This window comes from Rhamphochromis sp. 'chilingali' (assembly GCF_963969265.1).
Source record: "Rhamphochromis sp. 'chilingali' genome assembly, chromosome: 12".
Lineage (NCBI taxonomy): Eukaryota > Metazoa > Chordata > Actinopteri > Cichliformes > Cichlidae > Rhamphochromis > Rhamphochromis sp. 'chilingali'.
In genome coordinates this window covers 30,934,180-31,222,537 of record NC_137939.1, presented here as the reverse complement: position 1 = coordinate 31,222,537, position 288,358 = coordinate 30,934,180, and the positions used below count along the sequence as shown (strand labels likewise).

The 288,358-nt window shown below is 39.4% G+C and overlaps 12 protein-coding genes across 22 annotated transcripts; 5 read left to right on the top strand and 7 right to left on the bottom strand.

Annotated features, from left to right (window-relative positions):
• Positions 1-9,570: 9,570 nt before the first annotated feature.
• Positions 9,571-59,270, top strand: syt6a (synaptotagmin VIa). The gene is made up of 7 exons (XM_080899760.1): positions 9,571-9,724; positions 33,189-33,579; positions 35,974-36,532; positions 45,357-45,477; positions 46,411-46,582; positions 49,793-49,943; positions 52,719-59,270. The coding sequence occupies exons 2-7, from the start codon at positions 33,401-33,403 to the stop codon at positions 52,788-52,790; spliced, it is 1,254 nt and encodes a 417-aa protein (XP_080755886.1). The 5' UTR covers positions 9,571-9,724; positions 33,189-33,400; the 3' UTR covers positions 52,791-59,270.
• Positions 59,271-60,849: 1,579 nt separating this feature from the next.
• On the bottom strand, positions 60,850-79,069 carry olfml3a (olfactomedin-like 3a). Of its 2 annotated transcripts, XM_080899131.1 has the most exons (4): positions 78,957-79,069; positions 73,106-73,182; positions 65,389-65,701; positions 60,850-63,014 (listed from the first exon to the last, which is right to left on the bottom strand). In XM_080899131.1, exons 1-4 carry the CDS (start codon positions 78,964-78,966, stop codon positions 62,230-62,232), a joined length of 1,185 nt encoding a protein of 394 aa, XP_080755257.1. In that variant the 5' UTR covers positions 78,967-79,069; the 3' UTR covers positions 60,850-62,229. The 2 variants fall into 2 exon arrangements, with proteins under 2 accessions (XP_080755257.1, XP_080755256.1); XM_080899130.1 differs by lacking the exons at positions 73,106-73,182; positions 78,957-79,069 and adding an exon at positions 69,502-69,841.
• Positions 79,070-108,006: 28,937 nt separating this feature from the next.
• Positions 108,007-128,913, bottom strand: c1qtnf12 (C1q and TNF related 12). The gene is made up of 8 exons (XM_080898150.1): positions 127,851-128,913; positions 116,772-116,876; positions 116,532-116,643; positions 116,175-116,359; positions 114,059-114,167; positions 112,624-112,717; positions 110,553-110,631; positions 108,007-110,466 (listed from the first exon to the last, which is right to left on the bottom strand). The coding sequence occupies exons 1-8, from the start codon at positions 128,028-128,030 to the stop codon at positions 110,368-110,370; spliced, it is 963 nt and encodes a 320-aa protein (XP_080754276.1). The 5' UTR covers positions 128,031-128,913; the 3' UTR covers positions 108,007-110,367.
• A 2,205-nt stretch (positions 128,914-131,118) lies between these two features.
• sdf4 (stromal cell derived factor 4) lies at positions 131,119-143,252 on the top strand. Of its 3 annotated transcripts, none has more exons than XM_080898639.1 (7): positions 131,119-131,317; positions 133,220-133,561; positions 136,127-136,263; positions 136,348-136,461; positions 136,558-136,716; positions 140,089-140,264; positions 141,908-143,252. In XM_080898639.1, the coding sequence occupies exons 2-7, from the start codon at positions 133,251-133,253 to the stop codon at positions 142,082-142,084; spliced, it is 1,074 nt and encodes a 357-aa protein (XP_080754765.1). In that variant the 5' UTR covers positions 131,119-131,317; positions 133,220-133,250; the 3' UTR covers positions 142,085-143,252. The 3 variants fall into 3 exon arrangements, with proteins under 3 accessions (XP_080754765.1, XP_080754764.1, XP_080754763.1); XM_080898638.1 differs by having other exon boundaries at positions 131,119-131,361; positions 133,243-133,561; XM_080898637.1 differs by having other exon boundaries at positions 131,120-131,361.
• A 1,299-nt stretch (positions 143,253-144,551) lies between these two features.
• Positions 144,552-155,129, bottom strand: hipk1a (homeodomain interacting protein kinase 1a). 2 transcript variants are annotated; one of them, XM_080899731.1, is made up of 16 exons: positions 154,780-155,129; positions 152,905-153,641; positions 151,710-152,083; positions 151,501-151,624; positions 151,227-151,346; positions 151,059-151,145; positions 149,945-150,126; positions 149,685-149,835; positions 149,120-149,324; positions 148,905-149,023; positions 147,494-147,645; positions 147,240-147,392; positions 146,978-147,145; positions 146,663-146,856; positions 146,259-146,389; positions 144,552-146,144 (listed from the first exon to the last, which is right to left on the bottom strand). In XM_080899731.1, exons 2-16 carry the CDS (start codon positions 153,637-153,639, stop codon positions 145,722-145,724), a joined length of 3,318 nt encoding a protein of 1,105 aa, XP_080755857.1. In that variant the 5' UTR covers positions 153,640-153,641; positions 154,780-155,129; the 3' UTR covers positions 144,552-145,721. The 2 variants fall into 2 exon arrangements, with proteins under 2 accessions (XP_080755857.1, XP_080755858.1); XM_080899732.1 differs by having other exon boundaries at positions 147,494-147,642.
• Positions 155,130-157,169: 2,040 nt separating this feature from the next.
• Positions 157,170-226,836, bottom strand: LOC308406734 (arf-GAP with coiled-coil, ANK repeat and PH domain-containing protein 3-like). Of its 5 annotated transcripts, none has more exons than XM_080897926.1 (25): positions 226,651-226,836; positions 199,874-199,931; positions 193,326-193,445; positions 192,595-192,648; positions 181,002-181,060; positions 180,564-180,747; positions 179,445-179,489; positions 179,260-179,355; positions 178,907-178,981; positions 176,250-176,261; positions 171,864-171,976; positions 170,545-170,596; positions 170,148-170,248; positions 169,338-169,449; positions 168,764-168,972; positions 167,560-167,629; positions 165,715-165,809; positions 165,403-165,620; positions 165,216-165,305; positions 164,951-165,052; positions 164,646-164,872; positions 164,420-164,529; positions 163,843-163,953; positions 163,599-163,753; positions 157,170-158,017 (listed from the first exon to the last, which is right to left on the bottom strand). In XM_080897926.1, exons 1-24 carry the CDS (start codon positions 226,695-226,697, stop codon positions 163,606-163,608), a joined length of 2,508 nt encoding a protein of 835 aa, XP_080754052.1. In that variant the 5' UTR covers positions 226,698-226,836; the 3' UTR covers positions 157,170-158,017; positions 163,599-163,605. The 5 variants fall into 5 exon arrangements, with proteins under 5 accessions (XP_080754052.1, XP_080754049.1, XP_080754051.1 ...); XM_080897923.1 differs by having other exon boundaries at positions 157,173-158,017; positions 163,692-163,753; positions 165,216-165,302; XM_080897925.1 differs by having other exon boundaries at positions 157,173-158,017; positions 163,692-163,753; positions 164,951-165,043; positions 165,216-165,302.
• A 15,362-nt stretch (positions 226,837-242,198) lies between these two features.
• On the bottom strand, positions 242,199-249,547 carry LOC308406893 (PHD and RING finger domain-containing protein 1-like). Of its 2 annotated transcripts, XM_080898185.1 has the most exons (7): positions 249,022-249,547; positions 248,491-248,574; positions 248,282-248,415; positions 248,063-248,154; positions 246,518-246,717; positions 243,224-243,314; positions 242,199-243,123 (listed from the first exon to the last, which is right to left on the bottom strand). In XM_080898185.1, the coding sequence occupies exons 1-7, from the start codon at positions 249,187-249,189 to the stop codon at positions 243,080-243,082; spliced, it is 813 nt and encodes a 270-aa protein (XP_080754311.1). In that variant the 5' UTR covers positions 249,190-249,547; the 3' UTR covers positions 242,199-243,079. The 2 variants fall into 2 exon arrangements, with proteins under 2 accessions (XP_080754311.1, XP_080754312.1); XM_080898186.1 differs by lacking the exons at positions 242,199-243,123; positions 243,224-243,314 and adding an exon at positions 243,345-243,729.
• A 2,979-nt stretch (positions 249,548-252,526) lies between these two features.
• LOC308407489 (lysophosphatidic acid receptor 6) lies at positions 252,527-253,495 on the top strand (the record flags this gene model as incomplete). The annotated part of the gene is made up of 1 exon (XM_080899139.1): positions 252,527-253,495. The coding sequence occupies one exon, from the start codon at positions 252,527-252,529 to the stop codon at positions 253,493-253,495; it is 969 nt and encodes a 322-aa protein (XP_080755265.1).
• A 106-nt stretch (positions 253,496-253,601) lies between these two features.
• ints11 (integrator complex subunit 11) lies at positions 253,602-270,547 on the bottom strand. Its single transcript, XM_080898177.1, has 17 exons — positions 270,328-270,547; positions 269,986-270,083; positions 268,578-268,651; positions 268,253-268,481; positions 268,040-268,138; positions 267,924-267,958; positions 265,442-265,580; positions 265,269-265,333; positions 264,671-264,860; positions 264,499-264,582; positions 264,322-264,411; positions 261,645-261,807; positions 261,449-261,559; positions 259,636-259,697; positions 259,207-259,349; positions 258,937-259,066; positions 253,602-253,907 (listed from the first exon to the last, which is right to left on the bottom strand). The coding sequence occupies exons 1-17, from the start codon at positions 270,353-270,355 to the stop codon at positions 253,842-253,844; spliced, it is 1,806 nt and encodes a 601-aa protein (XP_080754303.1). The 5' UTR covers positions 270,356-270,547; the 3' UTR covers positions 253,602-253,841.
• A 780-nt stretch (positions 270,548-271,327) lies between these two features.
• cptp (ceramide-1-phosphate transfer protein) lies at positions 271,328-276,078 on the top strand. Of its 2 annotated transcripts, XM_080898662.1 has the most exons (3): positions 271,328-271,414; positions 271,553-271,682; positions 273,224-276,078. In XM_080898662.1, the coding sequence occupies exons 2-3, from the start codon at positions 271,558-271,560 to the stop codon at positions 273,744-273,746; spliced, it is 648 nt and encodes a 215-aa protein (XP_080754788.1). In that variant the 5' UTR covers positions 271,328-271,414; positions 271,553-271,557; the 3' UTR covers positions 273,747-276,078. The 2 variants fall into 2 exon arrangements, with proteins under 2 accessions (XP_080754788.1, XP_080754787.1); XM_080898661.1 differs by having other exon boundaries at positions 271,329-271,682.
• A 749-nt stretch (positions 276,079-276,827) lies between these two features.
• ubxn10 (UBX domain protein 10) lies at positions 276,828-278,124 on the top strand. Its single transcript, XM_080899576.1, has one exon. It carries the CDS (start codon positions 277,048-277,050, stop codon positions 277,693-277,695), a length of 648 nt encoding a protein of 215 aa, XP_080755702.1. The 5' UTR covers positions 276,828-277,047; the 3' UTR covers positions 277,696-278,124.
• A 444-nt stretch (positions 278,125-278,568) lies between these two features.
• ddx19a (DEAD-box helicase 19a) lies at positions 278,569-288,050 on the bottom strand. The gene is made up of 11 exons (XM_080899623.1): positions 287,830-288,050; positions 287,624-287,687; positions 287,331-287,517; positions 287,153-287,245; positions 284,372-284,474; positions 284,146-284,260; positions 283,875-284,052; positions 281,770-282,007; positions 280,732-280,894; positions 279,421-279,612; positions 278,569-279,332 (listed from the first exon to the last, which is right to left on the bottom strand). The coding sequence occupies exons 1-11, from the start codon at positions 287,884-287,886 to the stop codon at positions 279,271-279,273; spliced, it is 1,452 nt and encodes a 483-aa protein (XP_080755749.1). The 5' UTR covers positions 287,887-288,050; the 3' UTR covers positions 278,569-279,270.
• Positions 288,051-288,358: the final 308 nt, after the last annotated feature.

Below are 288,358 nucleotides of genomic sequence, written 5' to 3'. Positions count from 1 at the left end.
ACTTCAGAAACCGCTGATCTATTGTGATTTTCACACACAACGATCTATAACAGAGAATGGTCTGAAAAAGAGAAAATATTTGGTGAGCAACAGCTTTCTGAGTTAAAAGGCCTTGTTGATGCTCGAGATCATTGGAGAATATCTGATATATGAAGAAGAACATCACTGAATGAACCTTTAGCCAGATCAGGTAGAGCAACAGAAGACCACACCGGGTGCTACTCCTGTCAGCTATGAACAGGAAACTGATGCTACAATTCACACAGTATCACCAAATTTCGACACTAGAAGATTGGAAAACATTGCTTGGTCTGATGAGTCTTAATTCTTCTGCAGCACTGGATGGTAGGGTCAGATTTGGTGTAAACAACATGGAAGCATGCCTTATATCAATGGTCCAGGCTACTGTTGGTGATGTAATGGTGTGGGGAATCATTTCTTATATACTTTGGGTCTCTTAGCATCAACTGAGCATGATTTAAACACAGCAGTCTACCGCAGTGTTGTTGTTGACCATGCCCATCTCTGTGCACAATCTTCTGATGGCTGCTTCCAGCAAGATAACACACCATGTCACTCAGATGATCTCAAACTGGTTTCTTGACCATGATTACTGTACTCAAAATGCCTCAAAGGTCATGTGGGGGAACAGTAGATTCACATTATGGATGTGCAGCAACAAATCTCCAGCAACTATGTGATGCTATTAAATCCATATGGACCAAAATCAGAAATGTTTTCAGCACCTTGTTAAAACTATGCCATGGAGGCAGATCTGTTCTGAACAGTAGTTAATGCTAATTTACCAGTCTGAGAATTAAGGCTAGAATTTACATGTTAGAGTAGCTTAACCTCTTAAGCCCCAACGCCTAACCAATCTCCTGCCTTTTGGCCCTGTATCTGGGGGCATTGGGGCTTATAGATATGATATCCTAGGCTGTTAGGAAACTTCATCATTATTTCTGAAGCACTACAGTTTTTTTTTTTAAAGGAGTCGTATAAAAACAAACCAAAAAAAATTTACAAAATACATTTTCTGTTCATGTCACTTCTTGGATACGAGGGAATGAGGCACTCTTTGTGGTTACATGGTTTACTTTACTTTGCACTGCTGTGTAAATTTAGTGAGCATCAAAAGGTTGATGCTAAATAAGCATTTTCCAAAACAACTTCAGTAACTCAAAGACTCACAAATCATGGCAATAAATACTCTGACCACTTAAATCCAGGCACTGTATCACATCTTTGTGTTCTCTGGAAACTGATGTTTTCTACCTTGCAGCATATGTAAGAAATTACACTGAACATGCAGGACAGGGTTGAAGCGAGAGGGATTTAGGTTTGGATAAAAATACTGACCTGGAAAGAGCATCAAGAGAAATGCTAAGAACATCACCGTTTCCCCTGAGTAATGATCAAAGATGAGGTCAAGGAGCTGCGCTTTCAAAGTGGTGTCCTCATCTGTAATTAGAGCAAAGAAGCTTGTCGTAATCAAAGGTTCTGTTTTCCTTTTTTGGTCCCTTTGAGGCTGTTTAATAGTGATGGACTCATGTAAGCATAGGTCAAGAGAATTTTAACCAGCAAAGCTGCTGATTTCCCACACCGTGCCCACCTTTGACCAGAGCATCGGGGATTCTCTTTATCTTTAATCTGTTATCTTCTTGTAGCTAGCTTCAGGGAGTTGGTCGAAAATCCTTTACTTGAGGAAGAGTATCACTAAACGAACAAGGAAAAGTTCAGCAGTAAACCTCCCACTGTTAGGAATAAAAGACAATGAAACTCACTTCAAATTATCAATACGTTTGATGTCATTACAGATTTCTTGTTGGGGATTTTTTATTAGATACTAGAGTACCACCAAAGGGTCACAAGATATTTAACAAAGTGTGAGATGAGATATGACTTCATGTCAGTGTACTTCTTAAATATCAGTTTAAACTTTTGATATGTTTTCTATCTTCTATTGTGAATAAATTTTCACAGACTGGCCTTTGAGGTGTGGTCGATAAACACAACAAAGTAAAGCCAGTACCGGTACCAAACAAGCGAAGATTTTTTCATAACACGGGAAAAGACCCAGGGGAACCAAGTTAACGATAAATTTTTTTTAAAAAATAACAATAAAAGCCCTGAAAACCATAAATTTCACACCCGAGCCACAACTCTTGTGGCCCGGTACCAAACGACTGATGGACTGGCACAGGTCCGTGGCCCGGGGATTGGGGACCGCTGGTTTACAGGGCGGTGTATCCTGAGCTATGCAGCATTTCACTGTTTCGTTCCACAGGTATAAATCAGCCCTGAGTGCTTTCTTATCTGCATTAATACACTTATATTAGTCATCTGCACATGCTCAGATTACTTTTCCAGAGGGGATAGCTTCATCCTTCCACCCATCGCACACTAATTCCTGTTGTTCATGTTCTATTGTTCATTTTTAAAAGTGAACTGTAATTTCCAGATAGGTGTCTTTGTTCTCCTCCACACTTTCATAAGCATACTGTTCATATTCATTTCCCCAGGCCTGCTTATCACCTTGATGGCAAGGCTGACTTTTTCCAGCTATTTTTTGAAGCTTTTTTAATGTGTTGCCTCTCAGCTTCTTGTTACTTAACATTCTAGTCTCCCTTTTATATCACAAGTCTGTGAAATGGCACCGAAAATGATTTCTCGGTAAAACTAGCAGTCAGAATGACATCATATTTGTGTTCATCATGGTCATGCTTCTTTTACTTCTCTGACATCCCCTGTGGCCGACTTCAACATCATCATTATTATCAACTAAGAGGATAATTCATGTCCTGCAGCTCGCTCTTGTAATCAGTTATACGAAGAAGAGGAAAAGGAGAAGCACAACGAGTCCTCTTTTGCCTCTATTGGCTCACTGCACATGCTTTTTAAATCTCATAAAAATGGTTGCTGCATCAGTGCCTCAGCTGAATCAATGTGATGATAAGTCTCCAAGTGATATCTGTCAATGAGCGGCTGTAGCAGGAAGACACTGAGCTCTGTGATTTAGCCTATGAGGACTGAGGGCCTAAGATATGTGGGTTATTTCAGGGTCCGGCATTGTGTCATGACCCTCCTTACTCTGAGCCTTACTCTGGGGAATTGGGAACTCCTTCTCTCATCTCACGTCTGCCTCGCAGATTTTCTTGTGGTCTGCTGGGATCAACTCTGCAGTCCTGCGCTTTTATAAAAAGAAAGCTTGGAAGGATTGAAACTGACATTGCTCTGCCACCACCCCTCAGAGCCACCCAAAGCAGAAAATGAATGATTACAATGATGGGTGCTAAGATAAAATAGGGGCATTGTACCCCACCTAGACAAATGCCCTTGTTATGGCAACTCATTACAAGGGTGCAGAAGAGCCTCTGGCACGTGTTTGCATATTAACTCCACAGCACTTCAGATGTTTAGATTCTTATTCATCATGCAGTACCATCAGAAATAAATTCACTCTGCAGCAGCACCACAACCCCAAGGGAATTAGAATCCTTAATAAATTATTTATAATAATAATTATAATAATAATGAGTAAGACATTTTCTTTCTATAGCACTTTTCAAACCAGTAGATAATTCTTATAACAAATAAAAACAAGACATATACCGTGAAAAAACATTGAATAATGTGAAAGGTAAAAAAGAAATAAAAAACTAAAAACTAAAATCTATAGAGGAGGCACAAAACATACTATCAAAGCCTTTGTGTAAAGGGAGGTTTTGATAAGGAGCAGACACTGAGATTGCTATCATGTGTTGCTCTCCTGCAGGCTCTGACAGAAAATGTACAATTTCCTTTTGTAATGAGGTGGGCTGTTGGAACAGTAAGGGTGAAGAACTGCAATAAGTTCTGCAACATGCTCAGAATTCCTGCTAAGTATCTGTTTTTGGTCCCACCAAAATACTGATTTGAATTAGGGTAAATTTTGGGGGGAAGTGCAGGCTGCACTTAAAAACTTCTTAACCAGGCATAACTACATGCCAGGTTCAGAAGCTGCACTGCCTCCCAGGTAAACGTTTACTGGATTATATCTGCACTGCTCAGGTGTGCTCAGAAATAAAGTGCACAGCCAACAAAGATGCCACAGTGCCCTGTACTGCACCTGCAGATCACTGAAACACAGAAAGAAACCAGGCTGACAAAGATGTGACTTTCAGGTGGCGATTTCTCCTATAAGAGTCTATGAACTGTCGACCCTTTTTTTACATACCGTAGATGAACTGCAACCTTAATGCCATCTTGTTCAAAGACAAGGTTCTGTTAGCAAACATTTCCAGAAAGTAAATGCTCCCAACCACTCTGCAAAAACTTCACATCTGCAGGTTACAACAACAGTAACAGTAACTCAGGTGATTTCCCACAAAGACAATAACACATTAGAAGATAGCAATGTGGCAGACACCACAGGACATCTCAGGAGGTCCATTAGTTTGAACTGTTCTGGCAGCAAAGAGATGTCTACTTAATCCTGGTCTTAGTGTTGTGACTGCAAATTACCTGAGACTGGGTCAGTGAACGTCAGTGTTTGCTCTTAGGCCTACACTGAGTATAGTATGGTAGAGTAAAGAATTTAAATTGGATAAGTAAGAGTTTTGAAAATTAGACCTCTTTTCTCAGTGTCAGTCTTGTCAGTGATTTCCTTTCCTAGCTAAGAATCAAGGTAAATCATTTTCTTACTTTTCAGATGGTCCAAAATGTTACAGCTTACCTATTAACAGAGACATTTTATCCACACAGCCCTCAGTTTGTTTGTTTTTTAGATATGACTTTAACATTTTCGTCTTTGTTTTTAACCCATTATAAGGATTGGTTAATTCTCGGATCTTTTATCCTTGCACATTTTCATGGAATCAATGGGGTCCACAGGACAGATGCTCCTACATGTCCCAAAGTGATAATCAAATGTCATTTCAAAACTTCATTTTATTCTTTTCACATTTAAACAGTTTGAGCTTCATAATTTCTTGTTTTAATCAAAACTACCAGCTGAGTATGGTCTAGACTCCTGGTGGTAGTGTGTCCATCACGATGGAGTTTATATTTACTCCAAAAAAGTGACTTTGAGTCTTTGAATACAAGAATCAATCCTAGAACTGAAGTGCAGATATTTCAGTATTGATTCGCACACCACAGGTGTGTATTTGGTACCATTTAGAGACAAAGAACAAACAAACAAAAATCAATTAACTCTGCTTAAAGCCTGAGCTTTAATATTTGCCCTTTAATTATCACATTGTAATTAGGCAGATTAATGTGATTTGCAAGAATAGGTGGGTATTAACTGGACTTAACTACATTGGCATGTCAAAGTTATATTTGGCCTTTAATTACTGCATTCCCAGAAGCCCATAATCAGTAATTTTATAACCAGGACACGCATTCAAAATGTCTAATTTAATCAAAATTAGGCTGCTTATGTCTGAGATGTCATGCCCCACTTATAAAAATGTTAATTACATCACCCTCACTCTTCATGCATGCTCCCTTAGTGGGAGGTAAACCATGTTTGGGACACCATTTCTTTTCATCTGAGAGTCCCGGCTTATACATATTGTGCTCAGCCACACACTGCTATTTGTTTGGCTAGCACTCATCAGCAGTCTACCTTTAGCTGAGGCATCACTATCCCTCCGCTTACACCCATCAATGCTCCATCACGGATCTGTCCGGCCGTTGTCAGCTGATTGTCATGCTGTACACTTCTTGTAAGCCAATCTGTCATGCACTGTTAATGTTTGAAGGCCATTGTACCGAGTGCTGTTTGCATCAGCTACATCACAAGAAACTGAATGATGTGACTGAGGAGTACCAGACTATGGATACTTCGGTTTCTTTGATGCTACACACCCTTTTTGGTTTTATTGTTTGAACAAATTAAGTCAAAGTCGCAGTAATCTTCTTAGCAGGATATGGTGTGTTGTGATGAAATTTGTAATTGAATCAGATAGCTCTACCCTGTCAAAACTGTTTACTGAATCAATATTTACTAAAGTTGATCCTTAACAAAAGAGAGCAATTTTCTCTAACAACACCGATTCTACAGCAGGTGTATTAAAAATGTCTGTGTGTAGACAGAAAAATTTAACCCTCAACAAGTCCTCCAGAATAACATGATATAATATATAATAGACATTATCCATGAACATGGAGAGGAAACTGTCGTGAGATATTACGCCCTGAACTGCCCCTGTAACTGTTACAAATCAAATATATTCACTAGAGTGAGTTTATGGTTCAGGTTCCTAATGCTTGAATCGTGAAAAGAAAAATATTGATCTGAAATATGAATCAGTCTTTTACATTAAATGCAGAACATCTGTTGCATCCAAACTATGTGGTACAACCAGTCTGTGGTTTATTCTTGCGCGTGGAGTCATTGGTCCTTCAGCCAACCGTGGAGAAGAGCAAAGTTACAACATACAAAGAGTTGATGTGAGATTGTGTGTTAAAAACAATGAAAAGTGTCCACTGCAGTCACTGTCTGTCACGAGGTGGAAGTAATTTTTTACCCTCTGTCTTATCTGGTGCTTGTATTAGTGGATTTGATTGTTTTACATTTTGCATGTTTTTAATTGACCTTTTTTCTAGCATTCTTTTAATTTTGAAAGTAGTTGTTTAACTTTGTACCTATATCACCACAATTAACAAAATGAACCACACCAGGTCAGTACAGTACCACACAACAGGGCACAGCAATGAAATAGCATCAGAGCAATACAGCGGAGAATATAGTGGAGAAACTAACAGAACATGGACGGCAGTATGCCAGGAACGCTAGCTAGGGTTGGTTTTAGAGGTAGGAGGTAGACAGTCATTGAAAGCAGCCCAGGCTTTGTTGGAGCACTGATAGAAGCTGGGAAATGACTGGCAAGTTGAGTGCAATCCAGCCACGAGCAGAGTTTGGACCTTTGCTGGACCCTTGAGGTCGGTGTGCAAAGTGCAGGATGGGAGATAGGCAGGTGTAGAAGGAGGAACACAACGTGTCTCTGCGATTTTAATTGTGGACTTTTTAGCATTTGATGTTTTAGAGGCTGTGGTGGCAGTGACAGTGTACAAGATGTTTAGTTAAGTTCATAATAGACACTTGCAGCCTCCATTTTTTTGACTCCTTGGTTACCATCCACCTTTCGGCTGCTCTCCACCCAATTTCTCTCACATCTGTGGTTCTGTATTTTGATCTTTGTTTTTTTTGTTCGTGCTTCCTCCATCTCCCTGTTCCAGCCCACATTTCAACCAAGTAGCATATTACCTGCACACATTTGCACACACGTTTGGGACAGGAGCACGTTTGCGTACGTTGGAAACCTCCCTCTTTAGGCTCTGCATAGGAAATTACCCATGCCAACAGACACAACTATAGTACCATAAAACAAACATAATGTAGGAGCTTTGCCATTACATTCAAAGGTGTGGGGTTGTTAGTGGCTCAAATCAAATGCAAGAATTTCACCTAGAAGACTGGACTTCAATCCCCCTGGAGACAACCATTTTTAGATGTTTGCCAAGTACTTTCATCAACAGCTTGGTGAGGTTTAGGTGATTAATATTTACTTTGCTTGTCAGTTGTGGAACTTTTAGAGTCAGGGTCATGGTTACACCACTGTTACACTTTCTACGTTAGCATGCATGTGCCTGTTTAGAGCCAAGGCATGTCAGTTTTGTTATCTCTCTGCAGACACTACACTACACAGGTACTGACTACACAAACATCTTCCAAGCAGACTAGAAATAGTATAAGAACAACTATTTCCCTGAGGTGTCTGCAGCTGTCTGTGTGTTCATCAGCAAGGAAGTATAATCCCACCATAAGCCGCTTTCATGCATGAACTCTGGACAGTGTCAACAGAATCAAGTTGGGATATTGTCCACAGTTGCCCTTTCCCACGTGGCACATAACATCCACTGGCTTACTGTCAGTTCACCAGACAGTTACCTGCCCTATCCTCACATGGGCTCAGTCAGACACAGAAACTCTGTAATAGGGAGTTGGCAGAGTGTTTAATGTCCAATCCAACTGCATCTGACATTTGCGTTCTCACATGTATCCCGCTGGGTGACGCCTAGAAAAGTTCAGAGCTCCAGTGCACATGTGAAGATGGCTTTAGACTCTGAGAACAGCATGCCCGACTTTCTCCTTTGCTCATTAGAATCCTGGACATTAGAAGACTCTTAATTTAACAGGTCACCAGCTAGAGATAAGGTTTGGCTGTGCTTTAGCCACATGCTAAACAAGCACATCTTCAAATACAGGAACATGCTACGCTACTTTAAAAACTGAAGGCTCATATTTGTCTTTTGGCCTTAAAGTCTTTCTATTCTTCTCTTTTCCCTTTGGGTTTCATAAATAGGTGATCCTGAGGTTAACCCACCTCTGATTTAGTGGATATTATCAGGTTTAACTTAAATAGGACAGTCTGGACTAGTGAAACTGCTAATCTCCTTGGGTGCAATGTTTTAAAACTTTAAAGATTAAATATGAATCAAAGATAAGCCAACATATGGCACTACCATTCAGGAGTTTTAAAGCACTCTGCACGAGCAACTCTGAGTAATGCATTATGGATTAGCCGCTGTAACGCTTAGCAAAGAAACCCTTTCCCTTGATAGCGCTGTGCTGTTCATGCTATCAAGAACACATTATGTTGAATGCCTGGCAATTGCACCATCTCACACATGTGGGCAGTGCCTCAGTGCAATTAATTTCTATTTATTTTGTCAGTGTTGCGCAGCCACAAGGTGCTTCTGCAGTGGGAGCCTCTGGTGGTGGTATCGTCCCCCTGCAGACCACAGGCTTTCGAGGAACTAATGCTAATCTAGATAGAGGGAAGGGAAGACTGGGGGGGATGCATTTTCTCCCCCCCATCCCTCCACCTCCTCTTCTTTCCCTCTCTCTGTTGAAGATTGTACTGATTGTGCTGCAATATGTCGCATGACCATGGTCAGAGCTGCAGACTGGGGTGTAATTTCTCCAATGCTTATTAAATCAGTGGTGTATGCCTCTTGAAGCAGTGTATGGATGTACATGTGTTCATCACAGCAGTTTACCGCAGGATCTCTTGACACAGAACAAAGCGTGTTGCTCAAAAAAAAAATTAACTCCCTTTTGATCCTTCATGGCACATTTGCTTAATCTCATCCTATGAATGGGAATAAAACAACTCTCTGAATTTGAATTATCTGGTCATCTATTCAAAGAAAAGCTTTGATATTTATGAGGATCCCCTCATCAATATTCATGGCTCTAAACTTATGCGCGTGTACTTTTTTTGCTGCATTGCCTGTGTTTTTAGAGAGCGAATAATTGTTTCTTTACTATGTTTCTGGTTTGTTTCTCTCCTTCACTACATGTTTGTCTCAACAATGTTTTCCACTAGAGAAATTCAAGTGGCTTAAGGGTATTTTAGCATAACAGGATTGAAGTGAGAGGCTATTGAGCTTGTTTGACTGTTCGCTGGGCTGAGTGAAGGACCTGCCCCTAGACATTTGCACTACAGTATCCTGCTGACTTGCTTGCTTGCTCACACTGCCATAGAAACAGGGATCCTGAGTGCAGTGGAGGCTCATTCTGTTCAGGAGCAAGCAAGGGAGTGGATCGAAGGAGAGAGTGAGGGGCAGAAACAAAAAAGAGGCAAAAGAGAAAGAGAAAAGTGAGCGAGAGAGAAAGAGGGGGAGACAGTAAAGGATCAAGGAAAGGGAAAAGTGCGAGACACTGTCACTGGTGAGTACAAAGCTGTCACAGCAGATTGAATCAGAGATTCAAATCTGATGCTTTGAGCGCCTTTTTTTCCTTGTTTGGTTGTTTCTGACGAATGCTTGGATTCAGTGCCCGCTGAGGTGCTGTGAAACAGGTTGCAGCATGCCAGTTTGTGTGGGGATGCGAGAGTGTAGCGCTCGTAGTGCTTCGCACTCAGTTGCAGACGCAGATGCAGAGCAGCAGTGGCTTTTCATTTGTTAATCAGTCTTTAATACAGTTCTTCGCTAAACTGCACTGTATTTACTTTTGAATAATGCACGCTGATATGAAAGTACTTCTCTTTTGGCAGCCTTTCTAACTATATCATACTCTTCTCTATCATTTATGAAGCACCATGTTAATATTTGATTACAGTGGATGTCTGCAGCTGCACTTTCCGCCTCTATCTTACGCACCTCTGCCCATTATCTTGCTGGCTGAACCCGGGTGAAAATATGGTGATATTGATTTGTCCTTTCCATGGCTTTTATTAATAATTGAACAGCTGAACCGGTGCTTTGTGTTCACCTGTATAGTAGAGGTGAGGAGAGTTACTCAGCTGCATAGCGTAAAACATTAAGTTGGGTCACTGCTTTCTGTGCGTGTGAGTGCATGTCTTCTATTTGTGTCTCTGTCTGCTTCTGTGTTCACACGCTTATGTCACTTTTGTTCTCTCCTTCTCGCTCTTGCTGGGTTTGATCAACGTGCATCATGACACTTTGATGAAGCGCCAGAGCTGTGGGGCTAATAGAGGAGAGATACAGCAGGATAGCCTGTGCCTCATGTCAGCCTGAGTAGGAGGAAATTGTGTTATTCTGATCAGCGTCTGCCATGTTGTCACTTGGGATTTAAAGTACTTCATCTGTGATAAGCTTTCATTCCTGCCTTGACTTTATTAGAATGTGTGTAAGGAAATATCTGCTACAGAAATGTACAACTTGTTATTTTGGGCTGAGCCTTAATCCTCCTTATGTTTATCTCTGCGGTTGGCTTAGATCCCCTGCCTCCCTTCACCTGTTCCTCCAGTGCAGTTATATATTATTCCCTCCTTTCAGTGGCAGCAGCAGCTTTGGGAGGCTAAATCAAACAAATCCAGCCAGACTTATCAGTTTTCTGCTGGCTCGTGCCATGACTGGACCCCGGTGGCCTTCCTGGGAGGCTACGTATATGTGTGTGTTCATGGATGTGCAGATATACATGGTTACAAAGACTGTGTGCGCTCGGGCAGGCGGTCTGAGCAGTGGTGACATGATTGTGTGTGATGAGGATAGCCGCAGGGATCGTTTGCGTTTCTTTGTGAGCGGATTCAGGGATTCTGGCATTTTGTCTTCTTTCCTCCCTCCTGTGACATGTTTTATGACTATCTTGTTAAAATGTCACTCACCAAGGCTGGACTGTAAAATGTCCCTTTGCGGGAGCTTAGTGTGTGAACAATAGTGCAGGGCGGTGTGATAAACCCGCTAAAGCACACAGCTGGGAGTACACGCCTGCAGGATGGGTGAGATAATACTGAGCTCTCTGATGTCCCCCTCCAGGCACAATTTGTTTCAATACAATATAAAACTGGGCGGAATTTTGACAGCCATCCGGTGTGAATCAATACCCCTGCTGTCCATGAGAGGAAACAATATTCCTCTTGTAAACAAGAGGATACGCCATCTGAAAATGATTGTACTGGTTTAGCGGAAGCACAAGAAAGTAATGTTAAATAAACCACCCAGGAAAGAGAAGGAGAATGCAACGCTCATGAGGTGGCCTTATGTGGCACCTCTGAAATAAAAGCGTCTGTTTGGCAGGTAGAGATGGGTTCAGATCAACGAGGCCATGTGAGTGCATTATACAGCCAAAGAGTCTCTTACCAAATTTCTTACCTTACAACTTCTCTTATATGTCTTTTTGCCTCCCAGCTAAGAAGACCGACTGGAAATGTCAGACTGCCTCGGCTGAAATACTCACAATATACTTGCACCCATGAGAAACAGGGAAAAAAACAAAAAAAACCCAAATCCATCAAGGTTTTTTAGCCCCAGTCCCAACGTGAGACCCTATCTGTTTCTTTAACACAACAGTAATATCTTCTAAACCTTGATTTATAGCCCTCATTTAATCCCTATAGAACCTAAGCTGTACTGGGTGATGCTATTTTGGCATTGCATGTAATTTCTAGGAGTTTGAGCTAATAAATATACTTAACACTTGCAGGAATGGCATAATAGTTCAGAAATTATTGAAGTTAGAAAACACTGGCTCTTGTATTTACCATTGCGAAGAAGGAAGATACAATTGCAACCTTTTACATTTTGTTTAATGAAGAATTATCCCTGCGCTTGTCGATACAGGCTACTGCTTCACATGGCATGTTACTCCCAAACAGACCAATCACAGCTGTTGTGGTCTGTGTCAAGGTACCTTTCTGGGAAAGTGCCCTAAAACAAATCCAATTTAAATCGGATACTTTGGCACAAGCCACTTGATACATTTACCAAAGGTCTCGACTGAAAAATATTGAGTTTAAATGGAGAAAGCAACTCCTAAAATTGATGCAGTTTGCTTGAGAGAAGATGTACTGAGCTACTCAGTCAGTCAAGCCTAATTCATATTGAGATGCTTTAACTGGGAATAGCTGGAGGTTGTGTTTCTCTGATAGAAAGAGAGACTTAAAGTTTAATAAACGTCTGTGACATTAACACCCGTATTGTGTTCACACCCTGTCATTTTCACTCTTGTATACAACTATTTTGCTGCTGAGCACAGGTTTGAGACAAACCCCATCAGTGCTGTTAGTTTGTGTTGAACAGAACACACTAAAAATAGGAAAGCTCAGATATTTTCTTTTATTCTGACACAGTTCTTTCAAAGTAACTCCAGTGGGCTTGCTGTCTGCTATCAGCTCATTCTGTGACCCTTTTGATTTGGTGTAAATAAAGTTCAGTGCATCATGCATGCACAGCAACTAGCAAGTAAAATTAATTGAATCTGCACAGCCCCCCCGGTGAGGAGCAAACGCCATTTTCCCTGACAGGAAAAATAGGAAAAAGAGTTAATGAATGTTACGGAGCGGGGACTAATATGAGGTGACACCCCTTCAGCCTTTCGGCCCTGCAGAATCTCCCTTAGTTAAAGTATAAATGTATTAATTATCCTTTTAGCTGACCATTATTTTCTTGTTTAATTAAATTTCACTGACAATTTTGTGTAACCTTAACAGTAGATGATGTCTTCTTAAGGCCGAATTTACCAACTTTATGAATCACAACCTAAGCTCCTAACAAGAAAATGTGAAGACTGGAGAAAATAAATCGGATTTGTGCAACAAAGTTTTGTTTTCGCTCTTTTTAACCTTTCCCGTGATTCATCTCGTGAAGCATCATTTTTCTGTGTGCAATCCACAGGAGGGCTCTCGACACAAAAGCAGCAAAATCTCCCCAAGTGTAAAAGTATTCTCCAGTGAATAGTTTTATTATAAAAGTTGCCACAGAGTAACTGAAAGTTTAAACACTTAGTTTCTTCAGCTTGCTACAAAGAAGCTAAAAATAATAAATAATGAGGAGCTACTTTAAAACATTCTCAAACCTATTCCTCAACATATTATTGAGGAAATGTACCCATAATTACACTTTTTAGTGATCAAATAAATAGAAATATTAAGAGATTCAAGGCAGTCATGACTGGCAGTGAGTGTAACAGGTTTTATTTCATTAAGGCTCGGGCACTACCGAGTTCTTACTGGAACTCAGCTGTATCCCAAACCTTTGATCACAACCTGATATTGCTGCTGAATGCTGACCTCCTCCCCAAACACCACCAGCAAAGATAAGATCAAAACACCCCGAAGGCACTGTGTGGCTCTGTTTTTGTTCGGTGTAGAGAATATAAATTTAGATTTCTCCAAACAGTCAACCTAAAAAGTTGATATGTTTCTGCGTTGGAGGTTACATCTCAGAATGTTTTCCAGTACAGAAAAATTGACTAACGTTAAAAGTTGACTAACACTAACAAATTTAAACAGATATTAGTAATATCGTTGCATATGGTGCAAAAAGCTTCTGAACTGCATCTCCATTGCACAGTTAATAATCATTAATAAAGATCGGATTAATCAATGCACATTCAGAGAAGAAAAATGGTGTTAGCTGCTTTGCTGAGCAACAATAATGTTTCCTTATGATGAAACGTAGTCTACTCACCATTTTTCTTATTATCAGCTGAGATGTAATGCATCATGAGGCTAGTGGCTTCTGAGCAACTGGGTTCCAAATGTCAGGCCACGGTCGATTCAACAGCGTCAGAGTGATGGATGCATCATTTCCCCATGCTGACTTGTTGTTTGCTGCCATCATTTAGGACCCCAAGGCTAAGGTCAGGTCAACCTAAGGTCATGCCCACAAAAAAATGTGATGTGGCATTTTTTACCAAATGAAGGTTAAATGTGATTTAATGTATCCTTAATAAGTATGTGAGAAATTAATGTGTCCCTGCTGACACCTACTGGAGTTGAGCCACCACAGAGATGGTTCTAGATATTCTGGCAGGTGTTTTATACCTGGATGGATTTCTTTTTTTAAAGCATTAGCATCGCAGAGGTACGGTTGAGATCATAATGAAGGCCAAGAGAGAAATTGCACAGTAAGCACACACTAATGGGCATCATTGCTGGCATGATTCAATTACCAGTAGGTTTCTAGCTACACTTTGATTTTCATGCAAGATTAATTTAATGAGATACTGCAGACCGATCACAGAGCAAATTCAGTATAAATGCTCTGTTTCTCAGGCGTGGATTAAACCTTCTTTGAGACTAAAAACAATATCAAATGTCATTTATTTTATTTCATTTAGATTATGCTTAGGTTTTATCTATATTCAGGAAACCAGATGAAAGGGTCTACTTTAGGTGAACCACCGTGTACCAAAACTCCAGCTTCAATGTATCTTGGTATTGATTCTCCATCATTCGATCAAAAATGTCCCATGGGTATTCAATTAGGCTTCCATCTGATGACTGCAAAGATCAAAGCATATGATTTATATTACTTTCATGTTAAACCATCGCCCAGTATTGATTGGACCACTGTCATCCTGAAGGAGATCCCACTATTAGAACAGAAATGCTTTATCATAAGATGAAGGTGATCAGTCAGAATAAATCTGCATTGATTTGCAGTGACCCTTCGCTTTGAGAGAACAAGGCTACCCAAACCACGCTATGCATAAAGGTCACTGGATCCCATTAGAGTCCAGATTTTCCCTTTGAATCTAACAAAGTGATGCTATACAAATGGGTGATAACTTCTAATAATGATAGGTGGTTTCTGGCAACTTCTCCCTATTCTTAAGCAGGCTGAACAAACATATATCCAATTTAGGAAGCCACAGCGTCACTAATTTAGATATTACACTCATTTTTATTTTATTCTGTACAAAATATGTTATGCAGTGAGCTTTAGAAGTTTTGGAAGGTGGATTTTTCATACATTTGTGCAAAGCTGGGATGCCTGTTTCCTCCAGTTTCCTCTCCTGCAAACCAGTGACAGGCTTCATGTTAATGAACAGTGTCACTGGTATAGATCTTAACACTCTTGAAAGCCAATAAAATTATTTCCAAGTTGAATGAATTAAGCATCAACCAGCATTTGGTGCTCATCCCAAATCCACAGTGAAGTTTTAGCATGGTATTATATGCAAAGTGTAATCAAGAGACAGATTTTTACCAGGCAATGCAAATAAAGGTAAATATGCACCAACACGAGGTGAAATTATTTTAACTTTTGAGAAATAGTTGTTGATGCTGTCAAGGCTAGCGGGGCAAGCCATGTGCAATTTAGTAATGGACCCAAGATACAGGCACGGCTTGTGATGAGAATGAGTTTTATTGTGACAGTGACGGTGCAAACAGCAAAGGAGGTGGCAAGTGCAGAACCTAAGATTAACTAAACTGGAAAAAACGAACAAAAAGACCTGAAACAGAGACGCAGGGAGACTCTGGGAAACAACACAGGATAAGGCAAAGGAAATAACGCAGACGAACCAGGAACAAGCAGGAGAAAACACAGGGCTCATTTACACAAAAGGGCAATCGGAATAAGAAACAGGAGGGAGTCACAGCTGGGATTAATTGGACATAAAGAGACAAGGGGAAGCAAAACTAACCACACTAACATAGGACATGGCACTGTCAAAATAAAACAGGAAATGACATGAACACAGAGACACAATACTAACACAGCACAGCAGGAGCACAGAAACCAACCTCAGAACTGGAAAATCTTAATCAGAATTAAAGTGAAACCAAAGATAATAACAATGAAAACAAAACCACTGAGTCCACAGACTCAGGACTGTGACAGATGCTGTGTTATAAATGTCTGCTAGCTGAGATTCTCTCACAGAGTGTGGATTCTCTTCACACCACTGACAATTAAAACTCAAGGACGAGCTTATTGCTGCCATGCATGAGCATCAGAAGAATTTATTCCACTGTTAAAGAGAAACAGAACTAAAAAGGAACAAGTTTGGAGAACAGTATGCAAAAAAGCTAGGACTTTGGAAAATATTAATGTTAGCAGCTTAATTTTAAGGAGCACCGATACTTTGGAAGGAAACAGTCATCCCGTTGGCTGGTGTTCCAAAAACATTTTAGGTAGCTGCTAAAAGCTATGCAGCCAGGCGCTAAGTAGCTTTTAGCCATGGAAGCCCATTTCCGCCACTAAAAAAAGAAAAAAGTATCCATAACTCAAAATTTCAAGTTATCTTCTCAAAATTTTGACTTATCAACTTGGAATTTCGAGAAAAATAACTCGAAATTTCGAGTTAGCGCTGCCAATCAGTAAGCCCTACATGTATGATGTCATTTTCTTGTTACCTGGAAGGATATGGCACAGAAGAATGTGTACTCAAAACTGGATCGTGAGCTACCAATGCAACAATTTGGCACGCCAAATAGTAACGCCATGTGATTCAGCTAATAAAGCAAGGACTTCATCATTTGTGAAACCACTCAGCAATTTGTGCATTTCATGACTGGCTATAATACTGGTAGCTTAGCTGTAGCATTTTTAGCTGAGGGCTTCAGCTTCCGGGTAACAAGGAAATGATGTAATTCAAATAGATTACTGATTGCCAGCACTAACTCGAAATTTCGAGTTATGTTTCTTTTTTTTTTCAGCTTTACTGTTAGAAACAAAATGAATCAACAAATTGAATAAGCTAACCTCTTAGCGAAAACTATTCTGTAAAATTCCATCAGTTCTTTTATATTAAAATGTTGTACTGACAGCGCCATGACAACAAACAGCCCTTATTATTATATATTATTAATATTGTGTAGATGAGAGATTAATAATATCTCTTCTACACATATATTTCTTTACTCTGTCTTTTAAGCAAACACTATTAAAACATCCATTACACTCAGCCTCTGGTAAACAATCAGACATTTTAATAGGCTCTTAAGAATGTGCCAAAACATTAGCATTTCCATTATGTTTCTCCCACATATTTTCCCTAAGCCTAATCAGAGACATTAAGAAGCTGTAGAGTCTTCTCACAGCTTCACATCAGTCACACCCTCTCCTCACATGACAGGAATGCTCCAAGTCGCATTTATTCATCATGATTAACAATGTAATATTTCAGGGCAATGAAGCAGTTTGAGTGGAGCAAAAGCTTTCACTGTGAAATACCAAACACTTAGAACTTGTGCTTATAATGGATGTAACACATCAATTTAAAATCCCTGGTGGTGAAAATTATTGAAACTCAAAATGTTCTTAAGCCATTTTTACAGGGCCAGGATGCAAGCTGTTATTGCTATAACCCTGGAAATTTAAACTTCCATATTGTGGCACGCAGGAAGCATCAGCCAAATCAATAAAGTTCCTCCACCCTCGTAACATCATAAATTGCCACCTTTTATTTGATAGCATTGTGCAGTCCACCTGCCCCACTGGTGTCAGGATTTCTTGTATTTGTAAAGCTTCGAACTCCAGCTGCTTTATGACATTGCTTTCCTCCACATCTCATATAAAAGAAATCATATATGATTTCTTATATGTAGTTATAACTACATACTGGAAATAATATTTATAGCCCTCTGTTCGGTAAAAATTCATTAGCTGCGGAGTGACAGGACGATGGATCAGGCAGGTCGCACATGTATCACAGGTCAGGTGGCGTGTTTCTGACTGACAACAAGGGCAATGATGAGGTGACGCAGTTTGGGGTTCAGGACACCTAAATGACGGGGAACAAATCCCTGCATGTCACTATACTGAGAACAACCCAAAGGAAAGAATAATGTTGGGTTTATCCCCTGGAATTGCTTCAGCATTGGAACATTCGGAATGATTTATGTCCAGTGCCAATGCTCAATGTCAATATGGAAAATAATGTGCCCATGTAGCAACGGGGGGTTGTAATAAGGTCTCAAGAGCCTGATGCTAGCAGGTTTGTTTATATGAGCACATCATTTACATACTCACCTGTGGCTGGACATTTTCTGTTTCACAATAATAAAAAAAAGTTAATATCCTGAACAAAATGTCTTCAATCATTGTTGTCGAGCCATAATGGCTCATTAAATGTGTTTATAGCCACCATAGTGAGGGAGAGGAACTGGAGAGACCGTTTTAATCACTTTATTGAGAAATTACACTTAGTTTTACATTCACAAGGACCACAAACAGCTGGGCAACAGTTATTAGTAACATACCTCCTCACAAGTGGCATCTCACCCTATTATAGATATATATATGAAGAACCACTTTCGAGGTCTCCACTCCTGTTTCTGATAAATTTCAGAGCTATCACAGAAGACGATGCTAGCTAAGCTAGCTGCATGTTACCAGCTGTCCTTTGATCACCCCATTGCATGATTCAGTATTGTTACTATTTAGCCATTTAGTGGGTTGAAAGCATCCTTTATCAGATTAATTTTGATTGTTAATCTTGCAAAATAATCCCATTTAGATTCTTGAGACAGTTTTTTTTCCCTTTTAGGTGCTCTTTATATAAAAAAAAAATATATTGCTCTGTATACGTGTAGAAGACACTGTGTGGCTCTTTGGTCATGATAATTTGGTAACTAAATTAGCTTTTTTGTTTTTTGAAAAAAGATGGCATTAAGTTTCTTTATTAAAAATGATTTGATTAATATTTATTACTGTAAAAAACAAAACAAAATGGTATCTCTTACAGTGAACCTGTCAGCATCTGTCCACTCTCGGTTCAGTTTTTGCTCTCATACTGCAACTGATTATAACCAAGGAGATAACATCAGTGTTTCACGTGTGCCTGCTGGGTAGTTTTAACCATTAAAAATAGCAACAAATCGGAGACCAGACAAAAGCCAACAATGGGTTTCTCAGTATTTTTGGAAATGTGGTTCCTACAACTTTCAAAACAAGTAAAATTTTAAATGCATGATTTATTATTAGTAAAAGACGAATAGATAAATTAACTAATTAAGTTGAGCTTATTCAGTTAAGAAGACTTGGTTGCTGTTGTCCAAACACTGATGGGAGAAATACTGTATTCAGTTGCATTAAATATCTTCCTGGGTCTCTGTGTTTCTTTGCAGTTCTTATATTCACACCATCAAAATGAACTGAAGGGAAAAAAAAACACCCATCTCTCTCATAATATTATAATGTTAAATATCCATTCCAAAATAAGGCAAACTTTAAAAGAGACAATTGAATTTAATGAAGCAAATCAATGTTCATTTATGGTTTGCCTCTGGAAAGTCACAGTGTAGTCTGTGTTGATAAGCAATCAGTTCATTTGGCAGCGCACACCTTTCATCATTTTTCATCTACCAATTTGTATTTTCTATTTTTAATTCAATTTTGTTATTTTCTCTTAAATAGAAGAGAAGCAGGCCTGTGAAGCTCTGCTGTCTAGTTCAATATTTGCTCAGTGCAAATGGCCCCCCAAGAATAAAGGCAACCAGGCACACTGAAAGCCATGTGCCAAGAGATAGGGGATCCTGGTCAACAAGCAGGTTAATTGCATGATAGGACCAGATGTTAATACTGGACTGAACTCGACACAGACGGACTCATGGGAAGCTTCCCCTGTGGCTTCCGATTGGCTGCAGAAAACAGCAAATGATATTTGACCCTATGCAGTATGTGCACAGGCCAAAATATATTGAATTCTGTAATGAGAAATATTTTAAGTTTCCTGGGTAGATAACTTTTTTTTTTAACTGTTTGGAGGAAGTGAAGATGCGGAGGAGAGGGGAGACTTCACTTTGATTAACTTCACACTTGTGGAGGAGATAACAGCCTTCTGAGTGGCTCTCCTGGGCAGATTATTGAGTGTGAGTGCTGGCATATTGCATGAACCCTCTGAAGTCCATTAGCAAACTCAAGTCATTACAAACTGAGACAGTGGAAACTTAAGTCTAGAGAACTGACGTACAAAAACTGATTGATGCTGAAAGTTATGATGAAAAAAAATGTAACTGTTTAGACTAAAAAGTCTCAGAAAACAAGACTCCAGCTTTGTAATTCAAATTCAGAGGTAATCAGACAGGACTGCTGACACAGCTATAAACAAAATGGGAGCTTTCATGTTACTTCAGAGTTACAAATATTGATTTTAATATTTTATTTGGATTTTGGTGGATAGTTGGAGTTAGTATCGATAGTGCCACATGCCACTTTTTCCCTGAATTAAAGGAAGCTTGTTGGACTCGCCCACAGTAGGAGTTCTCTGTAGAAAGAGCAGGATTGAGGGTTGAAATGCAGAAAAAACTGGTTGGGCAGGACCTTTTCTTGGATCATTTATTACTGAATACAAACCCACCTTACATTCATTCATCTTGCAAGAAAGAGTGAATGTGAAGAGAAGACATGCAGACTAACTACAATAACCACTTGCAAGTTGCAAAAAGTCAACACTATCGTAAGAGCATCATCATTTCTCTGTGCTTTCAAAAATAAATCACAGTATAAATCAGTCTTATCACCTGATGAAGCTGTGATAAGAGTTCAATAAGTTTTAGGTACACATGGATTGGCTGAGTTTAGAGAAAGACAACCACATCACGAAATGACGCATGTAAAGCAGGACCGAAATGCAGGACACAAAGACAGACGATGTGAAACAAAAGCAAGATGCATAAAAAGTCTGTGAAGACTAAGTACAAAAGCTCAGAAAAAAGGTACCTAACACCACATGGGGATTCACAGAAGACATAAATAGACCAAGAATAAAGACTCGAAGTATAACTCATTAATCTTGCAGAAGTAAAGAGAGGATTATTTATACACAGAAGGTGATCAGAGAACAATCAACAGGTCATCAACACAGGTGAAGACAATCAGGACATTCAGGGGAAGACAGACAGGAAGCAAAACCAACACAGGACACAAAAGAAAACAAACCTTCAAAGTAAAACAGGAAATAACCAAAGGAGACTGAAACTGTCAGGGCTCTGTGTGCGGGCAGGCAGAGATGAGGATCCAAATGCAGGACTCGGAAAATGGAATGTTACTCAAAAAACCTCAGCTTTATTGCTGGCAGGAAAACAAACATGAAGTGAGGACGGAACACTGAGACCAAGAACACACAGGCATAATCTGATGGTACGACGCGACACTGAGCATGGGAAAACACAGGGCTTATATACACAGGGTAGTAACGGGGGAATCGGCAACAGGAGGGAGACACAGCTGGGAGAGATCAGGGCTAACGAGACAGGGGGAACAAAGCTGCACATACTAACATCAGACAGGAACAAGAACCTTCAAAGTAAAACAGGAAACAAAACACACTTTACTAAGACACAGACTAGACAGAGACAGACTTGACACTGACCAAAGGCTACTAAATGATAATCATAATCACAACAGTATCAGATCATAAATCATAATATAGAAAAACACCAAGATAACTGAAACACCAAGTACCAGAGAAACATAAAGGAAAATCCATGATGCAAAAGTACCAAAACATAATGAACTCAAAATACTGGGTCCAACGGACCCAGAACCGTGTCAGAAACAGAAGTGAATACTAACATTTACCAAGGAAGCACTCAAAGGAGACATTGTAAACATGGACACAAGAAGGCTCACACTAAACGGGAAGCTAGAAAAGGGAATACAGGAGAAAAAAGACAAACCGCATTGACAGGGGGAGGAACAGACAGGGAAACACTGCACTTTACTAACAGAAACCAAGAAACCAAAACTCGTAACTAGAATAACCATTAGGTAAAATAGGAAACAAACACTCAAAGATGTCACAAGAAATAAACCTTGCAGTGCACTAGATTAAAGAAATCAAAACAGGAACCCAGAAATTGAATAAAGACAGATATCAAAACTTCAGGCATGTGAAATGACAATAAAAAAGCCCAAAATGAAAAATATTTGCAATAAATTTAAAACCAAAAATTAAATAATCACTGCAGGTAGTACATCATAACCAAAAACTTTTCTAAAACCCTACATCATAACCTGAAATGCACCTCCCTAGAAATTTGTAGTCAGTGCAGCTGTGATTGGCCTGTTCAGCTTCGGCCTTCCCCTCTAAACATTTCTAGCCACTTCTTCTTCTGCAATCAGTAAGTATACATTAAACTTTACTGTCAGAAGTCTGCTTGACATCCTCTGTCCTGTACAGCGAAGCAAGTTTAATCAGAAATATTTTGGCAGACTAACTGTTGTGTGTCAGATATGGCACACTGGAGACATTACTCTTCAAACCTGACAAAGTGCTGTTTTTATTGGTCTTTCAAGGGGAATCAGTGTAGATGATTTTAATCAGCTTTTGTGCAGAGCCAGGACCTCTGCTCCCTCTTTATCAATCAGCTGGCCCTAACCTTATGGAGATGTCATACTGAACGTCAACACCAAGTGCAAAGTTAATTTAAATGGCACGGCCATGTCCTGAATGATTTCGTTAGTGTTACTTTGTGCAATTCTGAAGTTAAAACTCCCAGTGAGTGACAGGAGCACCAGTGAGAGAACTGCCACCTGCCACTGGAGTTGCAGAGATATGCAGAATGTGTCCTTCTCACAAGGTGACACATCATTAGCAGAGGCATTAGACACAGAGAGCAAACAGTAATAAAAATGCTGGGCAATGAATCCCATTCAGTAACTTTGTGTTTTGCACCTTTTTTCACTTTTTCAATCAACTTCTCATTTTGTACATCACAAAAGTACGGCATAGGTTTGAATAAAAAAATATGCTTACCCGGTGCATTTAAATGCCGGTCCTTTGCAAGAATCCTTGTGAGCTTGTGATGAATTGAAAATGATAGACTCATCTCACTATGGTCAAACAATAATGCCATGGTGCATATCTGCCAACAACTTTGACAAAAACTGTATTATTCGATACCCTGAGAATGAAAACAGGTTGAAACTGCACTGCTGCTTTAAGGGGTTAACTTAATTATGAGTAAATTATACATGGCTGGACAAAAACAACAGAAATCTGATTATTTTGTGCACTGTGAAACCAACACAAAATTCTACTTTGTTAATATAGAATTTAAAAAAGATTTTAAACCTTTATATCCTTTGGAGGTGTTTGGAAATTATACATGCATAAGCTGCGTCCTACTTAATCTTTAAATGATATGGATAACTACAGCGGAATATATTTGGCGTTTTGCATTCCAGAGGCAAAAATCTGTCCCAAAGCAGCCGAATCCTCGAGCTGTCTGTGTTTTCACAGTGACAGGTTCCTGGACACGACATCTCTGCGGCGTATTTTGACAAAACTCAGGCTGAAAAAACAAAAACCACCACCTGCTCCTACAGACAGCTCTAAAGTATTTGGACACATTTCTGGTTGACAGAATATCTTGGCCCCACAGGTTTCAAACTGTCAACCATACAGAGTGATTGAGCTGACTATTGGGGGCAAATGGTTTTAAGTGAATGTAGCAGAGACGCGGCATCGCCCCAAATCTTTTGTCAGCTCTGATGCTTCTGACATGTTACCCAATATTCACTATTTTTTTCTTTTTTCCCACTTAAAGCACCCGAGCTCACTTCAGGGAGGAAAGAAACTAAGTGTTGTGTCTATAAAAGGTTCTGTCCCCTTTTGTCTCACTGCCAACACAGCTGGGTGCTGTAATTGTACTGTTACCACTGTTGCTGTAAAAATATTCAATTCAAATTAAAGCAATGACTAATAGGGGTATTATATTTCATTGAGGCTGGTTTAGACATTTTTTTCCCTAAAGCATGAGCATCTTTTCCCACCTTAGCGTGAAAAGATGCTCACAGAAAATGTGAGGGTGTTATTTTTTTCCCACAGTCTCAGAGTCTGCTGGGGCCTAAACTCCTCTTCACATGTGGTGTCGGGGCTTTAGGATTTGGGGATCTGGAGGATTATGGGAGTTTCCGATTGCTCTGAAAACGACACCATGGGATACAGAAATCCAAAAATGGCTGAGGTACCCACATCAAGATTAGAGCGTATTATTTCACCCCTTAGGGAAAGCAGACAGGGAAGCTACTAGTGACAGCTTTGAAACAAGTGTGTTTGGGAAACATTTACAATTTAAGGGGATTGTACAATACAAAGCCTATTGGGGGCTAAAATCAGCTGTGCAAAGTCAGCTCACATTTCTAATTCCATGAAATGTCATTACCTGTTGTGTAATGTGTTCTTTCCCTGAACCAGTTTAATTTTTTCTGGAAGTTGGAACCATTAATAACAGATCTGCTTCACTGCTCTTTATGTTTGAGCTGAAACTAGTTTTAAAAGCTGCCGCAGGTTATTCAGTATTACTTGGAAAACGGTATCTCTGTACATTGTGGAAAGATGCAGAAACACATTAATTTGTCATGTCAGGTAAATACATGAAATCGCCAAAGACTGCTTTTTCTATCTTGTCATGAAGACAGAAGTTTTTCTGTTTTTCCCCCACAGAAATATCAGATGTCATAGCCTTGTGTGAAAGGCAGAAAAGATGAGTTATTTCAGTGTGTGGGGCACAGACAGCACCAGCACTCGCCACCATCCTCACAGACATCGCCCGAAATCTCGGGGGGTTTCTGTTTAAGAAGGCTTTTTTTTTTTTACCCCTGCTTATTCCTTTTCCTGTTTAAATTCCATATTTCAATCTGTGTTGTTAACATAGCCACAGGATTGCTGGGACGAGGGGGCACAATAAAGCAGTACTTTAAATTCTGCTGTCGACTCTACACCATATGTTGCCCAAATCGTTACAGAAATAAAAGCTGTAATAAAAGAAAAAGTCAATGCAAAGTAACATTTTAGAGGATTTTCAGTTTTCTTAGAAACATATCCAGAAGGAAGACATCACATCTGCTTCTGTCATATGGGGGAGAAAACAAGGACTTGAGTATGCAGAAGTAACATCGGGTGGGTGGTCCTAACTTCAGTCTACAGCTGTGGAGGGTAAATGCAATGTGTCTGCGTGCAGAAATAAATTCTCAAATTCAGGAAAATGTTAAAGTAAATATGAAAATACATAATACATCAACCGCTCCGCTTATTTTTACCAACCCTAACCTGTTATTTAGCTTTTTTTCTGCATCCCTGCATGTTTTATCTGCATGTTTATGCATAAATACATGTTACTGACCAGAGGGTTTAACCTATATATTCATATATGCCTGCATTCATGCATTAACTTATTTAAATTCCATCTATTTTTGTGCTACATACATCCATAATATAATGATTCATATAACTTAAACAACAGGTTAAATTTCCACTGTGACTGCAAAGAATGAGTCCACTTTATTGTGCAGGTCCCTCTTCTTATAAAACAGGCAGTTATTTATATTATTCATATAGTTCGCATATTGTTTTGTTCTATTGCATTCATATTTGAAAATCTAAGACATCACCATGCTACCTTTCACTCACCGCTTCTGTGCTTATCATCATCCACCAAATACCTTTTAATGTGTGAATTTACTTAGCAATAAAAGTGACTGGCTATACTAAATATGAAAGAACAAAAACCTTCTGTGCAGTCATTTAAATACTTAAAGCAATGTATTTTTTTATTAGCAGGATGTTTTAAGATCTGCCAGCATGTTCTCATCCCAGGGTGGAACATAACTTAAATTTGTCAGACCCACAAAATCACCATTAGAAGGATGGTGGGGTGAAGACAGAATGAGTTAAAGTAAATCAAGTAAATCTAAACCATAAAGTTTTTAGAGCCTAGAAAAGGTTTAGTTTAAAATAATACTTTCAGTTCACTGAGACTATTGTTGCAATCTTACTCGCTTAAAAATGACAGAGCCATCAGCCTCAGTAATCCCATAATCTGCATCAGGGCACAACGGCTGAAGCCCACCTTCAATATCAATGAGCTACAAGGGCAAGAGATTAATTGGTTCTTGCAAGCAAACACGGAGGATCCATACTTTCTCTAGTTATTGCGTAACTATGGAAACCAGGTCAGACCCTTAAGCACATTCGTCAAATAAAACAAAAAAACCCTTGGGCACCGTCACAAAATATCTGATGAAAGGAAGCTTGATTTGAACAAGAAACTAGGCCTGTACTGAAACGCACACAGTGGCAGCAGAGAGAGCGGCAACCTGTTGCATGCCTCAGCCCTCAATGTGCTTCAGCTTGTGGGAAAGGGTAAGCATGCCACAACGATTTGAAAGCGCTCGAGCTGCATTCACGCAAGGCCCATAGTTGAACATCCTATCTTCCATACTTCACTTCCCTGCCCTTTTCACCTGCCCTAAAGCCCAGCTTTGGAGTGAGACTGAGTCAGCCGCTGCAGTATTGATTGCGAAAAAGGCGTCTGCAGCATGAAAGGACCCCAAAAAGACCCCTTTGATTGGCTGCAGGATAGTGAGAGTCCACTCTTCTTTGGCGTGGGTGTGATCATTAATAGTGCGGTAAACCCTGAGGTCAGTTTAGTCTCACGGTGTCAGGCGAGGTTGTGTCCAGAGGGAGTAATATGTTCACGCAGCTCTGCTCCATTACCCATCTGTCTGGAGAGGAAGAACAATGGCTTTTCCATCACTCTCTATTCCTCAAGCAGTCATACCAGCTCTCTGTCTCTGTCTCACTATCACTGCTTCATTAGCTTTCTGCATTGAGTTTGTCACATCTTCTCAACACTGGCAGACAATAAAAGCACTCAGAAATTAGCAGCAAATTACTTTTGTCATTTCTATTTTTGTACCAGAGGCACAGGAAAAACTACCCTTCTCATTAACAGTGGTGTAAGATGGACGATTAAAGAAAAAAAAAATCTGTGTCTCTATTTCTTTTTATACCTTTACCCAGCATGGCGTCTGCCATAGAAAGTGCAAAAGTTCAAGAAGTGACAGTGGAGCTGTGATAGGAAGAAAAGATCACTGCACAAACATTTCCTCAATAAGCACTCTTGTCTGGATTTGTGTTTTGGCAGACTTTGTCAGGCAGAGCTTGAGTCCAGTTCAAAGTCTGCTCTCAGCCAAGTACAGGAAGTGTCAAGTGATTTTGAGCCAGGCTGAAATGTGTTATTATGTTCCTTCTTGAACTGCAAGCCATCAGCCCATCCTGAATCCACTGAGACTGCAAATGATCTGAAAACAGAAAACACCACGGCTGAAATTATGTGAGATACTGAGACTACAGGAATAAAAAGAGGGATCACATCCATTAAGGGTCAGAAAAGTTAATGTGTACAGCTTTGAGATTATTTTCTACTCAGAAATTAACTGTGAGGCAAAATGTGATGCAAAAGAGAGCATCTGTGTTTAGGACACTATCCCATTTCTACACTGAAAAAAAACCATGATTATTATCTGTTATTCAAATATTGGCTGTTTATGGCATTTGAATCATCACATGAGCCAAGGGGTGGAAAAACGGCCTTTGCTCATGTGAAACTTTGCCCTCGCCCATCATGAGACCTATTGAGGTCACCTGAGGCGAGGTGTGAGTGGGGTAGAAGCACGTGGGAAGGGATCTGTGGACTGCACCTCTGTTCAGTGATGGTCGTTCACAGTAAACACAAACGCAGTGGCCTCCTCTTCTCAGTTAAAAATGTGAACTTTGGCATCTTCTGACCCCAATAGGTGTTAAAAACCTGGCACTCTCCAAGTGTCTTCATTAACTCAAAGATGTCCAGTTGCCTTCTTTTTTCAAGATGCTAAGACTTTCTGACTCTTTTTTTGCAGTGATCAGCACATTAAGTATTTTTAAATATGTATCCACTTTTTTGTCATCTGTTGGCAGAGTATATACTTCTGCCTACTCCTTTTCTAACAAATGGGGGCTTCCATACAGCACCTGCATGTGGATCAATAGCTTCCTCTCGGGCCGTAGACAGAGAGTCAGAGTTGGCCATCACACATCCTCAGCCCTGAGTCTCAGCACTGGCTCACCCCAGGGCTGTGTGCTCAGTCCACTGCTCTACTCTCTCTACACACACGACTGCACTCCTCGCCACCACAGCAACATCTTTGTGAAATTTGCAGATGACACCACAGTGGTGGGGCTCATTTCCAAGGGAGACGAGTCTACGTACAGAGACGAGGTGGAGCAGCTGACGTCATGGTGTAAGGCCAATAACCTCCTCCTCAACACTTCAAAAACCAAAGAACTCATAATAGACTTCAGAAGGAAAAAGGCAGAGATCCAACCACTATTCATAAATGGGGACTGTGTAGAAAGGGTGGCAAGCTTCCGCTTCCTGGGAGTCAATATAGAGGAGAACCTTTCCTGGAGTGTGAACACCTCCGAGCTGCTGAAAAAGGCCCAACAGAGACTGTACTTCCTGAGAATTCTCAGGAGGAATAACATCACACAGAGACTGCTGGTGTCCTTCTACAGAGCCACCATTGAGAGTGTTCTAACTTACTGCATATGCATCTGGTACACTAGCTGCACAGGGGCTCAGAGGAAAGCACTCCAAGGGATCATTAACACCGCCCAAAAGATCACTGGCTGCCCTCTCCCCACACTGGAAGTTCTACACAACGCCCACTGTTTTAAAAAGGCCCAAAACATCATAAAAGACACCTCACATCCTGGCCACTCCCTGTTCGAACTGTTGCCCTCAGGCAGACGGTACAGGGCAATCAGAGCAAGGACTAATAGACTCAAACACAGCTGTTATCCAACTGCAATAACACATCTGAATACTACAAAAAAATGTCCATCACGCCACTCTTGTGTTAATCTATGCACGGTCTGAAGCATGTGTGTGGGAATGTATGTGAATGTTTTACTGTTATATCTTATTAGTATTTTAAGTATTCTATCTATTTTATTTATTGAATTTTATTGTTTTATTTATATTTTGATATTGCTAGGGATGATGCAATGATCGGGGACCATTCTTAATTTCGTTGTTCTCATGACAATGACAATAAAGTTTCTGATTCTGATTCTGAAATAATGGAATGATATTTTGTAATGATTGTGAAGGCACATGTTTGAAATAAAAAAAATGAAATAAACTTACTTCGTGAAGTGCTTTGTGCTGCACACTGTTTTTACCTCAGATACCTAACAAGCAAAAGATTTCTTAAATAAAAGGTGCGGATTTGTAGGACTCATATTAAGAAATTTTTAACTACCTGCTAAGACCTCCCGAGATGACCCTGCAAGCATAACATCCATCGTTATTCTAGTTAGGCCTATCTTTGCAAGTCATAAGCAATTTACAGCTGCCCTTGGTGGGAGAATAAAATTTTGCATGAGACTTTAAATATAAGTTATTTCTTACTGTTTGAGGATGAAGTTGAATCTACCTCTGTGAGCAGAATTAACAGAGCCAGCATGCGACCTTGGAAAACGTTAATAGATGCCGACTGGACAAACGTCTATCTTTTGCCAGTTCCTCAAAGAAGGGTTGTCTGTGTTTGTCTAAAGTGTGGTTGTTTGAAGTATCGTTTAGAGTTTTTCGTGTAGTTCTCTCTCCAGAGTTGAAAATGTGAACTTTAAAATACTTGAGTCTGAACTTTGTATTACAAAGAACTCATGTGTGCCTGCGTGTTTACACAAGTCACCTTGAGTAGTAGTTCACTGAAGAGGTTTTCAAACAGCGAGGCTCACTTTTAGATATTGTGTGTGCCTTACGGACCCCCTTATCAACACGGTCAGTACTTGGAGCTGCAGTATAAAAATACATACTCAAACCTAATATCAAATCAGAGCCTACAGGCATGATATACACTTATTTAAGCCTAATTCTAGTCAGGCCCTTACTCCCTCTCACTCCGTTAGTGTGTGGAGTCACACTTGAAGCTCATGAGGGGTCTCTTAAGTAAGGGGGTTGTAGAAATACAGCAGCAAGATTGGAGATGACCTTGTAATCAGCATACTAAGATCATGTCTACCACTTATTAGAAGATGTGCCTCGATTCAGTTTCATTTGGATGTTTTTATAATTTTCTTTAATTAGCCTATTTTTCTATATTCATATATTGGTATTTCTAGTCAATATTGGAATTTATTATCTAAAATATACAAAAATTGTGCATTTCTTTTTGTTTATTGCTGACATTCTTGAAATAGTCACATGCTTTACCTTCCCACAGTAGTTAGTAAGCTTAGACTCTGTGTTGGAGGGCTTCATAATCCACTTCCACTTTAGGCTATTTGGTCTGAAAAGCACTTAATGTGATGAATCCTTGATGCAAACATGTAAATGGAGTGAAAGTGTGTCGAGGGGACTGAACTGAATTTGGAGTTAGTGTGACTTTCCCTTCCAGAGGGCATTTTATATTTGTATTTCATCATAACTGAAAACCCTTAAACTTATCAAATATGACACAATATACACTTCTTGTAACCCTGAAACCTGACTCTAAGCCATGATGTTTTTATGCATTTTATTTAATGTCAGATAATTCGAATAAAACCTAATTGTTATCAGCTAATTCCCCATAGCTTTAATGTCAAATTACAAAAACTCAAACATGAATAAAGGTTTAAATATCAAGTAATATATTAAAACCAGGAAATCTTGACTTCCTATTTACATCCCCCAAAGCTCTAAAATTTAGTGCACGATTTTGCATTAAATGCAATAAATGGAGTGTCAAAATTCATCAATACTAACATGACTAAGACTCAGAACATCCCACAAACATGGAGGTGGCGCTGGGCACCAACTCAAATGTCAACCTGTGTTTGAAGATGTGTTGCTGCAGTGGAAAAGTTAAAAACAAACCAGAGTAAACATGTTCAAATGAAATTTCTTACCTGTCAAAATATTTTGCAGCGAAATATCGTCAGGACAGACATGCAGCAGCACATCTCACTGCACGGTGCAGGGTCAGCTTCAATTTGCCGTGACGGGGGATGAAGACTCGGCAAACGACTGTCCAGCTGAGATGAAGCTTTGTGGGGAGCTGTGTGAAATTTCAGATGACATAGAGAGGCCAGGGCTGTGGACAGCCAAGAAATCCTCTTCAGGCATAAATCCTCCAGACTTGAAATCCAGACCGCTGCTTGGCTAAGCTATAAATTCTTCTTAGTGGACTCTCCATTTAGTTTGAAATTTTAAACATCAAAGCTCTTAATTTGTGCAAAACGGGGGGTTGCAGATTCTAGGGATTTTTTTCCATAACACTTTGGACAAGTAAAAAATGAAACATGACGTAAAAAAACAGAAGCTATTTTCAAGTATTTTAATTCTTTGTAACTTTATACTTCTAATGTATTTTAGAGATAAATATTAAAGTTCCATGTTTCTTAAAACAATTGTAAACTTTAAAGCTTATTTAAAAGAAATCAAAGAGGTTTATGGAGTAAATGACCAGAGAAAAAAAATACTGATAATAACTGATAATAAATAAATAATACTTATATTTTTATACAAAACTAATAAGGATCAGCAGGTAAGGTGAGTGCATGCAGAAATTAAACCCACATAGGGGTGAACCATAAAATGTATATACTGTGTACATAAATACTGGACTGGCCTCGAAGTCTGAAAAGTGAAGATAATGTGTAAAGTGTCTTAAATCTGCATTCTTTCTCATGGCCAGCAGCTCAAGGCTCCAAAATGGGACTTCACAAACCAAAATGTGATGTCATTGTATAATGAAAACCAGAACTAAACAGCCAGATTTTAGAGAACCGCTTAAAGATACAAGAAGGTATTCAGTGGGAGTCAGCAGAGAGTTAAAAGGAAGGAGAACAGATAAGTGGGAAGACTAGAAACTGAAAGAGGTAAAGACAAGATTTTAAATACACAGGAGGAACTGATAAGGTAACAAGGAACCAGTAAAGGCAGGGCCAACCATCTCTAAGGAGGAAAAAGACAAGGACATGGAGTAAAAGCACCAGACAGAGATGCAGGGGAAATGATAAATGGACACAGACACAAAATTGTTTTTAAAAAATTCACTTAATCGTTTAAATAAACCTATAAGCTAAAATTATTCAAAACAGCATAAAAATACTGACTGCTGACTGCTATTAAATATAGCACATTAGCTGCCTGATTACTATTTGTATACTACATATGGTCTCTAAAATTAAAACCCTGAGTAAACAGAGCTTCAAACGCCTCAGGTTTCTTATAGAAAAGGCTGAGCTGGGTAAATATCAGATAGTAAACCGAGTGCGTATTGCCGCTGATTTCTGTGGTGTTATGTCGAGAGAAGAGGGGGGTTAGAGCATCCTCTGAGAGGCCATGAGATGCTCCATGGCACGAGTTAAATCTGAGCAATCACAGTGCATGGAAAAGAACACTCAGGCAAAGATTGGAGAATTGAAAGCAATCCCTGTCGAAGCACGTGGAAGACACTCCAAGCGTCATATAGTGAGATATAATTACTATAAGAAAGATGCCCCAAAGGGAAATTTGAGAGATGCAGCCTGTATGTTTCCTGTGTTTAGTAATTTTTTTCCCCCCTATGGTCCCTGTGAATCCTTGCAGAGTGCTCGTCAGCATTCCTGGTACATCTCCAGCTTTTTGTATGCTGCTTGTTCCCTGGAAAGCATTTTCATACCATAAAATAAATGAGTTTGACTGTGCCCGGCCGCTTTATCTGCTTCATGATGAGAATCCCAGTGGAAGGCTCCTGGCACCGTGGTCCTTTTCTCATGAGCCTTTTTACAAATGTAAACACTTTACATTGTTTGTTTTGGGTTTTTTTACTATCATCTGTCAGGCTATAATTACTTTTACCACTAGAATGAGTGTAATGTCATAGAAAATTATCCCCGTATGAGTTCACACTACACACATGCACACATTTAAATTCCGTTTACACTACCATGCTTCTCTTATCTGTTGACCCAAAGGAAGACAAATGGAGGTTACTTTAATATTTATGAATCTTGTAGTTTTTGCTTACTGTCCTTAGTCTTTCATTAAAACCAGATTTAGCACCAGGCCTTTTGAAAAATCATGTCCTAACCGACTCTTTCTGTTTCTCTGTGTCCTCTGTCCCCTCTCACCCTTGTGATCACCATCTGTTTATCCATATTGTATGATCCTCTGTTTCTGGCCCCCGTGGCTCATCACCAGACGCTACTTTTGGCCTCCTGCTCGGTGTGTTTGTGGTCTGTGGCCTGGCATTCCTGGGACTTCTTACATTTGTCTCCTGGAAGCTGTGCTGGGTACCTTGGCGGACTAAGGCCCCCTTTCTCAGTCCATCCCTCAGCCCGCCCCTTGGCCCACAGCACTGCCCGCTTCAGCCGCCACTCTTGTTACCCAGCCCCCAGCAGACGCCAGTCACCATGGCAACAGAGAAGGTGAAGGACCCCATGGGCTCGATTGGTTTCCTGGAGGCTGCGGTGAAGATAAGCCATACCTCTCCTGACATCCCCACTGATGTGCAACTCTCCATGAGGGAGCATTTCCTGCGCCGCACACAACGCATGCAAAGGCAAACAACTGAACCAGCTTCCTCCACTCGGTCAGTCACATACATGCATGTGCATGCAAATCTGATGACACATGAGACTGTCTCATGTGGTTATTTATAATATGTGTGCATATGTGGAGGATTATGTGTAAGCTGAATTCAAGACATGGTGTTATCTAACGTGGAATAAAGTGTGTAAACCAGGGGGAAGTCACTGCTACATATAAGGATTAACATTTTCTAAGTAATTTAATAAATTAGTAAATTATAAATAACATTGAAGAATACTAAACTCTGCCTCAGAGGCACCTCTCTCCAGCTTAAAATTACTGTCTATAAGACTTTCTTCAGAAGTATAAATATAACACAGTTTGAAGAGATTACTTGCAGCTTTACAAGCACAATTCCACGTTACCATTTAGTTAACATCAATGATTTATTATAGCTATTATGCATACTAATACATGGCCATGGTATAGTATTGTATGGCCTATTCATGCAAAAAGACAATTATTCACATTGAGAAAGGCTTTTTTTTTTTTTTTTTTTTTTTAAAGGGTCGTTTTACCTCGTTGCTAGGTGGTTGCTAGGCATGCATAATTTTGCTTTCGTGGATATGGATATAAATTAAATTTTATTGTCATGAAATTAAAGTTATAAGATGCTTTCATCGGATGTTATAGGTACATAAATGCTAAAACCAAGTAACTTTTGCCAGTTGATGGGAGATTACTAGGGAACGTACTGACATCAATATATCTGATGTAGATAAGAACCCTCGGGTTACTATAGGCAAAGTAGGTAAAACCCGGGATAAACTTTTCTCATCTTCTAGGTAAACAATTGAAACGATCACCAGTGACAACATAGGATACCAGTGATTGACATGTGGCCTGTTACTAAATACATTAGAGGGTTACCTAGGCAACTGAAACGAGCAGCTGTCAAACTGATGCTTGACAAGTGAATTTCTTCCAGTGTTCATGTAGCTTTCAGGTCAACTTAATGCCAACTCCTGATGGTTTAGGAGGGGTTGGCAGACAAAGAAACCAATAAAAAGACAGACAGGATAATTTTTAAAGGATAAGAATTTATGTTCACACCACTGGGGCTCACTGAGCTGTCACAGTACATTTAACTTTAACTTTTTACACTTCCTGTTCAAATTTTCCCATCAGGTGTCAGGGATAGGGATAGCTCCATACAACAGAAATACAGGCCTACTTACTGTAGAAATACAGGTCACATCCTTTTTTTTAAGGCAAGAATGAACTTTGATCGACTGCCACTATAGCAGAAGACATAACGTGATACATTTGGTTGTATTGTGCCAACACTAGTTTAGTTCAGAGTCAGATGCCGAACACTCATAGACATCACATTAAAAAGCACGGAGTCTTGTCATTTTTTAAACCTGCATGTTAGTCGGATAGTGTTCACTTTGAGTAGCTCAGAATCTGAAATAAATGCCGTGACACGGTGAGACTGTAACCTTTGAAATTAAGAAAACCAAGGAAATGTCAGAGAAACCATATTCACGTGAAAGACCTTTTCATATGTGCTTGTCCTAGAGAAGGCAAAATTTTAAACTAAAATATTTTTAGTATAAAATATTTTATATTTAATTAACCGTGCCACCGTGCTGCCCTAATATTAATAGGGCAGCACGGTGGCACGGTGGTTAGCACTGTTGCCGCACAGCAAGAAGGTCCTGAGTTCAATTCCACCATCAGGCCGGGGTCTTTCTGTGTGGAGTTTGCATGTTCTCCCCGTGTTTGCGTGGGTTCTCTCCGGGTACTCCGGCTTCCTCCCACGGTCCAAAGACATGCAGCTTGTGGGGATAGGTTAATTGGATAATCCAAATTGCCACTAGGTGTGAATGTGCGAGTGAATGTGAGTGTGAATGGTTGTCTGTCCCTATGTGTTAGCCCTGCGACAGACTGGCGACCTGTCCAGGGTGTACCCTGCCTCTCGCCCTATGACAGCTGGGATAGGCTCCCGCGACCCTGAAAAGGATAAGCGGAAGCGAATGGATGGATGAATGGATATTTAATATTCTAAACCTGATTTCATAGTTTTAATATCTAAACCTAACTAAACAAAAAAAAAGAGATAGTAATGTCAAAAACAAAAGTAATATCAAATTGTTAAAAAAGCAGTCCTGCAAATGACTAATTACTGTTATTTTTGTCTTCTGGTTGGAGGTGTTGTCACTTTACTATCTGCAGTCCCATCTTCCTTCAGTGTATTTTTGCAGGCTGCCATTTTTCATTACATTGTGAGATGTTAAACTGGTTATTTTTGTATTAACTTACAGGAAGACTTTCCTCACCAAATGTCAGTCTGTGACTAGTTGAAAATGAGAATATGTTATCATTTTACCACAGCTCAAACTACAGCTATTCCTTCCCACTTGTATTATTTTTCTCTTTTCTGTCCTTGTAGGCACAACTCATTCAAAAGACACCTGCCTAGGCAGATGCAGGTAGGCAGTCTAGACCTAGGAAATGACTACATGGTGGACAAGGATGAAAAGCCCACTAGCATCGGACGTATCCAGCCAGAGCTCTACCAACAGAAGGTCCCAGAATCAGAGGACTCATCCAACGACAGCAGCAAAAACTGTGGCAAGATTAACTTCTCCCTCAAGTATGACTATGAAAATGAGTCTCTCCTTGTCAACATCCTCAAGGCAGTAGACCTGCCAGCCAAGGACTTATGTGGCACATCTGACCCTTATGTGAAGGTCTACCTGCTGCCCGACCGCAAGAAGTTCCAGACTCGCGTCCACCGGAAGACACTCAACCCCACATTCAGTGAGAGCTTCCAGTTTCCTGTGCCTTATGATGAGCTGGCCGCTAGAAAGCTCCATATGAGTGTTTTTGACTTTGATCGATTTTCACGGCATGATATGATTGGTGAGGTGGTGATGGAAAACTTGTTTGAGACGTCAGACCTCTCCAGGGAGACAAACATATGGATGGACATCCAGTATGCCACCAGTGTAAGAATCTATTGACTTTTTAAACTTTTCTATTAGAGTCTAAGTCAAATGAGTAATAAGTAAATGAAAGTGATGTGATATTAAAGAGTCTGACAGAGAGATACACATCCTTTAGTTTATTTAAACATTCACTGCCCACTTCATTTGATAAACTTGCTCAGTTGCTTATCAATGCAAATATCTAATCAGTCAATAACAAGTCAGCAAATTAATACATTTATGAATACAGACAAAGGAAGATGACCAAGTTAAAAATGAGCATTAAAACTTGGAAGAAAGATGAGTTTTTAATGTGGTTGTTGGTGCCAGACAGGCTGACTGTTTCACAAAGAATTCAGGCAACTGGTGGTGCAGTGGTATGGGCAATATTTTGGGTTGCTTAGCACCAACTGAGGATTATTTAAATGCTACAGCCTACCTGAGTATCCATTTGGACATGGACATGAAAACCATGATGACAATGTAGGACATACAGGGAGTGCAGAGTTATTAGGCAAGTTGTATTTTTGAGGAATAATGTTATTATTGAACAACAACCATGTTCCCAATGAACCCAAAAAACTCATTAATATCAAAGCTGAATGTTTTTGGAAGTAGTTTTTAGTTTGTTTTTAGTTTTAGCTATTTTAGGGGGATATCTGTGTGTGCAGGTGACTATTACTGTGCATAATTATTAGGCAACTTAACAAAAAACAAATATATACCCATTTCAATTATTTATTTTTACCAGTGAAACCAATATAACATCTCCACATTCACAAATATACATTTCTGACATTCAAAAACAAAACAAAAACAAATCAGCGACCAATATAGCCACCTTTCTTTGCAAGGACACTCAAAAGCCTGCCATCCATGGATTCTGTCAGTGTTTTGATCTGTTCACCATCAACATTGCGTGCAGCAGCAACCACAGCCTCCCAGACACTGTTCAGAGAGGTGTACTGTTTTCCCTCCTTGTAAATCTCACATTTGATGATGGACCACAGGTTCTCAATGGGGTTCAGATCAGGTGAACAAGGTGGCCATGTCATTAGTTTTTCTTCTTTTATACCCTTTCTTGCCAGCCTCGCTGTGGAGTACTTGGACGCGTGTGATGGAGCATTGTCCTGCATGAAAATCATGTTTTTCTTGAAGGATGCAGACTTCTTCCTGTACCACTGCTTGAAGAAGGTGTCTTCCAGAAACTGGCAGTAGGACTGGGAGTTGAGCTTGACTCCATCCTCAACCCGAAAAGGCCCCACAAGCTCATCTTTGATGATACAGCCCAAACCAGTACTCCACCTCCACCTTGCTGGCGTCTGAGTCGGACTGGAGCTCTCTGCCCTTTACCAACCCAGCCACGGGCCCATCCATCTGGCCCATCAAGACTCACTCTCATTTCATCAGTCCATAAAACCTTAGAAAAACCAGTCTTGAGATATTTCTTGGCCCAGTCTTGACGTTTCAGCTTGTGTGTCTTGTTCAGTGGTGGTCGTCTTTCAGCCTTTCTTACCTTGGCCATGTCTCTGAGTATTGCACACCTTGTGCTTTTGGGCACTCCAGTGATGTTGCAGCTCTGAAATATGGCCAAACTGGTGGCAAGTGGCATCTTGGCAGCTGCACGCTTGACTTTTCTCAGTTCATGGGCAGTTATTTTGCGCCTTGGTTTTTCCACATGCTTCTTGCGACCCTGTTGACTATTTTGAATGAAACGCTTGTTGTTCAATGATCACGCTTCAGAAGCTTTGCAATTTTGAGACTGCTGCATCCCTCTGCAAGATATCTCACTATTTTTGACTTTTCTGAGCCTGTCAAGTCCTTCTTTTGACCCATTTTGCCAAAGGAAAGGACGTTGCCTAATAATTATGCACACCCGATATAGGGTGTTGATGTCATCAGACCACACCCCTTCTCATTACAGAGATGCACATCACCTAATATGCTTAATTGGTAGTTGGCTTTCAAGCCTATACAGCTTGGAGTAAGACAACATGCATGAAGAGGATGATGTGGACAAAATACTCATTTGCCTAATAATTCTGCACTCCCTGTAGTAAATGAGGGCACAGTCTATCTAGTGCAGGGGTGTCCAATTCCAGGCCTCAAGGGCCGGTGTCCTGCAGGTTTTAGATGTGTCCTTGATCCAACACAGATGATTTAAATGGCTAAATTTCCTCCTCAACATGTTTTGAAGTTCTCCAGAGGCCTGGTAATGAACTAATCATTTGATTCAGGTGTGTTGACCCAGGGTGACATCTAAAACCTGCAGGACACCGGCTCTAGAGACCTGGAGTTGGACACTCCTGATCTAGTGGATTCTTCTTAGTAATATTTACATATATATCTCCCTTAGTTCAAATTACTGGCACTGTGGCATTTATAAAGTAAAATATAATACAACTGTGACTAAATCAAATCTTTTTTTAATTTTAAATCTTCATCACAGTTCAATCAAGATGCAAATGTAAGATTGAAAAATGATAGAATTTAAAATGAAGCGCACTACCGGCTTCTGGATGCTCATATTTCACCTCAGTGCTCCATCAAAACAAACGATCTGATTTCCTTGAGAAGCTCTCTGTATTTATGGTCATGCTCCACCATCGCTGGCAAATATGGCTCAGAATGCTTAAAACCTCACTACATTTTAGGCTAATACATAAATTAGCAGCAAGAAATCATTATTCCCCAGCAGATCCTTGAGCTTCAAAGTGAAGAATAAAAATTTATGTAAAGCCATAAAAGAATATTTTTGACTCACTGCACACTCATGCAGGCATTTTTCTATTGACTTTGTTACTTGTTGACAACATCCAGGGGCCATTTTTAGGAACAAATTGTTTGTGTTAGGTGCCTCGGACCCTTCATCATTTTATCACCTCGTCTGAGCCCTCACATCTCTCATAAGCCCCACCCCCACTCTTGTTGGACTTCTTCAGGGGTTGTTCAGTAATCTCAACATTATTGCTTAGAGGGCAGAAAAGCAAGGAGCCTTCTCCTTGGCACACAAACTTTATTGAACCACCAAATGATTTTACGACAAAATCCCTTGCTCGTATTAAATTCCAGATTGGCAACATAAAGAAGGCACAGATGGTGCAAGGATTTAGTTAAAACAGAAAACAAATACAGTATGATGTAGTGTTCGATGTGAGACTGTGTACAACACTCTGCAGCTTAATGAGCGGAAAAGACAGCAGTATTGAGCAGAGTGAGGCACAGCAACAAAAAATAACCAGCAGCTCTTCTCTCTTCACAGATCAATGAGCGATAGTCATCAATAACATCAACCCACAAGCGTGACTTTTATAAAGAATCCAGAGGAGACCAGATACTTAGTCACTTCAGACTATTTCTCATGTGTGTTCAGTGTAGCTATTCTGGGAAGGTCTTTAAAGGGCTGATAAGTAGCATTATTTATTAGCTCTGACTGGGACTGAAAGCCAAATTCGTTGTAATAAAACATCGTTATGGTAGAATATGACAAGAAAGTTGTTTAAATTATTTAGCCTCAATTCAGTTTTATTTTTATATTACCACAACACTGTGCTTTATATAGCAAAGTAATGACTGTACAATATTACAAGAGGGACTCCATTGATCCGAGAATCCCCTGTGAGCTAGCAAATGGCAAAGGTAAGAAGGAAGTCCTCACTTTTAACAGGGAAAGCCCTGAAATAGGCTCAGAGAGAGGCAGCCACATGCCTCAACCCCTAAGAGCTGACCTTTTGGGGTTTGAGGCGAAAGAGAGAAAAGAGGAGAAATGAGAGAACAACAAGACAGCAAGTGAAAGCACAAGACTACACTCACTGGCAACTTAGGCATTTAGGCATGTAGACATATTGAAGTTCACCTGGTGGAACTTTAAATGAAACTTCAGAAGAAAAGAAAGATAATTTTATGGATTTGAATGTGGTGTGGTTGATTGCTGATCTACTGGGATTTTCCACACGGGGTCTACAGACAGTAGTTTGAGAAAGAGAAAATATCTATTGAGCAGCAGTTCTCTGATGCCAGAGGTCAGATGAGAATAGCTAGACTGTGTTGAGCTTATAGGAAGGCAAGACTAACTTAAATAACCACTTGTTAAAACCAAGGTAGGCTGAAGAACACACATCTATGCCATGGAGAATTAAGGCAGTTCTGAAGGCAAAAATCAGTGGGTCCAACTTGTAGTCCATTTTGTATTTCAGTAAAATATAGGGTCAGGTCCTGCTGTTCAGCAGAGCATCAAGAGTGATGATGCATAGTAATTATCGTCAAAGCTGCTTTTGCAGTGACCAGAATCAAGTCATTAGAGCCTCTTATTTTTTTGTTTGGGTTTCTGGCAAAGTGTGAATTACCAAAATTACAGAGGGGATTGCCTAACATATGAAATGAGAAAAGACTGCCATGTAACCCATTTATTTCAACAAAGTAACTGTATTCTAATTATCACCTATTTAAGGGGTAACTGTAACGGAATACAGTTTTTGCATTTTAAATACATAACACCGGGACATGTATTCGGTGTCAGACATGTTTGCATTGCTAAAAAAATTCATTTGGTTTAATCTAGAGGTGGAGCTGAAGGAGGCTGAGCATGATGAACATGGGCATGCACCCTGACTTGTGAATTCTTCAGACAATTCGCATTGCATTTTCCCAGTTTGTGGTTAATAGTTCTCACCGTGGTTTGCTGGTGTCCCACAGCCTTAGAAGTAGCCTTATAAGCCTTTCCTGACTGATAGATGTCAGATACTTTGTTTCTCTGCTGCTTCTTTGGATGATGTGTAGCTTTTTGAGATCTTTAAGACTACATCACTTTGTCAGACAGATTCTATTCAAGTCATTACTTGATTCAATAGATCTGCTAGCAATCAGGCTTGGGTGCAGCTAGTGAAACTCGACTTAGCTTTTTTTTTTATGTGGTTAATCACTAAAAACTGGATTTTCTATTTACTCGGGTTATCTTTGTCTAATATTAAAACATATTTGATAATCTGAAGCATTTAAGTGTCACAAATGTGCAAATAAATAAGAAAACACTCAATACCTTTTAACAGTTCTGTACCTAGAAGCTCAATCTGATATTTTTGTACCAGGGAGCTGGCGTGTTGAGTCTGACTGAAGTGGATATTTGGTTTCTGATATGCTCATCTGGGTGATCTATAAAAGTTGAGTTCTCCATTACACGTGTCAAAACAACTTTAACCGAGTGCTCTAGTTTAACATCTTATCATTTGCCAATTAGCACCAAGTCTCAGAGTGCAGTCTCATAGACCAAAGCACTGACCGAAAATGAAAAGTTCAGTAATCACCGGGATCATTCTAGGCCTTCAAATCAGTGGTGATTTCCCTTCTTTTCATCCGGCCATCATGAGGCTTTTCGCTTTGAGCAAAACATCTAAACAGTTTTTTGATTGATCGCATGAAAAAAACTTTAAGGCTATCCATCCAATTGTTCTTTAGAGAATTTAATGTGCACTAAAGAGACACTTGGACTTAAAGTGCCAAAACACGCCTGAGAAATTATTAATGCAGTGCAGATGTTACTGACTGGCACCAAAACAGCCTGCATTTCTACAAGAACAATCAAAGTGTCACTTTATGCTTTTACAACGTCTGACACTTCTGCTGTGCTCTCACATTATGGCTCAACCTTCACACCCTTCAAACAAAATCCCTCACATTGGCAGCGCAGAAAGCCAAATCTCAGCTGTATGTCTGAGGAGACGTTAAGACTGCAGCGCTCAGACAGACGTGTTGGGATTTGCCAATCAGTGCTGTTCTCACTGAGCTCATTCAGGGTGATTAGGGGTCTGTTTAACCTTAATACTCTTTTGGCTAATAACACATTGGACAGATAACAGGACACTCATTCTTCTTGAGACTATTAGCTCAGCAGGGACTCAACGCAGGACTGTCAGCTGTGCTTAGAAAGTTTTCGACTATGAGAGCTCTTATTGGTGCAAACCTGTTTTTAAGACTGATTCACACTTTGATTGCGTGTGTAATTGGGTTACATTTCATTGGAACCCTAATATGTGAATTGGATGTACTCTGTTTTAATTTATTGCCATTGGCAATGATCTGGAAACATCTAAATTCTGACAGCGGTGAAAGATTCAATTCTCTTTGGCAAAGTAAATACTCGTCTTCTGTTGCCGTTGATACCAGACAACAACAACTCTGATGATGGATGTCTATGGAGGGGAATGATGGTGATCAGGTCACAAATATGATCCAAAACGTAAACTATACATTCATTAAAAACATACAGATGCATGAGACGTTGCTACTTCCTACATCAGTGCAAGAGTAAGATCGTCTGTGGCTGCTCCTCCAAATATGGTCGCATGTGTCTGTAACTTCATTTAGCTGTTTATCTTGTTGTCACATTTTGGGACTCTTTGCAACATATTTAGCCTGTTACCACATGTATTAAATAGGTGGCTTCTAACAATACTTTTGTGATGGGGCGTGGTCTGAGGCGTGGCTGCGAGGGTGGCGGACACTCCTGGACGGCATCCGCAATCACGCCTCGCCGGCTTTAAAGTCTATATTGGGTCTTGAGTTTGTGTTGTTGTTCATGTGTGTGTTTGGTTGCGAGCTGAAAAGCTGCAGCCGTGTTTGTAACAGCAACCATAAATAAAAGAAGTATGCTGAAAAGCATGGAAACTTTGTCGGGTCTGTCGTGCCCAATCCTGGGTTTTGGCACCACTGTAATAAATCCACGACAGACCCGACCAAGTTTCTATGTCCAGGTGCGTCCGCCTCCCTTGCAGCCACGCTGCAGACCACGCCCCACCATAACTTTATTTAAAGATATAACACATTTTTGGGCCAGCTTGAAAGAAAGGCACATGCAAAATGTAAAAGTGAGATCAGAGGTCAAATGTGACCATACACCAGTATCTTTTTCTAAATAGGCAGTAACATTTTAAGCATTGTTTCAAAGATGAAGGAGATTTTTTTAGGAAATCGTATTTGACATTTAGGAAGAGGTCAAAGGTCCAAGGTAATGTTATATATCATCCTCTATGCCTATATGTCGTCAATACAAACAACGGCATATAGGCATATATGCCTATATGCCTATATATGCATATATAGGCATATATGCCTTAATTAAAGCATAATTATGCTTTAATTATAAATTATGCTTTATAATTAGCTGAAACTGATGAAATGTTGTGGTGCACTTAGAGAAGACTGACGAAGAGAACAAGAAAGGAGTTCAAACACAAGTCTTGATTTTAAATATTTCTTTTTGATATATTTAAGGTCCATTGAAGCAAACAAAAAAAAAACATTTGCAAAAAGTGCAAACATTTCAGTCTGTGTTGTGCTTTCCTCAGTGTAAAATGAGCCATGCACCATTAGTCACCCCATATGTGGCTCACTCTACGGGTGACATTGTTAATAACTTGGGCTTTGATTGGACACAGATGAATTCAACTACCAGCTGGTAAGGTCATACCAAACACATTAGAGTAATATAATTCTGAAACATTAGCACTTTCTGGTGCACATAATAAAACACTGGAAATGAGATCTACATGTACAGATAAACAGAAAGCGGGTCAAATCTAATCTGTTTAACTAATTTTATAGAAAAATGCACTTGACTCTCAAATTAATTTGTCTCCTTGTGAACCTGTGGCATTGTCTCAATGTTGGGTGGAGTCCCACTCTTTACTCCAAAAATAAAAGAGTCAAGAATCTCTTTGCACATGTCAGATAGAGTAAATATGTACTGGATTTTTCTATAATTGTACAGATGTAAACATTTCAAAATGATGAACGTCGTGCAAGTCGTGCAAAATACAGAAGACATGTTTTCTGCTTTCTGGGTTTTCATTCACTTAATAATTCACAACTGTTTTTCTCATAATCGTTTGCAAATGCAAAGTCAGAAACTGATCAAAGGCTTTTTGAAGTTCCACTAACATCTCCTTTAGAGATGTCTGGCATTAAACTTAATGCAGGGTGGACCCTTTTGGCCTTGAATAACTGCTTGAGTAGTGTAAAATGTATGCAGAGGAATATAGAACCATGGCAAGCGATTAAATATTGACACGGATTGCAATTAGACTTCAAGGTGGCTGTAGAGTCTAAGTAAGCTCTTTTATAATGTAACAATCAATTAAGAAATGTATAGTATTATGTATCTGTCTAGAAATTATTAGCTTCTTCCATCATGCAAATTAATCTTTAAGGTTCCTTGCTAGTGCTTACAGTTCCCTTTTGGGCAGTGCCGTCTTTGTTTCAAATCCAACTGCAGTTTCATATCCTCACATCTCTCTGCTACCTCAGTCTAACAAAGAAATCTCATCTTAAAGACAGAGGAACTCTAAAGAAAATGCAGGCAGCCCTCCAAACTGCAGTGTACTTTATGATAAAAGTATATGCTGCATTAAACCTGAAATGGATGGTGCAGAGATCCAAGAACAGGAGCACAATGCAGCTGCTTTTTGGTACCAATAAGGGGAAATATTGCATTATTTTGCATCAAATTGACTCTTTAATGCATCTTTGTGTGTAATCTGTGCTCTAAATAGATAGCTAGTCTCAGCTGTGAGACTAATCGGGGCATCAGATATCTTCAGAATCTTCAGAACAGATAACCCAGTAGTGCATTATGCAGTCCTAGCTTCACTCAGTCTAAGTGCTGTAGTGGTTACAAAGAGCCGACTTTAAACAAAATATAAGCATTGATCCCAGAAACAAACCTTCAGTAAGAGACAATACACTTATTGTACATCACTTCTCCCTGAATCGAAGCACCGGGCTGAATGTCAACGTGAAACTAAAAGAGATTCTTTTTTTTTCATCTGTGCTCGTGTTTGTTTTCCCGCAGGAAAGTGTCGACCTTGGAGAGATCATGTTTTCACTATGCTACCTGCCCACTGCAGGCAGACTCACACTTACTGTCATCAAGTGCAGGAACCTAAAGGCCATGGACATCACTGGATACTCAGGTGTGTTGTGTTGTGCCTGCACTTTCAGCTGCACTGACTCAAAATGAATGGTGCTCCTTTGAGAATCCAATTGTGAGCATGTCAAATTAAATAAACAAAGGAAAGCTCTCTCCCTAATGCTGCGTTCTGTTTATATCAGCAAATATTAATAAGCAGCACTTGCAATATTAAGACAATGTCAGCAAATAGTTTCAGGCGGTGTGTTTATTTTAATGTCCCGCTGTTCCACTTTTTCTATTAAACATTTTCCCTACGATACTGATACCACTTATGAAACGTGACATTTATTACACGTTAAATGCCAGGCTTTAGGTGTAATTCGGAGTGAAAGAGGTAATTTTATTCCAGTTTTAAATGACATTTAAATTTTTTTTATGTTATTCACAATTTTAATCCTTGGAGTTTTCGTGGATTTAGCTGACTGCCATTATCTCGATTTACTGAACCGTGCCTTTAAGTATATCGGGCTGTATGCTCTGGCTTTTTTAAGGTGGCTTACATCTGATTAGTGTAGTATAATAACTCATGCAAAGTGATTTATTACTAACAGATGAAAATTGAAATCAGCATTCAGGAGACTCTCTCAGTCATGCTTTTTAGCAGTTTTCTATGGCCTCTCCTTGTCTTTGGTTAGATAAGACATTCACTCATCTACGTTTATGCACATTACTGATTCCTGGTTCCCCCAGTGTTGCTTTCATGTTAACACTATTAACACTGTATTCATTGGACTTCTTTGAAGATGTTTTGGCAGTCAAAGTAACCACAGAAGCTTTGTTGTTTTTAAAATTTGCCAGAGGCTTTCGTGATAATTGCTGCTCTGGCTGCTCCTGAAAGAGACGTACAACTTGGAAGTTGTCCAAACGTAATGATATTCAACTATAAAGACACATTTTCTGCCCTTGTTTATCCTGTTTTCCTCTCACCTATCAGATCCCTACGTGAAAGTGTCCCTCATCTGTGATGGGAGACGTTTGAAAAAGAAGAAGACGAGCATTAAAAAGAACACCCTGAATCCCACCTACAACGAGGCCATCATCTTTGACATCCCACCGGACAGTATGGACCACGTCAGCCTGCACATCTCCGTCATGGACTATGATTTGTACGTATATACTTGAGTTGCTCATTCAGTAATAGTGAAAAAATGTTTCGGCTTTTTGTCTGATACATTTTTATCCATTTGCCTTTTCATTGAACATATGAAGCTCCCACAGCAGTCATGATCAGGCTGACCAGATACCAAGAAAACTAAATGTAAGGAAAACAGTGTTTGTGTGGGAGATGTTTGCAATGCTGGGAGGCAGTCTAAAATTTCTTGAAAATAAAAAAAATGAAATAAATGCACATGTAACCAGATTTCTATTTAACAAATAAAGGCCAAATAACTGATTTCACAAAGTAAATTTTCCAAGTCTCTTGCTAGGTAAATGCAAGAAGGATAAAGGGTATAAAGTCCTGTATTGTCTTTTATTTCAGTGTTATTTTAGCAGCTGTTCTGTCAGCTGGGTTTCAGTGGGGATGCATCCATAGATCGTCAAACCATATCCAACAATTTAAGTAATTTCTTAGCCGGTTGTGACACACATACACTGTGTCACTTCATGCCCTATTTTCACTTGTGTGAAATTTAATATACGTAATAAAAACCCTTTCCTGACTTCTTCACACGCACTCAGTAAAAGTAATACTTTAGAAAAGTTCACATCCTGCAGAGTATCTATTTGCTGGCGCATATAAACTACAGTTTATATGTTATTTAGTTTTGTTAAAAAAAAAAAAATACTAATTTATATATTACTTGTACACCTCAGAATTGGTTCAGTTTGCATATTTCTAGGCAGCCTCAGACCACAAAAGCACAACATTGTCATTAGTGCCACAACTGACTGAAGCGGACTAGTGATGGGATTTCCGGCTCTTTTTAGAGAACCGGCTCTTTCGGCTTGGCTCACTAAAAAGAGCCGGCTCTTTCAGCTCCGAACCGGCTCTTCAGGTTGTTTTGTTGCTTTAATTAATTTATTATTAACAATAATATAAAATTATACACAAAAGGAATTACTAATGTAATAAAAAAGTTGTTTTATTTATATATGTTTATATATACTTCTGAGTTTTTACGTACTTCTGAGTTTTTACGTGCTTTGGGGTTTGTACGTGTTTTGGAGTTTGTACGTCCTTTGTCTCTAGGGGCCACCGTAAATATACTTTTATTTATTCACTCCACATAAAATTTTTAAATAAATCATATAATACAAAAACTAACTATTCACAGTTCAACTTTTAACTATTTAAATTTTCAGCTTTTTCCTTTTAAATTTAAAGTTTAACAACACAAAACACTACAAACCACAACACAATTAAATATAAATTAAAACATGAAAACAAAAAGAACATGCACATTCTCTGTCATATGGACCTGCATGAATAAACTTTCGGAATCCTTTATCATCCGCAACTGAAAATAGTTGTGGATGATTACTATACCTTTCTAATGTGACGTTGATGTCCCTGGCTCTCTTTCTCTCTCTCTCCCTCGCGCTCTGTTCCTGTGCTACTGCGAGTGTAACTACTGCCCCTCCCCCCTCTTCCCAGCGCAAAGCACAAGGCTCGCGTGCGGAGTGAAGCGAAAAAAAGTGTGAGAGAGAGGGTGTGAGAAAGAAAAAAAAAACAACCCACAGCTCGCGATAAGGAGCCGGCTCGCCTCGTTCACTTCGGCTCTAAGAGCCATTTCGTTCACTAAAGCTGACTACAGTCATGGTTGATGCTGGCATACATGTCTGTGTCATATGTTGCTGTGTGACAGGCAGACTGTGGATCCAAATGCAGGAGGCAGATAACAAACCTTGACTCAAAAAACAGCTTTATTGCTGTAACTCGTGCAAAATACAAAATAAGAAAAATTTAGACTAGGCAGGAACCAAGAACATATGGAACTGGCATTATGGAAACAATACAGACCACACAGGGCACGTAACCTCAGGGAGAATGCGACAAGGAACGACGGGAGACTCAGACAACAAATACACACCAGGTAATGAGGGGAGAGGAAACAGGTGGGAGACACAGTGGGAACAAATCTGGGATAACGAGATAAGGCAAGTAGGACAAAATACAGAACAGGAGCAGGAAATAAATAATACAGAAACACAGGCACAAACCTACAGAAGACAGAAAGACAAACAAACACGGAGATGTGACTGACTGAGGAGACAAAACTAACTACAAAAACAGGTATGACTGACATAGTAATGTAGGTCTTTATGGATTCATAACACATCCAGACACCTCTTTTGCCAACATCATTCCCATAATGTCTGCTACTGAATATGCCTGACATGAGCTGGGTTAATGAGGTCATCCGAAGCTGCCACAACCAATGACCATTGCACAGCTGCAGGCTTCAATCATCTAGAAATGGAGAGCATTTCCTCACCAACAGATCTTAATACTCACATCTATGTACAGACAGGAGGAAGGAGGCCTCATATGAGATGTCTCCTATCTTCTTCTTTGTTCTGCTCTCCTTTTAAGAATCGCCACAGCAGACCATCTGTCTCCATCTCACCATATCACATGATCTTCTGTCACATGGACGTTCTGCATATCCTGCCTCACTACATTCATGAGTCTTCTGCCCGGCAGCTCCTCCTTCAACATCCTTTGTCCAGTATATCCACTATACAGGACAACTTTGCCCAGCCTCCAAATTAGTCTCTACCTGACGTGTTTCTCTTATAAACTGATTTATAATCCTACACCTACTGGTCCAGTAGAGCTGAAGATGCTTTTAGTGTTGTATACACGTTATAGTCCTGGTGTATAAAGTCTATTTAAAACACAAACTTTCTTTTTGACTGGAATAATCACATAATCATTTCATTTGAAGTAGGAGACATTTTTTATGGGGAAAACCCCCCAAATATATATATATGTATATAGATCATATTTTATCTTTCTTATTAGCAGAGCAGTACCAGGATTAGAGGTGCGACCCCAAGTGCTTTCTTTACAGTCTGCTATTATGCAAGGAGAAAATCCAGTGCTGTTAATAATCTCGGGGATTATGTGTTTCCTCCATTTACACTTCACATTGTTAGGAGAGCAGAGATCAGATCTGAAGCGAGTCAGTTCTTCTGCCACAGAGCGGATCAGCTGCAGATCCACCGCGTCAATCGGCGGGACAACCACACTCAGATTTGTGTCTCCTCTGATTACAAAATGGGCGTCTTACAGTTATAAACAATGTGATGTATGAGATGTCACCTCAAGTTAAATCAGACGTATTCATACCAGTATGCGTGTGTCCCTACAGGGTAGGTCATAATGAGATCATTGGTGTGATGAGGGTCGGATGCAGTGCTGAGGGACTTGGCAGGGACCACTGGAACGAAATGCTGGCCTATCCGCGGAAGCCCATTGCACACTGGCACCCCCTGCTGGAGCCCAAGAAATCTGAGAAGGAGGTAAGTTTGAGGATGGATTATTCTGTACGTGTTTATGATTTTGGATGAGGAATCAGGGTGCTTAGCTGGTAATTCTCAGCCTACTTAAGGAACATTGCTATAGGGAAGAGGATTCAAACTGTGAAGGGCTCTGAAGGAGAGACTTGAAGAAAGATGCTGCTTGAGGTTTGAGTCACAGGTCCACGGAGCGCTTTGCAAATTAACTTTAAAGTTAGTTGTTTGTCTAATTTGGCTCATTCATCAATACACTTTGGAGCAGCCACTGGAAAACTGCTTATTGAGGTAATTAAGTGTACTCTTTATGAGAATATTGATATCTCTAAAAACCAAAGCAAAATCCATAAACATCAAAAAACATGATTGTTGTAAAACCTGGACTTCCTGGACCTGGAACTCTTCTTGACCAATCGATTAGTGCAATGATAGCTGTCGGCACATGCATTAGCATCGCACAAACAACAAATAATAATAGATAAATTGGCTTAGCACAATCAGCAAGAAAGACGTTGACAAATAGAAGTTAAGAAGCGACTAAAAAGCAGCACAGTTTTACTTTTTATGTGTACCTTACAAGTAGGAAGTCAAAACTTAGAATTATGCTACATGTGTACCAAAGATTATAATGACATAGAAAATATTTGCTTGGTTTCTTTAAAATATTCTATATTATTGTTACTTTTTTAAAGTTTCCTGTTTTTTTCAAATGGGGCCTATTATCCTAAAACTGTAGCTCCATATTTTCATTCTCAGACTGAAAGTAATCCCTATGTTTCTTATACCGGACTTTGGTGAAGCCTGTCAGTTGTTCCACTGTCTCTAATGAGCTTCTCTTTAAGCCAAGCTTCTTCCGATTGGCTGATCCTCAATAATAGAATTTTGAAATTGTACTTGGGTTGGTCTCCTATGATCAAACTGGCTCACATTAGTACATTACAGAAATCCCTTCCTCCTGACATCATACGGAGCCAAGTGTAGAAAAAAATGAAACTGAGCTTTTAGAACAGCTTACTTACATAAAGGCTTTATTCAAAAGTTAACCTTTGCCTTTCCCCTTTGTATATACACTTACCAGCCACTTCATTGGGTACACCTGCTCAACAGCTCATTAGCACAAATACCTAATCGCTCAATCACATCAGAACAACTTATTTAGACATATAGACATGGTCAAGAGGACCTGCTGAAGCTAAAAGTGAGCATCAAAATGGGGATAAAGGGTGATTTAAGTGACATTGAAAATGGTATGATGGTGCCAGACTGGTTGGTCTGAGCATTTCACAAACTGCTGATCTACTGGCATTTTTCCCTCACAACCATCTGTAGAGTTTATAGAGAATGCTCAGAAAAAGAGAAAACATCCAGTGAGCGGTAATTCTCTGGGCAGAAATGCCTTGTTTATGCCAGAGGTCAGAGCTGCCTGGCCAAACTGCTTTAAGCTGAGAGGAAGGCAACAGTAACTCAAATAACATTTCTACTAAAGCTTTCCCACCAGGCTTGTGCTGGTTCTTAATCTAGAGCAAACTCTGTATTTCATCCACTCCTGGCAGCTAAGAATAGGAAAGTGAGGCTGCAGTTTATGCAGGCTCACCAAAATTGGATAAGAAAATTCGGGAAAATGTTGCTTGCTCTCATGAGTCTCGATTTCTGTTGCAAAATTCAGATGGTAGGATCAGAATTTGATGTAAACAGCAACCTGCATTGTATCAACAGTTCAGGCTACTGCTGGTGGTGTAATAGAGTGGGGAGATGTTCTTGGCACATTTTGGGGCTCCAAGTAACAGATTATATTTTTTTAAACCTGACAGCTAACTTAAGTATTGCTGCTGACCATGTCTATGCCCCTATGACCACAGTTTACCCATCTTCTGATGGTTACTTACGTAGGATAACGCACCATGCTTAAATCATCTCAATTTGGTTTCTTGAGCGTAATGATGAGTCAAATGGCCTCCACAGTCATGGGAGATTCCCATGAAGAATGTGACACCAACAAAGTGTATTAAGCAACTGTGTCGTGCTATCATTTTAACATGGATCAAAATCTCTGAAGGTTTCCATGACCTATTTGTAGGTGATGGAAGGCAAAAGGATATCCAACCCAGTACTAGAAAGGTGTACCTAATCAATTGGCTGATGAGAATATAAGAAAAAGAACCAAGGAAACACATACCACGTCCACTTTCAATGCAAATGCAGCTACAAAGCAATTATCAATCAGAATACACATGAAGCAAATTTAAAAACCATGGTAACTTTAGGAAGTAGTGAGAGCATTGCTGAACCCATGGCAACAAATTCAGTCTTTAATTCTGCATTATAGAAATTGCCGTTCCAAAACTTGATGGATATTTAAAGCAAATTTCATTATACACAAGCCAGCACTAAAGATAACAACTGTGGCTTTCTTTATTTCTATTATAATTGCAGCCAAATCATAAGGCTTTTTACAGCTAGATGTGACTCTATTACATTTTGCATCATTAAAGAAAGTTTTCTGGAAAATAGCTCCAAGAAAATGAAAATAAAAGAAAGTTCTGCGGAATAAGGTGTAGGTGATTAGGGAGCTTTCTTTGTTTTGAATTCAACATTTTAAGGCACAGAAGAAGAAACAATGATGAGATTTTGTATGTTTAGTGCTGAGGTTTCATGCTACTTTTTTGTCACTTACTGAATGTTCTGACACACTGATTTGACACCTTTGTTTGGCCGATATTGAAAGTGAGCAAAGCGACATATGTGCCATAAATCACTGCCTTGTGTCTGTGTGCCCTGTAGTGGAAGGCGAGGACAGCCAGCTTTGACAGCCAGGGCTCCTGCCCTTCACCCAGGCCCCCAGCCAGTCCCTGAGCAGAGCCACCTGTGACCCAGCAGCCCAGAAGGGGGTTTCCGTCCTCCTGCTAAACCACTTCCTGTCTGTCTGATTGAGGAGAAATACAACCCCAGCGTGTGTCCCTCTCCCACTTTCTCCCTCTGTTTCTCCCTTCCTCGAGTCTAGTCCCAGAGCACTCCCAAGAACTGATCTCGGACTACCGTCCATCAGTTAGTTGTGTAAAACCAACTCTGTTTTCGGGTAAAAATTTAGGGTCCTCAATTTCAAACGTGGGTGTTTTGATGGCCCGAAGTCATTTGGCGGACATGCAGTCTGCAGATACTGAGCCGTCTGAGCTGAGACGAGCTGATTCTGGTGTCCTCACAGGAGACTTTTTAAACACTGAAGATTCAACATTGCACTGCAGAGACGTTTGATGAAAAAAAAAGCTCAGTGGGATATCACTCCTTGAAAGCAGTGGAGGTTTCACAGAGGGAAGCTGAGGACATGGCCTCAGCAGAAAAGGAGAAGACCTTAAGAGATCTGAAGCTTTTTCAAAACTCTACAGCTGTATAAGAATAAATGATGCTGAGTGTAGCATTTTGGAAATATTAGATATAAAACCACTCCACCATTCGTTATTGTTTGTGATGCTCCAGCTGAGTTTGCTGTACTTCCAGTTTCATCACTAACAGAAGCAATTATCAGATCTCCATCTTACTGAAGAGAGGCTGAATCAGACTGAAACTAATATATTGTCAGCCTGACAAACTGCAGCTTTGGTGTGTTTTCAAAAGCAGACATTTCACATGACAAAGAAGAAAAGCTGCAAGATTATTGGGCTTCACAGCAGAGCAAATTGGCTGCATTGCAGATTTTTTTCGGGTCTTTGTCCATTTTCAGCGTAAGAGGTAGGAGGTTAAATTACCACACAAAGGCACAGCCAGATTTTAAAAGACAAAATATTATTTTGACACACAAACGTTTTCACAGAGGGAGCTGCAAAGGTTTCTGTAAACAGTGAAAATGCGAGCACACTTTACACACCCTTACCTCTTTCTCTGTTTGATGTTGCAATCTCACCCTCTTATCCAGGTGAAAACTCCCACCAACGCTCATGTTTTCTTTCAGAGAAAAACACCTTTCAGAAACACTTTTGTCACATATTGTGTTTTTTTATGTTATTTTTTTTCATCTGATTTTGGTGGATGTGTATAGCTTTATGTACAGGCATCTGCTGGTTACCATATGTATGTTTTATCTAAACAGAAAAAAACAGAAGAGAAATATAATGATAAGGCTAGATTTAAAAAATGACTTTAATTTATGTAGCCTTGTTGGTGGTAAGGATTTAAAATATTAAATGAAAAAAACAACTTTCTTGATGTTTATGCTGTCTAATTATACTGCTGGATTCACTTACAGGGATAAATTAGGCTGGATCTGTAATATGTGGCATTTGGAGGATATTTGATGTGAGAAAATGTTTGATCTGTATCAGTATTATTAATTTGATTGGTCCCTGGTAATTATTGGCTCTCTATACAGTAACTCAAGTTTTAGTTGGATAAAAGATGATGGATGCAGTCTGCGTATCTATGGAATATACACCTTTGATATGTTTGATACAACTGCCTTTTACTCCAGACATCATACCGAGTTACAGTTTTGAACGGATCGTTGCATTGCTTTATCGTACTGACTTTACAGACTAGCAGCTGCAATGCTGCACAAGTGACGATGATGCAATTTCAGTCAAGCTCCCTCATAACCCTTACATACAATGGATACTAAATTTGTGTAAGTTTAATTAAGCACTTACTTGAACAAGTTATGAACTCGGGTTTTTCTTTTATATCCAATTATGTTAAGCTCATAGACTGTATATAAAAGATGTCTGCAGCCAACGTGATATGACCCTTTGGTTAATAAAGTCCTGTTGTGAAGCTTTAAGCTGCCCATTTTTACCATTACCATGTTGGTGTTTTGGAGCCCTATGTGTTGAGAGAGGGATGGATGATGCTGAGAAACCGAGGAACACTCCACTCTCATAGGGACTCATCGGTAGTGTTGGGTGTACCATGTTCCAAAGTAACACATTATATAATATTATTATATATTAGTATAGCATTTTTCAATATCACAGTAATTTAACATATTCGTGTACTACATTCAGTACTTACATTACAGTTACAATTTTGTCATTACTTACATTCCAAAGCGTCACTTTTTCTTTAGAATTAAAAAAACAAAAACAAATCAAACATGGCCTTTTAAATGTATATTTACACAACAATCAGATGATTTGGAATGATGATCTCAGAATGGTCTACACCATTTAAGGAGTGGAACTTTGGATATTCCTTTTATTTTTATTGCACGAAAGAACAAGAGCGCAATGGCAAAGTGCAAACTACATCTACAATAGAAACAGCCACATTGTACTGCTCACACAGCATTGGCTCTTTGCAGGCATCTGCACAGATAGCATGCTAATGCAAAAGCTAGCAAAGAAAGCACATTGTAGGTTCTGTGTTTGTAGGTGACACTAAAAGGCAGATCTGATATGTTTGTCCTCAGTGAGACAGGGATTTGTGTCAGTTTGTGCATTATAGCTTTGGGTTTATATAGTTAGCTGATTATTAAAGGAAAACACAAAATTAATTTAGCAAGTGTAACCAGTTAATTTCCCGAATGAGTAATTATGTAATGTACTACATTACTTATGAGGAAAGTAATGAGAAATGTGTGATGTATTACTTTGGAGTAATGACCCAAATACTGCTCATCAATCATAGCCTAGGCCAACATAAAGCACATTCTACTTTATTGTTTTAAATGCTAGTGGCAAATTTGACAAGAGGTTTACTGAGACTCATTGAGCAGAAGGGTTTTTCTTCCTGTAGACTTGCAACCTGATGAGTCAGCCTCTACTATTTATTGGAAGAAAACTTGCTTAAGGCACTTTCCATATTGGCTTCACTTTTCAAACAAGGAGGCTATGTTCATCTTTTATTTACAGTCTATTGTTTAATCCCCCAAACGTTAACTGATTTCTGTGACTTTTTTAGTTTTCTCACAAGTACTTAAACAATGTCAGGAGACCAAATCAGGAAATTACCTAAGCTGTCCTTTCTCATATGGATCACACAATATGACATAATCTGAAGTTCTGTCACTCCCAGAAATGATACCTTTTGGTTTTAACAAAGACTAGACAGATCATGCAGGAGACATTACAACCATTCAGAAGCCGTGAAACTTCTGGACTGTTAGCTGCATCACTCCCAAATTAGCACAATCAATTATCATACAGACTTTGTACTGAGGAGCTGACAGGTTAAAGATCATCTAATGCAACAAATATTTGAGCTTTTACAGATTCTCCATCATATAATAGTTAGAAAAAGTCGGCACCCAGAACTTTCAGTGCATTTGTAAAAACACCTAAGATTAATAGTATGCTGCAGCAGGCAGGTTTTTATTTATTTATTTATGTATTTTTTATTCAGGGCAGATAGCAAAATGAAGCACAAATTGCAGTATCACATAAAATGAATACAAGCCATTTCATAGTTCCTAGCTGGTTGCCGGCATGGCCTTGACTGCTCTCTTATGATCAAGTTTGACACTTATTAAGATGAAAAGCAGTTTTTTAACTGAAAATATTTCGTCATGGACCTTTACGCCGAGGCCGCTGAGATTCCAAGGTCAAGGTCCCCGAAATTCAACTTTATACAAGATGTTTTGTACATGCACGTATGATATCAATTTGAAGCTCCTAGGTCATGTGATTCTTGAGTTATCGCATAAACACCCATATGGAAAAGATATATATAAATCTTATAAAGTTTGTATCTGTCTTGTGTGAAACTTGTATGTAAAGCATATAAGAGTGAAAACAGATATAAGATCCCTTGAAAAATTATATAATGAAACTTGTATGTTTTGGATACTTACGAAAACAATGTATGAAAGTAATGAGAAAGTGGCCACTTTCATGAGTAAATCATGTAAGCCTTATATGATTTACTCATGAAAGTGGCCACTTTCATGAGTAATCACATATAAGTTTTTACTATTTCTTTTCCATATGGGCAGACTTAGATGTCCACACCACCTGCCCACCAGGTGTGGTGACGACAAAACTCCATCAGCCTTTTACAGCAGAGAAGGATGGGTCGGGCGTGTCCTTCCTGGCCCACCATGTCCCAGAATTCATAGTGTGGCCCAGCCAATTCCAGTTTTCAACAATGGCGGTCGCTACTAAGTTTTAATATTACTCTTATTAATCTTTCTGGGTCACAAAATAAACTTTTAAGATATTTTCAGGCGAGAATGTGGGCGTGTAAACTCTGCTTGGTTTATCAAGATATCACACATCTGCAAAAGTGCGCCGACATTTTCGGAGGCGTCTGTTACCCACCAGCTCGATAGCTAGCTAGCTAGATAACAGCAAACTCCCTGCACATCATTTTCAAACCCCCCGCGGTCTTTCGCTACTCAGGTTAAACATTATATATGTGTCGCTTAGATAACTTTAAAATGTTATTGTTTGGCTTTTTTTACTGTTTTATTTGTTCGTGAGTAAATCAGTTTGGCTGAGATTAAAGTTATAGTTTTCACACAGCTGAATAAACGTCAAACGGAAAACTGATTAAACAGACGTGTGAATGATCGAGAATTTACGTCAGTGTCCTGTTATATTTTAGATAGAAAGGAGCAGATGGCCAAGTTTATTAAACTCCACCGAGACAGCTGGTGACGCAAAACTGAAGGCTGGACTGTTCAATTTCACAGCCGCTCACTTCCGGTCTACCCGGCCTAAGGAGGACCCGGTCCACGTAGACCGTCAGGAGGATGCAGCCTATGAATTTGGACCCCCCCACAATGTACTTTTTTTTTTTTAATAGGCCAATCTCTCCTTCAAGGTTACTTTGTGGTGAACCTCCCGACTGCTCTCATTGAGGATGTATTTTTAGTCTACCACTTGTGCATCTGCTTTTTAACGTGGACCTCAATCACACAGAAACTCCTTTATCATACTAACCTGACTTTCATGTTATTTTATCTCTGGTTATGAGCGCTAGCTATCCAGCAAAAAATCCAGTGAAAAATAGTCACCTATTTTACTGTTTTTTTCTGGCAACTATATTCTTATTTTTTATTACTACAAGTTACCCTTGTTAATAAAGATATTCTGTGGTTTTCTGCCTACCTGCTGCATGCTCATACACAACTCTTTGTAAACAAAACAAAATTTAACTAAAGCTATGCTAATATTGTATAATTAGGGATTTTTTGTTTTAGCTTTGTAACCAGAATAAACATTTATTTCATAATTTTCTGGAGTTAAAATCAGGACATTTAGCCCAGACATGATAATATGCAGAGTAAATGTTAAGCAGCGAGGCTGACAGACAACATTTAAAGATTATATTTGGTAGGGCTTGTACAGATAAAAAAATTTTCTGACATGAGGACCATTTATTAAATAGTAATTTTGTGTTATAACATCAGCCTACAGCAAATTTAATCTAATATTTAACAATGTTCTTGGCAATGGCACTCAACCGTCTAGACATCTCTGGCAAAGGAATACTTAAACTGCAGGCTGCTGTACAATGAACATGCTGTTTATCACAGAGTCTGTGAAAATGTCATTGAAAAGTTGGGTCCAGATATCAAGACATGAGCAGATGGATTCAGCAGACCGAGTAGGGCCTGTTTTAGTAATTTCCTTCATGGGAAGTTTACCCAGAGAGAGCAGTTTAATACTGCTGTATTTCCGTAAGAGGCTGGGATGACAAAGCGGGGGCAGCTGATGGGTGGACAGGTCAGTATCTATAGAGCAGTGGCATTTCTCTAATTGGCACTTGTTACCATGAGAGTGAGTCAGTGCATTATTGTTTGTGCTTGGTGTAATCCATCATAGCATCAACACCCCTTTCACAGATGTTTGAAATTTGCTCTCATCCACGCAGTTTTCAATGGTGAAATTCCTCTGTAGACTAACACCAATATTCATCGATTTCTAATATCTTATTTAAATGTAAAATCTGAAACATGTGTTGAAATATTATAATGTAATTTCTGTTCTTTTATAAAACGTACTTTATGATGGTCTAACAATGTGGTGTGTTTTCATAGTAGATAAAATCTGTTAAATCAATTGCCTCAGTTTATGGACTGTTTAAAGACCTTCCTTCTTTGCCTAATATTGTAATGTTTCTTGATATGATCTCATATCCCTTCCAACTGTTATGATAGCACTGAATTTCCAATTTTTTATCGGGCATTTTGTATATGTAATAATAGATATGTTTGAGAAAATGTTAGTTCAGACAAATGTCTATTATGGGTTCCTTTTAGAATTTAGATCATTATGGAGATTCAAACGCTGAGTGAACCATTGTGTAAAAAACTGAAATGGCATAGAGTATTTCCACCGCCTTCTTTGTGTCTTAACAAGTCTGAAAATCCACATCAGAAAATTGCTTGTTGTTTTTTTCTCCCATGGGGCGTGATGTGTTATCAGTTCTGTGACATGATTTTCTTTTCTTTGATTAAAAGACTTCTGCAAAATAGGCTCTGTGCTGAGAATTTTCTGGCAAACACACCATATAATGACAACACAGCCAGCGGCTTAACAAGCAGGACTGAGCACGGAGGAAATGGGATTCCGACTGAATCTAATGGTCGAATTAAATGAGGGGTGGACACACACACACAGCACACAGCAGTTAGGACTTGACAGGCTCTAATAAACTGAATGGCATTTTCATAGTTTTGTTTGTTTTGTGTCATTTTTTATTTAAGATACTAGCTAAGCTCTGTATATATTGTATTTCCTTTATGTGGATTTGGAAGACTTTTATCCATGTTGCATTGCAGGAATAATGAGCCTTCAGTTATTGATTCTACTGGATTCGTGTTCGTGAGAGTGTAAAAACTGAGTTATAAGGGGTCAATATGATCAGCTTTTCACCAAGTAGTGGGAAGGTGACCTCAAGAAAAGGCCTCCAATAATGCTCACTAGCATGTTTGGCTACTTCATTGATTTTTCTTTTGTTATAAAGGAAGTGTTCTGCTTATTAACACTCCACATTGCAACAGTTGAGCACGTATTATTCAAGAATCCACAATAGCATTTTTCTAAGAGCAGAAACAGAGCAGAGAAATAATAACCTCTTCACGCTACACTAACTGAATTTGTTATTGCGAGTTTGTTACGGGCCACTTCTTCAGATCACCCTCAGAGGTGTTCTCTAGCATTTTCGTGAGAACTGTTACTGATAGTTCTACTTAGCTGATGCCAGAAGTCTAAAAACATAAGCATATTAGTTTATCATTGTTACTTAAAGTGTGTTTCAGTAGTGGCTGCATGGTGCAGTGGTTTACACATTTACTTCAAAAGCAAAAGATCTTTGGTTTGATCCCAGGAGACCTTTGGGGAATGTGTCGTGTGTAATTTGACATCTGCCAAAACAAATAACCAGAATGACCTGCTTAAAAAATGGGACATACTAAAGGTAGCTTGATTTAAAACGCACTGATCTGGAGGACTGAAGATTCATGCATACATGTTGTTTCAGCACGTGACATCTGGGGTGCATCTTTGCTCACATGATCATCGTAGCAACAACTACCAAACACTCACAGCTCACCTAACTGAGCTTCCACTATCAGTTAACATGAGCAAACCCTTTTTGAGTAAAATAGGGTGATTGCAAGATGCAATAATCAACTTCCCCTTTATTGAGATGTTAAACTGTATAAGCAATTATCCCACTCTCTGGATAATTACATAATGGGTTTTGATTGGCTGCTGGCAGCACTGGGGCGTTTAAAGAAAAACGATGTTTGATTAGCTGGCGCTTGAATTCGTCTTAACTAAGCACATAAAATGGTTCAGTTCGACATCAGCATTAGATTGTATTTCTGAACATCAGACAGATTATAACACTACTGCCTGTCTTAAACTTTTTATTTCTATTTTGGGTGTAAGTCAAAATTACCACCAGATATTAATTCACATATTAGCTGCTTTCCAGCCACCAGCAAACATCACAAACAGAAGAATGGGCTACCTAAGAACTTCTAATTTTATTAAAAAACTGGTGACAGAAAGGCGCACAGACAACAAAAAAACAAATTTAAAAAATCCCTCAATGTTCTACTGTTTAATGCAAAATGACAAGATTAGAGTCTCACTGGTCTATTATTTTTTTATGTATGTTGACAGTCTCCTGCATCTTGCTGGACATCTTCATTTTTCTGGTGAGGACGAGTAATAAATTAATACAGTGATCATCATATTTACCACGAATTGGCAATGACCAGTGACAGAGGAATTTCTTTACAATCAAATAACAGTATTACCTCACTGCACATAAAACTATGTGTTAATGGCAAATTTGATTAAAATATTAAAATATAAAAATCAAAAGTAAAGCATTGAGCTCAGAAAAAAACAGGCATGCCAATAGAAGAATTTAAAGAAATCCAAGTTGAATTAAAAGTCTTCAGCACTGTATGACATCAATTGGGGATTAAATATATCGATGAAGATTAAGGTGTTTATTAGCAAAACAACTGATGAACTAGTTTCTCATTACCCTGACAAAGATTGTGAAGCCTGCGCTTGCTGAATCTGTATGTTTTATTAAACTGGAAATGGCAGCGGTAGATGATATTCTTCATGATATGAATCATCTCTGTGAAGCTGAGGCGGTTTTGGTATCTGACTGGGTGGGATGCCTCCTGGGCAACTCCTAAATAAGCTGTTCCAGGTATGAGCCCCCAGAATACACCCAGGACACACTGAAGGTATTACATGTCTCAGCTTAGATTTTATGCACACAGAAATATGATGAAAACTATTAAAAATGTCATTTGTGTGGATTCCTTAAAAATGTGTCAGCTTTGCCTGGTAGAGGTTACACTGGACCTCCTTTTATTTTGTTTTTGCAGAAGTTCACACAGTCATTTCCAACGCATCTCGAAGACAGTTAGAAATTCTAAGTTGTTGACTTGATAGTAAGACCAGACACCACACTTATAAGAGGAATAGGTTCTCTTGGTGGGGACAGAAGTTTTTGTTCCGTTTACTTCAAAGGTGCACTCTTTAATTGTTCAGATAACCTTCCTTTCAGTTAAAATGTGAAACCACAGCCAAAGGCCAGTAATTAGCATGTCATCTTATCATTTATTTTCTGTGAAAACATTCATATTTATTTAAAAACACACTTTAGAAATGAGACAAAAATCAAAATTTATGCAAATCTTAGCTTTCTAGTCAAAGTGTAAAAAGGCTATAATTTAAAAAGAACCCTTCTGAGAAGAAAGGGATGTTATGTGGTTTAACTATTGCAGAAACAAAGTATCACATGAATAGGGAAAAGGTGGATAGGTTATATAAATTCCCTGTTACTATTTTTTATATGTCTTTGAAAATATGACACCACTTCTCTGCTGTCAAGCCAGGAGTTTCCTCTTCATGGTCAGTCTATAAATAATTTGGTAGCCGTCATCCCAGCCGTAAAGCTGCTTCTCCTCAGGGTTGTATTTCAGACTAGCGTGGGCCCCGTACCTCCTGGGGAAGTAGATGAGTGGAGCCTCTTCACTGAGCACCATGTCGTTGACGTCAAAGACACACTGAACCCGCGAGCGACTGGCCAGACGGGTGTTGTAAACGACATAGACAGTCCCGCACACTACAAAAGCCGCCTCTGCATTTTCCCGCGGGCATCGAGTGTCCCAGATTTGCTCTATATCAAGAGTGGCAGCGTCCATCTTTGCAAGGCTGATGGTTGGTTCACTGTCACTGGGGGCATACAAGAGCCAGAGACCCCCATCATCTGCTGCAAGGTCTGCAACAGTCTCTGGATTGAGGTTGTACACAGTGGCACGGCCCTCCACAGGGAACATGGCAGTTTCTGTCACTGAGCCACTCAGAAGGTCATATTTAACCACCTGCATATCTGCTTCAGCCTCCTGCTTTATGTAATACAAATAGCCATTGTAAACAGCGCTACCAGGGCCGCTCCATTCAGAGGGAAGCCTGATGCTTCTGCTGCCTGTGACTCCCAGGGAGCGTGAAAAGTCAAGTACAGATTTGAATTGGTAGATGGTGTTTCCTGATGTGCCATTAAAAATGTAAACCTTGGAGGATCTCGGGTCTCTGGTCCACATGCCCTTGGGACTGCCCACTCGTTTCATGATTTTCACTGATCGGATGCCAGAAATTATTTCCACACAGTCTGTAGCGAGAGAAAAAACACACAGAAGAGGATATTGGTGAAGTGGAAAGAGCCACTGGTTATGTTCACTTATTTTAAATTAATGGACTATTCATATACTGCATATACTTTAAATTATGTACATATATTTTTAACTGACCAGTACATCCATCTAGTCAGCTGCTCCAGTTGCAGATCATATTTGCCAGTCAGTTAATAATACCAGACATTATTTTTGTTAGTGCTGCAGGTCATTTCCATTTCCAGTAAATATCCCAGACCTGCCCAACAAACCCCCAAAATTTCCTCTAGAAGGAAGGAAAAAGCAACAACAAACCTCCTGTTTGAAAATGCCAGAAACCTGAAATGTTTATATGATAAGCTGTAACTATCTCAGGTTATCTGAAATATCATTTCAGATAAAAAGTACCTAATACAAAATATAACATTTAATAACCTTTACTGCAGTGCCCATCATACTGTTCCTCTACAATTTTACTACCACAGAAAAAAATACCCTCTGATAGTTTCATTTAAAAAAACAAATAATAATAATAATAATAGCAAAAGCAATAACAAAATAACAAAAGCTGTAAACTAAAAATGTAGTGATAACACCTCCATAAATTACACCTGTGACAACAACATTATTGTCACTGTCACTCTGTTAACAGCATAGACTGATTATAAGATTACTTAGCCTTATACATGAATCTATGCAGAGCCTACAACATAGACTGTTTATACTTTTACATGGCATGTCTGCGTTGTCTGCCACCAGAACAACGCTTTTATTCAGTTGCTCCAAGAAACACTGAGACTGTAACATGAAAATCACAAGTTCGCTTAGTCCATTTGTTTCACAAGAGAGCTGCTGGATGTAAGTTTGAGCTATTTTTTTAATCGACCCTCATTAATGTGCCATTGTCTGTGTAGTGTAATTGCTTTTCTTACTGTAATCCATGTGACTGATTACCTGGTTAAAGGGAAATAAAACAGACCAAACTGGAAAACTGGAAAGAGTTGCATCTATATTCTAAACCTCATGTCAAAACAGACATTATAGAATTGTATAAATATATAGAAATGTAAAAAAAAACAAAAAAAAACAGTGGAATTAATAAAAACATAATTTAAACATATTTTTCCTATTTAGTTTCATTAGCATGTTTCAGTAAAGTGCAACTCTTCAACTAAAATGTGTATTTGCAGCCTTTCACCCAGCAGCCTGTGGTCATTTCTATCTGGCTCTCTAAATTAAAGGCAAATTCAAACCAGTCGGGGAATTGGGCTCAGACTCATATGAGTGCAGCACAAGGGCAGAATGAAGAGAAAGAAGACTAATATCGTTCTTTTGCCAAAATATACACAAAACGGAAGCCCCAATGGCATGTATGCCAGCATTGTGCTTGCAGAAGCTGAACTGGGTCTCTACAATGCAGTAAAGTTCATTCTGGGTCACTTCACAGACGTTCACAATGGAGAACTGTGTGCAGAGATCATTCCGGCGAACATGAGAATAATGTCACTGACCTCAGGTCACTTTCTGTCCTTCCCTCCATGAATAGATTGCACACAAAAGCTAATATAGAAGGCTGTTGTTCAATCATAGACTTTATTTTGATTTTGAGAATACTGTGTATGACCATCATTATGAGCCTAAGCAATGGGTTTATGATATTACAGCCTAATCCTTGAATTAATGTGTTATTGATTGGCTTGTAAAGTCAGCCAGTAAAATAAAGAAATCAATACTTTTTTCATTTGCCTTGCAAGGAGAGTAAATGGCACCAAAGCAATTTAATGATCTATCATTGGGGGATTTTAGTTTTTGGAACCATTTAAGTTCAAAAATTATACATCTTCGGCTTAATGTGCCACATTCACTTAAATCTGCCAACGTGGAGTAGGAATTAAAAACTGATTTCACAACTTTTTACATCATGTTTCAACCAAGCTAGTATTACCTGAGTTAATGACTCAGTGCAGCAGTTGTATTGCAGCACCGTTTGCAGCAGTTCGCCTTGGGACGTGATGATTATAATGACAAACGCTGCGCTCAAACAGTGCAAACAGGGGAGTAGCTCTGCGGAAATAAATGAGTTGCATAAAGCCAGAATTCTACTGGAAAACATGACTGCACAGTGACTCAAAGCACTCTGCTAAATGACTTGTAACAGTGCCGTGTTTGTTTCCCATTTTCCAGAGGCATGGCTCTTCCGAGACTCTCTCTGCAGAAGGAATGGTGTGGAACCCGGTCCTGTAGATGTGTAGCTCTAAATATATACATCCCAAAGGATCTGACTGTGTCATTCCTTCACTGTGAATTAAAATAAAAGATCAAAGACCTGAAGAAGACATTTTTGCTGAGATGTATGTGTACCCCGCAGCTCACCAGAGACTCTAGACTGCAGCTCCTCCCACTCTTCTTCTTCCTCTTCCTCACCTCTGCTTTCCTCCATCTCCCAGGCCTCCTGCTCCACTACCTTATCTGCCCTGTTCGTGCAGGCCCGAGGGGACATCTGGGTTTCCACGTAATCCATCTCTTGTTCCACTCGGTCCACTCGAGCAGCTGCTCCTTCCAAGTCTTTGAAGAGCATGCTGTGGTGATTCTTTAGTCCATCCATGGCTTCGGCAGTCAGCTTTTTGAAATCCTTCATCTCTGTGTGGTACCGATGGGATTGCTCATGCCACAGCTGCATGCGGTCCTGTCAGACGTGCAGAAAGCAACACAAGTGTAAAAATGTACTGGAATATGTGTTTTTGTCTCTTTTTTATTCAAACCAGATGACAAGGAAAAAAACTGTGTTTACACTGTAGCAAACGCTGAGGTCATCAGTTTGATACAAAATAAAATTCCTGCCATGAAAACAGTATAAACAATGTATCCTGTCCATTTTCTGCTGCTGATGTAAAATTTTGAGTCTGTTTGATGACCAATCTCACTCTGTGTGGTTTCAGAGTAAATTTCTTTGATGCTTTGGTTTTAATTCCAGGAAGCTTTGATGTTGTCCATCTTTATAGTATCTTTGCAAACATTCATTTCATCTAGAAAATTAATCCCAGTTATTTTGAGTGCTACTGTTACTTATTTTATACCAACACAGTATCTGTGCCCAGGACTGTATTGTTAGAGCCAATTCTTCCTTGGTGCCCTTTGAAAACCAGTCAACATTTGGACAGGTTTGATAACAAACTCTTTGTGCTGTTATGGAGTGGAAGTTTAAGAAAATACCTTCAGAATAAAAGCATGGTGGAAGAGATCTGTGGGTTTCATTTGCAAATCACTTTATGCAGTTTTCTTCTAGTGTTTTGTAGGGCTGTGCAGTTAATTAAATTTAAATCGAATAATAAAATTCAATTAGAACTTAATCAGTGAAACATTTTTTTCTGGCCTATTGTTTTCTGAAGTATATAGCATTGTCATTTTGTGATTTATTCTGGTGGAGTTTTTTTATTGTATGTGGATGCAACCTGCTGCAGATTGAATGCAAATTGGACACACAACTGCATCTATAGAAGAGATGTAGGAGGAAGAGATTTTGGCTTTGAAAGTAAAATTTCTTGCGATTTGATTTGAAGTTGTGGAAGTGTTACACAAGATAAATGATCTTTGAAGAGTAACTTGCAGGAAATAAATGCCAGGAAAAATAAGATTGATTTCATTTTCGGAAAGAATACATTTATAATTTTTGCTCCCGATGTGGGTTTGACTGGCAAGATCGCTAAAATAATTTAGTCACTCACCTTAAACTCTTAAGGGTTTTTATTATTTTTCCCATTGAAGAAGTGGTAGGACTTTTTAAGGAAACGCAAGTAACCATGTTTTTGTTTTTTTGTGTATGGGTTTAAAATGCCGTATTGTTTTGTAATTTTGGTTACATATTGAACACAAAGGGTTAAATCGGTGAAAGAATACAAATAAAATGACCATTCAAACCACATTCAGCCTGCAGGCTCATGTCCTCTGTGCCACCTTTATCTTGATCTTCTAGCTGCTGCAGATCTGGCTCTATTTTTCTCCATTTGCCACGTTGCTTTGTAATGGCTAGTTACTTGAATAGAGTCTTTGTATATGTAATTTCAATTTTCAATCCCCCTAATTAGTCTACAAAAGCCCAATATGTATCCTACCAGCATGACATTTCTCATTGTGGTTCACCAGTCAGAGACCAAAACTGGGAACACTCCACTGAGTTCAGGCAAGTCTCAGGTTTATAACCTAAATGTCCATCTTTGGTATAAGTAAAGTTAGCATGTTGACTATTTTAAGCTTAAAATGGAACTAAATAACACTGCCTCAATAAAAGGCACAATTAAACAGATAGTATTAAATTGCTACGCAGAATACTTATGAACCGTTACAATCATAAACCTAAGGCTTGCTTACAGTGAGCTATCGAATTCATCACACTTGAGACTGTAAATAATGGAAGATACCAGTAAATGAATGGTTCCTTTATCGCAACATCTGTGCATTTCTACAGTTATAACTGACAGCAAGCTGACAGATGAATAATGAGTTGAGGTATATACCTGGTTCTAATGTTCATCTACAACAAACCCCAAGCAAGAAAGAAGTACGAGGACAGTCAGCTGCAACTGACACCAAAAATTGAATGGCAGCTTGGAAAAGTTTTGCCTTGTCAGATGAGTCTCAAGTTCTGCTGCAAATGTGGCAAGAATAATGTGAAAGCATAGATAATGGTCTGGAGGATATCTTCTTGGCACACTTACACCCCTTAATACAAGTTCTTTAAATGCCACAGCCTACCTGAGTATTGTTGCTGACCACCCTATGCCTTTATGATCAGTGTATCCATCCTCTGATGACTCATTCCAGCAGGATAACACACCATGTCTCAAACTCGAATAATCTCAAACTGGTTTCTTGAACATGACAATAAGTACACTGTACTCAAATGGCCTCCATAGTCACCAGATCTCAATCCAACAGTACGCCTCAGGGATGTGCTGGACAGATGTCAGTAGCATGTCAATATGGACTAAATTCTCAGAGGAATGTTTCCAGCACTTTGTGTTCGTGCCACATTAAGAAGAAATGTGTTATTAATCACTTTGAGAATAAAGTGGAGAATGAGTGTAGATGAGTTAGTGAAATCGATCTTTAGAATTGGTTTCAGTAACAAGGAAATTGTTTCTTTCAGCTCATAAACACAGTGTGGTGTGTTTATGAGCTGGACGATGAAACGATGGTGCAGAAAGCTGCATCTGGTCAGAAGGAAAAGAAACAAAGAAACTTGAGTGGGAAATGGCTGGTAATGGACAGATGCAAGGATAGCGATGGTTACGCCCTTGTATAGAGGATGTATGAGGATAGATAAGAGGATAGATGGCTGATCAGTCTGCTTCACTGACTAATCTACACAAGGCATTTTGTAGAGGGTATAGCGGCCGTGGAGGACTAAAAAAGTGGCTGGTGAATGTAAGCAAGTAAACTTTAGAAACTAGTATATTAGTATTTTTCACATTGGTAAGGATAATGCATTTACAGCCGAAGACTCAGTCGTGTTTCCAACTATAAACACTGTGGGAGGGTAAGATTTCCCTGTTTCAATCAATCAATTATCGCCTAAACTAAATAGAAAGGAGCACTGTATTTCTCAGCACATGACTGACACAGTGAGAGTGACAGGTGAATTATTTAGACTGAGATGTAATAACTGATAGCTCCCCTGCCTCCTTCCTCCTTTACATTGCTGTGAGCCTGTGGACAAATGGAAAGGAAAGTTCAATGAAAGCTTGCTGATGAATTGCCGTGTTCATATCAATGCAAAGGTTGAGCCAGTATATTGGAATTGAGACCACAGGGGGGAAGTGAGTGGGATTTAATTTTAAATGTATTTATTTCACGCTTATAACAGTTTTAAGGATGACATCGTTGCAACGGAGCCACACAGTTTGACTCTGTAAATGTAAACCGAAAGAATAAAGGAATTATTTAAATTACTCCCTTAGGTGAGCAGATATTTAATCCTCAAGTCAACATAAGTGTTTGACTTGCACAAACTTTCATGACATTGATATAACATGTAGCCTCATGAGAGCCACTTTAAAGAAAAACAATACTGAACACTCGGTAATTCGATTCTTTCCTCGAGGCTCTTTGTTTACTGCAGCTTCATTCTACCTCTGAAGAACACATTTCTCGGTTAGGCTGTTGGGATGTTTGATGCCACAGCCACAAAGGTTGGGCTTGTACTCATTACTGGTGTGTCACTATCTTAAACCCTGAAGAAAATGTAATATTGTTGGACAGAGAAGGAGAGGGCTGCATGCATCAAATGATGTTCCCCCCGAAGGCTGCTGTAGAGCTGATGAGCTGGGCAGACATCGCATTAATTGCTTTGCATTAGGAAAGGCATTAAATTCAAATCAAAAAAAGAGGAGGAGGCAGTCAACTGTTGTTTATGATGTTTTTATGACTACACAGAGATCTGAGCTGCCATTTAAAGCATAAGTCACTTAAAGGACAGTCGATTCTTACCTCAATAGCCAACAATCTGTTCTCCAGATAATCCATCAGCCCCTGGTAGTAATACTGGGCACCAGTGAAAGTCCAGGCAGTGGAAATGAGGAGGGCAAACAGCAGCTTCATTGTAAGCCGATCAATGGAACAGCTGAGTTTCTTTCTTTCTCCAAGTTTTAGAGGATTCTTTGGGTTGATGTTTGCCTCTGCAGAGTTGTCCTTAGTGTCAAACAACCCATCAACGCTCATATGTGGCGTGCAGTAGAAGAATAAGTTTCAGCTGCACATGCAAAAAGGTGAGAGGCATAGAAAGAGTAAGAGGCCACTCGGAGAGTTTCCGATTATTTGACCGCTCTCACTTTGCTGGAATGTTTTCACAAACTCTCAGGGAGGAGCCTTGTGCCTCTTACCCCTCTCTATCCCAAAAAAAGTGAATGTGCTGCACTCACTTTGTACTTGTTGTACACACTCCCGGAGACATGTAAGGAATACAGAACAAACAGAACTCGATACAAGTGCCGCTCTACTCCGATTACTTTTTTACTCAAAGAAACTTTATCATACTTTGTAAGTTTAGCACTCAGTAAACAGCTTTTAGCTTCTTTTTCAGTTTCTGACACCTTTAAGGTTTCTGTCTCCTGCAACTACTTGACATGCAGCTGAATAATGGAATCAGCCAATCCAATCCCCTGTTGGGTGATATTAACTTTCTGTTGCTGCTAAGATGATCTTCTTAGCATTTTGAAGAAGCAACTGTGAGCTGTGTTGAGAGAGACAAAGATGCCAATGCTACAGCTCAGAAATGGCACAAAGCTAGATTTAAGCTCAAGCTGTGACTCTAACACACATTACTGGAGATGACTGTACCTGGAGAGACTCGGTATCAGGAAACTGTGTGGCAACAAAAGGTAAATAAACTCAGGAAGTAAATAGGACTAATGAAATATAACCAACAAATCATACAGGGTACATGTAGTGAAATGCTCTATGTCCGAGCTGCGGACAGGCTGCAGACGTAGCCATGCCATTCCTGGGCTTGGTTTTAGCACAGGGGCCTAGCTAGGACTCTCACTGGATACCGGGTGGGAATCACTTGCAACTTGCAACTCCCGCTCCAAAGGTGTGTAGTCTTACCACTACACTATCCAGCTGCTCCAGCTGCATATCCAACCAACATGTGCAAGAAGGTAAAAGCAGAGTGTTTGTTTCTTTGCAAACAAACTCTACCACATTATTTTTGTCCACTGGTAAAACTGTAATGCAATGGATTACTTTAGTGGTAGTAATCATCAGTCATCATCACTTATACGACATGATACTCATGCACAGCATTCCTCCCACCAAGCATAAACTTGCCCATAAAATGAAAACTTTGACAGACATTCAAACATTCAATTCATACATTTTGTTGAAAAGGGGAAAGTTTAAAAAAAGAATCTTTCACATTACAGTGATTAAAATGTCAATATTCTAAAATAATAACAGTAATTTTGGTAACAATGGCTGCATTTGTCTTGGATGTCTAGATCACCTGTAGCTACACTGACTGCAAGTGAAATTTTGCCTTGAGAATAATAAAGCCTCCTTCAGAGTGAAGAGCACAGAGACTTGGAAACTAAAACAGGTTTTAAAAAGAGGAAAAAGACAGAAAAATTAATCATATTTTTTATGCTGATGAAAAAAACAAAAACTAATTCCAGCTACCCACAAGGAGCACAGACATGGCACACTAGTGACCAAGAATAAGGGGAAGACAGGACTATTTATACACAAAGGGTAGATTAGGCAAGACAGCTGGGGAGGAAATGAGAACAATCAAGACAGTCGCAGGGATGGGAACTGATTAACCCAAGTAAAACAGAAAATAAGACCAGCAGACGAAATACAAAGACAAGAAAACTCAAACTGAACACAATACAAATTGACACTGGGGAGACTGGAATGATAAACTCAAGACAGAAATGAAAATGAAATAATATTACCAAACTGAAAGGAAGTACAAGAAGGATTAGTGCCAATATATGAAGTCAGAACTAGAAAACATGAGTATCAGTAATAACTAGTCAGAAATCAGTACTATTAGCAGGCCACAACACACCCAACTGATCTGATAATGGCTGTGTACCATTTAGGCATGTTTTGCACTAAACAGCAGAAATCATAAATTGGTATTTATCCATTTTCTGTTGCTTATCTAAGTCCAGGTATCAGAGGCAGCAGTCACTTCCTCCTCCTGCTGGGATACTGAGGTGTTCCCAAGCCTAGACATGTAATATCTGCAGCACATCCTTCCATCTATAACATATCCAAAACCTGACATTTTGGAGGCGTCAAATGCCCAAAGCGCCTCATTTGGTTTCTATTGTTGTACACTTAGCCCCTCCTGCATGATTAAGCTCTCCAACATTCAGCCTCTTCAAATGTTTGAGAGAAAATTAAAAAAGATATTTTATAACAGTCTGAAAACAAAAGACTTTTCTCACTCAGCCAGATTTAGCCCAGAAACATTGCCCATGGACATCTGTTGATTGTGATGCTGCATATGTGCTGTTACATTATGAAATACGCTGCACGTATATTTCTCCATCATTAATCATAATTACAGCATGTGCGAAAACATGACCACATCACCATATTTTAATTGAAGCCTTTTCAGTACATAGCAGACTTTTGGACTGTCATAGCAGGAACAGATTTGGTAGCGATGGCTCATTTCCAACAAACATCCCAGTAAGCCATGACAGTGAACCAGCATGAACAATACCACGACCCTGTAATTACCTCAACTACACAGCACAGTTGTTTTTCGGTGCAATCGGTTACACCTGTGCTTCCCCTGCTATGAAACATCTGCTGTGAAAAAAGCCAAAAAAATACAGCTTGGCTAACACCTGCACACCTGGATAATCATGTGATTATCCAGTCAGATTAGAATGCGGCGGTACTACAATGGATAAAATCTCGCACACACAGGTCAGGTGCTCCGGTTAATGCTCACATCAAACATCAGAACGGGAAAAAATGTGAGCTCGGTGACTGTGGCGTAATTGGCGGTGCCAGACAGGCTGGTTTAAACACTGCTGATCTGCTGGGATTTTCACAACAGTCTCTAGAGTTAAATGAGTGTTTGGAGCCAACAGAGAGACTATGGTAACTCGGTAACCACTCTGTGCAGCCCTGGTGAGCAGAAAAGCAACTCAGAGTGAAACAACACATTGAGGCAGATGGACTACAACAGCAGAAGGCTGTGTCAGCCAAGAACAGAAATCCAAGCCTGCAGTGGGCACAGGATCAGTAAAACTGGAGATTTGAAGACAGGAAAAAACGTCGGATGAATCTCAATTTATTTCACTGAGGCTGCAGATGATCAGAATTTGGCATGAGCAGCATGAGTCCACTGACCAGCCTGGCTTTGTTTCAACAGTCCAGGCTGAATATTGTTGGGAATGTTGTTTTGGCACATTTTGGTCCTCTTATTACTGACGGTCACAGTGTGAATGCCAGTGTTTTTTTTAGTATTGTTGCTGACTGTGTGGCCGGCTTACCATCTTCAAGCAAGGATAATGCACCAAGCCATAAAGCAAAAGTCAAACTGGTTTCATGAACATGGCTCACAACTCACCAGATCTGAAGTCAGTGGGACATCTTGGGGATGCGGTTGGAGTGGAGAGTCACAGCATGAGTTTGCAGCTGACAAATCTGCAGACATTATGTGATGCAATCATGTCAACATGGAGCAGAGTCTGACTCAGAAATGGAATGCTGTTTCTAAAAGAAGTGCGATATAAGTAGTTTATCTAAGAAACACAAAATGCTGCTCTGGTATGACCTATAGCGACAGGCTTAGTAACAAAATAAGTGGAATATGCAAAAGAACAGAACCACACAAAAGCATAAAAAGAGGAAAAAGCAGAGGACATTAAAACAGACTGTGCCGGCAGATGGAAAGTTAAGTTACAAAGAAAAAAAAGAAAGGGAAAAAGAAAAAAGTTTGTATTGGTGCATTTGCTCCATTAAGCAAGATTTAGACATTTATGGCTTCACTGGTCCCCTGGGATGATCTAACTTATTGGTTTGAGAGTGGAGCTCTGTTCCCAGCCTGACAGCTGTGATTAGTCAATAACGCTGCATTGCACCTTTGAACGAGATTGCATTTCTCTGATGTGGGCAAACAGATTATTTTCACTGCAGGAGCATCCACGCATGACTCTAACATACAACCTTTGACCCCAAAGCTGAGTTTAGAAATGTACGAATGCAGAGGTGGGGTCACATAAGGGGTTATGAGATCCCACAGTATATGAAAAAGACACATTTAAAACATCTTTTTGCAGTCCATTTATGTCTCGTTTTAGCTGTGTTGCATCTCTCTGCTCTTTGTAGTGTTAGGTGTTAGCTATGCTATCTAAATGGTTGCTTTACGATGTTCCCAGGTTGTCAGAGATGTGGGGAATCTGAATTTTCTTACTATGCATGGAATAACTCACAGAAAGACCCAAACATGCCTATATTTATTGTTAAATTTAAAAACTGTCATAGTTAACTGTCTGGAAGAATCTGGCAGATGGTTGGAGCAAGCCAGGGAATACAAAAATCAGAGGACACAGTGGAAATAGTGAGATAACACAGATCTTAGGCAGGCAACACCACAGTATATGAAACTAAGACATCCAGAAATCCAATCCAAAGAGAACCTAAAATGTAGGTCTCAAACAGACTTCTGGAAGATATAATAAAATACACCAAGCAAAATATAAATAAACAAGAAACAAAAACGCTGGGTTCATGACCAGGGAACCACAGTGACCTGTCAGTGTTTCATCTTAGAAGTCATTAATGTTTTATGTTAAGGCTATTTTTATATTATATATTATGATGTAGAGTCTGTATTTTATACTGTTTATGCCTTTATTAGATGCTTTGAGTTATATGGCTTCAAAGAGATTTGGTTTCAATGTTACTTCCTGATTAAATAAAGTTAGCAAATAAATGTTCTGCTTTATCTTAAGCCTGTCTCATTCCCCTCTCCAAGTTTAAATCAATTTTTATAATTGTATAAGCCTTAAAATAGATATATAATCCTGGCTAAAGGTACCTAAGCCTTGCTACTTGTTGACCTTATATAAAATTTGCAAGTCAGCCTACTTAATGGTTTGAATGACATTTTTATTTATTCTTTATATGCCCTCAGTCCAGCAGGGTTACATCTGACCTTAAACACCATATCTTCATCACAATGACACATCCATTTATAATTTAAGTCTAAATTATAAATGAAAATGGAGCTGCAGTCAGATCTTCTTGTGGTTAATGACACACTGTATCCTTTTTGTTTTTCGTACCAGCTTTTCTCTCTGGTTTTAAACTGATTTAATTTACAGAGCGCTGTTCCAGTCTTCCAGGCTACTCTGCCTGTCTCACATCGCTGCATTGGCTGCAGCAAATGTGCTGTTTTAAACCTGTTTTATGTGTTTTAACCTTTTCATATTGTTAGTATTACAGTCTTCTCTTCATTTGAAAGAGATTTTTTTTCTGCTGTCAGCAGACGTGTCCATGTTTGTGACTGGCAACAAACTGCAAAAATCTTATCTTTTTGAGTTTATAACCCCTTTCATGTGAGTGCTTAGCCTGATTACTGATGTTATGGTAAATTAAGCCAGATAAGCAAAAGATATACTGGGTATGCTGAACTTACTTTGTAATGCTGCCCAATGGTGACTAATGAGGACCATAATGTACAAAATAAACATGTCGTATTCAGTAAGACTTGAAAATCACGGCTGAGTCCATAAACCCATCAGGAAGGAGGATACTGAGTGCATGGATCAAGGGAGCACAAGGACATGTTCCCATAGTCTTCTACAACAGCCCTACTTTTGGTAAAAGATGGATGCATCTGAAAGGTAAAGAGGCTTAAAACTGCAGGAGGGCAAGAGACTGGAAATCTAAGAGAAAACAGCCCCCGGCTCCCTTGTTCTGTGACCTCAATAAACCCTATTCTGATTTTTTAATCACTAATCTATCATCCAATCACTAGTTTCAAGTCTCATTGAGTAGAATATGAAGTTCATTATGTAAACATGGTCATTATTAGAGTCAAAGGGAAGGATTATTTAGCATATGATCATCAGCTAACGACTTGTCAATCACAAGTAATTAGCCAATGAGTGTGCAGTGTCCTTGGTTTGTCAGTCAGACCCACTCTTAGACATCACGTCCGCTTTCAAAACATCAAGATGATGATAGCGATAACGCTCACACTAGGGTTTCATAATGGAACTACTCTGAACAGTGGGTACATCCATTGTTTTATAATGACTATGTTTGCAACCACAGCAGTCACCGCTTCCACACTGGCTTCATTTTTGAGATCCATCTTTTATATCCAGTTGAAGATGATCCTTTAGAGTTGGCCAGTACCACCACTGCCCCCACCCCTCTGACTTTGCCCCTGGTTAACTCCTGCCACAGCAGATCAAGCTATGATTCATGAGTCTTGCGCACACTTCATAAAATAAACCACGAAGTTGCTGCAGCTTGTTGCCGCATCATCATCATCATCATCAAACTTTGATTAATGTGTTGGTGTGTCAAGTGCTGCAGCAGCCTGACGACGGTGGTCTAATCATACTCTGTTTCCCCCTCATTGTCTGTTGTCCGCGATCATCTCGGCAAGTCCTGAACTGAACCACAACCTCTTGTCTATTTTTATGCTGGCAGACAGCAGACCAGACTGGGAGTGTCGTCATGGTAACAAAGTGCCGAATGGCTGCTTTTAGAAACGAAATGGGCAACCTGGAGTTTGATCTAATCTGGAATACACTGCCTGTCTGGAGCTGGCAGGCGAGGGCACAAACAGGCCAGCGGCTGTAAAATTGTGTGTGTGTGTGTGTGTGTGTGTGTGTGTGTGTGTGTGTGTGTGTGTGTGTGTGTGTGTGTGTGTGTGTGTGTGTGTGTGTGTGTCTTTCTATGCCCCAGAGGTTTTGTTTAATCACACTTTTTGATTGATGTAATTACAGTTTTAGCCCCTTTTTTTTCCCATTTTGCTAAATCAATTTGAGCGTGCTTCTTGTGCTGCCTGCCACTCAGTGTGGACTTATAATCTATTATTAATTACTGCCTTAATTGCGCCATTGAGGCCTGCGATGTGATCAAAGGGCAAAACATCATTCAGGATTCATTATGTTCTACTAAGCACTGGCATATTGCACTCTCATAACCTTTTAGCTCAAGGCTGTCCTATGATGAAAGCTTTTAACTGTTGCTCAAATGTTTGTTTAGGATGGCTCTTTCTGATTCAGTTTATTTAAAAAGAAAGTGGAGAGAAATTTCCTGTGGCAAGTGTATTTTTTTCTTTTTCAAAGAAACCCTTCTGTTGTGCACGGATCATTTACAAAGTCGCCCACAAGATGGCGCCATGTGGCTTTATGTGAAAAAGCTAGTCATGGAAGAAGAATTCAGATAAGCCTCTGCTAGCTCCCTAAAAAGTTTAAACTTATCATCACTAAAATACACTTGTAAGGAGAGTGTTTGTGCATTTATTAATACCAGCAGGTGGTTGAAGTTGGGAGGTTTCAAGCTACTAATAAAAACTGCAATACTCAGTGCTGGCATCCTCCAAAGGGGGACAACATAAAATGTGAGGGGCTGCAAGATGATTAATGGAAGGGGAAAAAATATGCAAATTTTTTTTAAAGCAACTCTACTTAGGTCTTGCATTGTTTATTTTATTGCAGTTATTTAAAGAAAAACATCTGAGGAGTTCAGAAAGTTCATAGCTAACCTGTGAGAATCTGATGCTTCCTTAGAATGTGTCATGTGTCAATGTGTTTAAAAGCCTTATTTCCTTTTTTTTAGTGTAGTGTAGCTTCTAAACTTAAAGTAGCTTTAAAATACAGCTGTCAAATTGAAAGTACTGCAATACTTTGGCTCTTAAAATGCAATGGAGTAGAAGTGCGTGTAAAACAGGAAAAAGTGTAATAGTGAAACAATAAAGTCAATAAACTTTAAACTGTGCACAAATTCTCTCACCCCAACCAGTTGCAGGAGATGGCCCCGCCCCTCCCTGAGCCTGGGGCTGCTGGAAGTTTCTTCCTGTTAAAGGGGATTTTTTCCTTCCCACTGTCGCCAAAGTGTTTGCTCATAGTTGTGTTTTCTCTGTATGTATTATTGTAGGATCTACCTTACAATATAAAGTGCCATGAGATGACTGTTGTTGTAATTTGGTCCTGTATAAATAAAACTGAATTGAATTGAAGTTCAGTACTTGAGTAAATGTGCTTATACTTGTACCTCCTGAGATTTAGGCTTGAGCCTCAAATGGTATGAACAGTTAGTGAGTAAGTGCTCTGTAAAACAATTTAATGGGCACAAAGTGTTTTTCACAGCTATGTTGGTACTTCTCATTAGTAGGGATAACAGAACACAATAATGGGGAATGGTACGATATCAGCAATTTGGGTAGGTGTCAAATTCAGTAAGGTGCTGAAAAACCTCAGAGCTTTGTGATATGATGGGTTTTCCTGGCCTAAATAGCCGTCAGAAATCATGTAGGCTGTGGATACAAACAAACCACCACCACCTGGTTTGTGTCAGCCTGAACCGTTGACACAGCTCAGGATGGATCCATGTTTTCATGTTGTTTGTTCGAAATTCTGACCCTCCCGTCAGAATGTTGCAGGAAAAATAGAATCGTGGCGGGTTGGGGGAGGAAGTAGATGCCACCCAGCTGTCATATCGCTGTGTGATTGGTTGATTAGATATTTGCGAACAAACATTGAGCAGTTGATAATAAAGTGACTGGTGAGTGTATAAAATAATAAGTCTGATATCAAACTCTGATTTAATATAATTTAACTTGTTTCATTAGTTAAAGATCACTAGAAGTAAAAAATGTGTAAAATCTTCATAAATGAAGAGGAATGGCACTGTTTTTTTGTACAGTACATTTTAATGGACATCAGCATTAAAATTGTAAGATGTAAACATATGACATTTTAGAAAAAAACTGCTAACTTGTGCCCACAGTCACTCAGTAGGTCTAATTAAATAATAACAACAAAATACCAATGATGAATGTGTTTTAGTGATTTCAATGAAAAAGTAGTGCATCACTTTCTGTATGTGGCCTGATTATTTTTTATTATTAAACAACTGGAGACAAGCATTAGTTATTAAAGCGATAAAGTTCAGTGTTCAGTATGGTTTTGATCTAAAGTCCCCAAAACTAAAATGATTGAAAAGCAATTTTAAATGTTTAATCTACTTGTCTGCAACCGGAAGGCACATTTATATCAAAGCAGGGATTTGTTTTTTGGAGTTCATGATTTGTATAAACACCACCTTCACTGCACCATTCACAGAGGTCTTGTGAACTCCAAATAATTGGGTTTAAATAAATGTTACCATAAAATTGAGTAGACTGCAAAACCTAAGAGCGGTAACTTTGCTTATAAACATGAATAAGTGCATACCTGGATGCATGTTTTTGTGCGTCTGCCTCGGTGTTTATGACAGAGTGCCGATGATCTTGTGTAATCTCACGTCTCTCCGTGTGCTCGCCTTCACACCGGGAATCAGGAGCCGGCCATAAAAACCTGTTTCCTCTGCAACAAAACAAAAAAGGCAAACACCCCCCTAAAGGCAGCGTTCTTTATTGCCCCTTCGTATTGATTGAGAGGGTCAGAGAAACACGGCAGTCCGGTGCCAGGTCGTATAACAGCACAGACCAAATGGGTGAGGCAACGTAAAGCCTTTAGTCCCTTGTAAATAGCTTTAATACACCGGAGGCGCCAAATCACTTGACCTGCGTTAGCCCTGCCGTTTGGGGGCTTTCTGGCTGACTGAGCAGTGTGGAGCCAGCCCTTCTCCTCCCATTCTCTGGCTGTCACTCCAGGTAATAGTCAAGGTCTTATTAGTGGCACACTCCCCCTGTCTGGCTTCAAACCTTCATCTGCTGCATTTCAGCTGCTAAGGCCACATTTCTCTGTAGCCTAAGATTTTCTATAACTGAGTTTCTCACTTTATTGGAAGAGGGAGTGATGTTACTTTCTTGGACACTGAAAGGAGATACTGAGAAATCTGTGGAGATTGCCTAGGTTCAGCTGGGGGGGGGGGGGGGGGGGGGGGGGGGGGGGGGGCAATGTAAATCATTCTAAGACTTTCAGATTCTTAATTGGTAACCACAGTTTTGTAATCCATGCCCACAGGTTTGTAACTAGTGAGCACAAACTTGCAAAAATGTATTTCCTCAAAGAACAAGTTATGGAGCATTTGAAGAGCCAGGTTCAGTGATCCCCAAGAGAAGCAAGTCCAAGTGTGTCGTGGGGTTTTGTGACAACCTAAAGCATTCTCATTACACAATGTAATTTTGTCAGATGCTGCCTGTGTCTCCCTGTAACTCATAAGGTGCCCGTGCCTGGCCCAGAAAGCCGTAGCGAGATAACAAGAGGCTATATGCACACGGGCCAACTGAACACAGGTGAAAGTGATTAAACACAGGTTAAAGTAATGATGGAGGGGAAAAGGAGAGTAAACAAAGGAAAAAATACTGGAGACGTACAGTGTACGCTGCTCTTTTCCAAATAAGTGAAATAATAAGTCACTGAAGAAAAGGAACAGAGAAAACCAGGGGAAAAACTTAGAAGGCTTTGTATTTTATGTTTACTGCTTAAAAGATTACATATTTATTGGGCTTTTTACACCAAAACCAAGCTTTCATCCTGAAGCTGCCAGGGAAGTCCTTGATGTTTGCAAACCCGCTGGCACGGATTGCTCAGATTGTGAACCTGAGAGCTCGGTTCAAAGAGAGTACAGATTTGCACATGGCTTTTCTTTTCTCAGCTGAAGCAGTGATCCAGAGATTTCAAAAAGTAAATCAGTGAAGATGATTTTCTGTATAAGTCGAGACATTCTTCCCTAGTGCGCAACATATAAAACAATTTGCTCAATTAACCAGACCAAGATCGGTATCAAATATGCAATTATTTCAAATCATTTTGCAGTGAATTAAATTCAGCTGAGTTTAAGACAACAGTCACCTTGAGGCGCTTCATTTTAATAGGAAAAGACCACAATGTTGGAGGAAAAACAATCAGATAATTCCCTGTGAAGAGCACTTGGCAATGGTGGGAAGGAAGAACTCCAATTGAACTATGATCAGGGAGAGCAACCAAAACTTTGATTGTTAATTAAATTTTAATTAGAAACATGAAACAAGTCAGACTTAAGAATAAGAAGTGCGAGAACCAGAGTGTAAAGTTTAATATAGATTCAATTTAAGGTTCACTGTAAAACAAACAATCAAATAAAAGTTACTCCATAGAGTTTTAAATCACTCCATGATTTTCTTTCACCAATCAGCTGATTGTAGCGAGTAGCAAATGCACATTTGATGGTTCGATGATACGCCCATCAGATAACCGAAGAATCTTTGTAACTTCAATAAGGAACAACATAACAGTCACTACTGAATTCACTCACTACTCTGATTGTTGAATATGGTGCAGTAATGAGTCACAGAAAAATGTATGTAGGTGTATTTTCAATAACATTACACCCGATAATGGTTAGGTTTAAAAAAAAATAACATGGCTTCAGTTAAAATACAGTGGTTGCCAGGGTAACATGCCCTACTTTGTCTGAAACGGGGATGTCAAACTCATTCAGCATCGTGGGCCACTTGAGAAATTACAAAGTTAGTATAAAAGAGTTGCACATTTATTCTCTGATATATCTCAATATGAGGGGGGGGGGGGAGTGTAATTTCAACAGTGCGTCTCAGTTTTTCGACATGACAAAGAAATGCTGCTGTAGTGAATAAAAATTTTCCGTCACCACAAATCTATGCTAATTGACAGAAATGTCCTTTTTGCAAAAAAAACAGACGTTTCTATAGTAGGTGGTGAAAAAGCTGTAACTTTCTGTCATTTAATTACTTATCTTTTAATGAATTACTTTGTTGTAGCATGAACAGATGTGGGGAAGGTCTTTATCAGTAGGAAAGGCTGTAACAGTGTAAAAATACAGTTAAAAGTTCAAAATTTTTGACCTCGTTCACATTTTCCAAAGACATTAAGTGGGCCAGATTGGTGTCTTTGCCAGGCCAATACTCGCCCTCGGGCCTTATGTTTGACACTACTGGTGTAAAATATCATTCTTGCTAAAATACATTTTATTAATCCTTTATTTATCCAGGTGAAAAAATCTCATTGAGATTAAAAATCTCATTTCCAAGAGAGACCTGGCATCATAGCAACAAAAGTCACATACCACATAGGTATATAACATTTAAAACAAATACAATATCCCATACAAACATGTGTAAAATATACAATAACAGATCAAATTAAGAGTACATTAAAAACAATCACACTGAGTAAAAGAGCTGTTCTCTCGTTCCTTTAAGACAGACTTAAACTCTCCCAAGCCCACATTAACTTGCATTAAGTCTCTGACATTTCTTGTTCATGAACACAAGCACAGAGATTCCTTTTTTATCATCATTTCAAACTTTTCTGAGACTGAGTTGCAACTTCATCGTGTGTATAAATCAATTTTTGTAATTTAAGTATCTTCTGAACTTTTTAGAATTCTGCATTGTTTCCACGAGAAGTTACTAAAAATTGAGTATTAAGGTATTAAAGTCTTTAATACTCTTAAATATATGGACAATATGTGGACTTTGGGACACATTTCTTAAGCTTTGAGTTCAGGTGTTTTCAGATCCTCTGCCTTTACAAATACCTGTGAGAGAATGGGTAATTCTGAGGAGCTCACTGAATTTGAACGTGACACTGTTTGGATAGGACACCACCACTCTGTCATTTTCATCCCTATTTATATATTCCACAATCAACTGTAAGTCATGTTACTGCAAAGGTGGAAGCGACTCAGCCACAATGTAAAACCACATAACACTGAGTCCCCGAGTGCTGAGGGGCACAGTGCATAAAAGTCACCAATGCTCTGCTGACTTAGTAACTGTAGAGCTCCAAAACTCCTCTGGCATTAACATCAGCACAAAAACTGTGCAAGGAGCTTCATGGCATGGTTTCCAAGGCTGACAAGCTCCTGTAGGTGTAATGTTGTAAGTCACCAACTACTTTTGTCCATAAATTGTATTAAAAAGGTTTATAAAGTCAGCTGAAAACACATTAATGACAGTCTTTTCTTTTTTTATTTATACTTTATGGTGGCATTTTCTTGAATTTCTGGAGTCAGGTAAATTCTGAAGTCTATCTTGATATCTATCATTGGTACCCCAGTTTGTTTTCAGTTTAACTCACACCACCACCATCTAAGACTAAATGTGATTTACATGTCAGTTGCAATACATCTAACATAGGTTAACCTCTGTGCCAACGCAGAGTTTTTCTGTACCTGTGTATGCTTGTGCCTACCATCTGCTCTTTGTCTTTTGCTATGAAAACAAATATTTTCCACAAAAATTCTGTCTGTAAAAGGCTGAAGCAGTGCCAGATCTCAGTGTTTGTGTTGTTGGCTTCATAATCTTGGAAAATTTACAACATATAGAGCGATTACAAACTAACTTTGGGAAGGTCCCATGAGCATCGGTGAGTCATGCAACTATCAGGAATTGTGAAACAGTTTGAGGTGTGTGAAGTATGCAAAGCCAGATTTCGGTGAGGTATGCATTATGTACACATGTCAAACACAATCAGTACACAGGTGTGTCTAGTTTTAATTTGTTTTATACAGGGTCTTCTTTACAGTTTTTTCCCCTCAGCATGATCTCTACAGTTGACTGTACGCTATAATGAAAACTGTCTCTCAACTTGAACGTTCATTTCTTGCCACCCTGACAGCCTTCGTGCACTTGCTTGGTTTGCTGCACAGACAAATACTCGAGGGGCTGCAGACAGCTGCTCCGAGGGGGAAAAAACTCTTCACAAAGCTGCATTTATCCATGGTGGGAGCTGCATGGGAGCTTGACCGCTGGAAATAAAGACACAGTATGTGAGCAAGTATCCAAGGAAATGCCGTCACAGGCAGTTGTCCCTGGACAGGAGCACACAGCTGTTAGCCATACTGCTCCTCACTCTGCTCTGCTCTGTGCAGCAGCATTATATTGGCTGAGCAACCGTGAACAGTATGAGCTTACCATCAGTGCCAAGCAAAAAGGCTCCAGCAGTGTGTTCTAAACTATATGTGCGAAAACAAGTTTGTTTTGCTGTAACAAATACCACAAGACTTGAAAGTTTTATCAGATCCTTGGTACAAAATGCTCTAATCCATGTTACTCCAGCAGAAATGTATCAGAGAGTAACCTTGAAGAGTTTGCTCATGCTGATGACGAATGTTTACAGTAATATGAGCTTTCTAGCAAGTTTCAACTCACTGCGTAAGCGTCTAGCCCATTAATTTACTGTAGTGGTATCGTTTTTTAGTAAAAATCTGTAAAGCAGCTGCCAAGCAGCAACCTCCAGGGCTTAAAAAATTAAGCTTGCTTCTTGAATTCCCACTTAAACAGCATAGCAAATTATATCGGTAACCTCTCCTCATGTTCAGCATCTTCAGCCCCTTAACCTGCACGCTTTAGTAGAGGCAGCAAGGCCAAGGTTAGCCTTCACCTGCAGGAGGATTTTACCTGAGAGCTCTCACCAACTTCTCTGTTGCCATGGCTCCACAAAGGCTTTGTTCAGTCATTTGGGCCCCGAGACGCTTTCAACTTCTATAGGAAATAAGGCTGTTTGCCATCCTCTGGCTAGATCTTGATTCTTGGTTTCCTTTAATTTATGTCCTCCCAGAGCACAAGATGTGGTTGTTTCTATCTCTTCTGGGAAGACAAGCTTCTTTCTGAGATCTGCTTGCATCTCCTACTCTCTTGGTGCAAAATAGAAGGTAGTTTTTTGATACTTCTTCTTGCCTTTGAACCCCTGTGTCTTTTCTTGTTGGAACTGAGTGATCGGCTCGATGCATATTAGTGTTGACCCTCTGAAAATCTGTCCATTTGACGATTACTGTGAGGATTTTACTTTGCCTCTCAAAGCCAGTTAAAATGTGGTTAACAATGCACAGGACTGCTCCACAGTGCATCCTCTTTTTTAAGGTTCCAATGTTTCCTCATAGTAAGCTGATCAAAAAGTTTACTTTTGAAAAGACTTCATAAAATTATGCCATAAATAAGTTGATCTTTTAATTGCCAGTTTGGACAGGATGTGTTAAATGTTGATATACTAAGCAGGTAAGTACAGTATTAAGACAGATCTGGAAACCTGTGAAGTTTTCCTTTAACACATGCAAGTAGGGACAAAGAGTTTCCCCGCCGTCAGCACTACTTGAGAGTTTTATTCATTGCAATCAGCCCGTCACAAATCGTGTGCCACGTAGAAAACAGATTATATTGCCTACCAACCCCGTCAACCCAAGCTTGTCTACATGACATGTTTCGGCATTGTTCCTGATGCCGTTTGCGCCTCTGGAGCTGAGTGAGGAAACATAGCAGGAGGTGGGCTCGTGCATACCATTATCTCACAAAGCTCTCATTATGGGAGTATTCCCATATCTTCTATACCAGCAAAACATGTCACCTCATGCTGTGTGCCTCATTCTGAACACCGCAGCGCTCAAACCCAACACCTTTTTGGCACGGGGCTCTGCTCTAACCATGACTCATTTGAGTGAAATGCCTCAAACGTTACTGATGCCAAATTATGAAGTGAACAGAAATGTATGCATGGTGCCAGGCCTCCTCTTCCTGTAAGTCAGGGAGGGGGAGCCACTTGCAACCCACCTGCAAGCCCCCTTGTTATCAAAACATTGTGTCATGTTTTGCTACCATACATCATTAGGACATATATTTAATTTACTGTAAACACCAGAGCAATAAAAATGAGGTAAGAGTCTGCGGACAAAAACATGAAATTACAGCGACTGTAATTGCCCAGGTTAATTACATAGGCTCTGTGCCCAATGCTTCAACACTAATTAGAGCATAAACACCAAATCCAAGCTTTCATCTTGCAGAAAATCTCCACATTATCTGTTTTTTCGTTTTCTTAAAAGCATGTAAACGGGGCATGCTTCTTTTATAAGGTAATTGCATGTTTAGTGGCTCCATGCCATAAAATTTATCTCTGGTTTCTCTACAGTTACCACGTGTTAGCTGTGGCATCCATTAAATCTTGTTAACTTTAAAAGCTACGATCACACTGATAAGCAGCTACAATTAGCTAAAAGTATGCTGCTGCGAGATGGAAACAATTTCCTAGACTACAGTAAAATTAAATCAAATGTAGAAGGAAGCACATTAGCTATTTTGTTTATCGAGCCCTCATCTTGAGAGCACCGTATCCGACAAAAGCAGAGTCGCAGACGGAGCATCGCGGCAGACTGGAGCGGGACTCAGGAGAGCTGGACTTGTCAGCAGCTGTTTCATTCTGTTGCACAGTGAGGAAAAGCTCTGTCATGGCCTACCTAATGGTAATTGTTTGGAGCGGTGAGAGCACAGCGTCTTGTCTGCATGCTGGTATCTCAGGAGTTTGCTGCAGAGAAGACAGCGCTTATAGCAGGGGAGTAAAAAGGGTGGGGGTGGAGGGTTCTGCTGTGGTAGTTGCTTTTATAGCTCTTTAAAAAAAATGTTTGTATCCATGTCAGTTATATGTAAAAGAAAGTAAAGACAGTGTAAAACTTACTAGCCAGAAGAATATAATTTTTCTTTGCTAAAGGAAAGCTTTGTTCCAGATATTAAGGGAACAAAACAGGCTATTCTTAAATAATAACAATGTAGCTTAAAAGTGATTAGGAGAAAATTCTTGCCTCTTTTTATCAAACATGATCAGTTGGTGATATGGAGGGACCACATAATAATAATAATAACAGTAAAAGGACTTCATTTGTATAGACTATGAATAGACACACATTACATATTACATTCGGAGACTGTTTAACATGTGAGTGTTTCTTCCTGGTCTGAAAAATGAAGCAACACAGAGATCTGCATTCTTTCTAATGGTCAGCAGGGGGTGACTCCTCTGTTGCAAAGAGAAGTCTGTGGGGGAAATGGAGTTCTAAACATTTTCCTGGGCTCATTTCCTGTTTTGTGGTCATTTTGAGTAAAACCTGAAATTCCTTTTGCAAAATATCGTCATTAATTTGCAAAAAGAAGGATTTTTAGGATATGCTAACTCGTTAATGACTTCAATCACATGCTAGTACTTGCTTATCACATCCAGTTTCAAAACCTTACGTCATGGTTGTGCTTTGTGTCAGGCTTGGTTAAGACCCAAACGCCGGACTCAGAGACAGAATTATTAACTAAAGGCGGCAGTTTTATTGCTGGAAAATACATGCTAATATTAGGTACATGAACACTGAAAAGGAAACAAACAAAAGATGAACTTGAACTAAGAATCTTGCGCCAAACTACGAATGACTAGACGAGCCATAACATGACGTGGGTATAGAACACGGCGCTTACGCAGCAAATGCGCAGGACACAACAACAACCAAGACAAGACACAGGACTTAAGTACACAGAGGGATAACGAGGGAATGAGACACAGGAGGAGAGCACAGCTCGAAGTAATCAAACACGACGAGATCAAGGGGAAGCAAAACTGAAAACATTAATACAGGACACCGACTGTCAACATAAAGCATGACGTATGCACAGCGACACGGGCTTGACACTGAAACAAGACTGACTGGATATTAGACGTGGAACACAGGAAAGACAGTGACTGCAACTAGAAGCTAGAACAACAAATATAGCATCCAGAGAACTAAAACCATAAATAACAATAATCGAGAAATATAAATTAAAGACAAAATGGCGTGACACCTTAGGAGCCAAAGGTTAATGTCCATTTTTTGTACTGTCTCTGATAACACATTACTTGAACTTTTGTATTTCTATCCATCCATTTGCTTCCGCTTATCTTTTTCAGGGTTGCGGGGGGAGCTGGAGTGTTTCCAATAAACCTAACCCCACTAACTGCATGTCTTTGAACTGTGGGAGGAAGCTGGAGTACTCACACAAACATGGGGAGAACATATAAACTCCACACAGAAAGAGCCCAGCCTGATGGTGGAATTGAACTCAGGACCTTCTTGCTATGAGCCAACAGTACTAACCACCATGCCACCTTTTGCATTCAGATTAGATTAGATTAGATTAAATTAGATGAAACTTTATTAATCCCTGGGGTGGGTTTCCAGTAGCACAGCACCGACAGAAGTTGCATGTTACAGGTACAATAAAGGGGAATGAGAGTAAGGATATAAGCATAAATATACCATATATACACATATATGGTATATTTATGGTATATGATATATACATACATTTATCACCCTTAATTTAAAAATATAATTTGCAGAATAATCACATTTTCATTATATTTGGCAAATTTTGTCTAAACATACTGTATGAAAACATTAGTGTGAAGAATGGTTCAAAGGCGCAGTGGAGCTGTGCCTTTACAGTTTAATAATTAAATGATTTTCATTCTGTCTGCGGAGAAAAACAGAGTTCGGATCCCTTTTGTTATTTTTAGTTTTGCTGTGTGTCTTTGGTTGAGACAAGCTGGGATTTAATATTTATAAAGCTACCAAAAACATAGTTTTTCTAAAATACTATTTAGGATTCTAGTCTTACCTTCTCATAATTATTACGCTCTCAATCATTTTAACATCAACTTTCAATTAGTCCCTCAGTTAAATGCCAGGTTACAGTGTAAACAAGCGTCACATTGGTCTTAACTTTTTCAAAGATTGTGTTAAGAATTACAAATCATTAACATGTTGTTCTGTAATTATGTCCTTTATTAATGTAATAGAAATGTGTTTGACATGCAGACTGATATATTTCTTATTTCTGCTCATATGTTCCAGACAACCAAGTGTAATTTCTCACGAACACTTTCCAAACCCAAATTAGTCAGCAGATGATCAGTCATATGTGGATAATTACTGAGCGCTGTTGTGCCACTGTTTTGCAATGAGTGTAGATGGACAGATGACGAGTCTGCAGACTTCTTGCTGAGTCCTAAGAGTACTTTTTCTGTACAAACTTAAAAAAAACGTTCCTGTTCTTCAGGTGCTTCAGGTACATTTGCACCACCAGGGAGCTGTGCTTCATTTGTGGGAGTCTTGAAATGTTGTTTTTACGTGTGGTCTTGTACATGTACATGTACATTTTTATTCTTATTTGTTTATTTAATGTTTTTTTTTATTAACAGCTACCTCAATTTCCTCAAGAAGCTCTGCCTTAATGCAGGCTGTCTGGAAATAAGAATTTAATCCTAACGATTTACCGAGTTCACTCGATGTACCATCTTCTGATACAAATTGGTATTACACAGAAGTACATTCCTCCCATAATTCAGCTTCAGCTGATAAGCTCCTTTTGTCTACTTAGCAGATCGATCCAGATACTCGATTTGGCAGATTTTTACAGTAGATGCCCTTCCCGATGCCACCCTCCCATAGATTTATATCTTCTCCCAGGCTTTAAGTGAGGATCTCTTGCACGCTAGATGAGCATGTTAACCACTATACTATGAAGCCAGTATGAAAATCAATAGGGATTATTTAAATTGATTTATTATTCCTTTGAATGACTGTTATCAACTGTTCTCCATCCTATGCTGGATTTAAGGTGACAGACGAGCAGTGGGCAGCCTGGAGAGAATAAATGAGCTGAGCAATATCTTTAACAGATCCTGAGTCTCAAACAGGAGAAAATACAAGTGTTATGGAAAACATCTTCCCTAGTTCCCATTCCAGAAAAAGTCTGTAACAACTATCAACCAATTTCTCTTACGTAACATATGATGAAGGTACAGGAGAGACTCATCTCGGCCCACCTGGACCAAATCTGAGTGAATAATGCAATCATCTAAAATGCTGCAGGGAGCAAACTGCAATCTAGATAGGGATGCCTGCATATTGAGTATCACTTTGTTTAATTACTCAAATGCACTTAACACCACCCAGCCACTGCTACTAAAAAAGAAGCTATTGGAAATACCACCAAACTCTTCGACCATCCCGTGGATTATTGCTGACCTGGCATGCACAGTCTCGCAGACTGAGCAGAGATCTGTCTGATTAGGTGATGTGCAGAATAGGAACTCGATGAGGGATCATGCTATCTCCACTCCTGTTTACCTCGTCCCCCCCCAGACTTTCAGCACAACTCTGGGTCATTCCACAAATACTCTGAAGATTCGTCAATTGTCAGACGTGTCAGTGATGGGCAAGAGGAAGACAACAGTGCAGTGAATGGTTTTGTGGGGGAAGAGTACAACTATAAGGGCGTCGACATCATCAATGTGTGCGCTTAAGAAAAAGAAGCTACTCTATTATTCAGGTGCATAGGCCTACCCTGTTAGGTAAGCTTCTTTAGTGGCCACATGGAGCTGCCTTCAAAAGTGAGTTGATCCCCAAAGACTCTGGTGTCAAAATGACAAGTTAGCAGAATTGAAAATAATTTTCAAGCATTTGATTGACTTAGATTTCATCACCTCTGTGATTCATCGGATTACCCACACAGGTAGCTGCAACCAACAGTTCCCTGCTGTGACTCACCTTTACTAAATTCAAGTACATAGAGAGCATAAAAAGAGAACATTCTTTGTAGTGGCCAACAGCGGGCGACTCCTCTGGTTGCAAAAACGCATACTTTAGCACAGAGGTTCCCAAAGTGTGGGGCCATTGCAGGGGGGGGGGGGATGAAAAGAGAAAAAGAAGAAAGTTTGGACACTGCTAGCATAATGGACAGGTTTTTGTCAGGGCTCCCACACAAACGCAAAGCAGGAGATGAAGCATCGCCAAATATGTTTCCAAACCAATTTCCTTCCAAGCCAAAGACTAGAAAATATGGTGAAGCATATCTTCCCTTTGGCTTCACCTGCACAAGTGCCGAGGTAGGTCTCCTCTGCAGAATTGGTTTTCCCTGTTGGGAGCACATGCTGGGCTCTCCAAATCACGGACAAACAGTATCCCACACTCTTGATTTTTAGTTCACAAACACTTCTTATAATGACTAACTACTCCTGACATTGGAGATGTTACCTTATTATACAGTAAAGTTACAGTGGGATACAAATAATATCAGGCTGATCCTGCCACAATTTGTTCCCCCGGTTCAAATCATGGACAAACAGTATCCCTCAGTTGTTTATGTTTTTGAACACATTTTGCACAGAGAGGCATTTTTGGAAAAATGTATTAGCAATGTTGAATATTATTACACAGGAAAAAACAACTACACGTAAAATAAACACACCGTGACGCCTCTGCCTTTCTAAATAGAGGGACAGTAACTGCGTGTGTATATGTAAGCGTGTAAAACCTGAAGATAGTCAGATTAACAGTATTTTGTCTCTATCTGCCATTCTGCAATTCATCTCATGTAAACAATAACGTGGCGCACAGCGTGACGTGAAAAAAGGCACATACCTTTGACATTGCGTGAAGAACTCTGTATTTCTCGTCCACACGTAAACGCAAAAATGGATTTTTTTTAAAAATCCCCGTTTTCAGTGATTTACGCCGTTTACGTGTGGACGAAAGGCCCAAACACATAGAAACAGCTGCATTTTCAAAAATAGACTTTTATAAAAGACTTTTACTACTAACTATAATGTATTTTATTTGTTTTATATTTATTGTTTACTTTTATTTGTTTAATAAATAAGCCCTCGGGTCCCTCACTAAAACTGTTCTGGGAACTTAATCAATGAGCACTTCTATGTCATATTAAATAAAACAAAGTCAGAGTTATAAAGTTATTATTAGAGTTAGAAAGAAGGATTATACAGAAAAATCATATCTGGTGTTAAAAACCCAAGAAAGGCTCAGCTTGAGACTTCACAGAGACACTGATACATCCATACTTTCCAGACTTTTCACTCGTGTTTTTATCTGACAGCAATGTGACCTGCCAAATATGGTCACTTCTGACTCCAAGAAGCCAAAATGGTGATGGCCAGAATGAGGTTTTGAGGTCTCAAATGCAGAGTTCAGCAACCAGTGAGGTTGTCTGTCAAGGTGGCTTATTTATTTGAACCAATCCAATATCGTTGTGGTTTTTTGCCATGGTGATGGTGTTGCAGTTTTCTCTTTTTTAAGTGCAACTTAAGGTTCAGTTTAACAAAATTCATATATTACCTAAGACAAAAAGAGTCATAAGGAAAAAAGTGGGAGCAAGGGAGAGGAAGTGTCAGGAACAGAGAGGGATGGCGTCTCAGACAGACTGTCTGGCTGCAGTGGGATCTCCAGCACTCAGCGTCATATGATTCTCAGGTCAGAGGTTATCCCCACTGATGAATATCGGGCCGAGCCTCGTCTTCCTCACAAAAGAAAGGGAGTTGTTTTCGCTCTCTGGGTCTGGAAAGTTTATTTCAGGAATCTATCCTGCCAACACGAGACTGTAAACCTGTCTCGAGGCAAAAGAGTTATGTCCACAAATATTACTACTACTTTCTTTCTAGGAAAGGGGGGGGGGGGGGGATTTTATTAGCCTGCCAAAACATCTCAAAATGCTCTTTTTTCATTCAAATACATATTTGGATTTAATCACATAGCAGTGAGAGGAGGAAAGTAATGTAAAAGTGTGCGTATTTACTTGTGAAACATATATCCCTGTGATTTTGACAGGATTTGGAAGATTATAGTTTTCAGTCTGTGAACTGTGTGAAAATACGCTGGTGTTTTGTGTTTATCCTTTCATACCGAGCGTCTCATCCCACAAGCCATCTCATTATATCCCACTGCCTTAAGATGGTAATACACCAGATTCTTGCGCGACGTAGGCGCACAACAGTCGCAGCAAGTGAGAGAATATATCAGATTTTTCCCTTGAAAGGAGTTATTTTTGTCCTCAGTGTTATTCTGGGTATCTTCCTCTTTAAAGAGCTTCCCACACATGTGTAAACTCTATAATGAATAATCACAGGGCATTTCAAATAACACTATCAGCAGGATTTCTACTAAAAGCCTGTGGGAGATTATAACTGCCCAGGAGGGACAAGTGTGATATATGAGATCACACATGTGAACAAATGGACGGCAGACGCCTGGGTATTTATAAGGATCAGCCTCCGTTGAGATATTCACAGTCGTTTGACAGTCTTTATTTGAGTAATGAAAAATCACACTGGCTCTCCTGCAGAGGCAGAAATGCTGATCTGACACCGATTCAAGTGTTTTGGAGGGTCAAGCTGGCAGAGGGAATGAGGAGGAGGCAGAGGAGGAGGAGGGTTGTAGTGAAAAAGAAGAAGCCTCTTCCTTCAAGCATAAAGTGGAGGAAAATCACTGTGGTGGATGTTAACAAGCCAGGGTGGGGCCAGGTTTTAAGTTTACACTTCATTAATATGCTGTCAGCAAGAGTAATGAACGCTAAAGGGAGGAAGATGTGGAAGGGTTGTAAAGGGATTACATGTTCACATGCTGTATCCTGTCAATAGCGGGAATTAAATCAGTGGAAAAAATTAAAAGTGTTTCAGGGTTTCCCACGATCAGTGACCCAGACAGTCACTCCACCTTTTTTAATCCCGACTCAAATATCTTGACAACCACTGGATGGATTTACATGAAACTCGTCCATATTTTAAAGTTTATGTAACTTTAAAATAAATGTGTTCTGAGATTGTTTCACGGCAGAAAAATGTGTTCACCATCCAGCTAAATTTGAGTGATGAAAAAATTCCTCTGTATATAAAATGAGTTGAAAAGGGCACTGATTGAATGGCCCCTTACATCAGCTCAAGTGAACTGCACTGAGAAAGAACGGGGACTGTTCTACCGAGCAACAGAGATTTAGTAGTGTTGGACAAAGGTTTAAGCAACAAATATACTGAAAAAACCTAAATTGTTCATGCAAAATCACTGTAATACTGCATCGTTGTCATACGTTCATTAATGTGTGTATCACTTTAATGTAACAGGTGGAGATGATTGTAAGTACTTATATAAAGCTGGGTAGTTTTATCTAAATTAGTTTTAATACATCTTCACAATAAATGGTAAATAATTTAAAATAAATAGAGTACATACAGTTCTGCATCTGGAATATTGTAGACTAGAAGGAGTAAGCATTAGAGCATGGAAATACTCAAAGCACAAGTAGTATGTTTTTCAGTAGTTCACTCAAGTAAATGTCAGTTAGATTGCACCACTGGACTCGAGTCTATTCTGAACCTTTTCAAATGATAAAGCAGATGCAAGGCTTGGTAAGTATATGTTATGGAGCTGTGACTGCTAATCACATTAAACCACATGTGAATCTGAGCTTATTTTTAAAAAAGTTACTAAAACTTAGCTTGCCATTGCAGAGGTTGTAGTTTATGCTAATCTTCATCAGTGTTGCTCAATCAGTCAACTCATCATTCTTTAAACACGGAGACTGAGCTGCTCATCCTATTCTGGAATCTTGGGAAAATCAGTAGGATGAAGCTAAATCGGGGAGGCCCATGACCCCTGTACATGATGTGGATGTTAATATTCCCAGGGTCCCAACTGGACTTTGATTTTGTTTTAGATCATCATTTCTAAGTCGGCGATAATTATTTTCTTTTGTTTTCCAGACAAATTCTTCAGTTTGGCCAAACGATCAGCACTGCAAATATGACACACCCGTCCTATAAAGAAGGGGGACTAAAAAGAGGATAGACTGTTGTTTCTGCCTCCGCTGCTCAGCCACCCCTCACGAGCTAGATAACTGTAGACTGTAAAAACAATGGTGTAACTCGAGATCCAGCAGCAGAACCGCTGAAGCCAATGCACTCTAGTATTTATATGGTTGTTTTGTTAGGGGAGGGGGAGGGAAACAACCACTCTTTATCACGGATTCAAAAATCCTGACCATGAAACTGATGGACACATGTTTTTTTGCACAATCTTGTAACATGTACAGTATAATTTATTTTTTTGTCCTTATAAAACAAAACCAAACACAGGCATAACCCCCCACCTGCAGACCATCTGCTTCATCATTCAGCTTCAGAGCTGTCCTGTCCTGTGTCCACTCTTATCACTGCAAAACCAAATCTTTTCCACACCGTCAACCTCAGACTCACCACACCCTAAAACACGAGTCTCTGGTCCATAATCAGATCAACAAGTCTCCTGTTTTTTGTTTTTCTTCCCAGAGCCCCAAGCTGGAGTTGCTCCACCTGCCCCCCAACTCCATCCTCTGCTGTCACAGGGAAAAGATAATGAGGGATATTTGACCTTATTAGTGTCAGTAGAGCTATTTAAGGTTTAATCATCTGCTATATGAAGAAGCCTGACATGTTTTTCATAACAACTGAGCTTAGTATTGTTGTTGCATAACGAAGCCTGAGACCATTGTGCACACTTTGCTGCAGCTCGAGCAGCCACACATACATTTAAATATGATTTTCATGTAGACTTTTAGTCATAACCAAAAACCATTATCCATGATGTCTGGCTTCATAAATATTTAATGATAATTTAATATCTATAACTCATCTTAGTGATCGTGATCTATGAATTGATGGATCCAGTAACTGCAAATGAAGCATTTGGTGTACTTTTTATACTGTCAAAACATGTTTTGATCAGGAGGCCATCTGGAGGTGATACCTGTGGCTGCAGGAAGACCTTCCTATAGAAGTCTGTGGTACAGTTGTTCTTGGGTTTGACCCCTCTGAACACTAAGCTAATACGCTCCTACACATCCAGGTGACAAAAATCATACAGGACATAGCGTTTTATCTGCTTTAGCCATGCACTTGCTGCAAATCTGCAACCGCTTTAGCATTTCTTGTCATGCTGTATCTGCCTGACTGATACCTACTCTAATCTGCTGTCTTCTAAGATCTCAAAAGAGAGTTATGTTCAATAATCGTCTTTTATCATAGTGGTCCAGATTATCAAATTTAAAAGAGGGAACATTGCAGACATTTTTCTTAAGTCTTGTGGTCTCTGCATCTAACATATTGCTGCAGCCGCAGCGTCTAGGCACCAACTTAAAGGGACAACTTGTGCTTATCTCTGTGACGCCAGAGACAAAAGCACAACCATGAGAGCTGTATCAAAACTCTCATTTACCCATTGTCAGCAAAATACAAATAAACACATTTTGCAAGAGTCATTTTAACTCTCACACACAGACACAAGCAGAGTACTAAAGCATGAGAAAAGTCAGACCAGACAGCTTCCAAATGAGCACAATAGCTCCTGGGTCTGCGTGTGCAATTGTCCCTAATTATGACAATGATTCAAAGGAGCTCCACATTCCAGTGCCTCTTATGGTTTTGCTGTTATGTATCTTGGAGCCTACTGAGCCATTAATACGATACCAATCTCACCAATGGCTCCAGTTTGGGCCTCCCGTGGGCTCCTGAATACAACCTGTCCAGCTCAGGGGAATCCAAAAATCCACACCCTCCCTACGCTCGCGCACTTTTCTCCCGAAGAAGGTGGGCATCAGGACAAACAATCAGTACTAATGACAGATCCATGTCAGACAGAGGATAATTATGGGAACGGCGTTCTGAAAGATATGGTGTCATTAAAACCCATCGTCTCCACTCCAACGACAACAGACTCCTTTCCTGCTGCCTGTTCATGCTGTGAGGTGTGTGTGTGTGTGTGCCGTGTGAATATCAAGCAGGACCAGTGTTTCTAAACGTGTCCTGTGTCCTTGTATAACTCCCTGTAATTGCGCCAGAGGTTGCTGAGTGAACCTGAAAAGATGCCGGGATCGAGACAGGATAGAGACATGGGACAGAATTTGAGGGGCCACGCATGACTGAGGGAAGCCTCAAAATGCTCTTGACAGCTGCAATTTGAGATCTAAATTGCTGAAAATACTTACATAGCTGCTGTCACATTTCAAAACCATCCTCGCCCAGATGCCATTACTGCAAGATTACTCAGAGGAGGCGATGTGACATATTCAGTTTGCATGGGTTTGCAGAGAAGTGGTCGTGGCACTTGTTTGTGCAGGCAAATTATGATATTGTTCTGCAGGCGCTGTATGAAGACATGATCCATGTTTGTGCTTCTCTTCTTCTTCAAGGCAATAATTAAGTTACAGAGACAAGCAATAAATCACATAGTGGAAAAACAACATGCAGGAACAAATACACAAGAATTAAAATCAGCCTCTTTCTGTATCTGAGTGATGAGCTCTAGTCGTGAACTTTGCCTTCTGCAGTGTAGTTAAAGTGAAATTCAACACAAGTTATAAGGTTTTGCTTAACCTAACAAAGTAGCTTTGGCACTGAAACCTAAACAAACATCCCCTGGAAAAGAAAGATAGTTAAAAATAGTTCAGGTATATTGGTCAAAATTTCCACCACTACACAACCCACCTGTGGATATGAATGAAACTTATCCCATTTAGGGGTCACGGTGGGGCTGGAGGCAATCCCAGCTGTCATGGGGAGATCCAGTGTTCATCCTAGACTAGTTGTCAGTCTGTCGCCACAACTAGACCATTTGCATGACGAGAACACACCTCATTTATACGCTCTGGTGCTTTATTCCACAGTAGCACTAGAGAAAACAGTGGTTTGAGACCACAGCATGACCAAAATGTGACCGTGTGCAATGAACTTGTGGTCTTGTTACCTTTGAAATGGTAGCTTCAAAGATGAGGACCAGGTCTGTAACCACTTGTAGTAAGTTGCTGTCCTCAAAGCTACTATGCTACTCAAAGCTATGATCAGTTTGGTATAGAAGCTCATCTTGTAACTGGAAGTTTGCCGGTTCGATCCCCAGCTCTGTCTGTCTTGGTCGTTGTGTCCTTGGGCAAGACACTTCACCTACCGCCTACTGGCGTTGGCCAGAGGTGCCAATGGTGCGATATGGTAGCTTCGCTTCTATCAGTCTGCCCCAGGGCAGCTGTGGCTACAGCTGTAGCTTGCCTCCACCAGTGTGTGAATGAATAGTGGAATTGTAAAGCGCTTTGAGGGTCTTGAAAAGCGCTATATAAATGCAATCCATTATTATTATTACATTTTTTCAAAGGGATATTTCCCTTTGTATCTCCTTATTTCGGTCGTTGTGTCCTTGGGCAAGACACTTCACCCGTTGCCTACTGGTGGTGCCTACTGTCCGGCAGCCTCGCCTCTGTCAGTGCGCCCCAGGGTGGCTGTGGCTACAATGTAGCTGCCATCACCAGTGTGTGAATGGGTGGATGACTGGTTGTGTAAAGTGCTTTGTGGTCCTTAAGGACTAGTAAAGCGCTATACAAATACAGGAAATTTTAGGCGCTCTTATACTGAATATTTTTTCCTGAATTTTTCTAATAGAAAAGAAAATATTAGTAATAATAGTAATAATATACTATCAAGAAAATACATTTTCTTAATAGATACTTTTCAGAACCTGATATTTGCTAGAATTTTAAAATTTCCTCTACCACTGCCAGGCAGAAAACCAAACTACTAGATGGAAAAGAAAGAAGTCATGCAGCCTACTATCAAATATTACTTACAGCTGGCATGAAGAAAGAACATGTTATGCTAGAGGATTTTCTGCACCCTGGCATTCTCAGAGTTTAAATTCTTTGATTAAGAAATGTCACATATCGATCCCCAGGAATAAAAAAGTGTTTGTCTAACAAAATTGTCACATTAGAGTTCCAACTGAATGCTCCAGGTGCTGCTAAGCAAAGCTCAGGTTAATTATGTAAGCATTTATATATCAGTTTAAAATGAACTAATTTAATAAAATCATTAAAAATAGCATTAAACTAATCTTGCTGGCTTCCTCTCAAAAATGTATTACCGTTACAGTATCCTATCCATCCATCCATCCATCCATCTTCTTCCAGTTATCCAATTCTGGGTTGCAGGGGTGTTGGAGCCTATCCCAGCCATGTAACAGCTGTAATTGTGGTAGATACCAATGTGAACAAGAGGTTACAAGAGGCAATAATTTTAATTTGCAGAAATTCGTAGTGTGCATGAAATCATTTCCAGCATGAAATGACAGTCTGCACAAACATGAGTGAAATGTAGCCCAAGGCCAGAAGTGAACCACAGACCATTTCTGTCCAACCTGAAAAATCCCAAAAGTATAACCTCAAGAACTCTCAGAGCAAAATAACAGCTGGTCATATTTAAATTTTTACATATTTGTTTGAATTTTTTTCATTAGTAATAGTAGTATTAGTAGTATACTATTATATATTATATATTGTACATATATTTATTAGTTTCAGATGTAGCCATTCTTGTATTTTGCTTGTTTACATTATTGTATTTGCACAACTCTGTTGCTTGTGAAGCTCGCACACAAGAATTTCACTCACATGTGCTGTACCAATGTACCTGCACATGTGATGTGACAATAAAAGTGATTTGATTTGATTTGATTTGATTTGATTTAGTTTGTTGTGTTATCTTTAACTGTGTTTCTACTCAGTTATCGTTTGTTTGGTTCTCTGCTTTTACTTTATATAAATCAGTATTGCCTTTTGGAAAAGAAATGCTGACAACCCCAACCTCACTGGACTGTGTGTAAGCTAGGTTTTTCAACCTTAGTCACTTTTTAATAATTCTCAAAACAGCATGAACCTGATAAAAAGCTGACCTGTTTTACATGGGAATTTTTTTCAGAGACTGATCTTTAGAATTCACAAAATTTAAAGGGGAATCTAATGTGATTCTCAAACTTCTCTGAACACTTGGTTTTAGAAAAAAAAAACTTGTCTTTTTCTACTCTTACCTCTATGTGTCTGAAACACAAAAGGCGGAGGAGATGAAAGGCCTTGGCATTAAAGTGCTATGCAGTAATGTGTCAGTTTGTGTCTACACATTCAGACTCGAGATATGTACTTCGGCCAGACTCAAACCTGTGTGGTACTGTAAATACAGGTTTCTGCTGAGCTCATCTGTGCTGTCAGAAAAAAGTGTTGGCTGGTGATTTATGTCAGAGAAACACATAGGTTCATGTCTAGCTAGAGGGCTCTTGATATTCTGTTTATTTAAAATTTATCAAAGATTTTTAATTGGGGTTATCTTAAGTTAATATCAGCACCTATGCATTTGCATGGACTACAAAGCAACCTAAGAAACTTGATTCTGTTTATCTAGACGTAGGGTTTTTCTAAAAATGCTAAATCCAGATAAATAGAATCAACATTCTGGTATTTTCTTTACCTGGATGATTAAGCATGATCAAGGAGATAACAACCTTTTTTTTCTACGAGGTAGATAATCCGGTCATATCATATGATATACTTGCAGAAATTGACAAATCTGCAGCATCTGGAACAGACTGAGTGAAATATCTAAACAAATGTAACCAGTTATTGTCAAAACCATCTAATGTGGAATACTGGCTAAACAACAACAGCTAGTTAGCTAAAATTATGCCAGCTAATGTCAGGCTAAAAATCACACTTTCCCTCTGATAAACCGTTTGATTACATTCTCACATTGTATAAGAATTTATTCAGAATGTCTCAGAGTCCAACAAAGTTAAATAGACTTCAAAGACTGTTTCACTAACAGTAGCTAAGAGCTGCTAACAGTGGCTAACAAAGGCTAACAGCGGCAAAAAAAAAACAGCAGTCTTACTGACAGTCCAGCATATCTAAATCCACTTACCTCAGTATCACTGTTATCAGTAAGAAGTGAGCTTCTCTGACTCACTGACCCATATCAGATTCTTTTCACAAGGTTTTACAGCCTCTTCCTGAGTAAATAGTCATGGAAACCTCTCACCCAGCTTAGCTAAACAGTGGACTCACAGCAAAACATGTTTGGCTTCAAAACTAGAGCTCAGTTGACTGCAATCTGCAATCTACTCTCATCTAGCAGTGAAAATTACTTTTAATTGATTTTAGACACTGTGACTTTAAATAGTGATCAAATTTAACTAAATTCAATTTTATTTATATAGTTCCAAATCACAATAAGGTGCTTTATATTATAAGGTAAAGACCCTACAATAATATAGAGCAAACCTCAGCAAAACCTCACCCCTTGCGACCAACCACTTGGTGAAAGTGGGAAGGAAAAACTCTCCATTAACAGGAAGAAACCTCCAGTAGAACCAGGCTCAGGGAGGGGTAGCCATTTTCTGTGACCAGTTAGAGGTCACAAGTGGAAGAGCTCCAGAGTTTAATAGTACGGATTAAATATAAAGTAATATTTTAACATATAGAGAGAAAACAGGTTAGCGAAGAAGAAACACTCCCAAGCATCATGGGAACCCCCAAGCAGTCTAGGCCTATTGCAGTGTAACCACAGGAGGGTTCAGGTTCAGCCAAACGAGGATCAAGGATCACGTCCTAACTGTAAGCTTCATCAAAAAGGAAAGTTTAAAGTCTATTGAAAACTACTTGTTTCAGCAAGTGGATGAAGGACTACAGCAAGGTTCAGTATAGCAAAAACAAGGATTATTTTTAACGCTTAATTATGCAAAGCCACTCTGGTAAAGTTTTAGAAGTCACAAAAAATACCTTAATAGAAAGCAAGCTGCTGTTAATGTGGAAAACCAGCACATAATAAGCATCATTGCACTGCATTTATCTTTCATCACTGCCTCTACTCAGAGGACGGTATCACGGCAACAGGTTTGTTTGGAGCAACTCCGGTATCAGCAGGACTTGGACTGCTCGGCTCTGTTTGGAGTTACTTAGGCTGCTGTGAAAAAATCTGAGGCATGCTAAAAACATAATATACAGGAGCCTGGCATCCCTAAGAGAGTCTCACTGTCTGTTTCTCTCCGCAGGTAGCCATGTTTGGAAGTGCTGACAAATAGAGAAGAAAGACAGAAAGCATGGGGTTCAGGACGGTGGCTGGCCCCTCGCCAAAAATGTCACATCCTCTTCATATTTGGACTCCAACTATGGTCACCTTTCATAACTCGGCTTGATTGCATGCTTCATTGTAACTAGAAGTGATGAAAGAATTATTTCCCTGCTTTATAAGAAATGTTGGCATTTGTAGACAAAACATGAGATAATAAAAACGTGTGTTGCCAATATAGGGTCAAACTAAAGTGAGAGACAAAACGAGCTCCAAATCATTACATTACTAAATACTTTTACTACAGTTTACTTTAGTTGGCTGAGAGTGGATCCTTAATGACTTCAGAGCAGAGTTTTTTGGGAGATTTTGCCTGAAGAAGCAGTGTTATGAAAAGAAAGAATCATTTTATCTCTCTTCGGGCATTTATCAAGAATATCAAGATTAAAATTGGCATTGAAAGTCAGGAACTAAATTCTTTTCACACCTCGTCTCACAGCAGAATATTTTTCTCTTTTGTTGACACTCAGCCAATGCAGTCACAAAGTATTTAGACATTCCCTTTTGCACACTTCACTGTGTTGCAGATATGTTTTCAAACTGATAAGAACCAATAACTTTCCTGTCAATCTACACTCAATAAAACATAAATTTAAATATAAAAAAGGAAAGACTGAAAACTTTGGAAGATGTGTGGTCAGGTTTATCCAGTTTGCTTAAGTTATTATTTGTATATGTCTTGAACTTCCACCCATGGCAAACAGAACTGACAGCACATAGCAGAGGTGGGACCAAGTCATTGTTTTGCAAGTCTCAAGTAAGTCTCAAGTCTTTATCCTCAAGTCTCAAGTCAAGTCTCAAGTAATGTCAGGCAAGTCAGAGTCGAGTCTCAAGTCACTGGTGTAAAAGTCCGAGTCAAGTCACAAGTCTGAAATTTTGAATTTCAAGTCCTTTCGAGTCTTTAAAAAAAAAAAAAACGAAAAAAGCATGTTGCAGTTATGCTAAATGTAAATATTAGACCATGTAATTTTTAAATCTGTGTTTTTCTCAACACATGACAAAATAGTGAACTTAGAAAATACACACAAATTGTGAAATTGTACCTCTTTAAAATGCAGCTCAATTAAACCTAGCTCCAAGAATAATTTTCACCGACAGTTCTGAGATAAGCTGCATGTTATTCTTGGATGCGGTTTTAGGACCGGCTTTAAAATTGCATGACAAAAATATCATACATATTAAAAAAAACTGCATCACCAACGTAGCCTGGCCAACATTTGCTAGTTAGATGAAGTCAGCTATCTCATCGTAGCATATTTATATGCATATTTATAATCATACGGTTCTTGGAGTGAGTGCACACACTCATGAAGTTTAGTAACTTCCGGTCACTGCAACAAGCCCAGGTACAGTTTACCGACGGATGGGTGCAGGACCTTGAAATGCACCGTGTAGAAAGTAAAGACCATCGTACGAACAAAGGTAAGTTTACCAGTCTCACAAATCGTCTTCATAAATACACATTCATTAACCGTTTATTAATATAACCTTTGAGCTCAACGGTAATTAATTAGTAGTGGAAATAATTTCTGGTTCATTACAGAAATGTAGCAGTGACAATAATACTGTATGCTGTAATTGTACTGGACAATTAGTGATACAAAAAAACTGTTTTATCCTGTGAATAAAAGTATATGTTTTTGTCAATGTACCATAATAACAGAAGCGAAACGCAATATTGTGTCAGGACAATTCACTATTTATGCACAATAAATAAAGGAGCATAGCGCAACAATTTCTGTTCAGCACCAGACTTGCTTGTAACCTATATCACCAATTATGTTATGAAAATGACGTGTTAACTACAACAGCAGACTGACCTTTGTGTAAATGTTTGGAGCAGATTAACCTGTGAGCTGGAGTGTTCTGGGACGTTATATTTGGTCTTTGAATGGCTGCAATCCAGGCCATCCGTCGCCTCTTTGTTACTTCGGAAACATGGCTCGAACAATTTCTCTTCAACGACGTAATCCGATAACAACCGATCTCTTTACCCGTCGGCTTCCCGTGGCTGTCATGCGACCGGCTATTGCAGTCAATAATACAACAGCTTCTTGACATTTTTGTGTTTCTTTTTATCGCTGTATAACTGATTTCAATTGAAAGCCTGCGCGCGCTAGTACCTCTTGCCACGAGTTCCCAGAATCCTTTGCGGTTTTACCCCTGAATGACGTCACATTTTCAATCTCTATATAATATGCATGTTAAATTTTATATTTGGGGTGAAATATCAAGTCTTTTCAAGTAAACCGGTTCAAGTCCAATTCAAGTCCCAGGTCATTGGTGTAAAAGTCCAAGTCAAGTCACGAGTCTTAGAACATTTTTTCAAGTCAAGTCTAAAGTCATAAAATTAATGACTCGAGTCTGACTCGAGTCCAAGTCATGTGACTCGAGTCCACACCTCTGGCACATAGCTTAGAAAGGATACAGCCTACGTAACAACCCAGAATTCATGCTGCATGCCAGGACAACAACCATGAAGTCCAAAGGACTCTCTTTAGCCCTTTATGATAAAATTACTGGAACAAATCAGACCAACAATATAAAAGCATTTCTGAAGCTCTGAATGTCCCCGACATCAATCATTGTGAAGTGGAAGTTTGAAACTAACACAACTATTCAAAGTTGTTGGCCACTGGTACAAATTGCATAAGAGGCAACAGAGACTTTTGTCAAAGCTTCCAATATCTGTCTCTGTCCTTTTTTTATTACTATTATTATTATTATAATTTCCTACTGTCACACCACCAGATCTTTTGGTTGGTAGCAGCTTCATAACCTGCTATCTTGCTATTCTTGATCTGCCACTTTTCAAACAATTCCTGTTTCCAAGTCACAAAAACGTAAAAGCTGGCATTGTTTTCGTTTCAATACTGTGTGTGTTGAAGAAAACTTTATTATAAAGCACTGTGTGAATGAATATGTACATACATGAATGTGACTTGTAGTAAAAAGTTGCCTTGAAGAGCTCAGCTAGAGTTGAAAAGCACTGCATATAGTTAATCTGCCACTGAAATTAAGACCCAGTTATGTGGTCTGAGTAAAGAGCCCATCATTTGATGGGATCAAACCAGCTGGAACGCACCATGACCCCACCCATAGGCTGCTTTATATAAACGAAGGGCATGTCCACGATGGTATATTGTGAAGAACTGAGCTGAATTTTTTTTGGTATGTTGCTGTTTTAAAAACTGGATGAGGTGGGTGAATGTGACTGGGAATCTGGTAGACCTACCCTGGTTTAGTCACTTTTTTTACCTTGATGGGGGTGATTGTTTAAAAAACAGATTTCATGTTGTACTTAATAACACCTGAAACTAACAACTGAGACCATAAACTTATCAGGAAAGTGTTTGCAGAAGTTGCAGATCAGGGGAGGTGAATTCCATTTTCCCACTGACTCACATACAAATGAACTTATTGCAACCAGAGGCATTGTCCCCCTGGTGGCCATTAGAATGCATTTTAAGACATTTTCACTTTTCAGACCTACAGCAATGATCACCATTCACATAGTCAAATTAACTTTGCTTTTTAATAATCTACCTCAGCTGTTTCCGCCCAGATCTTGTGAAGGGAACTTGAAGAAAAAGGCATCTAAGAAGGACATCAGTTTCACCAGAGCAAATCAAACAAACTTTATGTTAGATGAAAATCACAAGTAAGAACCAAACAGCGTTTTGCAGCCCGTTTTTCTGTTTTTTGATTTGTGTGTGTGTGTGTGTGTGTGTGTGTCTCTCCTCGGTGCCAGCCCATTTCTCCTGTGGAGCCAGTGCAGCTGACTTCACTCAGCAATCAGCACAGTGTTTGAAAGCTGTAGAGAAGAGCTAGCCAGCCCCAGTGGGCCTGTTTCAGTAGTGCAGTGAATGTCTCCAGCTAGACAAGCAATATGCCTTTCACTGAGTGATCCTTTTTTCCAGCATTTAGCATTTGGTGTTGCCTTTCTTTTGTTCATATTTTATATGACACACATACACTATATGCAAAGAAGTATTATGCCTCTTGATCTTTGAATTCAACTGTTTTTTGGTCCCATAACTGCTGTTGCATAAAATCAGTCACCTACTCATGTAATCTGCCTTTACAAACATTTGTGAGCGAATGGGTCATTCTAAAGAGCTTACTGACACTTTTATTGTTATTCTCTTCATCTGGTAGCCCTTTCCAGGAACATAACACTTGGGTAGAACTCCAAGTACCACGTCTGGACACTGGTCATCTAATATTATCCTGACTGTCAAGGTGGTGGTGGAAGCATCATTTTATGAGGGTACTGCTCAGCAACAGGGAGAGGGAGACTTGCCAGATCTCAGCAGCCAAATACAGAGGTTACTACATAAAACCTGCTTAAAATCTACTTTAAAGTATTGCTGTAAGCAGCAGTGAAGGTTAGGTGTGGTCTCCCTGAACTAGAAATAACAGACTAACTACTGATAATCCAATGGATTTAGTTGAGGGTTGAATCTGATTGAGAAATTAAGGGATGGTGCACACTCCCAGGAAAGCAACTGGACACTTCATAAAATATACCTTAGATTGTCAACCATAATTTTAACAATAAACATCATGCTGAGTCCAATAAAACATTAAACTTGGGAATAAGAACATAAACTCATCAGTAAAGCGTTTACTGAGGGTACAGACTGAGCGAGCCGAACCCTGCTTACCCATTCACCTACATGTAACTGGACTTCCTTTGTGATCAAAGGTGTCGCTTCCCTGGTGGTCATTAGATAAAAAGTGCATGTTAAGAAGAGAGTGCTTTGGAACAATTAGAGCAGCCACATACTGAATCCACTGAATATAATCTCCCTCAAAGCATCTTTTACACATTTCTTTAAACTGCAGCAAAGACCAGGCCTATATCATAGGCCACAAACACCTTAAATAATGAGATTTGTTCATACTTGGTTAAAAAGGCTTAAAAAGTGGGGAACAAACTGCGGGATGGGCCTGACTTCACTTTAACTCATAGTGCATTGCATTGTTCACATGAAAATTTCCACAAATAGCCAAGTAACAAATGGAAAAAGAGAGCTTAGACATTTAGTGCCTCCTCTCTCACCTCCTCATAGCTGACCAATCACTGAAAGAGGCTGGTTATAAAGAAATATTCAATCAGTGGCTTTAGAAACACATAGACATTTTTTTAACAGTGTAGAGGTTTCAGAAGTAATCCAATGTGCAGTTTGAACACTACATAAATCCAGCTAATGTCATTTTATAAAGTTCTTACACTCCAGAAAGACTTCAGAGCTTTCAGTTGTCTGGATTAAAATCTGATAAACATATCCTTTAGTTGTTTTAAAGAAGCTGTACTAAGAGGGATTTGCGTAAAGCCATCACCCAATGAGTCATTGACTAAGGTAGAGGAATCTCATAATTAAGGCCTCATTAAAGCTACACAGCCCAACTATGTTGGTTTACAGGGCAGACAGGAACCTCAGAGATTCACAATGGGGCCTTTCATAATACCTCACTTAGGGGAAAAGAGAAAAAGCAGTTGCTCTTAGCATTTGGGCAGATGTAATTGCAATCACTCAGCTTGTCTGATGCTGATAATGGGGCGATGGGAAATTCCTGTCAGAGTCGTGGCGCAGGCTGGTTTCGCAACCACTTTGGCAGGCTCCGTGTTCCACTGCGGGGCAGCGAATGCGTTACGGCATGCTCGCATAGCTGTCATTAAACACATTTTGGAAAAAAAAAAAAACATAAGACAATCAAAACTCACAAGTGTGTGCCACTCTCCTGCTTCTTGAGCAATGAAAAGGCAAATATTATATCGTCTGTCATCCCTGCACAGTTAAACCTGTTGACAGACTACAGCTTATGAAAAAATGGAAAGTGAGTATGCTGCAGCAATCCCACTCACCTAATACACTCAATAAATCCTGGCTGTGTTATTTTCAGCGTCTTTATTCCTCTTGACTGGTAGAAAATTAAATTGTGGGGGAATAAGAACAAATATTACGTGGTACCTAAAAATGTTGGTCAGCTCATTTCTAAATAAAAATGTAATGTTTGTTTTCCAAATTTTGGGTGTGCTTCTTCAGCAAGCAGCTTATTCCTGTCTGAAATGTGTGCTACAGTAGGTGGCTGGAATAGCACATGGGTGCGACGTTCTTGTGGTCGGTCCTTGGGTACAGTATGTGACAGTTGGCATGTCAGCAATGCTTCTTTGAGAAGCCTCTGTTGTAAGATGTTCATGCAGTGATGCTAACAACCTCATTTCACTGGCTGGACGTGCATTTGTGGCTCGTGAGACCACCCAAGAAACAATATGCTCGTATCAAAGCTTTTTAATAAGCACGGCAAGAGTAGCAATAAAGACCTGATTTATCAGGATGTTGTGAGGGACAGCAGCTATCTAGTTTCAATTAAACTGGACACTCGAGGAAAACAAAACACGTGAAAAGTAGCCTGGACAAAACAGCCATTATATTTAGCTCTCAGGGGGGCATTAACCTGAATGTTGTGTAGTGTCTTTGGCAGTTTTAGCAGGTAGGTAAATGCAGCCGTTTACTTGGCAGGCTGCCATATTGCTTGCAGAGGTATTTGAAATATTTCGAGTATTTTACAATTCAAATAAAGGCACAGAGGCATGAAAAGCTTTGTTGTATTGCAGAGAAATAAAATACAAATTCTGATAATGAATTTCTGAAATGAAGATATTGATAATTTTCCTCACATCTTAAGCAATCAATGACCATAATCTTGTAAGGAGATGTTTAAATTATGTGCAGACACCACGTGGCAACATTTTAAAGAGTTTTATTTCAATTTACAGAATATTTTAATTAAAAAATAGTAAAGTTATCTTTTAATTCTGTGGTATAGATTATGGCATTAACTGTGGATCTCAAACATAAATATCAAATTTCAATGCTTCCCAAACTTACTAATATATCAGTTATGATAAATTACAAACATGTATTTGTCAAGAAAAACATAAAATACAATAAAAATATTTAAGGTTTGTAAAAGATAAAACATAGGGGACTGTATAAAAAAATCTTAGTTCATCCAAACATTGTTCTACGTAGTCTTTAAAAAACTGTAAAAACACAATATTTTACAGGGAAACTGGAGTATATTAATTTCCTTATACACTAACTGACCTATAAATGTATTGCATTGACCATTCCAGGTGTAAACATGAAGCAGAAGAATGGCTGCTTGAGAGTGAGATAAAAAATGGCAAAAAGAGTGAGCCTTTGACTGACAATGGTGGTAGTAAGGTGCTCGTGACATGACATTAAAAACTAATAATTTATTGGCATTTGTCGCAAACAATATGGACACATATCCAGGTGGTGGAAAAGGAGTATCCACACAAGGTGGATGAGATCACAAACTTTTAACTTCTTCCCTCTCAGATAAGTTGAAGATAAAAATGCTCAGCAGTATTTGCAAAACTCTTCTTTCTATAGTCTAAAAGGCTAGGTGTCAACCACAGACTGTATATGAAATATGGATGTAGTCAGGCACTGGTTTCGAAAGACTCATTTTGACAGTCAAGTTTTTACCATCACCAATAGAAACTGACTATGCTGCACATGAATCTGTTGTTCTTAAGCAACTGGCATTGTTGTGTACTGGTCACCACACAGAGTGTTGCAGACCATTGTCTACATGTTTTAGCTATTTGCTGTCACCAGAGGGCAGCTTGTGTTGTTGTTGTTGGACCTTCCGCCAACCACAGAGAAGACCAAAGTTACAACATACAAAGTGTTGAAGTGAAACTGTTACAAATGTTACAAACAATAAAAAGTGTCCACTGCAGCCAATGTTTGATCTTTAGTGGGGGGGGGGTTGCTATTCCTACTCTTTCTTCACTCCCTTTCCTTTTTTCAGCCAATCAGCATTCTGCTTATCTGTTACATGCTGATGGCTTTTCTCAAGGACTCCAGTCAAGCATACACAAAATCCTTCACTCAGTGTAGCAATATACCTGCACAAATGGACATGAACTAGGAATTGGTAGTATGAATTCCCGTTTCAGCAAATAAGAATACGCTGCATAATCCTCCTTACTTTTTCAACAAACAAAAAAAAGTTGCCCCCCTGCTGGCCATCGATAGAATGCAGTTTAAGGTACGTTGTAGTACCGGTACTTTCATTTCTTAAACATCCATTTTTTATATACAGTCCATGGTATTAAATTGGTGACGTTTAGCCACGGGGATGTTAGCATTTGATAACTGGCACTAAAATGATGCCATAAACAAAACTGTGGGACAAGTCAAATTACCATCTGAAAAGATCAGGAATCACAGATGAAATTAGCTTACATTTTATTCTGGAGCAAACAGTTAATTTCATTGCATTATTGTTCAAATATTTAACTCAAAAATGATAAATGTAAGCATCACGTATTGGCTGTAGAGGAAAAGTCAGAGGATCAGCAAAAGTTGTGGGATTGTGGGATTGTGGGTCTGTGGGACTCTATACAACTAATCCATCCTCTCACCGTTGAATATTTCAGTCTTAACTGATGCTAAAATGGCTAAAAATGCAGCAACAGTTATGATACAATACCACATGAGGCCTGTCTACTGAGCATATTTTAACTGTCCAGTGTACTCAAGGAGTCTATGTACCATATAATATAATAAAACTGGATTTTAATCCAACAAAATTATAGTTCATGAGTGTTTAGACAATAGATAGAAAAGACAAAAACATGAATGTCAATATACATTAAATGCACAAATTTACTATTTTGTGTTCCCTAGCTCTTTCAACCACTACAGAGAACATTAAAAAAATCTTGGTTTACTGCAAAGGTCTTCAACAACCATGAAAAATATACTGTAACAAACATATTCTCCATTTTATTTTCAGGTTATTCTATCTGTGAAGCAACATGCGTCCAAGTTCCTGGGGGGGAGGTGGAAGTGCACTGTGAGAAACAAACTCAGTCCATGAGTGCTTCACACTGTCCTTTCACTGACTTTCATCTGACAAGCAGTCAAGTCAATGTCAGCCTTACATCCTTCCTTCAAGCCTCCCCTGTGGTTTGGTCCTGTGTGGCGGTGCTCATAAGCAGTCCATTGAAAGAAAATAAAAAAATAAAAGGCAGCAGTGGACAGCTTGGAGGATGCCCTGCTCGTGTTTGAGGCTATACACCAAGCAGCATGCCCATGAAATCTGAACCGTTCTGTATTGTAATGGAAGCACCGGCTGCGTTATCCACAAATATGGAGGTGTACTGCCCAGCCTGCAGAGCAGAAACAAATAAAAATAAATGTAGAAAGAGTGTAGAAGAGTACTTTATGTCTTACTCTTGTGTGTCCCTGAGATCACCTGCAGCTCCAGCAGTCCCTGCACGCTGACAGTGAATATCTTGCTGTTACTTTCCAAGCCAACGATCATCTCCAGTGAACTGCAATCAGATTAAAAAATAACATTTCTGAGTAATTTTCAAACATGTCAAAGCTGCATTCTTTAAAACCCCATGAACTTCATCCAAGTGTAAAAGGCCTTATATTAAAAAGATAGTTAGTCATTGGCCAAATATGCATGCTCACTTTACTGCCAAGTTTTAGATGAGAGGAATTATTCCTTTGACATAGTTTAACGGTAAACAGGGAAACTATGTGTTGATTGTTTATGCCTATTACACATTGGCTTGCGGGGTCTATTGGTAAAATGTCAGGAAAATCAACTGCTCCAAACTAAAAAAAAAACAAAAAAAAAAAACCTTGGAAAACAATCAAAATGTATTCTCCATACAAATCCTGGATCTGTATTTTTGAGCCATTTGATTCCACTGATCACATAATACTCTTTAATAGTATTCAAAATGCTGCCATGTGCCACACGTTCCATGGCAAACCAGTAGCTGATGCAAACTGAGAACTTCACCATCAAAGTAAAAGTTGTGTCAATATTGCAAAGAGTGAAACTTTTACTTTGAAGGGGAACAGTCCTTGTTTCTGGACTGCAGGCACTCTTCATAGTTTCACGACCTCTTGGCGAGTAAATGGCAATTATTTGCAGATAAGTCGGCATCTTCATGCAAAACACTGGTGACCATAGCAACCTGCTAGGAAACAAAGCAACCGCAAACAGGTTTTTGGTGCCACACCATGTACCTCTTTGTGACCATTTTTCCCCAGGGGTTGCCACCAACCTCCAGCATCTTCTCGCCAACTGGTTGGGAAATATGTATTTTTCATTCGTGAATTGCGCATGCCATATGGCTGCTGTCCAGCCTTTAGGCCTGTATTATTCAAGTCTTAGCTAGCTTCTTGTGGCAGCTTCAGAATCCATGATACAGTTGTTTGAATAATCTCAATCTTCTTGTTTGACTCTCAGAAAGAAAAGAGCATAAAGACGAGTTTGACCCAAAGGTCAAACTTTTCCTTGAGCAACTGAGCACTCTCAGAGGCTGCACAGATGGCTGTAACATAGCTGCAGCCTTTAACCACACAGTAAGAGCACTGGCTCCTGTTTAGTGGAAAATGATAAATTTTTATGGCAAATTAATCATATTGGCCTTCCCTCCAACTGCCATCACAATGAGCCTCATTTCACATTCTCTGCATTTTCATGAGTGGGAGGGCGAGACTGGCTGGGGCTTTGGCTCAAAAAAGCAAAAGCCAAGCACTCTTTTGGGTTAAGTAACCCATCATAATAATATTATTTATGCATTCCCCTCATTGTACCACACTGAAAGGGAGGCTGTGGAGCTCTGCACAGTCCAGGGGAGACTTCAGGGAACAATTCATTTCAACAGCTTTCACTGACTTTATGTAAATAGAAATTTTGAAATACTGGAAAGAATTTGGATTTGGTATGGTTTTGTAAAAACATAAAATAAAATAAATGCCCTTCAGGCCCACCCTATCTGATGCTTCGTTATTTGCCTCGCACATCCCAAACTAGAGCAGTTCTCTGCTGTGCTGTTGTATGTAACAGGCTGCCTGCAGTGTCAAAGGTGAGTCTATAAAGATTAGTTAGGCGACAAGGACAAGGCCTCTAAATGAGAGGACATTTCCTTTTAGAGACCTGCTCTGTTTTTATACAGGAAATGCCAAACTGGTTCCACACAAAGTGTAACAGACAACCCCTTTTACAGCTCATAACTTCTGGTGAAAGTTAAGGAAGCATTAAACACCACTAAAATATGACTGTGAGAGGAGAAAAGCCAAACGTAAATTGACAAAACAAGAATCTCAAGAATGCAAAGGATGACTGTAGTAATATTGAAACCTACTCAAGATTGATTTTATTTGTGATTGGTGGCGATATTATTCACTAACGTGCCAAAACTACATTGTTTCAAAGATTAGGTGCATAATTGAGGGGATTTGGGGGTGAGTCTGTAGGAGACTGAGCTTCAGGATATTTAACAACCTTACAGGATACATACGTGTATCTGTGGCAGAGGGATTCGATGCAGATCAACACCCGAATATTGTCCCTGGCCTTAAGCTGGCTCTTGCTCCTCTTCACCTCATTGTGATCTGTAAAATGGTCAGTGATCAATTAAGATAGGACAGCAAGAGTTACAAAAGTAGCTAAAACATCAAAAAGAGTCTATAAGGTTAGAACAGGCTAAAATACAAGACAAAGACGAAACAGCATAGGTCAATAAGGCTAAAACTACACTAGAAACAAGAAAAAACTCTTAACATTTCAAGATTGAAGTGCAAAGGTTATGAAAAAAAGGAAACTTTACAAGAAAAAAATTGTAAATTTGTGGGGATGTGATTTTTGCTTCTGAACGTGTTACTTTAATCTTTTCCTTTGACATTTTACCCCCATTTCTTTTTCTTTTAACAGATGCAATATGTCATTTCAATAAAAAAAAAGGATCATTGCATAAAGGATTACCAAGATTTAAGTTATCCTTTATATGTAGGAGTCTTAAAGGTATAAATCTTAAACTGAATTTCGATAGCCTTCAGTGTTAGTGATAGACTGACATGCACCCCGCCTTTCAACCTATGACAGCTGGGAAAGGCTCCCGTGCTCTGCAACCCTAAGTTGGATAAATGGTTAAGAAAATGGGCCTCACAGTATGTATATCTATATACTATAATCACCTTCTTAATTATAAACAGGCAATTAAATGACTGGATTTCCACACGTAAGGGTTCAAATCAACTTTTATAAATGAACTTTTTAGGGATTTATAGTTGCAATGATACATCAGTTTAGTCTAGTGTTACGGTTTCAGCCACACTATTTACTGTAGCTCAAACATTTCCCACTACTCCTAATTTAGACATTAAACAAACGGTGGATTAATGGTGAAGTGGTGACGCATTTATTACAAGCTAACACCAATTCTTAAAAACCCATCTATAATACAAAGCCAAGGATCATTTTTTTCATGTCCGACAATGGGCCAGATTTCAAACATTCAAGGATCAGAAGATGATAAGATGACAATGAAGTGGTCAGACGAATGAGACGCTACTTTTTATTTGCACTGGACGAAAAATCATATCGCAGCTTCTTATGGCACGAGAAGTGGTTCGTCAAACAAACAGAGCTTGTTTGGGTGTTCTGTAAACAGTTGCTTCTCTGCTAAGCTGCTCAGAGAGTCTCTGCTTCAGCGAGGTTTCAATAATGTGTGTATGTATGAACTTGATTAGAATCAAGGCTTCTTTTCTTATCACAAAACTGTGATAAGTTTAACTGTTTTAACAAAGCCAACAAAAGCATGAAGAGGAGAATGGAAGCATGCCCTCACTCCTTAGTGGAGGTCTAATCATCTGGGTGGTCTATTAGTGAGCAGGGGCTTTAAGGCTTTGCTATATTACAGTAATAAGCTTTATAGGAAAGTTACTGTGATTTACCAATATGGACATTAGCAGAGAACTGGTAGATCCCTGTGATGGGAGCTGTGAACCTCCCAGTCGACTGGTCCATTCCCGACCCTCTGAGGAAAGCTCCTTTAGCAGGCGGCTGGAAGCACAGGAAAAAAAAGATTGATAGTGGATATGTTTTATGGCAACAGTATACAGGACCACAAAATAAAGGCCCAGCTACAGAGCACTAAGTACGGTATGTCTTCTGTGTGTGCTTCCAGGGCACTTTAGCAGAAACAATCCTACAGCCACTGCCCTTTCTCATCACTGTGGCACAGTTATGACAGAACTGCTTCCATGGCTCATTTATGCACAAGGTGTTGCATGGATTATGGCATTAATGAGACAAGGCTGTTCCATTTTTCACATGGAGGTTTACTGATGTGAAGGAGCATAAGCTATTTTCGCCTGTTCCCTTATCCATATTGGGTCGCCACGATGGGTAGCAACACATGTTAGATTTGGCAGATTTTTTTCTTTACTCTTCCTGATGCAACCCCAAAGGAATTTGTGCGTCCTCCCCAGGTCAAACCAGGGATTTTTCACTCGTTACACAAACATGCAGCTACTAAACCTAAATGCTGATGTAGCATGGGAACACTGAGGACCAGGCAGGAGGAGAATAGCAAATCAAAGTGATAAATAGGAGATTGCTGGTAGGAGTGGGGACTGCTCCCGGCCATCTTGATAGACTGTGAACTGTGTTCCCCATATGGGCTGGATTGATCCATCCACTTTTTTGGCAGGAATTTAAAACATGCCTAACTGGCAGTGACTATTGGTTATTTTACCCGCCCTTTATATACCACTGTTTAGTAATTATTAATATTTACATTCTAATGCAACAGTTCCATATTTTATTTTTGGATTACTGCATAATTCCCAGTTCAAAATAATTTATCTTACACTGGACCTTAGTGCAGCAGCCCCCCAGTTCATTGTTTGAAACAAGCTTTTGTAGCACTTTCAATTCAATTCAATTTTACTTATATAGCGCCAAATCACGACAACAGTCACCTCAAAGTTCTTTATATTTTACGGTAGACCCTACAATAATACATAGAGAGAAAAACCCAACCATCATATGAACTTCTATGAGCAAGCACTTTGGTGACAGTGGGAAGGAAAAACTCCCTTTTAACAGGAAGAAACATCCAACAGCACCAGGCTCAGGGAGGGGCGGCCATGTGCCACAATCGGTTGGAGAGAGAAAAGGAAGACAGGACACTTCTACTTTAAGACCACCGTCCCTTTAAACCAAAGTTCTTCTGATTGACTGCTGCTCATAAACAGGTTTGATCGGCGGCTGTTTGTGGCTTCTATAGATTTTTTGTTTTGTTTTATGTGTGTACAAATATTTGCATTAAAAAATGTTAGAAATTTTTAAAAGAGCACACATTGTGTCAAAATTCACAAAATGTGTTATCCCTGAGCACATGCAGCACATGAGTTAAAGTATATCACATTTAACACATGGAGTCTAAACCATGAATCTCTAATAAATAGGGCCCCTGGACTCAGACCTTATTTTTATCCTTTGTCTCATTGTGTGCCTCTATAGTTCTGACTCTGCAAAAATATTAAAACTTTCCAAAGCCATAGTAACACGTCTTCACTAACATAGCTCTGTGTTTGCATGTTTAATAGTGTGCAGAGCCCAATGCACCCTCCTCCAGCCTTGTCAGCTAGTCCTAACTGGGCATAGTTCTTCCACTACAGCATGCTGTTTCAAACAGTGTCTATTTCTGTCCTCTCCCCACTTTATTCCAAGTCTGAGACAGAGTGCCTTTTGTAAGCTGCCCAGAGAGTGATGTGTAGAATAGAAAAAGCTGATATTTTTGACCAAAGAGGCAGTCTGAGTCTTGGAGTGGCACTGCATGCTTTGCCAGTGCCAGTTACCAGTGAGGGGATGATCCCCTCATAATTCTCCCACATGCAAAGTAAGCAGTGATTAGCAAACACTTACTCTTTCAGGGTTACGACAGAGAAACAAAATGTGAAACCCTGCAGAGGATGGTTAGCCAAAACTTTAGTTTTTCAGCCGCAAGCAGGGAACAAAGCTGGACCGATTCATAAACATTTACTCGGCTTCAAACAAACTTACTGTCTGAAAGTTCTGGAGCTCCACCAGAGTCTTCTTGTCGACCACTACGGGTCCCTTGAGCTTGCAGTGGAAAGCTTCTTCTATTCTGCGGTACGAGGTCATCCCCTCCAGGGTGAGGATGGTTGTAGGTAGCTGGCTGGGGCTGATTTGTCTGTCCAAGGCTGCTGTTCGCCTCTCTGTAGCCTCTGACAGAACATGCCCAGCACACAGTGACTCAATTGGATTTTTTTAACTATTCTCTCAGGATTATATTGTAATTTTAAAAAAGGTGTATAACTGTAAGATGAAGAAAAGAACAACCTTGTATCCAATAAAGGAGAATAAATGAATTGGGACAAAAAATCAACAGGCTTCTACCTTTAATCATCTCTTTGAACTCCTGCAGGAGAACTTCCTGAGTTACTTGAGCCCCAGGAGAGCCAGGAGGACCCTGGGGACCTGGAGGACCTGGAGGACCGGGTGGGCCTGGCTAATGGAAGACAGAGACACAAAAAATAATCATGTATCCAACTTAGCATAAAAAGTTTGTACATAAAATGGCTTAAAGTGAACATTTTTGAATAACTGTGGGACAAATAGCCTATCTTCTGGTTTTACCAGTGGTCGTTTGCGTTTGCGACATTTTCCAGGAAAGTTTCCAACGGGTCGTTTCACAAAGTCCATCCATGATCCCAGTGGATCCACCCTCTGGTGATCAGAACCCTGCACCAGAACAGAAGTCTGTATAAATTATTAGCGCAACATGAGTGTCGACTCATAACGTCATGATTGCAATCCACGCACGCCCTCCGTCAAGATTTCAAGTCAGACAAACCTTTAAAAAGTTTATTCAATTTATATAATAATCATATATTTTATAGTAATTTTGGTCAAACAGGGAAATGTCTTTCTTTCTGTCTCTCTTGCTCAGTCAACTGCAACGCTTCTCAACTGCCCATCAGTCACCATCGTCCTCCGAAAGCTTTACCTTGTGCTTATTTTTTCATTCCAGATAATTCACTCGTGTGCCACGTCACTTCTTATTTTGCCCAACAGGCTGGAATGAATGTAAACAAACTTTGTTAAGAGTAGTTGGTTTTTTTTTCTTTTCAGCACATGAAAATTTCCATGAGCACCCTGGTGAAAAATGAGTCTGCCTGTCTATGTGTAATGTCGATTCTGTGGACCGCAAGCCTCAATTACTGTAGTTTATAACAACATGTCAAAGTGGCCAACACTTTCCCCCTCACTAAAAGACAAACCAGTATTTTTTTATTAATACTGCTCATTAGATCTAATGATGGAAAATTTAATAAGTAAGATGGCATGAATATAGTATATAAACAAAGGGTTGTGTGTTTTCCAATCAGGGTGTATGTTCTCAGATAACTAATTAGTAAGAAACTGCTGTTTAGGTGAGTGAGATCTCACGGGGGGAAGTCCTCTGGATGAAACGTTTTTATACGTAGTGCTACAACTTGCTTGTTTTCATTTTGCTATAAAATGTGAGGCTGAATGACTTCCAATCACAGCAAGCTCACAAACTTACCCTAACCCTTCCCCAAATGTCAAGAGTCTTCAGCTGAGATGGAAGAGGAGATAAAGACGAGCCATGAAGGTGAGCTGTCTGAAATGGAATTTGTTTAGGTTTGGCAGCGGGACACGGATCACTTATCTGCTAAACCAACATGCCCCTTTCTTCACCGTTAAAGACTTGCATCTTGTTCCACCGCAACAGAGTAAATCCTTGTGTGTCTTTTTGTTAGGCTGGAATAAAAAACTGTTTCATGTTTGGGGATTTGCAGCACACACACACACACCGCTTTTCACTCTCTGATTTTCTCTTTTCTCTGACATCAGGCAAAATAAACCACTTAACAGGCGCTGCATGTCAAACTGATCTTTGTTTTTGTTGCGATTTTGAGGCTTGGAAGACAGATAAAAGGGATTGATTTGGGCAAGAATACCTTTACACTACTCACTCAGTACGGTTTCCAAAAAACTGGAGGCCAAGTTATTTTATGATATTCGTTAACATAACAATACTATAAGCTTTTAAGCAAATGTTTAACAAAGTGTGCTTTTTTTGCTAAAATATAGATGACGAGATTGATACTACTTTTATTTCCATCTCCTAAATATGAAGCAAACACCACTGGCTTGTTAGTTTCTTTTAGCACGAAGACTGAAAACAGAGGGAAACAGTTAATCCAACACTTCACAAGTAAGAAAATCCAGCAGCTCTCAAGCTCACTGATTCAATGCCAGCTCATAAATAAATAAATAAATAAATACATTTTTATTTATATAGCACCTTTCAAGACAGAATCACAAAGTGCTGCACATAAGATTACAAGTCATGAAAAGATTTAAAAAGAGAAAATAAAACAGGCAAAAAATTAACCAAAAGCAGTTTTAAAAAGGTGAGTTTTGAGTTGTTTTTTAAAAACAGCTACTGAGTCCACAGTTCTTAATGTTTGGGGGAGAGAGTTCCACAGTCTCGGGGCCACAGTGGCAAAAGCTCTGTCACCCTTAGTCCTCCTCTTAGTATTTTTTAAAGCAAGTAAGCCCTGATCAGATGACCTCAAAGACCTGCTAGGGACATAGGGCTGTAGCAGATCAAAGATGTAGGCTGGTGCCAATCTGTGCACAGCTCTGTAGGTCAAGACCAGGATCTTAAAATTGACTCTAAATTTAACAGGAAGCCAGTGTAACTGAGATAACAATGGTGTCACATGTGAGTACTTGGAGGATTTTGTCAAAAGCCTAGCTGCAGCGTTTTGCACAACCTGCAGACGATCCAGAGAACCTTTGCTTAGACACATAAACAGCGAATTGCAATAATCCAAGCGTGACGAAATAAATGCATGTATAGCAATCTCCAGTTCAGAGCAAGATAAAATCGGGCTTAGCTTAGCCACATTTCTTAAATGATAAAAACAAGCCCGAACCAGAGATTTCACATGCCCATCCAATGTGAGACTCGAGTCAAAGGTGACACCTAAATTCCTGATAGAGGATTTAACATAGAGTGAGAGAGGACCGAGAGCTTTCACTATCTGCGATAGAAACCTATCAGGGGCGCATACGAGGACTTCAGTTTTTCCCTCGTTGAGTTGGAGGAAATTTGCAGCCATCCAACGTTTGATTAAATCTAAGCAATCATTCAGACGCTGAAGCTTAGATAAATCCTCGGGCATAAAAGAACAACTGAATATCATCAGCATAACAGTGATAAGAAATGTCCTCAAAAGAGCCTATTATATGCTGGAGGGGGAGAAGATATATTAAAAACAATAAAGGCCCCAAAACTGACCCTTGAGGGACACCATAAGTGAGGGAGGTAGAGGATGACCTAAAATCGGAGACTGCCACAGAAAAGGATTGGTGATGGAGATAAGAGGAGAACCACTCTAATGCAGTTCCAGATACACCAACCCAATTTTTCAGCCTTTCAATGAGGATGTGATGGTCCAACGTGAGTAGAACAGAGCATTTTCCTGCATCATTATTCATCAAGACCTATGAACCTATGAACGTGTCACATTATTTTCAATGTGCATGGTTCAGGCAGTTTTAGTATCTGAGCCCAGTATTGGAACCAATCAGCTAGTCTCAAATATTTTGGGGCTCTGAATGAATAGAGATGTAAAAACAAATGAAAACCTAAATTGTTTACAGACAATAGGCAACGGCCTTCCGTGCTCTGTATCCAGATTTTACCTTTACTCAACTACAGGCTGCTCAAATGTGACTGGTGGCTATTACTCGAACCTAATACAGACTAACAAACATGCTCATATTTGGATGTCTGTTTATAGAGATTATTCTGCACCTAAACAAATGGTTTTATTCCTAGACTGAAAAGTGAAAACAAACCTTACGTTGACCTTAGAGGGATAAAAAAGAATCCAAAAATAGGACGCAAGTCTCGGTTCAATTCTGCTTCATCTATATAAAATATGAAGCAAATCACAAACAATCCTCCCAAGGAACTTTATATTGTCAGGTGAAGATCCTACTATAATGGAGAGACGCGCAAGAGAGAAAGACAGCATGCCCCTGGCAACAGTGGGAAGGAAAAACTCCCTTTTAACAGGAAGCAACCTCTAGCAAGAACACACTCAGGTTGGAGGGGGCAGCCGTCAGTCGCACTGACAGTGACAGATTTATGCCATCATCTCCTAACATCCATCCAGTCCCCACGGTATTTTCTTTTAATTTAACAAAAAGCAAACAAACAAAAAACATGATTTCTATAAATTATTTCATCGCTGCCCTCCAGTAGACTGGTAACCAGTCTAGGGTGTACCCCACTTGTCACCTTATGACAGCTGGAGAGGCTCCGGTGCTTAAAAAAACAAATATAACTGAGCTTAACAGGTCCTGGACTTTCTGATAGAGCCAGATTATATCTTTCCAGTCTATATACTATGCTATGTTAGCCACCTGCTGGCTGTAAGTTTGATTTATAAATCTGTCAAACTCTCAACAACAAAACAATATTAATGTAACATACCAGCTCTGTGAGCTTGAATAAATACTATAAATCAACATGCTGATGCTGGAACTGTAGACAACTCAGTACAATCTGAAACAGACCCACAATGAGATGATGAGGCGGACCGGCAGGCTCTCAACTGAGAAAAAGTAAACACTTAACATTTGTTCTTGGTCAGTGTCAAAGATATAAAACTGTTAATTTGGCCCACACATGTGCCCGGTAATTACACCTCTTATCATTGCCAGGAAATCAGCCATGCTCTGAGCTTGGCATCCTCTTTAATACACACCATTGCAATTAAACCATTAAACCCTTGCCCTGAAGGATTTTCTGTGCTCAAAGAAGAAAGGCTTTGACCACGGTAATTATAACCTTCATTTCTAAGCTAAAATATAACTGCAAATCACTGTATAAATAATTTAATCATCAACTTTAGAAACTTTTTTCTATAAAATATACTGTGCTCTCTTTGTGTCTGTTTCTACTGTCAGTAAAGTGCATCACTTGCCAAAAATTGTCTGATTCATTGCATGCAGCTGGGTGTATGTCTCAACCGAGAACTTCAAAGACTCCACACATGCAGACATGAAAACCATATTGCTGTATGACAAAGAAGAACCTGTCGAAAGGCCTTCAATCCCTCACTCGCTGCTATGCTGTAAAGTAAACTATAGATTCCTTTGCATAGCTCAGTATCAGCACGTATAGGTGACGAACAAACAGGGAGGGGATCCAGGTATACGTCGTAGAGTTGATGAAGAACACCGGGGCTCTGGCTTTGATCACCGCTGATGTGTGAGTGCCTCAAAGTGGCCTCGTCTCTCAGCGGGTATGAGCACACGCCTTTCCAACGCAGACCATGAGAATGTGTCAGGTATTCTGTCTGAAGGTGGGAAACGTTAAATCTTTTAGACAGTGTTTACCCTGGTCGATGATGGGGCTCTAAATCACGTCTCATTACTCAGACTCTCATCTTAAGAATGTAAAGTCTAATATCTATGGATGGATGTTAATTTAATCCATTAAATTATGATTTTAATTGTTTCTGGCAGAGAAAATATCAAATCCATCTCAGCGATTTTAAAGTTCACAAACGACTTATGACTATATCTTATTTGTTATGCAAAAAAACAATACAATTCACTCTTCTGAGTTTTCTGCACAGATTAAACAAGTTACCTTGTTTCCCCCTGCTACTATCTCTGGAGCTTAATTTCAACTTGTAGTTGTACAAGCATGAATGCATGGTCATTTGGGGATTTTAATTTGAGCAGTTCTTGGCCAGCACGGTGATGCAGTCGTTAGCAGTGTTCGCTCTGTTGCCTCACAGCAAGAAGGTCCTGACTTCAACTCCAGTATCTGTCCAGGGCCTCAACCTGATGTTCTCCCTGCAGGTTTGGGTTCGGTTAATCTGTGATTCTAAAGGTGTAAATGTGAGTGCAAATCGTTGTATGTCTCTCTGGCCAGCGTAAGATTGTACCCTCCCTTTCGCTCGATGGCAGCTGGGATAGGCTACAGCCCCTCTGTGACTCTGATAAGTATAAGTGGAAGAGGCTGGATGGGGCTCCTCTTCTTCTAGAGTGGAATGATTATAGAGCATTCATCTTTAATGACTTTTAAATAGAGGAATTGTTGCACAATTTTGACTTTGTGGTGTTCCCTAATCTAATATTCATACACTCACTTAGTGGTAATGAAGGTTCTATAAAGTCTTTTAATACGACAAGGCAAGGCCTATAACCTTTTTCATTATTGACCATGATTGACTACAACTGGTACTTTTTCTTCACCGGCATAAAAAAGATGTGTTTGACAGCACTCGTTGGACTGACCAATAGTTTATTTTTTCGCAGTGTAGGAACAAAAACCACTTGACTATGTTTAGTCTAATTTCTCTAAACAGACATCTGAATGTGCAGAAAAACAAACTGGTACTAAAAGCTGTTCTGTTTTGTTTGTTCTTAGAATAATAGGAAAGTCTAAGCAACTTCAAATCCTAGGTGAGTACAAGTTATTCTAATGTGCCACCACTTTGCCAAGGACTGGAAGAAAACCCAAACTGTCACCCTCAGATAAGAGGAAATTGGTCAGGATATTCAGGAACAATCCAGGAACCACCAAGGCCTCAAGCCTGCCATGAATTGGAAAACACCGGAACACCAGCGTCATGATCAACAGTGAAGCCAGTTTTTTATCATCGTGGAATGAGAAGATGCCGACTAAATAAGCAGGCCCTGCTCCAAAATGAACACCTTCAGGTTTGACCTGAAATTTGGTCACCCACACAGAAACTGACCGATTTGGCCACAATCACAAGAGGTTTGATGGGAGGAGTTAAGGGGAAGTTTTTAAACCTAAGAATACTACAGCAGCAGGCACTTAGGGTGGAGGTAGTGTCATGCTATGGTTCTGTTTTGCTGCCTGTGGTACTGGTACATTGCACAAAAGTAACAATACAAAAGTTTACATCTTATAAGTAAAATGCTTGCATTCAATATTTTGCCTAAAAAGAGAACTTTTAGTTCATTTGTTTATAGGTTATTTATTTATCGAAATTTGGTAGCTATAGTTTGGCTTAGCATAAAACTGGGAAACAGAGAAACAGCTAACATTGCTGTGTCTTAAGATACAAAAGTTTATCTGCAAGCAACTCTAAAGCTCATTCATTAATGCATAATTTGATCTTGTATTATAAAACAAGACAAAATCAAAAGCCTGGCTAGCTGTGCTTCCTGTCTGTGGTCATCAGCTTGAGCTAAGCGACCCAGCTCTAAATGGCAGAGAGAAAGAAATCCTGTAATTTATTTTATTTATTTCATAATATTGTTAAGTAAAGCTTGTCAGTGTTTTAGGATTAAGAATAAAAATACATGTTTTCAGTGTGTGTGTTACCATTATGTAAGTGTTAAAGCTGATGCATTAGTTATTTATAGAGAAATGAGAAAGAGGCAACTTTTCTGATTTCATCAAAAAGTAAGTGTTCATTTTGCATGAGAGCAATTTTTAAAATATCTTTATTCTTTTCTATTCCTTTTTCAAATTGGTAGTTTTTACTGCTTCATGTTCAAAATCTTTAATAGAGTGAAGTAAAAAGCACAATAGTTGCTTCTTAAACCGAATAAAGTTGAGTACGAAGCAAACAAACTTCAAATACTGAAGTGAAAGTGCTTAAATATTGTGCAGTACTTATTATTTGAGCAAATACACCAAATCATTTTCCACTGCTTGTGCCTGGCATCCATGTCTTACCATAAGAGTGAAGATAGATGGTTTTATTAACCAGCAGCATGGTGAGTTTAGAGCTTTTGGATCAATTAGTGGATCAGTTGTGATGATTGTTGATCATTCGCAGAAGCCTATAAGATTTTATTATCCACAGAAGACCGACCTGGGCCTGCACAAATAAATCTTTTCGTACGACGCTTTAAATGTGTTTGTCATGTAGTTTGGGGAAAATTAAGTAGAATTTATTTGAAGCAATAAAATGGGAAATATTTCCCTGGGGCAGCGTGCCACCAAAAACACAAACACAACTGTTAAAACATGTCTCTGGGGCTGCAACCAGATACTGAAACTCTACTCTTCTGCAGGCAGCTCCTGAATTCTTCCGTGTGCGTACAAAAAAACTTATCTTATTTTCACTTCTGCCTTATCTGTTTTTCTACCTGCTCGTACACACTCGACAACATGAAACATTTTGCTGATGATAAAAGTGTTCCGCATGCAGGTTTAAGGTTGGACAGGATGATTAAGAGTCATCTCTAATCCCTTGTTTTTACATCCCTGCACTGCTCCCTGTGCAGTCATCCATGCATGGGTGGAAGGGCCTTACGCTGGGCCAACACCGCCCCAGAAGGCAGGGATCCCCAGGCTGTGTGGGACGAGGGGATCCTGCTAACCTGCGTGCATCTCAGTTGTCATGCATCCGCCCACGTGTTCCCCACCGCTGCGCTTCACAGACACAGATTGATTCGAAGATTTATCACTGAAGAGGTAAATACAGTTAAGCATGCAATGTTGACTCAGCTCTCTGCACACTGTGTTATTACTCAATTGGCAAACACAGTGTGCAAAACATAATTACTCTATCACACAGGGGCATATTTGGAAGTGTAAATTAAATGTAGTTATTATTTAATGATAAGGTCAAACATTCTTCTCATAATATGTCCTGAGCTTTTTTCTAACTGCCTCTTTGTTGTCCCAACAAAGTTGCACTTCTAGCATACGAGAGAAAGTGAATAAATTTGTGTTTATGCTCAAGACAATCTCAGCTTCCTCTTCATATAAAAAGCAATCTAAGCTGAAAGACACTTTGATCGTTGTGTCACATCTGTTTTGTGTACAAATTATAGCTTTGAAATTGGAAGTGAGTGCTCATTTTCCCTGTGGTAGGTAAAATGAGCTGTTGAAAAGCATTACCTATGCTGTGCCATCACAGATCACAGTTTGCCACTTCACAGTAAAAACTCATGAGATCTTCCTCTTTTTACATGATTCCAATACTGTTCTGGACTATGTTATATAACCACATACTAGGAACGCTCCTGGTGACTAATTTACAAGTCACTTGAATGCAAGAAAAGAGTCCAAATTTAGCAAAACTGAATCTGTCCAAGGAGCAATCCGGCAATGTTCTGCCCTTTATCCAGTTTTCGGTCGTTGGGGCAGCAGTCTAGGTAGACAAGCCCAGACCTCACTCTCCCCAGCCACTTCTCCCAGCTCATCCGAGGGAACATCAAGACATTCCCAAGCCCGCTGAGAGATATAATCCCTCCAGTGTGTCCTCGGTTTCTAGCTAGCATTAACACAAGCTAACATTGACCCGGGTAGTCATTATATTCAAGGTACAATAAAAAATAAGTAGAGTGGTTGCTCCTCCACATCGAAAAGAGCCAATTGAGGGTGTTTGGACATCTGACTAGGATGCCCCCTGGAAATTTGAGGCAGACTCAGGACCCGCTTGGGAATGTCTCGGTGTCCCCCTGAATGAGCTGGAGAAGGTGGCTGGGGTGAGGGAAGTTTGAGCTTCTCTGCTGAGAGTGCTGTCCCCACAAATCAAACCCAGATAGGTTAAATAAGCATAACCTTTTTGACTGTCTGACAGACTGAAACTAGAGTTTACTGTGGACTCTTCACACCAACGGTGGGAGGTGTGTGCTCTCACAGTGGCCTTGTTTCCTGAGGGACTCAGTTTTGTCTCAATGTGTGGGTTGATCCAAAAGGTCCCACACGCCGCTGTATTAATCATCACTACAGATGAGAGAGAGGAAACAAAAACCCTCACCTCAGGCTAAACCCAGCCATTACTCAACACGCCAGGCGTGATGTTTGACTTGACTCCCTCCATTACAGTCATCACAGATCCTTCACTGCGCTCGGCAATGACAGATTCCTCTCATCTTTAGAGCAGGGTGCACAATAAGCCTTGTACTTTTAACGCACTGTACTAAACCTCTGAGACGTGACGGCTCGCAGAGATCACGGTTGTTTGAAATGTTCATCATCTCATTAAAAAAATTCCTCTCACAGCGTAGCTCCACACCTCACTGTTGTGATCACTTTCAAATGGAAAATCTCCAGAGGAATGCAGGGTTTGACTGCCCACTGCCAGCAGCCCACACACAGGATTGGTCAGATAGAAAACGAATGCCATCATAAGAACTGTTTCCACTGGGCACAAGGGGGAAAAAATGTAAATTTGGAGTGTAAATGTTTGGCTTGTTTGAGAATACAAATTGCTTGCCAAGACAGCTCCAATGGACGTGCTGTTTTCTCTGAGCCCTAACAGATGTGTAATAGGATAAACTAACAAACTACCCAAGACAAGCAAGTTTACCACTTTTCATGATGTGTGGCATGCTTTTTTTTTTTTTCTCTATACCCGCCAAAAGAAACCCAGAAAGAGTGGCACTGACAAATGCAACCTTCAATGCAACCTCTTCCACAGATGTCACGCTTAAATCTCAGGTTCTATCAGAGGTGACAGTGTTTGGCAAAGACACTGTCGGGCATAACACTGCGTCTTAAGAGTGATTATGCCATTACCCTGTGATTGTGGGAGATGAGATGAAAAGAATGTTAGAGAGGGAGGCAAAGGGGGATAATCCTCACAGAGGTGTTCCCTTTCAGGGCCCTTTCTATGGGGCTTTGTGAGGGGCTTACACGGCATGCTGCCCCAGTTTTCAGGGCCACACCGCCCCTATCGGATGTCCCAGACACAGCGGAGTCGGGGTAGGCCTGTGAATGACAGCGTCAATGGGCTGGGAAAAACATCACCACAGGTACTATAATACCTCTCCAGCTAACTTTCCCAGGAGTCACATCACTGCCTACAAGGCAATCCAAGAGCAGCAGTGTTTGTGAGGACACCCTGCTCCCTGTGGGACGAGGCAGACCAGCGAGATCCCGATGGGGTGCAATCTTCAGCAAGATTCAGGGCTGACACAAGGTCATCCTTCATAGCTGTTGTTTTTACTGGGCGAACCAAGTCAAATAAACAGCGCCAGGCCACAACCACCTACAAAGTGTTCTTAGAGACACAAAGAAGACCTCACTGTGTGGTTTCTAGAAGAGGGGGGAAAGGAGTGGAGGTTACCGCGAGACTGGCTGGTATATAGGGCAGTGAGAGTTACATGAGAATGCCAACATAATGGGTGGGCTGAAAGCAAAACAAATAGCCTGTTGGAAAGTTTCACAAATATGCAACACCAGCAATAAACCAATAAATAACAGAGTCAAGGGCCGACTGTTGCTCCTGAAAATGGAAGTGTACCGCAGCAATGTTGTTATGTAAGCGGGATTCATTTCTAATAAAAACACTGTTCTTGTGTTGAGAGGTTTGTAAATACCTCATCTCGCTTTACTGCACCCTGAATTGTTCACATAAGCTGAAACACTGGAGGCAGGCACCCGCAGCGCACACTAATTGACGCATTGATCACCCTTTAGATGTCCACATTCCTGGCATGCCTTGGGAAGTCATCTATTTAGAGCTTCACACATTTTGGTCCGTCAAACTGTATGAGGCCTGACCTGGCAGGGCACACCTGCCCCGACCTTTGCCACACTTTATTTATCTATTTCTATACAGCCTGTGCTGACAGGTATATGTCACATATCTGCAAGGCAACCTTAAACTAATCTGAAGTCCTAAATATATATTAAAAAGAAATTGCATTGGAATTTAATACCTTGATGGTCCCACCAACTTCTTCACTGTTGGATAGAGTTGTGTTGTACGTCTCTGTGTGCTGTGGAGTGGGCTCCTTTGGCCTCTTCCTCTCCTTCTTGGCATCCACTCCATCTAGAAGGACACACTGGGTCCAGAACACCACAGCCACTACGGCCAGAGGCATAGCCCCACACCACATCTTCACAGTCTTTCAATCAGCACCTGAATCCCTGCAGAAACAACCCGAATCTTCTGGAAAAGGACCAGTCGTGTGGTTGGACGCAAGCTGAAGATGCCCACGAGGCTTACAAACACAAGAGACTGGAGGAATGCAGCTTCAGGGACTCCCTGTCCAAGAGACTGTCAGACTGACTGCTGCTCCCCTCTTGATGAGCTCTGAGCCAGCCCAGCGTTTGCAGGGGCACTGCTAAGTCTAGCCAGACTTCCAGGAGGCTTACTCAACTATGAAATGTGTCAAGCAGAATGGTCCAAGGGAATGACAGATCTGTGGAGATCTGACAGCAAATAAACCCATTAGTGAGATTTTTCACGCTTTCTGCTCTGTTGGGGGGGTGGAGGTGCTGAAGGGGGTTGGGTTGGGGTGTTGTGGAGGGCACAGGGGGTCAAAAGAAGAGGCTGAGAGGAGGGGCGTCCAAAGCTGAGGGTGGGCTGTAGGGACTTAGAGATGGATGGCAATATTCTCTTTTCCCTCGCTCTCCCCCGCTGCTTCTTAAACTCAACAATAGAGTCCAGGCTCCAGCAGACTGGTGTGGTAGCTGGAAAAAGCTGCAATATCCACAGAAGTTGGGCTCAGATCAAAAGATGCAGATCAGCATTCAGATCAATCTGCGTGCATCCATGGGGATGCCAAAGAGAAGACAGTTGAAGTCCTGTATTGATCTTAGCCGGCCTTATTTTCTCCTTAAAGTGGTCACTCAGGTGCTGCCTACTGACTGTCCCAACAAGTCCATGTGCAGAGATTTGGTGCCCGGTGGGTCTCTTTTTTTCTTGCTCCACTGCACTCCCTACCTCTCTGGTCCCAGCTGCTCCTTTGCTTTCTGACTGAGCTTACAGGAGGGCTCACAGTGGAGTTTTATCATCACCCATTCTCCCTCCCCCTGTCCTTCTCTCTCTCTCTCTCTCTCTCTCTCTCTCTCTCTCTCTCTCCACGTCTCTTTTGACTCTCTCTATTGGCAGCCTCAGCTGATTCAGCTCTGTTTTATCTCACTTCTGAAGAGCTTCTTGGCAGACAAGTTATGGGATGTGTACAAAGTTGTCTATGCCTCAATACAGGCCTGATTTACCAAAGCTCCAAGCTAGAAGTAAAAACTAATTCATGCACCTTTTTGTGACCTTAAGACATTATCTTGTGTAATCTGTTGTTTGAAAGTATGCCAGGGACAGAAATCTAGACTGCAGTACATACCTGTTTGTTTTACTCAGTGTTGGTGTTCAATTCTTTGAATACTCCCAGAGGAAAGGAGTAGAAATTGCATGTTTCACTAAATAATCATGGCTGATGTGAATAAATTACTGGTCTGGGTATTTCTACAATCATTCATCAAAAAGGAATTCAACCCTGCCAGATTGTTTCTAATAAATAACATGTTAGCTCATGAGTGCATACCACATACTTTATTTTTTTTTTAACTTAAAATTTTAGACTGCCGTTTCATTTGTTTGCCAATTTTACATTTTAAAGCAGTGCCATCTAGAGGTAGCGGCGTGAAATACAAACATTTACCAGTGACATCTCACTTCCTGCCTTTTGTGCGAAGACGTAGCAGGAAGTTGCAGCCAAGAAGCACCAAGCTCAACAGCAGACGACAAAATCAGTCCAGGAAATACGTGATCTTAAATTCAAAATAAAAGGAAAAAGTCTTACGCTCAACATAAAATAAAAATAAATAAATAAATAACGTTTGGCAGTTTGGAGCAAATAGTAAAACATGTGTAAGGTTTTATGGTTTATGGTTTTTATGGTTCTTGTGTGTTTTGCGCTTTTTATAGCTTTAATTTTACCACACACACACACACACACACACACACGCACACACACATAGATCTTAAGGTGACATTAGGTTCTTCAATTTTTCATATTTTCCATTTTTGGCTTAGTAAATTCAAGATGCCTAACTTGAAGCTTTGAGATATTAATTTCAATTTTCAGCTTAGCTCCCTGGCATTTACTTTTTGTTTACAATATTGACAGTAATTTCATTTAACTAACCTTTATGCTTTACTTTTTTTTAAAAAATTAATTATCTTTACTCTAAATATCTATTAAATTTTAATATTTTCTGTTTTAGACCACTAAAATAGACCACTGATTACTTATATCTAGCACTATTTCCACTTTTAAGATAAACCTTTATTAGTATTTTAATGTTACTTTTAGCATTACTGTCAGTTATTTTGTAATTTTTTTTTGTACAACTGTTTATCTGTTGTTGTTCTAGTCATTTAATTATACTCAAAAGCTAAAAATGTTACATTTTAGTATGTGTTTAGTTGTTTTTAAAATTGTATCTATTGCATGGGCTATGTATCAGTTTCTTTTAGTTTTTTAAAGTTTTGTCTATAAGCTAACTTTTAATTTATTGATTAATTTTAAGTGTTTAAAGATTTTTTTTAAATATTTTGCTTTTTTTTTTAACTTATTTTCCATTTTTTTCTGAATCTGTGAGCTATCAATGTACAGTGCTGTGAAAACGTCCATTGTATAAACAATTAAATGTTTTTTTTAATGATATATTTTATTTGTTTTTGTTTTTTTTAATATCATCAGTCAAATTCTAGACAAAGATAACCTAAGTAAATCCACAATGCAGTTTTTAAATGATGATTTTAAAAAACTCTCCACACCTGAAACCTACGTAATTTCTATGTGAAAAAGTAATTAATGATCCTTCTGGGGAAATATTCTGTTACATTCAAGCTTTCCGTTACATCTAGTGTAAAACCAACATGGCCTTTCATATAAAGTCAAGCAGACAAATATGGTGGTGGTAATTTGATGGTCTGGACAACTTGCTGTAATAGTTGAAACCATGAATTCCGAATGTTCATCAGTTTATACGCTAAACCTCAAGCACACTTGGCTTACAGCAGAATAATAATACGAAAAACAAACCCAATTCTTGCTGTTAGGAGTGGCAGAAACAGTTATAAGGTTTAGGGAGCAAACACCTTTTCACACGGGACCGCTACTTAAGTTTTTATACCACACTCCTCATACCCCCACATCCATCCTTTTACTTTGAAAGGGCTGACCGGAAATTATCCTGTATTCCCAGTCATCCAGCGGTGTCCGGTTAGAGACAGCCTCTCTTAATTTTGACACTAACTGGAACCTCAGCTTGGACTTGGCGACTGACCTGGGTCTGTCTGGGCTTGTTTTCAGACTGAACCATCCCACACTTTGGAAAGAGAGTGTTGTGTGGTGAGCCACGTGTACAGGAACTGGATCTAGAGGAACCAGCGAAGGTCTGTTTGACTAGAAAGTTACTACTGGTATTAACAGCTAACTGGTAAGTCCAGAACTTATCTACAAATCATTTTCTGGTCATGTTTTAAGGTATTGTTAATCTCTGCGATCACTGTCTTCCTTTACTGCCGTAACAACAGTTATTTTAGTTCCTTAGCAACGAGGGCTAACGTGTTAGCCTGCCCGTGCTAATCGTCAGTGTTTAAAAAGACATGACGAAGCTAAATTAGCATGCTAGCTGTTGTTTGCTTTACTAAAATGCTAGTGTTCGTGTAACTTTTCAGCTCCCAAATGAATATTAAGGCGGACATTAGGCAGGAACGTGAGTTTAGGCAGAGTTAAAATAAATAAATAAATAAATAAGTAACGTTCCTGTTCGTTTGTAGCTCGGAGGGGGGGGGAGACATGTCCTTACTTACTATATAATTAAGTCTATTATTAGTTTTATAACTGATGAATTGCTAATAAGTCTGGAGGGTTTTTTTGTTAAGTGATCTAATAAATTCGTTAAATTTATTTTGCTTTGGTGAGTTTGCTGACCAGTGTTAATTTATGATGGCGCTTGTTTGTTTAACTTTTGCGTATTTTTGCATGTTTTTTATTACTATGTGCATATCTGGTGCAGTTTTCCTCTGTTGTGTCCCCGTGGTCAATATTTCAGCAGAATAATGTACAGAAAAATGGCTTTATGCATATTTCTGACAATATTTACTGGGTTTAGAAGTGGGCGTGTTTGAGTTGCGAAAGTATCGATTTGTGTCGTTGCGACACTGAAGTCGATTTTTGTTTGTTCGTTTCCCATTTTTGTATTTTTAATTTTTTTTGAAACCCTGAATGGTATTTAATTTAAAATGAGCACATGGAATATTGAATTAACCTAAATACACTAATGCAGTAAGTTTACCAGAGTAGGAGAGAATTTTAAAAAACAAAACAAAAAAAAACTAAAATCTGAGTGATTATACTCGTCAAACAGAATAGGAAATGGGTTGTTGTCTTCAGCACTGAAACGAGCAAAGGAGAAAATGGCAACATATATATGAAGGCCTTACCAACACAGAAATGTAAACTGAATCGCTGAAAAAGCACAGCATTCATACTGATGCTCAAGAGGATGGAAGGGTACAACAGACAATGGTGGAGGCTATAATTTACATGTAGATGTTTAAATAGAGACAGAAAAGATCTCATCAAGGATCTGGATGACAACAATGTAGACTCTATATTGTAGATTAATGGGCTGAACATGGTTTTTGATTGGCAGAGCACACGTAGGGAGCTACAGACCGCCATGGAGATTAAAAAAAGAATGTGGTATTACTGGTCTGTTTGTTGTAGGGTGAAAAGAGCTTTCCATAGGCAAATGCCTACGCAAATGGATATGGCTGTGGTACCATTTAAAAAGAATAAAACACTGGTAAAAACAAAACAGGGTGATAGGATAGGGTCTGAGGAATAGAGACTCTGCCTCAGTATTGTTTATCAAATGATTTCTTGAATCTATCAACACACTTTAAACACATATAAAAACACCTTTGTCCTTTAGTTTATATTTATTGGATTTCTTGCATATAATTGTCTTAACTTATGATTTCTTTTCAGCCAGATTATGATATAAGTAAATATTTTATTTCCTCAGTTTTAGGGGTAGGGAGTAGTGGGGCCGTTTTCTAGTGTTTTCTGGCAGTATGACACCTATGACAATAACTCAACAACCTGTATTTGTTGAACGTTTAAGAATATAGTTCTAGAATTTAAGCTGAACTAAATCTGCTGCCACCTTTCGAGGAATGGGTTTGGGATTTTAGAGAAGGGGAAATGCACATTTATATAAAGGAAAGGCAAAATTGGTGCATAAAAAAAGCAGGACAATAATTGTTATGTCTTGATTATTTTTATAGCCCTGCTTTGACCTTTCATCCAGAGGTAAACATGGCTGTTTGGAGGAAACTGTGGTGCAGAAACCTCCTGGCTGTCTCTCTGCTTTTCTACATGCTCCTCCACATCATCGATGTGCACGCACGGCCAGCCAACATGTCGGCCTCTAAAGATAAGTCTCCATCCAGCAAAGACGAGAACGAGATTCTTCCCCCAGATCACCTGAACGGGTTGAAGATGGAGCTGGACGGCCACCTCAATAAGGACTTCCATCAGGAGGTTTTTCTGGGGAAGGAGATTGAGGAGTTTGATGAGGATTCAGAGCCGAGGAGGAACAGAAAGAAGCTTATTGAAATATTTACCAAGTAAGACGTGGTTTTAATTCACTGAATAGCACTTGAGTCACAGCATTCCTGAGCAAGATGCTCAAGCATAGCTGCAGATCAAGTTTGACGCAATAAACCAAGCATTCAAGTGTTGTTAAGTCAACGTCATCCTTCAGCTCAAAAAAGCAAAGAAATATTGACTAGTGACCAGTGTGGCTGTTCTCACAGGTGTTACAATAAAGTGTAATGTCCGCACATCCATTAAAAGAAAAAAAATGATTTAGGAGATTTAGCAGAGCTGATATAAGAGGATAAGCTTGGTTCTGGGTGAAGTATTTCTTAAAAAAAATGCAGCACTGCTATAACTTTGGAAGTAAACATAGACAGAAAGCTAAAGACTACTAACTTGGACCCAGTTTTATATGCTAATATAAACACTTTAGTTTCATTTTTCAGTTTTATTTGTCATATGCAAGTTAGCACAGGGTCAACATTGCAATGAAATGTGTTTGACGAGCAGCAGTCACTCAGCAGCATGGTACAGTAGAAGAAAATATAATAAAAAATAAATAAATAAATAGAAAAATAGTAAAGAGCAAAATATTAGAGAGACGTGGTAAAAGAGAAAAGATGACTAAATATATATGTATCTATAAATATATGTACACTAGTGATTAAATAAGAAAATCTTGAAAAGAAATATGAAAGGGGGGGCAGATGGGATATTGCACAGGAATGAGCAGCAGAAAATTACAGTATTGCACTTTTTAAATATAAATATCAATAACAATAAAGTGGAGTAACCAGTGCAGATTAAACAGAGTACTTGTGAAGCTGCAAGGTAGCTTCTGAGTGCGTCCTGTGGACTGTGTTGTGTGTGTTTAAGTGTTGTGTTTGAGGTGTCGTATGGCTTGGTGGTAAAAACTGTTTTTAAGTCTTGTAGTCCGAGCAGACAGACTCCTGCCAGATGGTAACAAGGAGAACAGCTGATGTGCTGGGTGGCTGTGGTCCTTGATGATGCTGTGTGCTTTACGGAGGCATCGCTGAAGATAAATGTCCTGAATGGCAGGAAGCTGTAGGATGAGGGTTTAAATTTTTAATTGTTCTCACTAAAAGGAACATCATATTGTAGGAAGATTACATACAAAGCTTCAGACAAAAGATCATCTGAGAGGAGCCCATCCCCAACAGTTATGAATACATTGCTGCGTAGCTTGGATTACTTGCTATGAAAAATGAAAACATTGCTATGTTCCTAAGCTTAAAGTCTTAGTTAGCCTGAGAGCCATTCTTACTTGGCTCATGACATGCTGCACATAAATGGTAAAAATACAAAGCTGGAGAAGCAAAGAATGGCCGCTGATTAGTTTGCCTGTCAGTAACAAGATGAGAGCCTCGTCCAGCACAAGAAACACTTGGAGCCGGGTTGCAGGACTTAAAATTCCAGATGTTAGGAAAAATATCCTAGGGCATGATATATGTGTACCTACTACGGTTGTTGTAGAGGTGCATTTGATTTTGTTATGTACTAGGTTGTAGTTGTGGACCCTTTTGCTGTGCTGTTTACTGCACAACATGTTTATCTGCGTAGAGGGCAAATTTCAGAAATACGAGGCAGCACAGCTGTATCCAATGAAGCAATATACTGAAGTAAAGCAAGCTTTGCACATATTTCTTCATGTAGTGGTCCTTTATTTTGAAATTAACTTAGTAAATTTCCTTTCGTTATTTGACGAATTCTCAGTAGTATAAGACCATTAATGTAAGAGGTCCCAAGGGTTGGGAAATTCCTGTGTTACAATATGACAAACAAATAATTCAACCTGATGTCTTTTCCAAGCTTTCCAAACCAGCAAATTTTGGTCATTGGGTATTGGACAGCCAGGGGTCAAACCGTGACTGCCACCCAGAATTAGATCATGGATACAAGTGGTGTAAAGTGGCTTCCTCCAAAGGACGAATGGACTCTTTAGAGAGAGTGAAGAGCTTGTTCATTCAGAAGGGAATCAAAGTAAAGTTACCCCTCTTCTAAAAGAAAAGAGCTAGGTGAGGTGGTTCAGGCATCTGACCAGGACGCCCCCTAAGCACGGATCTTTCAGCATGTCCTATTTGAAGGAGGACCCAAGGAAGACCCAGGAGATTTAGTCTCTTGGCTTGGTCCAGTCCAAGCGTCAGTAAATGTTTTTATTCGTTCATCCATCCAAAGGCAGACAACTTAAAGGCTGAATTTATTAAATGGAAGAAACTAATTTATTCTCTGGTTCTTCTGAGTCACATGATTCATGCAGCTTATCATTGTCCTGGATGTTTTTAATCTATCAGCTTAAATGGCAAGAGGAAAGATTCCTGTTCACGCCGGAGAAGCAAATTCATGATAATAATATAAAAAACAAGCATATATACTGTAAATATACAGCCAGGGTCATAAATCACTCGGTCACTTCAGGGCTAAAGTGCTTTACATGTGTGAGCCAGACAGACAAAGCCTTAGGTGGGTCATTATCATCGTTTAATTAGACGCCTAATGGAGTAGAGACGCTGCTAATGTTCAGGAACTGGAGCTAAATTGGGAACTAATTTATTATTTTAATGATTTCCTCACAGGGTCGACTTCAACAGGGACAGGAGCATAAGTGCCAAGGAGATGCAGCGCTGGATTATGGAGAAGACGGAGGAGCACTTTCAGGAAGCCAAGAAGGAGAACAAGAACAGTTTCCGTGCTGTCGATCCAGACGGCGATGGTGAGAGTCACAGACCATGTCCCAGACTTAAAAATACTTCCTGTCAGGTCAAATCTAAATTCTGATTTCATGGGTTGTGTGTAGGTCACGTGACATGGGATGAATACAGAGTGAAGTTTCTGGCCAGCAAAGGTTTCAATGAGAAAGAGATTGCAGAGAAAATAAAGAATAACGAAGATCTGAAACTGGATGAGGAAAGTAAGTTGAGTTTTTTCCCGTCGCAAGTAAAATCTGCAAAGCTCTGCTGTAAATCTGACTGTTGTGTTAATATTTATCCGATCTTCATCTCTACAGCTCAGGAGGTCCTGGAAAGCCTGAAGGACCGCTGGTTTCAGGCTGACAACCTTCCAGCTGACCAGCTGCTGAATGAGGAGGAGTTCTTGTCTTTCCTTCACCCTGAGCACAGCAGAGGCATGCTCAAGTACATGGTCAAGGAGATTGTGCGTGACTTAGGTATGTTTTACTTATAAATATTACTTTATAGTTGTACTGTCACAAGATAATGGTGTATTTACACACTGAGCAGATGTGGAGCAACCTAAGGATTAACAGACAGTCAACCTTTTAATGGCAATAAACATTTATTGCCATTGCATTAAAAAAAATAAGTCAAAGAGAAGAAAATGCAACAGAAGACAAATAAAAAGAGTAAAAATTCAGGACAACGTTATTAAACATCTTACAAAATCAACCTAAAATGGTGAGTTTTGCTAATTTTTTTTAAAAATGAGGAACTGATCTCTCAGTAAGAGGAAGTTTTTTTTTCTACAGCACTGGGACTAAAACAGTAAAAAGTTACAGTAAAGTTTACTTTAAACTTGCGTTTGAAACTGTAGTTGATTCTCTGATCTGAGGTCGGGAGGTAGCATGAAGTGTTAGGAGTACTGAGATGTAAAGTATAGCTGGACCAGGGAGTGATTTTTGAAGTAAATCTTAACCTGGGTGATTTCTGCGAGGTCTGGACTCAAGTGTTTTGTGAGGCCTCTCACTGCTTTGTACTGACTGCAGAAACCGCAGCATCATGCCGACATGTATGCAACGAGTTGTAGTAATATAATCGTGAGGAAACAAGGGTATTGAAGATTATTAAATTATTTGTAAGTGTGAGCTGTAGAGTGGTACAGATGTTTGACATGCTGGTTGGATTTCAGATTGCTTTATGTTGGTTATTAGTTGTCCGAAGTGTGGAGTGACACTAATATAGTGATAAAGACCAGTACAAAAGAGTTTTATCTGAGATCAGCTAAAGTAAATTAGAAGGCAATGTAATGAATTATAGTGTAAAGATGTGCTGCACACACACGGCTGTTTTAAAACATCCTCAACCATGCAACTCCAGCAGTGAGTTTGGAATTGCTTTACATTATGAAATTAATGTATCCAATCAGAGAGTCGCACACCACCCCTTCAGCTTGTAACCTTCTCTTTAGTATTTGGAGGGCTGATTTGGTGATTTTTTTTTTCTTCTCTTTTTAAGGCATTAACAGCACCATTGTGCTAAAATGTTTCGCTTCACAGTTTCTTAGATAGCAGGACAGTTCATTTGATAGAGAGAGGGACAGAGAAAAAATAGAGCAAGCCTTAGCTTTAGGCAATCACGAGACATGAGTTAACAACTTGAACTGATACAGCTCATTATTATTGTGGTCCTCTAGCTACCACGCCTAAGTTTAATAAGAGTTTCTTGAGGGTAAAATTGCTCCATGTTAAAAGAGAGCTTGAGAATGCCGCACATCAACATGGTCTCCTGAAGCCTCGTTTAATGGTTGTTTGACACAGAAACCGTGAGATGTTCAAAGCCCTGTAAACATTTATACTGATGCTTGAGGTGTGTCAGTCTCGCTGCAGTCTTCTCCTGACAGAAAACCTACAGCATCAGCTTTCCTGGTAGAGGAACAAAAGAAGTCAAAACAGGATAATAGTTTCCTGAGTTTTTACAGCCGTTGCAGCATCTCTTTCTCTTCCTGTCATTTGGGAATCTACAGTGTGAGAACCTGCATCACTGAAATGCTGGTAAAGACCAACCTTTCAATGCACTTGTGTCTCCAACTCGGCCACACATGCACAAACTGTGCTTATCTGCTGTTGTGACCTAACCTTTGCTCCATGGCATTCATAAGGGCGGCAACAGTGCACACTCATGTACTGAGAGTCAGTCCCTCCCTACACTTCCCTTTTAGTTCAGAATCGGAGGTGAAGTTATTGTTCCCGAGGCAAACACTCCTTATTCACTAAAGGTCCCAGTGTTTGTTTGTTTTTTATCAAGAAGCTGTGTGTTGTGGAGCTGGAATAGCTTTTAAAGAAACCTGATGATGAGATGAGAAGGAACGTGGGCGACCGTGGCTCAGGGGGTTGGGAATCGCATCTGTAACCGGAAGGTCGCCGGTTCGATCCCTGGGCTCTCTGTCCTGGTCGTTGTGTCCCTGGGCAAGACACTTTACCCTACTTGCCTACTGGTGTTGGCCAGAGGGGCCGATGGCGCGATATGGCAGCCTCGCTTCTGTCAGTCTGCCCCAGGGCAGCTGTGGCTACAACTGTAGCTGCCTCCACCAGTGTATGAATGTGAGAGTGAATGAATAGTGGTATTGTAAAGCGCTTTGGGTGCCTTGAAAAGCGCTATATAAATCCAATCCATTATTATTATTATTATTATTATTATTATTATTATTATTATTATTATTATTAATTATAACAAGGAAATTATGGTAAAAACACTAAATAACATTCAGACACCTCATATAGTGGAGAAGAACTGGATAGTAATTTTATTTAGAAAGAAAATAAAAAATAAATGTATACAAGAGACGTACATGGTTTTTCCTGCTTAAAAATAACAGGTTACCTCAAACTTAACCATAGTTGAGCCACATGTAATTAAAATGAGCTTATTTTACATTATTAGATATAAGCCTGTCCATTTAATAAACAGAAATGTATTTTATTCGTGAGAAAATTTAACCCCACTTCATTAAATACTGGTTTACAATCCTTTCATCTCAGTCCTGGTGGTTTTTCTTTCACAGAGGGACTAAAGCTCTTGCATGAAAAGCATTACTGAGATATTTATTTGACAGAACTGGTTTGGTCTCTCTGTTGGCACAGACAAGCACTGTTTGTACCTGTTGGCATTTTGTCACACGGAAGTAAGCATTAACTTAGTTTTATCTAAGTGATATTTCAAGCCCAAATATAACAGGTTTTCATTTACATCCCATATGGGAAAAGAGTAAAATGTCCCGTTCCCTAATTTTCCATCTTCTCCTATAGTAAATGTTTAACGTTCTCATACTAGGATTGGCAGTTGAAAGTGGCCCCACTTGCAATTTTCTCATGCAGCGTAATGTTTACTTTTCATTTTTCTCATGAAACATAATTTTCTGAACAAACAGGGCTGCTGTCATTAGGAAATCTTATACAATGTAAACATTTCAGGCAATTTTTTTGTATGTTCTTTCTTTTCCGTATGGAACTAAAAAAAAAGAAAACGCAGTTAAAAACCAGAGGAAGGCATCAGCTAATGTAATATTTTCCTTTATTTATGTCATAATAATAGTGTCACCAGATCCCAGCAAACTAAATGTGCAGGTGTGGGATTAATGCTAGGAAGTTATTAACATAAAGATAAACACACTATGCAGGTTAGAAGTTTAACATGTGAAGGACTGAATGGCTGCAGCTTTCTCAACCAGTACTACAACAAAATACTTTTATGATCACTGTAGCTGTTAAACTGGTGTTAGGTTAGGTTTTTGTGCTGGCTCACTGTGGTGATTGTGACAGCTGATCTAAACAGTGCGCCGTATAATTCTGGGGTTTTTCTTTCAGACCAGGACAGCGATAAGAGGCTGACACTGTCGGAGTTCATTTCTTTGCCCGTGGGCACTGTGGAGAACCAGCAGGCTGCAGAGATCGAAGATGAGTGGGTCAGAGAGAGGAAGAAGGAGTTTGAGGAAGTCATTGATTCAAACCGCGACGGCATCGTAACCATGGATGAGCTGGAGGTGAGCGATGAAAAAGCAACTATAACCATGATAGATACAGAAATGATATGCAACATAATTATTTGATTGGTTTTGTTTATTTGTTTCAAATAGAAACACAATGATTGAGCTGATTAACAGAAACAACAGATCTCAACATCTCTACATAAATCAAAGCACAGAAAAGAACAAATTGATCAGTAAGGGTCCAATAATGCTCACCGGATTGATCACGTTGCACACAAACAGTCGCCACAGATCCGTACCATTACATACTAGTGATGAAGGCATGAGTACTTATGGCAGTACTCTCCACTACCACCACAATCACCACTCAGACAAAATGCCCATGTTAGTGATGGTATAAGAGGAGCAAAGATTTTGTTTCTTTTTTCTTGTTTTTTTTTTGTTTAGAATGCCTAAATTTTTCAAACTCTTACAGCATCTGCCTCTGTCTCTGAACTCCTGTACGTATTATATATTATTTATGTTATATATGGTAGTAAAAGGTGACTTGGTCATGCACCCATGTCTTCAACCAACGCAAGATGATAAAACTTCAGACGTGGATGCCGAGCCAGAACGACACCAAACTGCAGTCACAACAGCGAGCGTAACCAGGCCATAACATAAATACTAGATATGGTCATTGAGAAGTATATAAACAATGGGAAATAAAAAAAGTAAACTAACATTAAAGATGATGGAAAAACTGAGTGAGCTCTTAAGTGTGATTTGGAGAAATTAAAATTAAATTAGTACAGGTTTTATTGTAATTTGTTGTAATCACAGTCTGCTCTGAATGAGCCCTGGGACTTCAGGGTTTGAGCTGATGTTGTCAGCAAGGTTATGCAAAGCCACCAAGCCAATTTCACAAAATGAGGTGGAGCGTGGCAGGAAGGAAGAAGCCGTGAAGTTGTTGTTCAGAGCCAGGTTACACTCCTTTAACACTTTGTTGGCAACTTGGAAAATGCCACCACTATTTTCCAATGTTTTAGCTTTTTACATTTGTCACTTTTTGTCAAGTTTTCACACATATTGTTTTATATGGTTCCACACTTGATAAAGGATTAAAGATGCGAGTGAGTAAAAAAATGCAAAATACAAAAGCAAAAAATAAAAGAAACCCTTCCATTTATACTTTGAACTTTTATAATTATTACATCAAAATAAAAAGTAAATCAACGTGTGTGTATATATAAAGAAAAAGTGACTTACTGAAAAAGATAAATCACATTTAATTTCACTTTATATGTGACTTTTCCTTAAAAGTTCCAACTGCAGGTCTCCTTTATATGGCGTGTATGAAACAGCTCAATAAGATGTGGGCTGAAATATCAACATTTTATATTCTTAATTATTAACACTTTCAAAAGGAGTTGATAATTAAGCTTCTCTTCATAGTCCTTATAAATTCTCCTTCACGTCTTTTCTTGACCTCATGATGATTATCTGCGTTGTGAGTGGCTGGAAAACCTCCAACAGGAGGTATCCAGGTAGGCGTCATGGTCAGATGTACCAGCTCCCTCAGCTGGTTCTTTACAACGTGAAGGATTTAAAAACTAGTAGAGACAGAATAAAAACATTCTTACATATGTCCAACAAAATAGCTACAGCAGGTATAGCTGATATATTTTCCTGTTTCTCCGTGTTTCATCTTTCAGGAGTACATGGACCCGATGAATGAGCACAACGCTTTGAACGAGGCCAAGCAGATGATCGCTGTTGCAGACGAGAACCAGAACCATAACTTGGAGCTGGACGAGATTCTCAAGTACAGCGAGTACTTCACAGGGAGCAAGCTCATGGATTATGCCAGAAACGTACACGAGGAGTTCTGAAAACAGATCCGGCGTGAGGGACAAACCTGGAAGATTGGCGACGAGATGATCAAGATGTTCTAGTGTGCAATTCTGTATTTAAAAACCCTAGCATCAGCAGCCTCTGTCACTGCTGAGTCCAGTTAACACACTCCTCCTTCAACCCTGGACCAGTGAAGCTAACACAGTCTGCCTTTTGCGTGCCATTGGACTGTTTGAAGCGTTCTTCATTTTAAATTTAAAAGCGCTGCACCGATTCCAAAATTTATTTTTTTTTAAACCGTGAAATGTGTGTATATGAGGAATTTTCATTGCTGGTGCAGTGGTGAGAGAGACTGAGCAGCTAGGCGAGCTGTTTTTCTGCAGGATCTGTTGTCTGTATACAGTGTAAATATTCACATTTATCACACACAATGCGTCTGTCAGTGGGAAAGATAATGGTGCTGAAGGGTGTGACGCTTAGAGAGACACTAATGGAGTAAAAGCGTATATTTGTGCGACAAGATATATCACATAATTGCCCAAACTTAAGAATTTCATTTTTAGTGTAGTATAGTTCCACCGCTTTCCACAATAGGTCGAGTCCGTCCTTCCACTGTACTTAAAAACAGGGTGTTTATGTATTTAAACAGAAAAAGTAAATAAGATTAGAATAGAAATATAAGAAGAACTTAAACTAAAAAATCTGTTTGTTGAAAAAGATTAATATATGAGTATATTTTGAAGGAAACTCAAAAGCAGCATCTAATCATGTCATTTCACCTGTGTCCGTTTCTAAATCTTTACTACAACCACTCTAATTCAGACTTAATGTTTAGATGTGGAAGAAGAATACCTTATATATAAATATATATTATTATTTTAATTTTTTTTTTTTTTTGCATCTTTGAACGTCATGCAGACGTGTACTCATTTAGTCCTGGTGTCTTGGGTCTTATTTACCTCTTGAATCTTTAAATGCTCACAGTCGATCCATATAATTGATTTTCAGCTGCATGGACAATTATCGGATTTAACAATTTTCGCTGCATTTCTGTTTCCAGTAACCTGTGGAGTGTTGGCATCCCGCTGCAGTCTTTTCTGTCCTCTGTGCGATTGTAAAATAAGATTTATGATAAGAGAATGTGACACAGCTTTACAAAATGTACTGCAAATATGCCATAAACAATAAATATTTCTTATCAACTGATGACTGTTTGCGTTTGAGTTATGTTTATCCCCAGGCAGGAGGCTAGAGCCCTTTGGTCCTGGCTTTGAAAATGTACTTCAAGAACAGAAGAGGAAAGCCAAACTAAAGCACTGAGTGTTTGTCAATTTTGAACTTTGTTCAGTGGAACAAAGTTCAAACATGACCTTTTTTAGACATGGTACCTTAGGCAGATGTTGCATTTAATTACTGCATTTCAATGTATCAGTCTGAAACCTGCATTTAAAAAGTAACTTTAAGTTAAATTTAGTCCCATTTAGTATCTTAAAGTCATTCGAACCCTTCGCTAATCTCCAAGACCCAAATCTGTCAGATTTTTCCACCAGTGTGACAAATTCTAACACAATGATGCCTCATTGTGTGTTATGTATCTAAAGCTTCTTAAAGATTATTTTATTGAAACCGTATTTGCAACAGTAACATGTAGGGGAACTCCTAGTGTTTATGTTGATGTGTTACAAAGTAACATCAGACTGGGATTTCAGTATTTGTAAAAAGATCAACTTCTGTAAATTAATATCTCTGTTCTGAGCTTTTGAGAAGAAGAATCAGAGAGAAATGTGTTGAAGAAAATCTGCCAGTGAGCAGGTTAAGTTCACAGGCTAACTCTGAGTTTAAGTAAACCCTCTTTTGTAAAACAGAAAACCCAGAGTTTCCCTCGTTTTTGAGTTAACAAACTCAGTTTTCACTAAGCCTGCTTCCTGGACCTAGGTCCTTGACTGCCGCTGGTTTTTCAATACTTTCCTCTTGTCATCATTCCCTTCCTCTCCTTCACTTTTTTTTCTTGCCCTGGCCAACTGCCTGTATCAGAAATGACCGATTCAGTAATTATCATGTTCAAAACCATGTGGGAACTTATCGTCTTCAGTCTGAAGGCTTAATTTATGCTCTGCCCCAAAAAGCTTGATGGAATTCAGGAAAAGGGCTCATGTTTAAGCTGCTCCTGTTTAACTAAATCTTCACCTGGTTTTACTAAATGCCTTTCAGTTGATTTTAACTGACCTGGACCTTTTTAAAGTTTTAGTGTTTTCTTTTTTTTTTTTTTAAGGTTCAAACTCGTTTAAATCACCTTTCTTCTTCATTCTAATGCTTAGTTTGACATTCAGCAGGTTGTCTTGACCATACCGACATGCACCGAGTTGTAGCCATGTGATTGGTTGATAAAATATAATAAAGCAGTTGAAAAGTTGTTTCTAACAAAGTGGCCGCCTTCTGTGCACTGTTGTATGTAATGTGTGAAAGTATCGTGTTTTTAAAGCACACCTGAGGCTCGTATCCTGTTTTAATAAGGTTTTTATTGCGTATATATGGGTTAAGGTTCATTGTGTGTTCTATGTAATGTAGCACTTCACAACACAGCAGGATTGGAAGAACAACCATCATTTCACCAAACCAATGATTTGCTTAGAAGCAGTGACATACTGAACATCAATTAATTCTTATTTTTTTAATATAAATTGTCCTTGTCAGATTTGATTATTCACTATTAAAAATGCAGCACTGTGAATTTTTTAATCTAAATGGCTTCAGCTTCTACGTATGCCATACCCAATTTCATTTTATGTGCACGCTTTACTCCACAGACATCACTTCACAAGACAAGAACTTGTACATTTTCCCAGTATTATTAATGTGTTTGCCGTACAAATTAAACATTACTAATCTGTCTACAAACCAGCACGGCTGCAGATTACAAACCTCCCCTGAATGCTACTCCATGTCAGACACATGCAACCTTAACATTAAACTAAAAAACAGACGAAAAGAAAGTCTCCTCTGATACACCTACTCTATGCAGAAATGCATCATTCAGTATACCAAACATACAAATATAGTCAAGTTAATGGCCAGTACTCAAACAATAAAAACACACAGACACATCATTATACAGTACAGTACGCTGCTTAGTCTCCATTAGCTTTTGTAATATAGTACAGATAAAACACACACATACATACAGTACATTCATAAATAAAACATAAAACACAGCAAGGTAACTTATCACAATGCGCAGACTTTTAAATTAAAAGAAAATGGTATAATTAAGTGAGGCATTTGTTTATATGTAAATGTGTCATTTAACCCATTATTTGATGAATGTGATGATTATTAATATAGCAGCATAACAGTAGAGTTCCACACAGCTTTCGTAAAATCAAAGTATTAGGTTGATATGTGACAAATAAATTACAGTCTGTAAGTAAATTTAGCTTTATCTTCTGCTTGTGTGCTCACAGCACGCTAACCTGTGACATATGACGCAAAGAAACCTCAAAGGTAGAGAATATTAAAGTAAAACTTGACGACGATTAAAATAGTAACACACTCTGGGCGGCAAAAAACAGTTGAGTTGAAGAAGAAGAAAAGTAATAAAAAGAGTCCGATCACAGTCGCCTGTGATGAGCTTGTGCTCGTCTCTAGTCGCGGTCTAAGTTTGGTCTTCATCAGTGTTCACAGGTAGGGATATTGGTTGAGTTTTCGCTGGTAAGCGGCACCGGAGCGTTGGAAAGGCTGTGCTGCCAGCTGTTGCTGCTGCTGCTGCTGCTGTTGATGGTTGTTGCCGTACTGTCCTGGAGCAGACCCCCCGAGGGCTAAGCTGCTGTTCTTCTGAAGCAGAGCCAAAGAGGAGTAAGCCCCGCTTGCCCTGCCATGGCGGGATGTACCGCCCTGCATCTGGTCTACAGCCTGAGACACTGAGGCCAAGGCGGCAGACGCCGGGTAGGCATACAGATTTGGCGTTGAGCCAAAGAGGGTGCTTTCGTGGAGCCGGTAGGACGAGTGGGAGGAGACGGGAGGGGGATATGTGGGCTGCCTCCTCAGGGAGCTACTGCTTGCTGTTTGCTCGTGAGAAGATGGCATCACAGACTGCTGCAGCTGAAATGAAAGACAAGAATGGCTTGTGAAGTGCAGAGTCAGTCTACAATACCTTTGGCCAGAGAATGCTAAGTAACGCCGTGCACAGAACATCATGCTGTTGAAAGCCGTTACCTGACTCAGATTCAGAGGCTGAGATCTGCTGGACGCAGCCCGCTGATTGCGCTCGGTTGTGGAATCTCCTGACCGACCAGACGCTTGTGTGGATGCCTTTTTGGACTTTACTGAGCCGCTTGTAGCTTGATCTAAAAAAAAAAAAAAAAAAAAAGACAGCCAAGTGTTAGCACTCAGAAGATCAGAAAAATCAATAAAACAATTTTTTTCTTATTAAACTGCTGTTGAATAATCCAGTTTTGCATCTGCAGTAGCTCAATCATTTATGTGCTGCCTTTTAATAGGATGGTTCATGTACACATAGGCATGTCAACTCTAAATGTTTTTCAATCCCAAAACCAAAGAAGAATGTTGCACACAGTTTTCAAATTAAATGAGCCCCTCTGTTTGAACCGGTTTTGGACCTGAAGCTGCTGGAGCCTTGTGGGTTGTGCTTTCTCCAGGCTGGCTTTTAACTGAGGGCATGATGACTGCTAGAGACTTTGTAGGCTGAGAGGAGGTTTTGGGGCTCAGGGGGCTGCTGGTAGAGGAGTCTGAGTCATGGGAGTCGTGCACAGTCACACAGCTGATCACATTGGTTCTCTGACTTGTTCCAGAGCTGCGGGAGAAAAGAAGAAGAGTAAAAGGTTTTAAAAATAACATTTTTATTAGACACTACTAAAAGTTGGGGAAAAGAAAGCAGTGCAACATAAGGTGACCAGATTGAAAACGAGGCTCACCAGGCAGCAGGAAACTTTGTATCATCCTCATTTTCAGAGTCGCTGTGAATGGTGATGATGCTGACGGCAGGGCTTGGTGTGTCAGAGATAACAATGGGCTGAGACTGGTCACCGGCAAAGGAAGTGCTGTTGACCACATTGGTGGCTGATTGTACTGAGGACACCGGCCTGGAGGAGAGAATAAGCAGCACACTGACTGTCTTAAATCAAATATAAACATATGCGAACAATAAGGTGAGAAATGAAAAGATCGACAGGATACCTGGGTCTGCTCTCAGCGTGTCGAGCCTTTGATCTCTTGCCCTGTTGGGATCTCGAGTGAGCGGCCCCTGAGCTGTGGTTTTGAGTCCCAGTATGACGGCCAGCACCAGAGTCGTGCTGGTTAACGCTATCGTATTGGCTGCCATGGCGACCCCTACAAAGCAGAGATATCGCTTTAGTACAAGTAAGCAGTTACACTTGTGAGAGATGCTGTTCCATTTTAACTCAAAAATGAGCACCATCAGAATAAACTACCTCCAGCCTGAAGTCTGCTGACTGTCGGAGATGTGGGCTCCCATGGGTGGCTCTGGCACCACAGCCTGCCCCGGGTTGTGAATGGACATGCCAGGCATCTGTTGCCATGTGGAGGGGATTAGAATCTGCTGTGTTCCCGCTGGCCAGCCCTGCTGTGTGAGCACATGTACACAAGCATGCTGAAAAACTGTAAGAAACAGGTGTTAAGTGCAAAACAGAAATCTGAGAGAAGACTCAGTGAGCACATGCCTCTATCACTATGCCAGCTGAATAAAAGGCAGCATGGGTTCAGCTTACATATTGTTTTCAGATTTATTGCTGTGTGTAGAGAGAGATGTATTTTTAACTGCTAAAAAGGAAAGAGAAGTGATTTAACAGCTTAAAAAGAAAACATTTCACATGGATTATGATGCCAAGCATTTATGCCACATGAATCTGGGCCAAGCAAACGCTTTCTTTGTAACAACAATAATCACCAAAGCTTAGACACAGACGTGCACTGCTGTCTTCCACCAGGTGGCACCAAAGGTTTGCTGTATAAGTATGCTAGTAGGCTAATAGGTTAGTAATAAAGAGTCACAATTGTGTTTCCCACAATTATGTAGGAAAGAAGAAAAAACGGAAAAGAACTTGTCCCCTTGGACTGAAAATGTATGTCATCAAAGATTTCTTAAGCAAGACAGGAGGACCTGACTGGACACAGGCTTAAGCCAAAGGACCACTTGAGCCCCTTTTCCATTAGTACCTCCTCGGATCGACTTGCCACGGTGAACCATGCTTTTCAGGGTTTTCCATTTAGTCATAGTACCTGGTACCAGGTTCTAAAATAGTACCTGTTCAGCCGCGGTTCCAAGCAATCTGAGCATATACTAAAAGGTGACGTTGTCAGACTGCATGCCACCAATTGGTTGGTCAGTGACGTCACTCAATCATGAGAGCATCTCATTTACGAAAATCTAAACTGCCATTTTTGAAACCTGGCAATGCTACAAAAACAACACCGTGGTCCCACAGACCGAGCAGCTGGAATATCATTGCTTCAAAGTCCACCTTTGTTGTAGGGTTTTGTGTTGCATACTAATTACGCCAAGGATGCTCGGATACATTGCTATAACAACAACCACGCACATTAGCTGGTACTTGATTGTAATGGAAAACCAGTCGATCCGAGTCGAGTCTTGGCATGCCAATCCAAGTGGGTAATGGAAAAGGGGCTTTAAAGATTGATAACATTAAATGATCTGTAATGCAGCATTTTCTGTAAGAAAACTGTAGGCATTTCATTTAAACGTTTTAAGTACAGCTGTCAAATTTAGCAATATTTCCTTCTTAAATCATAAAAAAGTAGTTGTAAATGTAAATGTAACATGAGTAACACATACTAGTAATTTAAGCATTTATAGGATCCTACCTGTGCCAGCATGCTGGGCTGGATGTGAAGAGACTGGGAGGACTGGTTCTGAGGGACTAAGGGTACTGAGTTTTCCATTCTCACTGGGTAAGCAGATGGCTTGTTAGAGGTTTGAAGACCTGCACGAATGTCAGATATGAAGAACTGGTCACAAAATATAGGTGGAAAAAGAGAGAAAACATAACTTTTTGTTTAAACTGTCCCATCATTTTTACCCTGGATGGTTGGTGGGCAAACAATAAGTGTCTGCTGGAAGGGCTCGGTCTGGGTGCAGAGCTGGGTGGGTCTGGTTTGCAGAGGAACTCCCTGCTGGGTCAGACCAGGGATGTTGATGGTGGCCTGCTGGTAGAGGCCAGGCTGATAGTTCAGCAGTGGGACATTACTACTGAGAGACAGGGACTGGCCTCCTGTAGAGGTCATCTGGAAGACACGACAAAGGAAATTTTTAAATTAATGCCTAAAAAGATGAATTGAGATTTTTACATTTTTGTATGAGAGTTGCATTTACAAGCATACAATGTCAAAGTCTTCAAGTGCCTAAAGCCAGGCTATGAATCAGAAATGGAAAAGTTTCTTTGGTGCATTCCTACATCTAGTACTTGTAAATAAGTTGTTTTTAAATGTCTCGCCATTTGAAATGAAAGCGTCTGTACATAGAAGTGTACAAGCTAATAAATTAGCATTGTTCTACAAAATAACCAATTACATCTTCAACAGAAATTATGAATATAATCTTAAGATCAAACTGTTCCCGAGGCAGTTTAGAGAGGATCTTCTCACTTGATTGTGCTGATTAAGTTGGCTACTGAATGTGACAGTGAGGTTTGTTGCTGCACTCGGGGTGTTGTTGCTTGCAAACATATTTTTTCCGTTCTCAAAGGCGCTGCATCGGCGTTTACATATATCCATATTTTGGAAGCAGGACTTCACGCTGTGGAATAAAAACAAATACATATAAATATATACATTTAAATCAGACAGAAGCTAAACAACAGTCATCACAATCTGTAGCTTCATTTCTTTATCCACGCAGGTCTTACTGTGAGCTGTGCGGGAAGTGCAGCAGGTGGGTCATGGTAACAAATGGGTGGTTCAGCGTCTTCATAGGTGTGATCCTTTTGTCAGCGTCGAGTGTCAGCATCTTCTTCAGCAGGTCTATAAACTCCCGTCTGTCAGCCTTCTCTGCCAGGATGTCTGTGCCCTCCAGGTTTGTCATGTTCACCTGCAGGAAGTCACGGCCCATGTGACATGTTCACAGCACAAAAAAGTACCTCCTTTCAACTTTTACTAATTACTTTTCCCTGGCCTACATGGAAAACATGAGCCTGGTTCTTTACACCATGCTCCTTTAATATGCATAGCAGAACCTCTAGTAAGAAATACCAGATTATTCCCAAGGTTGTTATTTAAGTAAAAGGGAAAAGGGGAAAATATAATGCTTGTCACATTGTTGCTCATCCTGTGCATCATTTTGTTTTCCTGATTAAATGATTCAGTGTAGCTCCTGCCTTTCCAAAGCTTTTTGATGACCGAAGACAAATTAATTGATCATATTAGAGGTATCAACACAACAACAGCTATAACAGCAGGTTATGACGTGAAATGGTGTTAATGTTTGTTGGATTGTGTACTGCTATGAACTGTGTGACAGCACTGTTTCCTTTATTCATAGAGAAAGGTCCAGTGTATCCTCTGCTAAACAAGGTAATCCAAAGAAGCATTAAAGCAAGCAAAACTCAATCAGGAGAAGAAAAAGTACACGTCACAGCGGCAACTTGAACTCCTGACCACTCGCTCTGAGATCTATTTCTTATCCTATTACACATTAACACACTTAGATCACAGTTACCAAATTAGCTAAAGTCAAATGTCGGTCTATTTAACAAAAATACAACAAAAAACAGACATATGCATTTCATTTCTTTGTTGCAATGATGCAATTGCTGCAGTTTTTTGCTTTGTTGATATGGTCTGACTGGGGCTTTACCTGGAAACACTGTTGTTGTCTAAAATCTAGGGTATAGTTTTTGCCATCATGCCATTTTGGCTGCTGTTTGGGCCATGTTTGTGAGGGTCCTACTTTGCCCCAAAGAGGGAGCAACACTTAAAATATCTGCTTACAGCAGCTGTCTCTTAGACAGGATAACTCCTCACCTGCATCATGTCATCCAGACAGTTGAAGATGTATTTTCTTGCCTCCTTCGACTTGATGCCCATCTCTGCCTCGTGCTCTGCAGGTGTCTGCAGAAAAAGGAACCACAGCAACACTTCAGTACATGAAGTGTTTTTTCTCGTTTGGGGACTCATATCTGTGTCACCTACTTTGAGCCTCCACAGCGGGTAGCTCGAGTCAGGGCCTCGGTTGAAAAAGCGGCTGGTCTTGGTTCCTGCACTAAGGAGGTACTCTGCTGGAAGACCCTGGGTCTGAGAAATGTAGCGAATCTGAGAGAAAACAATGAAAAATAAGTATAAAATAGTGGTTAAATGATGGTTAAAATTAAAGGCACTGCCTCTTTGGTTGACAGCTGTCCCAAGACAGGCAGCTGTGTCTGATTTTTATGTAAATGTCAGTGTGTATAAGGGTGCTGCAGATGACCTGGTCATACTCTGAGGCACCGGGATAAAGGGGCCATCCTAAGAACAGCTCAGCAATGACACATCCCAAAGACCACATATCGATGGCTTCACAGAAAGGAAGGCCCAGGATAATCTCTGGAGCTCTGTAGGCCCATCAAAGCCAATAAATGTGAAGATCACAGCAAGTAATTCACAAGATATTTCATAGCTCTAGGCAAAAATGCTCACCTGTAATATCGAGACTGCAGGTAAGTTGAGCATACAGCTTTGGAAACATGGCTCGCCGAGCCGAAATCAATGACCTTCACCCTGTATGGCTGCCTCAGAGGGTCTACCAGCATGATGTTTTCAGGCTTCAGGTCAGCATGGATCAGCCCCAGGCTCTTCAGCTTCATTAGCGCGGTGGCGACCTGCTGCAGGATTGGCCGGATGCACTTGAGCATCAGAGGGCTGAACTTGCTGTGCTTCAGAAAGTCGTAAAGGTTCTGCTCCAGCATCTCAAACACAAGGCACGTGTGATTCTTGTGCTGGAAACACTCGTACGAGCGGACAAAGTTGAACTCATCGGCATTTTCCGTGCTCAGCCTGCTGAGGATACTCACCTGCAAGTAGGAGGAAGATGATATTATGTGGTAATAAACAGAAAAATGAATGCGAAAGTAACATCTTCCTTAACAGGCCAAAACATGAAGGTTCACAGAATTTATCTTCGGTACCACCAGTACTCAAAATCACATATCAGCCCTATGGCAGAAACAACACAGAGGATCAGAGAAGTCAGTAGGATTCATCCTCCAATTAAAACATATAAAACAAAACCTGTACAAAATTCTGCGGCAATCAAATAGATTGGCCACTGACTGAAATATCTAAAGTTCAGGTTATTGTATCTGTATTCCCGTAGCTGGATGTTGGCTGATCTCAACCATAACTGCCAACCATGCAGCCAGACCACTAACACTGCTTACAATATAAAGCAAATAAAAGAAACCTGCTTTTGGCTGCTCCCATTTGCACAAGGGATCACCACAGCAGGTAGCCATGCTCATTTGATTTGGCAGATTTTCATGCCGGATGCTCTTCATATTGTGTTATATTGTGAGCACAAGCGTCTCTATGGAGGTCCACGTGCCTGACAACTGCACAGGAAATATGACAGCTGTCCATGTCTACAATCTAGTATAATCCCTGCCATGTATCAGTGCTTCAATTCGCTGTAGTCTAGTCCTGAGGTAACTATTGATGTCTTATTAAAAACAAGGTGGAGGCTGACATGGTCAAACAAGCTGAAAACAGGCCAAAAGCACAAGTAGGATTGCATTTATGATGTCATATACATGCACCGCCATTCCCAATTTTCATATTATATGAAATTATATGCTAATAAAGGCTCCTTTCATCAATTTTAACAATATGTACTCACCTCAATTTGCCCTTGCCGAGCATAAGAGGGATGGTTCTTCAAGATTTTAATGGCCACTATCTCATTTGTGCCCCGCTTCCAGCATTTAGCCACCTGACCGAAGGTGCCGCGTCCCAGAAACTCGAGCACCTCGTAACTGTTGGACATGGAGCACAGGATCTCGTGCTGCACCAGCTGATAGTCGCCCTCGCTGTGGGAGTTGCTGCTCTTGGTGGTGGAGGTGGAGTGTGCTATGGACTGAGCAGTGGTGGTTCCCCCGCCACCGCCACCATTGCGGTTTGAGACCACGGGGGCGGAGAGCTCCTCCAGTATCTGCACGCTGTCGCTGCTGTCCACCTCCTCACTCTTCCTCTTCAGGCTGTACTGCTTGTGATAGAGGTCGGACGGCTGGGAGGAGGACTCTGCATCCTTGATTCGCCGGCTGGAGGAGGAAGATGAAGAGGAGGATGAAGGAGGCCCGCAAAGGCTGCCCGTGCTGTCTGCCGCCCGCACCACCGTCTGCTCCCTTGAGCCGGCCGTTGGCGGGTGGACCTGGTTGGAAGTGTACACTTGGTTAAAGTTGGAGCCAGAGGTTGAGGGTGCAGCTCCCTGGGTAGAGCTCTGCTGGTAGTAACCATTGTCTCCCAGCTGGCTTGATGCATCCCAGGAGGGGTTCTCCACTTTAAGTCTCTTTGAGCGAGAGTAGGCACTGGAGGACACAGAGGGGGAGGAGAACACCTGGAGCTGCGACGCCATGTCTGTGGAGGAGCAGGAAGTGGGTTAGTTTTGTTTTAGAGCCTCTATTTATATTTGTGTGTGTGTTCTTGTATGTTACTCATTTATTTATGTTTAATTATGTGTAAACAGACAGAAGCAGTTAACTGTTTTATCCTCAAGTTTGGAGCTGCAATAATCAATCAATTAAAGAATTATCTGATTAGTGCCAAACATCAAAGGTGATCAGTGGTACTATTTACGCTTGACTTTTGACCTACTTTACATCCCATTTCCTTTATATTTTCCTCTTCTGGAGTACTTGGCAGCAAAAATCATCCTGCAGGAGTAGACTTCACCTAAGCAGGAAAATGATTCTCATATAGTCTACCTAAAATCAGGTCTTTTAAACCCCGTGACTCTTTTTTTCCCCCCCCAATTTGTTTTCTATTAATTTCAACAAGTCATTGGGATGTTATTTATGATTAAAGTGGACGTATTAAACTAATTTCCGGCTCTGTATTTTTATTCTTGGATTGTAGCAGGGTAGCTATCCCTAATTCCTTAAGTCTGAAACAAGCCGATTTGATTCCCGTAAAGCAAATTTCTTCTGATTAGTGACCCCTCCCATAAAAGCAGGTGGGTGGAGCTTCCGGGCACACAACTAGAACTGTACTCTACAGATGAGCACACGTCACACAGAGCCAAGAGCAGGAAAAAAAACTGTCATGGTGAGCGTTTACAGCAGAGTGGAGATTTTGACTCACAGGAATTACTGGTACTTTTTTGAAATTCAAATAATCTGTAGGCCGATTAGGCATGAGTTTCATCAGTTAAAGTTAATTGTGAGTGACATGTTGTTGGTAACTGTTAGATATTGGGGGTGGACATTTAAATCTCCAGAACTGAAACCCGTATTTGATTGGTTTAATGAAATAAAAGGACAAAAATGATCACATTTTCACAAGAGACCTGGACTGAGCTATATACTGTTTATTATTCAGATTTGTGATATTGCATTTATTAGCACAGAAAAGTGTGATTCCAGTGTTTTGACCCAATAGAAACTATCAAGCTGGGGCTACATCTAAAACCACTTGACTTAGACATCATTAACATGTGTTTCCGCTAACTGGCAGTAACTAACCCCAGCAGCATTTTCCCAAACCTGACTGACAGTACCTGTATTTGCTGACTCTGCACACCGTTGCCTGTGTGATATTAAGGCCTCGTCATCTTCTCACCGAGCAGCTCCGTGTGGTGCAGCAGCGGGTCGGCGGAGCTGCTCGCTGCCTGCTCGGAGCTGGAAGGATGAGAGCTAACCGAGCTAACAGCCAGCTAGCTTTTTCACGAATATCTGAGTCATACCTGACTCCGATCCGCTGTCTCACATCGCGCGACAAACCCGCATTACGCTTGTCGTTTCTCTCGAAATGTCAGATAACATCCCGATGAGCACCGTCTCCGGGACACAGCTCCATCATCACAGTCTGCTCGCTCCACTTCCTGTCCTGCCGACGTAACCGGCGGCGAGATGTGACGGACGTCAACGGCCACGTGCGTCTCCTGCAGTCAAAGATCGTGTATCTCCCAAGTGTATCTCTCTTCCTTATTTTCCTATCTTTATTAGACCGATCCGGTTCTCTTTTAATTAACCCTGTGACTATATATGTATAACTACATTCGTGACATTTTCCCTGTAGTTTCTCTCTGAGTAGCACTGGTTGAACTGTCTGTCCTGGGACAACATGTCTATGTGGTGGAGGAGTCCAAGTACTTGACTGAAGACTAGTACAGAGTCTGTATACAAGAAGGGGATGAGCAGGCTCTGTTTACTAAGGAAGCCGAGATGCTTAATGTGTGCTGCAAAATGATTGAGAGTTTCTATCAGTCAGCTGTGGGGAGCAGAGTGTAGTTTTCTGTAGTTAGTCTGGCTCTGTGATTGGCAGCAAATTGTGCATTTTTGAAGCTGTGATAGAAAGGTGGACACTGAACAAACTGTTGTCCATAGTCTGTAGTCCTGACCACCCTCTGTGCCACTTGTACCTTCTTCAGTACTGGTGGAGCCTCAAGGACCTTCTATAAGGTGGTAGCACTAGGTTGTTAATGTTGTTATTAACAGTTATTTATATTGTATTATTATTATTATTATTATTATTATTATTATTATTATTATTATTATTATGACATGGAAACTAGTGAAAAATCATCAGATTAAGTGACTAATATACAGTATAAGTTTATAATTCTGTATGGAGGACCTGAGAAGCAACGTTCATGGCTGAAAAATTAGTCCTCCCGTGGTCGGCTGAGGCTGGCTCCAAAAGGAGTTAAATCCCCAAGTTCACAACATTAAGAAAACCGTCAGTATACACTGGATCATGAAAAAGATTATTATTATTGTTATCATTATTATATTGATGTGATTTACATTTAAATGTAAGGGTGTGGCTGCTTTCATTGACAGCTTCAGCCAACAGCTGCCAGAGAGGCCTCACCTCAGCTGAAGTCACTTAACTTGACCCCTTGACTGTCCACATTTCTTTTGGTGAGTGAAATTGTAGAAGTTTATATCTGTCAGATGCACTCAATACAGTTTGAAAATGCAGACGGCTAACTTTGCACTGCACTTTTTTTGTCTAAATATGGTCACTTCTGGTTCTAAAAGGAACAAACCCCACCTCCAAATGCAATGTCCAAAATCTGATAGGTGATGCCACAGTGGCTACGCCCATCTTTTTTTAAACAGTTGATGGACAGTTACCATGGAAATAAAGCATTAAATTATGATTTTATTATTTTATCTTCTTAGACAGCATTTTTAAAACATTCCATTCGTTATTTATATATTTAAAAATGTACTTTTTTAACCCATGGAAATTTAATATTGTTTTTGTACACCTTTTAAAATTAAACAATTTAGAGATAGATTATCTTTCACCCATCTATCCATTAATTTCATTACTTACAAATATATTAAACAGAAAAATAATGTGTAATCAATTCATTTATAGAAACTGAATTACTGAATTTTATAGAAACTGAATTACTGAATTTTATAGATAGATATACATCTTTATATAGAGAGAAAGATGGAGTTGGATGTGTGTGTGTGTGTGTGTGTGTGTGTGTGTGTGTGTGTGTGTGTGTGTGTGTGTGAGTGAGAGAGAGAGAGAGAGAGAGAGAGAGAGAGAGAGAGAGAGAGAGAGAGAGAGAGAGAGAGAGAGAGAGAGAGAGAGAGAGATCGATCGATCACATTTTAACCACTGGTACCTTATTATTTATTTATATTTTTTAAATTTAGAATTTTGTTCTCCTAATTAAAACTTGTGATAATGCTATTCTAGCTAAATATTCCATGGAAAGGTGGCTGTAAACACCATATTGACAAATAAACACAAATAAAGACTTATTGGGAAATTAGAAATTATTAGCAGACATATTGAATTTATAAACTGTATAGCTACAGTCAACTGAAATTGGGCTTCACTGTATTTTTATTATTCCCTAATTAAAAAGATCAATTTGTCACACATTTCAACACAAGGAGGCGCTGTTGTCTCAGCGACAAGGAAAAACGGAGTGAGTCGAACAGACGATGTTTATTTCCATCCATCTCTCATCTTGCCTTTTCAGATATATTAGCATTTTTATTTTTGTCTCTACAGCTTGTTTACAGCATCAGAAGCACTGCGTTTTATAGTGGTACACCACAGCAGACAAAAATACATCACCAAGACTACACCAGCATAGTCGATGCAAAAACAAAGGATAAAGAGAACATGTTTCAGATCAAAACTGCTTATCAAGATGATAATAACTAATGATATTAAATTTCTTATCCTTGAAATATAATAGGAGTACATGCATGCAGTACATATACAATCAAACATACTGGAAAGTATTGATGTAATGAATCAGCAAAGAAATGATGGTTCATACAAAACAAGTGCTCAACTAACAATGTATTTATACACATATATATCTGAGAGGAAAAGACCAGCAGATCCTCATAGAACAAAACCCTATCAAAATAAAAGTTGTAACTGAACTAAAATGCATTAATTTCTTCACTTTAATGAACTTTAAATGTGACGTTTATTTATTTATGCATTTTTTGTATAAAAATGCATAAATAGCTTCTGTACACAGAGAAAGCTACAAAAAATGCATAAACTGACTGTATAGTATACTGTGATGGCTGAATTTATTCAGCAGCATCAGGCTCCTCTTCTCATTGAAATCCAGCTGTGGTGAATGTTTGGAAGGCTGCATTTTTCAAGTATTTTCTCCCTCTCTCGACTCTTGAAGGACTACCTGAAGGAGTGTCGGAAGTGCAAACTCCTTCTTTTCAGCTTTTCTGGGTTGTGGGAAGCCATGTGCGAAAATTCTCGGAAGATGTCAAGGTACGTGGCGTCTCCTGATGAACAAAAAGAGAAAACACAACAGGAAATGACGATGAAAACCACAGCCCGAGACCCAAAGCTCTTTGAAGAGTCAAAACATCTTTCTAAATGAAAGTTAGGAAGGAAACAACAGAGGAGCCTTCTGAATGAAGGGCCGAGGCACCATGAAGCTTCCCCTCTTTCAACTTTCCAAATACTGAGCCTCTACTTTTCCTGTTGTCATGGTGACCGCTGAGCCCACCACCGCTACTACCACAACAAAAGCAACTCAAGTCTTTTGTGTCCGTGAGAGCTGCCAGGCTCAGAAAATTAAAAAGGGGATGAAAATTCCTGGTTTTCCCAGCTTGTTTCTGAGTCAGAGAGTTCAAGGCTCCTGGTATTTATGGAGGTTTCCTTTCCTCTATAGACATTCCTTATTGAGCTGGTTTTCCTATCTGTGTTTGGCCTTTGCTCTCAGAATATTTTACAAATGTTTGTTCCCACAGTCTTAAGAGAATTGAGGCAGTAGAAAGGATTTTGTTGCCTCTTTTTTTTCCCCTCGAATAATGAACAGAAGGATTTTTTAGTAGTACCACTTTATTAGGTACAGCTGTTAAGTTTCTTGTTCATGCAACTATCTATTCAGCCAATCACCTGGCAGCAACTCGGTGCATTTCGGCATCTAAAACCGGTCAAGATGACTTGCTGAACTTCAAACTGAGCATCACAATGAGGAAGAAAGATAATTTAAGACAGCGGTCCCCAACCTTTTTTGCGCTACGGACCGGTTTATGTCCAAAAATATTTCACGGACCGGCCTTTAAGGTGTCGCAAATTAGTACAACAAAATAAAACCAGTACCGGTACCAAAACAAAGAAGTTTTATTCATAACACATGGGAAAAGACCCAGGGAAACAGAGTTAATGATAAAAACAATAAAAACCCTGAAAACCATAAATTTCACACCCAAGCCCCAACTGTCGCGGCCCGGTACCAAACGACTCACGAACCAGTACCAGGACGGGATTTGGGGACCGCTGATTTAAGAGAGTTTGAATGTGGCATGGGTTGGTCTTAGTATTTCTTTGCTGACCTGTTGGGACTTTCCCAAACAGTTAGGCTATTTCTAGAGTTTACAGAGAATGGTCATAAAAAGAGAAAATATCGAGTTATCCATACTATTTGATTATTTTGCCTGCTGAATTAATACGTTTGCTCACTTACAAAGAAATGAACAGTCTCTCACTTTTATGGTCGTCTCATATTACTGAAGAGAAATTGAATATCAACCAAAAATCCCCCCCCCCAAAAAAAAAAAAAACCCACATTACATAGAAATTATAAATTTATTTGTTGGAATGGAAGAAACTGATTCTGTGGACTTAATGTCGCGACTTAATGAGTTGAGATCAGGAGTATCTGTTATTGATCGACTGTCTAATCAAATACTTAAATTACTCAATGATACACAATTCAGTTTATAACTTTTATATAATGTGTTGTTATTTTTATCTATCATACTGTTTAATGCACTAAACAGCCCCCCCCTCCAAACACACACACACACACACACACACACACACACGCCACTTCAAATATTAAATATATTAGTTATTTGCTATTTGCTTCATAGTTATGCTTTGTGGTAAAGTTAGTAAAGCAAGTGAAAGAAGAAATAAAGCACAGAAGAAAGAGAGAAGTTAGTGATTAGTCAGACCTTTTGTTTATTTTTTAGTATCATATTAGAAGACACAAAGAGGAAAACATAGGTAGAAGTTAGTGTTAACACACACAAGTACTGTAAATTCTGAGATGCATGTTTTTGTTTTTGTTTTTTTTTTGTTTTTTACAATATTACAATATTCAAAGAAATTGTACAGAAAACAGTCAAGAGACAGGAAAAAAAAAGTACAGGAAAGTTAGAAATGGCCTGTTAGAAGTTAAAGTGTTAATAGTTTTTGCGTTTATATACACAACAGTCACTGTAAACACACTGAGCTGTACAACACCTAATCCTTCAATGGCTTAATGCTTTGTCGACGACATCATTCATCTTGTAAAAACTGAGACCTTTTGGAGAGTGTTTTGGTGGTGTTGACACCACGTACTGCACAAAAAAGGAAAGGCTGAGAGACGGCATGTTTTCAAAGTGCGGAAATGAGCGAGCTACCCTTCCTGTCAATGTCATATCGTTTAAACAGTTTTACCTGGCAAATAAAAGAATGGGACTGTACAAAAATTATTAGGAAGGTTTGTGGAGTCAGAAAATAGTTGGCGGCAAAATAGTTTCTCCAACTAAATTTACTCAAAGGGGCTAAACCAGTAGCTGTAAGCATTGGGATATTACACTGTCTAAGCTTATCATAAGACTTTTTCTTTAGTGTCAATTACAAAATAACACCATTAGGCAGTAATGATGCTCTTTCCAGTGGATAGCGTTTATATAAACTAATCTGGAAATCACAAACATCTCTACTATAATCATCTTTAGACAGTCCCAGATTGTTAAGATTCTCCATATAAAACTAAAATTGGTAAAAACATTTCTGCTCTCTAAAAGCTCTGCAAGCTTTCTTTGGTTTGAGCTAAACCCCAACAGTCTGAAGGGAGTCTGTCTGTATTTTTATGTAGGCTTTGGATAACACACTGTCGCTAACTGCAAGCTAGCAAGCGGATCAAACAAAAAGTGTTGAGCTGCCAGGTTCACTGTTCTTGTCACCCAGCCAACAGATGATTGCAGGAGAGGGTGTTCAGTCTGTTTGCATTAACTGATTTCTGCCATGGATGTCACCTCATGCACTGTTGTCGTGATTTGGTATTATATAATATGGATATTAACATTTTCCAACAATATTCAATGTTACATATTCACGTATACTGGGTACAGAACTTTAAAAATAAGCAACTGGGCTTCAGTGGACCTGGGCATCAGCCACCCATGCAATATAAACTAACAAACAATATAAGCCTAGGCGTGACACATCTGATTACCATAAACAAACATTTTAACATACAAATACTGTATATACAGTAACATGGTAGTTTAGAGTGACTTATCAAAAACCTTCCAGTGTAGTTTCTCCTAAAGAATAACTCCACCAACGAGTGATTTTTATATCATATTGGGAACATTAATATCGTTCTGTGTGGTTGTGGTGTTAATCCCCCCCCCACCCAAAAAAAAAAAATCTATATCCAGCTTAAAAAAATACCATCTGCCTTGCTGTTAAGCATAATACAAAAAAATACTGATTATCTGTACTGAAATAGTCATTGCACTATGGCTCTGAGAGTCCTGTCATATATTAAAAAAAATTAAAAGTGCATCATTTTGCGTTTAATGAAAAATAAAAGCTTTACTTAATCAATCTTTTAATCACTACGCAGAAATAATTCTCACATCATTTTCTCTCCATTACAGTTATTGCAGCTTCACAGTTTCCCCTCATGAAGTTATTTAAATAAAGAGTTCCTCCACTATTTTATTCTTTTATTAAATAATGGAGGTTAATTTTTGAAAAATTGATTCAGTTAAAAACAAGTAGGAAAGAGAAACTGGCTGAACCCCCCTGCGGCTGTTTGTTTTTTTTTTTTGTTTGTTTTTTTAATTATTACTGGTAAACAAACACATGCTGACTCCTGAAGGGTTTTTCCTCCTTTGGTTTCAATATTTATAAGATTTCTTTCATTTTAGTATATTTATAATTCAACCAATTTCCTATTACAGTGGCTCTTTACGCTATGCTAACTTTCAAAACATAGTTTTTCAGCATTTAAATAAAACTGCTGCCCCTAACAGCTATTTTGCTCCTGAACCATCTTCAGCTTGCTGGCTGACCTTAAAACTTTTATATCCATCAGCTTATTTGCATATGTGAGGCTGTGGATAGCATCCTGTGTACCATTTCACACTGTAGAGGTGCAAGTTTCTGGTTTGCTAATAAGATAAGAAGCTACCATATTAACGTCATAAGACCTGAACTCATCATGGCATGCATTTTTAATTTCTCTCTGCTATTTGGGCTGATTCGACCTGATGAATGTAAAAATAAAGAATTATCTTTTTACCTGATTTTGCTCTACAAGGGTCTGATATCCATATATGAGGACATTTGTTTTAAATTTTGATAGAACAGTGGCAATATAATGTCTTTGTAAGTGCATATCAGGCCCTTGTAGAGCAAAATTTAGTATAGTTAGTAGTTTTTAGTCTAGACAACCCAAAATGTGATGTCCACATATGTGGACATATGGGGACTGCAGGTCCAGGAGGTTAAAGTTATGGAAGTCTATGGAAGACATTGCTGTTGCTGTTGTACGTTCCTCACAACTTTATAGGCTCAAACTATAGTTTCAAGTAATACTGAGTAAAACTTGCATGCAGTTAATGTTGTACATGTTGGTCATTATTCAAACCATAAAACTCTATATATGACTTGTTGTCTTGACCTTGAATTGGGAATAATACCATAATGGTATTAGAAACCAAACGTTTATAACAATTAGATTGTGCATACAACAAGCTTGGGTTTGACAAGCAGATCAGATTTTCAGCTTTAAGTAGATGGCGACCATGTTTTCAATCTGCATGTGTGGAATTATGGGATTTATAGCAGTAAGTGCTGTTTGGAGTTCAAGTCCATAAGATAAAGCACAAGTCTAATGATCTCCATTTGGTAAAGTTTGGTTTCTGTGTACAACTTGTGGGATTTACACACTGACAACTGGAGACATCATATGTAAGTTGTTATTCTTACAGTAGTACATCCTAGTTCACTTTGAGGACACATGCATAGTTAGTGGTCTGTTAGTTTAAAGGTCAGCATTCACACTGTGATCACAAAATTTACATGACCGGCACCCTCACTGATAAGTCTTAAGATTTCACACGTTTTGCTGTGCTGTGCTTTGTTTTAAACAACTTCTAAATTCCTGGGAAATCTTTAAAAGAAAGTATAGTGTGTAAAGTTAGCATATACCAAAGAGCCACGTGACAGACAAATATACAGATATCCTCATCACTTTGATCAACATCATCATTTTTCCATGGCACACATCTCTAATACAACACCTCCATGTGTCTTGGGTAGTTTTGCCATGTCTACTAGAAAAAGTAAAGAGGCTTTTACTTCAGGAACCAGCCGTGTCTAAAACAGGGAATCCCACAAAATATACACCCCGACCACATGATGAAATGAAACCTAACTCTTTTGAGTTCTTTGGTTCAGAGCTCCCTGTATCCTCTGAAACCCTCAAAGTCCTAGATTGGTCCCAAATACTCTGCTGATGACATTATTTAAGGTCCACTCCTGGCCTCATAATAACTAATAGATTTCTAACGTTTCCCTGGCAGTGATTTCTCTGCCACACCTGGCCAATTTATTTCTGTTTTTGGTCCAAACTGACATCGTTAAAAGTAGATTAGGAACACTGAGTTGCTGTTAGAACCTGAGAAGGGAGCGGCCGGCTGCTAGGTTTGCGGAGAGAAACATGACAGATGTAGAGAAGAAGAAAATTGGGTAGTAAAAAGTCTTTCAGACGAACATGAAGCCTAAGATCCCCAAACATGTGTCTTCATGCATCTATTGGCACCCCCTACATTAGTTCAACCTGACCTGATTATTATGAAGCTGCTATATTGAGACAGATAAACTCCTGAATGCATTTCTTATACTGCTGCTCAGTGGGGCTGCTGATTGGGTATTGACCTGGCTGTCCAAAGGGTCCTTCTGACTCCCGCATCTCATCGTTCATCCGGGCAAGACGCAGCCTGAAGGAAAAAATGAGAAATCAAAAAGAGGATTTAGTTATTTGAAAAACACTTAATGGACTCTATAGTGCGTAAGTAAAACAACATACAGCGTGACTATATCTGCGTTGGCTTGCTGCACAGCTATACTCAGCGGATCCTGGCCATCTTCGTCACCATCGTTCTGTGTAGCTCCTCGTTTGAGGAATAAACACACCTGCCTGGAAAGACAAAAGAAAACAAGATCAATTATAACCAGAACTCAATGGTAATCATTTTTTAAAATATTTCAACCATAAGTTAGGTCACGTTTCTTTTACACTGGATGTATCTGTAAAAGTAAGGAAGGTTTAGTCTGTTTCCTTGTTGCAACCGGGGCCCACACAAAAACTAACCAAGGGCCGTGCTTTGAGAAGCCTGGCACTATTGGAGTGAAAATATGATTTATAGCCACTTTCAGTCAAACAATGGTTTTCCCGGGAGAACAACAAGCCTGAACTTCTCATAAAAGGAAAAGTCAATTCTTTTAAATCACTCATGCATGCCTTTTAAATAGGTTTCCTGCACGAGGCTCATTGTCCTGGACAAGCTTAGCATCACTCCAACAAAGCTCGCTTTACTAAACTGTAAACCATGTGTGAAGTGGTTAGAAATGCAGCAGGGAGAGTAAAACTCCTCATGACTCACCCCGTGTGTCCCAGATACGTGGCATGATGCAGGGGCCCCCTCCCTCTCGCGTCTCTTTGGTTGACGTCAGCAGCGTTCTGGAGCAGAAACTCACAGGCAATCAATGAACCCTAAAATAAAGCAGAAGTGAAAAGATGTTTACATTGGATTATGTCATAATCAGATTTTTTGTCTAATGAAAGACCGATGTGAGAAGTTTCCAGACCTCTTCGGTCGATTCACTCACCCCGATCACAGCCTGTATGAGGGGCGTTTTTCCTTCGTCTTCCTCGTTTACTAAATTGACATCAGCTCCATGAGCTAGCGCTGCAGCCATGACGGGGAGGTTACGAGCTTTCGAGGCTTTATAGAGCAGGGCTCCGGGATGAAGATCCCTTAGGTCCTCCAGGTCTGACGTCTCTGGCTCGGCCTCCAATTCAGCCTCTCCGCTCGAGTCCTCGGACACCTCACACTCTGAGGACAGCGTAACATAACTCAGCAACAGCATACAGACATAAAAGCAGCTCGTTACAGTTCATCCCCTGGACTCACCCTCCTCTGTGACGCTGTCCACTACTGAGCCAAACACCAGGATGTCTGTGCTGCCGTCTGTACTGCCTCCCAACCCGCTGTCGCTGCTCAGACCTGCCGGACCGGGAGGCGCCACAACATGGACACATTAGTCACAGCTGTCTCTTTCAGAGCAATTAGTGTCATTTTAATGGTGCAATAGTGAACACACAATCCAAGCTCTGTATTCCCATGCTTTAAAATGTGTGGTACAAAGGTGTGAGTGTCACAGTAGGGAGTTGCTTACTTCGAGGCCCAGATCCCGTATCAAAGTAGGAGAAGAGGGAGTCCAGCTCATCGGGACAGAACAGAGATTCTCGTCTGAACTTAGCAGCTGCTATGAGAGGAACAGAAAGAAAGCTTTTATATGGTGTCTAATTTGTATGAAAAACACTGGAAAACTACATCGCTAAGCTGCATTTCACCTGACATACCTGAGGAGAAGGTGGAGGGGGAGGTGTTTCCAGGCTCCTGTCGGTATCTCCGCCGTGTTTTGGGCACCGTCGTAGCGCTGTTGTGTCTTCGGCATTTCTTCACACTCCACCGCCGCTCCGACTTCCTCTCCCCGTTGATGAGTATCTCAGTGGAGCCCAGCTTCTTCAAGAATTTCTTCTCTACATATTTTGCCTTAATCCAGGCCTCTTTTTCTTGCCTGAACAAAACCACATGACATACGACTTTTGATGTTAGTGCCTCAAAGGTCACATGTTTATAGATCAGATTAGCTGCGCTTCATCAGTTCTCACCTTGAGCTGGATGGTAATGGTTTCTTAAGACCTTTTTCTTGGCAGGAGCCTTCATAGATGTGGTTGATGACGCTGTTTCCGAGTTCACACATCAACTACGAGGAAATATGACAATGATTAGGAACTTAAAGTAATAGTTTGATAGTTTAGGAATTATATTGGGCTTTTTGCTAAAGGGTAGCTGAGATAACCCAGATCACTCCCTTGTCTTTTTGTAAAATATAAATGCTTGCTAGCTTAGCATAAAAACTAAAAAGGGAAACTGCTAGTTTATCTAAGCTAAACAATCTCACCGTTGGTTTAACATTTCTGTTTTTAAACTAATTAAACAAACATAAAGCTCGTATTGGTTTCAGAGAAACATTTTGATATACATTTTGTGTATTTTGAGTAGTTGCCTTTAGACCACAGTTAGGGCTGTGCGATATGACCAAAATCTCATATCCCGATATAAGAATTCTATCATCCCGATAACGACATAAATCACAAAAATGTAACATTTTCTGTAAATTCTGTGAATCTCGGGCAGCTCGACTTGCGGGAAGTGTTTCCAGCTGCGCGTCATGTAGCTGGAGTCGAGTGTTTTAACCAATGCATGAAACTATACATTTTTAGACATAAGTTGTAAAGGCCGCCATTTTCTTTGTGAGTATTTATTACACGGCGTGCTGCGGGGAAAGCCTGTTCTAACGTTTGAGTCTAAGGTTTATTTTTTAGCACCTGTCGGCTCTTTTTTGCTTCTCATCCATAAATAATCTGCTCTTTCACGTGATTCAGTTTATTTTGAAAAGTCTCAACAGTATCTTGAGCTTTATTGTGAAAGGTTTATGTGGTACATAAACAAGCGGACACGCGATGCTGTTACCGTCGTTGTTGCTAACGACAATGCATAAAAACAGGCGCTAATCCGTCTGTAGTGTGGTTATATTAAATCTAAGAGAAAGAGAGAACTTTAAGAAATTAATATAGCCACTACAGGGACCATCAAAACAATGAAAAAATATTGCCGTAAACAGTTTATTTTGAAACAAACGATAGCGTAAAATGAAACGATAGACGTTTTTATATCGTCATCCGATACATATCGTTCTATCGAACAACCACAGTTAATATAATTTTAAATTTTTCTGTAATTTCTTAATGAATTTCAACTTTTGCCTAAATATTATGAACCAAACTGGAGTTTCCAGTTTGTTTCATATTATTTAGTTATAATAGTTTTTATTTGTTTTAGTGTTAGTGACATAGAAGCCTTTTTTTTTTTTTTACATTGATACATTATATACAATATAAAGTGGGTTATTTTATAACAACGTATTATGTTACGATATAAATACTTAAGTAATGGTCATGTAGATATCACATTCTCAAGAAACATGTTCATAAATGGTTTTGAAGATCAAAACAATTCCTGTATTTTTCTCTGTTTTAGATCATTTTATCAGTGCAAACTATCCTTTACTTTTATAAAAGTCTTATTATTGTTTTTATTTCAGTTAATTCAGTGTTTTTAAATCATTTTTTCCAAATAAGGTGTTCATTTTAGCTGGTTACAAGGATACTGCTTTGGAAAAAGCCAAACAAATAGGTTCCTCTTTAGTCTGACTTACTATCATATCTTATATTTTTAATGTTTATGGAGGTGTGCATGCACGACGGTCTGTTTGTCTGTTTGAACAGGTACACTCGTGTTTTAATGTGGGATTTCATCCAAACTGTGAAGCCTTTTGTCACAGTAGGTTTTAACAAGTGCTATAAGACAGTGATATCCATTTTTCATCTTCAGGTTATTCTAGTAATGTGTTAAAAACTGCCCCATGGCTGTTTAGCTGAGACTAATTGTACCTTTAATAATTCTGGTTCCCACGAGTCCAGCGTGAGTGAGCGCACCTTTGAGCAGTGAACTCCAAGACTCCTGCAAGAGAAACATATTCAGAGTCCAGAGATGTGCTGTTGATGTTCTGTAGTCAAACTGTTTAGTGCTTAAAGGGGAAGAATTTCACTTTGTTAGGACTGTAAAGCAGCAGATGGCGTCCAGCTCGACAAAACAAAAAGCAGTTTATATTCTTCTAATATGAAAAGATGCACCATGGCGTTGTGTGGTGACCTGATTTGAATCCCGGGCTCCTAATGTCATGCAAATCACTGTCTGGTATCTAGGCAACTGTTGCACGTTAGAAAAAAACTGCACTGAGCTACAAGAGGCCACGTCTGATCTCTCTGTGAGAAGAACAGTCCAAAGGAGGAGCATGAATATTCAACAGGTGGGCACACACGCATTCAGGGACGGGATTTGAGATTACATAAGCAGTGAAAATTGTGGCTGCAAAATAAACAAAACTCCTAAGGGATCAGACGCCTGAAAACGACCCTCAATGACGCCACAGTGTGATGGAATGAAACAAAAGTGCAAAGGAAGTGTCTTTCTGCAAACATGGTGCCTCCATTCAGCAGCATTACATCATATCCAGCACTGAATTCAGCTATTCAATGACTTATCACTCTGTGAAAACTCTCACTCAAGGCACGACTGATCCAATAAGCAGTGTCCTGCACTTTAATCTGTCAGCAGCGTGTGTGGCAGAACGTGCTCTCCCAACTTTAGCAGGCTGCTGGCACCTCTTCCTGTCCTCAGAGCCAGCAGCCGCCACACAGCACGAGGCAGGTTTAGAGGAAGCGCTCAGATTCTTTAAGTCCACCCTAAAGATGCTTATCGTGCTTAATTGTGCAGTTTGACATTGAGAGGCTGTTTTCACACTCTTCTTCTGTTGGGAAGTCAATATGACTATGATGACCTTCCCTTTAACGTGACACTGGCAGACTCCAATGCTAAGCTAAAAGTGACAACCTACGGAAAATATGACAAAAACAACCCAGGACTGTGGAGCTGCTGGAATACTATCAGACAAGAATGAGTCAAGGTTCCTCTTCCAGAGGACTCAGTTCCCACGTGTTTATAGACTGTAGTTAAAAGAAGAGGAGATGGTATAGTATAGTAAACATGGCCCTGTCCAAACTTTTCTGAGAATAATGCAGGCGTTTTTTCTACCTGTGGATGCCGGAGCACTCGATGCACAGCAGGATGCCGAGGTTGATTGAGGCCCAGCGAGGGTCGGCCTGACCGCAGTCGCAGCACTGCTCGTTCCCCGGCAGACACTGGATCCGCTGCAGGATGGTCTCGCCCCGGGCGCTGCGCTCCCGTGGCTCACTGGCTGAATCGATGCTGCTTGTGGATGGAGAGGCTGTTCTGTCCAGATGCTACAAACAAATGCTATCAGTTAGGACGGAATTTCATTCAATTTTAGTGAAACAAAGTATTATTTGTTATAAATTGAGAGGAAGTATGTGGAGTTGTGTCGATGTGAATTAAACTTTACAGATTAAACAAATGAGATAAAACGTTAAGTTTAAATATCCTAATAGGAACATCTGCTACGACTGGACTATTTTTTTATAACAGGTATTTTAGTCTAGGGCATTGCAGCATAATTTATTAACTGATCATAGAGCAACTGTGGGTGTTAGATAAATAGATTATAGTGGAATAAAAAGTACCATATTTCAATTAAAACATGGAAAAACATCCCATAAACAAGCATTTTTTCCCATTAATTTTGACTCACCTCTATGTAGTACGTGTCTGGGCTCTCTCTGTAGGCTGAAGCGATGCTAGCTTGAACAGCCTGAATCCACAAATGTCTTAACTTCTCAGACTCAGCCTGAAGCATACAGCTCCTGAAAGATGCCCACATTATATTCATGAATCAGAAAAAGGATTGTTGTAATATTTATGATTACCTAAAGCACAGATTAAGAAAGAATAAAGTAAAGCAAGCCACCTCCTGATGCTGTACCTGCACAGCAGTGATTTGAACAAAGCAGTCAATATTTAATTTATTTTTTTATGTGAGTTTAAATTTAGAGATACTTAGTAAATTGAAACTTTGTGATAAGTAACTTTAAAATTTGAGATATGGCCTGAATTCCTGTATTTATGACTGAGGTAGGATCTAGACCCTTGATGACCCTAAACTGGATGGATAGGATTGATTGTTGTGCAATCATTTTCTCTTTCAGCTATAAAAGTCTCACATAGATGCGTGCTAATTTTGGCTAAGATTATTACCAAGGAACAACTTCTGATGGGAAAATTCTAATCCCAATATGATGACTTCTGGCTCTAAAAAAACAACATGGTGGCAGCTAAATTACTATGTTGTGGCTTGAAAATGCAAAACGCAGAAATCAATGGGTCACTTTGCTACAGTCTATGATTATTACTAGACAAATAAACATGACACAGACACACTTTGACTTGGTGGCGTCTCTAGAGGAAAAGTTACAGGATCACCATAGTCAGACCACAGTGATCTGAGCCATTGATCCCAGTATGGTCACCAGTTTATCATTATCATGGCATCGTGCTTATTTACTTGGAGGGGGAGACGACTTCAAAGCAGAACCTCCTCTCGATGTCCTCGCATGGTTTAACAGAGCATAGCCGGAGGTCCTCCACTACCACCGTCAGAGAATCCTGCAAACACAAAAACATCTTCTCATTCCTGATATCATCAACACAGAAAACAGCCATTTTCCTTCTAGAATATACATTTTTCCTGACCAGCTGTTGGCTCCCCCTGAGGGTACACTGAGACCCGAGAGGTTAAGCATTCAGGCTAAAACAGACAGAGCAGTTTTTATTTTATGTTTATTAATCTCTGACCTGCTTAACATGCATAATTCAATGTAGATCACCATAAACAGCACTACTAAATTCTCACAAGCCACATCATCCCTAAAGAAAGCTGACATGGACTAAAGTGGACTTACCTTGAGCTTCTTCTGATAGACCAGCTGACTGTTTTGTATGGAGAACCACCGTCTAGACAGAGGGAGAGAAATAAAAACATTTGAAATGGGATGCATCACATCATCACAACCTTTTTAAGGTATTTTACTCTTTATTAGTAGTATTATAAAGTTTCTAAAGTAGGTCACCTCCTCTGTTTTTTGGATTATGTTTGGAATAACTGACTAAAATCACGGAGCCAAACAAATCTCCTGTTTTATAAAGAGATTATCTAAGCCTTAAGAGATACAGGACCTTGACATATGGTTAAAAGCTCTGATCCCAGAGAACAAACCTTTGAGCTTCGGCTGGCTCCATCAAAGTTTGGTTGGCTGCTCTAACATATTCATCCGTCTATATTAATAAAATCTTAATAACACCATGAATTCACCTTTAACAGCTTCTGTCTCTCCTAATCTATCCTTTGCTTAGGAGAAAGAGTCAAGCAAGCCTCCAGCAGGTCCTGGTGATGTATTGACGTCACAGTTTGCGTGATTAATGCATTATGCATAGCATGAGCTAGAACTGGTCCCCACTGAGGACTCGGTTAAATGCAGAGAACACATTTCCCTACATTAATAAAAGATAACATAAAACATTTACCATGTATTTATTTACAAATGTATTAACTATGACTATGCATCTAGTCTAGAATAATTTTTTTGTTCCTTCTGCTTCAGGTTTTGCATTAAGAAACTCTTTAATGGCCCATCTATGTTAAAGGAAGGTAATAAAAATGTATCTTCAAGGCTCTTTCTGACTGGAAATTCAAGATTTTATCCTCTTTAATTGAATCTGAGATTTTACTTTATAAAGACAATTCATTATATTTTCTAAATTATGTAATTAAAATGAACTACTAATAAATTCTAGTCCTATTAGTAAATAGGAATTTTCTTTATTTCTACTTAACCTTTTTCCTTCATGTAGTTCCTGCCTATTATGAAGTATTCTATTGAGCAATATATACTGAGCCTGCTTATTAATGCCATTTGTTTGGTTGTGTTTATTGTTTCGTCCATAACTACTCGTTTTTAAGATATTTTCCTAACTATTTTCTTTACTCGTCATTTCACCAAATTATTACTAGTACTTTCGATAAGTTTGTCATTTTTGTGACTTAAAATATTCCCTTTAAAACTTCACTCGGTTTTCAGAGTACCGGGGTTACCCTGGTAACCAAACTTTTCTTTATTGCGTGACATATTGTATAATGAAAGTAAAACTGCTTTGTCAGATCTCTTTGAAAAGGAGATGAGGCTTACGTAGCATAAATGTTTGTGTGGATTTTTGTAGTTACCTGTTCCAGGTCTTAAACGCATTGCTGGCCCTCTTGAACAGGTAGCCCTCCATCACCACACCATTAGGAGCATCCACGTTAAACTCCACCTTCGATTCGTCATAGGAAAAGTCCTGAAGGAGAAGAAGGGCAAAATAAATCCTGTCTGTCACAGATGGAAGCCAAAGGCCTATTTACTGCTGGCAGGGTGTCGTTTTAACCTGTTAATGGCCAAATGAGGAAAACCAAAAATTTTTCTGTAGTGAAGAGGCTGCATCTGAGGTATTCCTCAAATACCAGCATACATACTGTATATAAACCATCTGAATCATCATAACTCGTGTGATGTAGAAATGGTCACATGTGAAGCTGCATGCCTACTAACTCTGTGGCACATTGGGAACAGATGTGACTGTGATGCAGATTATTACATAAACACAGTGATTCATGTGAAATTCGCCTTCAGCCTCTTTCATGACTGCCTTTACTGCTGGCCAATGGAAAACAAAAGCAAGCAGGTATGCAGGGGTGAAGGCCAAGTCGAGGCCCTGAAGGGTTGCAGGAAGAAATCATTTAAACTTCAGTGTTTTGGTAACCTACATTCTTAAAAGTAATTTCATATGCAGCAGGACAGAATATTAACTTATCCAGTATTAAATTTCAGCTTTGCATGCATGCAGCCCGGAGAAAATAGCAGACCTAAGCGTCCCAGCAGAGCGGGTTTTAGGCTGTTTCTTGTTCAAATGTAGAGAACACATGAGCGTTTCTGCTGACGCGACCCTTCAAACTACTCTGCTGTTTCATAACAATGGGGGATATGCACACCATTAGCTTCTTGCTGCTTGTTTAAATAATAGAACAACTTGCTGCATTACACACGTCCCCGTTTTGAATATATACACATGAATGAATTCCAGAGCAGAGACAGGGACTTTGAGCGGAGTAACCAACAACTCATGGAGGCTCATAGGAAACAAAAAACAAACAAATGCACTTGAAAACTTAAAAATGAGTCATTTATAATCATTTTGTACGCACCTCCTGCCTAAGCTTCAACAAACAGTAGACATAAAATCTGTCCAACTCCCAAAACTTTCAAAAAGGACTGTACATAAGAAGGAGTCCTTCAAAATCTTTCAAACTCAAATCTGTTGCTTTCCGTTTACAATTAAAGTAAAAACTTTTACTACTTTTAGTATTATCTAACATACTTAGTTATATTATATTTACAGGATAACAGTTTTCCACAAGAAAAAGGGAAGTTAGACATCCTTCGATGTAATTTTCAACGATAGTTACAATTACATGACAATTCAGAGTGGACAGTGACACCCCAGAACCCCCCTTTTAGCCCAGCCCATGCACAGACAGAGAACACTACAGGCATTGATATCACGGAGTCACAGTCTGCTGCAACCAGTCAACACAAATCTCGGCTAGCACCTGAGGAAACTATCACATCAGCAACTCTTTAATATGAAAAACTCATCATGTTATTTCTTTCCACATCCTCCACCACTTCTCCAAGTTTAATGAAATATAGTCAGGTAGACTTACAGTAACTTTATTAAACAAAAACAGCAATGAAACATAGCAAACATACCTTTGATTAGGCTTCCAATCAACAACACATGCCAGAAACCAAAATGAGATGACAAAATAAACCTGCTACAAATGGATGATGCAAAATTCCCACGCAAATCCACAGTTCAAAGTTTGCATGAATTTGAGCTTTTTCTGCATGACTGCATTTTCCTGTGTCCATTGCTCTTAACATTAATACGCATGTACGCATGTGTTACTGAGCATTATGACTGAGAGTTTAATCGGAGACTGTGCCAAGAGACAGCTATGTTAGAGAATAAGTAAGCTAGAGATAAAGGGAGAAAGCGACAGGATGTTATAGCACAAAGCATTTACCAGCACTGCTTCCTTTAAAGTAATAGAAAACAAGAATAAAGATGAATAGTGTGCAAAACCACCCACCAAACTACGGTCGAACCGGCAAAAGATCTTCATTCTCAAACGCTTCAAATGCTCCGATAACATTAAAATGCACAAAAAAAACTTGTAAAACGGCTCCTGAAAAGTGGATTCCTCAGAGTAAAAGCATGTCTGTCTCCGTGCTGCAGCTCTCACGCTTTGTGCTGCTGCAGTCCGATGAGTAATTCCAACACTGACATGTGTGCCTTCCACTACAGCCACCTGCCTGCCACCCTGTGAGCCTCCAGATTATGGCTAATTACCATACAGCTGCCAATGTATCCCTGGCAGGGAGGTGTGGAGGAATTGCGGACTTTGCTATGCTGTCCTGTAGCTGCTCTTGACCCTCCAAAAAAGCAAGTTTCAACTCCCTAAACACACCTCCCTTACTGAAGAGGACCCACTGAGAATCCAACAGGCAGCCAGCCAAGACCCCAAACAAATCCTACAACTGAAGGCTTGATTTACCGGCCACACTGACAGCAGCTCTGCCCACTTAAATCCCTGAAATGTAACTGATAAGCCGGCGAGAAATCAAGTCGACACAGCTTACCTGCACATCGCCGCACGCTGGAGGAAACACTGAACAAGCTCTGCACTCTGCAAGCTTTCAAATCCACAACAAAGATCATCTATTTTTAATGAAGCAACGTCACACAGACCAAAAAAAAAAACCATCAGTGAATTATTAAACAAGCAGCCGGCCTCAAAGTATTACGAGCAAATATGTAAACTGATGTGGAACAGCAGGCAGGAAAAAGAAAAAACAGATGGGAACACTGGATGATGAAAACACAGTGTCCTGATACTTCATCCACCTGCTGCTCCTGTACGCAGGTTGGTGTGCAAACCTAATACACCAAATGGTGAGCCCAGTTGGCTGTAGTGATTACACAGTCATCACTCATCTGCAGCATCCTTCTGTTCTCATTAATACTACAGTCTGACTGCTGTCATACCTGTAAGACATCTGCTTAGCCACTTCCCACTAATCCTCAACCAACCTGCTTGGTTTTTTCTACAAGTTTCCTGAACATCCTTTAAAATACTAAACTGATACTAAACAGTCTCCTGGAACTGATCTGTTATGCCAACATGAAGGAAACAACCACAACAAGACAACAACAAAGAATGGCACTGGTCACACATTAAGGTTAATGCTTTAATTGAACAATGAGCTTTAACAACATCCTCAATAGCAGATGTTGATGGATTAGCAGCTACCTAAATCCCTGACTGGGCTATAAGAAAACTTTCCTGTGGAAATAAAGCTTCTCCCCAAATACCTGGAAATTTGTCTAATGAGGTCTGAGTGTTTGGACATCATCTAATCTGAGAAAGGAGAAAAGTATTTACACAGAGCAGATCTGGGGCACCTATTACTTCAGAAAATGTTAAACGGGACAAAAAAGAATAGCCATTATTGCATTTTTTGCTTGGAATTTTAATAAGCCAATAAGTTAAGAAACAATTTGTTTTTTTATTTAACAAGCTCTCAAGGAAAATATCATTTAACTGGAGTGACGTAACCAACTTACAGAGGAAAATATTTCATCATTACTAAATCACAAACAACCATGTGGAACACCTCATAATTAAAATAAACTTGGTGATGCATAAGGGGCAGCAGGCAGAACTCCGCTGGTTACCTAAATCTAGGATAGTAGGCAGAGCTTGGACAGGACTTCTCCATTAAACCTGTGGTTAAAAATGAATGGCTCTGGCATTTAGCTATCTGCACTGTGCAATGTGTACCCACACAGCAATAGTGACAGTTCTCAGTTGGAGTACTTTTAACTCCCTTTCTACCCCCCAGTTGCCCCTTTGCCCTGTGTAAGTTTACACAAACCTTATTGCACATGCTCAGTGTGATGAAGAAGAAAAGAGACCAAATGACAAAGTAGGCCAATACTGATCTAAAAGCAGCTGACAGTAAAAGAGGCTGAACATCCTACCCTCAAATCAAATCATCAAATGAGCTTCAGGGAAACTAGACATTAATTATTATAATGTATATAAATGAAATAACCCAGGGAATCAGTAAAAAAAAAATAGAGAAGCTGACTGATTTATATTATACTTTAAAAGCACATTCTGTGGTAAAATGTTAGACCGGTGTCTATTTTAGTACACCACCATGATCTCTCTGCAGAGGCCCATGTAAGAGACAGGTTCTACATAGGCCTTTCAAGCTAACTTCAGTGTTTCTAATTGTTTCGTATAAATGATTCAGGATGCACTTCAGCTTGCCCTCAAGGCTTCAGGAGTCCAACTACAGCTGCAGAAAACTTCAAAGGAGTTTGCCAATGTTCCCTGCTAACACTGTGGGCTAAGCTGCAACCGCCTCCTCTGACACTAAAATAAAGAGGTGCTTGAAGTAGAAAAACAGAATTCACATGGGAAGACAGATGAAGGCATACTCACCTGCATGAGGGTCTGGGAGGAGATGGTGGCATTTGAAACATACAAGAAGAAGAAAAGAGAGGAGAGCATTAGCACCACCAACAGCAGACTGGTTAAAATGAGGATAATAGGCTAATCTTTCAGTTTCAGCGCGCCTCTGATTATCCTCATTACTGGATTTCCATCACTTTAGGAATGAGAAACAAAACACACCTATTGAAATAACAAAATGTTTTCATTCAGTGCGGTTTCAGCTAGTTTATTTACCACTACAGGCCCCTTGGTGATCAATGTTTGATGAAGCTTAGTGTCTAACAGATCAATAACTGGCCCCACATGCTACCCATCCCTTCCCTGTGGGTCTATCCTCAGCCCAGACCACAATGCCTGGAGGCTGACCAGAGCTGACTGACAGATGGTCACTGATCCTGGGGTCCAGACGATCCAGACCCATGCTGAAAATAAGTCTTTGTAAATTATTAAACATGCCTGCCATGCCTAACCTTGTCGATTTTGTTTTTGGGAAAATTATTAGAAAGCCAATAATACTGACAATTTAAAAAAAATAAACAAGGTAAGTTATACTCTATTTACTCCAAAAGTTGGAAAATTGAGTGTCACAGCAGACACAATCAACAGAAAAAATTGCAAATTTTTGAGACAATTGAGGATTTTAAAAGGGGAAAAAGCTCAATTTTAGTTACATTAAAAGTTTATAGAAAAATGTAAAAACAAAATTAAACATTTGTGAAGCAAAAATAAATAGTAAATCAAAGAAAATACAATAGCTTAATAAAATAAAGGAAACAAGGCAAATAGTTCAACAAGGTAAAAAAAAAAATACAGTAAAGAAGAACCTCAATTAAAATATGTTAAATATGAGAGCTCACTGAATAAAAAAATAACAATTAAGTAGTATTTAGTAGATACTACTTAATAGGATTGGTATTTTGTTATGAAACCGTAGAGTTTCTGTACATGACATTGTGGGATCGTAGCTAAAATAGTTGTTAGCTAATAATGGTAAACAACACAAAGAATTGACAGCTCTACTTAAAGGTGACAGTGTTTTGACTCTACAATATACTTGTTGCTATGCAACCAATTAAAAATAAAGACTTGATGAGATATAATGTTTAACCTGAAAAACATTTTTATTTAACCTGTGTTAAGGAATAAACCTAAGTTAGTTCAAACTATCACCTGTTAGCATGCTAATGTTAGCTTATTATCACTAGTACTAATAGCAGTTTTTGTTCACTATAGCTAGCTAGTTTATTATTCTTTACTTCTGGTTTCTATTGCACTTTTTCATGACTGCTCAGCTGCAAGTGTTTGCAGACAAGTCCACATCTTCTATACGAACTACAGACCACCGTGGCAATCTGCCTGTGATCAAAACAATCACAGGCAATGTGGCTCAGCACCCTCTGTGTGACAGATCTCACCCATTTACAGCCAGAAGACACCCAGAGGATACAGTGTTGGTAGAGTCAAGTTTTTTTTAGAGTCTTTTTATGGCACCAAAATACAACCCATACAGTCAGCACTTTACATGACTGCTTATAAATCAGCTTATAAAAGTGCTGACAGTTACCATTCACAGCAGACAACAGCAGGATTAATATCTGTTAAAACACTTAAATCTACCTGCTTTAATGCTTTAATCAATGCCTGGAGTTTGTTAGGGGGATTAATCAAACATTTCTCAGCTGCACAAGTCTAATCCTTTTCCAGCCACAACAGATCAACTGGTCCAAGTGGCAGACTGGATCTCAGAGGTGTGATATAGTATCAATGTGACTGGAAAGTCAATTTAATTGTGTATATTTTTCCCTGAGTGAATTTGAAATATTTTATTTCAATTTATTGTATCATAATCAGCTTTTATCTATTTAAATTAGTTCATATTTTACTTTTATTGCATTTAATTTTATTTCACAATATTCCATTACATATTTTCTTATTTATCTCCTTCAAACTATTTTATTTTACTCCTTCTGTTATATGTTTTTGTGGGGGGTTTTTTAATCTGAATTTCATTCATCTTTATATTATTCTGCAAATTTGAGATTTTGTTATAGTTTTTTCATATATGGCATGACAAAAAGGAAAACAGGGAAAAGGGGTAAAAAAAAATCTAATCTCTGGGAAAAATTAATAAGGAAAAGCTGTAAATTTACAAAAGAACGAGTGATACAATTGCTAGGACAAAGGTTAATTTACAGAGACAGGATGAAAAAAATGGCCAATGTATATGAAAAAAAACCTAACAAATTTGTGAGAAAAGGCTATTTTGCAAATATAAAAGAAAGAAATAGGAAATTATATAACAAAAAAAGGGTTAATTTATGTATGAAAACAGACAAAATTACCAGGGGGGAAAAAACGTGCAAATTTCTGTAATAAACTGGGAAGAAATAAACTAGCATAACATTTTTTTTTTTGAAGAGAGATATTACACGATACAAAGTCCCCAGAGAAATGGTGTTGTTATGTTGGCTCAGTGATGAGCACAGATGGCAACATTACAAAGCAGAAGAAACAATTTTAAATGAAAACTCCAATCCAAGACCTTTGACCTGTGACATACTTTCTTTTAAAATCAAACTTAGTTTATTAACTATGTATACGTTCTATTTAATCAATCGAGGGAAAACAAAAAAAGAGGAACTCACCCTCTGCTGAATCGTTGCATGTTTGTGCTCCATTTCCCTCTTCTCCATGGCTGAATCAATCACCAGCTGATCCAACTTAAAAGTCAATTCACACAAAAGAAGAAAAAAATCAGTTGTTTCAGTATTCATTCTGCTGTTAAATAACTAAAATATACTGTAAATCCTGTAAATACAGTCAGAGCTGGGATGATTCAGATTAGCTGACTATAACTGAGCCTTTTCGGGTAACCGAGAGAGTCACTAAATGGAAATTGAAATTATGTAACAGGCTGGTATCAATAGTTAAAATGAGGACCAATCAAACCAGGGTGCCTGAGGAAATGAGTGGTGGTGAGAACCATCACACCTCTCACCTCTGCAGCCAACTTCTTCATGTAGGGGTCGATCTCATCCAGCAGGTTGTAGCCCTGCTGGAACAGCGAGTACTGGGCATTCATAAATGACAGCATCTGTGTAGGAAATGAAAATTAACTTTAAGAAGTGCACAGATCCTTCATGCTTTTTTTGACTATATTAAAAGAATAAAATATCGGCTTACAGCATCTAGGATCTCAAATTTCTTCTTCGCCTGAAGTACATTGATCTGCAGAAAAAACAAAAATGAAGTGTTTATAATTAACAAGGGAGTGGTCATTCACCCCACCCACTGACATTTTGAATTATAAAAATATTTCTTACCATGAATTTGCAAATATGTCTGATTTCATATGTAAATTCTAATTTATATAAATTAATAAAACCCAGAAGATAGACTGCATTAAAACATTATTAGTATTAGTATAAGTATAATATGGTCAAAAATAACACCACTCTCCTTTAAGTCACTCAGGGTTAACATTATCTTTTAGTTGAAGCCCTTAACACTAAATATTATTTGACACAAACTATTAAGTTAACGCCCTCTGGTGGACATTATTATCTATCTATAACATGACCAACAAAAATAAACATCAGCTGGCCCTATGATGGGTTTGTTTCCTTCTCACTGCTGTAACAAACAGCCCTTATGCATCAGTTGGGACACAGAATGCAAAGCCTTTGCATTCTGTGTTCCAACTGATGCAAACCTAAGTGATATTTTGTGCTACGTTTAAGAGGTTACGTCCATATAGAGCACATCGCCCTGCAGCTTTAACCTTTTCCACCTCGAGACACTTAAAGTTAAAACTCAATAGATTAAGATGTCTAAGAGCTGTGAGAGAAAGCTGCCGGCAGACAAACTGAAGAAAGGAAAGAGGGCACGGCCATCACGGCGATCGCTCTGAATCAGTCTCCTTTTGTTCCCGCGGGCAGTCCTGGTAAACGTGTGGGCAAAATAAGCCCATGCTAAATGCGACCAGAGCAAAGCATGCGCCACTCAAGCAGAAGGGCTCTGGCAGACGTCGCTGCAGGCTGACAGGCTACATCATGGTCACTTTCTAATTGTAATGGCAACAAGAGGCTGTCTCGTGGGGGTGCAAATGAGTCTGAAGGGATTACACTGCTTCTTAAAACTTTACTCTTTTTGGGTAACTGAAACTGAAAATGATGCTCAAAATCAGTGCCTGGGTGTAGTTTTCATGATTTGTTACTCGGTACATTCTTAGATCTTAGTCCAGTGAGAGTATTTAGTACATCTTATATGTTGTCTTTTTTCTTTTTACAGTGTTTTTCTGACCTGTAGCACGTAGTCCAGAGCGAGGTGTCGGTAGCACTTGCGGGTGATGCTCAGCGCGCTAGTGGCTTCTTCGACCTCGTGAGGCTTGTTCCTGGGTGCCTGAGCGTTCTTCACCTGTGCTATTTCCATGTCCTCACGCACCCTGTCAAAGTGCTTTTTTGTCTCCTTGAATTTTCGAACATCCCTGACAAACAAAATAGAACAAAATACAAGTGAGACATTAGCGTTGCAGGTTAACGTTACGTCTGAAAAAACGTGTCTGGGCTGCAAAATGTTGTAGCCTGTTCTATATTTAAACACTTAAGAAAGGTTTTTGGGGGTAACAAGGACATGTAGGCCTTTTAAAGGTTGTGGAGTAATCCTTTTCCCACCTGTATTGAATATTTTATACATCTAAATATCTACAGGGATACTTCAGCAAATTGTAGGTTTACTTACTCTTTCACAAAATTGTGCAGCTGTTGCTTTACAGACCGCTGGGCTTGATCAAACAGGATCTGAAACAGGTCACAAATAAGACATTAGATGAAATTTATAATACTTTTAGACATTGCTAGTTCATTATTATTTATTCTTTGGCTTATGTCACCATAAAGTTATTATCACGGGATTTCATTTTGGTCATGGAAGCTGTGACCAGTAAATTTAACCAGACACTTTAGACAAGAGGACCAGAACCAGCCTGCCAAAGGGAGGGTATACATTCTGGCTTTTTCGCAGTTATCTCATATTCAATTTTACAACAATGATATCACCCATGACCAGCCATACTACCCCAATGTAATTAATATACATATATATATAAACTAATAAAAAGCAAAAATATTGACAATTATACAAGGGAACAACTCTGGAAATATTACAGAAAAAAATCCTGGCTAATTTGCGAGAAGAAAACAGGAGGAAATTTACAAGAAAAAAAATTTTTTAGAGAAAAAAAAAAGGTCAAAATTTACTAATGAAATATTTGCAAATTTACAAGAAAACTGTATTTCAATTTTACAGGAAATTCTTTGGCGAATTACAGTCAAAGAAATTTAATATATCAGAAAAAAACTGCCAAAATTTATAAAACAAATCAAATAAGGATAAGTTTATGAGAGCAATGTATATAATAGATAAACTCTTAAAACAGACTATTCAATTAAACAAGAGAAGTACTTTTAGTGATTTACATTTTATCATTATTGCTTTTTATTTCCTACTCTAACATTTCTTTCATCGGGCTGGCTTAGTGTGGAAAACATCTCATTGCTCATCATCATTTTTGTAAATGCATCATTTATAAAATGTGAATGCTATTGTTTATGTGGTCCACAAAGTAAAAAGCTTTCGACAAACCAGTCAGCAGACTAATATTAGAATAACTGTAAATAAATAAGTACATATTGAAAATACCATATGTTGATGCCCAATCAAATTAGTGCAGCAAATGTATATTTATTGTATTGCGTGATGTATGAACTTAGTTCAAATTCAGGATGAAATGTAATGTAGCATTTCTTATTCCAAGTCTTTTGGAAGAAAGCGACAATGTTCCTATTGTGATATGACTTTCAAAGTAACCAGCAGAGGGCGACAAAGCCCAGCTGTTTTCAAAAGATGCTCGTAAATTATGGAAATCAGACATTAATGCCTGTTTGAATGAGTGGAGAGGCAATGATGCTGTGACTCAAACACCCCTGCTCCAACACAATAACATGCTGCCTTCAGTTTGGCGTTTTACATTCGAGATCCCTCCTCTTCCCTTTCATGCTCAGAGAGTACAGTCAGTGTGCAAGAGCTGCTGCTGCTAAATAGGTCACTCGGGCAGAGAGGGAGGGAGTGAGGAAGTAAGCAAGAGGGAGGAGAGGAGGATTCTGGTACAACACAACACTGCAGTCTGCATTCAGCACAGGGTACAAACCAGTCAAACTGCCAAGGCCCACGTGTCCTTACCACAACCGAGCAGTTAGACTGCTTAAAGGGTTTCACCCTCATCCCGCTAGAATAATTGGATACATGCGTTTTGGTATGGATTAGAAGATTTGAGTTTGCCAGGCTGTATAAATAGGCTTATGAGTGTTTTAACTCAGGGATTATAGGCGCGGATGATGGGAAAGACACTCTGCTATTGTTGTTGCTGTAAGCTGTGTATAGAGGGTATATGACAGACTATTAGGGTCAGTGATGGAAAAAAAAGAAGACATTGTGTTGGTGGTTGTGCAAAAACACAGTTTTTTGTTGTTGGTTTTTTTTATCTGTGGCCAATACACCAAAAATGGTCCCATAGTTCCAGCTTTTTCTCTTAAATTACATTTTCTGTTTTAAAAATTTTGCAGGATTTTCATTGATAATTGTACAATTGCCACAGCCAAAATTTGCCATTTTTTTCTTGCAACATTTTTTTCCCTCCTAAATATGTCATTTTAATCTGATAAAAAAAACACGAGTTATCTCATGAATTTGCTGTTTTTTGTCACAAATTTGCCCATTTTGTTGTAAATTAACAACTTTAATCTAAAAAATTAAAAAAAGAATGTCAGAAAGATTCTACAAACTTAACTGTGGGTCAAATGGAAGTGGTACTTTTAAATGGATTCTCTTGATGCCTCAAAGAAACGTGTTTGTTTTGATGGTAGCAGCCCACCCATTCGGCACTTTGCTGTAATGCTAGTGAGGCTAGCTGAGTAACCTTTCCTGCTTCTTGGAAAGTAAAATGTTTAAAATGGCACCCTGTTTGCCAGTAAACAGGTCTGATAGTGCATATGTGGTCTGCCTGTTTCCCTGAATGTATTTTAACAAGCTCTCAGAAAAGTGAAAGTGGTAGCTGGAAGTTTGGGCCATCAGGAGCTTTCTCAAACACGTGATGCCTAAAACACGAAAATCAGCAGTGCAGTGGTGTATGGCGGTCATAAACTCTCCAGGGTTGGATTAGTTTAAGCGTCGAGCAGACAGAACTGAGGTGGACTGCGGTTTAGAGCAAACCGCAGTCTTTAAAAGTTGTGGGCTCACCCAGCACACCTCTGTGATGTTTGTGTGCGGCAGGAGAACTGCTGTGAAACTTCCTGGCTTGGGGGGAAGTGTAGCCTGTTGCATTCCGGAGCTATTTTTGTGGCAAGCTGACACCCTTGTTTCACCGGACCAACATGCATCAGGTTGTCACTGCATAATGCAAATGTAATGTAATATGGGGGTCTGGGGACTGGTTATGATTTATGAAAAATGATGGAAATTGTCAGACTGGACTTCAGAGGTTGATTCCTACCTGTCACACTTAAAAAACGGACCCAGTTTTCCGTCACTTCAACTTTAGTTTGAACCTAAAGTCACAGTGTGGAGCTTCAGACTAATAAATACAGAAAATGTGTTTTTTCCATGTTCCCATTTTTGGTTTTTATGTAGTCAGAGATAAGATATTTCTGTTTTGATTGTCTCACATGGCTCCACAGAAACACTGTTTGTGGCCTTAAACTATAGTAAGCATTAGGTAATTTGGAGGGGCAGAAAAAGCTACTAAAGATCAGAAGCACTGTGACAAACCAGCTAACAGCTGGTGGTAGGTAACAGACACTGGCTTGCAAACTAGTTCAATTTACATAAATATTATGTTTTATTTAATTTACATTTTTTTTGATCTAGACTAAGAAAATACTTGGAAAGTGTAGATTTTTAATACAAGTATACGGATGCTTTATCTTTTAAACATCAAATATTGGCCTGCTATACATTAGCATGTAGTTAATATACTAACTGTACAACATCTAATTGCCATCATAACTGTATTAACAAAGCTGGGATACAAAAGACAGAATTACAACTTTTAAAAAGTATTTTTATCCTACATTTCTCATAAGTTTAGTGTTCAACAGAATACTGAATTCTCTTTTTTCATAATCTTAGTCATATATTCAATTTTGTTAATTTTTTCAAATCTTATTTTATTACTGTTATATTATTCTATTACTGTTAGCCCTGAAACAGGCTGGTGCCCTGTCCTGGGTGTATCCACCTCTTGCCCTATGGCAGCTGAGATAGGCCCCAGCCCGCACACGGCCCTGAATTGGATAAGCATAAGAGAATGAATAGATGGATGGATGACTGTTATATATGACATTTTTACTCACTCACAGGATAAAGCCTTCAGTATAGATCTGTGGAACTTTTAACAATGTTTGTTTTTACTGTATTTTTTATTGTAACAACAAAAACTGTATGATTCTATTGTCTATCTATCGTTGCTTAATGGCATCCCACCTGACAGACCAGCCATGTTAATTATGACAGAGTGCCACTTTGTTTTGACTTGAAATCTTCTTAGCAGTTAAATGTTGAGAGCAACAGACATTTCATTTCCATATTTGACAGATAAGCACAAACTGTAGAGTTAATGTCAAACATAAGTAAGTCCAAGAGTATCTGGCACACCTTCAGCATGCTGACATCAGAGCTAAGGAATGAAATGGTTGAAGACACCATTACAAAAGACTACTGTACTGACTATCACTTTTTTAAATCCCTTCGCTGATTCCACCAGCATGTTCAGACAGAATGATGTGATTTAGTCAGTCAAGCAATTATCTCAAGCCCACTCTGTGCACAAGAACACCTTTGTCAAATCGGAGTGGGTAAAAACACACTGTTATTTTTAGACTTTATCCAGGAAACCATGCATGCTTCGTGTCTCTAGGTTTGGATTTGACTGTGAAACTGCAAGTGCGTTGGGTAACGACTTGTGACTGAGAATACTACAGTTAATCCTCCTTTCTTACGGTCAGCAGAAATTACAAAACCAAAATGCAGCATTTGAGCCCATAAACTCCGAGCTGGGAGCCAAAGGCTGTTGTCCCACATACTTCTATACAACCAGATTACATAAAAATGGATTTAATTAAAGATGTTTTAGGCTGGAAATGCAGGACAAAAAGAAGCACTTATTTGTATGCACTATGGGAATGTTTTTCCTTTTTGGAAATTATTTGGATTGTATATGCCAATGGTTGAAGTGTGATTTGTCCAGGGCACCAATGATCTATCTCCTTGAATGCATTTATAAAGAGAGCACTGATGGTGGGTCTAGTGACTTGTGCCAAACTAATCCTTTTGTTTTGGAAAGAATCTCAAACTCTGATAATAAAACTCCAAAAGGTTGATTCTGTTCATCTGGACGTATCGTTTTCAGTGGGACTACGTCCAGATGAACAGAATCAACCTTTTGGCATTTACTTACCTGGAGGATTGAGTAAGCATCAAGACATTCTGACAATGAAAATTTGGACTGAACAAAAGGACACTGTTGCTTGTGAAAAAAAACATTTGGGAAGGGTCATTTGTAAAAAAAAAAAAAAAAAAAAAAGGGGGATGGTCAGGGAGCAATCAAACAGGTTTTATGAGTTATTATCTAAAGACAACGGAAAAGCATTTTGTGATGCATGTCTGACAGCATGTATTAGATATTTGGCAAGTGAATATTACCCAGTAAATTACTCTAAAAATTATATTAATCCACATCAGTGTCTTTGAACTTCACTTTTTCTTTTTGTTGTGTTTTAATGTTTTGGATTTAATTCATTTCAAATTCTGAAGTATAAAATTCAGAATCTTCTTTACAAAAGTAAGTTTTTTTGCAATCACATACATCGCCCCCTGCTGACCTTTAAAGAGGATGCACATTTATGGCACTTTCCAGATCAACACGCTACACCCATTTTTTATACTGTTTAGAGTTTTTTCACATAATTTAAAGCTACAAACAGCAGCTGGTTCCTTCATTCAAAACTCTGGAAACAAGGAAAAACAGCTAAGCTAAGGCACCAGTGAAACAGGCCTAGAGACCAGTCAGTGACCCCTTTATCTAATTACTTTTGTCACTAAGAGGTTACTATGGTTGTCAAAGGTTTACATGGAAGATGCAGACTTGTCCACAAACACTTTCCACAAACTGGTCATGTATAGATTTAAAATGTGCTGGTTGGCACAGCTTTTATTTTGAAGGTGAATGTTATCCATTTCTGGCTTGTAAGTAAGTAAAGTAAGTAAAACTTTAGTTATATAGCACCTTTCAAGATAAAAATCACAAAGTGCTTCACAGAAGCTAAAACCTAAAAATAAAAATCAACCAAAAGCAAGTTTAAAAAGATGAGTTTTTAGCTTGTGGCTTGTGTCTCAACCGTTAACTTTCACTACAGCTGAGGGAGTAAGTGTGGAAGTTCTGCAGAGAAATCGGCGATTTTCATTGGAAAAAACTGCAAGGTGACCACAGCATCTGCTAGCAACCAAAGCAAACACAAAGAGGTTTTTGATGCAGCACCCTCTTAGTGACTGATTTTAACTCGTGCCAACATCGTCCAGTAACTACGCTACGTGAAGTAGCCTTTAAATTATATATCCCTTGTTAATTAATCCACTTTAAATATGCTGGTGACACCATTTTCTTTCTTTAACAGGTGAAGACATTAAGACTGTTTCAATTTTTTATGTTTGTGTGCCTTTAAAAACATGAGATGGATCCATGGGATGGATGAAACACATCACTGAAAAAACAAAGAAAGTATATTTGTTCAAGAAGACTGTTGCTGCATAGCATGGGTGATAAATAAACAGCTGTAAAAACTGATCTTAAGAAATTGAAGCATAGATCTAGTTCTGCAGCCTTATCTAGAATAATCTGGTCTGCAACGGCCAAAAAGGAAATTAAAACTACTCACAAAAATTAGAGGCAGAAATCTCTAAGGAATCTTAAAACAACAATGAGCCTTACTGCTATTTAACTTGATTTCCATGTAGTGGTGTATCTAGAAACACCGGTTGATAAAAAATAGGCTAATTCAAATTGTATTATAGCAAGCTGGTTGATTTTTTTTTCTTTTTGCACGAAACCCTAAACATATTTTCTCCGGACCGCAAATCCCATCCATTTTTGCATTATGACCTCTTTCCAGTGCACAAAGATTCACTCACATCATATTCTCCCTGTGTCAGCCCTCCCCCTCATGCCTAATGTATGTTCAGAGAGTCAAACACGTGTCAATAATTTATCGAGTATTCAAATGGAGCTTTATGGCCCAATTATGTTGATGCTGCCGCCTGTGAGAAAGAAAAATCTGTTGTGAAAACTTTGAGGGGAAAAAGACTCTCAGGATTGGAGCTATACTTGGCCTGCTGGTGACATTCACACAAACAGAGCCTGTTTGTTCTGTTGTGTGGTACTGGACTGGCAATAAAGCCAAGCTATCAGGAAATGGAAGGAAGCAGGGCCAAGACTCTTTTAAACTTGTCCCGTGTATGTGCTCAGACGCCGTTTTGTATTTCCTTTCTGGATTTTAAAGGCATCCGAGTATGCCTGTGACAAGGGCGGCTGGCACTCCGTGGCCACATTTGTACCATGCCAGATATAACGGTCATCATTTCTTATTCATTGACGCTCTGCTGGAGTCCCTTGACTACATGAGCGCCACGCAGTAAAAATCACACACAGTGTCGTTTCTGAATAAAACACAAAAATACTAAATAAATTAAAAATAAATGTTCCTACACATCATTCTCATATCTCAGAGGATTCCCTTCTATCACAGGGTTTCTGCAGGATTTTTAAAAACCAACATCAATTAGTGTATTGAGATCAAACAGTGCTGAAATGATGCATTATATCTGGGTTTTTATAAGCAAGCTATAACTACTAGCTGCTCACGATTATTTAACACAATTATTAAAAGTAGACTAAAAGTAGTCTATTCATTATACTTAACAACCAAACAAACAAAAAACTTAATCTTAATTTTTGGGGATTTTCCTGAACTTTAATTATACTTCAAATGAGCAAATGAAATAAATAAATATGAAGTTAATTAAATCTGCCACAGTCTGGTGGGGAGTGAATTTGGACTTTTATGGAGAAGCAAAAGAACAGGATGTGCTGAAAGGCAAAACGGGAGATTTATTGAAAAACAGACTGTGGCACAATAATCGTTTTATCAGCACGGCCCCAGAGCCTCTTTGGTGGTAATTCATCAATACTGCTTGAACTATAACTGGAAACTAGAGCGCTTTCTTTACCTAAACTGTTGTTGCTTTCCCACCAATTCTACAAACTCATATTCAAGTATCTCATTAGAAAGATTACACATTACAAAACTTATTCTTGCGTAAATTAAATTTAGAAATGAGCCCCTTTCTTTTAGATGGCCGACAAAGCTCATCTTGATTCTCCTTCTGCCTCCTTATGTGTACTTTTTTCGTTTCCCACAGGTGTGAAAAGTGTGGCTGAGCTTACGCTCCAGTGTTTGTATTTGTTGAGAAGGTCATGAGGATCAAGCAGCAGGAGGTTAACGGCCGCTGTGGGGATTGAGGTTGTTAAAAGAGAGTTAATTGAGCTTAAAGTGGACTTTAAGCACAATTAACAATTCCACCTTCATATTCTCGGACTCTACTAGAGGAGCTTTGCATGATTTACAGTTTAAAAATTTCCTTCTTTTTGTTATACTGCCTCCTGCCAAAAGAAGATTTTAACTGCTGGTGGATGGAGATAAAGGTTGGGACTCTCAGATGACCACAGAAGAAAGCTGTTGATCACTGACTCACAGGCGTTACCTGAACATATCCTGACTGTATTATTTGAAACTGTGGGCATCTCTAAAGTGCAACGTTTTTCTGGCATATGAAAAATGTTGGCTTTCGACCAAAGGGAAATGACCAGAACTGCATTCACGAAAAACTGCATTTACATGCAAAGTCACCCATCCAAAGGCCTGGTTTAAACTTGTAAAAACCCTCATTTATAAAAGACAAGAAGGAAAATCCTTATAGTTCCCCTTTAATAAACAGGAGAATTATCTTCGCTGTGAAATGCTAAGGTTTTGTTTCTGCAATCTCAGCCTCTGACACCGACTGCACTGTTTCTGCCAGGAACTACCAGGAAATGGAGATGATCCTCTTCCTTGCACTTCAGTTCATTTCAGTTTCACCACTATCTCATTCTTAGTTTCTGTCTACAAAAGCAAAAATATTTCAAAACTTTCTAAATTTATAACAGCTTCTAAGGTTTTTTTTTTTAGAGTACCTATACCTAGGGCTGTGCGATATGACCAAAATCTCATATCCCAATATAAGAATTCTATCGTCCAGATAACGATATAAATCACAAAAATGTAACATTTTCTGTAAATTCTGTGAATCTCGGGCAGCTCGACTTACGGGAAGTGTTTCCAGCTGCGCGTCATGTAGCTGGAGTCCAGTGTTTTAACAGATGCATGAAACTACACATTTTCAGACATAAGTTGTAACAGCCGCAGTTTTCTTTGTGAGTATTTATTACACAGCGTGCTGCGGGGAAAAGCCTGTTCTAACGTTTGAGTCTAAGGTTTATTTTTTAGCACCTGGCGGCTCTTTTTTACTTCTCATCCGTAAATAATCTGCTCTTTCACGTGATTCAGTTTATTTTGAAAAGTCTCAACAGGATCTTGAGCTTTATTGTGAAAGGTTTATGTGGAACATAAACAAGCGGACACGCGATGGTTTTACCGTCGTTGCTGCTAACCACAACGCATAAAAACAGGCGCTTGTCCGTCAGTAGTGTCGTTATATAAAATATAAGAGAAAGAGAGACTTTTTAGTGGGGATAGGTTAATTGGTTAATCCAAATTGCCCATAAGTGTGAATGTGCGAGTGAATGTGAGTGCGAATGGTTGTCTGTCCCTGTGTGTTGGCCCTGCGACAGACTGGCGACCTGTCCAGGGTGTACCCCGCCTCTCGCCCTATGACAGCTGGGATGGGCTCCAGCGCTCCCCGCGACCCTGAAAAGGATAAGCGGACGCGAATGGATGGATGGATGAAAGAGAGAACTTTAAGAAATTAATATAGCCACTACAGGGACCATCAAAACGATGAAAAAATATTGCCGTAAACAGTTTATTTTGCGACACCACGAAACAAACGATAGCGTAAAATGAAACGATAGATGTTTTTATATCGTCATCCGATATATATCGTTATATCGAACAGCCCTACCTATACCTATAACAGAACACAAAATAATGATATAGTGACAGACATGCACACATGCCTGTAAGACACTGACATACAGGTTTATAGGCTATACAAGGCTTCTTCTGTCAAGCAGCTGTTCAACCTACTCAGTCCATTAAGCCTCCATTTGTAATGCTGACCTTCTTCTCTGCTTCCTGATCGGCAGTGAAGGAAGAGGAGGGAGTCGCTGATCTGCGACGACACATCTTTCTCCTCTCCCTCTCTTTCTCTTCTCTCTTCCCCTTCTCTTTTTTATTATGAATATATTTAACTCTGAATTTTGCAACCATGCTCAAAAAGTCTCCCTTGGATATCAAACACTGCTTATATGTCCCATTTAATAGAAAATATCCTTCTTGTCAATTCCTAATACAGTTTTATTCCTGTAATATCAGCCTTTAACCCCATCTGCATTGTCTCTTCTAGTGTATCCACTCAGAATTTTTGCATTGTGGAATAAATAATATTAAGACTTCTTTGGAAATCAAACATTCTCTGCATCAGCCATTATGACATATGGAGTTCCACACAAATTTATTCTGGGGCCTCTACTATAATACTATATACTACTGTCTACAGGAGTTTCCAAGTTAGTTTCTTGGTTGTTTCCAATCAGTCTACTACCACTTGAGACAGTGTTAGCAAGCTCCCACTGCTTCCTTGTGCATTAAATAATACAGTATGAAGTGGCAGGTTTTGTTTATTGCTACTTTTTGTCTTTAATCCCCACAGTTGTAGTTCATATATCAACTTGTATCAACTGTGACTTTTTTGTTTTTAGATCAAAGCTGAAGACTTCACTTCGAGAACTGTTGACCTCTGGTACTGTCTGAATGCAGGACAGCTTGTTACTGCGCCGCTGTACGCAAGCAGTGTGAATGTCTCCATTGTAAGTTTAGATGTGCTACATAAATAGAATTTAGTTATTTATTTCTTATTACATTATGACTTATTTGTACAAGCCTAAAACAGTTAAACACAGCGGAGCAACATGAGGAACTCAGGAGTTAAGGAGGAAGAGTTATTTAGACATTACGTGTGCCTTTTCACTGACTTGAGAATACTTTTTTTTTTTCACCTTCCACTTTTTACCAAATCTTTACGTTATTTAGATGTCTGGCCAAGTTCAACATCTTTTTAAAAAGCATTACTGGGTGTTTACACACCGTCAAAATCTTTAGATGTGGTTTAACCGGAAGGTCGCCGGTTCAATCCCCAGGCTCTCTGTCCTGGTCGTTGTGTCCTTGGGCAAGACACTTTACCCTACCACCTACTGGTGATGGCCAGAGGGGCCGATGGCGCGATATGGCAGCCTCGCTTCTGTCAGTCTGCCCCAGGGCAGCTGTGGCTACAACCGTAGCTTGCCTCCACCAGTGTGTGAATGTGAGAGTGAATGAATAGTGGCATTGTAAAGCGCTTTGGGTGCCTTGAAAAGCGCTATATAAATCCAATCCATTATTATTATTATTATTATTATTATTATTATAACTGAAATACTGTGGTATTTCTGAGGGTCTGCAGAAAAACTGGACAAAAATCTGTCTATTTAAAACCATTGAACATTATTTGATCATTAAAACCTTGAATTAAACTACAAATTTGATTGCTTACTTGTGAGTGAGAAACCCAGGAGGATTTCTTTATTAGGCTTACTAAAAGGAAATGAAAAGTACCTGCCAATGGGAGATTTTAATAACCTGGCAACCGTAATTTTGTTTTTATAAATGGCCTTTAAATGAGCTGTAAAGGATAATTTAATTATTCACTAACCATTAACACAACCTTTATTAAAAGGTGCCCCGTTGGTGAGTATTTCCATATAAAAACAACCTAAGGAGACACTGTCAGTGTCTGCCTTTCAGTGTGAGCTGTATATACTGACATTAATGCAGCCACAGATGGTTTCAGTGACCATCAGTGTTAAAATAAAAGGAATAAAAGGCCCTAATGTAGCCTTAAATGCCAGTTAAAATTCGAATGATACCACTCTGTCTCAGTATAATGTATATAGAGTGCATGGCTGGCTTACCATGTGGTAGTTTATGATCTCTTGCAGGCTTTCCCCGCATTTTTCCAAGCACTCCTGCACAGAAAATAACAAAAACCAGTCTTTAACTGCACAATACATCCAGAAAAATTCTCATAATAGTCTCACGCCACAATAGTTTCATTTTTGTGAATAAAAGAAGCAAATAAAATCTGTCAGAAACTAAAACCATAATTTATATGAATTCTGCATGGAAGAAAATAAAAAGATCCACAAAGCTAAAAGTAAGTCTAAGCTGGTTAATGTCACTGAGCTGTACCATGTACAGGAAAAAGAGCTATAATTGCAGGACTGATTCATGCCATTTATTTTTATTCGTTTACAATGGAAACTACAAATATGAACAAGGCTTTAATAAGAAACTCACAATTAGTCATACAGTTGAAGCCAAAAAGGCTTTTAATAGTACTTAATGTCAGTAGCAATGAAAACAGTTCAAGACGCCGGAGTCGTGAGTCGAGCCAAGAAGTAAGTTTCCAGGCCTGATTTGATCCTCGCTGACTAATCTGTTAGTAATCAGGTTTGTTCACACAAAAACAATGTCCTCGGACATTAGCTGCTTTTTGAGGCTAAAAGAGGCTGATTTTTTTTTTTTGGCTGATTTTTGAGGCTAAAACCTTCCACAACCATATCGACTAAAAGACAAATGAGGCCAATAATACCAGATTAAAGTCTGTGATGGATAAAACCGAGGCTTTGTTTCAGAATCTCACCGAGATCATTACGTCCTTCTTGCACTGCTGAGACAGATCCCGGATGCCGTTGACAAAGAGCTTGTTGGCGCTGACATAGGCCTTTCCTGCTTCGATCATTCCACTGCATAGCTTCACCAGCTGTGGACAGAAGACAGACGAGGGGTTAAATGAAAGATGTTGAAGCTTTCAACACACGCATCGTATTAGCAGGGCTGTAGTTCAGCTTAAGGAGATGACGATGGGCAGGCCTTGTATATCAGAAAGAAAAGAATCTGTATAAGGCCAAGGCCTAAAAAAAAAAAACTGGATTCATTTAAGAAGGAGAGGTCATTTTAACCGCTCTGAGCAAGTCTTGAATGGTCAAAAATAAAATAAATTAAAAGAAAGATGTTTACAGCCTGGCACAAAAATCAAGGTTGAATTTTTGATATTATCCATCTGGACACTAGAGTCTGAGGTATAACTAACTTCAGTCACAGGTGTTGCAACCACATCCGCGTGTTCACTTGCACCATCTAAGGCAGGGGTCTTGAACTCCAGGCCTCGAGGGCCGGTGTCCTGCAGATTTTAGATCTCACCCTGGGTCAACACACCTGAATCAAATGATTAGGTCATTACCAGGCCTCTGAAGAACTGCAAGACATGTTGAGGAGGTAATTTAGCCATTTAAATCAGCTGTGTTGGATCAAGGACACATCTAAAAACCTGCAGGACACCGGCCCTCGAGGCCTGGAGTTCGAGACCCCTGATCTAAGGGTTTTAAAAGCGATGGTGTGACAGCAACTTATCAATCACAACTCGTTAGCCAAAGACTATATCTTGGATACTTCTCCTCTCAAATGTTGACTGAAATTAGCAAATAGGCCTATAAACAGAGATTTACAGAGATCACAGGAGAGGGCTGTTTTCCTATAAATATCCTATAATAGTTCCAGTATCTATTATTGTAACTTGACTCTCTGCAGTATAACTCAGATCTAAAAAAGTAAAGTTTATTAAACAACTTATGATGGATAAACTGCAAATAAAAACATGCTATTTTCCCTTAAATGCTCGTCTAGCAAACCTCAGATGTGATGAGAAAATCCCTGCTCATGCAGTTGCACATGAATGGGGATGCGACCTGGCCAGCCAGCAAGCAAAATTAGCCTTTTCTGGTCCATCTTTCAGTTTCTTGTAAACCTAGCGAAGCATTTAATCTCAGGTTTTATCATTTACAAATATATGTACAAGTGTCTTTTTATCTATTTGCTTTATTGCTAACCTATAATAATTCAAAGAAGGGATACTGTTTGTTTATTTTATATGAATTTGCTTTTGGTTATGTTAATTTAAGTTTTAAAATTTTAGTTGAATAAAAAAAAAGAAAATTCTGGATTGAAATCTTGGCCTGGTTTTCATATGGTGTTTCCCAATTGCACAACATCGAATGACAGTTTTGCATATGAAGGTGTTGCAATGAAGACCTGCCTCCAGGTATCCATGAAGAAGAGTGTTGATGAGTTTGAGCAGGATTAGTAGAAAGCCAGTTGACATCTAAAGAGCATATCGAAATTACAACGTTAAAATAAAATCATGGCAGCGGCATCGTGTTTGAGCGGTTAACGCTGTTGCAATACAGAAACATTCCTGGCCCAACCTGCAGGTCAGCTGGGGCCATCTATTGAGTTTGCCTGTGTGGGTTTCCTCCAGGTGATCCTCCCACAGTCCAAAGACTGGATTGCGGGTGTTAAAATTATACTGCATGTCCATGCATGTCTCTTGAATGTAAATAAAGATCGCACTTTCTCCCATGTGTCAACACCTATGTGGTAAATAGAAGTCTGCTTAACATGAGGCTCCGTGTGACCCATCACTGAGGTACGATCCACGCTTAAGGCCAGCGGTTTTTATAACTCAACATCACATGCTCGAGTCACAACACTCAAGCTTTTGTTTCTCTGCGTTTTCAGCTCGTCATCGCACCTGAGCCCCAGACGGGAATGGAGTCATCCAGCTGCATGTGTGCTGTCTATCCATCACCTGTGTTCACATATGGCAGTGTGTGCAGGTGGGCTCCGTATGTCAGCCCCTGACATCAGCTAGCCACCCTGCACGCATGTAAAAGAGCCAATGTTATCCAGGACTGGATAATGGACAGCAGACACCGGCAACTCAGCATGAATGTTTTTGTGCATTTCCAAGAACATTTTCTCTGTCAGCAGGTTTTTTCTGTCTGCTATAACGGCTGCTTTGTTTAGCTTCTGGTTTCATGAGAGGAAAATTAATCTCTTCTTATTTTTCACTCTGTGTTCTAATGCCAGGTTTTCTGCTTTTCAGCACCCGTCTTCTCCAGCAAGACTCATTTCCTCCCAGCTGCTAACCAGACATGAATCTGATGTGGCCTTTTCTTTGGTTTATAAGCAAACTCACCATTAGCCTAGCATTATGACTGAAAACAAGGCTTTACCTATCCTGCTATTAATAATATTAACAAAAAGCTTGCTAAAGCTCACCAGACAGCCAGTCTGCAGCACTCCCCATAGATTTGCAAAGAGATTTGTGTAGAGATAGACTGAACAAAAGTATAAAATTGCTTCCTGGTCTTAAAAAAAAGAAGGGGGGACTAAAAGTCCCTTAAACTTGCATCTCCCAAAGGTCTTTAAAAGCCAGAAGGGGATAACTTCAGAGCCATCAGCTCTCTTACTCTGTGCCCTCTTTAAATGCTTTCCTGATGACTCTAGGTGCATAATCACTACTTTCAAATCATACTGAAGTCTATTTTGCAAATTCTGATTATGATGGAGTCAGAAAGGAGGATTTGGTTCAGTTTCACAGTCAGCTCCACCCCTTAGTGCAGCAGAAACAGGTGAACACCTCATCACAAACCAATGGGAGGCGGTAGCTGAGTCCATCTTTCATGCGGTCTATGAGTCCCACACAGGCCTAGAAACCAGTCATTGTGTAGTCTCCAATAAGCTAGTGAGTGGTTGCTGGCTAGGTGTAACTGTTCACAAAGACAGTGCCACATCAAAAATCTCCTTGAGATTGATTTGCTGCAGTCACCCGTAATTTGCCATCAACTCACAGAACAGGAGTAAAAACTATAACACAAACCACAAACAGATATTGGTCACCATCAAAGCAAAAGCTGTGCCTTAGTCCTGCAAGCCAACCATTCAAAACAAGCTGGTTGCAGAGTTGTAGGGTTTCAAGGCAGGTCTGCAATGTAAACTACAGGTGACCTCAACAATCCCAAGGTTTTCCATGCAGCACCGTATACTTCTTTGCAACTAATCTGACCCAGTGACTGCCAGCAATGTCCAGTACTCACTTCTCAATCAGTAAGGAATTACACACTTTTCTGTCCTCTTGTGCAGCGGTCCCCAACCTTTTTTGCGCCACGGACCAGTTTAATGTCAGACGATATTTTCACGGACCGGCCTTTCAGGTGTCGCGGATAAATACAACAAAATAAAATGATATGACCAAGACAAAAGCTGTGGTATTTTGTAAATATAATAATAAATGCAAATTCACTGTGTAATTGTGTAACTTTTTTTAGCAGCATCCTCCTGAAATGTGCCAAAAACACTGAGAGTAACATCCTCCTCTCTGCCCCTTAACTCATTCACTGCCATTGACGTCTATAGACGTCAATGGCAGTCAACGTAAGTTGAACTGAAGCCCACCAGCAGTAAAAGTAGACCTGCAAGGAGGTGCAGGGTTTGCGCACGTAAGGGATTGCGCAGTGAGACAAAAATGTGGTGCAAGTCTTGTTGTGTTTCACTGCCAGCCATTTGAAAATGGCTGGCAGTGAATGAGTTAATACTCTCTGGTAGCTATGGTATGGTAACGCGTAAATATTTATTTCAAAATAAGACACACAACGACAACACGGAAAAAGAGCCAGGGAAACCGAGTTAACGATTGAAAACCCTGAAAACTATAAATTTCACACCCAAGCCTCAACTTTCGGTACGAAAGGACTCACGGACCGGTTTTTTCAAGTAACAAGTAAAGTAAGGGATTACTATTGCAAAAAAGTAATCCGATTACTGTAACTTTCCTGTTAGCACGCTGCGTTACTGTGTTACTAAACCGCGATTTTGTTTGTGAGAGTGTCTCATGACAATGACGTACGAGCGCGTGACGTCCGTGGCAGCAACAGACGTGTGCAGATCAACATGGATAATATGGAGCGTGGGAGAGAGTATGACCATGCAGCGTTTAATGCTTGGAAGTACTGACATTACTTTGAGTTTGATTCTGTAAAAAGTGACAAAACATTAGCATCTGTGAGTGTAAGTACAAAAACATATTTTATTTTATATGCTGGAATATGCAGAAAATATGTTTAAATGTTAAACAAACCTTTTTCTACCTATATTACCCAAATCTTATCAGCTAATATTTATGTAAATATTTAGATTCACGTAAGAAGTTAGCTTTTTATGCAATTTATTATTTACCATTTTACTATGCAGTCTTATACAACTGATGATCAAATTTCATGTAAGCCTCTTTAGAGTATGTTGATGGTTAAATGCATCTTTGTGAAGACCCTGGTAGATGAATATTAAAAATGACAGGAATGCCTGTGGTCTGGTATATGAACTAACAATGGAGGTTCCCAACAATGATGGCAGTAAAAGAACAGCCTGATTAGCGCTGGCTCTTTCTGACACATGCAAGTCAGAGTCAGGGTCAGGGTTAGGTTGAGAACAGCACCAGATGGACCTGTGACAGGAGCATTACAGCTGGAACATCTGGATGCCTTATTACAGGGCAACTGCACGCTCTGAAAGCCATGCAGTCTGATGTTTTCTGTAATCCCCATCTTGCACTGCTGCCACGTCACGTTTCAGCAAACCTGAGCTGAACTCTTCAACTGGGCCGAGCAACAATACCCCGTCCATTATGCTAGCAATGTTAGCACTAAGGGATTAGGCACTACACAGTGATATAATCCTGTGTGTAATAGGCAGGCCGTGGCTAAGGTCTGCCGCAACTCAATATAGTGTGACAAAATGTGGAAAGAGACCAAAATTCCTCTTTTTCAGCCATTAGTTCTGCAGTATTTCTACCAATCAGGGCTGCAGTCAGTGTATGTTTGCAAGGATTCCCTCATTAATAATTAAAAACATAAAACATGGGATAGGCTTCTTTGGCACACTAGGTGGGCTTCTCCAAATGTTTCTAATTTACAACAGAGTTTGGTTTTTTAAAGGGGAAAAAAAGATGATTTTATACTTCTGCAAATGTGCAAACTGAGATATTTCTGCTAAAAATATAGTTGAGATGCTCTCATGGAGAGAGGTGCATGCACGGCTGTGTAACTCTGTGGATGGCAGCAGTGTAAAAGATTGCTTTGCTTCACTTTTAAACTATCCAAACACGCAGTTCTGATAGTTCAGATTTTAACATAAATATTAACAAAATATTGACTTTTAAGTATAAAAATTCTCCTTGTAAGAAAAAAAGAGAAAAACAGAAAATAACTTGTTTTTTTAATCTTCCTAAATATATGACTGGCATCATTTAGGGGTCTGACTACAAGCGCTAAAGGCGATCGTGGCTCAAAGAGTTGGCAGTTCGTCTTGTAACCGGAAGGTTGCCGGTTCGAGCCCCGGCTCGGACAGTCTCGGTCGTTGTGTCCCTGGGGAAGACGCTTCACCTACCGCCTACTGGTGATGGCCAGAGGGGCCGATGGCGCGATATGGCAGCCTCGCTTCTGTCAGTCTGCCCCAGGGCAGCTGTGGCTACAACTGCAGCTTGCCTCCACCAGTGTGTGAATGAGTATTGGAATTGCAAGGTGCTTTGAGGGCCCCGAAAAGCGCTATATAAATGCAATCTATCATATATAAATATATATATATATATATATATATAAATAAAAGAAACTGTCTTTACAAAGTCTTTCAGAAAAATCTGCAATAGAGATTTCTAATTTAAGAGTTTCAGATCACCTTTTTGATTGAATTTTAAGGGAAAAAAAATCACAATCTTTAAGACTGGACGATTTAGCTGAAAAAATGTTGCAAGTGAACGTTTAGTATCAGCAATCTTACAGCTTGCCACACTGACACTTAATGCCATGACCTCATTATGTTTGCTTTTCTAAAAAAAAAAAAAAAACCACACACACACCAAAAAACGTTGGTGCCCCTAAGCTTCATAAAACCGGACTGGCTTCTTTAAGGCGGCAGGTCTTGTGCCTTCAGGTGTGCTCGGGGCTGAGTTTCTGTTTCATTTATTCTGAACACGTTTTTGAAAAAGCTATTGAAACTTGGCCTGGTTTCTGTTTACTGCTTATAGAGCAAGAAAATCAAAGCAAGTACTGACAGCGTGGACTGGGAAAACTGAAAACATTATAGAACGCTTACTTTGTTTATCCAATATTGTTTTCAGTCTTTCATTCGCAATAACTTCTTTATGGAAAGAAGCAAAGGCAAGACACAAGTAGAAGTAAAAAGAAAGCCCACAGACATAAATATTAAGACAATTTGCACTACATTTTTCCCTTTCACAACATCTTACAGCATCATCTTTGTATGTTAACTAGTTAACTAGAAGAACCGTCTTACCTTATCTAGTTTTGCCTCGATCTCCACCACCTCTGTTTCTACCTCATCAATATTCGCCCTGAAAAATAAAAGCAGGAAAAATCCATTATTACACGTGTGGTAATGTGTAACAAATTGAATTATGTTAACTTATTGGAAAACAGTTGATCTGCAATAGTCTTATTATTCCCCACATTCCCAGAAATGAAACAGAGTTTTGCGGAGCCAGGCGAGACTCCGGGTGTGTTTTTAATGAGCGAGACGCCATCCTGGGAGCAGCTCAGCTCTGTCAAAACAAAGTGATAGACATGGTCTCTCCGCAGCGAGGGGAACATAGCTGTCTGGCTCATCACACAACCCCCAGTCCACCTACTCACTGTCAACACTGAAACCGCACCCAGCCGCATCTGGAGCTCCCCTCTCCACCCTTGAGAGACGTGTGATTTACACCCAGAGGCAGCATGACACAGGCCTTATGAACACCACTCAGAGGCTCCTCCGCATGCTGAGGTCATGTCAGAGTATGTGCGCTGCAAGCACGTCTACGTTCACCGCCCTTATGTGCCGCTCATCTGTTACGGTATGTGCTTCCTGTTGCTGATGGTTTAAATATGATCTACAGCCAGCTTCTTCATGTAGTCACATTTTCCAATTTTTAGCGTGAACCCCAGGGATGGAAATGTTGGTCAGTCGGTCAGACTGGATCTCTTGTTCCAGGCAACACAAATATCCAAGCAGCTGTACAGTTATCTATGAGGCCTAGAGCACACACACTGTTAAAACTTGGCTTTACCGCCAAATACCAGCAGAACTAATTACACCCAAATTCTGTGTTTGCAGATGGCTGAGCACAGCTGATTTGTCCTGTTTGGGATTTCAAATCTGGGAGAACTGGCTCATCCAGTGCTAGTGTGCAATTTGGAAGTGCTGTGTGTTGAAGTCTTCCTTCACTGTTTAATGATAAGGACTTGTTGGATGCCTGGTTGCTCAATTTAACCACCTTTACAAGCAAATGTGCATTACTGCTCACCCCTAAAGACTCAAAATCGTTTGTTGCTTTAATGCACGTTGAGCCAAAATGAAAAAAGGGAGTGACGTTTTGGAATTATCCAGTGGAGTTAAAACGCACAAGGTAAGCATACAAGTCAAACTACCATTAGCATCAGTCTACCCAAGCGCAAGCATGTCTGCCATCTTGAGCCGCCCGTCAGAAATCTAATGTGTTCATAGTTGATGTGAATATCTACAGACTTAGAGGGAAAGCAGTAAACAACAGGTGTTGTTTGCATGGCAAATTTGTATAGCAAGGTCGAGATGGAGGGCAGGAGGTGTGAGAGCGAGGGAAAAGAAGAAAGATGTCTGACAAGTCACACTTTTTTTTTTTTTTTTTTTTTTTTTTTTTTTTTTTTTTTTTACACACAGGACTCCTTTTCCAAATTTTATATCAATGTTGTATTACGAATCGCACAGCAGCTCCATCAGATTGCAGTCGTGGCTGGCAGAATAGACATCTCCGACTCATTTCTTCCTCTCTGGCCACTGGTGGATTAATCCGCTTGAACAAGCTCATGGGACGGAGGATGGCACATGTTCTCCAACCCCCACAGCTTCTACTCCCTTAATATGGAACCGAGAGGATTGGGGGAGAGAAATGCTCCAGAGAGGAAATGTCTGTCAAAAGCTCTAACTCGTGCAGAATGGAAACATGCATTACCTAAATAATCAATACCATATTATTCCACATGTGGACACGTGCTGTTGTAACCTCAACTGATCTCCTGCTGAACGGCTCTGAGCCCAACCACGCCCAGGGATTATCTGCCAGTGAGCGAAACTGTTTTCATTGCTGATGTCATTTTAGAAGCTGCTCTTTTTAAAAAATGTGATAGTGCAGCGCTTAGCAGGCGCTCGCTTTTCAAAAGGCTAGTTCTCCTCATGTGTTCATGGCTCCAGCAGTTCTTGGGACTGATTTTAATGTCATGTTTTATTTGCAAATGTCCACAGAAGAGTTTAGATGCTTAGGGTGGGTTTTTTTTATAATAATCGACTACTTGTGAGTTATTAAGAAACGAGATAAGGTTAAAAATAGATAGCAGCTGTTCTAGCAGACTTGCTGCCCTAAAAAAAGTAGTTAACTTCTCAGGGTGATTGGTGAGGTGGATCGTGAGGTGTATTGTATTTTGGGCCATGTCTGCTGCGGTAAAGCAACAGATGAACCTGAAGGAGAAGCTTTTGATTTACCAATCCATCATGTTGTAACCCTCAACTATGGTCATGTGCTCTCAGAAGTAACCAATCTCATTATTTTGGAGTAACCAAAACAATGAGGCTGTTGTGAGAAAGGGTGCTTGTGGGAAATGTGATTATGTACTCATGCTTTCATTTTTTCATTGTAGGTAGAGAGGATTAGAAAGCTATGCTTAAACTTGGGTGATTTTGTTTAGAGTGCTGAAGTGGGGAAGACCGCAGGCAGGACAGTTGAAGGGGGGGTACAATGGGCGGGACACCAAACCCATAAGACTATGTTGACTTCCAGTTGTGAGCCAGACCTCGCTAGACGTAGTGGGGGTAGGCTAGTTAGCTAGGTCTCCGGATCCATCTGTATTTTATTTATTTTAAGCGCAAATAAAGACGTCTGATTTTGGAAGTAAAAGTTTCCGCCTGATCGCTACCATCAAAAAGAATCCGTGAAATCGGCGTACTTCAACACTGTGAATATAAGGGTCTCTGTTTCTTCGAGTCTAAAGGAATCCCAATCAGGGGAAGACCAGAGCTCGCTGAAAAGATTGTATGTTTCATTTTGTCCAAGATTCAAGATTGATGAAGGATGGGTGGATGGATGTTCAGATGATCCTTCATGTGGTGAGAGTAGAAGCTGTGGTTATCAAGGTCGACCACTGGGCTTAAGCCAACCCTTCAAACCAGCTTATTTTTCATTATGGCTTTATCTGCTACTCATTATTTAAATCCACTAACTGATTATTGGATAAAATACAGAAAAATACTGGGGAAAAAAATGCCTACCACAAAATTTACAATGGGACATCTGAACTGTTTGATGAGATAAACCAAAGAAGATTTACTTCTGCTCAATTTAAGTTTTCTTCTTCTCTTCACGACATACAAGGCGAGTTCAGGATCAAAAATGGGTCGGAAAATTAAAACCAACGTGCCATTTATTTATATCCTACTGCTGTCACTAGTTCTGTGTCTACAGTTTAAAACTAAATGTCAAAACTGAAAATTAAAAGCTGAAAATACCTTCTGCTGGCTCACCTGCAGTACCATGATAGTCCCCACACTTTTGGAAATCACAGGTTAGTCAATGTAATGTTTGTAGGTTTTGTCTAATAAATAGAAATCTGTGATGTTTAGCCCTGCCTGACGGGGGGTCAACTTAGGCCAGGCTTTCAAAACGCTGGCAAAAACCCTGATCATGGAAAATGAAAACCTCAGAATGTTTGGCATGATAACAAATGACTGAAACTAACCAAGTGTTTCAGTTCCAGTCTGTTGGGCAAAGTGGAAAAATCCTCTCAAAACATCGTGTACACAAACACAAAAGATGCCACAAACATTAAACCTCAGTTACGCTGGTCTAACAACACCATAATGTGAACAATGTGTGTCTTGCAGTGATGGACGAGTTTCGGGTACAGCGTGGTGACACCCCAGCTAGCCGTCCCAGATGTGCAGAGACCGGCTCGTAGGACAGCTGCTCCCTCCAAGCTGTATCCCCCCCCACTCCCCTTTTTTTCTGAATGCACACGCCTCCTATAATACATGCAGATGGAGCCTCGGGCCTGTAGCCACGGTAACCGTCTCTTAAGTGGGCCGCAGAAGTCCCTGATGTGCTTGTGAGCTGACCCTCATTCACACCAAGAGGAGCGGGGAAGCCAAATAGTGCCTTACGCGACTCATTACAGGGCTGGAGCGACAAGAGACCACCTCCATTAAAACCTCATCGGGAGCCCATTAAACAGCAGTACATCCAGATGTGGTTCACACAGATGCCACCAATCAACTCACGTAAACACGGCGCTCCTTAATGGCTGATTAAGACCCAACAGCAACACCCACAGTACATTTAAAACACGCCGTCTAAAACATTCATCCGACATGAAGCCGTGTAGTTAAGCCACGGTGTAAAAACATAATAAACACAGAGATTGTGCTGAGCAAGCTGCAGGTCTGGTGGTTTCTGGCTGGTGGCGTGCTGACTGGGCATCCAGGGGAGAGGCTGAGGTGCCTTTTACTGGCCCAAAGTCACAGAACACCTCTGTTTCTCGTTAATTCGAGAACCACTGCACGTCTTAACCAGTTCCACCTGATGCTAAACGGAGATCTTTTGAAATTCTGGAAGGTAAATAAGTGTGATGTCCATGCTGGCCAGCTGTTTTGTGGTTTAAAGTATCTTCTCAGGGAAAATGTTTTCAGTTCAGACAGCAGTGGTGGAAAATTTTAGTCACATCCTTCACTTAAACCAGGTTATTTTTGTGTCCACCTTTGGGTTCTGAGGTTAAGATGTCAGTTCAGCTGGTCTCTAACTATGTCTTAGTCGTGTACCGAGGTTATTTGGAGCTTTTTATCTCAAGAACAGCTGCTGCAGCAGCTTAAGAGCAGAGACCGTGATCCAAAACAGGAAAACAATAAGCTGAAATGCTAATGCAAGAGCTGCAGATTGAAGCGATAATTCTCTTTACAACAACCTTTCTCTCTAATCATATTCCACTGAAAACATTACATAAACATTACAGTGAAATAACATGTTTGTTACAAGTAAATGAAAGGAAACAGTCAGATTAGTAACATGTACATCACAATCATTCTAGACCTCAGCTGTCAAACGTGTGGTTTGGGGACCAGAACCAATCCACCAGACGTTCCAATTCAGCCCACTGAAAATTACAGGAAAGTTTAATTGGTAAAGATGTGTGAATCCCTCACCAAAGGCAAAACAGACACACAGGACACCGAGCGAAACAACACAAACACAACCTGTTTGAACAGGTGAGTTTTAAGCTGCTCTTTATAGGCTGTCACAGAGTCACGGGTGCAAAGAGAGAGTGGGAAGCTGTTCCGAAGTTTGGAAGTTAAAATTTGGAAGTCCCAATCACCCTCAGTTACACAGAATCACAGGAAGGCTCTTATCCAGGGATCCGAGAACCTGGTTTGGAGAAAAGTGGGAACCAAGATTTTAAACTGAAATCTACATCCAACAGGAAGCCAGTGCAAAAGTTTCAAAAATAGGGTGATATGTAAAGATTTATGGCAGTAAGTTAGTCAGTTTACCTGTGATGATTGTTTACTGTTGCTATGACAATCACAACAGCAAAAACATCCATCAAAATGTCAGGAACGCCTGCCATCAAGCATTGAATGAACATCAGTGTGAATCCTGACTTACTGTTACAAGCCTGGACATTTAAACATTTAGACAACCTAATCCACAAATCACCACATCCCAACAGCTCCTCTCACGAGTGGTGGGTCCCCAGCAGGATGGACTCATTTGAAATGAGTCCTGCCAACCACCACGTGTCTCAGCTGGCTTCGAAACACCTATTTGCACTTGTAATATGAATAATATGCAGGATCTTAACCTGTCAAGTATTCAGTATAAAAAGTCCTCAAATAAATGTGAGAGAAAATGTATTTTTACAGGTTTGCAGTAACACAACAAAGGAATGGAGATGAAGGAATACCTTCAGCGTTAGTTAAAATGTATTGTTTTGGCTGCAGTGTGTGAAGCTGTGTGTGATGCTGATGAGCATTCATATCAGAGAGGGTTGTGTTTTAGAGGGAGACACTGAGGCAGAGCCACCTGGTGGTCTGGGCGGACAGCAAGCAGGTGGGATGCTAAAGAGACTGCAAACACTGGGTGCATGTAATGACCCCTAAAATTCAACCAGACCGACAAGCGTCTTCCAGCTGGGGCAAAACCTGCGGCTAAACCTCCAGACAGCAAGCCCACTGGGAGGATGAATTAGCCACTGAGTGATGAAGCAGTGTCAGCACACAGCTGTGCAATAGACCCACTGTTATCTTTGAGTGATCATCAACAATCAGCACACTCTTCAGCATGTCCGCATCATCATTCAAACCCCAGTGAAGCGCGGAGGAAAGGTGGGGTCGGATGAAGGAGTGGAAACGAGGGACTGGAGACGGCACGAGCGTATCTGTAAGTCTGTCTGAAGGCGCGGTGATGGAGCACTTTCTGTCTGGAGAAACTGCATTTTGTCACAATATTGATTGCTTTAGTGCCCTAATTGAGGCTGGACTGCATGGCTGAATGGTTGATTATTGGAGGAGGGAGGGTGAGTGTACTCAGCATACCCCCTTCAGCTACAACTTAGGTTATTTTTAGCTGCATGGCTCCTAATGCCCTCTGCCCTCCCCCCCCTCTTGCTCTTCCAGACCACTCACTGCGTGAGCTAAAAGCAAGATCACAGAGTCACCCCTGGCTATGCCATGCTGACCATTAAATATAAATCTACACAGTCCATTTTCAGAGCTCTAACTCAAAAATAACTTCCCCTGAGAGATGACTGGCAGGACTTTCAAACTGTGGATTTCTCCCAATGCTGGAGCACTGAGTGTCCTCTACTGCAGCCTTTCTAAAAACCAAAAACACTAGAGCTAGAGATAATAAGATGTTCTGTTCTGCAAATGATAGCTTTTCCTTTTTAAAATTGATTATTTTTAATGTGATGTTATTTCAGTTTTTAAAGACTGCTTTGCAAAAATAATGCATTAGTTGGAGGCGGCGATGGATGGCAAGACGATGGTCAGACACCAGGTTTTTTGGTGTCAGTTTCTAGTATTTAATTTGTATTTTATCTATTTAGCAGATCTGAATCTGTGCAATGCATCAATACAGTCGCTTCAAACTAAGATGACAAAAACCAGGTGGTTTTCATAAGGGCTCGCCACAGAAGGTACCTCCATATGTTTGATTTAGCAGATGTTTCGCATCGGATGCCCTTCCCACCCCAATGGGATGTGTCTCCTCCCATAATAAAACCAAGGGATCTTTCGCTTGTTAGGCCATATTACCAAGAGTCAAAGTTGTAAAATGGAAGTCCACAAACTAATCAGTGATGTCATGGTGATTAAACCTATCATTTGTTTACAATTACTGAACTAAACTGACAAGTACACATACATGACCACAGGCAAAGTTCTGTCTGAACATTTTCTCCTTCTCATGAATCACCATGTTGGAAGAATGCTACATTTTTTCCCGTGATATGTTATTTGAGTTGGGACTATTATTGCTGTGTGACACATAAAGCTGAGGAGGAATAGAAGCAGCCAATGAGTAAGTCGGGGTAAGCAAGCGACCTACAACTACAACCAATGATGCATTCACCAACCAAAACCCTGTGACCTCCGTAGAGATTTTTGTATTCATACAGTTGGTGTCACATTTATTTCATCTTTTACCAAGACTTGTGCTTTTCTACGGTCTGCAGTAACCCAATTATTTACGGTGCAGAGGGAGTTCAGATGTTTGCAGTAAAACCCTTCCCAACATATGTTCAAAGCCCTGACTATTGTTTCATAAGCCTTGCCTTTATTTTCCACTTGAAAGCTTAGATGTGTCACTCGTACTTAAACTGAACGGCTTTCTGTTCTCCGACAGCTCAGCTCAAATTTCTGCCACAGACTGTGCTGACTGCGTCGCCGCATTAAACCCCCAAATCCTCTTCAGGAACACACATCTGTGCTAATGGCTTCGCAAAAGTGACGTGTCTGCTGCAGCGATAATGACTCATTTATGCTTCAATTGCAGCATCACTGAAAGTAGAGATTTAGTTACATGTACTGGATGTGTGAGCTGTCACTGGGTTAACGTGGATGTATCCAGATAGGAGCACGTTCAGGGCATACTCTGCAAGTGAAGGGAAGCGTTCACCCCCACCACCAAATATCTGTTTTATAGCCAAATAGCTGAGTGGCAACCATTCACCAACTCTGGCAGACAGACTGCCCTCCAAGCCCACCCACTCATTTAGTGGGTTAATACAGAGATCACCAAACGATTTCAAGTCTCTGATCTTTGCCTCTGTGTATGGAAACTCGCTGGTGTCAAGTTCAGGGAAGGCACGGACCATTAAAATGCAATTAATCAATAAAACAATAATAACAAATGGACTATGTTAGTCAGCTCAAGATCAAAACTGATATCAGATCCAAATATTGAATCCCCAGCTTCAGTGCATGTTCTTTTATTAATTATATTGAGTTTCATTCTTTGAAAACTTTGTTTCTACTCTTCACTGTCAAAAAAGATGTTAACAGTGGGCGTTGGAATTAAGGATGTTGGTGTTTCTTTAGTTAAAAAGACCAGTATAAACATTAGACATTGTTGACATTAAGCAGATTTTAATTTAGTGAGTGTGAGCTACTACTTTTGTTTTATTCTATTATTTCACTGCTGTAAAAGCCAAATTCCTCTGCAGGTATCACATTTTTAAGTTCTGAAGGTGAAGATAAGTATTTTGCTCCAGGGGACACCTGAACTAACAGATCCAGCGGGATAAGCTTCAGGATGCTGGTTATTTGGGATCGCAGGGGCTCAGTGAAGCCCAAAGAAAGGCAGACTGAGTTAAAGCTGCTCTGTGAGTGTCAGAGCCTCTCATATGATCGTCTATCATCCGTTCCTCCCTTATGACTTCACCGTAAAGAATTCACCAGAGCCAAAACTCTGATAAGATGTCAGGAACTTATCGCACTGTATGCATGTGGAGCCCAGCTGAGCTCACTGCTAATAGGCCGCCATCAGATCTCCGCTGAGACCACTGAGAGACGTCTGGCCCAGAAACAAAGGCCAGGAGAAGCAAAAGAGAAAGGTGAAGAGATAGGGAGGATATCTGGACTGCACACGACCTCTCCAAAACCAACACCTGATGTTTTTTCTAGCCAAGTGGGATAGAGTCTGGCTGCGTGTTAAGCGCTCCACCTCAGATGACCAGTCTGCCTGCTGTGGCTGAACTTTTGCTCGTCTGCTCCCTCCACCATCACCACCACTTCCTCCTCCTTTTCCTCTGTCTCTGCCAGACCCATGCCAGCTCTCCCTCATTCGTGCTTGCATTGGCTGTGTGATACTCCTCCGAACACCACAGACCACAGCACATAAATCCTGAGGGAAGCAGCACGAAGCTTGAAGCTTCTCCTCAGAAAGAGATGGAAAGGCACAGCGAAAAATATTCAGCGTAGAAAGAAACTAAAGAAGATTCAAACAGAAGCATTAACGACTTTTTGAATGCCAACAGTAATACCACAGGGACTCATTTATACTAGCATTTGCATTTTTTTTTTATATAAGACCATCTCACTGTCAGAAATTATAAATATTCACTGTTTCTTTAATATTTTTTTTAATTCTGAAATGGCAATTACATCTTCATTTGGTCCCTCTGACTCCACAGGAAAAACCACAGGTAATTAAAAAAGTTCACAAAAAAGCAAATTCAACTTTTATTGCTGGTTTTTGATCCAGCTGTGGTTAGAGACGGCCATCCATCATAATTTACTCTCCAAGTCTTGGTGAGCGATCTCGTCTACAGTGATGATATAAAAGATAGATGATGTTGCCACATCCACACACAGTCTAATGGTCTCACAGCTCGGAACACATACACACTTTTTCTTTTAAAACATACAACTTAATACCACTTTACCCGACTTACATGATATCTATTCACTTCTATCTGCAAGCCTGCCAACATATGTGGACTATCTGCAAATCTGTATTAAAACTGTCTATTTTACAATGTTACATTTTTTTAAAAAGTGAAAAATATTATGTAAAACCATAAAACTGAGGTATTAGTGTTTATGTGTTTTTCCCATATCTATTTGTATTCAGTGTGTTAGCTCCTCCGGTCTTTATTTTTGGTGAAATCTGATTTAAATCATCCTCTCTTTAGTATCATAATGGTTATTTTTAGACTTCAAAAATGTCTCTACAAGGCCTTAGAAGGTTTCATACAACTTTTACACTTCTGACAGTGGCTAAACTGGCTTCATCTGCAAAATTACTGGAAAAACAAGACTGCAAGAACAAAAACGCCAACACATAAGCCAATCAAACTTTGCAAGCTGTGCACGACAGATTCTGATTTTTTATGCTCTCTCTCTCTTCCGTTAGTCTGTTATGTCCTGCTGGACCTTGAAGAATGCGTGCATATTTTCAGAGCTTCCCTTGGTGAGAGACTTGAGCTCTGATGCTGTCCATCGGCCAGCTGATCACAGGCAGCAAAGCGACAACGCAAACAGGCAGGGAAACACAGAGCAGGGGATAAAATTCCCACATAATCTGAGCAGATGAATCCCATCTTCTCAATGCTGCACGACAACAGAGAGACTCTTCAGCAGAAACATTCAAATCAAGCAACACTCCTGCAGCCAAGTGTTGCATTTATATCCTGCCAAAATGAAGGATGAAAATCAGTATGTATCTCATAACAAAGCATGAGATAAAATAAGAGGACTAGTTCGGCGTTTTAGGATTTTTTTTTTCCTGCTGATCTTGCAAAGCTTTAGATTTTTTTTAAAGCCTAGTCGTTTTGAAAGCTGTGTCTTTCCTTTGTTCCCTGGTTTCTCCTCTATTTTAACACTCTCAAGTTTCTCTTTACTCACTCCAGTCACTGCATACAATTATAACCATCTACCAATGTAACCTGGCCACCCAAAGCCTGATTAAGTGGACGGGTCTTCACATATACATGCTAGTTTGACCATGAAAGAATTATTTTGCTGTCTTAGCTACTGCTTCATCACTTCACCTCCTCTACCTGCAAAGACAGAGTAAAGTGAGACTTTATAGAACAGAAACTATACAGTTTTATCTTTAAATTCTAATATTTCAATTCCACTACTGTATAAATAGAACCCAAGCCTTTTTATTGCAGCTCAAGAGGTAGAGCAGGTTATCTACTAATCAGAAGGTTGCTGGTTCAATCCCTGCCTGCTCCAGTCTGCATGCTTTGGGCAAGATACTAAACCCTGAATTGCTCCCAATATGTTCATCACAGTGTGAATGTTAGATATAAAGCACTTAGGCTGAAAAAGCATATATGCATATATGCATATATATATATATATATATATATATATATATATATATATATATATATATATATATATATATATATATATATATATATATATATATATATATATATATATTATAGATTATCATGATTATGAATAGTTTCTTCCAGTAATTAGCCACAATCATGCAGCCCTGCTCTACATAATTAAAATAGATCAACCGATTTCAAACTTGTTATTAAATCATCAGATACTTGCAGACCATGAACCACCTCCTGTTAACAGTTGAAGAAAAGTCAAGAGATCACTAACGTCAGTACAAGTCGTCCTCTGGGAACCACAAACGTCCGTTTAATATTTCATGGCAATCAAGCCAACAGATGTTAAGATATTTCAGTGGACCAGCTGTTAACCAATTACACTTCCAGTATAACTATATAACAGGCGATTTTTTAACATTTGAATGTAACACTTGCTCAGAAAGAGCTGCACCTTATTCACACTTAAGAGTAAGCACTGACTGCCAAACCCCGACCCCGCCGTGACCTCTGAGCAGCTGCCCTCGGCCCTCTTCTGCAGCACAGAGGGACTCAAAGACAAGAGCAGGGCTCGTCTGCCAAAGAAACGGGAACGTCACGGCATATCTCCTCCGTTTGCTTCACAGCTGCGCAGAAAAAACAGCTGAGGTAGCCTTTCCCGCTCTTTCTGAAATCACGCTCGCTCAAATTCGTAACCGTCTGCTTGAACACATCCGCGAGGACGCCGTGCCGACACACTCCTAACAAAGACATCTACACATTTTGGACTAAAGGAAAAAAACATGTTAAAGGCAGTCAGAATAATTACCACATGATAAAAGGCTCTTTCATGTACAAAATATGCAAATATGTCAAGTACAGCTGCCTCGCTCTCATTGAAGTCATCCTCTGAGATTCTTCTAATAAGGAAAATAACGTTTCCATTTATAACTCGTCTGGCTCGCGGACTTGCGCCAAAGAGAAATGGCAAAACATCTGGATTATCTAATTTTAGCTTCTTCTCAGACAGATTAATGTTAGGGTACACAAACCTGAGTTATTAGCTGGATTTCAGGGCTGAAGACTTGCATCAAGAGTGTGTAAAAGCACAGCCCCGAAATCCACAATTATAACCCTGAAAGTCTCTCTCCTGTTACATCGGAGTTGGATCCGTGATGGTTTTCTTTCCCGTGTCAGCCTTTCCACTAATATTTCAAAGCTTTAACTGCAGGTCAGCTTTGGAACAGACGTCTCCTGCACAATATCTCCTTTCATTCTGCAGTCAGACAGCTGGATGGATTTCAGCACTGAAGACAGTCAGGAGAGAGTGTCTAAAAGCAACATCACATCTCCATCATACATCTGACTGTGGATCTCTCGCTTTTGCCTTTACGAAAAACATCTTTTCAGAGACTCCTGATCTATTTGGATAACCTGAAGGGAAGCAGTCAGATACCACATGTGTTCACTGGTACTGCTGAGTAAGCTCAGATTATTTCCAAATACATGAGCAATAAGGAGGCTCTTGAACCTACCAGCAGCTCCAGAATCAATTTCTCTGATCAGGGCTTGGGCTTGTATATAAAGCTGATGACTGTACAAGAAAGTGAAGCCAAACTAGGCCCAGTGTTTCTCTCAAACAGACTGGACGAGTGTATTTTGTGACTCATTTTAGCATTTCTTTCACCTGGCTTTTATTCTGAAATTTGATAACAAACTAACAAACTAGTTCCAGAGTTTTTATAGTTTGGCATTTTTAAATAAGTATAGTTTTACTGTTAGTTTTAGTCTCCTCAGTTAATATTAATATATAACTAAAATATTTTATGATATCTAATACCCCCCGGCTAGCTCCAGCTCTTCCTATCTCATGTTTCCCCGCAAACTGGCTGGACACGTAGCTAATGTTGTGCTCATGAATGTCATTGGGTTGCTGTCCAGAAAGTCTATCGCCCTGCAAACGGCGCTTCTCTAACGTCGCTGACAGCGGTTCTTGTTCTGTGAGCTAGAACACCGCCCAAACCAGAACCTTCAGCAGGTGAAGAGCAGCTCAGAGAGACTTCAGAAGTGAACTAGGACTACTTCCTGCAGTTGCAAGTTACTTGCTGTGGGAGTTGTGTATTAAACCTACACAACTGGCAAAAAGCAATGCCAGCATTTATACTTACGTACGTATTGCTTTACAGTTTTGCAGACAAAACATTTGTTGGCAGTGGAAAGTGTCTGCCCCACCCAATGTCAAACAAATCCACTTAAAAAAAAAAAAATCAAAGATGTTTATAACTACAGAAAGTAGTTCAATTTAGCTGAAAGAAAAGAACAAAACAAATAATATATATATTATACTGTAAGGTGCTTAATAAAGGATAAACCATCTGTATCATTTTCAAACCACATGAAGAAAATACAAAAGAAATGTATAAACCACCATAAAAACTAAAATTAGTCTTTACACACTGTACGACACATCACACCTTTAAGGCTCTTAAAAACCTCTGGAGCTTTGAGGTTAGAAACCCATTAGCTTCCTAATAATATCCCTAGTCTTTAGGGATATTATCTGAAGTCACTGAAGCGTATAAACACAACAACAGACTCAGAGAGGAAGAGAAGATGAGGTCCATCTACAAATGTAACCACCAATTTCAGCGTCCGGTATTTACAGTCGATTTGGAAGCAGACATGTTTCGAACTTCCCGCTGACAGCGCTGTTCTTGGAGAAGGGAGACAATGAACGGGAACGGAGCCAGCGAGTCCCGCGTGACCTTGACTTGTTGCAGGTCGGTGGTGAAGCTATTCTAGGGATTTCATAAACAATACGCTCCCACTTTGCTCGTAATACATGAGCGCACAACAATGCAGGTTTCACTCTCAGCGCTGTAATGGATAAAACACAAGTGTGAGAGCAAAACCACCGCTGCGCGCCGACGACCAGCGCAGTGTGATGCAACAGCCTGCGAACACACTTCAGCAAATGTCACAAAGAAATTAACACACCACATTATCTTTCTGTTCTTCTGACGCTGTGGTCTAGTGATCCCAAAATGGGAAAAAAATTAAATGTGAACAGTTAATTATTCATTCATAAGGATGAAACTACAGGACAGAAAGAAGCTGTAATAACCTTAAAATATTTAGCCTCCAGTTTTTAGCTTAATCTGGCAATTGCAACGCTACAGTCTACCTTTTATGAAAGTTCACACCCATGGCCATATTCAAACTATAAAGATTTCGGTCTCTGGTTAAATATCACCATCACTTTAAAATCCCATGTAGAACACATATCACAAAAATTGAAGACATACATTGGAGTTTTGCTGCTCACCACAGTGGATCATCTGCATGTCTAGCATCCTCCCCTGCCACACCCACCCTCACCATGTCCTCCTTCATTACATCCGTGAATCTTTTCTGTGTTTTTCCTCTTTTCCAACCAGCTGGAAACCTGGTTGGAAATGGTCGGTTTAATTCTAGACTGAACTGGTGGAAACACTCTGATCAGCTGCTAAATCAACTGACCTCTTCTTTGAATGGATGCCAACATCACTTTCTTGTATTCACCTGAAACCTTGCTGCGTTGAAGATTAAGTTGACTGCAGGTTTAAAAGTGTCACCACTGCACAATTAGAAAAAAGTGGCTGCAATTAGCTTTTTAACAAGCTAATTGCTTGTTAAAAAGTTTAGCCACCATGCACAATGCAGCGCCTGCTCCATACATCCCCCTTCAGCTCTGAGGGTGGGAAGGGGGTCATACAATTAGGCCACCACAGCCCAAGGGGGAAATGGCAACAGTCACGTAGGGGGAAATGTGACACAGATTAACCCTTTCAGTAGAACTCCACCCCTATTTCAGGAGCTGGCCTACAAGTTCTTCCTGTGCATCATAAAGGGGAAATGGACAGCCTCGGATTGAGTGTTTATTATTACATAGGAGGCAAGAGGATATGTGTGACGTCACAAGAGTATTGTACAACCGTCTGGGAAGGAGGGACAGGCCAAAAAAAGGTCAGGATACGTGAGGTCTGGGATGGCGGCGTAGGTTTATACTAACTCAGGGTGGTCCGAGATGACTGCAACACACAAAAATGTCAATGAAGATATTTGGGATGCAGGAGACTAAAGAAAGTCAACACACACACACGCACACACTGAGAGGCCTGAGTTGTGAGAAATGTCCTGGACAATGTTCCATTGAAGGGAGGAAGACAATAAAGCCTACAGATGTGCTGCTTCTCTCAGCCTTTTTCTAGGCAGCATACCAGGCTGTCGGAGTAAAATACCAGCACAGAATAGCTCACAGAAAGCCAAACCTACAGTGCAACACCCTGACATTTTGGTGAAATAGCTGAAATCCCCCTAGTGAAAATCCCTACACAGGCGTGATGTGTCCGGCTGTGACAGGGCTGAGCTGGGAGTCTTCCCAGCATTTTTGTGGGTTAAACATGCAGCTTGGCTTCCACTAGAAAGACATACCAGACGTGTGAAGCATTCAGCTCCTTCCTGTCTAGAAGCTTGAGAGATGGTGCTTACAGAAACAGCAGCTTCGACACGGCTTATGCTCACATCCTTTTCAGGCTGCACAGACTTTAACTGGGCTGTCTGATGTCTTAGTTTTAATCCAGAAATCCACAAAAAAAAGAATTAGCTTATTGACAGACAGTCAAAGATAACAGGAGAGCTGTCACTTCCTGCGAGGTTTCCCCCAGGTGTTTCCTATGCACCGTGTCAGCAACATGCCCCTTACGTCACTCTGGACCCTCTTAACCTAACCCTGCCCATGAACCTGAAAGTTGAGGTGACCGTCAGCGGTGATTTAACCAGACCATGACACTGCCAGCAAGGAAGCATAGACAAAGGCAGGCAGGGTACAGGGTTTGTTCTGCTATTCAGATGTGAAAAAGTCACACAGACCCGCAATCCAACAGCAATTCAGCGAAGTGCAGCGTGGTGGGACAGTTGTCTGCGCTCAGTTAACAATGCAGAAACAAGGCACTGAATACAGCCCCCCGGAGAATCGCAGCATTGCCAGCTCTGCCAGACTCAGAGCGACGAAAGAAAAGAGCAGAATTACACAGTTTTGTGAGAAAACGAGGAGAGAAAAAAATGAAGCCGAGTCACGGCTCATTGGCCTCTTCGGCAAACTCAACTCTCAGAGGTGAGCCGCAAACAAGCATGGAAAACAGTGAGAAAACAATGAAAAATGAGTAAAGTGGAATGCAAAATACTGACTGCGCTGTTGGTTTAGCAAAGGTCAGTGAAATAATGTGACAGTTGGTGGTTTAGTGACTGGAGATTAGGTGGGTAATACAACAAATTCTGCAACAGAGTCGGGTTAGTAGGTCGTCTGACGCCAGTAAATGTGACAGGAGTCAGAGAAAAAGCACAACTTTTAAACATTTCTACACTTTTCTTCATTATCAAAGCTAAACCAGTGATAGCGGTCAGTACATTAATGCCGATGGCAGGAAAACAGAGACCATGATTAGAGATGAGCTGAAAAGAAAGGATTGAGTATTAAAGTCAATTTTTAAGCTGTGCATCTGCAAGCTGCTTTGCAACCCACCACTGCCCCAGCTCCTATTTCATGATATATGTGATTTAGGCTACGTCTACACTAATCTGGTCGTCTAAAAACGCTCCGCATCCACACTATCATTTTCAATCGTTTCCGAACAGTTGTTCATCCACACTGAAACGACTGAAAACGCTTGCGTTGCTGTATTGCACATGCGTGAAACGTAAGACGATTCGACCTGTCTCATTTCTGTCTGCCGTTTATTTACTTTCCAGCTCTTTGAAACTTTGTTTTTTAAATGGACTAACAATGAGGTGGAGTGTTGCTGCAAGTAACACAAAAGTACAAAGTTGCAAAAGCGAGTGAGAATTAAAGAATTTGAAGAAAAGCTATCTGGAGCATGTACAAACTGATATTAATCTTTAACAATAATTGCAGGTTAGTCAACCAGAAAATGAACCAACTGATCTACACAAAGCCAAAAAAAATTACAAATCCTCACTTTAAGGATTTGAGAGTGTGTTTCTTCAGTCACAGCAGTTTTGTTGGAGTGCAAAAAGGAAAACTCCGTCTTCTCCTTTTGCTCCTCGATGGACTTTTAAGTTTTATTACTGCTGGAAGATATTTAAGAGATTTACGTTGTGAATCAGAGCTAGGTGTCATAACCGAAGACTCAGCAACATCCTCACACACATCGTCTCCCCAGCGTTTTGCCCTTTATGCTGAACCTGCTTTCAATATTTCAGCAAACTGACGTACTTCCTGAACCGTCCCCAGACCCTGTTCTGGTCCAGGCGTGACCAGAAGTCTACCCCCGCACACATGGGAAGGCAAGGGAGGACGGAAAGGGAAGAAAAGGGGAGAGTATGAGGCAGGGAGTGAGAGGGATGGAGCAAATCAAAAACAGATGCTTGTACACGTGTGATTCAGCATTGCAAATCTGAGCCGAGTCGAAGCCCAGCGAATTCCTCCTGCGTCTACTTTTCACACTGTCGGGGTAACAGCTTCGTATTTTCGTTGGATGTGCAGTCACTTTTCATTCCTTGGGTAGCGACAAACAGCCACAGCTGCACTGTGAAATTCCCACTACAGTCGATAACATTATCCTATGTAGCTGTGAGCTGATGTTCACACACCTGGAAGCCACCCAGCCAGGGAGGCTTTCCATGCAGCCCGGTCATCAGGGGAGCCATTATAGAGACATGACATTAAACAGAGAAAGCTCTCCAGTCACATCTTTCTATCTGTCCTATTAAACCTCAGTTAAAATCTCTGTGAAGCTTATTTTATGTGTAAAGAATTCAGTGATAAAAAATCCCTAATATGGGTTATCATGTCTGGTTTCTGTGAGTCTGCTGACAAATGACGCAGAGCCATAAGCTCACAGCCAAACCCAGAGGACAGCTCCTCACATGCTGCTGCTTTCCACTGGAGGGCAAGTTTAAAAAAAAAAAAAATAGCATATCAAAAACACAGCTGACGCACGACAGGCCACAAGATCGAAGCAGGTCAACCGCCACACGCTGAGGACATTAGGTATTTCTGATTGTCTGTCATTAAGAGATCAATTTTGGATGGCAAAGCAGATTTTTATCATCCAAACCTTTTGTCAAAAGTGCAAACAGAACCATCACATTCAAAAGTGCTTTATCTGATTTAAACGAATCACTGGAAAGCAAAACAACCTTATTGCAGACTTTGTGTATTCAAATCAAAGTGGCTGTTTAGCATTCATTAAACTAATTTTCCAGCTGCTAAGTGAACTCCAGAAACATTTCTCCTTTTGCTACTTTTCTCCTCCACAAAGCCCCAGAAACTGTTTTTTCTTTTTAAATCTAATTAAGTCTTTCCATTTAGAATTGCTCAATCCATGAACCCCAGCAAAGTTGATCTAAAAATGTGAGCTGTTGTCCACATTTTAAACAAACTGAATCATCCTTTCTCAAGATTTTTACTTTTCAGTCTGTCCAGTTCTTTCTTTATTTTTTAAATATATTGTTGGGGCAGAAAAACTGGAAGAAAGACCAGTGGGATTATATACAGCAAATCAGAGTGGATTCATACCCATGCCTCTACATTTCTCTTTTGGTATATAGGTCGCCTTCTCAACCTGGTAAGCTAAACCAGCACCCAGCTAGTTGGTTTTAAATACATTTGATTTCTGAGCACATCTTAGAAAACAGCTTAAACTGGCTGCTTAGCTTAAAGTTAGGTAACAGTTAACCAGATCCAGTTATTACAAAAGGTCCACAAAGTTTAGCATTTCAGCATTTAATTAGGACATTTAATTTGCTTAATTTGTCCAGATGCTGCCATGTAGGAACTTCATTTAGCTGTCGCGTAACTGCTATTTCTTGAACTGAGCAGATGTCGAACTTTGAATAACCCAAAATAAGACAACCCACTAACTGGCGATAGTTGTGTTAAGCTGTGAGCTTCCAAATTGAAATTAAATGGATTTGGTCTGTTTCTTCTGACAAAAGCGGCATGTTTTTAGGCTAACTGGCTGCTAGGCACACTTTCGTACTTTGAGCTTAAACAGACACCCAAAAGTGATGCTAATCCTCTCATCTTACTCCTGGACGGAAAGCAAACGAGACCATTAATTCCTTTAATGTGAAGTGAAAGCAATAAAAAAAGAGAGAAAGAGACAGATGAGAAAAGAGAGGAAGAAAAAGCCACGCCGCTGTCCTCACAAATTACGCCGGCCTGTGCTGCAGTACATCCGACAGCTGGAATTCACAGTGTGATTAATCCAACAGGAACGTTATCCAGATTATTTATATTAACTCAAAGTTATAGTCCATTTCAAACAGCGCTGAGTCACACTGAAGCCCAGGAAGAGCTGAAGGTGAGTAGATGAAACTAGTGCATATTTCTCTATTGCTAGTGACACAGGTTACATAAGTTTTCACTGTTTCCCTTAATTTTTTTGGATGTTTCCCGTCATGTTTTTTCTCTTTGCCAACAGTTGAACAAACACATGATGCGGACTGTCTCTGGGCAAATTGGATCCCTTCTCCTGCATATCAGGGGAAAAGTTGATTTTCTCTTGAAAATTGTTCGAGACATCTGATATCTGCAGACATAAAGAATTAGCATCAGATGTTCCATAATCCAATCTGTTGGGAAAAACAAATGCCAAGTTGTGAGAGGTTCTGTTGACCCACACTGTGAAGTAAGACCAAAGGCTGGGATTATCAGCATAAAAAGCTGCTCAGTGTCTGTGTGATCCTGTGCTTACTGGCCCAGCTCTTGTTTTCCATCTCTCCTGGCCCGCATTAGTCATTGCTTTTGCCGCGGGTTGCGCAAGGAATACTAATCTCAATTTACTACAACTCATCCATCATTTAGTTGCCACAGTGCTGATTCAACGTCTGCGGCGCAGCACGGTCAACCTGCGGAAACACCGGGCGGCTGATCTGAAAGCGAATCGAGAGGAACTGAGCAGCTGTGAGGTCGGGCTATTAGATTTCATTGCACTTGATAAACTGTCCGTGCTCTTGGTCTCTCCTGGCCGTGCAAGCGGCTCTGGGCCTTTGTAATCTCTCGGGACAGATCAGCACAGCACTCGGTATGCGGCGCCCTGCTTTTCACGGCTCTTTGTGTGCACAGTGTGTGAAACGTCTTGCTTTTCATTAAAATGAAATGAGGGGGACAGACGAGCGGCCTCCTTCGACACAAAAGGCACAAAAGGGGTGACATCATCTCTGCATCACAAATAGGTTTTACCAGGGATTCAATTCCATTTACACAAATCATCAATTAACTTTCAGGATTTAGACGCAGAAATAGTCTAACTTAGGTATGCAAGAGGGGTTGGCAACCTTTACTATCAAAGGAGAATTTGGGCCACATTGTAGCCAAAAAACAAGAATCAAAAACGAGAATCAAACGCATATTTATCCTTTTTAATATATACTATTGAGGTCTGTACCATCAGGTGGCTTTGACGTGCAATTCAGTTGGTGAAATATTCACTTTCTCCTTTGACTCAATGTGTGACGAGCAAGAGGCAGGTCTGACTGCGAAACCACACCCTCAGTGTCACCAGCTAATAGGCAGGTGATTGACAAATTACCCTCCTCTCTTTCTTTCCTTACTAAATATAAAGTCTTGAGCAGTCAGTCAAGTTCAAAAGAGACCCATTCAGCTGCTGTGTGACCTTTTCTTTTTCACAGGTCGTCATTAGCTGCCTGACAGCGACACATCCAATCACAGAGTAACAGAGCATCCCTCCGGCTTATCCACCACGGCACCAACACTGCGTCAAGTTCAAGGACTGTGTGCTCGTATTTGGCTTATCTCCACCTCTCACAGTAACACTGCTATCCAACTCCCAGTGTGAGAAGGCATCATCAGTTTTAATTTGCCCATCTTTATATTCATCGAATGGTCTGAACTGGTGAAAGAGATCTAACATAAAGAGACCTCCATCGGAACTTTAAATTTAAAACCAAAGCTTTTAATACCACAAGGAAAACAAAATTAAGCTCCCTCTGTAATAATAAAACAACTTTGAGCTTTTCTTCAATAAAGCAAAAAAGGTGATCTCAGGTCAAGCACTGCAAAAGCAGTCCGTCTCCTGAGCTCTGTCTTACAGATGTGTTTATCTGCTGCTTTTGTGTTTGCAGAGACATATTTCTCCTTTAATAATCCACCTTCCTGCGGCTGCTCTCCTGATGCTTTGGAGCATGCAAGAGCTCTTCATCTGGTCTCATTTTAAAAAGATAAAAGCCTCTCCAGCTAATAGCGCTGCACATTCTCAACAGGAGGGCAGCAACGATGCAATTATAAAGCCATATTTCCCTGTGTATCATCAGATCTGTTTTTGATGACACCATTTGGATATTAAGCCTGCAGGTGTGTCACCTCGATGTTGAGTTTTTGAGCGGGCAAAATGTGCTGACTTAATCCACTGTCATTTTCATTACCTGCAACACGCAGAGCTGCTGCCCTTAACAAGACGGTGAAAAAAAGCTGAAAGCAAACATCACTGAGCTTTCTCGACATGTGAATCAAGCGCATAGACTTAAAATTAGAACAGCAGAACCAACTTACATTAATGCTGGGGAAGCTGGCAGAAAAGGATCTAATGTACGACTCTCACAGGGAAGTCATTAAACTGAACTTCATGTTTCCACATGAGCATAAATATACAATAAGATACACAAGAGACGATGTAAATTAATAATAAACTAAGGTTGTGTTAGGAAATGGAACTGACGGGGAGCAGGTGGTTATCAGTGAAGTTTTTTTGTTTTTTTTTCTTTTACAATTATGGCGCGTTCCCCACCCTCGATTGGCCGGGAGTCACCATTCTGGGAGGAGCACTCTTGGCTGAGCACAAAGGCCACTGACACAGATTCAAGATGGAAGCGGGTCAGTCGGAAATAGAGCAGAAGCAACAAGACCATGCCGGAGAAATCCCTTCCAGCAGCTGGAGAAGTAGAAACACAAGCTTGCAAAACACAAAGATGATCCGTCACAGTCGTGAACCGAGACGCCTGGATTCATCGTGACACAGAGCATTTAAGATGATTCTGATACCATTAAGAATTTAAAAAACCTTGCAATTATAAAGATTTATTAATTCATGACAGAGCAGCAAGAGCAGACCCAGATATTTTAAAATCAGGGTGTTGAAAGGGTCTTTTACACACGAATCAGTATGCACCAGGAATATCAATCAAACACCAGCTGAAGAAGCAGAGCTGGTGATACATTAAAGGCCATTGGTGAAAATTACTTTCATTTAACTTGCTGACTTATTTCTCAATTAGCCATCTGTTCTCTAAAATGACAAAGGAACTGTGATCATTTACTGTATAAATAAGCTGTTATAATTGAGCACAACTCAACACGACATCTTCAAACGCATCAAATCTGGGACATAAAGCAAAGGCTTATGACAGCTAAGATCAAGGACTGACTAAAACCTAATGAGCAAAGCTCTACATGGGCTAACACCAACCTAACATGCATGTCTTCAGACTGTGTGAGGAAGAGAAACTAGACAGGCATGTGGAGAACAAGCAAACTCCAGCTCCAGCTCCCTTTTTAAAATAAATTGCATAAAAGCAGTGAAGCTTTAGTGCACTGGATGTAAATTTGCATGCAGTTACTACACTGTGGAGTCTTCATTATACTTAGAATCAAATCCAAATCACTGAGAACTTGTTGCTCAGACTATAAAAGGATCTGCTAAACAATGTTTTATTATTTACTAAAATCTCTACTAAACCGAGGCAGTTAATTCTAAAAGACTGTGACATCCTCTCTCCCCTTATCCCGTCATCTGACTGTGTCACACATTCATCTGTTCACTCGTTTTCTCACAGACGCTATGAGACTCAGAAGCAGGGAGCGCCACAGGTCACTGGCCTTGGATTCCCCGCCTGCCGGGGCTCTCTGCTCTGCTGTGACTCAAAGCAAGCCCCTCATCACGACAGCAGCCTTGTCTCAGCTCGCCGCCCCCAGCTGTTGACATGGGAGGGGAAGAAGGATCATCTGGACTCTTTGCCCTGGGCCATTTTGACGCAGAGAAAAGAGTCTGTTTCTCAGCGGAAGCAAGAATCTTGCTGGACAATGGTCATATTTTTCTGAAGGACTGGAAGCTCACTGGAACGGACGTGCCAAAAAACCCGCCAAATCGCAAAACAGCCATTAATGAAACATCCTTTTAGCTTTCGGTAAACTTCTTAAGACTAAAGGATGTGTTAACTGTAAGAGTCCTAATGTTAATTTTTCCTAAAAGTTCAACTAATGTCTGACATTTAGAAAGTCTAGTTAAATAATCACCAAAATATTTGCGATTATAATTTCTGCCATCGTCACGCAGTCGTAATGTGTGAGAAATACTGGGATCAAATTTCTTTTGTGAAAAGAATAAAGGAACACTCATGTGTTTGACTCTCAGCTCTCTCAGTCTGTGACGTCAGACTAACACATCAGTGAGGAGAAAACAGCTCAAACGTTGCTCATTGCCAGTAACATGCCAGAGTAAACACAAACAGAGGGCCTCGTGCTGCAGTGCAATCCTCACAGACCGGTCCAGATGTGTAGAACATCGCTGGCTGCAGTCTCACATCTGTCCTGAGAGTGAAGGCAACATTTGTCAAAGAGATTTTAATTCTTCATATTATTTGATGAAATCAAAACTATGTGATATTTGTGTCTGATAGGACTTTCAGATGTGTCATGTTGGGTGATTATAAACACATAAATGTGTGATTAAGAACATTCACAGCTTTACGCCTTCACCAGTGTAGGTGCCAGGTATAAACAAACAACAGCATCTGAAAACTGTGTGTGAGATAACAGCTGTACAGGCTGTAATGGTCTCCATCTTTTCATCTGTCACTTTGCCTCATGCAGTCCAGAAATAAAGAGGGAGGCTATCATCAAGGTTGAGATGGTTTGGACATGTGCAGAGGAAATATAGTGGACAAAGGATGTTGGATATGGAGCTGCCAGGCAGAGGGAAAGGAGGAAAACTTGGATGATGTGAAGGAGGGCATGCAGAGGGTCATTGTGACAGAGGAAGATATTAGTGAGAGTGAGTTGGAGACAGATGATTCTCACTGATTCACCCTTTAAGAGAGATGCTGAAAGAAAAAGAAAGCTGCACCAAGTTTGCATGATATGTTTTTCTTATTCTAAACTGGCAATTTTTGTGATTTGTGATTTCCACATCACGTTGGCATTTAAACCTGTTTAAATAACAGATTTAAACACAAAAATTGAAGTTTGATCCATCATTCGTCCAATCAATCCGCTGCCTTAAATGTCCAAACCATTTCACCCTCGCTTCTCTAACTTTGTCTTGTAAAATGTACAAAAGCAACCTGTTTTGGTCTTTGAAACTAATTACCCACCTCATAGCATCTTCAACAAAGAAAGAAAGAACAAACTGGTCTCCTCATGTCGGTAGTCCACAAACCAGAACATTCTGTGACAGTGGTTACGTACATCTTTTGTATACAGTCTATGTATGCATTTCAGGTTAGGCTACTTTTCTTGCAAGTGTGAAAACAGCACATTAAAGTGGAAGAAGAAGAACCTGACTGTCTGCAGTTTTTGCTCCACTAGCTAATCCATTAATAAGTCATCCAACCTTGAGCTGGGAAACCGAGAAGGCAGCCAAGTGTCAGAGATAATACTTCAAAACTTATTTCCTGCATGATTTTACACGTGTGGGAGGCAGGAATGAATCACGCAAGTCCCAAATGTAAAAAAGACCCGATTTCCCTGCTGCTTCCTCCCAGTCATCCACCTCCAGGGTTGTTACATAACACAGCATACTGTAGCTCCGCTTTTAGCTCCACAAAAGAGCCATTTGAATGGTGTCTGAAAACACTGTTACAGGCTTCAGCGCCTGCGAGAACATACGTTTACTTTACTTCTTTCAGCATCTCTTCTAGTCATTTAAACATCCTGGGCAGCAGATAAAAGACTCTCCACGCACTGTAAACTGGAGGACGGCTCACTTATGAGAACATCTCTCTGCAGCAGGAAAGGAAAATCTGAAAACATGTGCAGCATAAAAAGGGGAGGAGGTACATTTTCACTCCATATCGGCAGATAGGAGATAACTTTATCCACCCATTCATGACCCAGTGAGGCTTCTCCGAGCTCTGAATAATGAGGACGGTGGCTGTTTAACATGCAGCTTGTCTCGCTGTGGCCTCGCCGCACTGCTTTGCATATGAAACGAGGAGGGAGAAGGTCGTGATGTGCCTTCCTCCGGCTCCAGATGGGAGTCATTAAGGTGCTGCTGCCAAGTCGGGAAGTCTTTGATTTGGAAGCAGAGATTTTATCTCAGGGAGCAAACAGTAAAGTTCAGTGAAGTATATTCACTGTAGTAGACTTTTAAGGTACTTTAAATGAGAATTTCCATTTCAGAAGGAAGTGCTGCACATTTATCAGAGAGATTTTGCAATAAGCTTTTAAATCACAGCATACTCTATGGCAAAGAATCCCCGTTATTACAGCTGAGGCCCATAACAATAAAATGTATTTATTTATTTAAGCAGATTAGATAGGATTACACAAAAGTTGAAGAAGTTAGTCTGTGCAACTATTTGGTTTTTAACTACCCATCCTCTTTTTGCACCTTTTTCTATAGTCTGACTTCACATTTTTGAAAATCTAGCACAAAAGAAAATCAGATCACATCATGTTCCTGCATCATGTCCCACATAGCCTTGTTACATACGAGCAACAGAAATTCAACAAGTTGCATTCATTAAAAAATCTGCAAGAGACAAACTAACTCTGCAGGATTAAAATATACCCAGTACCTAACTTTTGACTGCATTTGCCTGATTTCAACTTGCACTGTTTTTACTTTGATGCACTGGTACTTCATCTCTGAGTATGTCTAAGTATCTTTCAGCACTGCACTGGAGGGGGAAATGACCCTGATTCCCCTCCCCATCTGACCGGCTCTTGACTCTGTTGGAAGCACAGGACCAGGTTTAGATGTGGGTGTAGAAAATTCCTTACTTATTTATGTAACCTTTGGAGGACCCCTGTCAGGGGCTTTGGCATAGTCTGTGTGGAAACCTTCAGTTTCCTCTGATCCAGGGATCCCCTACACAATCAGACAGTCTATTCGATCATTTACCTGATTGCTGTAGTGAACGTTTGCTGCTTTTCCTTCTCTTATAAGAAAATTAAACTATTTCAGACCAGTAATCAGCTAATCGGAACATAAATGGGAAGGAGCTCATTCATTATGGAAATCAGTACAGATGATGCCAGGCTCTTGATTAATTCTCGAAAGCTTCGCAGTATTTCCCCTAAAAACATTTAATTGCTTCAGGGGCGGGATAATGATATCTTAGATGTCAAATGGATGCTAATGAATTGAAAACTGGCGCTGTGAGCTCAGATATCAGGAGCTTCAGAGTCAGCCCATGTGACAACTCATGTGGCTGCGTTGCTCATCGTTATCATCGTGCTTACTGTAAGAAACGATGCTGGAAAAAATGCGCACAGTCTGAATGACGCTCCAAACTGGGATTGTAATCTAGCATGTACCAAATAAAAGTGCTGATCACTGTGACAAACCAGCGTGGCGCATTTTAATCTGAGAAAACACATGTTAAGATTTAGGGGGGGAAACACCAGTAAATATGGATAGAATTAATGCGTTCAACAGTTCAAGGAGACATTTAGGATACTGAGTTCTCTGCTCTCACCTAAACCGGGGGGAATCTTTAATGCAGTCCTCAAAATCCACCGTCATCTTGGACTGGATTGGAGTTTTCCACGAGGTTAAAACACGGATTTCATCTCCTGGGAGGATTAAAGTAGAGATGCAAGTTAGTCCACAGCGATCCTGTCTGCGTCTCCTGCTCCTGCAGCAGACCGTAGCTCGCTGACTCGCTCAGTCCTGCTCTGCTGATCCTGAGCCGCTTCACTCAGTACTAAACCCGTTGATGCCTTCAGTGGCTCCTCACAAACTCGGATTTTAGAGCTTCAAGGTGCTGAAAAACACAGTCACGCGGTTTTCATATAGAACGAGTGCTTTAATTTAAACTTGGGGTACTACTTAAATATAAAATATTATTATTATTATTATTATTATTATTATTATTATTATTATCAAATATAATAATAATAAGAATAATTAGTAAAATTAGTAGTTGTAGAAGCGGAGGGAATGTTTCAACCAACATTGAAAGGAGGAAGGGCAATGATTTGTTCTTATCTCCTAATTTTGATTTGCTTACATACAACTGGCAACAAAAAAATGAACAAAAAAATATCTTTTCTTCAGTTTCAGTTGTTTTCAGTGGCAGAAATAGGCTTCCATAAATTGCTAATTGTGGAAATTATAAGTCATCATTCTCATGCAAGTCATATCTGGTAACCACTATGCATATTTATTGAATTATATTTATATTATTATCTTAAATTCAGAAAGTCACATGAATCCAAACAGATAAATGTAGCAGATTCAAAAGTGAAATATTTGCTGATAGAAGAAATTTAAAAAATTAAAATAAAGAAATTCAAATGTAATCACATGGTGCAGCACTAGAGGAAATGCACAGTACTTTCCACCACTGTGAATAGTTGCAGCTTTTAATTATTTTTCAGATTTTCTGTAATCTAAAAATAAAATTCTATGTAAATGAGAACTTATAGCTACAGAGGTGAGACTGACTCAGCATCACCGATCTACAGCATCATATTCATGTAACAATGAATTCTTTTACTTGGTCTTCTCACTTTAGGTAACATAAAGTCCTGTAGTGCAAAATTCTTTATTAGGTTTTAGTAGCAATATTTGCTGCTAAGCTCAGTTTTCACAAAAATTCAGTATCAGTTCAATTGCAAACTGTTGATGCAGTAAAATATCTACACAGAACTGTTTTCCATGAAAGAAGAAGCCTCAAGGCTATTAGGTCTGAACACCATGCAATAGCTCTGAAGTTCATCATATCACAGTCAGAGGTTTATAGTAGATAGTAACAACACTGTTAATTTAAGGAAGTAGCATTACCAAAATGTAGGTACAAATTTTTATGTAACGCAAAATAATGGTTTCATGACTGAAAAAAATAACCACCAGAGTTTTGTAGAGAATAACAGATTGTCTAAGGAGATGTACCCAATTTCCAAGTATATGTTTTTCTTTTCTTTCTTTCTTTCTTTCTTTCTTTCTTTCTTTCTTTCTTTCTTTCTTTCAATATCAAAATGTAAATGTTACAGTAAATTTGAAGTTTTGACAGCTGTACAATATTGTTTCAACAGCAATTCGTAACAGCTTTACTATGTTCGGTGTAACTTGAAAGCAACATCGCTGACGTCACATTCCAACTTGAATTGAATGAACTAGACAACAATACACCGGCCAAAAAGATTGCAACATTTTCATTATATTTATATTAAAATTTAACAAAAAAGGAAAAACGGGAAAAAAAGAAACATTGAAATATGTAGGTAACTGTAGTACCTAATAACAATGATAATGTTCATCTTAATCCAGTTCTTAAATTTCCACAAAATCCCAAATGTTGGGATACTTTTAAACACTATCTAACAAAACTAGCTTAAATAAAGCAAAATAGAACATGAGAAAACAAAATAGCTTAAAAAAATTAAAACAATTACAAAAAAGAAAGGAGTTAATTTTTTAAAAACAATCTTTAATTAAATAATTACAAATATAAAGTAAAATGTATTCAAACAGGAGTTCAGTAATTCAAATCTAAAGAAAATATGATAAAGATAAACATAAGTTAAAAATACATAATAATAATAATAATAATAATAATGATGATGATGATAATAATGATGGTAATAAAGAGCTCAGTAAGTAAAAAATATAAATAACATAAACTAAAAATAAAAAACATACATAGTGAAGTAAAATAGATCATTAAATAATAAAGGAAAATAAAACAGAACATATCTGCGTTACTAACTGTAGTGCAGAAAAAGTGCACAGCAAATGTTAGATGACATTACAGTGGATATTACAGTGCAATGGAATGTAAAGTCTTGTGGCCAGTGCAATAAATAAAAATAAAAGAAGATTTTTTAAAAACTGATAGTCCTGTGTTATATGTATATTCATCAGAGAATTGGGATGAAAGTATTTTTATATTCTCTGGTGAGCAGATGGTGAATAAGCAAACGCCCACAGTAGGTTTGGTTATAATTTCTCTTAACTTCCACACTTTTGATGAATTATGGTTTGTTTTCATATCAACTAATCATATTTTGTCAAAGCTGCAAAATCTATATCATGTAAATTCAAAAGAGCACTTTACAATGGCCTTTAATCCTGTATCCCACAACTTCGTTTTTCCCATGCAGCTCTTAAATGACTCTCTGTTAAGTACTTCCACTTCCTAAGCAAGCCTATTATAAATGCACAGGAAATGGGAAAGCTTGGAGAAAGAGCGCCTGTTTGGGATTTCTCTGCAGGTTTTCACTAAGCACCATTGTTCCTCCTATCCTGGCTTTAAAAAGGCTGCCGCTCAGGCCATGAATGGAGATGATCTCACTCTTGGGAAGAAATGGCATCATCTTTTAGCAGGAATGACAGAGACATCAGCCTTTGAAAAATATTTAATACTTTCATTGGCTGGTCTTCAAGCACTTTGGTTCAGAATGAAATACTACTGTATGCATTGCCATGAACTTCAGAACAGACATTTATATTCTCCATATAAAGAATCCTACTGCTTTTGGCAGTCCACTGCCTATTCATGTGTTATAATCATGACATTACCATTTTTATTGATTGAGTAAATCACATGCATGAAGCCCCCGCCCCCCACCCCCAAACAAAGAATATATATATATATATATATACATATATATATGATGGTCCTTGACTTTCCAGCTAGAAGCATGTGTTTCCATTTATCTTGTGGAAAATCTGCTCTATAAAAACTATGTAAAGATGTAACAATAGTCACATTCCCCACACTGACTGGTGACTCTTTGACTTTTTGTTTAGTAAGACAAGTAATTAATTGAATGAACTTTTACCTCAAATTTTTCTCATCATTGGACTGGTACCACAGTTTTAAAGATATTCGTGGTCATCTCAACAGGTGATCCAGGTGATATCTATAAAAATATGTATTTTTTTTGCCCCCCCCCTTTTTTTTTCTTTGCCCTTCATCACTATTCCTCTTCCCCGCTGTCTTTGTTTCCCTCCCTCCCCCCGTCATGTCTGTCCCGTCTGTAACAACTGAAAATAAAATAAAATAAATAAATTTAAAAAATAGATTAAAAAAACTAGTTTGTCCAATATTTTAAAAAATAGATATCTAAAAGGACATTTAGCTGCACGTCACATAGCAGGAACATGCATTTAGCCATGTAGACATAGTCAAGATGACCTGCTGAGGTCTGAACTGAGCATCAGAATGGGGAAGAAAGGTGATTTGAGTGCCTTTGAACATGGCATTGTTGTTGTTTCTTTTGCCTTGTAAATTTTGAATTTTTACTTTTTATGTAAAGCTTACTTCGTCCATCATGCTTATGAATATGATTATTGATTTTATCTTCTACTTCAGCTTGAGTAAAGAAGATTTCATGGTTCACGAAAGTCCTCATCAACTTTGTCTCAGTTTTCTCAGTCTTTGCCTTACCCCCGAGCTCCTTTTACTAATCTGAGATCAAAGCACTCCCCTCCTTCTGAAGCTGTTGAGTCAGCAGTTGGCTGATCCCAAAATGCAGACTGCTGGAGAAACTTAACAGCAAACTTGGTAGCACACATATTTTCTAGACTGTTCTGGGTTTTATTATAACATCACACGATCTTGGTAGGTGATGCATATGAGCACAGGCTTTCCTTTGAAAAAGTGTGATGAAGTAATAAGTACAAATTTAGGAAAATATGCTTATTAAAGTTCTGTACTAGCTGGATGAGAGGATATCCCTATTAAATGTTATTAAATATTAAGTAATAGCAGCAGGTGCTTAGCCTCAGCTCAGTTTCCTTAAGGTCAAACACAGAAAACAAACTGAGCACGTATGAGGGATTTTGTATGGGAATCAAAAATGCACCTAGATGGTAGCAGTTGGTTGGTTTCTCTCTTAGTGCCACCATGAAGTTCAGATTTTGTTAAGGTTCATCACTGAAATTAATTAAAATGTTCACGCTGCACCATTATTAGATTCAATTTTAAATTTGTTGTGTATTTTACAATAGCTTATACAATAAATTAAATAATGAACATTATGATGACCATGATAACTCAGACTCTAAGTTTTTATATTTACATTTTTTAAAGCTTTTTCATGTTTAGTACATATACTTTTGTGCAACCAAGTGCAACCACAATTGTGTGTTGCACTCGAGGCTAAGTTATCTTCTTTGGTTTCTTAGTGTTTTAGCTCATTAGCTAGGTAGTATGAGTAAATGTACACCACTAAAGAATGTATTTATTTATTTATTTTGTTGTCCATTGGTGAAATATTTGATTAGGTACCCAAAAATTTCAACTTACTGAGAAGTAACTCAAAAATTAAAGATACATGGCAAGTTAAAATTTTGACATAAACTAGCAGAGATTTTGAGATTTTCAGTACCTTTTTTAAGTAGTAGAAACAAACATCCATACATCTACTACCATCATCAAGACAAACTTATTTAGATTATCTATAGAATACTAACCTACATTGGACATTAATTGTGACTACCTGCTAAATATTAACATGCTAGGACGTTTATGTTAGCAAACCATGTTTTCTAAGATATAACCTTGTATTGAAACAGTGGTTGGGAGACTGTTTTCTATATCTTTACACTAAAGCTCAATACCTATCAGTACTTAATTCTAATTTTAGATATTAAACAACTTAGACATCTTCTTATGGTGCAACCTCAAAATCAAAGGCTAATTTCGCATATGCTAATTAACAAATTTATCCTCACTCACTGAACTTTAGCAATGAGCACAGTGATATTATCTTAAATATTTATATATTGTTTTAGTTAGCATGCTAACTTGGTCAGAAGCTGTCCTGAATTAAAAATGAATTCATATTAAAGGGGAAAAAACGAATAGAAATCAGTAAAAGTGATAATGGCATGGTCTTCAGAACTGACAGTTTGCTAACCAAGCACGCTAACATTAGCTGACTTAGCACACCACTGTTTTTATATAAATATAGTGACTTCAGGTTCCAAAGAAACTCTAACATAGTGACTGTGCAGAAATGTTGCTTATGTCCCTGTTTTATATAGAGTTGAAGAATTTGTCATCATATTTTCTCATCATTATTTCTTTGTGCAATGCACCAGTACCACTGGCATCAAAGTATGCCAAGAGCATGATGCTACTGCCACCATGTCTGACAGCTGGTAAAGTGTCCTTAGGTTTGAAACCTCCAACATTATTCCTCCAAGCATGCTTCTTGTCTGGGCCAGATAGCTCAGTCTTGTTCTCACTGTAAAGCTTTACTACGGAAAGTACTTGGCACAAATTTAGTTGTCCTTAAAGGTGTTGATTTTGGCCTAACTTTTTGGTCAGACCTTGGCAAAGTGGTGACACATCTCGATGTTAGGATCTGCATGTGGCAGGGCGTGGTCTGTGGCGCCACTGTGGGGAGGCTGACACACCTGAGCGGCATCAACAATTACGCCTCACCTGCATTTAAGAAGATTGAACACGGAGTCCTGTTGCTGTTGTTGTTGTTGGTGTGTGACTGACAGCTGAAAAACTGTGGCCAAGTACTGTTGAAACAGCAACCAAACCGATCTGAATAAGCTATAATCTTATGAAACCTTCATAACCCAAAAAACAAGAGCAATAAAACCTCTAAAACCTTTAAAATAGGGCAAAGGCACCAAATTTTGCCCCGCAGTTGTCCAAGCTATTTTCATCAGACGTGACTCTCTTCATGTTTTTTTCTGTCCCACTGAAACTACATGGTTCTAACCATTATTTTCCACAGGTCTTGTTAGCCCCAGATAAAATGAGCAGGGACAACACCAGGATGCCCGCAGCGGTGAGCTTTCAATGGCTGTACCTTTATATTTTAATTAGAGTTATGAAAGTGGTATTGACCTTAATCTAAGATAAGTGCATTTTCCAAAATGTCAAACTCTTCTTTTATGATTTGGATGATGAGATTTATGGGCAGATTACAAGCCATCATATCAGTAGTAGACTCTTCATGTTTCATCTCCCGTTGCCAACTCTGTGTGGCATGTACCAGGAGCAGGGATGAGTCCTGCCTCTGTGCAGGGAGGCAGGGAGCCGTCGGCTCCCATTTTTGCTTCCATCGCAGACTCGCTCTTTGCAGACATAAGCACCACTGCGGCATCTCCAGGAGAGACATGTGGGTCTCTGGGATGCTGACCTACTTTTTCTCCCCTTTTTTGGTCTGCTGGAGAGAGTCTCTCTGCTGAGCACACAGCTTGTAACACTACAGATGAGACATGTACAAATGCCGCATGGATGTTTTGTATTATGCATGCATATCTTCTCAGCGCACTTACTTAAATTTTTAAATTCATTTTAATCTTGCACTAGAAATGCTGTGCTCATACTAATTGCGTACTGGCATGATGTATAATACAGTATTTGTGTGTTACTGTCATCTGGCTTCTTTATCCAGCGTAAAAAGAAAGAGGTTAAAACTGAAATTTTGCAGTTTGATATTTTAGGCAAAATGTCGACATTTTCTTCAAATTAGACATAAAGATTGATAGTATGCTTACATTTGTATGTTGAAAAAAAGCCAGAAAATATGATAAAAAAAAAATCAGTGGCTGCCCCTGAAATATTACCCAGAGAGCCAATCAGCAGCTGAATTGTAAAACATGTTATTGTGGTGGTGAGTTCTGCTGTATTTTTGACCTTTCCGTAAGTCATCGTATGTATTGTGAATTATCGTGGCATTTTTTTAGTGTTGTCATCAGATGAGCACAGACATAGATTGTGTTAACGCTCAGGATCGAGCTTTTAATAAAGCTGTGAGACTAAAACCTTGGAGGAAAATACAACCCTCTTAAGTCTCATTTAACGCAATGTCAGCAAAACCTTTTAGGCATGTTTTTATCTGACTTGACAGGTGATTTCATATATACAGTTGTTATGTCCCAGTGAGCACTGAACTTACAGGGAAGGCAGATATGTGACATATGACCTTTGTGAGTTTGAGGTGCTCTTTGCCAGAAGCTGTTTACAGTCACTCTGAGATCACTGCTGACTTATTTAACAGTCCTGCCAATGCACATTAACCCGGGAACTTGACATCTCATCCCGAGTGCTTCTCTCTGTCACCTCTAGCTGTGAGACACCTCCCTGCATGTGTTCAAATCCATCGCTGTTGTTCAGGTAAAATACCACGGAAGATATTCTGAATTTTCTTTATATTTAGACTGTTCTCTATTAAGTTCACGATGACCTATAAATGTGGATCATTTACAACCCACTCAAGAATTATATTACAAATTTGTGGACACGAACAGGACAAAGCCAAAGATTCGTCTACGACACTCTTCAATGCAGCACATTGGGCAAATATAGATACTAAATATGAATAGATATAAAATACAATGAAGTCCAACAATGTTCAAGATAAACCCTGATTACATTGTGATGTTTCTGTACTTAAAGGCCACTTTAAATTTAGTCTTATTCCTATTCACGGCATGGTCTACAGCTTTTGTTGGGTCATTTTGAGCTTTCTGTTGGGACTGCTTAGTTCATAGTTCTAGTTTCTCTAGACTCTGTTTAGATTTAACTTCATGCTACTTCTGTAAACCAGTTGTAGGGGGATGCGAATTAGTCACTTGATTCGTTGATGTTTCTTAACATACTCCAGAGAACATTAAAAATGAACTAAAGCTATCACAAGACCGATTAAAAAAATCGGTAAGACTCTCTACATAAAAAGATGTTTATGAATTGTTTTAAAGTGGACATGAAAAACTACATTACTAATCTCTGACTCTCTTCCACAGCATGTCTTTATCCTGTCTTCCTTCTCTCACCCCAACTGGTCAGGCAGATGGCCCCGCCCCTCTCTGAGCCTGGTTCTGCCGGAGGTTTCTTCCTGTCAAAAAGGAGTTTTTCCTTCCCACTGTCGCAAAAGTGCTTGCTCATTAGGGGTCATATGATTTTTGGGTTATTCTCTGTATGTATTATTGTAGGGTCTACCTTACAATACAAAGTGCCTTGAGGTGACTTTTGTTGTGATTTGGCGCTATATAAACAAAACTGAATTGAACTGAATGTACTAATGACTAATTTACACCACGGAGCTCAGCTCTCAAAAACTGATATGGATGTGATACTGTTCATGTTGCTGGATTTAGGAAATAAGTGCTTAAAATTAAAGTTTTAAGAACATGTTTAGCTCCATCTTCTGTCAGGACAGAACATGACATCGTGGGTTGGTTGTGGTCAGTAGACTTATATTAGTTTATGTTAGCTGACTAGTAACAGAAAATAAGGACACTAAAACTAAAAATCACTCTAAGGGGATCACTTTTGTATTCAATTCAATTCAATTTTATTTATATAGTGCCAAATCACAACAACAGTCACCTCAATGCGCTTTATATTGTACAGTAGATCCTACAATAATAGATACAGAGAAAAACCCACCAATTATATGACCACCAATGAGCAAGCACTTTGGCAACAGTGGGAAGGAAAAACTCCCTTTTAACAGGAAGAAACCTCCGGCTCAGGCAGAACCATCTGCTGTGACCAGTTGGGGTGATATAACCAAAGTTGAAATGGGGTGGTACATTCCTGTAATACCAATATATATCATAAGATGGTGCAGTGAGTCAAAGTAACCTTTATTTAACCACATACATGATTAAGAGCAGTTTGGGTATAGGTTCAAAATTAAATATTAGAAGTTAAAAGAACAGCAGCAAACACCTGGAAACAGTTAAATACACCCACTGGTAAAACACTGCCTTCTGCTGGTGAAGGTTTGAGTGGCGTTTTGCAGAGGGCGATTACAAAAAGTACCTTTAAGATCATAGCATACTCAAAAACAGAGTTTCAGTGAGTAATTAGACGATTTGACCTTGGTTCTATTGCATGTTAATTGTCTTAGGGTAAGCCTAATTGCTTAAGGAATCGCAGGCTTTACAGTGCAAAGCCCTTTAGTTCTGCAGCTTTTCATCTACTGCAGTCTGTTGTTCCTGTCAGTGATTCCCCGTGAGGGAGAGAGTGACAGGATATCATTACAAAAGGAGAAGGTGAGTGTTGGGTCAGGGATGGAACTTTAAACAAAGGAAAATACTCTTCAGGAAGTCTGTTTCACTGAGTCAGCTGGACTTAAGTCAGGTATTCCGAGCAATCCACATCATCACCACAAAGTATGAGGCCATCAGGGACTGGGTCATCCAGAGTCACACGGGTCAAACACTGTCATATACGTCATCTCAGCAGAAAAGCTGACCTCTTTAGAAAAAATAATTATTGCACTAGAGCTTGGGTCACTAGGTAGCCATTTCATGTTTTCCCTGTGCCCATATGGTTCCTCTTCAGGTCTTCCTGTTTCCTACCACAATACGAAGACATGCAAATCATGTTAATAAGATGTGCACATGCACAGTTATGTCTCTCTACGTTGGTCCTATGATGGGCCAACAATCTGTCCCTACACCTTACTTCACCCCAAAGCCAGCTGAGAGGCAACTTGGTCATCTGATCATAGAATCAACAGTCTTATTTTAAATCCAGAGGTGAACATTTTTTCTTGTGCTAGACTTGTGTAGAATCATTGAATTAAAGCTAAAAGTCTTGATTGCTGAGATCCACTGTGGTGCTCTACAGAGGCAGTATTACAGAAATTATGTTATTAAAAGCCTCAAAGCCTAGCCGCTGTTTTAAAGTGTCCTTTTGATTTTGAATTGCTGTATGCCACTAAACTTTCTTCAACTTATCAGCATAAAATCAGAAATCCTATTGTTCAATCCCACAAACCGTATTAATATCACTGAGAGTTCTCTTGGCCCCTTGTCTACTAATGCAAAGCTCATTGCCAAAAACACAGGAGTTCAATTTGGTTAACTTTGAACCACAATAAATACATTAATAAAACCAATGTTTTCAAACTCAAAACTAGAGAAAGTCATTCCAACATTTATTTTCTCAAGACCTAATTATAGCAGCTCCCTCGTCTTTGGCATGAATGAAAAATCTCTCTCTCCTCCATCTGGTTCAGAAAGCAGCAGCTCAGCTGCAAACTGATTTTTGGAGACAGTGTCACATTTAGGCCCTTCTGGCAAAAGTCAAGACCATGTTTTTGCTATCAGAGACCCTTCACTTTTAAACAAACTGCCCGAGGAGATTAGGCTTGGAAATTAAATAAACTCCTTTAAATCACCTCTTAAAAGACACTTTTAAAGACTTGCTTTGATGTGGTTCCACATGTTTTACTTGGGAAGGGGATGAAGCAGCATGAAGCTCAGATAATGGATGAAGTGGACAGTTTTCAGTGATTTCAACAGTAGGTTTCAAGTTTCAGGTTCTGTTTTAAGTAGCAAATTTTAAAACAACAGACGTTAGACCAAATTGCTTTATAGGTACACTCTCATGCAAACTAAAATGAGGAACAATAAATCCTTAAAATCTATTTAAAACTTCACACATTTCCAGGAATAAAGAAGTTCTTAATCTATAAAGAAGATTTAGAACCCTACAAGGTTGACCCTACAGTAATACATACAGGGAACAACCTAAAAATCATATGACCCCCTATGAGCAAGCACTTTGGCGACAGTGGGAAGTAAAAACTCCCTTTTAACAGGAAGAAACCTCCAGCAGAACCAGGCTCAGGGAGGGGTGGGGCCATCTGCCACGACCTGTTGGGGTGAGAAAAGGATGACAGGACTAAAGACATGCTGGCTTATCACAGCACACAGCTGCAACATGTACACAATGGTCTACAAAACATAATTAAATAGCACCATACCTCTGCTCAGGTGGTCAGTGCCTCACCTCGCAAGAGCTGTAGTGGGTTGTGACATCTCCTCCAGACCTCAAAAAGCGGAAACTGCATTTGTAGGTCATGACATCACTTCCAACCAGCTGCATAAGTTTGTGGATTTATCACCAAATACCTACGGTAGGTAGTGGCATCATCTCAAGACAAAGTGCTGTGTCAGTTTGGGCATCATCTCCAGACAGAGGCCACTGCTGCAAGAGATTGTGGCATTTCCCTCTAACAGAGACAGCTACTGTGGTGGGTCATTGCATCACCTCCAAACACCAGTAGGTTGTAGTATTATCACCAAATAGCTGTGGCAGGTTGGGCATCAATTCTGGACAGAGGCAGCTGCAGCAACAGATCATGGCATCGCCCCAAACAGCACTAGCTGGTCATGACATCTCCCCAAAACAGAGACAGCTGCTGCGGGAGTTTGTGGTATCACTGCAAACAGCCAATGCAGGTCTTGGCATCATCCTCAAACCACAGCATGCACCAAAAATGATTGAGGGCTGTCCTCTAAGTGCCACAGTCAGCTGCCGCTGCCACGTTTTGACCCCATCTTTGCTCCTGCAAAGCTCTGTGTAAGACAAACACACAACCATGGTGGTCCCTCAAGGCAGTCAAATAGAAGGTTCTCCAAGTCTCTAACTACATTTCCATGGTCTGAATTGAGTTGCTGTGCAAAATAAAGGAGGTCAAATATCTCCGGGTCTTGTTCACAAGTAAAGTGACATTGATGTGTGGATAAGTGCAGCGTCAGCAGTAAAGCGGAAGGCAAAGCTTTCCAGCTGCCGTCCTTGTTCCAACACTCATATAGTCACGAGCTTTGGGAGAAAGAATGCAGACACCAAGCGCCAAAATAAGCTTCCTCTTCAGGGTGGCCCTAAGAGACTCTATGACGAGCAGAGTTATTTCTCCTTTTTGCTGAACACTGTCAGTTCATGCCTCTTGGTTGCTTTCCATTGGAACTTGATCCTTCCAAATGGTCAGATACCTGAGGGTAGACCCAGAAGATAATGAAGAAATACTACATCTCCAAGGATGTCTTAGCCTAGATATTTAGAATAAAATGTATGAATATGGATTTGATGTTATGAGAGCTTTAGAGGCGCTGCTAGTTGGATTTTGTTACCTTTTAAGAAAACTGTTTCATGAATAATGCATGTAGCTGCTCCCCAACGAGCCAAAGGTGCTTATCTAAGTAAGGTTATACAAACAAACAAAATGAGTGCTTTTCTGTGTACATTTTGTCTAACACACCTCATGACATCTCGGTCAGTATATTTTGCCCATTTCATCAGTTCTGCTCAGCAAACACGCCTGAACAATGTTTTTGTTTTTCCCTGCTCGTTGTTTTGGGGGGGAAAGTAGGGCAAGAAATGCTGCAGGCTCATATAAGTCCCCGGCCTTTGAACACACACACTCACACACACACGGATCAAACGAACACGGATACATGAGCTCTAATAACTTCACTCTGATATCGTCACAGTGGAATGAAGTAAAGGGATGGCTAAGCAGGTTATGTTAGTGGAATGATTTATTTTTTTTCTTCCATCTCTGTGACTGTTTTCACGTATTCTGCTCTGAGGACATCAAAGGATGGATTTAATATCAAATGACCACATGGGTGTGAGTGTGTCTGCAAGATTTTGAGGAGACAGGGAGGCTGGTGTTGCTAGGTGATGGCTTGGCGCTACTGAGGGAGGCGGGATGAGACATGATCAGAGGAAATTCTTGCTATTGAAGTCTGAGCCTCTGACTCTCCAACACCTCTGCTGGCTGAGGTCCACCTGACTGATGTGCCCATGAGGTGCTCTTAAGAGCAGACAAGATGCACTTTATTTATCCAAAAGTCAGGTAATTCCTTTGTCACAGTAGTTAAAAATGAACCATAATATGAATTTAAATACAAACTTTGAGTAATAATAAATGCAAGAAAGGAAAAAAAAGCACAATTTATGTAATAGCTTACTAAATGTAGTGAAAACAGAATAGCAAATATAAAATGAAATTAAAATTGTGCTTTTTTTTCCAGGTCAATTAAGAAAAAAAAACTAAACCTCGGATGTGTTGAATGATTTAAATTTACATACATTAGCTTTAAAACAGCCCGTGAGTTCAGGTCTAAGACAAGTGGTTTCAGGTAATCAATCGAAGCCAGCTTTCCTCTGATTGGCTGTTCCTTGCAAACAGAAGGTTGGTACAGAAAGTGGGTGGAGCCTCTTTTTTCACAGTGAGAGCTGCGTGCCTTAAATGGGATCCACTCTTAGTGACGTCCCGCAAATCTAAGAGTAGGTTTAAAAGAAAAAAAGGACTAATGGCATTCATAAGTGCAAACTCACATACATCTATCATAAGACATAACAGTTCAAACACTGAGCTGCTATGTCTGCTCCCAGATTGACACTTTGATGTGAATTTCAGATATTTTAGACTCCCAGAGACTGGCTTCAAAGTTTTTCAGTTCACAGAGTTGTTGCGTCAGACACATGAAACCTGCAGACACCACCACTGAAGGAGTCATGGAGATTACTTGTACACCCACTGACCTCATATTTGCAATAAACAATATATGACAGGAAATAAGGAAAAGCATAATATTTTGTCTTAAATCATTAAACCATTGGCTTTTGCTTGACATCGTGAGTCAAGCTCGACCATTGGGGACTAATTTATTTATTTAATTAGAGATTCACAGTGACCAGAAGAATCCCACTGACCTTTAATATCCCATGATTTCTCCTTCAGCACCATGATTAAGTGAACTGTCAGGACCACTACATAAAGGTTACCCTCTCAGTGAATTGTAAAAATCTTGGGATGTCATGTAACTTCATAACCACAAGGGGGCATTGTTGCCTCACTGCTGCTGTAAAACTGGTTTCCTTTGAGCTTAAAAGCTGGTGAAAGAAAAGTGAGGAAATATTTTATTTTTAGCATAACTGTGGGTTACATATTAATCCATGGGTGTGTTTGTAGAGTTACAGCTCTGTCTGGTATTTAACTCGGACTGATTATGTCTTTAGAGAAGACACAGAGGCAAAGAGCTGATATCTGTTGAATTTTTTTGTAAACTTTACCTCAAAAGGTTTGCACAGTTTTTCTGTGGTTATGAAGTGCCCTGTAAAATATTTGCCCTCTTCCTGATTTCTTAGGGGATTTTTTTCACACATTTGTCACACTTCCATGTGCAGATCATCAAACAAAAGCTACCTGGCTGTATCTAAAAAAGTAATTTTCTCCTAAATCTAATAATTTGTCGCCACTCTTGTAACAAGAACTGCCGTCCTGAAGCCATGAAGCAACCCCAGACCATCACACTACACATGTTTGACTGTTGCTATGACATTTTTATTAAATCATGTGTTAGTGTTAACTTTTCAGTCCACAGAATATTTTCCTATGTCTTGGGAATCATCAGGATGTTTTTTGGCATACGATGAGCCTTTATGCTCTTTTTGATCAGCAGTAATTTTCACTACTCTCCTATGGATGCCATTTTTGTTCAGCAGCTTTCTTATTGTTGAATAATGAACTTTGACCTTAAATGAGGTGAGCGAGGTCTGCAGTTCTTTAGTTGTTGTTCCGGTTTCTTTTATGACCTCATGGACAAGTAATTTTGGAAGGTCGGCCGCTCATGAGAAGGTTCACTGCCGCTCCAAGTTTTCTCCATTTGTGGATAATGGCTACTGTGGTTTGCTGGGGTCACAAACTTGGGGCATCGTTGTCTACCACACAAGAGCTATAAGCAAATATTATTTGCCCCACTCATAATTTAGAACAATCTAAAAAACATTAACATAATATTTCTCCAACAGAGAGTTAGATTTTTGTCATTGCTCAATGTTATATGGTAATTGTATCGTCTTGATGCATTCTCAATCATCCAGGAAAGTAAATCTCCAAAAAGTTGATTCTGTTCATCTGGACGTAGGGTTTTGTGGGAGAAACGTTTCGTCACTCATCCAAGTGACTTCTTCAGTCTCAGCTGACTGCAGGTTTCGCCAAATCTTATAACCAGTGAGAATTTGCATAATTAAGATTAAGGAACTGACCCCCCAGCCCATTGCTCCTTCAGTGGGCTGGTTTCAGTCATTATGCAAATGTACTGTTTATAAGATTGGGGAAACCTGCAGTCAGCTGAGACTGAAGAAGTCACTTGGATGAGTGACGAAACGTTTCTCCCACAAAACGCGACGTCCAGATGAACAGAATCAACTTTTTGGAGATTTGGTAAATTTCCAAATGGAAAAATACGTTTTCAATAATGTTGAAAAACAAAACCAAAAAACAACAGATAATGAAAAACATTTATTGAAAGTTTGGTGGTTTTAAAAAACTGTATAGAAAACAGCTTCCCTGAAAGTTGAACCGCCTGGGCTGTACCAAAACTGTAGCCTCTTGCGCTTGAACTGTATCTCAGCAAATACAATGCTGCCACCTTGTGGTCACTTGTAGCACCTGGGTCTTTAATGGCGATATCCACACTCTGGATCCAGACTCTTCTAGATTTTGAGAAACGTCTTCAGGACCTAAAGCTGTCTGATCGATGTAATGTTACGACTGAGGCTCTTTCTTCATTTCACAGCGTTAAGCTGCATTTGTGGTAACCCATGACTGAAGAAGATAATAGCTTCAAACAGGATTCTAGTGCTTGTTTTTGTTTCTTCACATGTGAGGTATCAATTCATTTCTTCAAGGGGGCACAATTAGGACCTAACTGTAACATCTACTCTTTACTTGTAGCAGTTTATAAAAAGATGAAATTAATATTGAGCAGAATTGATTTCAGCTCATTGGTGCAACCCTCCACAAAAATCCGAGTTTTCTACGTGGCAATTTGGGAAAATGAATTGCCCACCCCTGCTCTAGATCATAGACTGGTGCAGTTTTGCTATTTAAACTATGACATATCCCATGATCCAGCTACTCAGAGTTTGTCGTAGAGCTAGAGATAAATTATACAGATTTGAACATTAAATTGTGACACTTAGAGAGGGTATAAAGCGGATATGGTCTTGAAGCATTCATGTGGTTATTTCTTGTACTTGGAAAATTACGAGGGGTCACAAATACAGTATTCATAGTATGAATTTTACACGACCTCATTACTGTACTAAAAGCTGATTCTGATCAGGTGAGACGGAGCGACTTTTCTTCTTTCACTTGTCAGCAATGCAGAGTTTAGGCTGCACGTTTCCTCCTCCCCTTCTTTCTTCTCTTTATCTCTGAAACATACATTCACATGCGTTATACAAGCAAATGTGAAAATGTGAGTCTTCGCATCTCAGCATCACAGCACCACAGCACTGACAGTTGTTTACTTACTGACTGAAGTATGGCTGCTTTCACTCTGATTATGAGCTTTATCAGTTGGGACTGGAGGCTTTGATGCCCTCAGCAGATATTTTGGTACATGCTGAAAAATAAGAAACATTTACAGAGTTCAAGAACAGCTTCATGGGAAGATTAATTTATGATGTGGCAACTTATAATTACATGAATGCATTTTTTTTTTTTTTTGCCAAATCCATCTTTGAAAAAAACAGCACAGTCTGACATCCTCCTCTCTGATGCATGAATGTTTAAAACAATGTCTTAATTGAAGTCATGCACCATGAAATGTTTTATAGCACATTAATTCTTTTTAATATTTTATTTTTATTTTTGCATATGAAAATGTGCAAAAGAGGGATAGTGGATATACTGGACAAAGGATGTTGACTATGGAGCAGCCAGGAAAGAGATGAAGGGGAAGATCACGAAGAAGCTTCATGGATGTAGTGACAGCAGACATGCAGATGATCTGCTGTGAAGATGCCAAAGCGGCGCAGCTGAGAAGAAGAGACAAAATAAAAATGTAGAGAAAAAATGGAGGCAATCCCACGCAGTAAACAGTCAGGCCAGCTGGGAGTCGAATCGTGGACTCGCTGCCGAGGGCGATCGAGTTACCCAAGCAGAATAATCTTTGGTATTTTGTATTGTTTTCAGTTTGTTTTATGGTTTTAAGATATGTGACAAAAAAGATATGGAAACATTTAAGCTCAATTTCAGCTCCACATGTTTTTCCTCTACTTGAGTTCAAGGATCACAGTGCACAAACTTATTTATGATGTCCTGAGCTTCAGTTCATCCTTTGTCTAAAAAAGCGGTTTCAGCTCCTCCCCCTTTAAGGCCAACCTCTCTTTAAGCCAGATTTCTTGTGATTGGCTGTCAACAGAAGGTTTTGACAGCAGGGTGACAGGGGCTTTTTCAGAACATGTAGAGCAGCCTGAAGCCAGAGCTTCTGGGGCTCAGCTGACTTAACTAGCTTGACTTGGGGAACCTACTTACTAGTTACTTTTGGGAAAACCCACAAATAGTGTCACGCAAAAGTTAGTGAGAGGAGGAAAAGTGCACCCGATAGCTGACATATTTACTCTCCTCTAAGCCCATTCAAAGTTGAATCATAGTCCTCAGCCTGCCCACAGACGACGACAATGAGCTTGTTCTCCATGTCTGATTGCTGGAATCCTGTTTTCAGCCTTTATTTGTTGAATTCATACTGAATTATGTCGCTGCAATGACTACATCTACTTTTTTCTTGGTTTTTTTATATTACTTTTTGCTTGTTGATATTGCAGAGACTAAATCCTACACCAATACCAGGTCTCAGTTTTTCTAAAACTGAGTAAGTGCATCAGCAATAAAAATTAATTGGCAGTATTTAGAAGTACTGTAGCATATAACATGAGGCTGGGAATTACCAAGGAGGGCAGCAAGAACATCAGCAGGTGCATGGGAGGATGTGATCAAAGGTTTCCAGTCAGAGGGTAAGGCAAGCAGGACTTTTATAGATACGTGCAAATTTGTGATTATTTCTATAAAAAGGTTCAAGGCCTCAGCCCAAAAGAGTTGCAATTCATCACACAGATATCCACTGATGCATATACTTCTGGGTCTACTAAACCTACAAGGAAACTGTACCATAGCATCACATCACTGAACAACTACACTGCAAACTGTGAAACAATGATGTGAGAAAGACGTAAATGGTAAATGGCTTATACAGCGCCTTTCTACTCTAAGCTGGCAGCAAGCAAAAACAAAGGAAAACATTAAACTGCACGTACAGTTGTGAACTGCACTGCTAAACTGTGCCTTACAGTACTCTTGCACATTTTTTTATTTTCTTTTGCAAGTCAGGGGCTGCCAAAGTAATTTCGTTTTGTTTTTTCAAAACAAATTGTCAGTACAAATTCTGAATCTGCATCTCCATACCCTGAAACAGTTAACATATTCTATACATCTCCACAAAAGCACATCTTTCCATTTAAATATGCAGAAGTTTTCCCCCTTCTCCTTTTAGAATGCATAATCTTGCATTGACTCGTGCTTCAAATGACGACCTGTTGTTCGGTTTCTTAATTTGTTTTGGTTTTTTGGTTTTTTTGCATTGCAGAAAAAGCAATTTGCAGGACTCTGAAGCTTGAACTTTTGGGATATAAGGCATATTCGTACATACTATTGTAAATGAGTATCCAGTATTCCAACAATATCTATATTTAAAAATGTTTTTTAAAGGAACAAAATAAGGAAAAGAATGACAGTTTCTTACTCTAAACTTTTTTTTTTGTTTAGATAGGACCAGCAGCAGCTGCCCTGTTCTTCACCAACAGGCCTACTATAGACGTGTGTGCAGATGCTTGACAGGTGGAAACATCTTCATGCACCAACATTAGTGGCATATCTTCAGGAAAAAAAACAGTGAGCAGAGTAGAAAGTGTGGTTAAACACCGCTGCGCTGCTCATACAGTAACAAGTATGCACTGCACGATTGTTAACATCAGAGAAACCACGATCGAGGTCTTCTCTTCCTGAGTGTCTAACACCTGGTAACTTAAGTTAAGTAAGTGTCCTTTGCTCTTACTTTTATTTTGGAGTCCTTCAACTTTACAACAAACCATCCACAAACACACAAAGAAAAACTAAAACATCACATTAAACAGGGTCTAGGTGCTAGATTTGTGTGCATCAGTACATCCTGTTTTAAGGGTCACATGCTTCAGATATGTCCTTATTTAAAGTGCACTGTTATTAAATAATTGTGATGAACTGTTTGTGAGACAATAGTCCTAATGAAGACTTCAATTATCTGAATCTTTTCTTCAGTGTTTATAGGATGAATGTCGTTCTCTTCACTGTAATAGTGACAGAAAATGTGCTTCCTTTGTGCTGGAAGCCAAACTCTAGTGGACAATGGAAACGAAATATATTCAGCTCACTTTAAAAGATGCCTATGTCTTTACTTTTTTAGAAAAAGGATTCTTATCTTTGCAATACATGATATTTACAATTTAGCTTGTAATTTGCATTAAGCCTCAATCACACAGGTCTAGGAACCAGTTGGTGACCCTTGGCAACCGGTTCCTCCTGTTGCCAGGGAAAATATGCATTCCCTGATTAGCTGGTGAATGGTTGCTGGAGGTTGCTGGGTAAAACTGGCTGCAAAGAGAGTGCTGCAGCAAAAAATGAAAAATTGTGAGAAACGTTTGACCTCAAAGAAAAATTGTGTTTTTCCCAATTCATCAATAACAACAACAGTTCTTTGAATAGAAGCAGTCTGCGTAATACTGAACCCACCCAGGAGGTTTGTGGTCCATAGCTTGGCCTGCTGCCGCCTCTGTTCTGGATTCTTGCGCTGCGTCGCCGTTCGGTGGAGCTGCTGGGCCGATTTGTGGAGGAGGGCCGAAGACGACTGCTGGTAGAGGGAATTTCTTCCACTTCAGCCAGGAGATCTGTAAGTTCTCCATCACTGATCTCCTCCTCTGTCAGGGAGCTTTCTGTACAGCAACAAGTTCACAGAAATAAATGTGCTTTTAAAAAAAAGGAAACACTGAACGCTGAAACACTTTAACTTTGTTAAGAAAAGTGTTATATAAATAAAGTATTTATATACTTTATTTATACTTAAATAAAGTAAGTACACCCATGTGATAATGCCATCATGTGATAATGCCTGAGTTTTTGGTGCTTTACATTGTACTTACAACAGGTGTCTTACCTGCTGTTTCTGTGTATGACTGGTCGCTGTTTTTTTTGGCAGGAATGATACATCGTTTAGCCACAGTTCAGTTGTGTGTATGCAATCTGCTAATGGCCAAAGCAATTGCAAGGGGTTTTTGGTGCAGCACCGTATACATTTTTGGGATTAATTTCACTTATCAACAGCTTAAACCTCCAGCAACAAGCAAGCTGGGTAATTTTCTCCTGGTGACTGGTGCTTCCTGAGAGTACCGGTCCAGATCTGATTTCAAACTGACAGCTATTGATATTAACAGGATCATAAACATAATGTACTGATGTACATTTTTGCCCTCTTGAGAGGAAAAACTAACATTTCTTATTACTGACACTGACCTTTGCTGCTCTTCTCTTCTGTTGCTGATTTTGTTTGCTATTGATAGGGCTGTGCGACATGACCAATGCACAAAACCATATTTTTATGGCCCTAGCAGGGTCTCCAACAGAGATTGCCCTTGTGTGGGTGTGTCCCGCCATCTCTCCTGCCTCAGGTGCCACTTTTTTTGTACAGCTGACTCCCATCAGCAATTAGAAGTACTTAAAGCCAGAGAAAGGTGAGCTCTAGTGTCAGAAACCCATGTTGGGTTGCAGCTAGTGAGCTGTGCGTGTTTGGTGACTAATCCTTTTTTACTTACTTTTCAGTTTACTGACCAACACCTGAGTTTTGGTTTGTTTCTTTAAATGGTGATAGCAGCTTGACCATCTCTTTTAATTCAGTTATTAATAGAAGCATTAAAAAACCTCTTTAATTTAACCATTCTGCCTCTCTCCTTCATCCCCTGGACCTTTTTAGGGGAACGCAACACATACATTTATAAATATATGTTGTAATGGCCGCTATCTCGTTATCTTCTTGAGTCTTTATTAAATGGCGTGCCGCTGGGAAAAGCCTGCTCTGACATTTGAGTTTTATTTTGAGCACAAAATAAACGACAGAGTGAAAAGATAAGTGTTTTAATATTGTTAGTCGATATATTTCATCACATCGCACAGGCCTAGTTATTGGTTTAAACTTAGTAAAATGTCATGTAAGTGCATATAAGGAACATAACATTTTTAATGGCTCATTATTCTAGCCGTGAACCTTTAACTACACACTTTTACCTGTAACATGAGCAGTCACTGCACACTCGGGACAAACCCAGTCACCTTCAGGTCTCGTGTTTAACGTTGGTCTCAAGCAGTGCATATGATAACTGGAAAGAAAAAAATGTAGTTCTGTACATATGAGCACCAGCTGGGACACATGCAAAACATGAGTGGCGCTATTCAAAAAGCATCACAGGGTGGAATCACGACAAATCAAAACATGTGAAATCATACCCTGAATCACAGAGTATGCACACCAGAAGCCGGTGCCTCCGGTCTCCACGACCACATTCCTCACAGATAACCGCAGCACTGCTCCCCTCCTCTTCATCACCACCATCTTCATTTTTTCGTACGCTCACTTTGATCTGGGGAAGCACAAATACCTCAGCCCACTGTTCACATATATAATGCTGGATTTCCATATGCCACCTCCATCAAACCTTTTTTTGAACGTCGTCTCCAGGGCTCCGTCTCTGGTAGATTAAGGTAAAACTGATGCGATCCACTGGGCAAGTGTTAGCTGTCTGAAAATCAATAGAAAGAAAAGAAATCTGTGAACACAGCAGTGTCTTAAAATTTCATTCACATATGTTTGTAACTACTCACTATCACTTTGGAAAAAGTGAAAACAGTGGAAAAAACACAATTCTCAACACATTACATTACTTATATTTGGCCAACAGCATAGAACTTCATTTACAACAATTTGCAAAAATTATTTTATCAATAAAAAAAATAAATCAAATCTAAAATTCTCACCTTTAAATTGTTAAAATGATTAACCGCATTAACATTATGTTCAGTCTGTGTCAGAAGAAGCCTTTTTGTTTATATTGTTTTTATGCTGTGCATGCACCCTTTTACCCAAGCGAAATTTCCTATTTTCCATCAAATGAGCTGGTATGGCTCTTAAAGAATGTTAAACAACATTTACGACTTTAAAGTATCTGTGAAAGGTGAGGGGAGTTTACCTGGGACCACTGGAGAATACATTCAAGGCAAAAGACGTGCTGGCAGTTCTCCAGAGAGCCCACAGTCTGCTTCTCAAAGGGATTCAGGCAAATGTAGCATTTCACTGAATCACACATCAAATCTTCGCTTTCTGCACCAGCTGTATTCAACACAGGGGATCTATCCATCTGTTTGTATCAGTTGAAACCTTTACTATCAATATGACTGATGTCCGCAATACCTTACTGCTTACACACCGTTAAAACGGAACAGTTATAACCAAACTCCATTTCAGTGGTTTCTTACAAAGAGTCACTGATCGACCACAACAGCAGGTCAGCTAGCATTAGCCGCTACTATCATTTCCTGCTGCCGCGTTAATATAAATATATATCAAAATATGTGTAGCCTCATTATTAAGTGATTCGTTCTTTACTTAACTTGTGTGACAGGACATCAATTATATTTAGCCCGTAAAATTAAATCTGTAGCTTCTTTACTACTGAACTATTTTCATGTTCCCCGCTACCCGTGAAAACATCCGGTCCTTTTCTTTCAGAATAAGAGCGGTTAATCGCGCTTGGTCTCTTTCACTTCCTGTAGTAAAGAGATAGTTATCTTAGAAACCAACTTTTACAAAATAAAAAAAATAGTAATTGAAAAACCGGAATGATCAGTGAATGCCCCTCTGAAGTTTGAAACATTAGTAGAAAATATTGTGTTATATTCTGAATCCCTACTGATTCAGCTGACCCTGCAGAAACATACAGCATGCTCAATCCCGCCTATAAGAGTAATAATAATAATAATGATAATAATAAAACAACAACAACAACAACAACAATAATAATAATAATAATAATAATAATAATAATAATAATAATACACTTTATTCGAAAGTGCTTTTCAGAACACTCAAGGACAATGTACACAGCAGAATAATAAAAGCAACATAAAAACAAGCAGTTTACACAATCATAAAAGCATAAGACATAAAACAAATTTAAAATAGCAGTGTGGGGAGGATATGTGGGATAAGCTATTTTGAACAAGTGAGTTTTGAGTCTGGACTTAAGGAGAGAGAAGGAAGTAATATTTCTTAAATCAGGAGGTAGGGAATTCCAGAGTCAAGGAGCAGAGCAGCTGAAGGCCCTGCTCCCCATGGTGGCAAGACGGGCAAGACGGGGAGAGGGGACAGATAGAGAAAGAGAAGAAGAAGATCTGAGACACCGAGATGGGATGGTGATCTGAACCAGATCAGAGTTATGGAGGGGAGAGATGATGAATAGTACCATCTACATTAGTCAAAGAGGTCTGCAGTATGCATCAGTGGGCAAGATACTGAACCCTGAGTTGCCTCTGATACATCTCCCAATGTTTTAAACTGACAGAAAAATAAAACTGTATTTTGGAAGTCATTATTTTTCAAGACAGAAACGTGGGACTACCTTGCACTCTCTTTACTGTGTTTTGACAACTGACTCAAATCAGTCATTGGGCTATGAGTCCTTAAGGTCATGGAAAGGAGAGCTTTTGCTTTACAGTGTGTTGGCTTTGTGTTTGTGTCTGTTCATGCCTACTCAGTGAAGAGGAGCTTTGGGCCATTTCACCTTCTGACTAGCTTTCATTTTGTGACTAACTTCTAGGGTTTTCATCTGTGCTCTTTGGTGGGTATAGTGGCTTGGCTGTCTCTTTCAGTTTAATAATAACAAAAAGAAACTATATTTCAGTCTGAATTTTTCCTAATTATAGTCTGCAGTATGTATCAGTGGGCAAGATTATGAACCTCAAGTTGCCCCCGATACATTTGTGTGACTGAGGGTATCAGAATGTTGGAAAATTAGCTTAGGCATAAAACTGGGTTCTCAATTAGAGTACAAAAGTACTATATAATTATCCAGTAATGGGTAAAGCTGGATCCCTGAAGTGTGTGAACAGTTAGTTTTTAATATTTCACCCACTTATGGTGACTGCAGACAAAAATGTGTGCTTCACACAAAGAGATGATATGAATAGCAGCACTTATACCATATATTCACTTCCTTAAAAAAACCCAAAACAACAGGCTCTATCACTTTTTGCACCCTGTTGTGATACAGACAGTCTGCAATCATCTGAAATGAAAAACAAGATAAACTTGCAACATAAAGATGCAAAGATGTCATTCTTACTACAGGGCACACTGCAGATTACTCAAACCTTGTTAATGAGAGCTTTCAGTTTACAGTTTGCAAGAATGATTTAAATCACGTTTTCCTTTACCATCATGAGTCACTGGGTGTATAATGATGCAGTTTCATTTAGTCAGTTTCACCTATTTAACACTGAAACTACTACACAGGCTAGAATGGATGTGTGTAGAATGGTTTGATTTGTCAGAAACGTCCATTCCAAAGGTTGTACAAATAAGTAAAATTTAAAAAACATTTTTATCTGCATGGCAAGCCTTCAGGTACAATATGAGAGAAAGTGAAAGATGTTTGTGTGTTTTGCAATATTAAAAGAAAAACCACAACACCAATATGGCAACTCTCAAAGAATGTAAAAACTCCATCCAGCCTGATGGAAATGTTGTCAAATTGTGGGGGAAGACTGAACAGCAAATTTCCATTCACTGCAACACTTTGTATATTTTTATAGTATGTAAATGATGCTTTTGGACTGACGCGAAAATGTTCTGCTTGTTTTACACATGCAGTACTAAGCTAACACATTAAAAATACAATCAAAAATAACCACAAGCTGTTAAGCTGTATACATTTACACTGACGAGGGTGGGTGATAAAAGTACACTGTAGACCGTCATGCTTTGGTTTCCTGTGCCTGTCTCTTTGAAACAGGAAACTACACTGTCTGAGCAAAAACCAGCATGTTACATACCCTCTGTAGTCAGAGAGAAGCAGCACAAACAGGAGGTTTCATCGCGTTTTTGGTCTGCATTTTCTGCATGTGGATATCAAACGGAGTCCATAAACGACTTGGTGAGCAATTTTATATATTAATGATAATATTCCACATATATACATAATTTTAGTAATTTATCTATCAAAAAAAGACTTTAGAAAATGTTTCACAAAACCTGCCGAGATTGTAAAAAAAATCTCTGTTCTCTTAAACTTTACAGCAGAAAAGTAAAAATTATTAAACATCTAAGAACACTTTGTCATCGTTTATTATTGAAGATGATTTACTTTATTGGTTTAATTTGTGGACGGTGACTTTCTGCCTTGTTATGCTTCACTTTTGTTAATTTCTTGAATAAGTTAAGTATAAAATCCTAAATTACTCTTTGTTTTAATAAACCAGATGAAAGCGTTTTCTGGAGCAACAACAACGTGTTAAAAGCAGAATCTACTTTAAATGTTTCTGATCAGCTTGTGTTTGCTGTTGTGTGGAACTGAAAGTGGAAAAACTCTGAATGGAAATGTGTGTGTGTTTGTGTTGCAGGAGACAAACTGTGATGCTTCATTTTTGAGAACCATCCTACGCTTCTTTTGATATGACCAAGAAAAATACCAACCTGCCATGATGAATGTGACAAACGATGACTGCAACATCCAAACGCAAGAGTACGAGTATCATCTATTCCCGGCCGTCTACATCCTCGCCTTGCTTGTGGGTTTGCCGGGTAACCTGGCAGCCCTTTTCGTCTTCACCTTTAAGATCACTCACCGCACGGCCTTCAGTATCTACATCAGCAACCTGGCGGTGGCGGACATCATCATCCTTTGCGTTCTTCCCTTTCGGATCCACTACCACATAAACAGGAACAACTGGCAGTTCGGGGACTTCACCTGCCGCCTCACAGGGACTCTCTACTACGCCAACATTTACATGAGTATCTGCTTCATGACATGTATCTGCGTGGACCGCTATATGGCCACGGTGCACCCGCACAATTACCTGAGGATGCGGAGCCCCTGGTGCGCTCTGATTGCGAGCGTGGTGCTCTGGTGCGCTGTCGGAGTGGCCATCCTGGTCTTCATACTCATGGGGCCTCTGAAAACCAACTCAGACAATTCTCAAAACCTCAGTTGTTTTGAAAATTTCGCCAAGATAGAATGGGACACTCGTCTGGGGCCATACAGCATACTGGGCCTCGTCTTTGGCTCCTTGGTGCCCACCATAATCATCCTAGTGTGTTACCCGCTGGCCGTGAAGCGCATTTCCCTGATCCGAACTAGAACAGCCCAAAAAGCTGTGAGGGTCATCTACACCATTCTAGTTATCATGCTGCTCTGCTTCCTGCCTAACCACATTGTGTACTTGCTGCACCTCCTTTACCGCTGGGAGATGATCCAAAACTGCTCCTTTGGCAGAGCCATCTACAACGCCCGGCGGATCACCATGGCGCTCATCACCCTCAACACATGTCTTGACCCTGTGCTCTACTATGTCACCACCAGCCACTGCCACTGGGAGCGATTAAAGATGACATGGCTGTGGGGAGCGGTGAGCCGGAGGAGGGGGGTTTATACCATCGCAGTGAACTGAGGACGGGGGCAACAACACACTTACTGTAAATACAGCTGTAAATAAATAAGACTCTATATAAGTGTCATTATCACTGGACATGTAACTGGAGGACTGCAAAGACTTTTCGATAAAAGTGTTTATTTGTGCATCAAAATAAAGGGATAAAACAGAATTCAAATGGTCTTTTTTTCCTCAAACTGAGTCAATAATACGAAAAAAGCCTCTGTGTGTTACATGTATAAAGGCAGCAGCTCTTTTGTTGAAGTTTACATGTAGACATTTCAGTTTCTCTGCACTTGCATGGAGATTTTAACTAAAAATGAGCTTCTTCTAGTGTGAATGTCCTTTGAGGCTAAAAGTTGCTTCAGCAGATTCCAGATGGAAGACCCTTTTTCAGCAGGGATGAGAGGAAGCTCCCCAGGTCCTCATCCTGACGAAAGATAAGAAAACAAACCAAACATTTTAGGGAAATAAGAAAGTTAGCATCATGTTTGTGCTTGGCACAAATTAGATTTAAGGAAGTAGCTCAGGGGTTTCCAAACTTTTAACCTCATCGGGGTTTTCCAGCCTCATATAGGGCCTGGCTATACATGAAAGTATGATTGGTCTGCGTACAGTTAAGCACAAATAGCCTGAAATACAGGGAATGCACATACTTCTATCAGGTAACACGATGCTTTGCAAATCAATAAATAAAAGCCCCAAATATTTGAAATAAAATTCTCATGATTTTCTTTTGAAGAAGGCCAAAACCTCGTTCACAGATGGAAACCTTACTTATAGGTCCTTAACATTAGAGAATAACACCTGCCACAGATTTAAAAAAAAGATGAAAATAGCAATTAAAAACATAAATTGTTTCTTACTCTGGTCCATCTTATTATGACTAACTCGTGCTAAGCTCCACTGATAAATTACAGTGAATTTGCTCTGTAGCTAATGATTCTTGTTTGTTAACAATTAATCTTCAATTATATTTTATAATAATTAGATTGTTAATTAGACCAAATGAAAAGAAAAATGCTCATCAAAATGTCCTAAACACCAGAGTTGTTCAGTTTTAATAGACATTACAGACTGAAAAGAAAACCATGACATTTGAGAAGCTGAAACAAAAACATGGTAAAACATATTATTTTACAAACTATTTAATATATTTACCATTCAAATGATCTAGTATATGTGTATTTATCCTTTAAACGTCTTAATTTTAGTCAACCTCTGAAGCACACCTCATTGGATTTCATTTCATGGATTAGTAACAACATTCCTACAATCAACTTCGAAAAGACCACATTTTAAAAAACACTCCAAAGGGAATCTAACCAATAATTACATTTTGGATCTTACATTAATACACTGTCGACACATCTTCCACTTGTTTTTTAGAGGGTGGTATCTTCATAGGAATTATTTGGCTTCAAACCTCCCCTGCACGGTTTGATACTTCATCTTTACTGTGTTTTCATAGAATGTGCAAATAAGTCAAATTAAACATAAAATAATATTAAAACAGTAATTTTATAATAATTTTACTGTTAGTCACTCAGGCTTTATTTATATAACACTTTTAAAATAAAATGCAATTTAGAGCACTTCACAAGCAACTGATTCATCGTCTATAACTAAGTAAGCGGAGGTTACCACTACAACTCACCCGGTTGAGTTGGTAACCCATTGTACTGAAGACTAGAACCCTTACTGCAGATACCTGGAATTGAGTCTACATGTCTTATGTGCCATTTCTCTTCCATTTGTCTACTTTTTTCTCCGGTTTTGTCCTGTCCTGTCAAAATGAAGGCTAAAATTCCCCAAATCTCCCCCTCCAAGACCTCCTGCACATGATCTTTTGCAATTCATAAATAACATTAATTGTTCAGCGCAAGTCTTATTACACCCATACTTTTCCTGTCATCAAAAGGATCCTTCAGCCTTCTTCCTTGAGGTTCTCTAAAGTTCTCAATTACACCTCAACTACTAATCAAAGAGATTCGATATGTTAAGTCTTCAAAAACTGTAAAAATAAAAACTTTCTTAGTTGAACCTGTGCAACACCACTTGAAGTTGCAAGACATAAAAGATATAAGAAAGAGGCATAAAATGCACAGTAGAATATTTTGTTTTTTTTACCCGCTGCTCTTTGCACGGAACGCACAAAACCACAGAAACCTCTTTTCTTCTTTCCACTGTGACGGAGTTTAACAGGCTGGTTTCCCCACCTTCTACTTTCCCCTTATTCTCACTTTCAAAGCCCCTACTCTCATACTGTCCACCTACGCGACTGTTTTCACTCCCCCTGGCTGAACTGCTCACCATCAGGCCTGTGTAGGCACATCTTAACAGAAGAACTGTCATCTCCTGAGCACTGCGGTCCCAATTTTACTTGAGTCCATCACTGATAAGGATCTAGGACAGTAAACCATGATATTTACATTAACCTTTATCAATCTTCTTGCACTCATTGCGGTCACAATGGATCCCTTGTTTCACGTGCCAAAATAAATCACATCTTGCAAATACAGTTGGCCTCGTTCTTGATATGAGCTGTCGGACTGCACTGTAACTCTTTGAATATTTCTGCTGCATGCATTAGTGTGACCCAGCTTTAATTCACTTGTACACCTTTAAAAAAATATTTACAAAATTCACAGTTCACCAACTTGAAAAACTGGAAAAATCCAGATAAAGTTACTAGAATTTAAAATTCCTTAGGAGCTGTACAAGACTATTGGGGGGAAAAAAAGCAGGAAATAAATTATACCAGAAGCAAAGAAAACGTCCCTCACAGAGCTCAGTGACTTCAGATCAGGAAGATTAATGCCAGATTTAGACCAGATCCTTTAGGTGTGTTTTGGTGGTATTTCATAGCGAACCGTTAGCCTCCACAGCCCCACACATACAAACTAACACACACACACATGGTGTTCGACAACAACTAAATCCAACCTTGACTTGCTTCTAATTTTATCAGATGAAATCCAAACACACACTTTTAGTTCTACCACATCACATTTGTTGGAATAAACTTGTGTAAACTTCCCCGAGTGCAGTGAGTCACCAGTTCTATTTAACAGGAAGAGTAAAGTTTAATATCAAACACCTCCGAAACTACTGAGTCTTTAACACTTGCAAAGGTTAACATTTGAGACCAATCTCATCCTAAAACCCTGAGTGTGACATTTACGTGCTCACTCTTTGGACCAGAAGACATCGTGATTTAGAAATGACTTGTAAACACATTTGTTTTGCATCTCCCTTTCTTTTTCTAGCAGTCTTTCTACTTATTGTTTTATTTTAATTTATTTATTTTCTCTAAATGATTTTTATTTCTTTCAAAGAAAAAAAATAAAATAAAGCGAGTTTACATTAACGTTTAAGAGGAAACTGGAAACTCACAGGTTGAGGATGAAGTTAATGTACAGTCATGATTCATTTAAGAAGAAGGTGCAAAAAGGCATGACCGGAAAAACTCTATTCAACTGCAGCATCAAGAACAGAAATATGACATTTATATTTGTTTTTTGTATTAATTTCAGTGAAGGTACTTTCCATGGCACGATACCCCACCAGAGGTGCAGAAAGGAAACCTTGTTGCCACTTTCCACTGCACTTTGTGACACTTACTTTTGCTTTTCTTTTGGATAGGGCGACTATATTATGTACTGAGCTACAGAAAGCTATCAGTCTAATCATCTTTAGCTGATTTTAGTCTGTGTTAGGTTTGTTTATTGGTAAATTACTACATGTTAATGGAAAAAAAGAAATTATAAACAAGGTTACAACTAAATATAATGTTACCCACAACGAGAATATTTACAGGTCAGAGCAGGTCATCCAAGCCTTTATGTCTTCAAGATCTGCTGTTGTTTAATCTGTAGTTTAAAGTTTGGAGTTGGCTGAAGTAAAATTGTAAATATTTATTATGCTTGAGTTCTGCACATCTAATTCTGTAAGACAATAAGAAGACTGGAATTACCAAAACTTTACAACTACGTCTAATCCACAGAGCTGGAGGATGCTCAAGTTGTTTTTCAAATATCACACGCAACTTCTTTCATTTCCTTAAAATGTGTGTCAGTGCAGCGATGATTTTAGCCACCATTAAGACCACATTTATATTTGTTAACCTATAAAGAAATAGACCTTAACACTACAACTCTCGGGGACTGTCATTTTTACCCCATCCTGCAACTACAGGAGCAGCAAGAAGTTATTTCTTGAAGAAGTTGGTAATTTCTATCTATTTTTTGTAATTAGAAGTAATATATTTAAGACTATGTTTTAGGGGTTTTACTAATGATTTTGATTATTTCACTACAGACTGCAAAGTTACACTGACCAACCTTGTGTTGTTGATGGATTACCTCAGATGTTCCCCAGACTGAAGTCTGGTTCATTTTCAGCATCTTTTTCCTGCCATGTCATCTCTGCTCATTGGGAATCTCACATGAACTTTTATTGAGGGGAAAAAAATCCCCCAGCCTCACTATGCTAATGTGTTTATATATCCTAACCAAAGCTCTGTAGCTAGCCACCAGGTAGCACACCATTATATATTAGTGTCTTCATTTAAGTCCAAAGTGATACCAGAGCTGTGCGTTTTAGTTTTTTAGAAATCCCTCAGTCAGAACATTGCGTATCATCTCGCCTTGAGGCGACTTTTGTTGTGATTTGGCGCTATATAAATAAAATTGAATTGAATTGAATAGATTGAAACAATCGAGCTAACACCCTGCCAACTTCTAACTCTGTTACTTTGTAAATCCTCTTTTTCATGGATGCCTGGATGATAACTTTGTTGTAACACCTGGAAGAGCAGCCGCTCTGATCATTTTACTGAAGATTAAAGAATCTGGACCGTTTTTAACTCTCAGTGATGCCACAGTGTTTGTTTGAATCTGGGAACTGAAGAAGAGTTTGGACCCAGAAAGAGCTAATGACGTCAGACTTAAGAGGTGGATTAGCTAAGACAGCTGGATAAAGGAAAGATTTTTTAAGTAAAGGCTCAATTATAACCTGTTAATAAAGATCAAGCGATCATATATAATCTTCCGACATATTAAGTCAGTATAACTTTTTTAATTGCAATATGAGCCCCTATTTGGACCTCTTTAAAATGTTTAGTACCTCCTCTCAATTTTTAAGTCCAAAAAAAATGGCATAAAATCTCCTGTACACTATATACATTATATCTCATGTTACATGTCTATCTTCTGTTTTCCAGCATCCTGTTGTTCCTTCACAGAATTTCATTGGAAAATTATTTCATATCTCAAAACAGTGATTCAATAACTAGATGATTAGGGGAACTACCAGGCTTCGACTGCATAGGCAGTCCTCTAATGTATCTTTTTACCACCCCACTGTATGTCTATCAGTTCTCTATCTTGTTGCTGTTCAGAGCATTTAAAAGAATAAATAATAACGAAACGCTCCAAAAATAATGTCCATGTTTTCACCTGGTAACTCCAGGAAAGCAGCAGGACTTTGGTGTTGGAGTCTTCGGCAGAGGAGGAGACTTTGATGACGATAGACTCCACGATGACTGTGCCATCAGGGAGGTGCTGGATGGTGTAGCCTTTTAACACACTGAGGCAAAGAAAAGCAAAATGATCTAATTTGATAATTATACTGAGAGAAATCAAGCAGACTTTAGAACAAGCAGATAATAAGGCCGACACATTCGCATTAATCATTAGCTAGTGGCAGACTAGTGACCTCACTCTCACCTCTTAAGGTGCGTGTAGATTCTGTGGAGCGTGTCGGCGTCGCTGTGTGGATCCTGGAGCTGCACGTGGCAGGTGAACCGTAACTGATGCTCATTGAGGCCCAGCTCCTTCAGGGCCTGCTCTGATGATACCAGCTTCAGACTCTGTGTAGTGAAAGCCACAAGGGGGTAATTATCATTATACAGTAAATAATAACTGAGCAACTGCACGCCACAAATGAAAGGGATACAGCTGCCAGTTTATTAGGTACATAGATCTAAAGTTAAACCACACAACGTGATGCAACGTTACTGAAATATATCAAAGCAAGTTCTAAAATAACTAGACACAAAATTGAGTCCTCTTAAAGGTAGATCTTGATCTTCATGTATATTTTGGCGTTTCAAAAAAATTAGAATCTAAAAACATGTTATAAACCATGAAGCTTACGTTTTCCTTCATGATGAGCGTTCCGTGCATGGTGCGAGGTTTTTTGGGATCAGGCAGCGGCCCTACAGCACAGCAAATAAGATACATCATTGTATAAACTGCTACTTGTGGTCAAAATGAACAAAACAGTGAACAACAATACAAGTCCTGCAACAAAGGCTGTCAGTAGGGTGAAGTTCAAGAAAAGTGAGCAAACCTATATTAACCTCTTTGAACTAGAGAGGTGGTCTGCTGAGGAAGTTTCATAGGTTAGTGAGGTAAACTGAGGGTAAAGGGTGTCACAAAGGTAGTTTTAACATAGATCACCATGGTAACTTATGCTGAACATGTAGACTGGTCTGGAGAAGGTTCAGCGTTTCAGTTAGAAGCTGTCTGGAAGCGCCACATGAATTCACAAGTTTAATGATTTCCTGCCAGCATTCTGCCTCTTCATTATTCTTTTATTTGAGGTTCCAGGGCTGACTTTTTCTACTTTACGTTTTTTATTGTCCGTCACCCATTCCTCTGACACATGTCTGACAGATGCAGGCGGAGCTCAATCTGTCAATTCTGTGTAGAATTAGAGCAAAACGGTGCATCGAAGGCCCCTTTTCCATGTGATCTTTTGTGCAGAAAGCCTGGGTTAACACAAAAGGTTGCTAGCCAGTGTTGCAACTGGGGTTTCAGGTATCATCAAGCCAGCAAACACAAAGAAAGCCTGGTTACGTTGAACTTGATTTATAGTACACCTCTCTGGAGGCCAGGCACTATTGCTTATAAAACCAGTGCCATTTTGAAAGGTTTACCAAGGAGGGTGCTTTCACTGAAGAGGCACCTTCTATAACTAGAATGAATGTGGCATTTGTTTGACTTCCTTTATAGTGAATCAAATTGTGTTAAATTGTAGTTTAATGTAAAGAATGTTTATAGCATTTAATGTATTTATTTATTTTTACTGATGAAGTAAAATTGTTAATATTTGCTTCAGTTGAGCAGTAACCTCACTCTGTATTAGTGGTAAGATGAGTTATCTTAATAGAAAATCCTCCCGAGTGTCCACAGTTAGCTCTGTGGACACTCGGGAGGATTTTCTATTTTTGTATTAGGTTGTTCATTTTGGCCTCACAGTTTGAAGTGGTTACTCACAACACTTGGGGATATTTTTATTCCAGGTGGACATTAGAAAGAACAGCCCAAGGCTTATGGGGCAAATAATTCAACATCTAATTGGAATTAGATGTTGAATCTTTTAATATGACAAGTTGTTTTCAAATCTCATGAGCTACAACAAACAGATTGGCCACCATTAATCCCACATTTCACATTTTAGAAAATGAGTACAATGACCATCTGTTTCTTTTTTAATATGTACAGACATACTTTTAGTTTTTGTGCATTTATATATTTTACTCTTGCAGAAGTACTCATATTTTTTTTAATGAATGACCATTTATGACCGTAAGTCTTTTACCTCGTTATCACGGTATACTTCTGATCAGGAACTGAAGATTTACACTTACTAACTCCAAAAGAGAAAATGCACTAAAGTCTAAAATACCAGGAACTGGGACAAAATTCAGCAGTTCTTGGAAATCTTAAAAACTAGGTGACAGTTATACAGTCATAAAGCTGCTGCTGTTGTAATGTCCCCACTTACTTAAATGACATTTGCCATTACCACAGCTAATGTGGGTCACAATTCTGAATGGAGGTGGCACAAAAGGTGAACAACTGTCTTCTGCCAACCAATCTCAGGACAAATAAAGCTAAATCTGAAGTGAAACTAAGTAGGCACATTGCACCTAAACCATTATTACCACAGAAAACAAGTTACCTCCAAGAGCCATCTCCCTCTTCAGTAGGTTTAGTGAGATATCAACGGGAACGCTAGGGTTTGTGGTCACAGTCGTTGTCTCTCCATTAGCGGGCATGTAACAGTCGATACCTGTCATTAAAAGAAGGGAAGCATTAAATGTGAGCATGTTTAACTGATTTTAAGCTTTACTGATGAGCGGACGGTCTGCACTCACTGAACTCCTGCTCGATCTTCCCCTTTAGGAACTCCATTTTTACCGCTTCTCCGTGCACGAGCAGCATGTTGCGAGGCTCTGCCATGCGAATGAGCTGCATGATTCCTTTGGCGTCTGCATGTGCACTGAACGACATGTACTCAACCTGCAGCTTCACATCCAACTGTAAGAATCACAGAGAGATTTAGAGGCAATGTAGAGCGTTGGCTATGCTGATCAGAGACCTTACAGGATATTAAAGAAGACATTATTGCCTTCAGGTGGTGCAACTAAGCTTAGTTTAAAAAGTAGGGCTAGTTTCACAAAAATATTTAAAAGAGGTCTAACCCAACAGAACAATCTTTCTAATGCAACTTAGTTTCTTAGGCTAATCTAACTTAGCTTACTCAAAAGCAATAAAGAATGGCTCATTTAACCTAAAAAAGACACATTTTACTTCCATGCTAACTTTAGGAATGGTAATAATGAGTGACATTTATCTATAAGCAACAGTCAATAACAAAACAATAAAAACAAAACTTTTGTGGAAAATGTTATAGGTGTATCGTCCTTGTAACAGTGGAATTCTTCTAAATGATTGACAGTTTCTGCAAAGATAAACAGATAATCAGTAAGATACTGCCACCTCGGCAATCATTTTTTTCACCTTTAAAAAATAAAATCTTATTTATGACTATGCAGTTTTCTGTAATGGATGAATTTAGGTATCTATCTGAAGTCTGACTATTTTGTTAAACTAAACTATAGTCAGTCAAGGTCTGCTGTTGTAAAACCAGATACATGACACATTACCAAAAAACTTATTGATAATAACCATAACAATTAAAAACTAAAAATATATCACATTATTGTTGTTTTTTGGTATCGTTTTCTAAAGGTCGAACGTTACTCTCATACTAGAGTAAATTATTTTCCAAGAAAAGCGAGAAAACACACATTATTAAAAAAATTGCCATTAAAGAACAAAAAAAAAAACCCCAAAAACAAAACCCCGTCATTAACAGGAAATATTTTGTCCCCTAATAACTGTGTAATGATGTGACAGGGCTCATATGTAACACAGCAGGCTTCATCAGTCTATTAAAGTGATGGTGATCTGTTACTCAGGTCAAGGTCACTTAAAAGTTTATGTGGTTTAAACCTTAGAGCTCAGTACATATACTATGCACATGATAGTGCTGTGCCATATAATATTCTCTGCAATAATACCAGTATAAACCTTTATGGGATATAAAAGTGTCATATTGTTACGCGTTTACATTATCTGAGAAAATCTCACAGATGTCTGACATCTGTATCAGCCCCGTGTCCACTTCCAAGGACAATTTAGTAAAAAGGGAGCTACTTCAGCGATCTTTAACAAAGCACAGGGGTTTGTGGAATACGTAAGGAAAGTCTTCCTGCCAAAAGCGAAAACAACAAACTTCTTTCACCCAAATAAACGTTATCGTTATAAAAGCTACCGTGGATTTTATGAAGGAACACGAGGAAGAGATGCTAGCAGGTGGTGATGAACAGCACCGAAGTAAACAAATGACTCAGCCAAGCAAGAACAAACAGTGGATGGAAATTACTGATGCGGTTACATGGAGCCTCGATCCAAAAAAACATCGACCCAAGTTACGACACCCAGGGTAAAAAATAATTTTCAATTTCAGTTTTATTATGTTGCCATGTTACACTTTTCCACTGAAAACACTACTACTGCTTTGTGCTTTCATTTGACTTACGGTGTGTCTGTCTATATACTGCTGCACCACTCTATAATGCTGCTGCTGGCACCTTGTGGCAATATCTTCACACTTTGAATCAGGTAGTCTATCATCAGTGACAGGCGCTAAATGGAAAAGGAGGATGGAAAATGCCCTTCATTTTTTATTTATTTAAATACTGCCACCTGCAAGCTGCACTCAAACAAATGTTTTTCTCTTTGAAAGTGGTATTGCATATTTCCTTCAAATATTGCGATACACTTTTGAGGCTATATCGCCCAACCCTAAGATACGGCACAGACAAACATGAGTGTGGCCCAGTAAAACTGTCTTTTCATGCTACTGTTGAAGGTTTTGTGAGAAAAACAACTGAAATGAAAGACAGACGTGCAGACAACAGCATTAGCCACTACACTCACATGTAGTGCGAAGTGGTCAGAAAATATAATTGTGTGCATGCTTGAAAGGGACCATAACAAGCTTCAGATGTTTTTTTCCCCCAACATACATACATACATATATATATATATATATATTTATCAATAGGCCAGAAAGAACAGGTACATGTAGAAGCCTTTTTGTGTAAGGTAAAACTGACCAATTGCCTTAAATATATGCAGACTAGCGGTGGTTATGTTTACAGCTACTGGCCAGAGGCCCATTTTGAGCCTTTAGTGGTTCTGTTAGACAGAGACAAGATAGCAAGTCCGGTTTTTAATCTTTAAGCTAAACTAACATCTTCCCAGCTGTAAATGACTATTTAAGTGGTAATACTTGCTCATCTAAACTCTCCTCAATATAATGGAAAATTTGGAATCACTCATTTTAAGATCTTTGCTACAACCGAGTTCACAGAAAAATGAGACTGGATGGAACGACTGAGGAGGATGTGAATAAACGATGTGACTTTATCTGCTCACCCCCTAATTTTTTTTTCCATCTTGAGAATATAAAGTAAGTCTTACCGTTGCTCTGCCTTCCATCTCCAGTTTTCTTTGCCCATTTAGGATTTTGTGACCGATTGTTCCCTGTACACAGTAGCCAGGCATGATAACCTAAAAAAAAACAACACAAAAGCACACCTTTTAGGTTTTAAGTGTTACAGATTTCAAAAACGCTGTCCACTTCCTTACAATACTCACCATGTTCTTCTCATTGCCAGCCCATTTCTTGAATATCTGCAAAGACTGACCTGCATGCAACATACCCGGTGTTGCAAACACCACCTGAAAGTGTCCACATTATTTTACTTCACTGCACTTTGACCTCTTCAGTGAGAAACTTCGCATACTTTTGATGTACAATGGGACTCACCATAGGACCGGGATTATCGGCGTAGGAGCGATCAAAAGCCTTGATGTGCTTAAATTCAAACATGTTTCTCTGTACAAAGGTTTTTCGAATCTTCTGATTGGTCCACGTTATGAAAAGCTTGTAGTAATGATTGGCTTTCTCTGTCAGTCCAGTGGAGAAGTAGATTGGGGCCTTCAGGTTCATTCTCTCCCTGTGTGGTGAGAGGGGGCAATTAGAGCGTCTGTCCAAAGAGCCAGTGAAGAAGTTAATGTGCCACATTTATTCTATCAAGCTTAATAAATTGAATACAGCTACTTTAGGGAGCTGTCCAGACAAATATCAGCCCTTTTTGTATTGTAATCATGTGCAATTACTCTACACTGAAAGGACTTTTTATTTAATTGGAATGTCAACAATTATGTGCTAGAAAAATTGCCTTTATCTGATATCATTCAGCCAGAGAACAGACCGCGATTATCTTCACGCATCACTGTCTTTGCTCTCTTCTTTCTAGCTTTCACAGAGACTTCCTCCCTTTTTAATAGAACCCATACAGCAAACAGAGATAAAAGGCACACTTGCTAATGCTTCTGAAGAGTCTTTTAAAACAGATCTGTACCAAAATGTTTCCAGCAGGATGCAGAGTTCTTGTGCTCGACCGAGGGCGAAAACTGGAATAAGAACCTGGAAGGTTGGGAAGAAAAAAAAGATCTTAGAAAATATATAATACTAAGATGAAGAAAACCCGACTACTCGTAAAAAATGCAATATTCAATAAACTTTAACCGTTACCTTTCCTCCTCTTTCTATGCTTTCATGAACTTTCTTCAGAAAGTCCCGCTCTCTGCACCTCTTTGAGTCACGGATGGTGGTGGCGTATGTAGACTCAGAGATGAGGATGTCTGGGCGACACTTATCGATCCACGCGGCACTGTGAATTTACAACACCAGCATTATGAAACTGTCACAGTCAAAAGCTTGGAAAAACCTAAGAATTAAAAGATGTTTTAATTATAATTTTCTATTTTTTAATTAGGGAATAAAACTAAAGACATCAAAACAAATAAATGAACAAATGTGGATTTATACAGTCGGCGCTAGAGGTTTAAACAAAGTGTGTATTTAATGTATGTGTAGAAAAAGTTAAGGCAATGGACTTAAAAATTCTCTCTAATGGCCAGCTATACAACCCAGACATTCAATGTCCAGGAAAACTTTCTTTTCTTGTTACTGCTGAATGTCTTGTAAGCTAACCAACTGAAACAAAAAGCGAGACATGCAGACAACAACATCACCCACTCATCTATGCTATTATCTTGTGGTCAGATTATGTAATCATATGCATGTCTAATAGTGACGTTGGTGCTTTCCTCCCTTATATATGTAGTTATTAGGCCACAAAGATACATGCACAGTTGTTTTTTAGGTGAAGGTAACAGACATTTGAATCATTTTGAGCTTTTTTGTACTGCTGCTTATGCTAAACTAAGACCTTCCTGGCTCCAGGTTGATATTTAAGTAGTACTGATTTGGTCATTTAAACATCCTTGAAGACAGTGGAAAGTCTGGAGCTACATCTTTCATAATCTATGCAACCCAATCCTAAAGATTACATTGCTTTATACCCCTTTTGACTACAGCGGGGCTTACACTTTACAAAATAAACAAGCTGTACTCAGTAAGACTTTAAGCTAACATAGAAAGGTCATAGATCAAGTGAGCAGTAAGTATGTGTGACTGCAATACATTGGTACAGATATATGCCCTTTAGTGCTGAGTAACAGACTAAAATAGTAAACTTTCGTTGACCAAAACTGAAGCATAAACATCTTGGACAGTCTGTCCCAAACAGGAAGCCATAATATTTCAAGTTCAATCAAAATGCCGTGGCAGCCGTGCCATTTTTAAATATGTCACCAACAGTGTCCCTCACTCGCCTGTAACTAAAATCTGACATTGGGACCCATTCGACCGAAGTCATGATTCTGACTCAGCTAATGCCTATTTCTTGTATTTCTTAGTCCAGGCAGTACTTCTCTTCTAATTAGTCTCCCTCAGTAGTATATACACAGCGTCCTCCCTGCAGCTTATGTGGAGATCTGTCGCTGACTGAACTTTGGGAAGCATTGATGTGCCTTCTGATCTGAGCTGCTATTAATTGGTGAAGTCTGAGCCCCTAATGAACATTTTCTGCAGCAGAGGTGACTCTTAAGTCTGTCTCTCCTAAGGCAGTCCTCACAAGAAACCGTTTCATCTGGGTGTTTGATGTTTAAAAGTTGTTTATATTTTCTGGTCTCACTCACCTTCATGTCTTAAATACTTAAAAGTGACTTTCTGTTCACTTTACTTGTTTGATTAAGGGTTGCTTTTAATACCTGCAGCGGTCAAATAGGGCTATTTACCCACTCACCCCTCTGTTGGGGATCCCTTTCCATGAATGACTGCATCAATGCAGCATACTGTGCAAGTGATCAGCTTGTGGCACTTAAGCTCATCTGCATGAATAAGGTATTTCTCAGCTTCCTTTCTCAAGTCATGTAAGTTGGCTGGCCAATCAAGGACAGTAATGTCATGATTAGCAAACCTTTTAGTAGTAGTTTTGGCACTGTGGTCAGTTGCTAAGTGCTGCTGCAAAAGGAAATCTGCTTCTAATAATACATTTACCCTTTAAATAAGCTCAGTGAGATCCCAGCTTTGATTTTTTTTTTAACACTGTTTAGAACAAACAGACCGGCCTCTATTGAATATTGAAATTTATTACTGAAAACCTCCCCATATAGTTGAATAGTTTAGTACAACTAACACGTTCTTTAATAGTTTTTATGTTTTCAGTTGCTGTGTTGACCCCTAAAAGGGTGTAGTCAAAAGAAGAAAAGGATTCAAGCTTAAAAAAGAAACAGAATTAATAAAAAGCCATGGGATTCCAAAATTACAGCTTATTTTTCAACTTCTGATCATTTTTTTGATCCAGAAGTTATTTTATTTCGCATCGCTTGTGAAAAAAGCAATTTAACGGATGTACAAGCCATTAATGGAGGGTCAACCTCAACACGCAAATTGTCAGAAGAATAAAATTACTGAATGAAAGCAAGAAAGAAATACTGCATCTTAGGCTTTTGCGCAGATCAGAGTTAGGATTTTAGGAACGACTCAAAATAAGATTTTAAGAAATTCAAAATGGGCACTGGCAGTCTTAAATTTGTAAATGTATGATCTATTTTTTAAAAGAGTTAAATAACTAAAAGAAAAACCTCAAACAAGTAGGTTCACTTACCCTAAATGCCTGTCCGGTGTCATGTTATAGTCACCCTAAAATAAAAAGAAATTATTCTCAGATTGCACTTGATAAATTCACCTACTGTGACAGAGTGCACACTTGTTTACACTCACAGTGTAGACCACAGACTCTGATCCCACTTTGATGTGAACCATAGCAGCTCCCAGGACATGGCCTGCATAGTACGCCTTGATCTCCAGCTCATCATCCACCTGCCACCAGCACAAAACAGCTTGAATTGCCATCAAAAGAGAAGAAGCAGCTGGCGCAGAAGCAACTATTAGACATGTGTGCGTGTGTGGTCAAAAATGATGTCAGCACTGCACCTGGACAGTCTGGTGCAGGTTCAAAGGAATCACTTTCTTCATGCAGTCCTTGATCATCTGCGAAGTGAAGAAGTTGGTTTCTCCCTTTTTGTCAACGGTGATCTTCCGGAAATCTTCCAGTAAAATGGGGCAAATGGCTTTGGTGGGATGGGTCATGTAGATGGGTCCATCATAGCCCACCATCTCACTCATGTAGGGCAGAGCACCACAGTGGTCCAAGTGGAAATGGCTGAAAAACGTAGAAAGGTGTACTATGTTCCACACATGGTTGAGATTATTTAAAAAAAGGTGCAATATGAAGAACATAACAAATAAGACAACAAACCTGATGATCAAACAGTCCAAGAAATCTGTCAGACGCCCGTTCTGTGTTATATAAGAAAAGTCTGGGAAACGTCTCTGCAATGATAAAACAATCTGTTATAGGACTGTTACTGAATGGAAATCATCTTCTTTCAAAGGTAGAAAACAGTGCATTTAAAAAGGAGAGTCTCTTTCTTAGAAGGACTGTTTCATAATAGCTGTGTTTAAAATGCATTCCAAGTCAGAATGTACAGAAATACCAGCAGTTTGCACAGAGAAGCCCAGCCCACCTCTGCCAGCTTGGTCATACCTTTACTGCCAATGTAAGCGTTGAATAACAGAGTCCCACGTCACTCAGTGTCTGGGTATTGTGAACTGTCATTTAGTGCGCAGACACAAACGATAGTCACTGTGCGTTCCCTGACTCAAAGCTGCAAGGAAGCAACCCTCTCATCCATTGGGGAAAACCTCAACGTACAGGTAGGGAACACAAGCTGTCTGCTCTCACCTACTGTAGGGCAACTCAAGAGGTTCCATTGCCTGAGCTACTCGCTGAGGTGAGTCCAACTATATCAAGTTTGAATCTCTCATCCTCACACACCAACTCAGGCTCCTTCTCCACCCAAAAAGTGATGTTCCATATACCACAAGCTAGTTTTGGAAACCAGGGATCGTCAGACCTCAGACCACCGTCTGATCCACCAACCCCCTATGGCCCCTCTTTGTCCTTTTATTGCAAAAAAATTGATGGTAAGGACTAAAGACAGTCCAAGACAGTAACAACTGTGTTATACTGCTAACACATCATCGGTTCTTCGAAAACATCCCGCTGACAGCAGGCTAACACAAAAATACGAAGAACCCAAAGTTATGTTCAAGCTGAGTGAATGCAGACGCAGGCCCAGCAGGTAGAGCCTGATCTTCAACATGTAACGAAAGCATTGATGAGCAGTCAGACTCTTCTCTCTATCTTCTTAAGTAGAATCACTGTGGTGACCCCCTTTAAGCCTCTTTGGGCTGATTTTCAATTTTACTTTGTGTTATTGTTGATTTTAAATAAGAAATATCATTAGTGTCCTCATTAGGATAGGTGTTTGTGTCAGTGTGTGGGACTAATCCTAATGAAAATCTTAACTTCTTCAGACCTGCCTCCTGTCTTTTTGTCAGCAGATCTCACTACAGTCTTGTAAACCTTCCCAGTGTAAAACAGCCTAGTTGGTGTTAACTTTTGCTGTCATATTTGAAACACTTCTGTTTCACTTTAGAGTCTTTTATTTTGCCAAAGTCTCATGTAGGGTTTTGATTTGGGATTCTTGTCAGTATGCTATGTGCAGGGTGCTTATAACTACCAATAAGATAAAGGAAACCAATAAGGGTAAAAAAGAAAAAGAAAAAAGCTTTTGCTATAACAAATGCATTATGTCACTCACATCATCGTTGTAGCCCATGTGCATCCCACAGTCCAGCATTATGTTTTTGCCTCCGATGGAGACGAGGATGCAGCTCCTGCCCACATCCTGTCCAGCACCTTGGAAAGGCAGGACAGAAGATAAAAGTTCAGAATTACACTCCTTTAGTAATGGTAGTAAACACACAAGTGCGCAGCGGTAGGATTTAAAGGCTAAGTAGCATCACCAAATACAAACAAATCCCGAAGTGGTTTCTTTTCATAGCAAGGCAAATACTTATATAGATCTTAAAAGTTTTCCAGCTCATGTACAATATGAATGTTGACGGAACTGAGGCGCTAGCTAGCTAGCATCTGTACTCACCGAGTGGCGTTACTTTTATTTCAGGCATGCTTTCTCATTGGGCAGCCTTTTTTTTTATATACACAGGTAAATGACACCAAGGTTACCTAAACGTCCAGGCTCTGTCAGCTGAAAATAACTTCTGAATTATATAGGAAAGTTTATTGTGTGTAGCTTTAAAACATGCAGCTAATATTATGCACTGACTTTATTTTTTAGCAGCGTTGGGCTAACACGCAAGACTTCCGGCCAGTGCTTTCACAATAAAACCCCCTTGCTACGAAAGCCTGCAGAAAACACAGGTGGAAAGGTTTTGAAGACTATTTCCATATCTCATTTTGATAATCTATACTTCCTTTCAAGCAAACCTTGAAAACAAATTCAACTATCTATATTCCTTCAAAAATACTATGTCTTCCACTTTTAATTATACTGAACTGATAGATGTGTGAATAGATTTTCAGCATAAGGAATATGACACCTCTAAAAATGATTAACCAAGAAAAAGTGGCATCACGTAGTCTGGATAGCACTAAGAATGAAAGGGGAGGTTTACAACATGCTAATAAGACCTGCTATGGTTTGGAAACTGAAACGGGGTCACAGGATAACTGGCCACAGTGATATTTAAAGTCCTCTCATCCTGCCTTGCCTCTTCTTACTCTTTGCTTACTTATTATGCTTCACTGCCTACACACCAGCTACCATTTCATGTGACATTTCAGGTAGCAATTCACCCGTCTGGAGCTCTTTTTGACCTAATTTCAGCACTGCCTACAGAGATTTCAGGTGCATTCATTTATAAAAGTTCATTTCTGGCATACAAAGGCTATGCTGTTTGTCACTTTTTATTTTTCACACATCAGTGACGTTTATGCAACAAAACTATTTGTTTAAGTGCGGCGGGATCATGGTTTGGGTTATAATAACTTCTTTCAACAAGTCTAATAAGCAATCAAGGTACAAATTTCCCTTGCTTTTATTTTGAAGATAAAGTCGCCAATTTAGAGCCTGCGCAGTAGAACCAGATAAGAACAGACAGGATCTGTCGCTTCACAGTGTCGAGAAAAAGAAATGCGTAATTTTCCTTTCAATTTTAACTTTTCTTGTAGGTGACGAGTTCACTTCTTGATCGTTTACCACAGGGCTTACATTTTTACACAGTTCCGGTTTGTTTGTAGCCCCGAAATACATTTTTTCATTCATTTTTTACGTGCCTGTTTGTGTCATTTGCACTTCCTGGTAGAAACCATGGCAGGCTCAGAAGACCAGAAGTTCTCCCTCCAGGAGGTCCTAGACACTTTTAAGTTGTGTCTGTCGGAAAATAAAGAAGTCTATCTAGAACAGTACGTCGCTGGATGGCGTGGGCTTGTAAAGTAAGTGGTTTGGTGGTCCAAATATTCTCTGTGTGTTCTTACATCAGTGTAGAAGTAAAGTAAGGCGAGCAGATCACAGCAAGGTAAATGTAGGACAGAGAGCGTTTACTATAAGCTAAGATCAAGTCTTGAGATTTATATCTGATCCAGCTGACTCTTCATCTATTTAAAAAAAAAAAAAAAAAAAAAAGTAAGTAACTTTCGTATGTTTAATGAATAAAAAAGTGTCACCTTCATGCCATGAAAACTTTCCAGGTTACAGACCCTCAAAGAACATAGGGATAGGCTAAAATTTTCTTTTTAATTAATTATTTTATGAGTCCTTGCAGCTTCATAATTACAGGAGATATCCACAGATTTGAAAAACACATTAAAGCTCTGTTCAAAAACAAATAAATTGTATAACCTGAAATCAAACCCCCCTTTTGTTCAATTCTGTTTTCTGATTCCAACTTTGTGCCTCAGTATCATGTCTCCTTTCCCTCAGCCCTAACTGCTTGCACCAGATGGCTGCCCCTGACTGAGCCTGGTTCTCCCTTTTAACAGGTTTCTTCCTGTTACAAGGAAATGTTCTTTCCCACTGCTGCCAAAATGCTTGTTCATAGGGGGTTGTCTGATTGTTGGGGTTTCTCTGTATTATTGTAGGATTACTGTACCTTATAGTTTTAGGCACTTTAAGGTGATTTTTTTTGTGATTTAAATAAATAAAATTGGATTGTATTGAAAGTTATATTGTAGTTTCAATTGCAAAACTACAACAGTCAAATGTCTGTGAAACAAGGGTAATCACAGGCTGAGATAGGTGGCTGATCAAAACAGGTTATAGCATATGAAAGGGTCTACTTTACCTACAGACTGATTCCAGAATCATATTCCTGGTAATAGTGTGCCTTCTTGGCTAGGGCTAGGTCTCTTTGGAAAAAGAGATTTTATTCTCGGTGGACTTTCTGGTTTTTAAAAAAAAAAAAAAAAAAATCATCAATAAAATGTGATGACAGAAGCAGGCCGACAAGTATTTGCAAAGCTGGTAATGCTAGCATGAGTGTTCCCCTTTAAAAGCTCCATGTTTTTCTTATATAAGAGCAATTAAAAGATCCAATAGAAAAAAGAAACAAATACCAGAGCTGTATAGTGAGAGTTTTGACGGAGAGTATAGTTTGGACTCTTTTCAATTAGGAAAAAATGAAAGTAAAGGAATCAAAGGCAACACAATAGCATTACGAAACAGGCTGAGGCACAATAACTGCATCTTGATAATATTTTAGAAATGACTGGAATTTGTAATTATAATTGAAATTCAAATTGCAGCGGCTTTCATAAATGTTGCATTTTTATTGTAAAAAGTATGAAATATTTTTGCAGCAGGAACAGCATAAAAGGGAAAGAGTTGAGCTTCAGCTCTGGTCTGTGAGTGAATTCTTGGAATTTCTCATGTGAACTGAACCGATTATAATTTGCAGGCATTTAGAATTTACTGCCGTAATAGTAGACCAAAAGGACACCCAGGTGTTAACTGAGTGTGTTTTTACTCCTTGTAATAGGTTTCTGAACAGCTTGGGAAGTGTCTTTGGCTTCATTTCTAAGGATGCTGTCAGCAAGATCCAGATCCTTGTGAATTATATGAATGGTGAGAACGCTTCTCACTATGCTACTGTGCAGTCGATGGTAAAATACGAACTGGACAATAATCTCGTGGATGTGAACAAGAAAGGAAGCCACCCAGAGTCTGGCTGTCGTACTCTGCTGAGGCTCCACCGCGCTCTGAGATGGCTGGAGCTCTTCCTGGATCGCCTGCGCACCAGCACAGAAGACAGTAAAACATCTGCCCTGTGTGCAGAGGCCTACAACGAGTCCCTCGCCCAGCACCATCCGTGGATGATCCGTAAGGCTGCGGGCATGGCCTTCCTCGTGCTTCCTGGCCGCCAAACCTTTTTCGAAGTAATGAATGTTGGCCCACCTGAGCAGGTTGTGGCCAAGCTGGGGGAGGCCCTACCTCTCATCTCTGAGGTGTACCAGATCACAGAGGACCTATATGCTCAACATAACATGCTTGATTTATCTTAGAAGCAAGAAGTGCTAATATCTGACACGTCATACTTTATATAATTAAATATTTGTAACTTGTCCTTGGTGAAAGGCTGCTGAACAAGATGCTTCTGCTGCTTGGTGAAGGATTGTCATAATTAGCTGTAATACCACTAAGATTAATTTTGAAACTACTGTATACATGTTTTAACATAAAATTCTGTACATTTTCCTCCAAGTAATGGACCTTTGAATGTATTTTTATTAACTCATCTTTTGCTTTTAAATCAACAGTTCCCAGTCTAGGGTCAGCAATCATTTACAGTATATTAATTAATATTAATATATTGTTTGTAGTTAACTCAGATTTTGAAGATTTTACATTTTTAGACAGAAATATATAATTTAAAAAGCTGCACCTTTTAAATTTTTGACCATCCACCCATCAATCTTTCTGAGTAAATGAGCCCAGCCATCTCTCAGAGGAAGGTTAAACATGTAGGATAAGATCCTGTTGGTTTAATTCTTATAATATTTAACAGAATAAAATCCTTCTTCTAAAATAACCAATCTTAAATAATAAAAATCAGTTTATTATTTCTTTTTAAATCCTTAAGGACTTTTTGACTTGGTTTTTAATTTAGTTTAAAATTGCAATTAGATCTTTATACGGTATTTGAAAAAGAAACTGATCCTGAATTTACCTTAAATCCCTTCATTAGTTAGAATTTTTTTTTTTAAGTAAAGCTGCTGGAGAAACACTCTTAGACAATAAATTAATAAAAGTTAAAATCTAAAAGAGTTTTTAGACAGAATTTCAATTTTCAATTCTCTCCCAACAGTCAAGATTTAGAAAACAACACGGCAAAATAACTACTTCTATTAAAGCGTAAATGACAATACTGATACAAAGAACTACAAACAATACAAAACAATGTCTTTTTCTTCAATTCTAAAAGGCTTTTCATACAGTTTACAATACCACCTTAATAAATGGACTACACAACACTGCTTTACCTGGGAATGCTGTAAGTTGATTTTTAAGTTACTTGTAAGCACACATTGTGTCGCTTCGTCTGGTCTGCCCTCCCTTGTCTCCTATTATTCAAGGAGTTCCCCAGGGCTCCATATTAGGACCACTATATATAACTTTTCCATTAATTTCCGTTAATTTATTAAATGCTGCGTTCTGTTTTTATTCAGTCATCTATTGTTATAAATTATTTACTGTTATCATTTACTGTTTAACTCCTTCAGTAGTACAGACCCTGGAATTTCTGCACTCATTCTTTGATGTTCTCATTTGATCTCATTGTGACTGTTCTAACCTCAGTAACACTTTTTACTTTGATTTAAAAAAGAAAATCTGAATTAATGAAATAAAAGGAAATATTGATCTGCTTGAAGTTTTCGGATGGAGGATGTTCAAATTACAGTTTTCCATTGTGGTCATGTTTGGGAATAGCTGCTCTGGATTGTTTTGTTTTTTTTTAAATTAATTTAAAAATATGAAGGGAACTACAGTGGGTCCCTGAAGTCTTGGGCTCCCGTTTAAAGCTGCTGTTTTTGCAACAACATTTATTCAAAGGAAATAAACCAAGTTTGCATTTTGGATTTGAGATTTCAGCATTAAGAAGTAATGAAGAAACAATGAAATGACAAATTAATTAGAAGTGAACAAATGTTTGGCTCTCAGATATGAAAACAGGCTGAAGAGATTTAATATCTTAAGAGGATTAACAGAAAAGTTATTTACTGGCATGATGATGATATTTTGTAATGCTTAAAAGACCAAACATTTAATTGGGGAAACATGACACAAAGTAATAATGAATAATAGTGAGGTATACCAATTATGAAAATTGTATGGAATAAAGTAAACTGTTACGTCAGTTTTTCAGCTGCCATGCAGTATTTAATCCAGTGTTAAAATGTTGAACCTTCTGTTGCTGGTAATCATTATTAATGACCTTTCTATTTAGATATATTACAAAATATTCCATAAATATGGGATGATGATATATTACAAATGCAAATGGACAAACATACTTAATTGGGAAACAGCATGTTGTAAATCATTGATTAAAAAGGTTTAACTCTGTACATTGTTGTTTTCCATAAATTCATATCACTTCAGTGTTTTACTACACATCTGATTTAGGTTTTTTCTTGTTAAATGAAGATTTGTATTTTTGTTACATGCAAATGTTTATTTATGTCCACATGAACAAATGTTTTGCATTATGAATTGATTTATGATTAATGTACAAATATTATGATAGAATATAGCATTGTATTTGGAACAAGCATGTTCTGTATTCTGTGTTATTATTCACTCAAACATGTAATAAACATTGCAGGTGAAAAAAGACAGATGTTCCCGTTTGGCCGTGAAGGATGTACTTAAGGTTTCTTATTTTGTGAATTAAACTTTGTCATGTGATTTTTTTTTTGATTTTAGAAAATAAGTCATTGTAAGTGCAGCCATCTCACTGTCCTTAAACAGCATCTTGAAGGTGACAGAAATGAACACATATCATTACTATGAGACTAAATACACTCACCGGCCACTTTGTTGGGTACACCTGTTCATCTACACATTAATGCAAATGTTTACTCAACCAATCACATGGCAGCAACTAAATGCATTTATGCATATAGACAAGATGATCAGCTATAATTCAATCTGAGCATCAGAATGGGGATGAAAGGTGATTTAAGTGACTTTGAATATGACATGATTGTTGGTGCCATATGGGTTGATTTGAGTATTACAGAAACTGCTGATCTGCTGGGATTTTCCCACACCACAGAGAATGGTCTGGAAAAGAGAAAATTGATTGATGATTAAGGCTAAGGATATTTTTCCTACATTATTTTATTTTAGGTAGTTTTGTGAGAACACATTATTGTTTCAGTTAGTTTTGGTTTTGATTATAGTGAACACTTTTTCAAACCTAATTTTAGCTTTTAGCTCACTAAACAATAAAATAAGCTTGCCACCTTCTGTTTGCATTAATGTATGAAGCTGCAGTTGCATGTTTCCAACAGCAGGGGACTCCCACTCTCCAACCACAGGTTGTCAAGGCAACCAGAGTGTCATGGCAACGTTGCTGACGCTTGAGAAAGGACTTAATACCCAAACTGGGAAGTAAAGCGCACAAACGCTAATTTAACTTGTTGACCGGCTACGGAAGCGTACATTTATACGTTTAACCAGTGCGATAGTTTTTAAAAGCTGTGCTCATAGCCTTTAGAACAATATAAACTTTCTTTACTCTTTTTTGTAAAGCACTTACGCCGAAACACAGCTGGAAATCTTCAAAGCAGCGGATCTTCGATGCATCTAACAAGGCCAAAATCCTCTAAGGGGCGAAGCAGACCTGCTGTAGACAGCTCACTGTATCCAGGGGAGGCGAACAGCATCCACAGGGAGCCGGGGTCTCCTGAGTTCCGCAGGCCGGACAGAAACCTTCGCTCCCGGTCTCAGCCCGTCATGTTGCAAGCTAACCACCTGAGCCAAGAGGAAGTTTTGCACATGCTGCAGCGTACTCCTGCTGCTCCGCCACAGTCCTTAAACAAGTACAAAGTCCTTCCGTCAATAGAGAAGAGAAGGCAGTCAGAGGTGAGCCTGCACAAAGACGTGTACAACCTTAACCTAGCAAAGGATGGTGATGATGTGACCAAGGTCTGCAACCCCAGTGATTCAACGGCAGAAGCTGGCAGTGGCAGTTTGCTTCTTGCTGTAAGAGCTCCATGCGGAAGGAGGTTTCAGCAGCCCTTTGACCCCACACACACTCTGCTAACAGTGAAAGCCAGTGCAGAGGCCAGGTTTGGAACCAGGTATGAAGATGCTTGCATTGAGACCATGGAGGTGCCACGCAGGACCTTTAGAGACCTGCGTATGACTCTGGCACAGTGTGCCATTCCTAACAGATCCGTGCTGTGCATCTCTCAGAAAACTGACACTATGGGGGGACAGGAGTAATATGTGTTCTTTGAGGTCTGTAACTGTGCATTTTGTAGCTTCACTTGGATATCTGAACTTCACTGTGCAAAGTTTAAAAGGCTTCTTTCGCACCAATCTGTAGCCTCTAAGATTTTTAATGCCAAACTTCGTCCAATATGCACCTTACTCAAGTAAAATTAAACTTCTCGTGCTCAGGATCTGTGTAGCAGAAGAGATGTTTTTCTGCATTGTGTTCATGAACCTGCACGGAGTTGTGATTCTTCAGAGTACTTTGAGATTATATACATTTCAGGATGTATAAATAAATGTTTCATAACTCTGGAAGCTCAATGAGCAAATGGGGTTATATATTTGGAAAATAAAATATTCACAACGACGTTGATTCTCAAAAATGATTTAGGTGGTCTTTACGCATGTAAAAGCTCAGTTTTGCAATCTACATTTAATAAATTTTAGTATAGCTCCTTTCAATTTGTTTTCCCAAAGTGTTCATTAAAACTAACTTATCATAATCAAGTTTTATTATTAAATGGAGGAAAGTAATCTTTTGAATCATTTGATTAAATTTAAATTAATAAAATGTATCCTTTTTCCAGGCAGTTCATGGCATGGGCAAGCAAGTATAACATCTTCCAAAAAAATAAGTTTAATGACAAAGTAAAATGGTAGAAGTTTTACATTCATGTCTGCAGTATATACCGTTTATATTTAGAGTTCAGGGTGCCTCACATCCCACTAAATGATATTTACTAGTTTAATTGCTTCAGTAAGATTTTGCAAGCTGGAATTGTACAGCCTGCTCCTGAAGGCATCATCAAAACCTTATTACTCAGGTGTACTCATTAAAATGTAAGCTATTAGAACCACGCCAAGGAACTTGGGAGTTTTTCACCAGAGAACTTTTGAATCCATTTAAATTGCTTGTGTGTTTGACTTCACAGAAATGGTAGTCAACACCAAAGTGAGTCAATTAGTCTGCTTAACTGAAAATACAGTTTTAAATTTTAAATAAAATTATGCTCAAATGTGTTTCAACAAACTCATAATACCATTTGTGCCAACTCTGGAAAATTTATTGAAACAATCACACAGTAAAGTTAAAGGGGGAAAAAGCTATCAGGTCTCTCCCTCTGTCTCTCTTTTTATTAACTTATTTTTTAAACTTTAAGTCATCTTCTCAGCAGGCTTTAACAAGATTTTTTTTTTTTAAATCCACAAAAAGAAAAAAAAAAAAAAACCTCAGCAACATCCTCACATGAAATTATGACTCCCGCTACAGTAAGACAGGCATTTTAAACTTTTAAAATGCTTTAAGCCACTCAAGGATAATTGATCAAACTCAAGTCATGCAAACATCTATACTAACTACATTAATATTTCACTGCACAAATAAATGAAAGAACACTGCAATCCAACACTCCTGTATGCTTTAAGGTGACGTCAGTGAACAAAGGCAAACAAAATCAAAGTGCAAACTTTGTTTGGCACAGTTAACACACGCATGCATCTGTAAACAATAAAAGTGCAAACAATAAATCCTTGGGGGAAGGGGGGTCATTAACATTTTAGGCAACATGTCTGGTTGTTGCAACTTCAGCTTATCAGGTTCTCCATTTCCTCCAGATTGGAGGTGTCAAGTTTGATGATTTTCCTGTCTGTAGGTGAAAGGAAAAAAAGAGGATGCGTCATTAGGATCTGGATTCTCTCAATTGTATCAAGCTCGAGTAAAAAAATGGAACATACCGAAATGCATCTCAATCTGTTTTATAATGTCCATGCTGTGCTCGCTGTCCACCATATTAACAGCAAATCCACGTCGGCCAAAACGGCCGGTACGGCCAATGCGGTGAAGGTATGTATCATTGTCAGCATTCCCGTCCAGATCAACTGGGAGTTCGAAGTTCACCACCAAAGACACCTGTTCCACATCAATACCTGCAATCCATGTAAGCAAAATAGTAAGTGCTGGATAGGGCTGTTCGATATAACGATATATATCGGATGACGATATAAAAAAGCCTATTGTTTCATTTTACGCTATTGTTTGTTTTGTGGTTTCGCAAAATAAACTGTTTACGGCAATATTTTTTCATCATTTTGATGGTCATTGTAGTGACTATATTAATTTCTTAAAGTTCTCTCTTTCGCTTATATTTTATATAACCACACTACGGACGGACAAGCGCCTGTTTTTATGCACTGTCGGTCGTTAGCAACAACGATGGTAAAACCTTCGCTTGTCCGCTTGTTTATTTTTTTTTTTGTTTTTATTTTTATTTTTTATTTTTTTTTTTGGCCTGTCCCGTTTGGCTCTTTTGCCCTCAGAATTGTTGTCTAAAGGCAAAGAAAGATGCCCACGTTTATTTTCCACATAAACCTTTCACAATAAAGCTCAAGATCCTGTTGAGACTTAAAAAAAAAAAAAAAACCCTGAATCATGTGAAAGAGTATGCAGAGTATTTATGGATGAGAAGCAAAAAAGAGCCGTCAGGTGCTAAAAAATAAACCTTAGACTTAAACATTAGAACAGGCTTTTCTCCGCAGCACGCTATGTAATAAATACTCAAAGAAAACAGCGGCCGGTGCAACTTATGTCTAAAAATGCATCCTTTAATAAATCTGTTTTTTTAAAACACTCGACTCCAGGTACACGACGCCCAGCTGGAAACACTTTCCGCAAGTCAAGTTGCCCGAGATTCACAGAAAATGTTAAATCTTTGTGATTTATATCGTTATCGGGACGATAGATGTCTTATATCGGGATATGAGATTTTGGTCATATCGCACAGCCCTAGTGCTGATGGACATGGACTTCAGGGATCAACAGTGGTTAAAGTGATCTACACTGGCTCACTGATTAAAAAAAAAAAAAAAAAAAAAAAAGGTTTTAGACAATTTCCCCACTGATGGATTAAATAATAAACATTTTAATAAACCGAATCTGCCTCACTTTAAAATAGACGTGTCCACCTCTAGCTCTACATTAATGGGTGCACACTTACCACCATTGGTATCAATCATTGGCAATCAACTCTCACTTAATAGCCTTCTTACCTCTTGAGCACACATTCGTGGTCACAAGCACTTTCTCTTTGCCGCTCCTGAAGCGTTCAATGACAGCAGCTCGCTGCTCCACTGTCATTTCACCACTTAGCAATGCCACCTGATGGCCCTCTTTGGTCAGACTTTCTGTCAGCCAGGCAGCCATCTTTCGGGTCTAAAGAAAGAGGGTAAGAAAAGAAGTTATAACCACTCATACTTACAATTTAGACACTAAGGGTTTGGGGTTTTTTGGGTGGGTGGGGTGGTGGTGGTGTGTGTGTGTGTGTGTGTGTGTGTGTGTGTGTGTGTGTGTGTGTGTGTGTGTGTGTGTGGGGGGGGGGGGGGGGGGGGGGGTGTTGATGAACAGTGCTGACCAAAAGTGTTGTGCTTGTGTCACATTTCTCCCCTCAATTTTAATAGCACTCTAGTTTTCACACAGTCATACTTACTTTCTACATCTCATTCACTGACATATACCAACATTTGCACCACTCAACAGGTCATTTTTAATACGGACAAGCAGGGAGAGGCACAGGTGGGTCCTCTACATCCCATTTTTCTACACCCTGCCTGGTGCCAGGTTTGGCTGGCCCTGGGGATAGGTTGACTGAATCCCGGGATCACTGTTGGCTTTTTTGCTTTTTACCCCTTAGCTTTAATAGCTCATCGCTCCTTCAGCCAGGTGAGTTAAAACTGATCATTTATTAAGTGAAAAGGTCACACGAGTCTGCTTTTTCTAAGCTCCAGCTTCCTACCTAGAGCTACAAGCAACCACAGCCTGAAAAAAAGGATATTTCCTCTGTCAACAAAAACACCGTGTCTTGCAGCCAAATAAACTCGGGGCTCATCATGCACTATTACTCTACTACTAGTACTGGTGTCTTCAGCTACACTTTATCCGTAGATTAAAATTTAGGATACTAACTTACTGACATAAAACCCTTCTTTTTGTGAGCTCTCTCCTTCTCACGAGTTACAGTGCTTTCAGTGCCAAATTAAAACCATTAAATCATAGTTTTTGTTAAGCAGCTTTGAAAACACCTGACTTACCTTGCAAAAGATCATGGCCTGTGCAATGGTAAGGGCCCCGTATAGATTGCAGAGTGCCGTGAACTTGTCCTCCTTCTCTTTGCAGTTCACATAGAACTGTTTGATGGTATCCAGAGTCTCCTCCTCACGCTTTAGCCGGATTATATTAGGTTCAGAAACAATTTGCTCTGCAAACCTCCACACAGAGTCCTCAAATGTTGCAGAGAAAAAGAGCATCTGACAGTTCATCGGCAGCTGTCTGCATAAGTGTGGAGACAAAGTGTGACAAAAAACACTTGTTTAAACAAACAACAAAGAATGTTAAGTCATTAGACCTCTCTTTTCAGTTTATTGTTGTGTGTACATTGGTATATTGAGACGGAGGAATGTTAATGTGGCTTTTGATATAACTGATTAACAAGTGTTCCCTGTAGTACATTTTTACATTAAAAGAAACATAAGGTTCCTGAGATAAACCAGACTGATCTTAGTGGAAAGCAGAGCAGCACGTTGAAGCTGGTACTGCAGGGTTCAAAACTGTGCAAACTATTAAATGTAATACAGAGATGGCATGTGTGAATAAAATATATTAATCAACAAAGAAAAGGCTGATGATGCCAGCAGTAAAAAATAAATTAATAAAAATGACAAAGTTGTAGTTCATGGTGGAGCTGCAGCCTCTCCTCTCGCACTCACAAAAACACATGCAGCAAATCTGAGGCCAGTGACAAAGGGGATTTCCAGAGTCGAACAGAAGGGTTCACTGTGACTACAATTAGAATCAAAAGAGGACTGTGGTGGAAAATTTTACATTTGTGCTTCCATAACATAACACGATTAAAAGAAATTATTTTTTGTATGCTGGTCTTTAAGAGTTCCTTCCTGTGAGAACAAAGTCTTCATGTTGCTTGGCTCACATCTAAAAATGTTAGCTTGCCCTTTTTGCTGTGAATCATACTTTATATATGTATGCATGCATGTATATATTATTATCAATCTCCACTTTGATGGGCCACCTGCTCAACAAGTTTAAATATGAAGCGATCTTTTCACTGACACTCAAGCAAAAAATGCTGTTTAAGAAAAAGTTAAAACGACAGGATTGTATGCAGATATAAATATAGCGGATATCATGTTAACTTGGCTGCCAGCTTACATCGTCTCTGCTCGCTCTTTAATGAGTTTTAAATGATGTGAAGTCCTCTCCATGACCCCTTTTAAACTCATCCCTGCATGCTTCAGGTTATCACACAGACACAGAGGGAAAACTGCTGTCAGCTCTCGCAAAGCATTTTGTGACATCAGATTTAAAGACTGCGTTTTTATTCTAATTTGTTCTTTATTAGCTTTGTCGCCGCAAGAAGGAAATCAAAGGTGTATGGGAGGAGGTGAAAAGACTCCTCTACTCACACAGGTGGTTCAATAAACAATACTTATTTACAGATGTTCTCATTGCGATTTTAGGAACAAGCACTGATGCTGTAGACTAGAACGATATTTCTTCTCGTCCACCTTCACTATTATCTTGGTAATAATGCTGGCTCTTTGCAGACTGCCATGTGTGTTTAAGAGGAGAAGCTTCAAATACAACAGGATCATCTTCATTCCCGCTGTGTTATGAAACTTTGTTGAGAAAAGCACAAGTTGCCTAAGCCGAATCCTTTTTCCCACATCTCTCTCCCACAAGTAAAATCCACGTGCATGTATATTTAAGTACAAATGTGAGTGGAACGCCTGCACTGTGGCATCAACCAGTGCTGTCTTCTTACTGTGTTTTCAACACCAACAACAGGTTCTGTAGTTCAGAGGTATATCTTTTATTTTTAAAACTGGCAACTGAATAAATTTTTAGTGAAGATTCGTGCCACTTTGGTGGAAATAAAGTTACTGGCCACAATAAGCCAGAAGCAGGCTAATCTACCTACCTGATGTGCTTTTGTTGGTTAAGCTGAACCTACTATGACTGATAAAATGAACTATGACATTATAGATTATGGCACCAAATACTAAGCAATTAAAAACCTGCTTCAGGTGAACTGTACTGCATGCCATATTTACCAGCCAGTGTTTGTTATTGTAAAACTCTGGAAATAAAAATATGAACATAAAGACCGAAAGGAGTGCACCTGTGGATTCGAATGCTCTGGTCCCGGTGGCCCTGGGTGGCGATCATCACATCAGCCTCATCCAGCACAAACATAGTGATCTTTTTGGGGTCAATGAGCTTGTACTTGGTGCACCAGTCGTGGACTGTGCCCGGTGTACCAATGACAATCTGCTGTTGCAACTTGGCTCCTCGCTCCACTGAACACAATGCAGAGAGTCACGCAGTGAACACAGACTGGTGACTAGAAATCTTTTCTTCAGAAGAGAGTACAAACACTATCACATTCTTACTTCTATTTCCCCGAATGGCATATGCCAGCTTCACATCTGGACAAAATTTCCCCATTTGCTCAATGACTTGACCAGTCTGCAATGCGAGCTCGTACGTCGGTGCGATGCAAAGGCACTAAAAGAAATTTTTTTTGACCTAGTGAATACATTTCAGGGTCTGATAAAAGGATACCAGCTGTCTCAAGAGATTGAAAATGCTGTGATACTCTGAGGATGTTCTGCTTACCTGAGTCCACTTATTGTCAGGGTTTACATGGCTGAGCATGGCCAGAGAAAATGCAGCAGTTTTACCTGTGCCAGACTGCGACTGTGCAATCAGATTCTGAGGTCTGAAAGCAGAAAAAAGTAGACATGAAGAAATGAATAAATCACAGAAAAACCCGATGTGCTGAAGATTTGAAAGGGTTTTTAAAATTTTGACTGCTTAGATTTTTTTTTTTTTTATCATTACAACAGGACAAAAGTCCATTTAAAAAAAAAAAAAAAAGAAAGAAAAAAAATCACAAACTAAAGTTTTATTAAGTAAAAACCAAAACATACCCCATGTCCTCAAGCCTCACCTGCTGAAGCCAGGGTTCCAACACACAAAAAAATGTGCATAAACATGTTTATTTATTCCCACCATTGTTTCAATTATTTGTTGTCAGCAGATTAGACTTGTGACCCTTTCATCGCGTAACAGCTGACAACAAGCTGACTAAACAACAACAAGCTGTTATAGGCTTACAAAATAATGCCTGCTAATGTTGGGCTTGAGTGTCCTATAATTTACCATTTCCTTCTGATAAACAGTTGTATTACATTTCCACATCTTATGGGAGATTATTCGCAAAGTGTCCCAGTCCAACAGCGCTGAATTCGTCAAAATCGGCTAACAGCATTTATCAGAGGCAAAAAAGCAGTGCTGTCACAATACTAGAATTCAAAGTCAATACCAATACCCAGGAAATTATTCGATACCATTATTTAATGCCACACACAAGATTTTAACCCAATTTTTTTTGAGCCCATCCTGCAACACCATCCTAACATCAGAACCAACAACCACCTTTATATATAAATAAAGTAAAAACAATATAAAAGACTAATAAGGGCAGAAAAGTATGTATGTCCAGTTGACTAGTCACATACCATTATGGTAGCAGGTATAAATTTTGGGCCATTGTACACTATATGCAAAAAAGAAAATTAATGGTTGTTCTTTTATAGATAATTGTGAAGCTTTTATGCAGCCATGACACTAAACAAGTATTTTATTCTTTTTTCTCGACTCGGTCATTTAATTTTCCATGATTTGCTGGTTTGGAAGTCTTAAAAATAGAAGCAAACTTGGGGGGTGAATTGTCAAGCTGTGCCCTTAATGACTTTTTGCATCTGTATGAGCTTCTCAAAGGCACAGATCATCGTTTTGGAACCTCAGCTTCTCTTACATGTTGAGTTCCAGATGTTTCAATCAGGGCTTAGGTTTAGTCTCCCAAAGGCAGCAGAAGTAGATCCAGCCTGTTATTTACTCCATCTGCTCTTGTTTTTAAGAAACATTTTAAACAGTTGTCTTCCATTAATTGTGGCAACAGTTATGTACTTTGTTTTTTTCATGGCCAACTGTATGTATGCATTTTGCTAGACTGTCTGTACAGCATTTGTTAATTTAAGGTTCCTATATGCAAGGATCTGTTAAAGAGTAATTAAATATTAAAATATTAATAAAATAGTGTAACTTTTTGGCACAAGGCACCATTATAAATGAACACAAGTGTGACATCCACACACATCTTTAAGATGAAAAAAGGCAAATGGTTAACATTTTTCTGAAATAACTTAAAATTGCTGTTAAATAAATCTCTTAGAATATTTATCAAGTTAATTGTTTTGGCACAAATTCAAAATTAGTGAATATGAACTCACAGCTGTGCCAGCACAATGGGCAGCTAGCCAACTAGCATTACCCAGCATGTCTTTTGGTGGTGTAATTTTCTAAGTGAGCAATTATCAGTATTAAAAATAGGTAATTTTTTTAAAAAAAATCACTATGCCCCATGTTTCCCCTGATGAAGTGTGTTATTTTTAAGTTATTAATTGCTGTAATGTAGTAATTTATTTATTTCATATGATTAGAAAAGTGAGAGAAAAATACATTTAACACAGGACCCCACAGGAACCGTTTCTCAGCCCTAAAAGTGGTCAATGCAAAATACACAATAATGTAAACCACTTGAAAAACCACAGTGCACGTTTTTTCTGGCCACTGGAAATTATGACTGTACGCCCTTAACACCATTTGTTGAGATGACAGCAAAGAGATGTCCATTAAAGTGCCATTATTATCAACCTGATAATTTACTGAGAAAAAAAAAAACTACTATAAATTTTAAAAGAGCACGCTACTGTAACATTTACGAATTTAAAACAGACAGATACTTGGGATTCTCCCCTCAAACAACTTAACTGTTTTCAGTCAATAAATCAAACAGATTTCTCCCTTCGCTACTAAAACAGATGACTAAAAATCTGACTTATTATAGTGTTGCATTTTCTAACTAGTAGTCATTTTCCTTTTCCATTCATTTTCTTCCACTTATCAGGGTCATGGCAGGGCTGGAGCCTATTCAAGCTACCACTGGGCGAGAGGCAGGGTACACCCTGGACAGGTTACCAATATGAGGCAGGGTTAAAACAGCATTAGTCCCATTTTCATTTTGTTTTCAACTGAATTTGCCATTTCGGTTTAGTTTTTATTGTTTTGATGTTCGGATACTTGTCAAAGGCAAGATCTAAGAGGTTCAGAATAGCAAATACAATAAAACAACACTTTGAGAAGGCAGCTTACTCATTATCACTCACGGCCTCATATAATTAACAAGAATCTCCACCAGAGCCTCACCAAGCTCAACAAACTGGACAAAACAAACAAACACTAAAATTAAATGGAATTCCCTTGTATCTTTGAACTTCGTGTAAATCAACAAATACAAATTTGAAACGTAGTTTTTTTTATAAACAGACTTACGGCTGTGCCAACATCATAGGCAAAGCGTTTTCCTGGATCCTTGATGGTCTGTTAAAGCCCATATTGTACACCCCCTTCAGCAACTCAGGCTTCCTATTAAAAATACAAAATAAGGTAATTTTATAAAAGTAACACACAAAGCAAACGAGCATGATGGAAGTTTTCCTTGCAGACTCACAGTCTCAGCTCCTCAAAGGTCTTCACCGAGTACAGTGGAGAGTTGGGGTCCGCCTGCAGGACCTCCACCTGGTTTCTGTTCCTCACCAGTGAGCGGCGGATTAGTTTGTTCAGCAGAGACTGCTCGGCCAGGTTGACTCGCTCCTCTCCCCATCCTCCATTTCCGGCCTTCACGGGCATGATATTCCCTACACAGGTGGCAATACCAGCAACCACCATGACAGCACAATCATAAGTTAGCAGTTAATTTAGTTAGATGTGATTTTAAGGAGGAAAAACGAATAGTTAAGTTACCGTTTATGTCTCCTATCACGTTGCGTGGACCACGAACTCCACTGACTTTTTTGGAAAAGTCAAGCTGGTGAAAAAAACAAAATATGTTTGAAATTTTTTTGGCGCAAATAACGCAGCAGTGACAGCGAAGTCAGCGTTAAGCTAGCTAGTTAGCACGCGTTTTGACCCAACAGTTTGGAAGTTGTTGGGTAACCTTTAAAAGTTACCTGTGAGGATGTAGCCTCCTGAACATCCACTGCAGCTGCCCAAGAGTTTTGGGACATTTTCAGGCAGTTTTTGTGTAGTTTTTTTTCCGAGACGAGCAACCTTTTTTCTTTTTGTGCAAAAGTTTGATGTCAGCATGAGCGATGTGCGTGAGCGCGCCGCTGTCCCGACCTGAACCAACCGCAACCTGCTGCTGGACCACGCGTGTCGCATTCACAAGCGTTGGAAATATTGACTATATTAAAACTTCAGCCCACAGACGCAACTAATCAAAGCAAAAACAAGCTGAGTAGTGGTGCTTTTGCAGCTTTTCGTTTTGAAGCCAATTCTTTGACGTTTCTTTAGGTAAAATGTGTGAGAGAGCTTTTAATCAAGTTCCATCCACAGATAGTTTATAATGTGATAAATATTTCTAGTAACTGCGGCATTTTCATCTTTCTTTTTGTGTGATACAAGAAAGTAATTTTTTCCACAAGTTTGGAGAAACATTTCGTTTGTTTGTTTTGAACTTTTAACGCTTAAATACAAGCC

Coding starts and splice junctions, on each gene's coding strand:
- hipk1a (XM_080899731.1), bottom strand. CDS start 153,639: ATGGCGTCGCAGCTCCAGGTGTTCTCCTCCCCCTCTGTGTCCTCCAGT. Junction 152,084..152,904: donor CTCGGCAAGGGCAAATTGAG/GTGAGTACATAT, acceptor TCCTACTTGCAG/GTGAGTATCCTCAGCAGGCT. Junction 146,857..146,977: donor ACAAAGTTTCCTGCTGCCTG/GTGAGCCTCGTT, acceptor TTTCTCCCGCAG/CTCTGGAACAAGTCAGAGAA.
- ddx19a (XM_080899623.1), bottom strand. CDS start 287,886: ATGTCCCAAAACTCTTGGGCAGCTGCAGTGGATGTTCAGGAGGCTACA. Junction 287,688..287,829: donor AGGAGGCTACATCCTCACAG/GTAACTTTTAAA, acceptor TTTTTTCACCAG/CTTGACTTTTCCAAAAAAGT. Junction 279,333..279,420: donor ACAGATTGAGATGCATTTCG/GTATGTTCCATT, acceptor TTTCACCTACAG/ACAGGAAAATCATCAAACTT.
- ints11 (XM_080898177.1), bottom strand. CDS start 270,355: ATGCCTGAAATAAAAGTAACGCCACTCG. Junction 268,652..269,985: donor ACATGGGCTACAACGATGAT/GTGAGTGACATA, acceptor TTATCATTGCAG/AGACGTTTCCCAGACTTTTC. Junction 259,067..259,206: donor ATCTACACGCACCTTAAGAG/GTGAGAGTGAGG, acceptor TCTTTGCCTCAG/TGTGTTAAAAGGCTACACCA.
- sdf4 (XM_080898639.1), top strand. CDS start 133,251: ATGGCTGTTTGGAGGAAACTGTGGTGCAGAAACCTCCTGGCTGTCTCT. Junction 136,264..136,347: donor TGTCGATCCAGACGGCGATG/GTGAGAGTCACA, acceptor GGTTGTGTGTAG/GTCACGTGACATGGGATGAA. Junction 136,717..140,088: donor GGAGATTGTGCGTGACTTAG/GTATGTTTTACT, acceptor TTTTTCTTTCAG/ACCAGGACAGCGATAAGAGG.
- ubxn10 (XM_080899576.1), top strand. CDS start 277,048: ATGCATCTAACAAGGCCAAAATCCTCTAAGGGGCGAAGCAGACCTGCT.
- LOC308406734 (XM_080897922.1), bottom strand. CDS start 226,697: ATGACGGTGGATTTTGAGGACTGCATTAAAGATTCCCCCCGGTTTAG. Junction 164,530..164,645: donor TCATACAGGCTGTGATCGGG/GTGAGTGAATCG, acceptor GCTTTATTTTAG/GGTTCATTGATTGCCTGTGA. Junction 163,754..163,842: donor AACGCAGATATAGTCACGCT/GTATGTTGTTTT, acceptor TTTTTCCTTCAG/GCTGCGTCTTGCCCGGATGA.
- cptp (XM_080898662.1), top strand. CDS start 271,558: ATGGCAGGCTCAGAAGACCAGAAGTTCTCCCTCCAGGAGGTCCTAGAC. Junction 271,683..273,223: donor GGATGGCGTGGGCTTGTAAA/GTAAGTGGTTTG, acceptor TCCTTGTAATAG/GTTTCTGAACAGCTTGGGAA.
- c1qtnf12 (XM_080898150.1), bottom strand. CDS start 128,030: ATGTGGTGTGGGGCTATGCCTCTGGCCGTAGTGGCTGTGGTGTTCTGG. Junction 116,877..127,850: donor AAGTTGGTGGGACCATCAAG/GTATTAAATTCC, acceptor GTTCTGGTGCAG/GGTTCTGATCACCAGAGGGT. Junction 116,644..116,771: donor GCAAACGCAAACGACCACTG/GTAAAACCAGAA, acceptor GTCTTCCATTAG/CCAGGCCCACCCGGTCCTCC.
- olfml3a (XM_080899130.1), bottom strand. CDS start 69,732: ATGAGCGTTGATGGGTTGTTTGACACTAAGGACAACTCTGCAGAGGCA. Junction 65,702..69,501: donor ACAGATTGTTGGCTATTGAG/GTAAGAATCGAC, acceptor CACGTCTGACAG/GACCGCATGCAGCTGTGGCA. Junction 63,015..65,388: donor GCTGCAGTCTAGAGTCTCTG/GTGAGCTGCGGG, acceptor CTCTCGCTACAG/ACTGTGTGGAAATAATTTCT.
- syt6a (XM_080899760.1), top strand. CDS start 33,401: ATGGCAACAGAGAAGGTGAAGGACCCCATGGGCTCGATTGGTTTCCTG. Junction 33,580..35,973: donor GAACCAGCTTCCTCCACTCG/GTCAGTCACATA, acceptor CTGTCCTTGTAG/GCACAACTCATTCAAAAGAC. Junction 49,944..52,718: donor CCAAGAAATCTGAGAAGGAG/GTAAGTTTGAGG, acceptor TGTGCCCTGTAG/TGGAAGGCGAGGACAGCCAG.
- LOC308406893 (XM_080898185.1), bottom strand. CDS start 249,189: ATGGATAGATCCCCTGTGTTGAATACAGCTGGTGCAGAAAGCGAAGAT. Junction 248,575..249,021: donor GTATTCTCCAGTGGTCCCAG/GTAAACTCCCCT, acceptor ATTGATTTTCAG/ACAGCTAACACTTGCCCAGT. Junction 246,718..248,062: donor AGTGACTGCTCATGTTACAG/GTAAAAGTGTGT, acceptor GTTGCTGTACAG/AAAGCTCCCTGACAGAGGAG.